Source organism: Dipodomys spectabilis, unplaced genomic scaffold, assembly GCF_019054845.1.
Source record: "Dipodomys spectabilis isolate Male_0828 unplaced genomic scaffold, ASM1905484v1 ptg000234l, whole genome shotgun sequence".
NCBI lineage: Eukaryota > Metazoa > Chordata > Mammalia > Rodentia > Heteromyidae > Dipodomys > Dipodomys spectabilis.
Window position 1 is genome coordinate 721,761 of NW_024870911.1, and position 238,914 is coordinate 960,674.

General features: G+C 35.3%; 3 protein-coding genes and 1 non-coding gene across 4 annotated transcripts; 1 reads left to right on the plus strand and 3 right to left on the minus strand.

Annotated features, from left to right (window-relative positions):
* Positions 1–19,838: 19,838 nt before the first annotated feature.
* Positions 19,839–22,058, minus strand: Myf5 (myogenic factor 5). The gene is made up of 3 exons (XM_042699155.1): positions 21,558–22,058; positions 20,625–20,700; positions 19,839–20,029 (listed from the first exon to the last, which is right to left on the minus strand). The coding sequence occupies exons 1-3, from the start codon at positions 22,056–22,058 to the stop codon at positions 19,839–19,841; spliced, it is 768 nt and encodes a 255-aa protein (XP_042555089.1).
* An 8,700-nt stretch (positions 22,059–30,758) lies between these two features.
* Myf6 (myogenic factor 6) lies at positions 30,759–32,103 on the minus strand. Its single transcript, XM_042699089.1, has 3 exons — positions 31,554–32,103; positions 31,139–31,229; positions 30,759–30,880 (listed from the first exon to the last, which is right to left on the minus strand). The coding sequence occupies exons 1-3, from the start codon at positions 32,070–32,072 to the stop codon at positions 30,762–30,764; spliced, it is 729 nt and encodes a 242-aa protein (XP_042555023.1). The 5' UTR covers positions 32,073–32,103; the 3' UTR covers positions 30,759–30,761.
* A 9,626-nt stretch (positions 32,104–41,729) lies between these two features.
* Positions 41,730–41,838, plus strand: LOC122124434. The gene has a single exon (XR_006150548.1). It is a non-coding gene; the product is annotated as a U6 spliceosomal RNA (small nuclear RNA).
* Positions 41,839–54,498: 12,660 nt separating this feature from the next.
* Positions 54,499–224,722, minus strand: Ptprq (protein tyrosine phosphatase receptor type Q). The gene is made up of 46 exons (XM_042698841.1): positions 224,641–224,722; positions 221,528–221,688; positions 220,615–220,723; positions 219,732–219,958; positions 216,418–216,487; positions 211,925–212,124; positions 210,548–210,797; positions 210,134–210,262; positions 207,459–207,605; positions 201,572–201,744; positions 193,549–193,726; positions 192,028–192,189; positions 191,746–191,925; positions 190,922–191,029; positions 190,288–190,569; positions 184,151–184,333; positions 182,679–182,780; positions 179,026–179,146; positions 163,049–163,209; positions 162,215–162,360; positions 157,372–157,540; positions 155,055–155,342; positions 154,531–154,806; positions 154,031–154,182; positions 152,283–152,424; positions 150,904–151,173; positions 125,167–125,490; positions 108,803–108,924; positions 106,451–106,637; positions 102,317–102,561; positions 100,169–100,235; positions 97,154–97,312; positions 95,983–96,205; positions 92,797–92,870; positions 84,354–84,453; positions 81,803–81,931; positions 70,671–70,697; positions 69,926–70,007; positions 66,370–66,460; positions 62,850–62,926; positions 61,681–61,815; positions 61,330–61,455; positions 60,446–60,594; positions 59,755–59,890; positions 55,095–55,218; positions 54,499–54,856 (listed from the first exon to the last, which is right to left on the minus strand). Exons 1-46 carry the CDS (start codon positions 224,696–224,698, stop codon positions 54,819–54,821), a joined length of 7,059 nt encoding a protein of 2,352 aa, XP_042554775.1. The 5' UTR covers positions 224,699–224,722; the 3' UTR covers positions 54,499–54,818.
* Between the last annotated feature and the right edge of the window lie 14,192 nt (positions 224,723–238,914).

Genomic DNA, 238,914 nt, shown 5'->3' on the forward strand with positions numbered 1-238,914 from the left:
CAGGCCCAGAGTTCAAGCCCCACGACTGACCAAAAAAAAAAAAAGAAAATAATTTTCACTTACAAGCGTGAACACACTGCTTAGCCATCTTCTGTCTTTCATTATTGCTCTTGAGATGGCTTTTGCCATTCTGAGCTCGATCACATGGACAAATCTGTGTTCTCTTAGACTGTTTTAGAAATTGCAGAATGATGTTACTTCATTTGCACCAACACTCACTCACTGCATAGTTACTCACGCGAGTGATTTGATGTTTAAAATTCTGTTGTTTTATCTCTTGGATAATTTTGAATTTTTAGATTATCCTATTTCTCTCCTTTCTTGGTGGTCTGTGTCCTATCATTTTGATGCTATGCTGCTTTGTCTGGACCAATATATATATATATATATATATACATATATATATATATATATATTTCCACTATCTGTTTTCTATTTTCTAGGAGGTAACTTTAATTTTATATTTCAATCATTTTTTTTCTGCTACTTCAATGAGCATTTTTTAGTGTTTTGTTTTCCAAGCATCTCTTTTCCAAAGATCCTTATCTCATGACAACAGGATCTGAAGAGTACGGGGCAAAGCTTTTCCTCTGATCTGCTCATTGCTCAAGCTCCAGTTTTTGGCACATAGTAGGTTCTCAAATATTTCTTGAATGAATGTCTGAGAATATATCGATACATATTTACAGGTTCTCTTTCCTCTGCATGGTCTCTGCTTCCTCCCAAGTTTTATTTTCATTTATTTTGGCTCCTTCCATTGTGCATCTGTTGATTCTTGTCTTTAAAAGCAGATGGAAAGCCCTCAGAGCTTCCCAGCAGAATGTGTTGACAGTGGATTTCTTATTTAGTCTCAGCCAAGTAGAACCGAAAATATTCAGTCTCAGTGTTTAATGAAGATTTAGTTAGATTTAAGTAACAGTGTGTTCTAAATTATGTAGGATATATTCAAAAGTTTAAATTTAACCATTTCTATCACAGTTTTCATTCTCCTGAACATTTCTTCGTTGTTACTATAATGGTCACCTCATAGCAGAGTTACCTCAAATAATTTATTTCTTAATTTAACCTTCTGAATTGATTCATGTTAAGTATCCACAGGTCTACCCAAGGGTGTTTATTGATGATTCATTATGAATAACTTCTGTGTTCATCACTGTGATAGCTGAGAACAAAGGATGTCATCCTAGCATGGGGTACCGAACTGACCTTAGAAAGTACGAAGGAGTTCTACATGAAGCTTAATGTGGAATGAAGTCTGAATTTTGTTCTGAGCTAAGTTCGGAACATAAGGTATGGTGTCTTACTCCTACAAAAATTGATTAAGCATAAAGGTAATTTCTCCCTTTCCTACAAATAAAGCTTGAGTTGTTAGGAAGGGAAAACTATCTCTGCCTTGTTTGGTTCATTTATTCCAGGCATTAACAAAAATCATGACAGATAAATTATTCTTATGTCTTCCTTTTCTAACTTCAAAACAAAATTTAAGTAAACTGTTTATATATTACTATACTTCAGGTACTCTTTTTATATACAGGCACACTTTAGGTACCAAATATATACCTTAATTCTCACAGTGAAACCTATAATCAATACTATTATCTTTATTTCTTAGCTCAATGACCTTAGGTAAATTGGTTGTTTGCCAATGTTGGATGAATTAATTAACTCTACAGTTGCTATGAAGAGTGCCAATTTATGTCAGAGATTTATGCCTCCATGTTATTTTTATCCTGCCAAGAACCTTGTTCCCCAGCAAACATCACATTAAAGTTATTTCAAACTTAGGCAGTCTCTGAAAAGATGTGACAATGGCCCTACCAACTAATTCCTGAAATGAATTTCACTTATTCTTTCTTTCCTGCCTCATCAATGTGGATCACCTACCATGCTACAAACTTTCCTGTCACTCCACATGATTTCTATAAGTTCTGGGCACATGGATGATTCAATAAACCCATTCCTCATAGGTTCTGCACACGTTGATGATTCAATAAGCACATGACCAGTGGTTATAATTTAAGTCTAGCTAGTCCAAATAGAGGCATAAGCAGATGAATGCTGACTAAATTTAGGCTTCTGAAAAAGGAGCCTTTGAACACTGCATTTGCGCAAAAGCCTTCATGACCACTTTTCTCTAAGAAAGAGCACAGGAAAAACCCTGAAGCCAATTGCATATCAGAAATGCAATCCATTAATCTCTTTGCCAAGCAGCATAAAATAAAGAGGATGTTGAAAGGAGCTGCCCTTAAGAATGGAGTCATGGTTTAATGTGTTTTGTTGGGAGCACCTTCTTTTGTGGAGCCAGCACCTGCAGAAAACTGACAGCCATTGCTTCTGGGAGCAGAGTGGATAATGATACCGATGACATTTATGGTTCAACATTTCAAGAATTAATTTACAATGGAGATAGTTCTTTGTGCAGTGAATACATCATTGTAGTGAAAGATGGTCTCCTAGTTTATCAGCCATAAACTATGCAGGCCAGCTTAATTCTTTTAGAAGGCAAGTGTCATAGGCATTACCACAATCATTTGGAGTTCAATAATTCACTGGGAAGATATTTGAAATATGACAGTAGATGCCACAATATTTTTTTTTTAAATTAAAAAAGCAAGAGCAAAAACCTGCAAAGAGATTTTGAGGGAGAGGAGAGCAAGTGTCCATGGGTCTCCTTTCCTCCTCTGGTTGGAGTTTTTTTTTTAGGAAGCCACAATATCTCATGTCTAACACTCAATATTCTATTTCAGCAGTAGAATTTTGTTATTTTCTCACTGAGCTGCACTTCTGTATCACAATGTATGGACTTGCTGGCCTTCAAAGCTAGTATTTTCATAGAACTTTCAGAATGTCTTCTAAATGGCTCAAATTTAGGATGAAGATGATTTTGTCTACCAAAACAAAACAAAACAACTATTTAGGTATGTACCGGTAATAAATGCAAATATAAATGTTGATTACATATAAATATTTAGGAAATACGTGAGACTTTTAATTGCAAAAATTAATGGAAAGGGGATGAGGGTTGGTAGTTCATGCCTGTAAACCACACCACTCAGGAGGTTGAGGTCTGAAGATTGTAGTTCAAAGCCAGCCTGGACAGAAAAGTCCATGAAACTCTTACCTCCAGTAAACCATTCAGAAAAATCCAGTAGTGGTGACATGGCTCAAATGGTAGAGCACTAGTCCTGAGTAAAAGAAGCTCAGGGACAGCACTCAGGCCCTGAATTCAAGCAACAGGACTGGCACTAATTAGAAAAAAAAAAAAAAGCAGAGAAATATGTGTACTGATTTTGTTTTATGTAAACTGCTTTGTTTGATGTGAACTTACCATCTATAAATTAATCAAATTATTTCCATTTCTGTACTTTATCTTACTCAGTTATGACAACAAGTTCTTAATACTTATCTCCATACACTCTTTTTTGGGGGGGGGGGGAGGGGTCCGGTCCTGGGGCCTGAACTCTGGGCCTGGGCACTGTCCCTCAGCTCTTCAGCTCAAGGCTAGCGCTCTACCACTTGAGCCACAGCGCCACTTCCGGTTTTTTTCTTTTTGCTTATGTGGTGCTGAGGAATCGAACCCAGGGTCTCATGCATGCAAGGCAAGCGCTCTACCACTGAACCGCCTTCCCAACCCCTCCATACGCTCTTTTAGGAATATATATATATATATATATATATATATACAAAAATATATGTATATATACATTGTAGCTTTGAATTCTATTCTTTGTACATACAGGGAAATAAATTAATGGCCAGTAAAACTCATAAAATTCTCAAGGATAGGGTTTAGAGAAACACTTTCAAATGTACCTAGTAATTCTTTTTTTTGTTTGTTTTTTGCTTGTGTGGTGCTGAGGAATCGAACCCAAGGCCTCAGGCATACAAGGCAAGTGCTCTACCACTGAGCCACCTTCCCAGCCCTACCTAGTAATTCTTAACCTAGAAATCTGACAACATATTGGCTCAAGAGTAGTCCAGTTTAATTTAAGACTTCTAACAATAAAAAAATACTATAACTAGAAGTCACATTTAGTGGAACTAGAAAGAATATATACTGCTAATTTCTATGGTTTCAAATTTCTTTATAAGCTGTATGCTTTTCAATCACATATCATATTTATAGCAGAAGTTTCAGAATGGTCGATTACAAAGTTATTAAAACCAATTATGTAAAAATCATCATTTCCTTTATTTTGACTAGTTTGAAAGCTTCAGTGAAATCGTATTTCAACATCAAAGTCTATATCCACTCTATGCTTTGGCCTTTTAAAAATTAACAACTGCAGATGTTATAATTTCAAAATGTTTATACAACCAAAACTTAAATATGAAATATTAATAAATATATAAAAGCATGCAACATAAAGAACTACAGAAACTGTTTTCTAATAGTTCTTATAGAATCCCTGAGTTACAATATGAAATCTTGTACTAGTATTTGTTATAACTATTCTGTAATAATATTACAATCATAGTACTTTTTAATCTCTCTGGGTTCATATAAGTGTTTCAGCAAAGGTGAGAAAAATCCTTTTGAATTTTTACTAGAATGTGATAAGTGAAGTCATCTTTATTAAAGTCTTTTTATAATAACAGAAGACTGTTCAGAGCTTGCTGAAGCTCAAGTACCTACAATTTCAGTAGTTAATCAACTCCTCTCCAGGAGTTAATTCTTTAAATTGTGGCGAGTGAATTGCATGTGTTATACTTACTGTGGTACTTGGAAACACTGACAAAGAGTTGATTATCTCTGGTATGTCCATTCCAGCTTTACTCACTGAGTCAAGTTACTTGCTGGTAAGTTACATGAAACACTTCTATATTCATAGGTGGTATTCTTGCACGTACTTCATGAATTTTTCCCAGTACATACTCAATCAAATGTAATGCCATTCATTATTCCTACCTATTAACATGATGTATTTGGAAAAGTGTACTTGGACAAGGAAATATAGATGTTGTTGCCGCAATACTTTTTTACATTTTGGGGTTTGTTTCCTACCTAAGTTTTCCAGGTGAACATTTAAATAATAACCAAGCCAGGTATGGTAGTTCACACTTGTAATCACTTCACTTAGGAGGCTGGGGGAGGCAGATCATGAGTTTGTGGTTAATCTTCCCTACAATGAGAGATCCTGCTCAAGCTAACCTCAATAATATTAAAACTAATAATAAACAATAATGTGAACAATGTGAACAATGCCATACAAGAACGTTTATCAACATTTGTTATTTAAATATTTTTCAAAGTTTCACTTGTCAATTTTTAAGGAGATCTATCTAATATTTGTTGTACATAGGCACATCAAATGTCATCAGATTTACCATTAAGGATGAAGAATGGGTTAGGTACCAGTGCTGTTATCCTAGCAGTTATCCTAGCTACTCAGGAAGTTGAGATTTGGACAACCTGGGAAGGAAAATGCATGAGACTCCATCTTCAATTAATCAGTAACATGACTGGGTGGAAGTGTGGCTCCAGGAGTAGAGCGCCAGGCTCTAAGAGGGCAAGCAATCAGGCTGAGAAACCATCAGGCTCCTGATTTCAAACGCTGGCCCTTGCGGGGAGACATAAGAATGAATGAGAGTTGAGAGAGAAGGAAGATGTATATAAGAGTGGTCACTATGACCTAGTGGTTCAACCCACTTTATTTTTGCTTCAAACATGCTACTAACTTAACATGTCAAGAAAATAACATCTTTATATTATTGCTTCACTTTCTTCATATTGGATCAGAAGACTACAAAAGCTCACATTGTGATATTTTAAAAGAATTTTGAGTGGTCAGATCTAATTTGATTGAAAAACTAACATGAACCTTAACTATTATCAAGGCTCCTAGGAACTGTATAGAAGGCTAGCACATTTAATATTTCAATCCTAGCCAAAAATCTAGTTTGAGCAATTTTCCTTTGATGCTCTATTTGTGAATAGTTAAGCCATCCATCCTGTTTGATATTGTTGTGTAGTGTTGCTACGCTTACTCTAACCAGCTGTCACATTCCAGTCCAGAGGTGGGAGAACTTATTCTTGTTTATATAATTCTTAGATAGCATTTTGATCTTTTTAGTTGGCCCCCATGTCATTGAAAAACACATAGCCAGGCTGAGTTTCAAAATTCTTTATGCAACTATAAAAACAACTTTCCACCATTCAAATGCTGGCAGATTATTTTTATTATTTATTATATTCTAGCTCTATAATAAGTTTGTGATTGTAAAGAGGTATCCCTGTGGCGGATATTCCTCTTTTGTTGTTGAATTGATTCTAAATTTATATAAGACTATTCATATCATATATCCTGTCATTCTGAAAGAGACTATAACATTTAAACCGGATAGCTTCTTGATCTATAATTAGACAGGAATAAATTTGATTCCTCCAATAGATGGCCTACTCATGTATACACATTGTAAGGAGAAAATAGAAATACATCAAATGAACAATTATTTTTATAACTTTATGTGCCTGGTGGAAGACTTAGTGATAGAGATTCAGAGAATAGTTCCAAATTTAGGGAATACAACCAATAGTTCAGCAGCATATCAATCAATCTCTTTATCATTCTGCAAACAAGATTACCTGGTTTTCTCAATTTTTCACTTCTCAACAAGTCAGATTAGCATCTGCATATAAGACTAGCTAAATTAAAAATAGTTGTTTTCACTCCAAGTTATATTTATTTTAATCAAGGTATAATTCTAAGGATATTTATTTTATACTGCTACTTATACTACTTAACTATAACACTATGATTTTCTCAAAACTATAATTCTTAAAATATGTTATTATGAGTTGCTTATTTACAATGAGTTGCATATTAAAGTATTTTGTTTTTATGCTACATTTTAACTGAGCCCACACATTGTTCACAGAAGGAAAGTGTTAAAATTAATTGTCTGTGAAATATTTTCAGAGTTCGCTTTGATGTGCAAAGAATAATAGTTACTCAGAGAACTGTAATGCTGTAAGCTTGAGACACCAAATCCAATGAAAATTCTTTGAATTAAAAAAAAGAAAAACCACAATAAATAGTGTTTAAAGCATATTTCCAACAATAGGAAACACTCATTTTCTCCATGACTTACTAGTTCTCATTTCTTTTTGTATGCACCTGTCCATTATACCACTATATTTTTAAATTTTAATTTACTTTTTAGTGATTCATCAACAACCTGATGAGTTGAACTGTCAAACTGATGAACCATTGCCCAGCAAGGAATTATAAGTGTTATATGCTCAAGCTGAGTTCACTCAATGCTATTCATCTGGATGGAAAGTAAAAAGGGGCGGTGGCGGACAGTTAAAAGTTCCTTTTATTTTGCTTTATAGTTACATATCATATAACCATAACATCTGGATGTTAGGGTTTTACTTTCCCCATCCAGATGTTGGACATCACAAGGACACATCTCAGAGGCTTAATCCGTCAGCACATTTCATTGAGAAGTGCTAGGCCACTCAGGGAGAGCTGAAAGACGCTACCACCTCAAACACAGGCTTATTAAACAATCTTTGTAATTAGTCTGACTCCAAATTTTTCCTATTCCAACTAGCAGAATACTAAATATCCATTTTCAAAATCCTAGTTACTTGCTCAAAATATTGGCATTGCCCAAGTTTTAAAATTTCATTCAACTCTGATTGCTACACAGGACTCTAATAGGAGAGTTTACAAGACCCCGCTTGTAAATTAAAGGTATCACACACATGCTATTTGTAAGTTCTTTCTCAGCAAGGAGCTGGAGATGGTGGTAACAAATTTCTTGTACTGTTTCTAAGCTTAAGTGCATATAATGTATATCAGAATCCATGTAGTTTCTGGTATGTAGTAGTCACTAGTAACTGTTACTATGTAATATTATTGAAAGTACAATGTTTTTAGTTAGCAATATTGAACAAATCCTTTGAATTTTTCCTAGTATTTCTACCACGTTTCCATTATTATAAAGTCCCATTGATTATATGGCCAATTTGGAAAACTACTCTCTAGTTGAACAGGAATCCTACTCAATTACATGTAGGAAAACACTACAAATCTCAGACTGATTTCATTAATGATGCTTACTGATAAAAGGCATTATTCTATTGCTAGAAATAATATTATTAATGTAGTTCTATCTTTCTCATATTCCAAGCAAACAATTGTCTTGGAAAGAGAAGAACCAAAACTGACTTTGATAATGCATAAGATTCAACAAAATGGAAATTTTTTAGATATATTCAACTCTGACCATGTTGGGATGAACATCAGAGGGAAAATATTTAATTGGACATTAAAAATATCTACAGCTCACAGAAGAAAAACTTCCAGATTTGCAGATGGAAGATGTTTAATTCATTTAGTTGCAGATCTGCTCGAGCTCAGTTTGCATACAGGATTCATGATGAGCTATAAGAGGAGTAATTACTGAAGCCCCTGTGTATTAATGCTGAAGGATGTTTCAGGAATCATTATGATTTCAAAGATACCCACAACAGGAAGCTGTCAGTTGTCATTCTAAAAGTTCTAGTCATTATCTTTTTGAAAAATAAATGATCATTTGATGAAAATGTTTTATATTTAGCATTTAATGGGCCATACCTCATACAATTCTAGCAATTCTGCTGTCTTCATTTATAAGTAAAGAAACAGCATATGAGAATTTAAGAAATTTACCTACCAGGCTCGTTAATGATTACACAGGCACTGGACTCAGTTCTTCTTCAGGGCCTTGCTCTACTACAGATAATAGGCACATGGTGGAATGTGCAATCTGCATATAGTTCTACTGTCCAGTGACTTCTTCTATATCTCAAGCTACTAGCCTGTGTATGACCATCACCACCTCTCTAGCCCCATCCAAATAATTACTTTTGAAGTTACTTCCTATTACTAACTAGGGATTTATTGTTCTGTCACAGGTCTGAATTATTGTAAAAGAAAGCTATTTATCTCACTATATATCGCAAATATTTGAACTGAGTTTTACTGTTTGTAAGTATCAGCCAATCAATGGATTGGCTGCCCTCAGGTCAGATGTCCATCACTGACTGTTTAGTAGAAATATCAGACAGACCAATCTCAGGCCTATATGAAGAATCATCGCTTCAAAGATGGTATGAATGAAGCTATCATAGGAGCAACTCTGCTGTAGAAAACAGGTCGAAGGTTAACTGCGGAAGTTTAAAAAAAGTCCCCAGTAGATAGAAAAAGAGATTTTAGCACAAGAGTCTTAAGAAATAAATATATAAAGGCTGCCCAGAATAAGACAACATAGTGCAATAAACAAATAAAACAAAATTAAAGAGATCCAATAAAATAGAAAGAAATGTTAAGAAATTCGGTGGTAGAGTTTGAAAAACGAGTCCATTCCATAAAAGACAAATACTTCAGCTATGTTAGTCTATTCATTACATACATACACACATACATACATACATACAGGCTTCATTATACTGCATCCATATATACAAGAATATGTTCATGTAATCCCTCTGTACATAACCTTTACAATAAAATAAAAATGGGCATATGTAAACAAAATGAGTATATGGACATAGACATGAATGCATACATAAGGATATGTATATGCAATATATATTAAAGTACAGAAATAACAAGTTCCATTTCTCTAGTATTTTCATAATATAAAACATGTCTGCAAGCTCAGATGTGGCAGTAGAGTTGTGGGGGGGGGGGATCCCCCTCATACACCTTTGTCAGTAGATACCACCGGAGTGTCCTCTAATTCAATGTGCTTATGATCCTATCTACCTGGAGATTTATTTCTGTCAGATTCCATAGGTTGAGCACTCAGCCACACAGAACTGCTCCCTACTTCTATGACCAATCAAAAGTTTCAGTTTGCTTTACCCGTGCTTCTGCGAGACCACCTAAAAATCAGCCTTCCCATAACCCCATCAATGAATTTGCTAGAGTGAGTCACAGAACTCTGGGAAACAAGTTACTTACAACAACTAATTCACTATGAAGGACAGTGCAAAGGGAACAAGGACTCCTCCTTGCCTGGGGCCAGACATATGAGAAGGGTGGAGAGCTGCCATTCCCTCTCCAGAAGCACTGCCCTCTACTTGCGCATGATCAGCTATGTAGAAACTTTCAAACCCAGTGTTTTGAGGATGGTTTTATGGAAACTTCATTTAATGATAAGTCCTTGGCTGGTGTTGGTCACCTCAATATTTACTCCCTTTCTCTTTCAGGAGTGCAAGGTATGTGTCTGACCTGTCCCAAGGCTTCTAATTATGATCTGGTCTTCTAGTGACCAGTTCTCATCCTGAAGCTATCAGGAGATGACTAGACACCTATCAGGTCATCAGCCTATGAAGATATTCATCACTTTAAAGACAACAATGATTTTGCATGTGCATACTATACAAGCCAGCGATGAAATATATATTTTATGATATCACAATATTTGGCCCCCTATTGTTCAAGGGTCACACAGCTGCTAAAAATACATCCTTGTGGCTGTCATAGTAGAGACAAAAAAAATACTGACAAAAACTGATACATGATTTTAATTATTAGACATGCCACAAAGAAACAGTATACATTGAGCTCATAGAACAAGAAGACTTACAGACTGCTAAGTATTCAGGAAAATAAAGCTTATATTTGATACTTCACGATGACCCTCATTCTCTCTGCATTTCCTGTCCACTCACTGAAAAACCTAGGTTCCATGTATTCAGCAATGGCACTCGCCTTCAGTCCTGGTTATTCTTGTTGGGGCAGGAAAATCATTTGAGTTCAGGACCTCTAGGCCATAAAGAACCTACATTATATTTGTAATCAATAAAGTTTCCTCCAATGAATGATACCACCAAGTTGTCTGAAGGCTGCAGTAGCATAAATCAGAAATACAGAAGGTCAGACTGAGGCCTGAGGTGAGATCTAAGAGTGGGAATTGATTAGGTGAAGTAGAAGAGAAAAGACCATCAAGGAACAAGAGAATATATAAAGCATCTTTGGCAAGAAGGATCGTGATGACTGACAAAGGCTCTTCTTTATGATAATGTAGTGAAAATAGGGACTTGACCAAAACTCAGTGTACAAAGTCTTTTGAGTCATGTTAGCAAGTCTGTTCTGTTGCTATCTTCTGGGTTGAAAAATGATTCAACATGATCAGATAAATATTCTTAGACTATTGCTCCATGATATGAAGAATATATCAAAGAATGTTATTGTACAAGACTATTTCTGTTACAGAGAGATTAGAGTTTTCAATCTCATTGATTGAAGGACAAAAGTCATTTGTTGGCGCCCAAATTATTAGCTATGATAATTCAGACATTTTAGGATCCAGTTGCTCAGTGTTTTAGGAATATATTTGGGCTACATGGCTCTTTTATTTTTAATTTAACTTTTTTGTCAAGGTAATGTACAGAGGGGTTACATACATATATAAGGTAATGAGTACATTTCTTGTCAAACATTGTTACCCCTCCCTCTTTTTTCTCCCACTACTCTTCCCCCGCTCCCGACTCCTCCCCTCCAAGCTGTGAAGATCATTTCCAACATAGTGTTTTGTAAGTATGCTGTTGCATTGGTTCACCCTTTGTGCTTTGTCTCACCATTTTGTTGTTCCCCTACCCATCCCCAAATCAGAAGAACATATATACAAGACACAGGTACCAAAATAAAAAATGATGGCAATGGAGTATAAACCAAGGAAAAAATTAAAAGGAAACAATTTCACATAGTACATTAAAAACAACAACCTCTTGTTTCCATATCTTGGATTAGCATCATTTTATTTGGTCACATGTACATAGCTATTGAGCTATTGTGATCCTCTGCTAGGATTGTCCTAGACAATGAGGGAACTATGGAGCTTATGTTTCTTTGGGTCTGGCTTACTTCACATAATATGGTTTTTTCCAAGTCTTTCCATTACCTTATGAATGGGGTGATGCTATTCTTTCTGATGGAAGCATAGAATTCCACTGTGTGTATATACACATGGCTTTGCTTTCTAATGTATGGATTTTATTTCCAGGTAGAATATAATCTTCTGGAATGGGTTGTGCATCCATAAGAAGACAGTTATCAACTGAGAGACAAAAATTTCCTATGTTTTCATCCCAGTAGAAAGGATCTTATTCTCTCCGTAGTTCCAGTTGTTCACTTACTGAAAAAGCTGGGTTCCATCTATTCAGCAGTTAGGGTGGCCACCAAAGAGGAAGTACTTAGATTAGAGCTCTACAACTTCCTCATTCCCAAAGTCAACTGAGACTTCATTCCCACCTATACAACAGGACTTGACAGAGAGAGAAAAACGGAGAGATTCTAGGTGAAAGGTAATCATTGTTTGGAGTAAATGGTAGAGATTTGGAAAGTATTAGAATAACTGTAGAATTTTGAAATGGATTACACAAGTGTATTAAAGAGAAGGGAAAAGAAATAAGAGAGGAAAATGTTCTTAATTTTATGTTTCCATAACTGACTATGTCATTCACTAAGAGACAATGTAAGATGATGTTTAATTTGGGATATGTTCACTTGGAGATCTCACTGTGACCCACCCCTTTGCCCTCTCCCCCTTACCCCCATCCCACACAGGGGCGATGTCCCTAAGCTTCTTTTGCTCAAGGCTAGCACTCTACCACTGGAACTACAGGACTACTTCTGGCTTTTTCTGTGATCAGTTGGAAGGAAGAATCTCACCAACTTTTCTGTCTCATCTGGCTTAGAATCATGATCCTCAGATCTCAGCTTCCTGAGCAGCTAGGACTTTAGGCGTTTACCACCGGCACCCAGCTTCATGTGACTTTCTTTTTTAATTGTAAAGGTGATATACATAGGGATTACAGTTATATAGGTCAGGTAATGAGTACATTTCTTTTTGAACAACATCACCTCTTTCCTTGTTTTCTCCCAGTTTTTCCCTCCCAACCTCCTCCCCTACAAGTGCCTAGTAAGTATCACTGCTGCATTTGTTCACCCTTTGTCCCACCATTTCTGCCCCTTCCCCTTCCCCAAACAGATTAACTTGCATACAATACAAAGTACAGAAATAACAGTGACAAAAGGGGAAAAGTGAACAAACCAAAAAAATCCCACAAAAAGTAAAATTTAAAAAAGCACTCTTGTTTCCATTTCTTGGAGTTCATTTTGATCAACAACATTTTATGTGATCATTGTAAGGTCCGCCCCTGGATGGCAAGCAGACTCCACCCTCCTCGCAGCAAAGTCTCCACCCAGTACCTGCGTTACCTAGGCAACTGGGACACCTGGAAGAGGTCACATCTGCATCCGCTGAGGTCACATCTGAATTTGATGTGGCCACACCTTTCCCCGCCCATACCCTACATAAGGCCTAGCCCAGGCCCAGACGCTCTCTTGCTCTTCTTTTCTAGCTCTCTTGCTCTGGCTCTTCTTTTCTAGCTCTCTCTGCTCTCTCTCTGCTCTAGCTCTTTCCTCTTTCTTTCCCAGCCATGTGGAGTACCAACCTTGCCTGGTCCCAGCAGGTCTACTGAATAAACCTACCCCTTACCTGAATACCACGTGCGTGCTGGTGCTGTTCTTACTCGACTACCTCTTTTTAAAAACCTAACAGAAATGGTGCCGTGACTCGGATAAAGGCTTATAGTCAGGAAAGCTGGGATTTCTCTGTTTTTTTCCTCTTTTTTCTTTTTTTTGTTCTTCCCTTTTTGCTCTGAGGAATACCCACAGTTCTGACGGCCTTTTGCGAACCAGTCTGTCTGCGGCGGAATCAGCGCATCGATACCATTGCTGCCTTCACATCCACGTCCACACCACTTCTCTACTCTGGTGAGTGAAACTACTCTCTACGGTTCTCTGTTGTTCAGTCTCTGTCCAGACGTGGTGCCACGCCAGAGAGCTCCTACAGCCTTTAGCTGAAAGGCCGGTCACCTCTGAAGCCAAGGACGCTTGGCTTTGGGGGCTTGGCCATTTCTCTCTAGAGGGCTCTGGGGGCAGTCGAAACGCCGCTTCTGCCTGGTCAGCTCTCCTTCACTCACCAGACTGACTCTACTCATTTAATGGGGTGCTACGAATCACGCCTGAGCCGTGAAACCCCTTTGAAATGCCTCCTGCGTTCCCTGGAAAGCCAGACAGACTAATTTTATGCCATTCTCAGAAGTACAGTTTTTGCTACTGCAATGGTAAATGGTCAGAAGTTTGTTTAATTTCAGGCTCTCTTTGCTCTCTCTCTGCCATTCATGTGCAACTTTCTACCCTTTTTTCTACAACTTTTTGGCTTATGCCCTGAAGAGTGCGACGCAGGCTGGGTCCCAGGGACCCCCCTCTAGGTTCCCTCTCAAAGGCTAGCCAATGAAGGCTTGATCTATTTGTTCAGGGTTTCTTTGCATTCTTTCAGAAATTCGCCATCTTGAATTCGCCATCTTGGCCACGTGGTGGGTTAAGGGTTTGGCCCCATCTGACCCTTAACCTTCCACTAAGTTTACTACTCCATCCATCTATTCTAAGGTGCCTTGCTAACAAGTTGCTCTTTTCACAGGCCCTGGTAACTGAGGCCCAACAATCTGATGTGCTTTGTTAGCAAAGATGTCTAAACATTGTCAAAATTTTAGGTTTTGAGTTTTGCCTTTTGTGTTGTGTTGTGTATTCTACTACTGACTACGTGGTTCTAAAATACTGGGCCTATCTATGCTAAAATTCTCATCACATCTAATGAGTTTTGTAATTTCAGAATATTTGTTGGTCAATTCTTGATAAGAACCAGGTAAGCTCTACTTATTCTACTTGATCTCCTTGTTGCTTTAATTGGAAATAATAAAGGGCTTTTGTGTCAAAGATTTCGGTTCAAAGCCAGCCCAGGCTGAAAAATCCCTAAGACTCCATCTCCCAACTAACCTGCAAAGAGCCATCTCTAACCAGCCAAATACTGGAAGTGCTATTGTAACTCAATGTGGTAGAGCACTAGCCTTGAGCAGAAGTGCTCAGGGACAGTGCCCAGGCCTTGAGTTCAAACCTCCTTGAATATTAGTGGTACTGTAACTCAAAGTGGTTCAGTGCTAGCCTTGAGCAGAAGTGCTCAGGGACAGTACCCAGGCCTTGAGTTCAAATCTTGAATACCAACTGGGACAAGCCATCCCAGCAACGAGCACCTAGACTCAGCCAGTCTGGGGAACAAGGGAACATGGAGAAGAGTAAGAGGAGATAATGTCACATCAGCTACTTTGTGCCTGCCCTTTCAAAATTAACCAGAGCCGGGAGGTCAGTGGAAGTAAGAAGCCTACCCAGCCAATGTCTATACCTGTCTACCTATTAATGGAACAGGAATTTATATTCTTGCCTTTGTCACCTGACTTCTCTACCTAGTAGCCAGATGTCAGAAGTAGCTAGAGACATTTCTACCAACATTTTCAGCCCCAAGTCCTTCCTCTTGCCATTTATTTGCTGTTTAGTATTTTTTCTCCAGCCCCTCAATGCTCATGAGACTTCTCCAGACTTCACCTAAGGACTCAATACACCAAGGGACAGCTGCTGCTCACTGCCTTCTCTGGGAGGAGACCAAATTCCAGCCTCTTACCCCTATTGTCGACGCCCCTTGTCAGCAGGAAGTAGCCAGAGAGAATCCTCGCCCTATTTCGTGATTATTAAAAGGCTGGAATGTAAGGTCCGCCCCTGAATGGCGAGCAGACTCCACCCTCCTCGCAGCAAAGTCTCCACCCAGTACCTGCGTTACCTAGGCAACTGGGACACCTGGAAGAGGTCACATCTGCATCCGCTGAGGTCACATCTGAATTTGATGTGGCCACACCTTTCCCCGCCCATACCCTACATAAGGCCTAGCCCAGGCCCAGACGCTCTCTTGCTCTTCTTTTCTAGCTCTCTCTGCATTCTCTCTGCTCTAGCTCTTTCCTCTCTCTTTCCCAGCCACGTGGAGTGCCAACCTTGCCTGGTCCCAGAAGGTCTACTGAATAAACCTACCCCTTACCTGAATACCACGTGAGTGCTACTGTTCTCACCCCTCTCTCTGCTCTTTTCTAACTCTTTCCTCTCTTTCCCAGCTCTCTCTCATTCCCAGGCCTTTCCCAGCCATGTGGAGTGCCAACCTTGCCTGGTCCCAGCAGGTCTACTGAATAAACCTACCCCTTACCTGAATACCACGTGCGTGCTGGTGCTGTTCTTACTCGACTACCTCCTTTTAAAAACCTAACAATCATGTGCTATTGATCATAGCTATTGATCCTTTTAAGGAGACTTCTGAATATATAGTACTAAAAATCAGGGAAGACCTCTAGCATAAAGTATAAATTTGCTCAGGAATTAAATCATCCACTGATTGGAATATCATTGGAGACTAGATAGCATCAGAAGTCAGTAGAATAAGCAAAAGATAAGGAAATGGAGACAATATACGCTATTCATTGTGGTACATCAAATATGCTACAGATTCACTATTAACTAAGAGTGGTGTTTAATTTGCTTCTTTTGGTTCTAAAGTAGCTTTAGTAACTTTCTGAATCAAAACAATATGGCAGAGATAATGTCTGGTAATTCCAATGAAGTCATAAAATGCCTCTAAACTTCTACCAGAGTCTTTTAGAACAGGTGTTGTGAAGAAATTCTGTTCACTAGCTGTGTGTTCTTGGGCATTTATTAAACCCCTTAAGCCTCAAAGTTTTCTACTTTGCATAATGATAAGCATTCAGGAATTGCTAATTGCTCCTTTATGATTCACTGCCTAATCTGTACTAAAGTGAATTAATTGGCATAGGGATAATAATAGTCATGCATTTTTTTACCTCTACAAATGATATTTGCATAAAATATTAATACTATAATAGTGTTAGTGGCCACCATTTATAGCCTTAACATAAAGGAGTCACTAGTTACCTAAAATCCCTACAATCAGAATGATTAAATTTGTTTTGGCCTTTATGGGATAACGTGGGTACAATAAGAAGTGATATTTTCAGGGGAGCATGGCTATTCAAGCAGGTTTTTCTGAAGTTGCAAATAGCTGTACACTAATACCATTCCCAGAAATACCACCTCAACAACTCAGAGAATTAAATTACCACATTAGTAACTCATAAATCCAAAGGGAGAATTTCAGGAAATGCCACTCTCAGATTAAGTGTTAGAATGTAATTTTAAAGAGGGAACGATGGGAAATATATAGCCACTAATTTTGTCTGGCTTGCATCTTTCAAATAAAAGGAAAGTAGAGTCAGGACACCTAGAATATCTTGTTTTCAAATACCATTTACTGATTTCCATAATCCCCAATGGAGATTTACCAATTTTCATGTGACTCAGGAAGCTTGCATTTCCCAGGCATCGAGAGAAGAAATTCTCTTGAATTTCCTGGGAACCTCCTTCCCATTAGGAAGAGAATGTTGCCTTCAATTGCTTCAAGAAACTTGATTGTAGGCTGGTTACATATTTTATACTAGTTTGTATTCAAACTCAAAAGCAGCCTCAACTATTCATTCTAGAAAATTTAGAGGGCAAAATCCTTTTCTTATTTGAATATTTTCTTCGCACTTTTTCTTCTCTATTCCCCTACCAGTGAAGAAGGCCTTTCTTCCTCTGAACTACTGGAGAACTAACTTCCAAAGACTTCTTATTCAGAACAGTTGACTATAAACAATGAGTTGTGCAAAACATTCACTAAGTAAAGCTCAGCTTTCAATGGTAGTGCATTGGAAATGGGATTGTCAACAATTTGACACGTCACATATTGATGATCATTTGTTATGAAATTCAGATCAATGAAAAAGTCTAAGTAGTTGTGAATCATTGCAGTATTTTTCATGGAGCATATCAAATGTACTTGCAAAATTATAAAAAATATTTCTGATTTGGTAAGCAAAATATTTTCTTCACTTGGGTAATAGGAGAAGTAATAATGATGAGGGGAACAATCTGATTAAAGTACTTTATAAGCATGTATGAAACACCAAAGTGAAACCCCTTTGAACAATTAGCACACATTAAACACTGATGAGAATGTTTGGGGTGTGGAAAGAGGAGAAGAGAAAATGGAGGGGATGAAGAAGGGAAAATATGTTTCCTTTATTTTATGTACATATGTAAAAGTAAAACAATGATCAAATTGTTAGGTCAAATTGGTTTGAAAAGGAAGAGAGATGGTGAGTCGGATCAAGGTACATTGTATGAATGGATTAAAAAGGACTTCTCCGAGTGCTAAAAGTTTCATTCCACAGGATTCCATGATGTTAATAGCATGATAGTGACCATGACTATATTTTTTTTGAAATTCAGTCTTTCTCCCCATTTATGGAATGGTTTAGATTATTTTCAGCCTGATGAGTGGATAAACAGAAGAAAATCAATCATGATAAGAAACCTTCCTAAAGAGAACAGTATTGCCAGCCCCTGAGAGAAGACCATAAGGTTTGTTTAATTTGTATGTAACTAGAAACACTTAGTAAATTTAAACTAAAGTAAAAAAAATAAATAAAAGGGTGAAACAATCTTCTATAGTCTCTGTTAGCAGCTATTTTGTATATGTCGGGATATTTTTCTTTTTATCTCTCTCAAGGATAAATTTTGGAAAATTGTTCCAATGATTGTCTCAAGATTTTCTACTTACTGGTTGTATTTCCATCTCATTTATCTTTCAGCAAAAGCTTTAAAGGTGGTAAATAATAAAATACATATGCCCACTTTACATATTCATAGGGATGGAATGATTAATGAAGTTTTAAAGGCTGTACAAATGAGAAAAAAACTGCAAATACACTTCAGTTTAAGTTTTCTTATGTTGAAATGTTAGCAATACAAAAAGTCAGCCCAATTACTTTAAAATACTTTATTGACAATATCAGCATTGATGTATAAAAATATTTTGAGGCATTTAGTAAAGGTAAGACCTTCTCATGATTCCTAAGATATTGCAGCTATTAAAATAATGTGATATTGCACACTTTCTGCTTAAATCTATATTCTTGCTCTGAATGGATTCTACTTTCCTATCCATACACAACTTTACACTATATGAAACAGTTCCAAAATAAAGGAAAAATTTCACTTAGGTGCTTTCTTGAATTACACTTAAAATAGAAACATGATATTATTATTATTTGTGGCTCCAACAGGTTATAGTTTAGGTCCATTAGATAGTAAATACTTAAATGTATATACAAAGCCAGCTACTGAATTACCTTCAGCCTTGCCTTCAAGCTTCTATGTCAGTGATTGTTAATTCAATTAGGGATGTTCCTTAAAAAGTCAAAAACTAAAATATTTCAGGTAGTAAACAATTTTATTTATGGTGGAACTTCCAAAACTTTCTTTTATCTTGAAATTATCCACAATGTGTTATTTAGTGCTTACATTGAAAAGACGCATTTCTTATAAGAAAAGATCAAAATCTATTTCATCAGGCAATATACTTAATACAATAAAAACCAAAGATTAAAAGGAAAAGCAAAAGTTAAATAGACTCGAAATTCCCTGTAACTGATTCTCAATTGTTAAAATACTTTGAAGGAAGCACAGAGATAATATTTTGATGAGCAATATTAGATTTATAAAATATATTTATATATAAATTAAGTATTGTATCAAACTAGCTTAAATGAATTGCGTCCTATAAGAAATAATATTACTGAAACTATGTATATAAAACAAGAAGAAGGGGAAGAGCAAAGACAAGGAGAAAAGAAAGAGGAAGAGAGGGAGGAAATATGAATTGCAATATGACTTTCAGTTAAATACACTTTTTTATAAAGTGACAAGGTAATGCTTATAAATTTACAACAGAAAAGAAATCATTATGTACAAGTTGGCTTTGTTCTGGACGTGGCTTACTTCCTTCTGGATACTAAGCCTTTCTGTCATAACTGATCTAGAATGCATTTTTTTAGTTCATAGCACATGATAGATGAGCCTGGAACTAGAGGCTCCTGGAGTTGCAGGCTGTGAATCGGTGCTGGCAACAGGGGAGAGCAATGTCGGTTCCTGGAGAGACAACCCAGGTTGTTCTGTGCAAGTGATCCGGTCCACTATGCTGGACAAACAATCCAAGCTGGATAAGGAGCTTTTATCTGTGGCATATACTAACAATAAAAGAGAAAAACAAAACAACGTTTAAGAATTTTCCCCGGATAGACAGATTTGCTTATGTTGCCCCCTAAATGGTAGGTCAGCTCTTTTGACACCAGAGGTCAGATGATCTCCAAAAGCCTAATACAGAAATCTGAAGCAAATATCAGGCAATTCCCAAGGGTAGAGGTGTGGAGTGAGATAGTGACTTGGTAATCTTTCAAGAAAAAGTATGTGTATATGTGTGTGTGTGTGAGAGAGAGAGAGAGAGAGACAGACAGACTGACAGACAGACAGACAGACAGACAGAGACAGAGAAAGAAAGAGAGACAGAGACAGAGAGACAGAGAGAGAGAGAGAGACAGAGACAGGCAGCGACAGAAACACAGATAGACACAGAGAGACAGAGACAGAGATAGAGAGACAGAGAGACAGAGACAGAGACAGAGAGATTGGACCAGAAGATGTGTGTTCATTCTTTCTCACCAAAGCCTCCCCAAAGAATCACTTTCCTTCCCTCTTTCCTTTTCCTATACTGCCGGGTAGATCAGTCTCTGCTTTGAAAAGACTGAATTCTGAGAAGAAATTGGTCTTCAAGTCAGTTCTTACCATTTGATACATCAGGGCAGTAGACGCTGTCAAAACTGCTGCTCTTTCTGGACCAGATAGGACTGTTACATTCAGGCTATAATACAAGAAACAAAGAATTTCATTTTCAGGTGTGGGCAAAAAAGGTTCTGACCTAGGATAAGGTCAGTTTACTTCCAACAAATTGGTGAACTGGTCACTCTCAATAACCTCCCTTGCCTTGATTTAGGAGGCGCTGGCCCTCCCCGCCCCCCCCCCCCACTCCCCACCCTCAGATCACCAGGGCACCAAGGTCAAGCTCTGTGCTTGCAGAAGAGGAGAGCAGAGGCAAAGGGAAGGGAGGGCTGTGTGTGTGGAATTCAGCAGCAATGTGCATTGGGTTAACCATGCAAAATGGATTGGAGTAGAAGGAAGCCACACTAATTCTGGGAGAGAACACTTTCCCAGAGCAAAAACACATTAAAACCTGGCAGCGTTGAAGCAAATGCCCTCTGAAAAGAATGCATCCACATCTCCTTTCAGCCTGATCTCAGCAGAGCAGGGACAGGGGCCATGCTGGTATTCTTTTCTAATTATTCTTGGCTTGGTAAACTATGGGGCAGTGGGGAGCTTCAGCTAATTGCCTTAAGATGTTAATGTATGGCGGGATCCATTAAGTGGTGTAGCAAAATAAACTGAATAATGGAAATAACATTGGATCATTTACAGCCACCTACGGAATGTGCCAACCTTCTACTATAACGTACAACTAGAATCTGCGAGGAAGGCAAACCCAAATCCTGTTCAACAGTACTTTTCTTGGCAGCCTTCTAAATGAGAACACCTCTTTTCCCTTAAAGCAACCAACCACCTGCATGCATTCTACTCCATTCTATTACACTTGCTTTCAACATGGTATAAGGACTTGGAGAAAATATTGGGGTACCAAGAGTGGGTACCAGAGCTGTGGCTTACCATGCCATCAGAGCAGTTGGAAGTGGGGCTGTTGGGCTCCGAGCAGCTCTGTTCAGGCAAGCTGTAGTAATTCTCCACCTGCTCCCTCAGCAAGTCCTGCAGGTTCTCGATGTAGCGAATGGCATTTCTGAGGATCTCCACCTTGGGTAACCTCTGATTGGGGTTGGTTGTGGTGCACCTCTTGAGCGTCTCGAAAGCCTGGTTGACCTTCTTCAGGCGTCTCCGCTCGCGCATGGTGGCGGCCTTCCTCCGATCCATGCTGGTGGACTTCCTCTTGCAAGCTTTGCAGGCCCACATGAGGCAGTGACCAGCCTGGTGGTGGCCGGTGGGCACTCGTACGTGTTCCTCCTCATCTGAGCCCCGCAAGTCTGCTTTGTGGGTCCCAAAGGCGGCCATACGAGCCTCGAACTCATCTCCAAACTCGCCCTCAGGAGACGGGATACAGGAGCCATCGTAAAAGTACTCAGATGGGGAGAACTGGCAGCCATCCATCATGTCCATGCTGCCGCGAGCCAAGCACGCTACCTGGACTGCAGTAAGAGAGAGAAAGGAGAAAGGCGAGCCTCTGGCCAGTGCAGGCCGCCGAATCCCAGGCAGAGCTCGAGGTGGGTTTCTTTGGTAATTAACAAGGGCTGATGCCTGTCGACCTGAGTCTGCAGACTGGCGTTGGGGATCTTTATATATTCTTGAGGGGTGGGGTAGGGAGGCTGGCCCAAGAGGCTGGCAGGGCCACTATTAGCATATCCCACTACAAGCCCCGCTGGGCAAACCTCCCTCTGTCCTCCCTCGCCCCGTTGATGCTGATTGTTTTAGTGCATCTCTGTTGGAGTGGGAAAGGCTCCCCAACCTACTCACTTGCATTCTACACACCTATAGCAGCGGATCACTCAGGGTGTAACAAAAAGGACCTCAGGATGTGCAGCTTTTTGCAATTGATCGTGCAGTGAAATAATGATAACAGAACTCTCTACTTTCAGCTGACACCTTTAATCCTGGACATGACCTTGTTCTTAGAGGTCTCTCTCTCTCTCTCTCTCTCTCTGTTTTTTCAGGAGATTGTACTCAGTGCACTGGATAATAGTTCTCACAGCTTGAAATGGATGCTTTCAATTCTGGAATGGACCTCGCTTGAGCTTTGTGAAATCTATTTTGAATTACACATTGGAGGAGGCAAATTCTAATCAGTTAGTCATTTCTTAGGCTCCTCATTACCGGGTATGGACAAGAAGTGTTCTTTTCCTAAGATAGGGCTTACTGGGAATTCTTCCTATGCTTCTGCTCAGCTGAAGGGATGCAGGGTCAGAAAGGCCAGTTGGCTGAACTTTCAACACCTTCTCCTTTACACCCAGCCTTCTGTAGAACCTGAGCAAGCCAGAGATCACACCAAAAGCATCTTAAGATGGGCAGTAGACGAAGCTCAGTTTTAGACCTCAAACTCCTCTTCCAGGAGCAAGTCTCCTTTCTTGCTCTTTTTCTGCTTTTCCCTATCATGTCTACAGACTAAACAGTCAAGCTGGGCTTTGCGTTGCTAATTTTCTGCTTACAGGCAAACTAGCACCGTTACAGATGAGGTACAGCTGCCAGCCTTCCCTGCAACCAGTGTAAGATTTCCAACTCCTCCAACCAGAGTGACTTCACACAGTTCAGTGACAAAAGCTTCCCAGAAAAAACAGTCGCAGCAGGGACTTTTAAACTTTGGTTGGTAAAAAGGTAAGCAAGGAGAAAGGCCAGGCCATTCGTGTCTAGAAATCAGCTTTACTCATTCTTTTCTCCTTCAACCCACATTCAGATCACCAGTGAAGGAGGTGGTGTTTATATTTAGGAAAGCAGTTCTTTATTTCAGGTCAACACAAGAGGTCTGGAATTTAGGGTCAGGGTTGGTGGTCTCATTGAAGGAAAAGGGAGTATTCCCCATCCCACGTAGGTTCACCCAGTTCATTAAATGCTGTGGCTCCGGTGGTATTTGGGTAGCAAGATGTCCTTTATGTTTTTTGTTCCCAAAGTGTTTTCGTAGTACAATCCTATTTGGCTGATTTAGCATGGGTTGGAGCAAGAGTAATTCCAACTCTTTTTTTTGAGGGGGGGGCATGAAATTTCTAGAAAGTGAAGGCTCTGAAAACCAAGGGGTTCACTAGCTATGCCTGGAGCTGTTTTCTCTCTTCTGTCCCAGTCTCTTCTCTCCTGTCCTAAGACAAAGTTTTCCTTTGAAAATCAGGCTTCCTCTCTCACACCAATGGGCTACTGAATCATCTGGCCTATTTACAAGTGTATGTTTTTGAAAAGAATATAGTGCCCAGGGCTATACGAGGTAGGAGTCAAATTCTTAAAGAAAGGGGTTTCTTCGATCTGAGTAGAAGCATTTCAATGTACAGCACATTGAACCTGTGAAATACTATGGAATATTCTCACTTAGGGACTCTTAGCCACGTCCCACAGACTCAGGTCCATACTCATACTCATACTCACTTCACCATCTTCGTCATCATCATCATCACCACCATCCTCTGCCTGATACCTGCTGTAATCATTTGTAGAACAGCTGAAGCAGATAGAAATGTGTTTTGATCCTCAATGTGGAAGTGATTATTATTCCGCTTACCTTTTAGCTGATTTCTGAAAACATTCGATGTATTTTGTCCTCAGTCCCTTAGTGAAGGATAAACCTAGTTAACAATTATTGAGACTCTCCAATTTTCTAAGCACTGCCCATAACTGTTCCCATAAGCAAGTATATGCCAGCTCATTTTTAAAATGAAGGCAAATCAAATCCGAGAGCAAGGTAATTTGCCTCAGGCCTAGTGGAAACTATAAACGAAATTCCCAGAGACGATTTTGACTGTTTTCTCCCATCACCAGGGCTCAGTTCATTGCCTGAATGTGAGAAAGCTGGCTGGACATCTTTGAGCTGCTTTGCCTGGAAGACGCTGTCCCTCAGGAGTCTCTGTCAGTAACTGTCATGCTCCGAGATTAGGCCTGCGTTTGGTAAGGTGATCTCAAAACAAATTGACCAGAGTTCAGCAAGCAAGTGGAACGAAAGAAGCCGAAAAACACCACAGTCTGACTAATGAGAACTGGGGGCGGGAGGGGGGGGGGTAAAGCAGGAGGAGAGGGGGGCACAGGGTCTGGGTTGAAGGCCGCTGGGACTCAAGTGCTGAAAATAGGATCTCAGAGTCTCAAAGTGAAAAAATAAAAAACAAAAACAAAACAAAAACCCAAGATGAAGCCTTGAAACCCGGCAGGGCAAGAGAAGAAAGAAGTAAAACAAAACTAAACAAAACCAGAAGGCGGTATACAAAAAGAAAGGACACTAGAGTATCAAAGATGACAATGGTCTCCCAGTTCAGGAGAGGTTCCACTATTCACAGAAGACAGCAAGAGAGGGAAAAAATACAGAATTCGGTCGAGTCATTTGGAAAATAAATAGACAGAAAGTAAGTAAAATTGAGCAGAAAAATTGAATCAGGAAGCAGGGGAAAAGTAAAGATTTGCTTTTATAAAAGATGAACTCGTTTTCAACCGGTGCCCTCTTCTACTCAGAATCACATTAGATTGGATTTTGTCTCTCACAGGAAGAATGAAAATGCAATCTGCTTTTCCATTGTTTCTTCAGAGAAGTGACTTTCTTATATGCAGAGAAAACTCCCATTTATTGAACACTGAAGTAGGTGGCGAGGCTAGAAATGCTCCCACCCTGCCTGACTGCTCAGAAAGCCTCGCTAACTGATGACAGAAGGAAAAGTCGGCCACACCCAGAGTTGTAAAGGAATACTCACCAAACGTCTGATGAGGTAGAAGGATTAGTTGTTTATTTACAATTAGAATGTTTATATTCTGAGCAAGAACAAATGCATGTTTGATTTTCTAACAATTCAGACTTATAAACACGTTTTAACCTTTAAATCATCAGCAACTGTTTCTCTAGTCTTTTTTTTTTTTTTTTTAGCAGAACTTGTGTTAGTTTAACCATTATGACAAAAAAAGAAAAAAACAACCTAGTGTTGATGGACAGACCACACCAGACAAATGCTACTCATTTACTTTTCCTAGTAAAAATTTGCTCATCATAGGAATGTATCCTTCTAAGCCTTATGGAAAAGTCTCCATGCTTCTCTTAGAGAGAAAAATAATAATAATAAATATATAAAAAGACATCCATTCCTATTCGTTTTTTCCCCTACCTGAAAAAAAACTTCCTTATCAACTCTGAGGTTCTTACGGCTTTTAGGCTATTACTATAGATGACTTCACAATGTGCTAAACAATTTCAAACTACTATTAGCTCTGGGGACAAAGCACACCTAAGTAAACACATTAGTACCTGCCAGAGCTGCTGGAAGAATTTGTGAAGACAGCTGAGGAAGACATTGGCCTCTGCTTGAATTCGAAGACTTCCAGGAGAGATCAAAGGACTAAGTAAGGACATTGAGAGTGGAGAAAGTAGCCAGTTCTTAAAGCATTATCTTTGTTCCAGCACATGGCATAGCCATTCCTTCTCTCAGCCTGACTCTGAAATAGGTTTGTAAGAAATAAAATACTCTTTGTGGACTGAATTCACTCAGGCCAATGATCTGTGTTTCATGACTTTGAAGGAACAACTGGACAGGCCCAGGAGAAATACCATGCTGTTGCTAATTTGCTAATGCAATAAATTGGGCAATGAGATCATTAAAGTTTAATGTAAAACATTAAAAACAAATTTAGGAATGATGAGGTAGAGGTGGTGTTTCAAAATGGAATAAAAAGGATAAAATATGACTAACAGAAAAATGTACAAGTGGTAAATTCTTCACTTAAGTGAAGAGGATCCTAATGAGGATAAAGGTTGCTTTTAATGTCCTGAATTTTGTCAGTCTCAAGTAATTGAGAATACTGAATTTCTGCATTTTGTGTTCTTTTTGAACAATTTTAAGGGTGATGTACAGAGGAGTTACAATGATCTAAGTCAGGTATTGCATACATTTCTTTTTGAACAGTGTCAACCCCCTTCCCACATTTTCCTCCTAGTTTTTTTTTTTTTTCCCTCCTGACCCCTCTCCACCTCTCAAGTTGTATAGTTCATTTTCATCATAGTGTCTAATGAGTATCACTGCTAATGAATTAGTTCACCCTTTGTCCCACCGTTTCTGTGTTTTCCCATTCCCCTTCTCAAATCAGATAAACTTACATACAAAAGATACAGAAATCAAAAACAGTGACAAAGGGGGAAGACAGGGAGAAAAAAGAACCACAAAAAGTACAAATAAAAACCCTCTTGTTTCCATTTCTTGGAGTTCATTTTGATAAGTGTTATTGCAGACAAAAATCTATGACCGTTTGGAAGATCATTTGACATAAGTAGATTTCCAGTGTCCATACAGAGACTTCAGTAATTTGAGTATGGTGATTTAAGTTATTTTAACAAAGCTGGCCTTTGATGTACAAAGAATTATTTCTATAATAATATATCCAAACCATTCATTATTTTATACATGGGAACTTTTATGAGATCTCTGGAAAGAGGCTCAGATGCAATCTTAAATTGCTTATCTTCACCAACTTATTACTGATTTTCTGCTTCCAGACCTCTGTTTGTTTGGACTTTGGCCTTGGTAAAGAATATCATCGTAAATATCAAACAGAAACATCTTAATTGCAAACACACCAAGGATTTCTTTGGAAAGCCTAACGTGTCAGTTACAGTGTTGGAGGTCACATGAAGCCTTTGGGAAATATGTGCACTATTTAATGAAGAGACTTCTATAGGCAAACTTATTCCAAACAATGTCTCAAATTACCTAGCTAAGAAAGATAGGATTTGGTCTGCAAAGACGGAATAAAATCCATCAGCAAGTAAAATCCACAAATTGATGTAGGTGTTCTCTGTTTCTGAGTAGTTTTTAACACAAATGAGAATATATGTACAATTACTAAGAATATATGTACAATTATGAAATCAAAGACCTCATCTGCTCACCTGGCATAGTTTATTTCAGTCATGTCATGAAGTTGTTTTTTATTTTATTTGTTTATTTTTTTTTTATTGGTTGTGGGGCTTGAACTCTGGGCCTGGATGCTGTCCTTCAGCTTTTCAGCTGAAGGGTAGCGCTCTACCACTTGAGCCACAACACCACTTCTGGCTTTTTCTGTTTATGTGTTGCTGAGGAACCAAACCCAGGGCTCATGCATGCAAGGCAAGCACTCTACCCCTGAGCCACCTTCCCAGCCCAAAGTTGCTTTTTAAAATATAGATGTATATAAAATATATCATTGATAGAAATATACACCCCCTCACACATACTAAATTGTGTAATTTTATTGGTAAATGATTTTTATCATATTTTTGAAATGCAATTATTGCTTCAATTTGGAGTTCACTAGCTATCTACTATTGAGAAGAAGCTTATAAAACAAAACCTGTCAAAGAGAAACATGTCATTCTGAAGGCTATATAAAATGTTGCTGGTTAATTTTCCCAAAGCTTTTCTTTCCAGAGTTCATGGTGCTTGAGGACAAAAGTCTGTAGTCATTGATAATCGTTGGCTCTCAATCTTGGCTTTGTAATTCAGCAGATGGCAGAAGCCATCTATTGCAAGAGGGCCTCTTTTCTGACATAGAAGGAACAGTAGCACCTCTCCCACTGGATATCCCAGGATAATAGGAACGCAGAAGTTGCTAAGAATGGCTCATTCATGTTGTCGAGCATTGTAATAAATGCCTCCCTCCGCAAGAGCCAGAAAAGTCTAAAGGAACTATGGTCTTTGATTTACTAATAACAAATAAAGAGAACTGAGAACTGATATTTACTTCATGCCCTATTTTAGCTTAGCAGTTCACATGTGTTTTTTTGTTTTTTGGGGGTTGTTTTTGGAGGAGGTTCAGAACCCCAGAAGTCAGGTACCCATCAGAAGTCCCCCCACCCATCATTTTATAAATGAAGAAACTGAGAAGGAGCAGGGACTAGCTCAGAGTCTCACAGTAGCATCCTGGATTCCACCTAGGTAACAGGCCCCACAGACACACACAGGCTCTGGCAGTTGCCTCCACTGAACGTCCCAGCTGCTCCTCTCAAATCTTTAAAAGGGATTATATGTCAACATTAGTTTTCTCTAGGAAGTTTTCTGCATTCAAAAGGTATTTCAGAAACTTGAACTATTCATAGCTAAAAAAAAAAAAAACCCAACAAATATAAACAACAACAACAAAAATGTTTGAGTATACTAAATCCCAAATCCCCAATTCAGAAATGTTCCAAAATCCAAACTTTTCAATTTCCTATGTTCTATATTCTGTAGTATTTTCCATCTGGGAGGTTGTCTTGTCTTTTGTTTGGATTAGGGTTAGTCAACCATAAATTCTATGCAAAAGCTTCAAAAATATAGCAACCTCCCAAATCTAAAACCTTTCAAATCTAAAACATTTCTAGTTCTGGGCTGGGAAGGTGGCTCAGTGGTAGAGTGCTTGCCTTGCATGCATGAGGCCCTGGGTTCAATTCCTCAGCACCACATAAGCAGAAAAGGCCGGGAGTGGTGCTGTAGCTCAAGCAGTAGAGTGCTAGCCTTGAGCTGAAGAGCTGAGGGACAGTGTCCAGGCCCAGAGTTCAGGCCCCACGACCTACCAAAACCAAAAACCATTTCCAGTTCCAAGAACAAGCTATAGCAGGCATAGCTTCGTGCCTGTAGAGGGCGCTCTCTTAAACAGTCCTTGGGGAGTTAGGAAACAAAGCTGGACTGAGAAATACTGAATTGGGTGGACTTTTACATATGCAAGGTAAAGACTAGCTGTGCGAGCAAAGGAGGAGAGAAGAGGTTTAGGGAAGGAGTGATAGTACCGTTTACAGAACTAAGAGAAGTAACAATTCAACAGGAATGATTCACTTCTCTCCTCTTCTTCACTTCCAACTGTGATTCTTGGTGGTCGCTTCTTCCTGAGGTTACAGGATAAACAAACCTGGCACACGTTGTAAAACCCTCACGATGAGGAACTCCTGGGGCTTTCAGCCTCTCTAGGGCTTTGCTGTTTGGCCCAGCTAAGAGGTTTCATGTGTGTTGTTGTTGCTTTTTCCTCTCAACCATTTAACCCTTCAATCTCTTGAAGCAACCTTCCCTTCAAAGAAACCCACTTCAAGAGACAGATTGCTCCTTCTTTTATCTTTGTATTTAAAAAACATGCACAAGCCAAAGAGGCCTTGAGCATAGTCCAGTGGGCTAGAAATCAGTCTAGTTCAACAAAACTGAGATGACCAGTAAAATGTCTGGGCACTCCAGATTCATGCTGGTAACTGCCTGGAATACCAACTAAGAGTTAAATTAGTTGAATATCTTTTAGGGGTTAAGAAAAAGCAACTTTTGTTTTGCCTTTTCTGCAGCAAGGTTTTAGTGTATTGGAAAGTCAATGGTAAACCTGGGGGAAGAAAATCTCACCCAGATCACCAAGTCTAGAACAGTAGGAGGAAGAAAGAAATCTTGACTGAAGAAAATTCAGATTATTCTTAGATACTCTTCTCTTTCAATCACAAATGTGATTGAATCACAATCTCTATGCAATATTAAAGGGCTCAATTTGAGCCAAAAGAAAGTAACTATTTTCCCGCTTTAAATCAACCTGAAAGAAAACACCCCAATATGGGCTTAGATGGTGCTTAAATTAAAATACGGCTTTTCTTTATTTTTTTTGTACATGTCCTCAAAACATTTTTTTGTAGTTGAGTCAAATTAAAGCCAAGTTCATCTATATAGAAACTCATTCTTCATATTACAAAGCCAGGTTCCTCACGCATTTTATATACAATCCATCATCCCACATTTAAAATATATTCCTTAGGTTTTACATAAAAAATAAAAGTACTAAGACTATTTACAAAAATATATTAAATACCACTAAAGTGAAACGTTCTCACTTGGCTTCAAACAGGAATGGACTTCTTATGAATAGGGCACAAAAGGATCTGCTTAATAAATTACAAAACCACAACAGACCAAATCTGGCCGCTCTTCCTACAGCACTCAGTTCTAAAAAGAAATAATAATTTTTTTAAAAAGCTCGGAAGCCCGAAGGCCTTGTTCATTGGAGTTTGCACAACAGTTTCTTGGTGAATTATGCTTCCTCTTTCAAAAGCTCCAGGGTCTGGGTTTCCTAAATTTGAATACAATATGACCTAATCAAAATAATTAGGTCGAGAAGAGGTGGGGGGTGGGGGCGGGGAGGGAGTCTTCCTGGTGCGTGGAATTACTTTTCTACCACCTCCTCGGCGCTGGGCAGCTTGCGTTCCTCGGAAGAAATGCTGTCCACGATGGAAGAGAGGCACCGAAGGCTGCTGGAGGCCGACGCATCGAGGCTCGCTGCTCCTGCGCACAGGAGAGAGACAGAGACAGAGAGACAGAGACAGAGCGAGACGAGAGACAGAGAGGCAGAGAGAGAGACAGAGACAGAGAGGAGTCCAAAGACGTGAGAAACCCGTAGCTCTCAAGAGAACAAGGGGACAGCGCGCAGGCCTTGTGTTCTAAAGGCGCCCTTCCTGCAAAGAGCTCCCGCGAGCTCCTCTGCGCCCCACCCTCCCGGGATGCTCTACCTGGGTAGCCTGGGGGCCCTTTGTGTTCATTTACCTTCCTTCGCTGTGATCGGGAGCCCCCTGGAATGATCCGAAACACTTGGCCACTGGGAGCTGCAGGTGCGCAGGAAATCCGCACCCTCAAGCTGGAGTGGGGGGCGGGGGGGGGGGAGGATGGAATCCAACAGATTAGGAAAGAAACAAATTGCCCGGGAGAAGGGGTGGGCAGGGGGTTCCTAGGAGTGGCTCCCCTACTTCCTTGGGCCTGGTACGTATTTCCTGCCTATGGCAGGGACTTAAGTTTGTCTTGGGTCACTGGGGGTTCAGGAAAGAGGGAGCCCCAAGGGGCGGGCGAGAAATGGAGGGGAGGGGGGGGGGGAAATGGGAAGAGACCCCGCAGCTGGCGGTGAAGGCCGCGTCTAATCTCTCTGCCTCTGCATTTCCCTGGCTCGGAGGCCATCTGGGCTTACAATTTCTTGCTTGGGTCTGTAGCTGAAGGGGTCCACCCCTAGCTCCTGCATTTTCTCCTGCTGATCCAGCCGCTGCAGCAGGTCCTGCAGCCTCTCAATGTAGTTGATGGCGCTCCTCAGAATCTCCACCTTGGGCAGCCTCTGGTTGGGGTTGGGCACAGTCCTCCTCTTCAGTGCCTCGAAGGCCTCGTTAATTTTCTTTAACCGCCTCCTCTCGCGCAGAGTGGCCGCCTTCCGCCGGTCGGTGGGGGCAGATTTTCTCTTGCAGGTCTTACAAGCCCAGATCAGACACTGGCCGGGGCAGTGGGGAGCCTGCAGGCCTGGGGGTGCCAGTACGTGTTCCTCTCCGCTGCTGTCGCTCCCCGCTTCAGGGGGCAATTGGTCCTGGCAGGGGGATAGGGTACCCTCACTCCCTGGGTACAGAGGAGAGCCCTCTGCCACTTCTAAGGGCTGCAGAGTAATGTTTTCTCCATCTAAATAGAAGAAATAGGAACCCGTTTCAAAAAGGTCCATCATCATGTTCTTCTCCTTGGCCTCTGACTCGATCTGAACAGGGTGATGGACGCACGGACCCAGAGGAACCACCCAGATGGCATTTAATTAGTGCGGTGACATAAGTCGACCCGGCTTTATATATAGTAGCTCCTGAAACTCAATCCAACTTTTAGCTGTCATGAGCATCAGTCTCCCAACCCGATTACAACCAGCGCTCTCTAGAACACGGAGCTTGAAAGAGAACTGAGAGCTGTCACCTCCCAGAGTGAGGTGACAGTCTCTACGAAGAACAGGTTAAAACAAAATACCTGGAGAGAATCGTGTAATTTAACGCTTCCATTTTGGACAGTTTAGAGCTAACCTGCTTACAGGACAACTTCAAAACAACCGGGGATTAACATTGCCCCGCTCCCCTCCCCCCCAGGCTCATCTGAGTTCTAAGTATAGAATCATGATGAAAGATGTCAAAGGCCATAGCCATTGCTCCAAAATAGCCTGCTTCATATTTGCAGACTGCTTCAGCTCTTTTCTCTATCCTGCTTATCCAAAAGATGTTATTCTTCTGATTAAAACCATTACAGTTCTTCAAAGGTTAGACATGACTTTCAGGCATCAGCCTCAATAGAAGCAGGTAATTCTCTTTCCTCTTTTTTTTACTATGACTGTAAGATGATTTGGGAATTGGAAGGGGTGGCCAACGGGTGCTCACATCTCATGTGACTGTATGAACCTACTTTCTAGATTCTTCTATAAAAAAAAACCTACAACAACCACCTTACCTTCCTTGACTTTCTTCCACAGTGGAGTGCATATGAAGTCAGGAGTGAGATGGATGATGGGACACAATTCATGTACTACTAACTCTTCTTTAAAACTAGTTTAATAAGAACAAGACACAGGACATCTGCACAGGGATGCACCTTCCGCTCCTGCCGGGCACTTGCTTCCCTTCTGCATTTGGGTGGGCACACTTTTCATTTTCATTCTCACTAGCACTGACTCCAAATAATTTGGTTAATAGGATTCAGGAGAGCAAGGTAGTAACCAAGACACAAACCAGGAAGTTGACTCATATATTTCAGCTAGTCTATGGTCCACAGTACAGAGCCAAAGGCCTAGATTCCGAAGAATGCTCTTCAAGACTCGTTTATATGTGCCTGAGAAGTACTGTCTTGCTTCAAGATAATAGTGGTTGCTTCACTGAGTGTTGGTGAGGATTTATTTAATCGATACCCATGTGATATAATTCACATAGCGTATATAGCTTCTTGACGAAGATTAGTTATTTGTAGCATGAAACTATGCCAAGTTAAGACCCATAGTAATGAAGGAAATAAAGCTCAGCTGTTGGAGAAGCTCATCTCCTCCCTCCACCTGCTTGGTTGTTTCTCTCTTCCTCCATCTCTTTCTCCCCCTTTATTTGATTTTTTCTCCATTGCAACTCTGGAAGAATGCCCTTTCCTGACCACTTGCAGTGTCAGCTTGGTTTTTGCCTTTATAGTTCCTACCTACAAAATTAGATAAATGGAAAACATAAAGTTTTATTATTCTACCTCTAGTAGAGATGATTTTAGGCTATGTTACCTATGTTTTTTTTTAAAAAAATATAAACATGTATATAAACGTATGCAGTGTATGTGTGTGCATATATAGAGGGTAAAGATAATACAATGATCAGCTGTCAGATAATTTAAAAGGTAGTTAAATATTTAACTCAAGTTTACTCCAGAGGTGATTCTTCAAAATATCCATTGAGCTCTAGGCATTAAGTTTGGAAATTATTGACTGGCTGTAAGTTTTGGATATTGTGGGCCATATAAATCAAGTCTTAGGTTTTGGGAACGGCAGGAAGCATAGGAAGGTTTAATGAGAAGCCAACAGTATTTGTATGTGGGTGCATGGGTGTATGTGTGTGATTTTCTTCCACTTTCACCACTCTCCTGGTTGTTAAAATCAGCAATGAAGACAGCAGACAGAAAGCTCTAGTTGAATATAACAACATTTGCTATAGAAATTGAGTTTGTGCTGATAGCCATAGTTTATTTTTCTTTTACAGATATGAGACCATTTGAAAACTTATTTTTTAGCCAATAGAAATATTTAGCCCTATTGATCAAATAGGACAATAATAGCTAACTTTTACTCATTTGATATTTGTTACCTAGTAGGTGTCAGAGAATGTCCTAGGTGCTAAAGATAAAGCAGTACAATACTAATTTTTCATTAGTATTCTAAATCTTTTAATGGAATTAGAAGCTAGAGGGATGAATGAAATTGATAAAGGGATAAAAAAAAATCAGAAAAATTGCCCTTGAATTGGGATATGGAAGGCTAAGAAGATAACTGGTTTTTAGCCTGTGATAACTAAGCCAACCCTAATATCTCAAATCCTATATTTCCATCCATAAAATTGGTATTATGAAAAATCCTGTCCATAATTTCAAGGTTTATCATGAAGATGAACATTGAAAAAAATGTAAAATCACTTAAAATATAACACATTTTGGGAAGCAGAGAGTGTTGACCAGTAGATGATAAGTTGTAGATGATAGGAGGAAGTTCTGCTATGATATTGCACAGCAGATGACTACAGATAACAGTAATGCAATGTACTTGTCTAAAAGTTACAAGTAAGGAATTTAAGAGTTTTCATGATAAAGAACTGATAAGTGTTTAAAGAGTTATACTAAATTTGATTTAAACATTATACATAGTATAGATGTATCAAAATACCACATGGTGAGGTTAGGAATGTGGCCTAGTGGTAGTGTGCTTGGCTAACTAGCATGAAGCCCCGTACCACATAAACAGAAAAAGCCAGAAAGCCAGAATGGCACAGTGGCTCAAGTGGTAGAGAGCTAGCCTTGAGCAAAAGAAGCTCAGGGAGAGTGTGCAGGCCCTGAGTTCAAGCTCCAGGATGTATGTATGTATGTATGTATGTATGTATGTATGTATATATGTATGTATGTATATGTATATATATCACACGATTATGGACATACTATAATATGGGCCATGTTTGGTTTGTGTATTAGTTAAAGTAAATTCAAATATTTGAGAACTAAATAGATTCAAAAGATCTGAGAATGTAGCCTAGTGGCTAAGCTCTTCCCTTGCTTAGGCAAGGCCCTAAATCAAATCTCTAGCAAACAAAACAAAAAGAAAACAAAGTTTAATATAAAATTTGTAGCACACCATATAAGATGCTTTTATTACTGAAATTATTTGGTACAAATTAAAATTAGGTTAAAATATCAGTACTAAAGAATTCTGAAGTTAGTTAATAACATTTGAGGCACTAATATTCTTTGATTTCCTGCTGATTTCAGAAGATATGAGCTGAGTTACATTCAGCCAGTTTGCACCTTGAGACCCGGATAAATAATGTGAAAGTTCTCCCTTTCCAATTTATTTCCTTTATTAATATGTCACTATGAGCAAATCAACCAGCATAGAAATATAGAAAAAGAAAATTCTAAAGAAGATTCTAAAATGGAAATAAAAAAGCTTTAGGGACCAGATAAGAGTTGTCACTTAGGTGATGGCAGATTTTTGTGGTATAAAGTCAACTTTCACTTATTATTCCTTATTAAATTACAAATCCTCTTTCTCAGTATGTTCTAGGATTCAAGTCAGAAAAATAGATATTAGTATTCGGCCCTTCCCTTTCTTCCCTTTGTTGTTGTTGTTGTTGTTTTGGAGATTGAGGGCAGAAAGTTGAAGATAACAAGAAAATGCCAGATTACCAGATAACCATCCTTTCTTAGATCAGATCAATGGGGAAAAATAAACAAAAAACACAGAAAAAAAAAAACAACAACAAATACTCTGGTTCCAAACAACAAGCTAGAGAACTCTTGGAACTCAAGCTGCTTACAAAATATGAGATGCCTGTAATTGCAGTTGCGTTATTTCTCAGCAGAATTTGAGAGACACAAATCTTGACAAGTGGTCAAAACAGTCTGATGTATTTCAAATTTCCCAAGTTATAGATAGTTAAAACACGCTTTAAAAAGCTACAGGTCAGACTGGGAATGTGGTCTAGTGGTAGAGTGCTTGTCTAGAACGCATGAAACTCTGAGTTCAATTCCTCAGTACCACATAAAGAGAAAAAGCCGGAAGTGGCTCTGTGGCTCAAATGGTAGACTACTAACCTTGAGCAAAAGAAGCTCAGGGACAGTGCCCAGGCCTTGAGTTTGAGCCCCAAGACTGGCAAAAAAAAAAAAAAAAAAAATACAGGAAAGGCAAATAATTCTAGTCTAATCAATAAAACCAATACTAGGACCTAGAAAATCTGAAAACCAGTTAAATGATAGAACTGAATGTTTTTAAATTGTTTATCACCATATTATTCTTAATTGTATTTTTGTATCTTTAAGTAGTTGTACAAAGGGCAAACATGATAGTTTCTAATTATAATTAAATTTCAGCCATTCTTCATTATGCGCTCCAAGTCTCAGTTTTATAAGGGATGAAATGGCATAAGCAATACATATACCATAGGCTTCTTGTTAGCATGAGATGAAATAATATGAGTCCACAATACGAAATACTCAACAAATATTGATGCCTTTGAAGCCTCATAGTGAACCCGTTGTAAACCTTAATTTTACACAAGGAGTTTAAAATAAATGTGAATATTTATTTGTGTTGATATCAAAATGAAAATATGGAAGCTAATGACTTTACTAATAGTGTTTCACATCCCATGCCTTTGTTAATGTTTTGGTTTACTGGGGTGGGGGAGGGACATCAGCTAAGGGTCACAAGAGTGCTTACGAGTTAGGAAACTTAAAGGAAATGAATACCATTTTGTCAAAGATTTTAGCAATTAAAAGTTTCTGCTGAATGCAAATTCTGAAGGAAAGAGGGACAGAAGTTAATGAGATATTGAGTTCTATTTCTGAGGAGCAAAGTTGTAGTTTCTGGAAAAACATGTATGTTGAGATAGTGTTGAAGTAGGAGAAAGCTCAAAGAGTAAATAAATGTAGAAACAAAGATGAAGGTTTCTTAGCAACTGTTGAAGAGGAGGTTTGTGGATTATTTCTAGGGGATCTGACTATATTGTTAAATAGTTGGATCCAAAGAAAGTGGTTCCATTCATTAGCTGAGATGCAGAACTGAGGGCCAGACTGAAAATGACCGCATTTCCCCAGATATGAAAAGAGAGAAAATAAAGAAAATGGGGTAGGGAAAGGAGGAAGGAAGGGAAAGGAAGAAAAAAGGATGAAAGGAGGAAAGGAAGGAAGGAAGGAAGGAAGAAAGAAAGAAAGAAAGAAAGAAAGAAAGAAAGAAAGAAAGAAAGAAAGAAAGAAAGAAAGAAAGAAAGAAAGAAAGAAAGAAAGATAGACAGGAAGGAAGGAAGGAAGGAAGGAAGGAAGGAAGGAAGAAAGAAAGAAGGAAAGAAGGAAGGAAAGAAGAGTGAAGAAAGAAAGAAAGAAAGAAAGAAAGAGAAAGAAAGAAGGAAAGAAAGAAAGAAAGAAAGGGGGTAGAGTTGGAAGAAAGTGATGGTAGGGGAAAAATAAAGGAGGGTGTAACAATGCTTCATAGGAAATGTACCCATTACCTTGCTCATGTAACTCTAACCCCTCTGTACAGGATCTTTACAATAAAAAATCTATTATAAATAAATACAGATGTAAAGAAACATGCATTAGTGTGCACAATTTTTTGTGGTAAGAATACTTAAAATCTAAAAAAATAAGAAAAGAAAAGAAAAAGAGAGGGAGGGAGGGAAAGAGGGAAAGAAAGAGAGAGGAGGAAGAAAAGGAAGGAGGGAAGGAAAGAAAAACAAAGGAAAGGAAAGACACTAGAACTCAGACTAGCTTCCAAAGAGCTGCTCAACTAGTAAGGGTGGTGAATGGCCCTAAAAGTTCTAAGGGGAAGGAAAGGTCAGCTGAATGAAAAGTAGCATTCAGAAAAGGTAGATTAGTATTTTAAATTTGTGGTTGCTAAGTAAGTAACACAAACCCTGCCCCTGTAATTTACCTAATCTACAGTGTGTGTGCCTGGCGATTTCCAAACACTGTGGTAAAAATAGTTTTTCACTTAGATTGACAGAACATTTGAGTCACTTCAGGGGACAAGGAGAAAAGACCGCGAGGAGGAAAAGGAAAGATAGTAAAGTCACCTGCTCTGTCTGCAGTTTCTAGATGATGGTAGTGAGACTAAAATGGGGCTTGGCAGAGACTGGAAAGGTGGAGAAGTCACTTTAATTGAAAAGCTTACGTGTAGTGCAGTCCTAGGAGCCATTTTGTCTTCCCTCTCTCCCTACATTGCCATACAGTAGTAACAGAAGTTCCACAAAAGCACTTGTGTTCAGTTTATACACTAGCCTCAGAAGGACACATGAAGACTGATGCTGCTAAATTCTTTCGAGACGTACGTTCCTGGGAAGGAGTCAGTGAATACTCCTCTAGCTGAGAAAAATCTCATTCCTTGGTGCAAAATAATGTGATGTCTTCTGCATAATTTAGTATCTCCTGTGTCACTTTCATCCCTATTTCTGCATGGATGAGTAAAATCAATGGACTATGAGAAGTTTTCAAGTCACATGAACAGCTAGCACAGGAATGTTTATGACTGAGTAGGTACCAGGGGTCCGGACCCCTCCCCCCCCAGAAAAACATCATAGATACGTGCATGAATTCTCATAAATATGAATAATATGTAGACTACAGAATACAGATGTTTCTTTTCAAGTAGGTAACAAATAGGAGGTTTGATTTTTAAACATACAGCAGGACTAAACCCAGCTCTGCCATATGTCAATCATTTAACCTTGAAAATATTTTGTAACCTCATTAAGTTCCATTAACTAGACAATTACATATAAACCACATCATTTTATAAGGTTATTTTTAAGGTTAAGATAATTTTATTGAAGCCATATATGAGGTTGAGAACCTGGCAGATATTGAACATAAACCAGTATTGAGTTATTTAACCTGTACATGAAAGGAAAAAAGCATCCATCTATTTAATCACCCCAATAAATCAAACTCTTCTGATTTATATATGAATAAAATTCAGTTTAGTATTAAAAATATAAATTTCCTACTATGTCCTTTTAATTTAACTCTAACATAAAATGCAGTTCCTTTTTACGTAAAATATTACATAAAATTTATATCATGATATAATGTCGAATACAACTAGTCTAATACAACTAGCATTTAAAAGCTCTAAGATACATGGAATGGTCTCTTGATATTGTTTAAATCTTTGTAAAATAAAATGAATTGGGATATTAACATGATCCAAATTATAGAAGTGCCTAGTGTTGCGATCCTGCTAAGCTAAACAGATGTCTCTAGTGTAGAATGGTCAGCCAAGTATTTTGTTACTGCCCTCCAACTGGTTGCTTATGACATATTGCCCAAAGTGGTTGGTGCTTTAAGACCTTTGTCAGGATCTACTGTGATAAATAGCCACCACTGTACAAACACATGATTCAACCATGTCTCCACAGCAGCTCAAAAAAGAATAGTTGTCTAACTAGTGATGCATTTATATCTAATTTTTCCCCCAAACCAAGATATCTTAGAATCTGGATATTACATGTTAGTCCTGAGGTAAATAATAGATTCCAAGGATTATAGTATATTTGAATTGCATATAATCTGGAAGTTTTTAATTACAGGCACCATGTGTTCACATAACAATCATAATTTCACATCTGGGCTAGATGGTGAGATATCAGAAAGGCCTTGTTGTATGATTTCACAATAGAAGTGTCATTTTTATTAAACCACTGAAATTCATTTTTTAAATTTTCATATATTGAACATACAGGTTATCACAGGATGAAAGCGTCTTCAATTATAGCAGTAGATGGTATTTAAAAATTGCTACTCTTAAATAGACTAGACTAGAAATTAACAATGTATAAATATATTTTTATTTTGAATATTTATACATGTTATTCATCTCTGAAATTAAAAATCAACACATGCCCAGTAGAGAAATGCTTACATAAAAGCTCTTCATTGAATCTTCACAGTATTTTACCAAATAATTTTATTTATTTATTTTTTGCTTGAACTCAGGGCCTGAGTATTGTCCCTGAGCTTGCTTGCTCAAGGCCAGCGCTCTACCTCTTTAAGCCACAGCTCCACTTCCAGCTTCCTGGTAGTTTACTGGAAATAGGAGTCTCATGGACTTTCGTGCCTGTGTTGGCTTTGCACCACCATCATCAGTTCTCAGCCCTTTGAGTAGCTAGGATTACAGGCATGAGCAGCTGGCACATGGCCAACTTTGTCTATTTTAAAGAAGTAGTAAGTTACATAGATAATTATCATTAGCCAACAATCATGTAATATGAGCTAGCCCCTGGCTTTTATAGCAATGATTTGTATAATCAAAAAAGTTCTTGATTCTTTTGATCATGACAAGAAGAATAATCATCTGGGGTCCACATAGCTTATAAAAGTGTTTGTTCAGGAATCCAGTGAGTAAATTAAATTTATTTTCTGTTGGATGTCCTAAAGGGTCAGGTTTGATTGTTGAGGGCTAAGATTCAGACTTGTATTCTCTCTTATTAGGGAATAATATTTTGACCTTTGTTTGGCCAGTCCTGGGGCTTCAATTCAGGGCCTGGGCACAGTCTCTGAGCTTCTTTTGCTCAAGGCTAGTGCTCTACCAATTGAGCCAGAGCTCCACTTTCAGCTTTTTTTTTTTTTTTTTTTGTAACTGTGGAGAGAAGAGTCTCACAGATTTTCCTACCCAGATTGGCTTTGAACCATAATCTTCAGATCTCAGCCTCCCGAGTAGCTAGGATTACAGTCCTGAGTCACCAGTGCCTGGCCGTTTTACCTTTCTGTCATTCTTTTATTATTATTATTATTATTTTTTTTTTTTTGCTAAGTCGATGTTAATTGTTCTAAGGAGTTTCACCATGGTGTTTCACAAATGCATATGTGGTGACATTTATGTTAAACTCACTGATAGCTATTCTATTATTTTAACACATATAATGAGAAGCAGAAGAGGAAAAGATAGTCTAGTTCAGCACATTTATGGTAGAATAAAAGTGGTGTAGAGAGTACATTATCCAAACCCTAAATCATACATTGCTATGTGTCCTATTTTTTGCCCAGTCTGTTCCATATACTGTAGTTACAAGGACAGGATCAAGTTGACAAGGAACCCATCAAATAGAAGGTATGTGGGGTCAAAATGGGATTCTCTGAACCTCTAATGCAATGGTTCAGCCAGGGACCAGTGGCTCATGTCTATAATCCTAACTACTCAAGAGGCTCAGATCTGGTGGATCTCAGCTTGAAGTCAGCCTGGGCAGAAAAGAAAAAGTGTGTAAGATTTTATATTTGATAGTTAGCAAAATACAAGTCTGGAGGTATGGTGCTAAAACTAAACCACCATTTGTGAGTAAGAAAATCAAATAAGAGCATGAGTTCAAACCTGATATGGATACACAAACAATAATATCTCCTCAGGAGTCTTTTCCAATTAGAATTAGACAGGAATCACACATTTTGAGAATATTATACTCTTGAATTATTGAGATTTCTAAATGTATGTGTGATCAATGATGCTAAAAAGGAAAATAAAACAGAAACAAATACTGATTGAATCTATTTGGATAAAAAAGCACATGGATAAAAGTATTCTAACTTCAAAGACTGATTGTCCTTGAAAAGTTCAAAAGTTGCTTATAACTTAGTGCTGGCTTTGGCAACACATACACTAAAAATTGAAAAGATCATTGAGAAAATTAGCATGGCCCCTGTGTGAGGATAGCATGCAGGTTTGTGAAGCATTCTATGTGCTAAAAACATTCTCCATAATTTATATAAGGTGAAATAGGACAAACTTCAGTATAAATGTTTTAATATATTGGCTTAGTAATATGACTTAATTCTTAAAGGTTTTACATTAATCATGTTCATTAATGGCTCTTAAAATATGGATGGAATATACTTCAAATTTTTAACCAGTTTTAATTATTCTTTTAGTCAGTGTTAATAATCAGAATAAAAAGAAACAAATTTTACTTTTATTAATGTCCATGTAGTAATTGACAGGTTGGAGAGTGTTCATTTCTAATGAGGCTACTACTGAAGAAGTTGAAAAGTTATTTTATTTCCATTTTTTAAAGTTAATTAGAAACAATTTGGTTTGGACCTAAAAAGAAACACGTTAGCTAAGGGTAGAATTTCTGAATTTGTTCCCAAGAAAAGACAATCATATTCTATTGGAAATTAACAAAGTAAGGGCTTCTCTGCCCATAATAAAGCATTTCTTTCTGCTAAATGCTTTAATGGGGACTGTGACAAGCGTGACTCCTATGGCAGATATTTGTTCAGTATGGTTTTCTTTCCATATAAAGACCGTATTATATTTCTATGGTTCCTAAACTCTACTCCTCACGTCCAAAACTTGGGGTTAACACCAACTGTCCATTTTTTACACGTGTTCATTAATTTCTTTTCAATAGGAATATTCTCTTTGCTCAGCTGTTATTATGACAATTTAAGATTTTTACAGACTTCTGATATAGCTCTTTCTGTGTTCAGAGGATGGCATAACAACTGGGACCTACGATCTCTCGCAGGGTCAGCAGTACAATTTGCCACTTGTTCCTGACACACTCTCAGAAAGCGATACTTTAGCTTGACTTCATAAAAAGTAAAAAAGAAAAAAAAGCAAAAGGTAAGTAGTTCTCTTCATCAGGCCTTAATGGTCATGGCAGCAGTAAATCCACACTGATGCTTCATTTTCTAACCTGTCTCCTTCCACACACCTGTCCTGGTACATCCAATAGATTCCTGGTTATAGACTGCATATATATTTAAAAGCTCCTTTTTACAGTTCTCTGGTTGAGAACTGCATGTGCGCAGCTCATCTCATAGCTAACTAACGGATGGCTCGCCAGCAAGAGAGATTAATCATTGTATCTTTTTCTGAAGTATGGTCCACTTCACTAATTTTTATCACAATCAGGAAAGCCCCTCATTTTAAGGATTAGTAGGCATTAAAATGACTAGCATCAGGAATCTGTACAGAAGTGCGTAATCTTCGTGTTGTAATCATGTGAAGCTGGACCGTGAAGCGGTATAACTTTTCCACAGCACAACAAGTTCTTTTCGTGTGTGTCAGTTTTTGTTTTGGGTTAGTGAGAAACATCACGTCACAAAGAAAGAATGTGAGAGTCAAGGACGGATCTGTGCTTTTACCAATCAGTTCTACTGTTCCTGGAAATGTTTGTACTTGAGGGCTACCAAAAGGCAGTAATTGTTTTGGGATTATTATGCTTCAATATGACATATGTATGTTAAATGGTTTGATTGTTTTGGTATTCTTTTAACATTTTTTAAGCTCAATTAATGTGACTTAGTCTATTAGACTTTGTATTGTTATAATAGCTCAGAAACTGGTGTTTTGCCTTGTTTTTAAAGAACCACATCCTATTTTTAATCTGACATGTAAGTTTCCAAAACACCTAGACTTTTCTTGTTGCTAAACTTTTTCCTTGCTCCATAATTTAGTATTTTAAATAATTTTTTCTAAAGCTCAATAACATTTTTCTTTACTCTTATCCATTTCAATTAATTAAAAAGCTTGTTTTTTTCTGACTTTGAAGAAAACCCTAAATTCAAAGGAATAAGTTATCTTTTGAAGATTAAAATGATGATTAAAATCAGTTTTGGGGTATACGATAATACCATAACATATTTTGACAGTGGAAGTTACTTAAAGTGTTTTATAAATAAATTTTCTTAACAATACGCTTCACCAGAGGAAGTACAAAGTATGATGTTATAAGATTTTATAAGATTAATGTGAAATTTTGTAAGGTTCAATGATTTAGATCTATCTTCAGAAGTGCGCAGCAGGACATTTTTTTGGTGCTCTGGAGCTTTGTCATAGTCTGAGAATAAAGATGAATAATAGTGAAACAGAGACAAGAGAAGAGGAAAGGGTAGGAGGGAGAGAGAAAGAGTGGGAAGAGAAACACAGAGAGAGAAAGAGAGAGACACAGAGAAAGAGAGAGACATAGAGAGGAGTCCAGTTAAAGTTATAAAATGATTTTGATTTCAAGATTGACCATCAGACTTCTATCAAATTTGACTCTATAAAAAAAATCGCAAGATTACGAAAATCAATGCATAACCAAAAATTATTTAAATGTTTACTGGATTGATGGAAAAGGTTTTAGGGTAAAATACATCTTCCTTTTAATGGCTTACGACTTTGAAAGCAAAATGTGGTAGAGAAGAGCACCGGAATGACAGGAACTTTGGGAGCACTTGATGTTGTCTTCTATCTGCTCACACTTCAAAGTTCATGACTGTAAGAAAATACTCACAGACTATTTGTGGCATATGGACCATCACCTTGGACCAATTTTTCACAACTGCCTTTTTCCACATGGCTCAGATTAATTACAGTAGCTGCCTCTGTGATTATACCTTAGCAGTTATCACATTTCCCTACAATGATTATTTCTTCAAATACCCACTGCATAGCTATGGGGGTGGAATTATAGACCAATGGGTTTCAAGGACAGAAGGCTAAAACAGATACTATGCAATCTTTAGGCATGAGTGAAGGAACACAATAATTATTAAAACATTCATTTTCCTTTAAGTATTCATTTCACCCCATACTATTCCTAAGAAGGGTTCATGTCCGTTGAGAAATCTACATTCTACATTTAAAGTGAAAGACCAACTGTAAGTATATTTTATATTGTTACAACAAAATAATGGATGGTGGATGATAAAGAAAAATAATTTCATTTAGCTGACAACTCTGATGGCTGAAAGATCCACACAGTATGATATCAGCATCCTGGCAAAGCACTCCTAGTGGGGTCACAACGTAATACAGTGGGAAGGAAACAGACTGTGTAGAGTGGGCCAGCCACATGGGGGCGGAATCACGTCCTAATGTCTCCTTCTCATGACAGCTATTCTACATGTGGGGAGACCTAGACACTTCTAGAGACAGGCATCAGTACCTTCCAAGGGTGGCAGCCCATGACCTAATCATTTACAACAAGCCTCCGCTTCCCCTCCCTCCCTCCCTCCCTCCCTCCCTCCCTCCCTCCCTCCCTTCCTTCCTTCCTTCCTTCCTTCCTTCCTTCCTTCCTTCCTTCCTTCCTTCCTTCCTTCCTTTCTCTCTCTTTCTCTCTCCTCTTTCTTTCTTCCTTCCTTCCTTTCTTTCTTTCTTGCTTGCTTGCTATTCTTTCTTTCTCTTTCTCCCTTCCTCCCTTCCTCCCTTCTTCCCTTCCCTCCTTGCTTGCTTTCTTTTTGGTGCTGGTACTGGAGATTGAATTCAGGACCTGGGCTCTGTCCCAGCAGCTTTACTCAAGGCGAGGGCTCTGCCACTTGAGCCACAGCATCATTTCCAGCATTTTTTGTGGTTAGTTGGAGATAAGAGTCTCATGGACTTTTCCTGCCTGGGGGAGCTTCCAACAATAGACTCACGTCGCAGCCTCCTGAATAGACAGGGAGGGGCATGAGCCACCTGTGCCAGGCTATGGCTCTGTCTGTTAAATTTTCTAGCACATCAAAACTTCCACACAAGGACCTTAGCTTCCAGTATAGGAAAGCTCAGAGAGACATATCATCTTCAAACCATTGCTCAAGTATACAGAAAGTGAATCAATTCCCTTAATTTTTGTTATACAAAAATTTCTTATTGGAATTAAAGTTGAATAAAGTTGTCTCCAATTGCATTGTTTCTTTTTGGTTTAGAAGTCTACACAAATGTCATGTTTCTTGGTGGATCATCACTTACATTATTAGATTATGAACACTGAGAGTTAAAGTCCAAACTATTTTATATTATCAGTGTCCACCACTAGGTTATGTGGCATATCATTTAAAGGTCAAGTAATGGATTTCTGTTTACCAGAGCTAAATGTATCCAGTATATATAGCCCATTAAAATAGTTATGTAACTTTTTCTTTTAGGATTTGTCTTAGAATATGAGGAAATTGAAAAATATTTAACATAACTTTTAAAAAATAATGTGACCAACTTCATGGAAAGAATATAAAGTAATGGTCCACCAAGCAGAACAGGACTTTCCTTTCGACTAATTTAATTCAGCAATTTTGCTATTGAATTCATTTATGAAATACTTTTATAAATTTCACATAATTCTAGTTTAAGTGTGGAAAGCAAAATGATCAGATTTATTTTTGAACAGTGCCCATACATCTGCCAATTATCTTATTAGGTGATTTGTTTAAAGCCTTGATTAATTTCTTTTGGTGACAATGGTGAGAAGACTTGTTAGTTATAGTTGTCCTTAGGTAATAGAATTATGAGGAGTGGAACTTAATTTTACTTGTGGCAGATGCTTGCCATCCATGGATACATATGGTCCCAAGGAGAACAGAATTTAAAAACAAAAGAACAAAGGAAAACATGGATGCTCGGGGTACGGATTTTCATATACTCCCGTGTAGTGCTTGACTCATTTTCTCCAAATGCAACATCATTTCTGCTAAAGACATGATGCTCTTCAACAAGCTAAAAGTTTTGCTTAATCACTTAAGCACCTCTACTTTTACTTTGCTTTGGGGAGGGAGATTTTTTTTTAATACAAAATTAAGGGCAAGGAAACAGATCACAAGCAGATCACACAACATTGATAACATGGAATGACTGAGAGTTTCTCCAAGTCAAATTGTGTAGTAATACACACAGAATCTTACGTTTGTGTTGTTGATACTTCATTTTTTAACTGTACTTAATTAAAATTGTGTTTAATAATCTGTGACTCAGGTGGGTTAACTGAACTATTTTTAGTTTTTTTGGTCTGTTACATAAAATTCCTTACGTAATATTCTACTTTTATAATAAAAATGAAACATGTCATTCAAGAATATAAGTGTAAAAAATATAAATATCAGCTTATGTTGAACTAGCATATCTGGTAAATAAAACAGAATCTTAGTTTTAAGGGCCATGAAGTAAGGTGTGCCCAACTTCTGTAGTAAAGTATCTTAGATAGTGACACCAAAAAGTAGAAAAGGAATAGATCTTACATTATAGGCTTAAAAAAATTCTTCCCAGAAATTTGGAGTATGTCTGAACAATAGTTGAAAGAGCTGAAATGGCTCTTGGTATACAGAGACAAAGATTATAGGAGCAGGAACTAGGTAGCTTGCTCCAAATAATGAGTATTACTGAATACATTCAGTAATATTAAGAACATCTAGAAAAAGCTAAATCAAGATACAATAAAAATGTTAAATTGGGTTGGGAAGGTGGCTCAGTGGTAAAGCGCTTGCCTTGCATGCCTGAGGCCCTGGGTTCGATTCCTCAGCACCACATAAGCGAAAAAGAAAAAAGCCGGAAGTGGCGCTGTGGCTCAAGTGGTAGAGGGCTAGCCTTGAGCTGAAGAGCTGAGGGACAGCGCCCAGGCCCAGAGTTCAGACCCCACGACCAAAAAAAAAAAAAAAAAAAGTTAAAGAGTTTACCTAAGCAAATGGTAATTATGAATTGGAAAGCATGAAAAAGAAATTGCATTTGAACTCTATTGAAGAAATAGGTTTTATGGAATACATAAGCAAAGACAAAGGAAAACTTGATGGGTTACAGTGGCACAGTTGCTATCTTTTAGTCTGCTCCATTGGGAATCTCCTAGTTAGATACATTTGCTGGAAGAGTGAGATTTGTTGGGCTCAAATTTTGTTGTTTTTTTTTCAATAGTGGCATTTATAAAACATAGCCAAAGTTTTACCTGTGTTTGCAATGCAAACAAATTTAAGTGTCTTTCAAACCCAACTGATTCTCTCCACTCAGAGATTTTTTTTACATTTGATGTTCAATTTATTTATTTTATTTCTTTATTCAATTTCTTTATTTATTTTATGTTATTTTAACTTCAAATTGTAATAGACAATATTATAGGCTACTTTTTTTGTTTTATTAAACTTGTAGAGCTGGGGAGTTAAGTTACTAAAAGCAATCTAATGTTTTAAACTTCAGGCAGGCTTTGTTTCTGGGACAAGTAATATTTGAACCCTTTTAAATTGTAGAGAAAATTCAAATGTCTGGCATTGAGGTCAAATGACCCAATGGACACTAGAAGCTATGTAAACTATTGTCCTGAAAAGTTAAACGCAGATAGACTAAAGGCATAAAACTATCCATTATCTCCAAAATCCATTTTGGTTTCCGGTGAAAATATTAATCTTAAATGATTTTCTTACTAACAGCCAAATTCCCTACCATCATTCATTTAATTATTTATCCTTTTTTTTCCCCACTCACTATTAGACTCTAACAACGTGGTCTTTATTTCTATTTTCTTTATTATTGTTTTGATTAGTAGCGATATATTTTGGGTGCCTTATTTTGATGGCTTTTCTGCCTCTAAATCTCCCTAGCGTACTAGTTACATAACAGATTTGTCCATTCACTCATTCCATTGGCATTTAATTAGTGCTCTGGCATTATCTAACATCTAATTATCTGTCATCTACTATCTATTAATCATCTATCTATCTCTATGAATCATCTCTCTAACTATCCATTGGCTACCACCAACCTGTCTGTAGATATACAGATAGAGGAGAGATTTTGACCTTGCTTGTGTCTCTGCCTTTCCTGAGGAAATGAGCCACCACTGGTCTAGCTAGCGAGTAGAAAACTACTTCCCAGTGGTGCACTTCTCTGTGAATTGCTACACTTGGATATACACAGTGTCAGTTCCTGGACTCTCTTTAGCTTTGTTTCACCTGCCTGTTATGTTACCTTTAACCAGCCTGCTCTCAAGTGTCCTGCTAGCCTGGTTTACCACCTGTTTCTTATTACTGTACTCTCTGGACCGGCTGGCAGCTAAGTCCAGACCTGCTTTGCGTCTCTAGCGCCTGCTTCACTCTGAGCAATATCTGGTTCCAGAATATCTTGAAACTTCCTTACCCTATCTTCTGAGTCAAATTACTTTTGATGAGGTATATTTCCCCCAAAAACGCTTAAGACAATCCAATTTCTGTCTCCTTAATAAGTAATCATAATATAGACTAATGTGTTCATTTCTTTATTCACTGTTTAATTTTTAGCATATCTAACAATGTGCTAATATGCTGCAAATTTTAAAATAAAGATTGTAAATGCATTTTAAATCCTGTGTATTCCTCTGATTCCACTGCAACATTTCTCCCTACTTGCCCTGTTCCACTCTTGGAGAAACTATAATTCTTCCTATTCACAATTTTGTATTTTCCCAGTAGAAGATGTATTTGTAATTATTTTTTGCATTAAAAATATTTTATGTACATAGCTTTTGACCTTTTCTGTTTGTCCGGTAAGATTATCCTAGACATATACTAGTTATTGCAAATAAGGGAAACCAAGGGACCTATATTTCTTTGGGTCAAGATTACTTCAGTTAACATATTTTTTTTCCAAGTCTTTCCATTTCCTATCAAATGGGACAGTGTTATTCTTTCTGATGGAGGCATAGAATTCCATTTTCTTGATCCATTCATCTGCTGAGGGGCATCTGGGGGTAGTTCCTTATCTTAACTGTGCTGAATAATGCTGCTATAAACATAGTTTTGACCTTATAAAACGGTGCTAAGCAAAATGAACCCCAAGATATGGACACAAGAGGCTTTTTTTCTTTGTTGCTGTTGTTTTTAATATTCTAGGTGATTTTTTTTGTTTCTTTTGTATGTTCTTTCCCTATGGTACCCTGTTGTCACTGTATTTGATTCTGGTGCCCTGCATCTTGTATATACATTTTTCTAATTTGGGGAGGGGAAAGGAAATAACAAAATGCTGAAAAAAGGATACAGGTTGACCCATTGTAACAATGAGGCCTACAAGACACTATGTTGAGAACAAACTTTAGAACTTCGGGGTTGGGGGGAGGGAGGTGTTGGGGAGGAGAGGAAGGAAGGGATAGTAGGGGAAAACAAAGGATGGGTTAATACTGCTCAATAAGAAGTGTACTCATTACCTTACTCATGTAACTGTAACTCCTCTGTACAGTATCTTTACAATAAAAATATTAAAGAAATAAACAAAACATACGTAAAGCCATAAATTATTTTATAAATGACATACTATAAATGTTTTGAAACTGCTTTTCATCATGCATGATTTTCAATCATCTTTATTGCATGTTTATACAGTTTATATAAAGTAACATGCACTCATTGTATGCATACAATTTAATTCATTTTACATATTAAGATAACTGTGTATGCACATTCCAGCCAAGATAAATAAAATTTTAAGCATTCCCCAAATGTTCCATTATCACCATTTCAACCAGTTCCTCACATACATCCTTCATCCTTCATTTATTTAATATCTATCACAATAGATTATAGTGTGGCATATTGCTGAACTTCATGTGGATGAATTCCTGCATTTTCTCTTTCTGGCTGTCATCTTTAACTCTATTTTTGAGAATTTTCCACTACTTGTATCCATAATTCATTTCTATTGCCAAGTTAGATGTCATTGTCCAAATATGCCTCAACTTGTTTACTATTCTTGCAGATGGTCTTCTGGACTCTCTACGCTTTTGGCTGTTATGAACTAAGCTACTAAGCACCTTCATCCAAGTGCTTTTCTGAAAATATGTTTTCATTTCTCTTCAATAAATGTCTAGGAGTAGTAATACAGGAAGTATGTTAATGTAGTCGTATGTTCAACTTTAGAAGAAATTACCAAAATGTTTTCAAAGTACTATTTTATACTCCCATCTCGATTTGCTCTAGATCCTTGTCAGATAATAGAATTCTCAGTGACATTAATTTAATTTATTCTATTGAGTAGTGCTGGTCATAACTTAAATTTGCATTTTCTTCACAATATCATGAAATCAGGCATAGCTCCCTTTTTCTTGATAGTAGATAAAAGCCTTGAACATTTCATCACTAAAGTTTGGAAGCTCTCTTTATTCATTTTGTGTTTGTTTTTGTTTTTTATTTGTGTTTTTTTTTTTTTTTGGTAATTGCCCTTAGTTTAAGGAAATGAGTTGCCATTTTGATTTCATTTAAGAGGAAATCTTTCCGATTTTAAATTTAGAAGCCCACTGTACTAAAGGTACCAATTAATTTGGAAAGAATTGATAACTTCTATTATAGCCTTGCCCTGGAATATGGTATACTTACCATTTATATAGATGTGTTACATATTTTCTCCAAAACTATACTGCATGTACATTATCTTTTCTGCCTCATTTTCATGGGATTAGCAGGAAGATGATAAATGGCTACTTGGAAATTGGGACATGAAATGATTGCTACTTTTCTTTATAAGGGCCATTTCATAGTACTCAAAGAATATCATTTACGAGAATTACAGATTCCCCTTGTTAATGGTGGCGCATGCCTAAAATAAATGAATCATGGTCCAGATGCAAGGTCAGGGAGAAAGTGAGACCTTATTCTAAAACTACCAAAAATAATAAAAGGACTGAAGATAAGACTCTGTGGTAGAATGCCTGCCCTGTAGTAAATTCAAGGCCCTGTTCTCAAACCTCACTAACGCCGAAAAAAAGAGAAGTCTGCAATTTGCTAAAGTGATTTCCCATTCCAAGAAGACTTTGTCACTAGAATATAAAAATAATGTTGTCATTAGAAACATATTCATTAACAGAAGAGAAGAATGTTTTGTCTTTCATTCTATTAAATTTTCAAAGGATGGTACCATAGGCAATGATACAGAATTCAGATTTAAATTCAATAAAATTTTCTTTGTTTTTTCAATCATATTTTCTTTGTACATACTTTTATTGGTATAAATTTCTATATTCAGCTTAATTCAAAAATCCTTTGAGAATGCTCTTCATCATTTATTTAAAAATACATCAGTGGTCTTATTTGGTAGAAGTCACTATATATTCTATATTTATTTCCTTTTTAGTCCTACCATGTGAAAACTACAGACTGATATGGGACAAAGAACCTATAAATATCACAAAGAACCTCTACAAACCTAAAATGAAATATATTATCTTATTGATATATATTGTTCACCGACCAACCTCAGTAAATGACTATCTTAGGTTTGTGAAGTTTACTTTACTTTTTAAAACATTTTTATACACATAATCTAATCTGTTCCTCAGAAGGTCTTCATGACCAGTTGGATATATTAGACCCAATTCTCCATGGAAACCCTATTCAGAAAGTGAAACCATTTACCACAAATGAATACTTGCACTAAGAAGGCAAGTTATTTTGTTAAGATTATGCTTTATCACCTCTTTGCCATCTTTTTAACCTTTTACTATCACTCAGGTAAGAATTTCAGTCCTCATCAAATTTCTACTTTGAGTTTTCTAAAAGCCCGTGAAAATAGATTTTTAGTCATCACAATTGGAACTTAACAGAAGGCACCGCTGATTTTAGTTTTTAAAATCGAGTGTACCAAAGTATGCACGGCTAATCTTTATGAAGAAGTAAAGTTTAATTAATTTTTAATGAAACATTCATTATACATATAATCAACAAACTAAAAATCCTGCCTGAAAGTGCAGGAGGCAAGTTGAGGTGATGTCCACAGCTGCCCGCCTCCCTGGCGCACCATTCTGCCAGGCTCCAGTTTCATCTGGTTTATATGAAACACATGTTGCTCATTTATTGTACATGTGCTTCAGCTAATTTTGACAAATAGGAGCTGAAAAAATGTTACAGGTGTTCCTTGTTATTTTAATTTGCACTTAGTAGCCACCTATTGAGCATGAGTGTACATGGATAGTTTCACAACATAATAAAGAGAAAATTTAGCTATCATTACTATGTGAGCTTCAGTTACAGTTTCTTGACATAATATAGCTAGTGAGCCAGGCACATGTAACAAGATAATGTGTGTGTGTGTGTGTGTGTGTGTGTGTGTGTGTGTACTGAAAATGAAGTCAATATCCAGAATCTCCCCTGGTTGTGGGGATTCAGTCTAGGACTGAAAGGCATTTGCATCTTAGGCCAGTGTTATATTACCTGTGTGGAGCCAAGTCTTTAAAAAATGTTTCACACAATTTCAGGAAGATGAGTCTGATAAGCATTGTCTTGGAAGAGAAATAATAGTACTATTCTGCTTTATGTAGGCATGTATGCATGCATGTTGGTCAAAAGATAAACATCACTATATATATGTATATATATGTGTGTGTGTGTGTGTGTATCTGATTTAGATATCTGTTCTCTTAGCTTTCCCCACATATTTATTGATTTCCATAACTTTATCTAGAGTAAAATTGGTGGGGAGCTCAGTAAATTTTATTTTAACTTCCTTGCTACAAAACACCAGATATGGATTTTACTCTTTCCCAGGGACTGACTGTGAATATTAAATATAATTTCTTGGATAGTGAATTCTAAGGATAAATCTAGTTTCTCTCTGTGGGTGACTATGTCTTAATTATTTTTAACATAAAATGTATGTCATTATATTATATTCATATATAAAGCATTACTTTTATATTTATATATGCTCTAACACAATTTTATTTACATATTGATATGTAATACAAAATCAAATTAACACTTCAGTATCTCTAAAATCATGATACAAATAAATCACTAAATTTCAGTTTATTGGCCATGACATTTTCTATATGTGTAACCCAGCAGAAATAAGCATAAGATATAGTTCTTATCATAGTAGAATAATTACTGCTACTTATTTTATGACTTAATAGAAATCTGAGACAAATTTACATAGATGAAGTAGTTTGGTATATTATCATTATTGAATAACATAGAGGCTGCTGAAAATTTTTCTTTCTAAACATCTCTAATTTACTACAACCTGGTTAATTTCTTCCTTTTCAGTTTCATCAAATTCTCCCTCATCATCTTTGGGAAATGAGATAAAGATGATTTCATATAACCTGTTCAGAAGTCTCTGTTGGCACCACAGCAACTATCATTTTATAAACTTGCCACACACTACACAGTTTTATTGCTGCTTTTCTCAATTTCTGCTGAGGAAACTTCAAAATAGTTCATATTGGGTTGAACATAAATCTAAAGGGCAAATACTCTAATCATTTACCTACGTCTTTAAATATGCAAAGCACTGTGGCCACCTATGACTGATGATGTATAGATATAAGCAGGTTAGACAGGCACCTTAAACTCCATATGTACAATTAGACCGTTATTTTTTTAATTCCCCCAACACTAAAAACCACAGGGCAATTTAAAATTGCCCTACATTTCCCTAAAGAGCTACTGTGTGTTGTCTAGAGGCTGTATAATCCCTGCAGTGTCAGGGGTGACTGTTCAGCTGTTCAGGATCACGAGATATCTCTACACTCATAAAACAGAGCATTCAAAATGCAGGGACACACATAGAAGTACAGATCATTATGACAGCCTTGGAAGTCATCCACAAGAAACGTCATTTCTCTGAAGGCCAAAATGACCCTACTGAATCAACATTTACAGCTTTGGTTCAAAATCCAATTCAACATGTTGAGAAAAAAATCCATATTGAAATAAAATACCAATGGAATAATTTTATATTTGGCTTATTCTGATAAATGAAATACAGAGGATCTAAAAGAACCCATAGGATGTCTTTTTTTAAACATTTTTACTGAACATTTTTACTGAGTAATATTTATTCTGCATAAGGTAAGTAACTACCCTAAAATAGTAATTTTCTAGAACTGTCCATACAATGGTAAATCCGTTTAGTAAGGCACAGCCAGGGAAGTGTGAAGAATTCCACAAGATTGTATGTTTCAATTCAGAAGCATAAAGGGGTAATTTTGGCCCCTGGGATTTGAAAGTATCTTCCGGCTGTAATCTTTGGTCTGATTTACATGGTGGTTTCTTCCCATTCAAGCTCAACATCACCTAAAACATGAAGTGAGATGTTGCCAGAGATTATTAAAGGTAACTGCTCAAAGGACTGAAATATTCCATGGAAAAACGTATAATCCAGATAAAACTATAATTAATAAAGGAGAAATGAACTTTTTTGACATGTGCACAGACCCATCTACACATTTTAATGTTGTGGTTATTATCAAATTTTAATATCCCTATGATAGGTGGGAAGCTAGTTAATCAGATGCACCTGGTGCCAGCCTACCTTCCATGGCATCCAAAGAGTCCATCTTCTGAAGTGCAGAGTAGTTGACAAAGCAGATGGGCTGGTTACTTCCTTTATTAGATAAGAGATCCAGAATGCACTGGTGCAAGAAAATATATTGTGCCTAGATATCAAAGGAAGAGTAGTTAAACAAATACCACAGTGGAAAACGTTAATGAATTCAACAATGTGAAATAACTAAGTCAGAAACAGAGTTGACCACAGCAGATAAAAGGTTTTATGGCATTTCAAACATAAAGTTCACTGAATTCCTGTGGTTTCCTGTTGCTTTTGTAGAATATCAAGTGTTAATATATTTTTTCCTGCTGTGATTATTCAAAAGTAGCAACTCTTGCTAAATTTGTTCATAAGTCTCCATTTTCCTAATAAATGTAACTGAGTATTTTCTCTTATAAATACTTTTCTTGCTATCATACAGACAACATGCTTACTTTTGAAATCAGTGAAGGGAGCATCTTTATATACTATTGACAATTTTTAAATATAGCAACTCTTCTAATTATCTGGACATCTAATCCACTTAATGTCAACTGTCTGTTTCCAATTTGTCAATACCAGGCAGTTAACTAGTGAAAATCCAAGCATCCAGGTGCTAGTCCAGTACTTTTAATTTTTCACCTGAATGTTTGTGGTAAATAGAGTACCATCTGGATTTTTTATGTTTATTCAATATATTTCAATAGCTCATTAGCATTTCTGAATTTGGATTTTCTGAGAAGTAGTGAAGACTAGAAGCAACTGTGTGCTTTAAATCAGGCTTATTTGTACACATTAAACAAACCTGCATGACATATGCAAATCTGACAACTGATTTAAGTCAAACATCCTCAAAAGCAATATTTTTGGCAGGTTATCTTCCTATTTATTGTGACAATAACTGAAAAGCATTTTGTCTATTTGAATGGTGTTTAGAAATCACTGATTATTATTAGTAATATCTATTTCCTCATGGATAACAAATCATCTCCAAGACCATCTCATCATTATAGTGTCCGCTCTATGAAAGAGCTGCATTTATAGTCAGTGTTACTTACCCATTACATGTTAATAGTGCCCAGCACAGAGTAGTTGTATAATAGTGCTCAGCACAGAGTAGTTGTATAATACATATTTGCTGCTCATTTCATTCTCAGAGCTACCCAAATTTTACCATTTAGGAATGGATGGAAAGCCTGTAGAAGTCACTGGGGGGGGGGCAAGTTTTGCAAGTAAGATGATCAATTTACAAATAAAGGATCAAGTTCCACAATTCAGTTTGGAGAACAAAATGAAATGTTGTCTTAGTACAGTGATAGTAATCATTCTGAAATTGTAAGTTACTTTTTTACAGTAACTCCAAATGAGTATTTTCATCACAACATGAAAGACATTCTTCAAGTTATTTATATTTGTAGATTCCTGTGCTTTTTTAAAAAAATGTTCAGTTAAATTCAAAGTCACATTTGATATATGAAGCATGTGACTCTTCAGATCTCATCCTCTCCATTGGAAAGAATGATGGGTCTGATCTTTGCCAACAGAGTAAGCTGAGCTCCACAGCCAGTCCTGTGGGTTCCAAGGTCTCCCTGCCCTCTGTCTGTATTACTGCTGCCAAGAAGAGTATCTCGTGTCATGTAAAGTCCAATTTCTACTGTGGATTAGCCATCCAAACGCTACCTTAAACTTTTTTAAAACGTTAACTGAAACTTTTCTGATGCTCAATCTCCTCACCTGGGGGTCAAAAGACCTATACTCTGAGATCTAGAGGACAATATAAAATGTGTGACAATAAATTAGACATCCACAAGAGGATAGCTAGTATTTTCTTTCACTGCATGAACGGACATCAATAAGTTTCCAGAAGAATCCAGAGCAGCCACAGGAATCACCGAGATCCATCAGGCACTAGTAGCATTTCAAATATTATGTGAGTGCAGAGCTGCAAGTCCTCTCAAACCTCCTTAACAGAGCTCTCTGCTGAGTGGAGGCCATAGCCCTCTGGCGTCTTTGAGTGGCAGTATATTACAGAGACTGGCTGCCTCCCAGCCCTCAGTGTGGCTTCTGTTGTATGTGTTGAGACATGATCATTTTTCATGGAAACGGGAATCACTCCCCAGTGCAACTGAAGAAAATAAGAAACCATCCTGTGCAAGGCGATGCTAGCTTAATAAAGGCCAGAGCCAAGACACGGTTATTTTCCTGTTTTCCATCATGGGAAAAAGATCATAAGAGTGTAACTTCAGGAAACCAAAACAAATGAAAGAGAGCTCCCGAATACCCAGCTTTCGTTGGGAAGGAATCCAGGAAACTCTTGTGAGACATTTAACTACACATTGGGGCCTGTGCTTTCTCTTGTGGAACACAACAAACTTCTGAAAATATTAACATATCACAAAAAGAAATAGCTCAGAGAGGTTGAAGTCTCACATTGAAAATCAGCAGAACTTGATTCTGAACTCAGTTTTCTGACGGAAACTTTCCTATTTTTCCATCCAACCTGAAATACACTGCTCTGTGACTAGTTAGAAAAGTAGAACATACGAAGTTTGCACCATATACATTGGGTGAAAGAATTAATACATATTCTTCTTGAACATACTCTTCACAAAGTTCAATTCCTCAGTTTTAAGGAATGTCAAATTTATTTCAAGTTACATTATTTGACTCTAGACTCTAGAAGGAAACAATCTACCCCAGCTTTTGTCCTATACCAGACAGATAACTATTAATTTTGCCAAAAGAAATTTTTAACCAAAAATAAGTAAATGATTTTAAAGATAGTCAATAGTTGGCTTGGTACCGAAGACTAAGACCCTTGAAGGATCAGCTGCATGATTTCTGGCTGCCACAGCAAAAAGAAATTGCAATATCCTTCTCCCAAAAATTACTAGGGCGGTGAAACAAACATTCAATCAAATGAGGTAAAAGTAGCTGCAATGTAATCAGATATTGAAGAAAGCCTAGATTGTCTTTTAAAAGTTACAAATAACTTGAAATGATATGTTTTAAATTATTATCAAAATGGAAGAATCTTTCCCCTGCATATATTTTCCTTTTTGAAAATACAAAGCCTTGGCAATGAGTGTTTTTGCTCTGAGGTACTAGGGTTTGAGCTCACACTTACGCTTTTACTACTGAGCCACATCCACAGCTCTAGTTTGATATTTCTGGTTACTTTTTGGATAGGGTCTCACTTCTTGACTGTACATGTTCGTAGGCCACCTCATCTAGCAATTCCTGAGGAGTCTTGTGGACATTTTATCAGGGCTGTCCTGTGACCATAATCCCAACAAGGTAAGCTTCCCAAGTAGCTAGTATTACAGGCATGAGCCACCAAAACCCAGCTACTTAACAAGGTGTCTTAAGTACTAGATTTCTATCTTATTCTCACAATCTTTCATTCCATATTTTGCTTATATTTCATAATTTACATAATTATACAATCTATGCTTTAAAAATACATATTTCTCATGAGAGCTAAGTACTCAAGCACTGTTCCTGAGAAGTCTGATTGGCCTATGGCAACACCTTTCTAAGAGCACTTATGTCCTATGACATACTGGTACAGGCCTGGAGTTCAAAATGGTAAAAGGTTCCATGAAGAAGGAACTTTGGGAAATGACCTAATGGCACTGTATGTATTATCCATACACATTAGCCCAAGAGCTTTAAGTAACTCTGTTTTAGAAGCGGTTTGCTTTTATTTATTTTAGCCCAGAACCCTGTTTCTTCTCCCTATCAGTAATAAGTTCAATGCCACTTACTCTTTTAGAACATACTGTTGAAAGATGCTGTGACAACAGGTCTATGTGTTTGCTACAATACACCCTCTGGATTTGCACAGCATTCAAAATCCACTCAAAAGATACAGATACCATTTTGGCTCCGTCACTTGAATAAAATTACCTTCAATATCACTTACTTTCTTCAAGCATATCTTCCCTACATACAAAGTTCTCGTAAAGTACAAGCAGTAATACCTATGTTGTTGTTTAGTTTTTATTGGCTCTGCTTTACAAATAACCAATTAAACCAGGATTAAATAAGATAAAACACATAGAGGATCTAATGTCGCTCTTAGAGCTGACTAAACAATAGAGGGTTTCTAGATTCACTGCCAATAAACTGTATGCTTTTCTTAATGAAGAAAAATATATCTACTTTATGAATGTTTTTGTCTCCATACCAAAATAATAAAGACTTTCCACTCTGTTAATATGCAGTAATAATCATTACTACTAATACACAATAGAAATAAATATAGACCAATAAAATCCATAGAAACATTGAACAAACATTTTAAAGGTTGGTTTCCCCCCAATTATACCTTTTAGACTACTTATAAATGAAATTGTCTTGTAATTATTTTCTAGGTTTCCCAATGTAGCTACATGATAAACAACAATTACTTTAAGAAATTACTTTCTTCACATATATCAGTAGACATGGTCACTAACAGGACTTCCCAATGACTTCAGTACTGCCATAATCTCTACCAGGTGCCCTCCCCAACAGGTTTACAATGCAGGAAAAAGTGTTCCTGCTATGCAAATCCAGCTTCAAAACCCACTTCCAAGCAAGTGGCTGCTCAAAGATCCTCCCACATGGAAAGTTTAGAGCTATGCAGAGCAGAGGAGTGAGCGTAGGCTGGGGAGCTTACCAGGTTCTGCACCATGCACATTCTCTCACTTCTCAGTTCAGCCACTAGTCCATATATATCCACAAAATCATGGTCATTTATATGCTGTGTCAGGTGATCCAGAGCAATAAAAACCCCAGTTCTTCCAACTCCCGCGCTGTAAGAAGGATGAGGTTCCATGACAATGATTCAGTAAAGATTTGTTCATGTTGATGGTGATGAGGAAAATGAGCAAAATTTATTTTGAACCATTTTTTTGTTTATCTGGACTTAGATTTTCTTTGATTTTGTAAATTTTTTGATGGCACTAAGACTGTGATTTAGACAAAGCAAAATGATGCTGAAATGAGTATTAGTAATCTATAAGAAAATGCAACTTGGTATCATGGTAACATTAAGACCTTATTGATAACAATGGGTCAACCTGTATCCTTATTTCAGCATTTTGTTTCCTCCCTGAATTAGAAAAATGTATATACAAGATGCAGGGCACCAGAATCAAATACAGTGAAAACAGGGGTTATACCTTGGGGGAAAAAAAGGAGGGGGTAACAATGCTTGACAGGAAATGTACTCATTATCTTACTCATGTAACTGTAAGCCCTCTGTACAGTATCTTTACAATAAAATATATATATTTAATTTTAAAAGACCTTATTGAGTTTCAGGTTCATTTCTAGCCTTTAGTGGGTTTTAAACCTGTCTTTCTTACCTGCAATGAACGATCATTGGTGTGGTATCATGTGCTCTGCTTGCTCTAACCAGCTTCACAAAGTGAATTAGAGGGGTACTATTTTCAGGAACTCCATGCTCAGGCCAACCAGTGAAGTTACACTGCCGAACAGTCATGAAGTCCCCATGCTAGGCAAAGTGAGATTAATTCGTAATAAAGTTATTTAAGAACTTCTAGGAAGACCAATGCTGTGCTAGCCCTTGATTTGTGATAGGAAAATGACCATTTGCCTAACAGAACAAATTTTGTTTTCTTATTTTTATAAGATTTTTATTATTAGAGTAAAATGAATTTATTTCCCTTATGAGTGATAGCAAAAAAAACTTTGCAAATAGATCTTCAAATAGAGTATTAACACTCGTATAACATGATATAACAGAATAGTTGATTTTGAAATGATGCGGACCTAAAATTTAAATTAATAAAATATAAAATATTAGGTTTTAAGTGTCTAATATATCAAAAATATAGACTGTTTTCTCTGAGACATTTATATAAATAGGTCTCTTCTATTCTATCTCTTAAATAAAAAGAACATCAAAAATTTAAAACTCAGAGATGAGTGACTTGGAAATAAAATAATCCAGTTTCTTCATTAAACAAAACACACCTAAGTCATATAGTTTACTGTTCTTTTTTTTCTTTTCCTGCTTTTTTTTCAATCTAAGAGTTTGATGCTGATATGTAAGTTATGTGATTTAGAATTAAACAGTGACAAAGATAGTCAATTAAAAATGTTCAGAATACAACTGCTGAATATATGGGTATACTTGCAAGGGATAGTCATAGAAATTAATTTTACTTTGGATATTTAGATCATTCACATTACATATCATTTCCTTTTTCCTCTTTCTTTTTTATACCCTTTCAATTTTCAAATCCCTGATGGTCCAGTCTATCTGGATATCTTCCATGAGTTTTGTGATTACTATATCACCAAAGACAGTAACAGGTTTGTTGTCCTCCGGCCAGTACTGATGGCATCTGATCTGTATTTGGAGAAAAATCACAACATGCATTATTGTTGTATTGATTTTCATGACAATTATTGCTACAACGTTAAAACAGCTTTATGGATAGCTATTTTATAGACATTACTGAGGGCTTGTAGTATGAGCTGAAATATATATTATATGTTATATGCATGTATGTTGAAATATATATTAATATAATTATAAAGTCACATTTTGTGAAAGGATTTTCATGTCACTTACCCGTCCTTTTTCAAAACACTGCGTTAACATCACTAATGTCTTTGCTCTGGTTTCCCACACCATTCTCCAAAAATCTCCAACTGTTCCTGGCAATGGGCCTTGAGTGGCAATAAATTCATTGGGACATAGGTAGCCCTAGAAGGATATAATTACATGTACAGCATTAGTAGATTATATTGATATACAGTGTGTGTGTGTGTGTGTGTGTGTGTGTGTGTGTGTGTGTGTGTGTGTTAGCTAGTCCTGGGGTTTGAATTCAGGGCTTGGGCAGTGTCCTTGAGATTTTGTGTTCCAGGCTAGTATTCTACTACTTGAGCCTCAGCTCCATTTCTGGCTTTTTGCTGGTTAATTGGAGATGAAAGTCTCACAGACATTCTTAACAGGATGGCTTCAAACTGCTATATTCAGATCTCTGACTCCTGAGTAACTAGAATTACAGGTATGAGCCACCAATGTTCAATATAGTAATTTTATGGTTTTGATCAATACCTAAAAATACTCTAGTTGTAAAATGATCTTATATTTTAAAATATATTTTATGTTAAATAATAGATACTCAAATTTCCAAAATGTATCATTAGCCTTAAGTCTAAAGTATGATAAAGATTTCTTTGAGAGTAGGTATCAAAAGATGGATAAACAGATGAACTCAGTCATGATTTCAAAGGAAGATGAGGAAGTCTTTAGGATAATCATATTGTAAGGAAAATCAGGAATTTATATGAAACAAATTTATGCTGGGATTATATCATATTGAAACCACTAATAGAGATGGAAGTGGAAATGCCATGAAGACAATTAGACATGCCTGTTTGGAATGTAGGAAGAAGTTCAAAGTTCAGAAATTGAAAGCAAATCAGCATACTGATCTTACTTAATGTCATTAGAATAGATGAGATCTCCAAGAAATCCAGTGAAGAAAGATACAGTAAGTTCAAGAATTGATCTTCAGATAATTGTAAGCTACACAGGAAGGTTAAATAGGAGATCACTGTTTGGCTGGCCCATGGAAAAAGGAAAACCCCATTTTAAAAAATAATGAAAGCAAAAAAGGCTGGTGGCATGGCTCTGATTTTAGAGCAATTGTCTAGCAAAACAAGACCCTGAGTTCAAATCCCAGTATGGCCAAAGAAAATAAATAAGTAGAAAACTTAAAAATAGTAACTTACAGAAACATAGCTGGCATTAATGTAATCTGATCCTGGAATACTTGCATCAGCTGTAAGCTTCACGCGGTTATTATTGTCTAGGAAAAAAACAAAGAATCCACACTAACTGGTCTTTTAAATTTCTACCACCTTTATACTATAAAAATAATATGAGTTTGTATTACATTCCAAGTTTATATATGAGTATAAAATTAAAGAAATTATATTTTCTCATATTTCTGCTACCCAGAGATAAATGTAGATATATATCCAGAATTTTTGTACACATTCTTTAGAAAACTAACTACAAATATCTTTCTAATCTTCGCGAATAGGCATAATTTTCCTAGCTCATTATTTTAAAAAAGACAAACATTATTTTCATTAAGTATAGCATACTTATTTAACTATTTGTCATGATTTAAATTAATCTTGTTTGTTATTATAAAATGCTGAACAAACCTACTTGAACTTTTTCATGTAAGTAGAAGTTCATTTGTGGAATATGTCACTGGGAGTAAACAAAAACATATGCACCTTTCAAATCTTGAAAGATACTGCCAAGTTCCTAGTTTTGTCAGCTCCTACTCTGAGTGAGGGTTTAAACAATTCTGTTTTGCTACTTTCACTAACCTAAGTATAAACAGTTGGGTTTATGTTGATTTAATAAATACAAAATTATATCTCACAACATTTATTTAATTTCCTTCAATGGGGGAAATTGAGCTTCTTTGCCTATGTCTACTGGTCATTTCAGATACCTATTTTATTAAATAATTTTGTATTTGCTCATTTTTCTGTTTTTAAAAATAGAAATATATCCTTATGCTGAACAACTATGCAGCCTTTTGTCATAGGTATTATTTTTATACTTTATAATCTGTCTTTAACTTTATCCTTTCATAAAATTATGTCATGTGATAATTAAAGTTTTCATTATTTTATCATGGTTTTTGGATTGTAAATAATTCATAAAAGTTGTTCATCTCAAATATTTTCACTTTTAACAAATTCATTCATCACTTCTACTGAAATAGGTTAAGTAATCAAATCTTTCATCTATTATGATTTATATTTTTAAGGAACAGGGTAAAAATATATCTTTTATTATTTAAAACACTTATTATTTATTTGAAACAATAGTCTTGATATTTTTAACTTTCCATCCTTCTTCCTCTTATTCAAAATACTACTTTCATCATACCTTAGATTTCTCTAGTATTGTAGTGTAATTTTAGACCAGTTTACTTTCCCATTTTATTAATGTCATACTTAACAATGGTTTCCTTTATTTGTAATAACTAGTATATGTCTGAGACAAGCAGAAACGGTCAGATAAATTGATGTTAGGCAAAATTAACCCCAAGATAAGGACTCAAATGGTTTTTCTTTCTTGCCATTGTTTCTAACATATTTATAAGATGATTTCTTTGTTGCTTTGTATGTCACTCCCCCATGGTATAACCCCTGTTTTTACTGTATTTGATGTTGGTATAATTTGTGCAGGGGAAGGGAAAAAACAAATTGTTTAAATAGGGATACAGGTGGACCCATTGCAACAATGAGATGTACAAGACATTATGTTGAAAAACTTTACAACTGTGCGTGGGGGGAGGATGGGAGGTGGAGGGTGAGGAGAAGGGAAGGAATGGGAAGGGGAAACAAAGAGGAGGCAACAATGCTTGATAAGAAATGTACTCATTGTCTTGCCCATGTAATTGTAACTCCTGTGTGTGGTTTTTTCACAGTAAATAAATAAATAAATAAATGGATTAATATAAAAAAAAGAAATGTGCTCATTACCTTGCTCATGTAATTGTAACCCCTCTGTACAGTATTTTCACAATAAAAAAAGAAAGAGAGAGAAAAAATCTAAGTTCTAAAGTTTTACACATTTTAGATTCCCCCATTCCTTCTATATGTTGACATATTAGTAATTAATTCAGGCATAATCAGAAACAATACAATTTAGTCCATGGTAACTGCCCTTCAGTCAGATTGTAGAATGTATTTTCACAGAATGTTGCTTAGTAATGATGATGCAAATAGCCTAGAAGAAATTTTAGTGAGAGAACATAATAAAAATAAGGATTCCTATTTGAACTGATGCATCTAAAGCAAGTGCATTCTCTGAAAGGGAGAACAAAAGGGTAGGTTGAAAAAGGTTTTGATATATTACTAATATATCTATTTATTATTTCTATGTAGAAATTTCTATAGCAAAATTTTGTCACCATGTTCATTAAGTCATTTGCTTGTGTTTCCTTTTGTCGTCAAGAAGATATGAGGTACTGAAAGCCATTCGTGTTTTCAGCCCCTTAGCATTCGTAGGCATTCACAGGTTGCATTAGATTGCAACCTCCTAAGTCACATGTCTCTAAATTTGGTTTTTGTATGTAATTTATCCTCTAGTTTTAGAATACCCTTCTACCTAAATCCTTAATGATTTTATAAGTTGTGATCATATCTTTTTCCATGTCTATGTCTTTCTAGAGAGAAAAGTTCAATTTTCAAGAAGTATAGAAATTACTCAAGTATACTTCTGAAAATGTTTGGAAAAATGTGTATGCTAATTTAAAAATTAAGAATAGTCAAAAACTATGAAGTCTGAAATAGGGTTTCAGAACATCAAAATATCATTTTTATTTCTTAATATAAAATATATTGAGAGCGATAATTGAATGCAATAGAAAAAGCTGTTCAAAAGCAAAATATCAAAAATGTTACTGGCAGGAATATCACAATTTCGCCTTCATACCCTCACTAATTCTTAAAGCAATTCATACTTTTTTAAAAAATGAAATTGTACTATGATATGGTTGTGACTGCTTTGTAAAATCAATTCTGGTAAGCACACATTAGCTCTGACCTTCAACTAGCATTTTACACTGCATTTTTTATGTTCCATAAGAGTTCATGGTCTTGAGGGAAACTAATGCATAAAGTTAAATGTCAATTTTCTCTTTTAATTTGAGAGTAGGCTTGTAGGAAGATGTTAAACAGGCTCCTTACATGGGTTAAAATTACAGAGCTAAGAAACCATTAAACCTTGCACCTGAATGAGGGAATCTTGTGTGAACAAGCTAAAATGCATATAAATAAACTTTAATAAATAGCAACAATTCAAATGAAATGCAGTTTCAAAGTCATTAATGAAATGTATTGTTATAATTTAATTAACATGCCATGAAACTTTTTTTGTTTTTTTAATTAAGTTTTTTATTGTGAAAATACTGTACAGAGGGGTTACAGTTACATGAGCAAGGTAATGAGTACATTTCTTATCCAGCATTGTTGCCTCCTCCTTTGCTTTTCCCCTACCATCCCTTCCCTCCCACCTCCTCAGCTACACAACCACCGCCCCCTGCCCGCCTAAATTGTAAAGTTCATTTTTCCACATAGCATCTTGTACATCTCATCTCAATCTGTATCCCTATTTATTTCCAACTCAGGCCATGAAACATTTAAGAAAACCGAAAAGGTAAAATGGTGGATATGTAAAACACTTCATAGTTTAACTATGAATAGCAAGTATACATACATGGTTTTATGTTTGGAAAGCGGTTTTTTGCTCTATTCCAAGGGAGATCAGCGTCAGTGGAAGAAAGGTCCTGAAGGAATTTTGGTAATTCCTGGGAAATAAAGTCATCACAGTTTATCAACATTAGAAATAAATTAAAAAATTCGAAAACATTTGTAAATATTTAAAAATCTTTTAAATATTTATATTGTAAAGGTGATGTACTGAGGGGTAACCGTTACATAACTCAGTTAATGAGTACTCAAATTTTTATGACTTGTCATTTTATGCTTTTGATGCTGGGGATTGAGTACAGGAGCTTGTGCATAGTAGCCAAAGTGCTCGAACTCTGTGTTCTGTACTCTTACCCACATCCCTTTTTGTTTTTAGCTGAAAGCACTTATCATAACTGTGAGTAAAATGTCAAATAAATGGTAATAAATTTATCTAGATATCTACACTTAATATTTCAAATGATGTTGGCCTGTTGTGCTATTGTCTTCTATAATTTCTTTGTCCTTCAGGAAGTTCTAAGATGTGGTATTCATGCTCATGACCCTGGTCATATTTTTTTCCACATGGTCTCACCAGGTATGCACTGCCTATTATTTAATATTTTATTGTCTACTTAGTGGGAAGAAAGTTCAGTGATTTATTTTTTGTTTTTCCTCCTTGGGCAGTGTGATTTCATGCCTGTTAATTGGTGCAACATTGGTCAGTTCAAGAAGATGCAAAGGTCAATTCCTGTACTCAGTAGGCCTCCTGAAATTGATTGTGGAATGCCAAGGTGCAATTAAGAACAATCAAACATAGAAGGGAAGAGAAGACCTATTATTGACATTGCGGGAAAAAAATCATGACATTATCTCTCTACCTTGTTCCTTGTAAGCATCTTTAAGAAAGCTGGTGCCAGAAAACATGTTTACTCTTTTGTTGAGATGATGACTTACATTCATGAGATTTATAGTTTTCCATTTTAGAAGTCTAAAATTGCCAAATTTCTTTAAAAATGTTAACATGTGCTTATCCAGTTGTGTGTGTGTGTGTGTGTGTGTGTGTGTGTGTGCGTGTGAGTGTGTGTACTGAATTCAGAGCCTGGGTGCTGTCCCTGATCTTTTTCGCTAGAAGCTAGAGCTCTGCCACTTGAACAACAGCTCCACTTCCAGCTTTTTGGTGGTTAATTAAAGCTGAGTCTCACCAACTTTCCTGCCCAGGCTGGGTCTGAAACATGAATCTCAGATCTCAGCTTCCTGAAAAGCTAGGATTACAGTCATGAGCCACCAGCACCAAGACCTTTCCATACTTTTTTGACATTGTTCTAAGTTATCTCTTTAATTCAATATCCTTCTTGTCTCATTTTTCTTCAAAGGGAAAATGTAGACAGTTGTTTGCCTACAAGTATGTGTTAGGAGAAAGGGAGAGCGTAGACATCTGATTTCTAAGTGTTGCCATCCATCAGAATCATAGAAAATAATTTATTACCCAACTGAGGAGAAGTTTGTGAAACTGGCTTTCAGAGTAAAGAATGCAAAAGGAAATGTCTTGGAAATCCACTGAAAAGGTACTAACATTTTGTAATAATTTTTCATAGATTTTTCCATTTATAGATTTTAGTGAGTCTGGTATTGATAGACAACACTCAGTCACCAGGCTGGCTGGATAGTAACGTTATACTGGTCTCATTCTCGTTAGGGCACATAGCTCTTCTTCATGCTTTAATTTCCTTCAGTGGTCTCACAGATGGGTAACTGCATTGCTTTTATGCTCCTGCATTAATTTCCTCTCTCAATTGTCCTTAATTTTTCTTGATTTCTTCCCAAGCTACAATTCCTCTAAAACTTAATCATGTATATGAAGTCCTGACTGATGTTCAGAGTTGTTCAACACTTTCTTTATGCATACCACGATCATGAACAGTGTATTTTTCATCTTAAAATACATGTCTGCCTTTCTGACTATACTATGGGTTTCTTTGTAGTAGGAACAATCCATTATACTAGCTAATACTTGTGTTAGTGATTGTTTGTAGTACAGTGAATGTTCAATCATTTTAGTATTCACAGTTCACTGAATATTGCCATATTACAAAAAAGGAAGTAACTGGGTTTAAGTAATTTGTCCAATCCACTTAACTGGTAAGAGCTAAACCAACATACACCAATGTGCCAAACAGAATGCCTGCTATATGGTAGGAGTGTATAAATATTTAATGGAAATAAATATGACCTTAGTTAAAATGTTTATCAATATATGCATCTGATTTCTATTTGCTTATTACACCATAGAAATCTGATTTAAAACAATAAAGCATTAAGATAAACACAATTTTCTAAATAAAACATGTAGTTTCTAAAAGGTTAAGTATGAAACTTTCTCAACATGTGAAAATGTTATTGCTAATAAAACTTTTCACCTACTCAGTCATACATAATGTAATTATACTCGCTCTTATTCTGGTGAAGTTACACTTTTTGCTCCTGAAAAATTGAAAGTTCTCTCTGTATAAACCCTAAGAAAAATTTTATGGTTACATTGATTTTGCTAAGTCCAGACCAATGTTACTTAAGAAGCATATCCAAAAAGCTGCAGGAAATGCCATTAATCTCATACTTTTGTTATTATTCTCTGAGAGACTGAAATATTATAATCCTGAATTATTCAAACCAATTGATTCTTTGTTTCATTCTTTAATTCACATACTAAGAAGTTCATGAAAAAAATAGGAAAAAAGATCCTGGTCCCATTTGGAAATATTTTTATATTATAATTTTTTATACTATAATCATCTAACTTAGGAAAGATACTTACAAGTCTCAGAACAGCTTGTAAATCTAATATCTACTTAGTAGTGGTTTTAAATAGCCTTAATTTTATAGATGTGTAGTGATCATGTTAAAAAATAAAATTATTCCAGCTTTTTAAATAATTTTGAGGTGACAAATTCTGCTGTATATATTTCTACAATGTAATTAAACCTTTACTTCATAATAAGTTACAAATAGGCCTTATATAAAGGCTTGTTACTCCTCCTTAAAAATCATAGTGTTAGAAATCATATATTTATAATTTGGGGAAATATCTAAATTTGTTCTCACAATCTTTTGTGCTATTGGAATACACAAAGAATTATTCATTATGTTGACTGTATCACTATATAAGTTGTTCTTACAGTGAAATAGAAAATAAAATCAGTTCGTGTCTAAGTGTAACATGATCATATAAATATAAAGCTACCTTGGTAGCATGACCTAACACTTGCATACAGATAAAAACAAACACATCAGTCTAGACTGCATTGTTTCAGATGAGAGAGTGGAGAGCGCAGGGGCTGGCCTGCCATTGCTGGGAGGTCTGAAGAAGAGCACCTTTCTCTGACACAGTAGGTGAATAATTCTGATCAGGTTGCACTGGAGGCCTCCAAGTGTAACATTACTATCCAAACAATCAACCTGGTAATTGGGTATTGATTATCAAGGCCGGAGTCCTTCATGGCCTTGCCTGCTTAAAATGGACATGAAATGTGACACATGAAAGGACTGGAGGTCTTGCAATGTTGTGACAACTGCTGGCAACATACCGAAAATTCTTCTTGAAACTTTAGGTTGTTGTTTGTGCACAGCTCTTCGACATGTTGCAGGAAGGACTTCTTGCTTATTGGTCTCCAAGTAAAGGAAGGTATAAAATAAAACCATGTTAGATTCAACTCTTTCGCTTGAGACTGAGCACTGGCTCCACTAACATTTAAAAAACAAGAGACATTTCAAAATCTAACCATATGATTTTTTAAAAAAAGTTATTGTGTCATGCTGACCAAGTTCACTTTTTCTCTCTAAGTTTCTTTGTGTTCATGGTACCAAATTCCTCCAGTTTTTTTTAATTGAGTTTAAATTAAGGATCTAACATTCTAATGAAAAAAGCTTTTCAAGTAAACTTAAAGGCATAAAGTTATCACTGAATCCTAAAGCACATAATGCCTCTTTGTCATCCAGAAAACATTTTATACAGTACAAGGTTTTAAAGATATAAAATATTGCAGTGACCTCATTCTTATAATGACATGGTTTTTAAACCCCATGGAGTTTAAATATCCCCGTATTACTTCCCAAGCTAAAATACAGACATGCAGGCTTCACCCCAGAGAGAGAGAAAGCATTTCTCTAGTTACCATGCAATTAGTCATGCTTTTATGATTTATATCCAGCTTAGAGGTTTTTCCAACAAACACACACACACACACAAAAGGGAACCACACATTAAGAATCACCGAGTCAGTGAAGCTACAGTTGATATTCAAAAAAGAAAAAAATAGTTCACAAACTTACTTGATGGATTTTCTATAACTAAGCAACCTGCAACAGAGATTGTGTTAAATGCATTGTGAGTTGGAAATACAGCTCATTCTGAAACTAGATTAAAATCAGAAAATTATAATGAATCAGTAATACATAACATATTATATTCCTTTAACTAGCATATGCTTACTATTTTAGGTTTTATTTTGTATTTTTTGAAATTGTATTACTTGGCTTCAAATATTGTACCTCTTTCTTCAGTTAGAAGAGTCACTAATACCTTGTTAAACACCTGAGACTGAATTTAAGTCAGGTCACTTTTTTAATATAGTCTCAGAAAGGATGGCTTAGAAGAACTAATGTTGAGTTAAAAACATTTTACCTAAAGAACATGGTAAACATGAGAGAATCAGTCTGTGAAAAACAGCATTCTATGACCAAAGTAGTATTTAATTAGTTGGACCAATCTGTAAACATGACAAATCATAATCACTTCAGTTATGTGTGTGTGTGTGTGTGTGTGTGTGTGTGTGTATGCCAATACTGGAACTTGAACTCAGGGCCTTGGTGCTATGCCTAAGCTGCTTTGCTCAAAGCTAGCATTCTACCTCTTGAGCCACAGCACCACCTCCAGTTTTTCCTTGTATTTAATTAGAAATGTAAGAGTTTCATGGAATTTCTTGCACTGGTTGGCTTCAAGCCATCATCCTCAGATCTCAGCCTTCTAAGTAGCTAGGATTACAGGCATGAGCCATCATCACTTCGCTTAGACATATTTTTGTGACAGTGATTGACCAAATTATTTCTACTGTAAAGAAAGAGATAATTGAACAGTTACAAAGATTGTGCAACACACACAAACTTAGAGATGAACAGCCTGCTAATAAAACATCATGCACAACAAATTAACACGGCAAAAAGTACGAGGCATAAAACAAGGAAACGTGATGAATGAAACAGCCTTTTCAAAGGTTTACATTTAAAATATCATTAGGGAATGTTTTCCTATATTTTTAAGTGAAAAATATTTTCAGGAAGATGTTCTTTTGGATGAATGCAAGAAAATCATTGGATTGAACAATGTGGCATAATGTATATGTGAAAATGACCACACAGAGGCAAGTTCAATGAAGAAAACATGATTTAAAAGTAAGTATACTTCATGATAAGAGAAACTCCTCTGTGTGTGTGTGTGTGTGTGTGTGTGTGTGTGTGTGTGTGTGGTGATGATTGTAATGATGCTTAAGCAGGCATTACCTTGACAAGTGAATTGAATGATAGGACTTTTAGTGTTAGATGGGTGTGTCCAAGCAAGAGTTGTTTCCTAGTCTTTCAGGGTGCCAGCTCAGAAAGAATACCATTATTAACTATGGCAACAGAGATAAAGTTGCAGAGACTAAATAGAGTTTGGTGGATGAACTTAAGAGTGTCCCACAATATCCTATGGTGATTCTAAAAGGGCAGCAAAGAATCTCATGCTAGCTAGATAGCTGTAGAAATGGTAGGATGGACAATTCAATAAGAATACTTGAACTAAGGAAAGGAAAACAGTCCCTGTTGTATCTTTCCTCATCAGAGGTTCCACATAAAGAGTGGTTAGAACTGTCAGGAGTTCTAATCCAAGTTTACTAGTGCTCAGTGCAAAGTCCCAGAGAAACTACAATGACTATAGTCATCCAGTTTTTATATAATCCTATGGAACTTTTCCAGCCAAACCAAGCGTCCGACTCTACCTTGGCTCTCACACCGTGTTTCTGTCTCACATAGTCTATTGTCTCCTTCCCCCTCACTGTGGTACCAAACCAAATTCTACTTCCTTCTTACTGTCTGAGTCAAACGCTAACTCCCCGTGGACTTTATTGTACAACTTAATTTATTTTCTTTCTGTGCAATCAAAAATTGAAAGACAAGTCACCTAATCCCTTGTGCTATGGCTACTTCGGCACATGTACTAGCGTGCAGACATTCCGGCTCCTATGCACTCGACAGCTGGAGCGGGATTAACACTGCTTCTTTCATCTGCCTCCTTTCCCTTATTCAGAGTGGCACACAACCGATCAATTTTACATGTAAGAATGCCCGTCAATGCAGACCAAGGAACACAGAAACAAATCTATCAGTCCTCTAGTCATTGTGAGATAGTATCAAAATAGAATGAAATTTTTTTCCAATTAAGGGCCATCATTTTCACAAGGTCAAAATTCAAATCATTAACTAGCCACTTTAAGAATCTAAATCAAGCCCCTGTTGTCCCACCTAATATAAGAAGGTAACAAGTGCCAAGCACTTTAGTAAAAAGTTAAAGGTGTGAGCAATTAAATTGTTCTTACCTATTATTAATAAAAAATAAATAAGTAAATATCACACCAACCAGAAGAGGTGACACAGCACTGTGTGGTAAATACAGCACTCTGGAGGCCAAGGCAGGAGGCTCCTGTGTTTGAGGCCAGCATTGGCTTCAGAGTGAAACCCTATCTCACAAAAGCCAAAACAACAAAGAAGTGGGCTTTGTTTGAGCTTTATGTGCTTTTCCGTGCTTTATGTAATCTGTTCTTCATATTTCTGTGTATGTAACATTAGGAACAATTAGTAATAGCCTAAAATATAATTTTTGTATAATATTCAGTGTCCGCTCATGCTACAGCTATGTATAAATTGAAATCTTGAAATACTTATCTAGGCAACTCATATGGAGAAGATATTTTGGCATACATTGATTAAACTGTTTATTTAATTCTTCCCTCTCATTGTTGCCTTTAGTGTACACTTCATTCTGATTCTTAGCTTCCTGTTGTATTCATATACTTGCCCTTTAAGCATCTTCCATATCTTCAGTTTTGTTTTTCTTTATCATTTTAAACTCATTTTTAATGGAAAACAGTATTAATTTAGAAATTTTGTAGTTAGAAAAGATGGGACATATTATGAGAACAATATATTGATTTATCACTGATGAGATAATTAAATTTCTTGTTGGAAAGTTTAGTTTGATAAGCATATAGTTTCTCAAGCTTCTAATCCTAGCTAGTCCAGAGCATAATTGAGGTTGGGAGCATCACAGTTCTAGACCAGCCTAGGGACTGGTAAAAAAGTTCAGATCTGCCATCTGAACAGGATAAAAACTTGTCATAATAGAACCAACTTGTCAATGCAGCTACAAGAGAAGCAAAAATAGGAAGATCATAGTGCAGGCCACCCTAGGCAAAAAATTGAGAAAAATAAAAAAAGCTAAAAGATCTGGGGATGTGGCTTAAGTGGTAAAGTGGCTGCCTTAGCAAGTGCAAAGTCCTAAGTTCAAAGCCTAGTCCTAGCAAAAGAAAAAGAAAAGTGGGAAAGTTTCATTTGACAAGAAAAAAAAAACTCACAGAAATATATTCCAGAGAGATTACTATTTTCAAACAAGTGGTCTGAAGAGTCACTCAAACTCAGGACATTTCTTTTCCTTAATATTTTAAAAACTTTTTTAAAAAAGTTATTAAATGGAAAACATTTCCAGACTGAGACTGTATTCTCTTCACTTATGGTAGGAGGGTTACTGTTCAATTGCACTCAGTTCTTTAGTGGATAAAGCAATTTGGAACATATCCAGATTTTAGTAAGATTACACACCACTTTCCAATATAAAGGGTAAACGTTTTTATTACATCAATCTTAGCGTCTTAAATCTTATACTTTTTTGTTGGAAAGGATATTATTTTACATCTCAGCTCATTTCTTTAAAGTCTATCAAAAACTTAAATTTCACTCAGATTACTCTAGATGGATCCGGAGTGGAACATTTATTTATGTTGGCAGTGCTGATTGAAGACCATATTGTCACAGAGACTCAGCTTTCCCTCAGGTCAATTAGTTGGAATCTATAGGGAATTAAACTATATTCCTAATAGAAACCCATAGATGATAAGCTATAGATGAGCAGCTTAAATCAGATTTGCCAAGGGCATAGGACACTATATTAAGAACTTTTTCAATTTCATCAGTTGAGTCAAAAATAAAGAACCTAAAATGTATTGTCTTGTTATAAAAATATTTAACACCATGTATACTGATCAAATATATTATTAATATTAATATAGTAATAGTATTTTTATGTTTTGCAAAATTTTTAATTCATGTTTTTAGTTTATCCCATCCAGTCACTACTCAGAAGTATACATCTGCTACTAACATGGTATTTTATTTATCAAAAGCATCTCCTCTGATATTTTTAGAGAAAATTTTTATTTCTTGTTCTCTTTAAGTATTAAATAATGTCTTTTCAGGTCCTTCCTCATTCTTTTGCCAATTCTCCAGTAATTTTTCTGTAGTCCTTAATATGAATAAAAAATATCCTAAGCAAATACAGCTGACTCTAAAACATGGTTCATAAGAGAAACATACCAATTGAATCACTGAGTAATTCATTGTTTGATGAGAAAGACAATCATTTAGTAAATGATACCAAGTGTTTTTTTTTTCTTTTTTGTCAGTTGTGGGGCTTGAACGCAGGACCTGGGAACTGTCCCTGAGCTCTTTTCACTCAAAACTAGTGCTCTACCACTTTGAGCCACAGCTCTACTTCTGATTTTTTGGTGGTTAATTGGAAGTTAGAGTCCCATAGACTTTCCTGCCCAGTCTGGCTTTGAACCACAATCCTCAGATCTCAGCCTCCTGAGTAACTAGATTACAGCAGGGATCCACCAGCATCCAACTTTAGAGCTTTTTCAATGTTTTCTCATATCTGCATCATCAGTTTTTTAAAGGAGCATCAGCAGTTTCAAAGGGCAGCTCTTTGGAGTCAATGTTCCTTCCTTTTCCCTATCAGTATTTTCAATGTTTAGAAGAGTGTCTGGCATTGATAGATAGCGAGTTGGGATTGCTTTCATTTGAACAGGTAAAATAGCCTTTTAGCTGCTGATAGAAATTCAGCATTCTGCTGATGTGAACAGGCTGAGGTGAAGTTCCCAATCTGGTACAGGCTGAGTTTTCCTTATTACAGAACTTCAGCATGGTAGCAGGGATGAGAACAAATTCTTGATACATACCTTATTCACCAACCATGTATTCTAAGTTAAAATCAGGGACATAACTATTTTAAGGAAAAGCAATGGATAGAGATAAAAGATTGCTGACCTCTAGGAGAAGAGGTGGACAAGGATTTCCATGCAAGACTTAATGAGGAGACAGAAAGTACCACACATAAATATGTTCCCGCACAAGCCAGGGTAGACCATGGAGTTTCTCTGAAAGATCTTGGAAGGCAACCTCTGAAAATTAAACTAGGAAGATGATCAGAACCACATTAACTAACATGGATGTGTTTTAAAAGGCTCTGATTAACTTACACTACTAAGTTCAGCTCTGTCAAGGTAGGAGCTCGTAGTGAGAAATAAACTACTTATTTTGACAAATTTTGAGCCCTCGCTCAAACATCTGAAGAAAACATGTTTTCACATACCTGCATTACTTCTGACAGTAAATCAGAAGTGGTATAATTTCAGAAGGCTAAGTGTGCTTAGAATAGAAATAGGGCTGGATTTCTCTTTTTGTGATCACACATTCATGGTAAAGTAGAACATTAGCAGTATTGGTCCTACCTGGCCTTATGGCTTATGGAGACTGACTTTAGTAGATTTGTAATTCTGAAATCAAATGAATTTTTATTCTCTGTCTCCATTCATATCCTTTTCACAAAGAACTTTATTATGTCTGGGGCAATAAATCTGGTATTTCCTGAAGGCATGCATAATTAGCTACTCATCGATCAAGACAGAAACAAAAGTTCTGTAAAATATGCTACTCTATAGCAACCAGAGAGTCAGAGAACAGAAAACATTAAATATCAATGTCTTGGTTTTTGCAGTATATTATCTACAGTAGAAGAAATGTGCATATATGATGTAGGAATCCAGGCTCCACTCAGAGGGAGACTTCAGCTTTTATATCATAATAATAAAAAAATAAGAAGTCTGGAAGGAAATATAGGCAAACTTAATTTATGTTAAAGCTACCACAACATGAAAACACAGCACATCTCAGAACATGCACATCATGAGTCAATGTGCATTTTTATCAACTTTATCATTTCAACAGCATGCAGCCTTATAGAGTCATATAAGTAGAAAGCATTTATTTTTCAGTAGAAAGCATTTTAGGGGGGCTTGTAAAAATAGCATATTGAGCAATGAAATACTCAATGTTGTGTATTTTAAACTGCAGAGCACACCACTTGATAAGATTAAAATAGTCACAGCAGAAGTCTTCATTACGACATAACTTACTGGATGACAAAAATCTCCTTGCGTCTAAAGAAAAATGAAGAGTATCTGAAAGTAAAGATTCATTATTTGTTGAGTACACAAACACACTGCATTATTTTTGATCATTAAACATCTTAAACTTCATTCTACTCACAATTATTTCTTCTATTTTAGATCACATATGTTATGTTTACCATTGCTTGTTTAGATAGCTTAAGTTTAGGACAGAGTAATGACCAAAATCTGTCGAATGGTAACAATTTAAAGGCAAACAGTTTTTTTTTGTTGTTGTTGTTGTTGTTGTTTTGGGTCCGGTCCTGGGGCCTGAACTCTGGGCCTGGGCGCTGTCCCTCAGCTCTTCAGCTCAAGGCTAGCACTCTACCACTTGAGCCACAGTGCCACTTCCAGCTTTTTTCTTTTTGCTTATGTGGTGCTGAGGAATCGACCCCAGGGTCTCAGGCATGCAAGGCAAGCATTCTACCACTGAGCCACCTTCCCAGCCCCATGGCAAACAGTTTTTAAAGGTAATGAATTCTTGCTGAAGCCCAAGCAAGAATGAACTACTAAGTGTTTTCCAGTTTATGCAAATTCAGCCTACATTAAAATGCCATCTCTTCTACTCCCCAAACCATGACACACTAAAAATTAATTAGATTTTTTAGGATCTTTCTCAGTATAGAAATGCAGCTTGATAATTTCCCATGAATCTTTGTCTATTTAAAATAATTTACAATGATCTCCTTCTCTATTATGCTGCAGGGTTAAACATAAACATGAAAATACAAGTTCATCTTGATATCTCAAATAACACACACATGGGGTAGCATCATAGCTCTCTCCTACTTGCTAGCAATAATAGCTGGGACAGTTATTTAAATTATTTAGACATTTTTGTTTTTTGTTTTCCATTTGTAAAGGGAGGATATGAGAATCCAGCAAAAAAAAAAAAAAAAAAGGAAGAATTGAGGTCATTCCATGAAGTGTTTAAAACTCAGTCATTGCTCATAAACAAAAAATTAGTATCTGAGCAACTTCTATATATGTAAGCAGATAGGGGTCTTTTTTTACAAATATAAATGGCAATAATAGAAATGTCAAATATATTTTTGTTTATAAGAACATTTTAAATAATAAGCTTCCTGAAGATATAATGATATATTAAATAAAAAAATACACACTTCCCAAGACATTGAAAAAGGAGCCTTTATTGGAGAAAGAAAGGATCTACTTTAAATTATTAATTGCTACAAATCATTCAATCATTTGTTTTGTTTTGCTGAGAATTGTATTTTATTCATGATTGCTGGCCTGGGACTTGAAAGTTTAATGCATGATCATATCACTCAACTAAGCAGGCCAAATTTTTAGTGTGAAGTGGTGTACAAAATTTTGAGAGAGAAAATTTGACAATCAAATTTGATGCAAAATGTGAATTTTGGTTCAATAAATCAATTAATGTTGCCTTACCATTTCTTTTCTGATTAAATTATTAACATAACTAAAATCTGTCTTACATAAAAAAATGAAAATATGCAAAAATAAGGATTTTACGAAATGAATATTTAATTCGTGGAAATTCTCTTGGTATTTAATTTTCACTATTATAACTAACCATTTTGGGAGGTAGTCTGTGTTAAATGCAGTTTGTTTTAATGTAATCCACAGGGTCGGTCAGTCTTGTGAGCTTATAGGTTTAGGTCTGTGTCTTTCTTGGGTAGCATATCTGCTGATCTAGCCACCAAGTTCTAGAAATCCTTCTTATCTCAGTTTACTAAGAGCCTGAGAGGTGCAGTGGCTACGTTGTGGCCCCTGTTGTATTGTTTATCAGATAATAAATCCCAAGGGTCATGTTTTTCATTTGGTGAGCATGGGAATTCTCCAAATATCCTTTCTAAACAATGCAACTCATGTTGTCTACACTTGTGTATAAACTATGTACAGTTGTTGCAAAAGATAATTATCATTCCAACTAAAACTATAACATTATCTTGGCGTATCCCTGAATGTTCTTAAGGAATTAAGAAGTACTAAAGAGGTATTTCATTTCTTTTATACTTTGGAAGAAAAAGAACATGGGAGAGAATGTACTTTTAAACTCTTCATAAAACATGGTAGACGATAGCTAAAGCATGAGACTTGACAAATACAAAGTTTCAAGGCAGTCTTAAAAATAAAATGTGCAGGTCAAATCGAACAGTTAAATAACTCCTTAAATATAAAGCCTCAATTCTTAAAGGAATTTAGTTCTAAGCAATATGGCTTTATTTATGCCAACTAAATAATACTTTACATAATGCTTTAATAATTTAATCAGAGGCTAAATATTCTTTCCATAGCATTTCTCTTTTGGGTATGTGAACACAATCAGAACTGAGGAAAATCAAATGCTTACTTTAACATGAAAAATCTGCCATGTTGGAAGAAACACTACATGCCTATGATTCAAATAGAAAACATATCCATTAGTTGAGTAGTGTTAAGCCTTAACTAAGGCTTAAAGTTCACTAGGGTTAAGTTAAGGCTTAGCTAAGCCATTTCCTGCAGATAATAAAGACATATGGTAAATTACTCCAAAATGTAAAGAGCTAATTTGATTTCTTCAATTCTTTACTTGTAGAGTCTACTCTTGATCTCTGGTTTTGATTGGATGTAGATATTCAAGTACAGCATAAACTATGATAATAGTAGACATCTACTGGACAGATCCCCAAATGTACATGGAGCTGATTATTTTGTTATTTTATTTTTAGTCTTGCCTAATCTATTTGTGACTTTACCCACATGGGAGTTAAGATGCCTGTATTATTATTTTAAGTGCCTTTTTTATTATTAGTTCAATGAATTTTTGCATTCAATCTAGTAAAGTATGTAAGTATTGTCATTGGTATTATAAGCAGTATGTTTCACATTCGTGACTTCTAGAATATAAGAAAAGAATAAATATTTTGTTTTGTTATTAGAAGTAATATATACTAATTTTTATTTTACAAAAATAAAAGTTTCAAAATGGCAGTTTACTTCTATAGCTTGTTTTTACAATGTAATAATTAAATATACAAGTAGGAAATAAACAGTGAGTCAAGGTCAAAAAAGGCAGCCTTGGACTACATACACAATAATATGTCAGCTATATACTCCTTGCCCATGAAACTCAATGTAAAATATAAATACTAAAGGGAAATCTACTCATAAGAGCTATGTTCAATGTTCAAAAATGGTGGGTGAGGCAAGCTATGGAAACACAAGCTTCGCATAGTTTCTACCACCTAACAATAACTTTGATAATAAACACTTTCCCTCCCATGTTGACTGTTACGTTCATTTTATCATGTTTCATTTATCTTTCTAAAGATCAACTTACTAAGGATGGACTTGAGGGGCTTAACAAAGATGTTTTAAAAAAACATGAAAATGCTCTAGAAATGTAATGGACTGCCTGAAATTCATATCGATGTGTCAGTATGGACAGATTTCACTAAATTGTTCCAACAGCTCAAAATAATTGTACTAAGACACTTGAAGCTATATATTGCACACTGTCAGGTGAACAAGAAAGGGCCTGGTGTCCTGACCTCTGGAGGGTGTCACGAAAATTGGAAGGAAACCACTGAAATTTGGTTGATCATGGGGAAAAAAGAAAACATTTCCTTTTATTATCAGAAAGACCCTTGGAATAGCCGGCACATATAATGTTCTGTTTCTATGATATGGTTTAGCTTTGGTTGGTCATGCTAAAAATCCATTAGTCTCTTTTACATTTCTTATGTAGAAAACTATGTCCTAGATAATACACAGTCCTATGTATAAGTTTTCAATACATTTATGTTGGGAACATATGATTACAATATAAATAAATATCAACCTCTAAATGTTAAAAAATTCAGTTTTCATACCCCACAAACCAAATTCTCTTGCAATTTAGTGATACATTGAACCACCATTTTGTAGCATCTAGAAGACTTTGCTTACAAGATATACTTCCATGTACAGTAAAACGTTAGGGATTATTATATATGAGGAAAATACACTTGCAAACTCTTAGGTAATAGCTAACTTTGATAAGTGACATCTACAAATGATTGATTCTTTTAATGTTCAAAACTTTTAATGTCATGTTTTTAAGAGTAATAACTTGTAAAATGTCACAAGATACATGGAAGTACTTTATAATAATCATGAACACGTAAGTATCAAATATTTTGGATAAAAATGTAAAGCTAAGAGAGACAGTTTGATGACAGCTTTCTTAAGAAATTGATAATTATCTTTTAAAAGGTACCAACACCTTGAATAATGTGGAATGCTTTTAAAAAGTTGCTAAATTGGTTTTTAAATTAAACATTACTAATTCCAATACATACTGATGATATCTATTCAGTGACATATCTATATGTCTGAGGATAAATTTTAGTTTGGATTAGGTTTTTAAATTCTGCACCATATCTAAAAAGAAATTGCTATAGACAGGTTAGGTAATTTTTATGGAATTGTATCTGAAAATAATGAGTTATAGGTAAAGCTCACACAAAATGATATAAATAATAACAATAATAAGTATAACTAAATGAAGCTTATGGTGAACATATGAATACACATACAAAACTTGATTTTAAAAATTTATCATACAAAGTGAATGATTAAACAAAATATTAAAGGTTGAGTGTACAAAATATTTGTCTCAGAAAAAAGTCTTGGTTGGAAACTATAATCTCAGGTTCATATTGAACTCAAAATATTAGGAAGATTAAGTGATTCTTTGTACATCACTGAGAAGTGTGTAGAAGACGGAGGTCACCCTTTGAAAGAAGATCTCTGTGACCTGTGTAAATTGGAGCCCCACAAACACTTCCAACAAGCATAGGTCAGGACAGGGTCATGGTTCCAGGCCCTCTGACCACTGTTCACCCTGAGGAGTGTGCTCACCGCGTTAATCTCTCGTCCTTCAGTTCCAGGTCTGCCACAGTGATGAGCTGGTCCAGCTTGAATTTCGTGTCAATAATTTCTGCATCCCTAGGAGAGTATGTACCACCTTCTTTCTGCTTCTGTCGAATTCTGAAGTGAGTGCAATTAAGTCCCAAAAGAAAACACAAAAGATAGATTAGATTGTTGTTGTTTTTTTTAAAATTAAGGACATTTTGTCAAGTAAATTCTCTATTGGGATCACTTCTCGGAGCGTCGAACAATTTATAACCATTCAACTTCTGTTTTAATTATATGCAATCCAATCTATTATTGTTTTCTTCTTCTAACAAAGTGGCTGAAATTGCTAATCTAATGGGACTTACTTGATCAAGGCCTATATAATGATCACATTTAAAATGCAGAGCCAGAACAAGACTGAAGCTCTGGCCAGGTTTTCCTCTCATTAGCCATCCCACTGATTTGTCACCAAAAGAACATATGTCAAAGTAAAAATAACACAGTGCTGTCAATATCAATCTTAAACTCCATGGTCCATTGTTTCTGAGTATGAAAAATTTTGAACGCCTGCAAAGATACCACAATGTCTTTTGAATTATTAAATTTTTATGATAGATTAATATATGATATATTGCTATATATAAATTCATTATAATCAGAAAACAAGTCCAAAAATTAAAATTAATTATGAATATGAACATTTAATCAAAATATTTTCATTTTAAGCCCTTTAGATGCATATTTCTCCATGGCATATGTGCCAAAAATATTTAACCTTTATTATGACTTAGATGTTGATGCTATATGCAACATAAAGTAGGTTCCTAATCATCAATAATACTACCATTTTAGTTGAGAGGGTTACTCTAAATATACAAAAAGGAAAAGAAGAAAAAAGTAATCAAATTACAACTCCTCAGACATTATCTGGTTAGCTATAGAATGCTATGTAATTACTATTGTTCGTGTTTCACAGAAATAAAGTAGAATTCTTTAGCTTTCATGTTCCAATAAGAAGCAGAAAAAAAGTACATTTCCAGCTGACTGAACAAAAACAGAGTTGTGTGAAAGCCTAAGAAATGTTCAGGTGAGAATAGACCCTGTAGCTGAAATGGATAGGGTGGATTTAGGGGGCGGGGAGGGTGGATGGGATCTATTTACAGGCCACATAATGAGTTGGTCTGCGAGGAAATAAGAAGACAAGGTTGATTTTATAGTGAGGAAGAAAAATCAATATGGTGAACGCATATAAACAGGTCCATATCTTACACCTTATATCTCTCAAAGAGACCAGAATACTAACTCTCACTCATCAATCTGGGAAAAATATGTGATATAAAGAAAGGTCTTTATCAAGAAACTTTAAAATTATCCATTAAAATGGCAAATTAAGAGTTTCAAAATGAGGCCAAATGGCTCATGCTTGTTTGTAATCCTAACATGTCAAAAGGCTGAGACCTAGAAGATCTTGATTCAAAGCCAGCCCAGGCAGAAAAGTGTGTGACTCCATTTACAATGAACCAGCACAAGTACTGGCCTGGAGGCCCGGGTAAAGCACTAGCTCTGAGCAAGAAAGCCAAGCAAGACCATGAGGTCCTGAATTGATGCCCAGGGACTGGCACATGCACATGCATGTGCGTGCATGCATGCAGACATGCACACATGCATGTGTGGAGAAACCCTGGGAGCTTCCACTTTTGTGTAGTCACTCAACTTCAACTCCATAATTAATGTTGTTGCTTTATGGTAAAGGTGCAAAATTTCTTTAACATTTCTCCTTTGCCAGATGGCGGAATGGTAAGGTCAATGTTGGGTAACTAAATGACTCGGCAATGCAATAGGGTAAGGAATGACTGCCTTTCTAAGCTCTGTATTATTCTGTGCTATCATTCCTAGTGGGAGCCCAGCAGCCCACCTGGCTGAGCTCATAGTGCCTCAGGTGCAGATTCTCCCAACTCCATTTATGAATTCCACCTTCAGACTTGCGGTACCGCTCAACAAGAATGTGATACTTCCACCACCAATTCTTGCCTTCAATAATGACAATACCTTTTATACAGCCCTCCTCCCTTCCTCAGTCATATTTCTTTGCCCACTTCTGGGGGATGGTCTGCATGTACTTACAGTAGTCATTCTGGACAACCTTGGGGGAAGCATTTTGCAGTTCTTAGTTCCCCATTGTCCTCTCTCCACTTTCTAAAAAGAGTTGCTGCTTTGTCGCAATTGTTACTTCAGGACCTCTTAGAGTTCTCTTTTACCTCCATTAAGTAATTAACTGTTTCTTCTAGTTAATAATTTTGTATATTGAATGTTTACATTCAAATGGCAGCATTCCTGTTTTAGGACTAGATTACCTCAAGTACACATAAAAAAACATACTGTTCAAGATAAATACATCATTTTTTTCAGATTAAGGCAAATAAAAGTAATTGCTTTCTATTTAAGCTACTGTTGTTGATTCTTACTCTTGAGTGTAGATTGTACTGCAGCTGATACAATGTCCCTAAAGCATTCTGGGAGTGTGTACACAATAAATCTTACCTTGCAAACTTACCTTGCAAATGCAAAAATAGCCGTTCCAAGAAGGATTATTGAAAGGATGCACAAAGTGACTGAAAGAATGATCTCAACAGTTCTTTCTGAAAGCCCTTCACCTGGAAAAGGTAACATATCATTAAACCTGATCTCAAAGTACTATCCTGAGTCTCAAACCACAAATATATTTGTAAGCACATTGTTCAAGAATGCTGTTAGCAAATACAAACTTGTTTGTTCTTTTGCTTCTAGATGTTATAATTTTGTAGCTCAGTCTTCAGGATTTTCTTTATTCTATATAAGTAGCTCCCTTTGTGACTGTATCTAGACTCCTGGTTGAAAATTTCTTATTTGATAATAATTACTTAATTTTTTTACTGACCAAACTACACATCTATATCTAATTACCTACCTACTAGATAGTTGGATTTAGAAACAAAATCAAAAATTTAAAATTATATCCAAACTGAGCTCACAGTATTTTTCATTTCAATGGCATTCTTCCGTCTATTGATAGAAACTCGATTATTCCAATTTCTCAGGCCAAAAAATTAGTCATACCTGACTCTTTTACATAGAATAATTCTAACATTTGTTAAGAAAATCTGTTGGCTTTTTCTTGAAAGTATATGTAAATATACTTCTGATTGAATGAAACCAGATACTTTTGAAATATGGTAATTCCAATGTGGGGATAAGGGATACAGTAAATTATAAAACAAATATAGTGCCAGAAAACTAGGATGCTTAGAAAGACTAATGGTACAAAAAGAATAAAACATCATTTCAAAGAAGCTCCTATTGATAAACGATGGAATCCAGTTATACATTTTAATGAAATTGAATATATAAAAACCCATGAGCCCTACTGATATTCAATAAAAGGGAAAAATGCTGATTTGTTATTGCTAGAGCAGTTCCTTACTCTAGATATTTGTTAGTAAGCTATAGTTAAAATTTGCAATTTTCTAGCATGACATGAGTTATATTTTATGGATTTTGTTTTTAGCTAGCCTTAGTTAAGGAAGTAAAGGTCTTTTAGTATTTCTGTATGAAATTTGAACCCAGGGTTCTTGCTAATAAAGCACTCTTAATATAAGATTTCCAAGTGTATTTGCTTGCATTTGTTTTAGAGATATAGTCTCCCTAACTTTTCCCAGGCTCCTGTTTCCTTCTCCTGAATAGATGAGATTATAGGTGTCTATCTTCACATCCAGGAGATAATTCTGTTTTATACTATAGATGGAATAAAATTAAAATAAACAATTTATTTCTAATGAAATAATTCAGGAAAGAAAAACACAAATGTGTTTTAAATTATTAGGAAAAAGGCTGGTAGAAAATTAGATATTAATAGGATGCTACCTTAGATTATTTGATGACTGTAAGGATGAAAAGTAACTTCCCAGTTTTAGTATCTACTGTAACAACCAGATAGTATACATTTTCTAAGGGAAGTATTTTGATGTCAGCAGTCATTTGTTTACAAAGTATACTGTAAAATGTTGCTCATGAGTATGCAAACCCTTAGCTTTCCCTCATTTATAGGAAAGTATTATAAAGAATAAATTAAATAACATGAAAAAATTATAAAGAGCCAGGACATGGGACCTCTTACAAGATGACTTTTTTCCAGGTTTCAATAATTTCATAGTATCAGGGATTAAAAAAAAGTAATAAGAAATCTGAGGCAAGGGACAAAGGGCGAACCAATGCATAGTGATACAAGACCATATATTGAAAATGAATTTTACAACTTGGTGGGAGCATCTGGAAGGAGGAAAAGTGGGAGAAAAATGAGAGAGGAAGTGAACTCACTTCCTTAGGTATGGAACTGTAACCCCTCTGTATATCACCTTGACAATAAAAATAAATTTAAATTAGAAAATTTATTATTCAATGTTAACTTTTATTTGTATCCTGCTTGAAATAAATTTTAAAGTTAAAAAAGTTAATTAAAAACATCAAGGTTAATTAACTTGTGACAATATAATAAAATATGCTTATTAAAGAATCACACTAAAGTATTTAATGGTGGCATAATACTGTGACTTACTACTAAATACACAAATATAATTGAATAAATATAAAAATGAACCAAAGAGAAAATACAATAGTTATAAAATCTACTTGGCAGCCATCTGAGGGCTCATGCTTCTATTCTTCGTATACTGAGTTGTGTTCCACTCTCTGCTCATGTCCTCTTGTTCCTAGCTTTTTGATGCAGGACACCACATTGTCTTCCATGAATTATTCTGTGAACATCTAACAAGTTTCCCTATCCCACTGTAGTCTTTCTCCCATCTATTTCTAGCAAAGCAGAAATAGTCATCTTTAAACATTATCTGCTGAATTTATACGATATTACAACTGATTTACAATCGTATCTATTTGTGCAATACAAAGTAATGCTGCAATATGCTGTAATATGTGAAGTAAGGTAATATGCTATAGATAACGTGAAACAATTGATGCAATCTAATTACTATAGCCATCACTTCTATTTATATTCATTATATTATGAAATTAGATACATTTTTGTAAATTTTTTGTGCAATGCTTGATTATAGACTGTAATGCCCTGGGCATAAGTTTCAGTAAAGTGCCACTAGGATAGGATAAAATGTACTCCAATTGCCAAGTACTGCCGTCCAGGGACCCACAGAGCTTCACTAGCACAGAATGAGATCACTGCTCCAAATGTTTTCATATAAAGTGGACTTCTTTAACTCTATAATATGAAGAAGCTATTTCCTCAATCTATTTAATATTCTCTGACAGATCAATTCATTTTATCGTTGCTTAATAAGTTCACTACTGCAATTTAGCAAATCATAATTACAGAACAGTATTTTTCCTAAATATTATCTTCTGGCTGAAATGAACATTTTTGAAATTCAGCATTGGGATCCAAGTGTTTTTATTTTTTTAAGTAGTTCTCCAAAGACGTTTCAATTCAACATGTTAATTTAAGACTACAATGCAATCTTTTCTTTTTTATTTTGGAGGGCATTTTAAAATGTTTTTCAAATTATATTTAGGTAGTTGTACGGAGGGATTGTACTTCAGCATCCTAGTGTAAGACTACAAGTCACCACTTCCATCAGTTTTCCTGTCATCTATCCAAACCCCATCCATCTTCTTGTTCCCTGGTTCCATTTTCACATAAGTACAATGAGTATTATAACTATATTCACCCAGCATTCTTCTGATTATTTATCTGTCCCCTTTCCCTAAGCTACACCCTCCCCCAAGGCAAAGCCTTTCAGCTTCCTAATATCATTTGGTTAAATTGTCAATTAATTGTTCAAGGAGTTACATCATGGGAAAATACCCTTTTGTATACCACACAGAACAAGTCTTTAAGCATTTAGAATATTTTATAAGAAGAACCTTGAATTAAAAGAAAACATATGAACCTTATACCATAATGTATTTTTCTTCATAAAGGGGTATACTACAGTAGAAGATATTCTATTATTATTATTGTTATTACTTTAAAGTTCTTAAAACAATACTAGTTGGGAGGTTTTTTCTGTTCTTTTAGTCCAGTGCAAGGTATCTAACATGTTCAAATATTTCATAAAGAATTTACTAAATATTGCTCAATTTTATGCTTCAACAATATAGTTGGGTTGTAGGAGTACATGATACGCATCTGAGGTGATGGAAATGTTAGTTAACTTGACTCAATCATTGCACATTGAAGATCACAGCATCTCTTCGTACTTCCCAAAACATTCAATTATAATATTAAATAAGAATTCCTAAAAATAAATATAAATCAAAATATTCTGTAGGGCTTTCATTTTCACCCATGTAAACTAGCAATTTTTAAAAAAGTAGTAAATAAACAATGATTGCAAGATACATAAAAAGTCACCTTATTCATTACTAGAAATATTGAACATTATTCCCACATCTTTATGCAACAAAACCCAACCATGCTCACTTCCAAACGTTTCACCTCAAAAGGAAAGAAGGCAAGACAAGAAAGCTGGTAGAACTAACTCAAAATACTGAGAGTAGAGAGTGGTGATGAAGCTGAGGAAGCCCCTAGGAGCAGACAGGGGATGCTACTTGGGCATCCATTGGTTTCCATGCACACGGGACAACCAAGGACAAGCGCAGCACTGTCTGGAGTCATGTTGCCTGAGGTCGAAGGTGGGTGATGCTGTCACCAGTTTAGCCATGGTTAAAACCTATGGGAAAATAGCTTAGAAAAACCAGTGCTTCCAATAGCTTGCTTATGAATTGGAATCACCTCAAATAGCCATGCCATAGTTAAGGTAAAGAATACATGTGTTTATATGTAAAACTATTAAACACATGCAGACAATGACTAGTACCTTATGAAGTGGACATCTTGTGTTTATGCAAGCAGCCACACATCTGTATTTGTCTCTCAGCTTAAGAGGTAGATATTAGTATTCTCATTTTAGAAATATGGCAATAGAAGGAGAGAAGAACTAAAGTATTCAAAAATCCACTTTGATATGTGTGTGGTAGGCGTTATTAGCAGGAGATGGTGGGCTAACAACGAGGAGGAAAGAGGATGGATATGCCAAAACAGTTATTGCAACTTTGAACATAGAACGATGAAACGTTTTGAGATTGTGTTGAGATGATGACGGGAAGAGGGGAGACAGAGTGAAGGAGGGGTGAGGTTGATGGGAACATATTATAAACATGTACGACCATGTAACAATGCTTTGTATAGTTAATGTAAGCTAAAAAAGTGAAAAAGAAATAAGAAAAAAATAATTTCAGAAGGTAAATCATTTATGAAGTATCTAACCCAAGGTCATATAATTAAACATGGACCCAAACTGCCTGAAACATGACTGTCTGACTGTGGGGTAAGTGAGCTTCACATCACCTTACTACTGCCTTATTATTGGAATAAAAGTTTCCCCTGCTCCTCTGGTGCCTTGGGAGAAGTGACCTGTTGGCTGCAAATGGCACAGCAACTCCCTCGTTCTGAGTCTCAGTATATTGGAACCTTGCATTGTTAGCACAGTAATTAAATGAGACGTGTTAGGACAAAAGAAAACAATCACTGAGTGCCTTTGCCTGGGGTTTAAGTTTCATCTTGTTCAGCTTTAATGAGAGCCTTGTAAGGTGCAGACAGAGGTGTCTGGTTTTCAAATCACACGAATCCTAGATAATTAAACCTTGTAATCAAAACATTGCCTACAAGCAGTTTCCATAACCTGATGTGCCTTCAGAGGAGTTTTAAAGAGAGCTAGAGAGAGTTTATGGGAATTAAGTTAATAAAAATGCTAATAATGATCATCTTGAGTGGAAACAAAAATATGCTTTTCAGGTTTTTTTTTACAATTAATATAATTCATTTGTCATTTTCTTTATTCTTACAAGTCAAAAGGATTTTCTTAAGTGTCAGGCCCTCTTCTCTATGTCCCTCTCACTTGTACATAAGTGACTTTCACTACGTTTTCATGTTTTAGTTGATCAGTCCATAGTGATTCTTTTCCTCCAAATCTTAATTACATCTAATATCTCTTAAAGGCCCAACTAGCAAAATAATCTGGACAGATGGAGCTTTTGTCAACTCTTTTAAATGTTTTGTCTGTTATTTTTTGGTGCCCACAGTAGGAGTTTCTTGCTCTCGTTTGGCTTTTTTACTCAAGGCTGATACTCTGCCACTTAAGCTACACCTCTATTTCTTATTTTTTTTCTGGTTAATTGGAAATAAGAGTCTTTTCAAACCATGATTCTCATATCTCAGCCTCCTGAATAGGATGACAAATAGGAGCCCCTGTTACCTAGCTAAATCTGGAAGTTTCAATAGATAGTCATGCTCACCTTGGAACTCACTGCTGTGGTATGCAAACACAAATGAGTAAATGTTGATCCATTGTGGGTTTGATGACCCACAATGGATTTTTTTCACTGATGTCTTGTATTACCTGCACACACAAGTCTTTAGTAGGCTTGCAGGAATGCTGGGATCCCCCAGCCTACAGTAAATATCATCCACCCTAACATGTGACACATTTGAGAGGAAAAAGGCATCAATCACCCGTTGTCATCTTTTGATGATTCTGGCAGCATTATTTGCATTCCTTTCTCTTTGCCTTCCCCCAATCTAGCATACCTTCCTGTCACGGACCATTGTCCATTGTAGAAATGGTAGACATCATTTCCTTTTGAGTCTTTTTACTGTACCTTCTCGGCAATGTTCTTCTGCCAGGAACTATTCTGACTCCATGACCTTCTATTAATGTTCACCTTTCCCAGCTATTACAGTATTTTACTAGCTATATAATCGTCACATGGCAAATCCAACGACAAAACTATTTCTGTCAGGAGAATTCCTCTGAGGACCACTCTGAGAAATCTGATAGCAGATACCTGAGGTCCTTCTTCATCAGTATTTCTTACCTGTCCAATGGCTTTCTAAATACTGTGTGCAGTTTATATTATCCCCATCCTTTTTCTCCTGGCCTCTGTCCTTTATTCCACATCTTCAAAAACTCTAGACTCTCTTCCTTATGGGGGGTTCATAAACCTTAGTACTTGGATGACTGGCGTGGTGGTGGTTATGGTTCCAAAGAAGGAACAAATAACTGACTGTGAATTGGCTGTTTTATTCCACTACCCTGTCTGTATGTGGAGGAAAGAAAGAAGGACATCACCAACAAGTGCCCTGAGAATATCTATAGTTTGAATGAAGCCCATCCCTGGCTAGAAGAAAGTGACTGGAAGAGTCCAAGGAATCCAAACCCTGTATCCCAGGATTCAAAATACTTGGCTTTACCCTTTACTATGGTTCATCCATTCCCATCAAGCTGTGTGTCTCATTTTTATTTCTCAGGTATGTAACTGGACATTTCCTCCCATTGATGAACTCCATCAAACCAACAATCATCTGAGAGACACAGAAAGCATAGCTTCTTACAGCTCTGTTTCCATAAAATAGTATCTCCTTATGACCATACAAGTTATCCATCTTACCTGTGTCTTTTATCTTCCATCAGTAAATGTACCGCAATCACCACTGAGCTAGTGGTGTCTAATGTTGTAATCTATAGGAAGTTTTGTTGCTGACCACATAACATTTACTCTGTGACAGTGGCATCAGAGTGTGCAAAATTCACTTATCACATGCAGAAGTATTTGACATAATTTCAAGGCCACAAGTCAAACCAGCCACCTTTGAAATGACTAACTTTTTGGGTGAAGTTAACCAAGCTAGTGAGTTCATGGCACTGAAGAGTTTCATCAGATAAGTTTATTATTCCTCTATACGCATCTATTTGGCAATCTGTGCATTACATACAGTCTTACATTTTAATATCTTTTCATATGTTGGTTTATTTAAACCCTTCACTGACCCTCACATAAAGGTAATGACCATACCTATTACCCTTTTTCAAGCAAGGAAATTAAGACATATAGAAATTAAATTAGTGTTTCAAGGACAGAGCCAAGATCGCAATCTGTGTGTATACATTTATTTGTATTGTAGTAGTTAATGTAATCTTGAATCGTGGCTCAGACATTTAATTACTTAGTTTCCACATATGTAAAAGAAAGAAAACTCAACACTTAACTCAGGGTTTCTCATGCTCAGCCTAATTAATATCCTGGGCTTCCCTGTCTATTGTAATAATTCTAGATATTACTAGATGCCAGTAACATCCGCCAATACCACCAATACTACCATCATCACAACACCACAAACAACATCACTACAATCACTTCCACTACTACTACCACTACCATCCCCATCACCATCACTACTATAACCACTACCTCATCACTACCACCATTACCACCACCCGCAATACCAACACCATCATCATTATCACCATCACCAGTCTTTTATGACAAGAAAATATTTTCAAATAACTAGTGTATAAAATCACACTGGTAGAGAAACACTGGCCCAACTTATAGTTGTAAAAAGTTTGTCAGTAAATGTATAAAAAGAGCCTGAAAATGTGCCTAGCATAAAATATCTAATATTAGATATAACTCTTATGAAGGTCACGAAGGTAAAAGAATAAAGATGATATGTGTATGCATCCTACTAAAATATGTTTGTGTTTTATTTAGGAATGATTTTGAGTAATTCAGGAAAGAGCAGAAAGTAAAGAAAATTACTATATAAAGAGCCCTTTTTCATTAGGTAACAAAATTTAATATAAGATTGTACATTTAAAGAGCTAAGTAGTGATTTATCTGACATAATGCTAGCCGATGTCAGCAAAGAATCAATACCTTAACCAGACCTGTATCTAGATTTGAATGGAAGTAGCATCCATCTTTTAAAGGAATATTGTAAACACCATTTTTCCTAGTCATGTTATTTAACTTTGAAATGAGCTTTAGTGAAGAATACCCAGTCAAGCTTTAAGATACTCACTGAATACTTAATAAATGTTCCAACTATATAAACATGTTAAAATTAGATCAAATTACAAAATATGTCTTACCTAAAGTCTTAACCGGCTCAGAGTAATCAGAGTCAGTAAATTGTCCCATGATATTTGTGGCTCTGAATTTAAATCTATAAAATAAAACAATTAAAAGACAATAATGTGAGTGCAACATTACTTTTTCCATGAATAATTTAACCAGTTATTATGGATAACCAACATTTTTAATTAAAAATGAATTTATAAGATCAGAAGTTGGCATTAAATCACCATCAGGGCAAATTTATAATGTATCTAGACAAGATTAATAATTATCCCATTCATTGGCCTGTTGGATTTTGATGAGTAGCTACTAAAAATTTAGCTAAAATCATGAGCAATCAGTGACTGATAACAACTGATACATAATAATAGTGACTAATAATATTGTCTCATTCAAATGTAAACAAATTAAGAACAATTTCTTTGTTTCGGCATGTGCTTAATTTACTTAAACACTTGTATGACTTTATTTTTTTATTAAATAAGTTTTTTATTGTGAAAATACTGTACAGAGGGGTTATAATCACATGAGCAAGGTAATGAGTACATTTCTTATAAAGCATTGTTGCCTCCTCCTTTGTTTTTCCCCTACCATCCCTGCCCTCCCATCTCTACAACTATATTCCCCACCCCTCATCCCCCAGAAAAAAGGCACAGAATAAAATGAAGCTTAAAAATTACTGGTAAGTCTAGGATCCTCAGAGAAAATTTAAATTTGTCTTATTTTAAAACTAAACAAAGGCATTTAATAATATAAAACCAATAAATTAAAGCACATTATTTATTCTCGCCCATTATCTAATTACTATAATCTTGTTTGTTTGCCCAATAAACATACATGAGAACAAATACCCAATTTTAGGTACACCATTTTCAAAACTATCATGTTTGATTCAAATAGTTCAGAATTTGAACCAAAGTAACTACATTTAATAAGGAATAATTGATGATGATGATGATGATGATGAGTGTGATGATGATGATTTTGTGGCCAGCCCTGGTGCTTGTACTCAGGGCTTTGGTGCTGTCACTGAGCTTCTTTTTGCTCAAGACTTGTGTTATACCACTTCTGGCTTATCTTGGTAGTTTAATGGAGATAAGAATCTCATAGACTTCACTGCCCAGGTTGGCTGTGAACTACAATCCTCAGATCCCAGTCTTCTCAATAGCTAGGATTATAGGCTAGACCATTACTTGTAATTGCATTATTTTACTCATTTTTCTAATGCTAGTGGTATAGGCTGTTTATAAAGAATTTAACAATGCATTAACAAGCAGGAAAAAAATGAAAATGCCCACATTTTAAAATTAATAATAACATTATATTTTGAAAATTAAATAAATTTAAGATTATTTTAATTGTGGTCTTATGATATAAAATATTATAATCAATTTAATAAGCATGAAATTAACCAGCTTAATAAGGTTATTAATAAATCAAAATGACAATATTGATTTTTTTTTTTGTCGGTCATGGGGCCTGAACTCTAGGCCTGGACACTGTCCCTCAGCTCTTCAGCTCAAGTCTAGCACTCTACCACTTGAGCCACACCACCACTTTTGGCTTTTTCTGCTTATGTGGTGCTGAGGAATCAATCCCTGGGATTCAGGCTTGCAAGGTAAGCACTCTACCACTGAGCCACCTTCCCAGCCAGACAATATTGATTTTTAACATATTAAGTTAGTATGGATTATAAACTTCTAAAATATTAATCTGAATAGTGAAGATTTCTGTAAGTCATCCAGATGTTTGATGGAATGAAAAGCAGTGATATTTTTGTGAGCAGCTTAAAAAGAAACATAATTAAGATCCCATGGTTTTCCTCATTTGTAACAATTAGTATATGTCTAGGATAATCGTAGCAGATGGGCAGGATAGCTTAATAGCTATGTCCATATGATCACATAAGATGATGCGAAGTGAAATGAACTCCACAACAGGGATACAAGAGGTTTTTCTTTGCTGTTGTTGTTTTTAATGTACCATGTGATTTCTTGTTTCTTTTGTATTTTCCCCCCTATTGTTTATCCCCTGTTGCCACTGTATTGATGTTTGTATCCTGGGTATTATAGATACGTGTATCTGAATTAGGGAAGGGAAGGAGAACAAAAAAAAAGTTGAGACAAAGGACTCACAAAACAATATATTAGAAATGATCTGTACAACTTAGGGGAGATTGGGGGAGGGGGAAAGTAAGAGCAAAATGAGGGAGGCAGTAATAAGTTCAACAACAAATATACTCACTATTTTACATATATAACTGTAACACCACTGTACATCACCTTGATAATTAAATTAAATTGAAAAAGAAACATAAAAGGAGGAGGCAACAGTGCTTGATAAGAAATGTACTCATTATCTTGCCCATGTAATTGTAATCCCTCTGTATAGTATTTTCACAATGAAAAAAAAGGAGAAAAAAAATAAAGCATGATAGTTTTTCTGAAAACCTATAAATAAAAATTTTTGGCAAAATAATGAGAGAAAAACAGTATTCATATTGTTCTCTACAGAAGGAATTAAATCTACCTGCCTATACTTGTTCTTTACAACCATATATACTATGCATATATAATTAGATGTATGTATTATATACATAACATAATTTTTTATAATTATTTTCGCTGGTACTGAGGCTTAAACTCAAGGCCTTGACATTATCTCAGCATTTTTACTTAAAGCTAGTGCTCTACCATGTGAGTCACAACTCTATGTCCAGCTTTTTGGTAGTTAATTAGAGATTAGACTCTCATCAATTTGTTTGCCTGAACTGGCTTTGAACTGTAATCCCAAAATCTCACCTTTCTAAGGAACAAGGATTACAGGTGTGAGCCACCAGTGCCCACCAGCGCCTGGCTCAACAACTGTCTTTCTCGCTTTTTAAAAAATATTTATTATTATTATTTTGTTTACATGGCACTGAGGAATCAAACCCAGGGCTTCATGCATGCAAGGCAAGCAATCTACCACTAAGCCACATTCCCAGCTCATTTTTCACTTTTGCAACTTACATTGTCAAAACTTTTTTTTCAGATTTTCCTGCTATCATACTCTTTGTCTATAGAACATCTAACTTTCCATAATAAGTCCATACTACATGGTGGATGTTCAGTGCTTACTGGGATGGTGAAAAAATGGATAGATATCCAACATTAACAAACTCGCTAAGATAATTCAGAGATGAAATAAACTATACTTACAAATATTGCTTTTTTGGCTTCAGAGGTCCATTGCAAATTTTCTCTTCATTGCCAGGAATCATGCAAGCATTATCAGCACCTATCACATAGATTTCTTCATTGCCACTGTACTTTGTCTTTCCTTCTATACATGGAGGGTTAGGGAAGCCTTCATTTGTAAAATAGGGCCTTGCTTTGTTAAAATATGCATCATACCACTTTGTTACATTTCCATCATGCTGAGCTATTTTCAGAGGAAAAAAAGAGAGAGTATTGATCATAAGTAACATTTGGAAGTATTTTAACACTTATAGAAAGCTTTTGTAATTGGGTTAGAGGATTCTAGAGGCAACAGCAGTCACTCTGAATCAGTCACTCTGAACCATCATTTAGCTTGTCTACTTGGCTAAGCAGGTAACCCTGTCCTTCTCCATTGTAAATGAATCTAAGCCACTGTTGTGGTGGTGGAGTTGTCTGGAAGAAAAAGGAACAACTTATAGTGAAGGTCACATTTATTCGTAAGTCCAAAGATGTTATCTAGATCCACCTTGCAAAAATCAAAACAGTCCTACTAGCATAGAAAATAAGCCACAGACTTTAACTATAACGTTTATCATGTGGGTAAAACACTTTCAGCATAAATGGTATATAACTGGTGATAATATTGACAATCTAGCCTGGTGCCCGTGGCTCATGCCTGTAATCTTAGCTACTTAGGAGGCTGATATCTGAGGATTGCAGTTGGAAGCCAGCCTGGCCAGAATAGTCTATGAGTCTCTTATCTCAAATTACTCACAAGAAAAGCTGGAAGTGGTGCTAATGCCTCAAATGATAGAGTGATAGCCCTGAGCAAAAAGAGCCCAGGGACAGTGCCCATGCCCATAGATCAAGCTCCAAGACTGGCAAAAAGAATAAAAATAAAATCAATAAAAATAGAAAATCTACATATGAGTGTGTGATAGCGATAAATCAACATTATGTCTTCATTTTTGTTTGTTTCTTTGTTTTAGAGTCAGGTTCTCATTACTTAGCCCAAGTAGGTCTGGAATTCACAATCTTCAAGATCCACAGCATTAGAATTAAAGGTTTATGCCATCATGCCCAGCTCACTTCTTTTGAACTGTGATTTATTTTATAAACTTAGAAATTCATTTTCCACAATTCAACAAGAAAACTGAATATCGATTGGTACCTCCTGTTTCTGCCACAAGCACTTGCACGTTTTTGATTGGTCCATGATCATCATTGTAGTAACATATTGGCATTCTGATTGTAATCGTTGTTGAGGTCACAAGCAGTTTTCCTGTGGCATCATATATAGGGGTTGGTTTGGTTTTGGGCCGGGCTGGAGCTATAAATAGAAAAGATGTATCACTATAACTGATTATTTTGCTTCTAACCAGAAGGGTGTAAATCAAATTCTCATTTCAGGCAGCTAACTTATAGATAAAATGGTTGCAGAAACAAATAACAAATTAAGGACTGTGTTTGGATAAAACATCTATTTACCAATTATTATCTCATGACAGTGTAGCTATGCATTTGAGACTTGCCTGAGATAATTGGGCCCAGGTGTGATTTCCAGGCATCTGACTCATTTTCACATGTTAAAACATTCAATTTATGCATGCTTTTGCTCATAATGTAATTTTCATAAATGCACAAAACATTTACATCTTGCTAATATTTTAGTGTAATTTTCTTTTTACTCCCTTTAGCTGCTGTTCTAGAATGGATTGCAGCAGCCTTCTTATAGTTGGTTTATCTTAGACACCCAGAGGATGGTCTCCTATACTTTTCCTCTTGTTTCCATAATCACATAAATCACAAAAAGAGACTTTTCTCAATTTTTTCTAATATGGCTATATTGGAAATTATCATTGCTCTATATATTGGTTTCCTCACTTCAGTGTGACTTGTATAAGTCTTTCTAATACTTCAGCTATAATGCTAACTCATACTTCTTAGTGATGGTAGCATATACTGTGGCAGTTTCATATTGATCCAGCCATCTGCCAAGCAAGGGGAACTCAACCATCTACCTAGAAATGGGACGTTTATTCCAGTTATTGAGCATTTAATAAAATATCTAGCCTTGCATGGTTGCTTTAATTTGGTAGTCCTTTTATTTCTATGGATAGATTCCCAACAGTGGAATTTCTGGTACCAAGGATATTTTTAACCTTAATAGATATTGCCAGAATAGTATCTGAAAGTGTCCTGATATTCACATTTTTCCATCATCCAATATAAACATCTCTGAAATATGTAATTCTAGGGGATCTTCTTGTTTTGTTTCATCATATACAGACATATATATCATATATGCATCATATATTATATATAACATATATACCTATATATCATATGTATACATATATAGATTAGTCATGATTCTTTCCTTAGAAAAGAGTGAAAGCAAGAACCATTTTGACATGGGGATGCAAAAACATAGGAGATGGTACTTTGCTAATGTGTAAAATTATATGTCTATTGCTATCTATATACTGGCATGTCTGCCAGTGCATAACGAAAAAATTAGGATGGCATAATTCTTATTCTTCTTGTACTTCATGAAGTCATTTTTACAAATAACTGATAGTTTCAAATGCTTTATGTATTTGTATATTCCAAAATACAGTATTTGCCAACTGAAATCAAAGATTAATGTTAACAAGCTGGTCACCAGTGGCTCACACCCGTAATTTTAGCTACTCAGGAGACTGAGATCTGAGGATGTAGTTCAAAGCCATCCAGAGCAGGAAAGTCTGTGAGACATTTCCAATTAAGTCTATCAAAGCAGGAAGTGGAGTTGTGGCTCAAATAGTAGAGTACTCCCTTTGAGCAAAAACACTCAGAGAGCACCCAGGTCCTGAGTTCAAGCCCCAGACAGGCACAAAAAGGGGAATTAATATTATCAGGAAATATTATAGCTGTATTGATAATTCACTGATTAAAAATTTTTTAAAAATAGTTTAAATGAAGTTGACTATTTCTTATTCTTCATAGTAAAGGTTTCCATATCCTTTCTTAAAAGGGTTTTTCAAAATGATCACTTTTAAACCACATACCAATCCATTTGCAGGCTTATAAAGAAACATCTTCAAAATTGAATGGACATCAAGAGGTCAATCCAGGATTCACTCTCAAACATTTGATACTAAATCTCTCCTAATCTCACACTTGTAATCAGTTGCTGTGTTGTGCCTGTCACAGACTAAGTTACTTCTTGCTTTAAAAAGAGTAGTATTAGGTGGAATTCCACATAGGTCCAGGTATTTCAGGAGATTTGTTATATTTTATTCTCTCTAAATGTTTTATTACATTTGTTTATGTGTACTACAGAGAGAACAAGCTGAACAAATTTGCTGTTCACCAATTTTACTGGATTTTGTGGATCTTGTGTGTGTGTGTGTGTGTGTGTGAGAGAGAGAGAGAGAGAGAGAGAGAGAAAGAGAGAGAGAATTTTAGATATGTCTTCTATAAAAACGTACATGTTGACAGGTGCTGGTAGATCACACCTGTAATCCTAGCTATTCAGGAGGCTGAACTCTGAGAATCACCATTCAAAACCAGCTGGGGCAGGAAAACCTCCCGTGAAACTCTTATCTCCAATGAACCACCAGAAAACGGGAAGTGGTGCTCAAGTTGTAGAGTGCTGGCCTTGAGCTGAAGTGTACCTAAGCTCAGAGTTCAAGCCCGAGGACCAACCAAAAACAAACAAAAAAACCAAAACATGCATGCCAGAACAATGAAGTGATATACCTACATTCTAGTAAAAAATCATGAAATTGATGATAGGTAGCTGGGTAAATACTGAGTCCAAATGGAAAGGATCTGACTTCTGAGATAGAAGTCAGTCAAATAAGTCAATTACATCTACTCAAAAATCCAGGCATAGGTAATTTTAAAACTTTCTTAAAAAACAAGATTTAAACTATAGAATTTTCTTTAAGAAATTAAGCCTAAGAAATAAAATTTCTTGAGGATAATAAAAACAAGCTATAAAAATGGGTAGTCACTTTATTGGTAAGTATCATTAGACATTTTAACTATACCTTTCTTAAGCACACATTACTTAATATATACATCTGCATCATTAAAAGGCTCGCCTATATCTTTCACTCTAATTTGGAACTCAAATTATAATCACTCTTTGATGAAGGAAGCAATAGTTTACAGGCAGGCAGGCAGGTCACATCTATACCTTTAATATCCATGGTTATTCTCATCTGAACTTTGGGCCCTGCGCCAGCACTGTTGATTGCATAAACCTGCAACAAAGCAGAAGCTAATCACTATTTCAAGATCTTGCTACATATATATATAACTGAACATGATTATGTATAATTTTATAAAAAACACAACTGAATGTAGTCTATTTATGAACTATGATTTCTTAAATGTATACAATTAGGTCCAAAGAATTTTTTAAAATGAAGCATTTTTAAAAATTGATATTGGTACTAAGTCCTAACAGCAAAGGCTGAGTGACCTAAACAAGTCCAATCACAGTCAGCAGGAAGAATGGTGGTTTCTCTGTGAACCTGTAGGAGGAACAGATCAGGAAGGCCACTGTGCCTACACTGTCATCTTCTCTAACATCTGTTCCTTCTCTCTGAAGCTAGGAAACTCTTGACTCCTTTAAATCCATATTCAAGATCCTCTTCTGCTTCTGAAATGAAATCCTATTCCTTCAGCCTCCCCGTTTTCCTGTATTAAATCATCCCTCTGAAAGTTGGCCTTCATGCCCTTCTTCACCCCTGCCCCAAAGTATCTGATGGTATAACCTGCATAATGCAGCATACACACATAAAACATTTCTGTTTGTATACACAGAGGGTGATTTACACAAATGGGAATCATTTCAATTAACTCTGTGCTTAAGAAGTAAAGACACAAAGTGTTCTTGCATTATTTCATCTTGGTAATGAAATAAGGACTATGTTCTTATCCAATTTTGCTGTAATTTTAAACATAGTTCAGAATACAATGTTTACTAGAATCAGCTCATTCATTTGTGAATGACTTTGTTAAATTAAACTTGTAATGGTATATTATGATGTAATAGATATGGTAAATAAGCCAAGCCCATAAGAAATAGTTTAAAAAGGCATATTTATTTATAAATTATAAAGGAACTATTGAAAATAAAGTATTGCAATGACATAGGAATAATAATTATTTTTATTTCTTGAGGGCATAACAACATTTAAGTGAGATAATAAATGAAAACTGTGGCAGAGTTTCTCAAATACACATGTGTGACACCTACAAATCTCATAAAACAGAAACATTCAGGCATGAGTCAGGCCAGCACTGGAGATGACATCCACCTCTAACAAACTTCCATAGCTGACGGATGCTTTATAGTGCACTTTGCAAAGAGTGGCAGGACTTTGAAAGTGTTTCTTTACATTATAAGCTAGCTATATTTTATTTCCCATTTTTCTCTTTTATTCATAAGGGCTCAAATTAAAATAGCACTGTAAATATATCCTAACTGTAAATGTTTAATCCTTACAAAAACCTATTCCTCTGACCACGTTTTCACAGAAGAAACTATAGACAGAAAGGTGATGAGGCTGCTCAGGCACAGAACTTGTGTTAAAGACTCAGGTCAGCTAATTCTCTTCATCACCCTCTGCCCCTTCCTCAGTAGATATTTATTTCACAGTGGTAGTCTATTTAATGGAAAATGAAGCAAGAATATCAATAAGCAGATTATAAGGTTACAGAGTTAAAGTCAAGAATATATGTGTATGTGTATATAACACTATATTCATCTGTAAACACATATATTAGTCACAATTTTCTGATCACCACAAAGCATTGGTAGGACAACCAGCTATTGAAGGTTTAGGATGAATTATATGCTGCTAATAGGATGACTTTTCTGAAGGAAATAGTTCCATTTGTAAACTCCAAGGCATGATATAAAAATAGGCAAAGGATGAAATAGACTCCATATTTATATGCATGTGTGTATATGTGAATTTATACACAGGATAAACAGAAACAGTTATTGCAGCCTGCTGCCTTTGAAATCTGCTTTTACAACTTTCATGATTTCTTTCGATTTTATTTGTAAATGTCAAATTGGCAAAGTTCTTAGTAATCTACACATTTCAATAGTACTCACTATATTACCATATGTATTTATTACATTATATTACAATATATTACTATATATTTATTTCTCAAAGCCTATGTTCTGTTGGCATTTTAAAAATAAACCCACAAATGATGCAAAAATTTAATGATATACAAATTACAGATGTACAAAATACAATGGTGATTTTTTATGAATGTATTCTGTAACTTGATTCAATAATAGAAAGCTATGGACACTTACACTGATGTTGTAGGTGTGTCCACCTTTTAGTCCTTCTAACATGGCAATGACGGAAGTGTCTGTTGTCTGGATGATGCTCAGGTTGTGAATCTGGACAGCAGTGGGATCATCTTCTCGGTACACTAACGCTTGGTATGCTCGGATATTTCCATTTGGTTGAGAAGGAGGAAGAAATGTTAACTGAAATTTTGTCACTTCATCTGGAATCTTCTGAAATGTCATGTTGTTAGGTGGATCCTTGGGGGCTACAAAGAAATATTTAATATTATAATTTTCTTTAAGTTGTGTTGTATTGGATCTCAGTGTAAACTTTATTTGCTGCACATTTCTGTTTGTAGTGTGAAATAGCATATCTTATTTAAACCATGTAAATTATGGAAACTACCCATAACTGCTAGTTTCATTGTTATAGTTCACAGAAACTAAAATGGGGGGTGCAGTTTGTTTATTATCTTTGCCTTTTATATACATTCATTTATTTAGATGCTTTAATCAAATCCAGGACCCTACCCATGCTAAACAAAGTGTTCTATCACTGACTTACACCTTAGACCATATTTATACTTTTGTGCAGAATGTGTTCCTATGGCTTTTCAAACTTACTGTATTAAAACTATATACATTAACAGGAAGTAGCAACTCAAAATAGCAACTCAATCCTATGTAACCTTCTTCCAGGTTTCCCAATGGTGACATCATATATTGCTGCAGTTCAATATCAAACCACAGAATTTACAACTATACAATATTTTTAGCCAGCTTACATATTTTATTCTGATTTCATCGATATTTTTGTGTATGTGTATAGAATACCATACAATTTTATCTGATGTAGAGATACTATAATGACCACAAAAAATACATAAAAATGTTCCATTACTCTAAACTCCCTCCCACAATACTGGTATTTGCACTTAGATACATTTGAGCCACACTAATTGTTCTCCATTGCTACTGTTTGTCATTTTGAGAATGATATCAGGCTTATGATCTTGAGGAACATCCATGTTGCTAAGTGAACCAATAGTTTATTCTAATTTATTATATATATATATAAAATTAGTGTTCCATTTTCTGAATATACTAGATTGCTTATACACAGAGAGATATTTACATTATTTCTAGTTAAAAACTAGAATATTAATATTAGTAATATTAATAAAATCCACATTGACATTCATGCACAGATGTCCAAGTGAGCATAAAATTTTGATTCTCTGTAATCAATGCCTAAGATTATGATTGTTGTGCCATGTGGCAAGTACCTTTTTAGTTTTATAAGATACTGTCCAACTATTTTCCTATGTGGCTTTCACACTTACAATAGCAGGATTCAGAGGTTCAGTCTCTGTGTTTTTGCCAGTATTTGCTATCATGACTGTTTTTTAAGTTATAATGTTTTCTGCTCCAAGTGATAGACAGTTATATCTGACTGTGCTTTCAATCTGTATTTCCCTTATGGATGATACTGAAATTCTATCTTATGTGTTTACTTGCCAGCTGAATCTTCTGAGTAATGGAATTTCTGCTCACATCTTTTATCAGTTTTCTAATTCCTTAAATAATCAAGGTTATTTTAGACAAATATAAATTAGCTTAAACCAGGCACTGGTGGCTCATGACTGTAATCCTAGCTTCTCAGGAGTCTAAGATCTGAGGATTGTGGTTCAAAGCCAGCCCAGAAAGGTAAGGCTATGAGACCCTTATCTCCAATAAGCTACTCAGAAAAAGCTGAAAGTAATAGTGTGGCTCAAGTGTCAGAACACTAGCCTTACACAAAAGCAGCTCAGAGAGAGCAAACATGAGTTCAAGCTGCAGGACCCCACAACAAAGAAAAAAATATTCGTTTAATAAACATGAAAATAAATTATATGAAATAAAATACATATGAAGTTAAAGTTATTTTATAAATATAGGAGCATGAACTCTCAGCACTTTATAATTAAGGTTGTTTATAGTAATACCAGATTTATTGAATACATCTATTTTGATCATCATAAAATGACTATATTCTTTTATACTTAGTCAAGTATTGCTACAGAAAGCCCAAACCTGGTGGGACATGACTACAATTTTAGCTTTTTGAAAATTGGAGGATCACAGTTTCAGGCCACCCAGGACTGAAAATCTAGCTAGACATCTCCAAAATAACTAACAAAAAGCAGATTGGAGGGTCAGCTCAAGTGGTAAAGTGTCAGCCCTGAGTTCATACGCAAGTACTACCAAGAAAAGAAAGAAAGACAGAAACAATTCCTATGAAAAAGACCTAATATTTGGCTCTCAGTATTCCAGATTTTCAAGCTTTGCTATCTTGCAAATTTTGCAGACAGTGCCCTGTGACAAGCCAAGAAAAGTAAATAAATATGAGTAAAAAAGAGAACCAGATAAACATGTTATTTTACCAAGTATCATGTTGTAACTAGAAAAATACATAGCTAAAACACTGGGTAGAATAGTTCATATTTTCACTTTGTTTTTCTTACCTTCTCAAGATACTTAAGCAAAATAATGGTGGGGGTAATAATTTCAACAAGAAATGTACTCACTACTTTACTTATGTAACTGTAACCCCTCTGCATATCACCTTGACAATAAAAATTTAAAAATATAAAAATTAAATAAGATACCTAAGAAATACATTTTCAGGTTAAAGGTGGCTTTTTCTAAATTTAGGATGAGGTTTATAGCTAGATAAGCAAGATAATTTTCTGAATGCTAGATTTTCCTCTTCCAAATTACATTTTGTTTCCATATAAGTGTACTCTTAGAGAATCAGCAAAAAATTTAAGTTACTATCTCCTTAAGAAAGATCCAACATTGAGATCTGACAATCAGCACTTCATGGTATGTGCGCTCATCAGCGATTTTTCTCCCACTCACAGAGAAGTACAATGAGGGTCAAATGCAAAAAGCATAATTAATACATAGATATCAATTAAAGAGCAGCAAAATAGAAATAAATAGAGCTGAGGATACTGGAGATAAAATTTACCTCACTATTTAGGAACATAAATCTATAAAAAAACGAATAAAAATAAGGAAAAGTCACACTGAAAAATATTTTTATCTCCTATACATACCTCACCAATTAAATAATTAAACTATAGCAACACATTCCTTCCTCTGCTCTTTCCAATGATATATCTGTTGTCAAAGAACATTAGGAATCTGAAAGTCTGGGAGATTCAATTCCCCCATTGATGCCCATTGGTTACAGTCAGAGGATTCACTCAGGCCCTATCCTAGGAATTTGAGAAACTGTATATAGATCCTGACATATTCCAAATAGTTACATCATAAAACATGCTAGTTGATGATGGGAAGAAAACAACCATGCTAATGTGATCTGGGATGTAAATATAAATCCCACATTTCTTAATAGTGAGGGTATTAATTTAATCAGCATTCAAATCCACACCACAGAAAAAAATAACCAAAATGGAATTTTAGTTGTAGCATTATGGGTGGTAGACATTTGACAAAATAATCTGTTAGGTAAGGTCAAGTTTATTTTTTGAGGACTTAGCAGATTTGGTAAGCTCATAAAAGTACAGGTGAGTACCATTCATTTGTTTCTATATTTACATTCTATATTTAATTCTATATTATATTTGTTTCTATATTTACTGAATAGTCTCCATAATTCTATTGTGTCTCAAAGGTGTCAATTGCAGTGTCCTTAAGCTTTTTGAATTTTCTTTAGAAATTTATTCCTAACAATATGGCATAGGGTAGGGTGAGGAACAGTAAGAAAGACAGATGATCTGTATAACTTGGAGGGGTGCTGGAGTGAGGGAAAGTAGGAGAAAATTGAGGGAAGGGGTAACAAGGTTGACAAGAAATGTACTCATTACCTTACTTATATAACTGAAACCCTTCTATACATCACCATGACAATAAAAAAGTAAAAATTAAAAAAAATTGGTCCTTGAAAATTGCTGACAGTCTTCCTTCTTCCACACTTTTCCTTTTCCCCTATGGAAGGGCTCCAGAATTTTAAACTACTATGCTATTGAAAAACGTAATAAAAATAAAGGAAAACTATTCTGACCAAACTTCAGTCATAAAACAGAAAAAAAAGAAAAACAGACAGTTGTCTCGACTACTGTTCAACAATGACCAAAGCCCCCTCACCTGACTCTAAAGTAGTAACGATGACCTTAGCACTTGATTCTCCATCCACGTATGCAGTGCTGACATTGCCAGTAAATGCAGTGACCACCACAGAATACCGTGTGAATATTTGTAAGTCGTTAATTTCTATGGTTTTATTTTCTTCATTTGATTTCATGAAGGAAACATTAAAGTCATCATTATCTACCTATGAGAAAAAAATAGTTAACAAGTAAGGACACATTATTCTAAAAAAAAATGAAGGCAACAACAATGTTTATATCAAGATGTTGGTATGTACAATAGAGTAAGATAATGCATATAAAGAAGCAACATACTTATCAGTAGTTAAAATATTAATTACTTTCCCATCCTTCTCTCTTTTATTCCCCATGCTCATTTTTAAGAGCTGTGTTTATAATGAGATTACAGAGTCATTTAAAAATATTTTGGCTTTCCTTTAAGTACAACCAAATTATAAGAGAGAACTATTTTCTATAATAAAATGACTTTCATTTGATACAGCACAGCTTCACCATTTTGTAATCTGCTTTTAATGCTTAACTCAAAGATAGTGGCAGTTTAATAATGTACTAAAACATTCACAGATATGCTCTGAAAGAAAGGACAGAAATTAGAGAATGAATGGGAACTCAGACTTTGCCTTTAGACAAAATGCATAGGTAACCCATTAAATTTTCTTTGAATGAACACAGACTGTTTGAGACAAATGAATCTCCATTTGGAGAAGAGCATAATGGCATAATAAAATAAAACAAGAGAGAAAGGCAAGGAAAGGAAGGAAAGAAGAAAAGGAATATCCTGAAATTGCTTAATTTAATGCATCAGATGACCTAAAAAAGAATGGTCATTAGGACCAGCAAATCCCCAAAAAGTGTCTAGGCACTTGTCCATTCTTTTACCAGCTAACAACCTTCATTACAGACACAGAATTTGGTTTGCAAGCTGGGTGCTAGTGGCCCATACCTGGAATCCTAGCCTAGGTGGCTGAGATCTGAGGATTGTGGTTCAAAGTGAGCCCAGGCAATAAACCACCAATAAACCACCAGAAAACCAAAAGTGGCACTGTAACTCAAAGTCGTAGAGCACTAGCTTTGAGAGAAAGAACTCAGGGACAGTGCCCAGACCCTGAGTTCAAGCCCCACGAGGAATGAAAAGAGATGGTGAAAACTAGAATTTGGTTTTCATGCTCAGGTTTCCCGAACTCCAAATCCAGATGTAGTACTGCTTTAATAAAGAGATCTTCATGTGGAAGGTGCCAAAGCTTTCCAGGCTCAATGCCTGGCACCACATTCATTCTTCCCTCCACAGATGTAGGCCTCCTCATGAATTTCAGTCATCTATCTGACAATCATCCTTCATCTGTTCCTCATCACCACAAATGGGCAGACATTTGCCAAATCTTACAGATTTAAATTAGTTTTCATTCCATTCTCTTACTATATTTCTTTTCTGCTAGCTTTTTTCATCTATTTACTCAGATAGTTTCCTGTTTCCCTAATATATCATCCCAGACATAGCACAGAAACTATCCAGAGCAACCATTCTGTAAAATAGATTTTATATACCTTCATTGCTTTAATTCTTTAATCGAGGCCCTTAATATAAACCTGAAGTCTGCAACATGTTACATTGTTGCTCTCTTTCTTTTGAATGTTATCCTGTGAGATGGCTGCACTGCTTTCTTTTGTTTGTAGTAATGAGGTATGGAACTCAGGGCTTCACCCTTACTAGACAAGTGCTTTCTCCTGTGAGTCATGTCCCTAAAACATCATATAAGATTCCTATCTGAGAGATGTTTCCTCCCAGGTCTTCTCCATCTCATGCTATTCTGTGTCCCTTTCCACTATATTTTAAATCAAAATTAACCACTTATTTCCATACATCATCTGTGACCTGAGAATAAGTGTAATAGTTAAATAGTTAAATGACTAAAACTGTACAAGCATTGAACACTAGTTATGTGTCAAAATGTTCTAAGTTCTTTATGCAGAAATCCTAAGAATCTCCAAATGGATAGACAGGTAAATAGGTAGGTAGGTAGGTAGGTAGATAGATACATAGATAGATGGGTAGACAGGCAGGCAGGCAAGCAGACAGACAGACAGACAGATAGATAGAAGTAGGTGGATATGGGTATGTGTGTGTGTGTGTGTGTGTGTGTGTGTGTGTGTGTGTGTGTGTGTGTGTGTGTGTGTGTGTGCCTATACAATTTAATATAGGTATTAACAAAGAAGTTAAACATATGTTCTAATTGGTAACAGAAACAAGCCTCAGATTCAAATAGTCTGACTCCAAAACTTATAAACATGTTCTCTAACCATCTATTAGTGAAGGCAAGTCATGCCTTACCGACTTGACATCAATCAGGTAGAATGTTGGTCCAGTAATGACAGCAGGTTCACTCCAGTTGATGTGGATGCTAAAAGGTGATGTTGCTACTACATGTACATTTTCAGGAGGACCATCTGGAGCTGTGTCAAGAGAAAAATCAATTATCTGCTACAGAAAAAAGTAATTTCTGCAGTATAATAATAGAAAAAACCATGAAAAATGAACAGTTTTTTATATTAACTTACAACATGTTAAAGGCATTAGCAAATTAAAAGACCCAATTCTTTAAAACTCATTACAACAGAACAAGAACCTTTCATAGGAGAAATTAATTAAAATCATGAACATATGATTTTTAAATTTGAAAGAGTATTTGGAAAATGAAGTACAAAATTGCTAAAATAAATCTTTTTAAATAGGTAATTATTTTATTTCAAAACAGATAAATTACCAGTCATGGTTGAAAAAAGAAAAAGGGGTAGAGTTGGAAACAGAAACTAGTATAAAGGAATTAGAATTATCCAAAGATACATAGGTCCTATGATTTCCCTTATTTGCAAGAACTAGTATATGTCTAGGATAATCTTACCAGACATGCAGAAAGGGTCAAAAGCTATGTACATATGACCTTATAAGATGATGCTAAGTGAAATGAGCCCCAAGATATGTACATAAGACTTTTTTCTTTGTTGCTGTTGTTTGTAATATATTATGTGATTTTTTGTTTCTTTTCTATGTTCTTCCCCCATGGTATAACCCCTGTTGTCACTGTATTTAATTCTGGTGCCTTGCATCTTGTAAATACATTTTTCTAATTTGGGGAAGGGAAATGAAATAAAAAGCTGAAACAAGGATACAGGATGGCCCATTGTAACAATGAGACATACAAGACACTATGTTGAAAACGAACTTTACAACTTGGGGCAAGAGGAGTTGGGAAGGTTGGAAGGGAAAGGATCGTAGGGGAAAAACAAAGGAGGGGGGTAACAACGCTAAATAGGAAATGTACTCATTACCTTACTCATGTAATTTTTAACCCCTCTGTATAGTATCTTTACAATTAAAAAATGGTCTTTGTTATGAAAAGAGGAAGGGTTGAGGGGAGAATGCAGTAATAATATTCAATGCATATCCTATGAAACTAGGAACATTGAGGGAATGAGTGGGGTTGAGAGGGATGGAAGAGAACGACGAAAGGGATGATACTGATCAAGATGAATTATACTCAAATTGACATGTTGAATGATAACCTCTTTGTACAACAAATCTATTATTAGACAGCCTCAACTCTATCCTACAGTCATCAGGATTCCAAACAAATTCTTTACATTACTGTAAAAAAGCTATGTACGTATGACCAGATAAGACGATGTTAAGTAAAATGAATCCCAAGATAGGGACACAAGTGGTTTTTTTTTTCTTTCTTGCTATTGTTCCTAATGTATTTATAATGTACTACATGATTTTTTTTGTTTCTTTGTATGTTCCTCCCCCATGGTATAACCCCTGTTTTCACTATATTTGATGTCCAGGCCATCCATCTTGTATATACACTTCTCTAACTTGGGGAGGGGAAGGAAAAAAACAAAATGCTTAAATAGGATACAGGTTGACCCATTGTAACAATGAGATGTAGGAGACACTATGTTGAAAAACAAACTTTATAATTGTTGTTTTTTTTAATATACTAAGTGATTTTTTTGTTTCTTTTGTATGTTCTGTCCCATGTGGTATATCTCCTGTTGTCATTGTATTTGATTTTGTTACCCTGGTATTGTATATACGTTTATTTGAATTAGGGAAGGGAAGGGGAATAACAGAATGGTGAGACAAAGGACAAGAGGGGAACCAATGCAATAGCGATATACACAAAACAATATGTTTGAAATGATCTGTACAGCTTGGGGTGGCGCTAGGGGGAGGGAAAGAAAAAGGAGAGAAGGGGTAACAAGTTTGATAAGAAATATACCTATTACCTATGTAATTGTAACCCCTCTGAATATCACTTTGAAAATAAAAGGGAAAAAAGAGTAAAGATGAGAACTAACTAAAAATAGTGTACTGAGAGGGCAAAGATCTATCAGGTCAATGAAGGAACCCAGACTCAATAGAAGCTACTCAGAGAAGCCAGGACTAGGGTGGGCTCTGGAGGTGAAGAAGATTCCAGAAATCAGAAGTGTGGAGTTAGGAACACTTCTGTGCTAAGTCACAAACACAAATGACAGCATCCACAGAGAGAATTTTACTCATGTCTACGTGTGAGCCAGTACTAGGGCTTGAACTTATGGCCTTGGCATTCTTCCTTAGCTTTTTCGCTCAAGGCTGGTACTGTACACTGAAACCCTATGTCCACTTCCAGCTCTTTGGTAGTTCATTGGAAATAAGATTCTTACGGATTTTTTTCTGCTGGAATCGTGCTGTGCTGTGATGTCATGAGGAAGTGGACCCACTTAATGGGTACAGTGGCTCAGGTCAGTCATTTTAGTTACTTGGGAAGCAGAGATCTGGAAGATCCTAGTTCTAGGTAGCCCCAGTCAGAAATGCAAGACTCAATCTGAAAAGTAACTTTTAAAAAAGAGTTAGGGGCCGGGCGCTGGTGGCTCACGCCTGTAATCCTAGCTACTCAGGAGGCTGAGATCTGAGGATCGCGGTTCAAAGCCAGCCTGGGCAGGAGAGACCTTGAGACTCCTATCTCCAATAAACCACCAGAAAACTGGAAGTGGTGCTGTAGCTCAAGTGGTAGAGCGCTCGCCTTGAGCTGAAGGGCTGAGGGACAGCGCCCAGGCCCAGAGTTCAAGCCCCATGACCGACAAAAAAACAAACAAACAAAAAAAAGAGGGGAATTGCTCAAGTGGCGAAGTGCTTGCCTAGCAAGCACCAGGCTCTGGGTTCAAATCCGGTATCATCAAAAAAAAAAAATGGTGAGACCTTAGATCTTTGGTCTTTTCTTCTCATGAATGGGACTGAGGCCCTTAGAGTAGAGGCTCCTCAGAATATTGAGCTAGCTTGTCTATTTTCTTTCTCCCAGTTGAGGACACAGCATTTCTCATTTCTCACTCACCCTTCCAGAAGAACTATTCCCGTAAGGAACCAAACATACTGGTGCCTCGATCTTGGATTAATTAGCCTCTGGAAGTGTGAATAAGATTCTGTTTTATAAATTACTCTGTCTCTGATATAGTACACAGAACCAATTAAAAAGGAGTTAATAGCAATGATAGTCTTCATCACTGTATTCCTGATCATTACAAAAGATTTCCCAAGAGATGTAATATATGTGGAATTTAGAGAGGAAATGAGGGACAGATTGTAGAGGGTCTTTAAGATTACTGCTAAGGTCTTTTTAAGAAGGTACCATAGACAAAAAGACAAATGTCATCATTAATTATTATGAACTAGAACAGGCCACCATAGATTGATAGATTGTGCTTTTTTTTTTTTTTTTTGGTGGTACCTAGGCTTGAACTTAGTCACTTGCATGCTTGCATGGCTGATGCTCTACCACCTAGACACCTAGACATATCTCCAGTCTGGTACTTACTGGAAATAAGAGTTTCTTAGCCTTTTCTTTGGGTGCTGTACTCAAACCTTAATCCTATAGGTTCCAGGAGTCTGAGTAGCTAGGATTACAGATATGAGCCCTTGATACCCAACTAGATGGAGTTCTTGATATCAAACTTATACGGTGAAGATCACTCCAAATTAATAGGACCAAAAGAGGAAAGACCATCTCCAGAGACAAGCTGATTCATGGACCTTTATAGGGTCAACTCAATACTGTTAGGACTATACTTTTAAACTCAATTTTTTCTAACAGACCAATGGGAAATCACCTGCCTGCTGCCCAGATATGATTATGAAAATTTTGCTGAAAACTTTTCTTGGAAAGTTCATGAACTTTCATTACAATAGAGATGGTATGGTAGCTTTTATTTTAAAATCTTTCCAGAGGATATGTCCACAAGTATGTTCCACAGTATGTGCCTTTGGAGTATCACTAAGTACAGACGCCAAACTATTTCCCAAAACCTGAGCTTGCAAATAGGTGTGTAGAGCAGCCAAAAATCAGCATCATGCCTTATTTGAGCTTCTTGCCTTCCACAGTAAAATGTCAAGCCTGCAATCATTCCTGTCATAGTTGCGATCAAACTCTGCTACCCCATGCAGAGCTGAGAGGAAAATGCCACTCACAACACATCTAAGCATTCTACTAAATATTTTATGTGCCATACACTGATAAATCATGTTTTAAAAGCGAATTATTTAGCACCTTGCTGAGCTGTGCTTAAATGTCATTTTAGGGAAATTTTTCAAAGTTGTTGTTTCTGTTCCTTCTTCCTATGCTTACATGTTCAGTAAACTTAATAATAAGATTGCCTGTTTTGTTATATAAGTACTTCTCCTAGAATGTATTTTCTCTTAGCATGTGTTGTAACAGCCTCAGTCCTTGAAAGATGAGAACTTTGAAGTCCAAACGAACTACAAACAATTAAACATAACACTATATATATGTAACAATAAATAATGCTATGCTTGTGACTGAAAGATGAGAGACAATTATTTGATTAATTCATATGTGATCTAAAAGAAAAATTTAGAACACCCAATAACAATCTATTCTGTAAACAGCATGTAATTATTTTAGTAACATTTAAATACTCCAGGTGTATTTATAAACTCATTAAACTTGTAGATGTTTTAGGTAAATCTCTCTAGGAATTTTTCAAAATTCCAAAAATGCATGGCCGTATACATTATTATTGTTTACTCTTTGACCATAGTATATAGTAATCTATTACTAGAGTCACGTAAAGAGAAAATGCAAAATTACAATTATGAATGTCCACTGCCAAATAAAGGAAGCTGGGGGTGGATAAAGTGATGGGAGAGTGGCTGGGAATCCGCCAGTTTGAGAGCTTCGTAACGCATAAGCATCCTAGGGAAGCTTTGTTTGTCTCCCCATAAACTGTCACATTCTGATTTAAGATTGTTTGTGAAATGAATCTGGTCAGTAATGGGCCAAGATATCACTATACCCTTTTTCTTATAAATCACAGCAATTTACTCAGTAGGAATGATCTATCCTTATTCTCTCATTCTCCATAATCCAATCACTTCCTCTCATAAGCACTTTTCCCCTGGTTTTCACAATAATGCATTTTCTGTAACTAACAACCATCATTTCCTGATTATCATGCTTCTATCCTTGCGCAGGAATGTGGGTCTTATGTGGGTCAGGGTCATCTTTCCCATCCATCTGTGTCTCCCTGCTAAGTGTATTAGTTGAAAGGTGAGTCTGGATAGACCATCATTTTGCCTAGCCCATGTAAAACGTTTGAATGTCCTCCAGTCTGGGTCACTTCATTAAGGACCAATGAATTTTGATGTATCTAACACTCTAATTTGAGAATAGGCACATTTAAAGACTTGTTACCAACTTTGCCTTCTGTAAATCTCTTTAAATCTAATTTAATGCTAGAAAACATTATAGAGCATACTGTCTGATTTTTAATTTACCATCCAATGGTGAGTTTCCTAGAGAATGGACATAAAATAATTAAAATATTTAACAGTCACTCACAAGAGAGAAAATCTTAAGCTCTGTACATTTAGGTTGCCTATTTGCATATAAATTCATTTTAAAGTTTATTTAAAAGGCATAACATTCTGACTGTTCGTTTCAGAACCTATGAGAACACAAGATTCCTACAGACTATCACCACAAAGTAAAAAGCTCTGTTGCTACTCAGTTACACAGTACTAACAACTTCGAGAATTGTGGGTTGACTTTGCTTCAGTAGACCAAGATAATTTAAGCTTTGAATTTTAGACGTCTCTAGAGATCAGAGAAAATATAATTAGGTGGATGAATTCCTTGGGTTTTAAAGAATTCAGGACATCATGGGCACAAAAGAAGCTCAACAATTACATTTTCGTATTAATGCACTCCAAGAACATCTCTAGACCTACCTCTTCAGTGGTTATGGCTCTGTGATAATTGGCTCATCTACACTAATGTTGGATGTTTCCCTAGATAGCAATAGCTTCAGGGCCTAGCATGGAATACCATTGTTAAAAGGGTATTTCAATAGAAATATATAAAGATAATGTGTGAAATATTTCTTACAATTCTACGATAGTTTAAGTTTGATTTATACTTAGATTTTCTGTAAGCTTAAGAATTTATCAGATTAGACTGCTCCATGAGGATGGAGAATGATTCATGGAAGTTCACACTGATTTATTACATAATCATCTCATTGGATTCTTAACACAGTTGCTATGTGACTCATTTCACATTGGATTATGTTAAAAATAATGTCAAAACCTTAAACAATACACTAAAAAAGAAAGAAAAACAAAACTTACTAGCTATGTTAAGCAGGAATGAAAATATTCTCTTTACTATTGATTTAGGAGAACACGTCTTTTCCTAGAATTGCATCATATTTTTGAAACCACTTTGTACCACAGTGGTTTCCAAAATATGGTCTCCAGGCCAGTGGCATTGGCATCACTGAGAATGCCATTAGAAAGCAAATTCTCCAGCCATACCTTACATTGCAAATCTTACCCGGAGCATGAGATTAAACAAATAGCATTCACTCCAGTTGAGAGTCAAGATTGTAGTTCAAGTTTAAGAACAAATTAAGAACCAATACTAACATGCTCTAGGAAGAAGTAGTGATACAGCTTTTCAGATTAGTGACCAATGATTACAACTCTTAGTAAGAATGGCAAGAGGATTACATTACAGCTTCTGTGAGGTCTGTGGAGAAACTCAGGAGCAGGCAGTCAATATGGCTATACATACATCAAGCTACACCAATTCCACAGATTAGTCTACTTCTTTTTCATTCTATTTTTTTTCTGGCTAAACTATGAAGTAAGATTGCTCCTACCATCTGACAAACTTGTTTAACTATTTTAACAAACCATTTAGATATTTTAAATATTTTAATTCATTTTAAAATAGACATGTATTGATTTAATCCACTGTTTAAATCCTGCTAGATATATTATGTGCATGTGTCTTTTCTCTGTGAAGTAATTCACATTTCTTATATTAATAAAAAGAAAACTCAAAATTAAGTCCCAGTCTAATTCTCAGTCTAAAATAGACTGATTTGGTAAAATAAAACAGCTGAGTATATCATATTTGGATAGTAACTGAGCAGGAGAATACTCGTTTTTTGACAGTAACCAGGCAAATGTTTGAAAGAGAAAGGGACTAGGTGGAACCAATCCAGATGCTCCTCAGTAGATGAATGGATCAAGAAAATGTGATACACACACACACACACACACACACACACACACACACACACACACACACACATATATAAATTCTATGCCTCCATCAGAAAGAATGACATTGCCCCATTTGTTAGGAAATGGAAAGACTTGGAAAAAATTATATTAAGTGAAGTAAGCCAGGCCCAAAGAAACATAAGTCCCCTTATTTGCAATAACTAGTATATGTCTGAGACAAGCAGAAAAGGCCAAAAGCTATGTACATATGACCAGAGAAGATGATGTTAAGTGAAATGAAAACCAAGATAGCGACACAAATATCTTTTTTTCTTTCTTGTTATTGTTTCTAATGTATTCATAAGGTACCATGTGATTTTTTTGTTTCTTTGTATGTTCCTCCCCCATGGTATAACCCCTGTTTTCACAGTATTTGTTGTTGGTGCCCTGCATCTTGTATATACACTTCTCTAATTTGGAGAGGGGAAGGAAAAAAAACAAAATGCTTAAATAAGGATACAGGTTGACCCATTGTAACAATTAGAAATACAAAACACTATGTTGAAAACGAACTTTACAACTTCAGTGGGGGGGGGGGGGTGCAGGGGCAGGTGTGGAGGTGGTAGGGAAGGGATGTTAGGGGAAAAACAAAGGAGGAGGCAACAATGCTTGATAAGAAATGTACTCGTAAAAAAAAAAAAAAGAAAAAAAATGTACTCGTTATCTTGCCCATGTAATTGTAACTCCTCTGTACGGTATTCTCACAATTAAAAAAAAAAAAAGATCACTCACTATTCAAGCACTACACAGTATAAAATGGTGTGTAGAAGACAAATGCCTTCCTTCCATACTCATAAAAAGTCTCTTTTCTTTTCACAGTGGAAGATTTCAAGCCCCTGACCTTCTACATGCAAGGCAAGTGCTCTGTCACTGAGCTATGTCCTAGCCCTCACCCCATACTTAAATAATAGGTATGCAGGCAGAGTTGAAACATTCGTAAGGCATGATAGCAGACCATTTTTCTCATCAACTCAGAATCCTACAAAAGTAAGTGATAAATAATTATAATACGATATGTTTTATAGTTTAGAAGCTAGTTTGGGGAAATGGGAATAGAATAGGGGATTGCCAAAGGATATCAGTAATATAAAGCAAAAACAAAAGGAACAGTAGCTAGTTTCCAAAAGAGGAGTATGAGAAGAACAGTATGAAAGCAAAGCAAAGGCTCTAGAACATGAAGGATGCAGATGTAATGGTTTTTCTTTCTTGCTCTTATTTTTAACATATTTATAAGGTATTTCTTTGTTGCTTTGTATGTCCCTCCCCCACGGTATAACCCCTGTTTTCACTGTATTTGATGTTGGTATAATTTGTGGAGGGGAAAGGCAAAAACAAATCGTTTAAATAGGGATACAGGTGGACCCATTGCAACAATGAGATGTACAAGTCGTTATGTCGAAAAACGAACTTTACAACTTTGGTGGGGGGTGGGGGGAGGAGGATCGGGTGGGGAGAGGGGAGGAGTATGGGGAGGAATGGAAGGGGAAACAAAGAGGAGGCAACAATGCTTGATAAGAAATGTACTCCTTATCTTGCCCATGTAATTGTAACCCCTGTGTAAGGTATTTTCACAACTTAAAAAAAAAAAGAAAAAGAAAAACAAACTTTACAATTTTGGCCGGATAGTGGGGATGGAGGGGTGGGAAGGGGAAAGGGGGGGAGATGGGAAGAGATGGTAGGGGAAACAAAGGAGGAGGCAACAACATTTGATAAGAAATGTACTCATTATCTTGCCCATGTAATTGTAACCCCTCTGTACGGTATTTTCACAATGAAAGAAAAAGAAGAAGAAAAAAAAATAAATAAGTTTTATAGCTGGGCACAGGTAACTCAGGCCTATAATCCTAGCTACTCAGGATGCTGAGATCTGAGGATCACAGTCCAAAGACAGCCTGGGAAAAAAGTGCTGAGACTCCTAACTCCATAATTTGTGGAGAGGAAGGGCAAAAACAAATCGTTTAAATAGGGATACAGGTGGACTCATTGCAACAAGGAGATGTACAAGTCGTTATGTGGAAAAACGAACTTTACAACTTTGTTGGGGGTGGGGAGGATCGGGTAGGGGGGGCAAGGAGGGGTATGGGAAGGGATGGGAAGGGGAAACAAAGAGGAGGCAACAATGCTTGATAAGAAATGTACTCGTAAAAAAAAAAAAGAAAAAAAATGTACTCGTTATCTTGCCCATGTAATTGTAACTCCTCTGTACGGTATTCTCACAATTAAAAAAAAAAAAAAGATCACTCACTATTCAAGCACTACACAGTATAAAATGGTGTGTACAAACCAGAATGCAAGGAAAACTGTTCTCAGAAGTCTCTGCTCTAACAAAGGAGGAAGCAACAATGCTTGATAAGAAATGTACTCATTACCTTGCTCAAGTAACTGTAACCCCTCTGTACAGTGTTTTCACAATTAAAAAAAACATTAAAAAAGGAAAAAAGAAAAATGAACTTTACAACTTGCGGGGGTGGGGGGGGTAGGGAGGATGGGAGGGCAGGGATGGGAAGGGGAAACAAAGGAGGAGGCAACAATGCTTGATAAGAAATGTACCCATTACCTTGCTCATGTAATTGTAACCCCTCTGTACGGTATTTTCACAATTAAAAAAATTAATAAAAAAGAATATAACCCCAAAAATGAATATCCTAATGTTTGTCAAAGAAACATTTTTTTTTACATATGGAGAGAAAATGATAAAATATTTTCAGCAGAGGAATGACATGGTCATTCAAAATGGTATTCAAAAGCTGAGCTAGAAGATAGAAAATAGAACTGACAGATCATTTAGTTTCTTTTTACAATAATCCAGGAAATAAATGCTAAGAGATGCCTATTACCTTGCTCATGTCACTGTAACCCCTATGTACATATTTTTTTTACAATAAAAATATACAAAAAAAGAAAAGTACAAATACAAAAGGAATATAGAAGGTAAATTCAACTTAGTCTCAGGTATTGAATTGTGGTGGGTGAGAACAAATAAGAATCACTTCTAAAATCACGAAAGTAAAGTCTAAAACACTGGCAGTGGCTTGGGCTCAGTGGTAACAGGGAGAGTGACTGAAAATCTACAGTGATCAGATCAATAACTTCAATATTCCTGCCCCACAGGAGGTAGATGTTTTGAATCACACATTTGGTAGCTTTAGTTGATGATTTGGAAGACTTTCATCAGCTTCTAACTAATTTTATGGAAGTATAACCGTCATTCAAAGAATAAATTGTGCTGATTTTCTCTGGTAATAGACATAGAATCATTCTACAAATGTATTGTCACTCATAGGCTTTGCTATGTCTTGAAATATATGTTTCTTATTTTTGTCTAATATGGTTTCTTTCATTAAATAATGGTTTTTTCATAGAAAAGAGAAGTTGTATTTATGTTGCTGTAGTAATGCATTGTAGGTGCATTATACAGTTTAGCATAAATTAATAAAATTGAATATATCTCAATATATTCAATATGTTATCAGCATTTTCTTATTTTAAATAATGTAGGGGGTATTCTGTCCTTTGGCTTTTCTTCTTCTGAGATGATAAAGTTACATTCCTTAGAAACTTCTTTGATGAGGCATGTTTTGTTGAATTTTTTTTTAACTCAACAGATGTTTGGGTAGTTAAAATTCCTCATGAGTATGGTATCCTGTGGTTTTCACAACCTAAGTGTTACCTCAGGAATTTTTCCTCTCTTGCAATCTTCCAGTCCTGGTGGTCTACAGGAGATGCACATCACAAGAGTCTCATCATTCCATACTAATTTCATACCCACACTTCTTTAAAGTTGTACAGTTCCTCAATGCTGACATTATGTGTACCACACAAATTTTTAACAGCTTTCTATTTTACATCCCAACTCTTGCCCAAGTGAAACTGATTTTGAGTATGGGAATAATCAGAAAAATGAGAAGGGAGGAAAATACGGGCAAGATTTTAATATTTCAAGTTAAATGTTTGTTTTTTTTTTACTTTTGTAATTTTACTTTGTATCTCCATATACACAGCATGAAGAAAGGTTATTATTATGCAAATAACTCAAGGAGAAATACAATTTGGCTTCCATTACACAGATCAGAGGATATGGAGGAAGGGAATGTTAGCCCGAGTTTGCCAAATATTGTCTCTTTTATTCACTCTAGTGTGCCTCTGTAGATTCAGATTCAGAGACTAACTCAATTGAATTCTCATTATATTCTCACTTTGCTCCTTGGATTCCTAGTTTTGCTCCTCTCTTCATGAGCTCACAGGAGTTTAAAAATAACATATTTCTTACACTACAAGGCATTTTAGAGGCTTTTATACTTATCTTCAGACTTTTAAAAAATATTAGGTTGTATCATAAAATAAAAGCCAATTTCAGAAATAAATGAATAATACATAGTTCACTAAGGTTCTTTATCCAAATGAATTTTTGCTTGTAAAATGTCCAAATGTTAATATTTGATATGCACAATAACTATATAAACATTATTTGATTACTAAAAATAATACTACTGCTGAAGCTGGGTGCCAATGGCTTATTCCTGTAATCCTAGTTACTCAGGAGGCTGAGATCTGAAGATTGTAGTTTGAATGCAGCCCATTCAGGAAAGTCTGTGAGACTCTTACCTCGAATTAGTCACAGAAAAAGCCAGGTAAGGCACTATGTCTCAAGTGACAGAGCACTATCTTTGAGCACAAGGAGCTCAGGGACAAAGTCCAGGCCCAGAGTTCAAGCCTCAGGATTGGAGGAAAAGAAAAACTACTACAGCTCTTTATGATTTATACTACTTGGCTTCTCTAATTTAGTAATGTTATTTTACAACAGATTATATATGCAGTGTATGTACACACACGTTATATATGTATGTAGTAATATGCATGATACACATAAGCTTTTGTTTTTTATATCAATGCAATCTCAGATGATCTCTCCTTGACATTGTATAATAAATATAAATTTTCCTTTACCATATAATTAGATTTAGAAATTCAAGCATATATTTTTAATTTTTTATTGTAACGATACTGTACAGAGGAGTTTCAGTTACATGAGTAAAGTAATGGATATATTTCCTATAGAGCATTGTTACGCTCTCCTTTGTTTTTCCCCTACCATCCCTTCCCTCCTCCCCTCCCCAACTCCGCCCCACCCCGAAGTTGTAAAATTCCTTTTCAACATAGTGTCTTGTATGCCTCATTGTTACAATGGGTCAGCCTGTGTATTTATCATTAGTTGCCTCTTCAACTAGAGGCAAAAAGCAAAAAATCTCTTCATTCCTTAAGTCAAAGGACTCAATTCATCGACATAATTTCAAAAGTTGAAGTATTTGTTAGTTTCAGCACTGCCTTTTTAGATGTGGTTGTGTGCTAGTTAAACATTTTTGTAATTACTTAAAGAGTGCTTATAAGAGCTGGTCCATTGGAATGACTGCTTTATTAGGCAGGACCAGGTACTCCCTGAATGACATGCTTATGGGAAGCAGGCAGAATCTCTCCTATCACAAGTTGCATAGATATATTTTAACATGAGGTATCCACTGGCTAGATCTGGCATGTTTAGATAAAGCAGCTACATCTTCTTAACTTTTAAAAAAATTAGTTGCAAAGAAGAAATGGGATATTTTCACACAAAAGTGCCTAATCTTCCAGTTTCCCTGGAAACGTCAGAAGATTTAAAAGCGTGGGCTGTCTATAGTATAATAACTAGCTAGCAATAATGTGGTCCCTTTATAGAGGATACATGCTCTATTAACTTGCCAAGGGTTCATCACTCCCAATCATCTACCAGTAGCCAACTTCATTCAAAATGGTATTTGTCTGACTCCAAATTACTTCAGTTCCTGTGATTTCCACATTTATTGTTCAATCAATGTCCCACTTTTCTATCACATCTGCCTTTGTAATTTTACCTACTGCTACCAGCTAAGAGAACGATAACCCTTAGCTTTAGTGATGTTGTAATCTCAAGAATCCTTTTCATTTCATTTCTTTTAAAATCAGTAGGTCCGTAATTGTGACTCTTATTAACTGATTCCAGAATGAACCAGTTCTCATATTTCTCTCTTCTTTTCATGGCACTGTCATTATTACTATCACCTGTATGTAGCTTATTCTATTACCTACTGTAGCTTATTCCAACAAATTTCACTCATTTGAGAAATACCTAGATTATCTACTAGTACCAGGCATGACTCAAGGTGATAGGAAATGGCAGTGATCAAGGTATTCTCTAAAATCAAATGAAGAAAAATGAAAAAGGTAAGGTAATTGTTAACTGTTGGTTACAACATGATGTTATATAAAATTGTTACCTAGATATTTTCAGATTGAATGGTCAGAGAAATTTATTCTGAGCAAGAATTATTAGAATTAAATAGAAATCTATACATATCTTTATTATACATATCTTCTGCTCATGTGAAGAGAGATGTGGAGGAACATTCCACCCAAATAAAAAATGTTGGGCAAAGACATAGGGACTAAAGTTTACTTTCCATTTTTAGGTAGCAAATACAGTGTAATGTGAGTAGTAGGTTAAAAAAGGGGGGAAAGTGGTAATAAATAAAGGTAAAGTATTAGGTAGAAAGCAATCATGCAGGGCTTTGCTAAACTTGCTAAAGAATTTATATTTTATCATTTAAGCTATGGGAACTCATTGGCAGCTTAAACACGAAAGTGACTCATCTGTTAGGTTTTCTAATACAAATGTAACAGTTTAGGTGATCAGCTTGGTTCACACAGTGCTAGCAAGCAAGGAAGGGTTGGAGTCATACAATAGCAATGCATATGAAGACCGGACCTATTTAGATGGTGTTGTCAAAATGAGTCACTGGCAGAGAGAAGATGATTTTCATTTTCTGCAAGCAACAAATAATAATAGTATCTGCTATGAAGACAAAAGAAATTCAAGGATGAGAAGGTCCAATAATATGCATGTCTAGTAGTATCAATTTATCAAATAAAGAAATTGAGCTAGAGTTCTAGATTAAGCTTCAGGACTTCACACAGAGACTGGAGAATAATCAGCTTAGAAGTAGACTCTAAAGCCAGAGGTCACAAGGACACTTACAGAAAGGTAAAATCTCTTCAGCATGTGTGCTGATAAGAATAGAAAATAACAGGTCTAGATCTCCTAAAACTAAAAAAAAAAAGAAAAAGAAAATATTAGTATAAGGTCCAGTCAGCAAAGGAGGAAAAGCTAGCTAGGGAGAAAGGAGAAAAAATAAAAAGGTCCATCTTCCAGAAACCAAAAGCCAAAGCACTAGAACAGAAAGTAGTAGAAAATATGTTAAAGGCTGATTTATCAATATTCTACCTCAAATGTTGGAGTACATTAACAAAGATTTGCTAAATATTCACTCCCACAAACAGGAGTGCTCTGGGGAATAGTAAAAAGGGGCATATTTAGTAGTTTTAATAAATGTTCTGGATTAAAGTATATTTCATGGTCTAACATAGTATTCACTTGTCACTGAGAATCTATTATGTATGTGTGTGAGGTGTGCTACTATAAGAATAAGTCCCAATATTTTTTAAGAAAATATAATTTGCATTTGAAAGGAATCATTGAGTAAGAGCCTTGGTAACCAAAGAAAGACCCATATTTGGAGGGCATGGGTAGATGGTACTGGGAAGGGTAGTAAAATTTGTAGTGGCTTTAAATTTGTACTGGCTTGCAAGACACTGCAGGTAATTTATCAGTACTGCATGGAAGTTAACACAACTGTTTATAGAGAGAATTCAGAATAAGAATTAGAAATTTACTGATACAAATATCATTTGTGAAAATGTCTTTTAAAAACCAGGATGACCAGCTAAAGTTTTAAAATACAAACTTTTAAGTTTTACAATATGAACTTAGGTGCTGGTAGCTCACTCCTGACTTTCAGAAGGCTGAGATTTGAGGATTGGGTTTAAAAATCAACCCGAGCAGGAACATCAATAAAATTCTTTTTTTAATGTTTTATTATTGTGAAAATACTGTACAGAGGGGTTACAGTTACATGAGCAAGGTAATGAGCACATTTCTTATCAAGCATTGTAGGAGGCAACAATAAAACTTTTTTTTTGGGGGGGGTCTGGTCGTGGGGCATGAACTCTGGGCCTGGGCGCTGTCCCCCAGCTCTTCAGCTCAAGGCTAGCATTCTACCACTTGAGCCACAGTGCCACTTCTGGCTTTTTTTTTTTTTTTCTTTTTCTGCTTATGTGGTGCTGAGGAATCGAACCCAGGGCCTCATGAATGCAAGGCAAGCTCTCTACCACTGAGCCACCTTCCCAGCCCCAACAACAAAATTCTTATGTTCAATTAACCACCAAAAAGCCAGAAATAGAGCTGAGTCTAAAGTGGTAGAGTACCAGCTTTGAGTAAAAAAGCTAAGGGAAAGCCCAGGCACCGAATTCAAGCCTCAATACTAACTCTCTTTCTCTATCTATCTCTCTATATTTATGTTTGTAACACACATATATATGTGTATGTGTACATGTGCACACATATATACATGCTTGTGTGTGTGTATATATATATATATATATATATATATATATATATATGTTGTAAGAGCAATCTTTATCTACACTTTAGTAGTTTCTATGCAAAGGCATCTAAGGAGATTTCCTGGAGGTAAAAGTTGCAAAAGAAATGCAGATGACAATATACTGTTGAGTTACATATTTTTGTATTTTTTGTTCCCTCAATCTAACATTTTTAAAAGAGTATAAAGATACCAATCAGGGGGCACTGGGTAGCAGTTAACATGGCCTAAATGATACACCACAATGGAGCCTTTCTATAATGCTTTGTTGCAGTATGGGACTTGTCAAAACACAATGGAGTATTTCTATAATGCTTTGTTGCAGTATGCAACTTGTCAAAATTCTGGAAACTTAGGAAAATCCTTGATAATAAGCACAAATGAATTTTCTACTGGATTTACGTTGAATGAAAACATGTTATTGCTTAAGCTAGCCTGCCTGTATAATAACTTATTTTTATGTTCAGTGACTTTCTGCACAGTTGGATTAAGGCGAAATCTTTAGAATATTGACACAAAGCAGAACAAAATTCAGGATGTCCCTGGCAGGGCACTACTCACGTCCAGGCAGGGTTTGTGTAGAAATCCAGTTGGAAGCATTGCCATAGCCAGCATTGGTACTGGCAGCCACTTGGAATCTATACCATCTAAACTTCTTCAGTCCATACACTGTCTCTTCAGTGAGGTCAGCATCATAAAGGTATTGAATGTTTTGGTTCTCAACACAGTCTTCAAATTCCCATTCACTGCATTTCTGAGCACGAAGCTGAGTGGTTATCTTGTAATTTTGGAAGTAGCCAAGGATGCTATCAGGTCTCATCCATGTCAGTGTTGCACTAGTCGACTGAACATTGGACAAAGCGATGTTTGTGGGTGCACTGGGAACTAAATATTAAAAGGGAAACAAACAGAAATAACCAGAATTATCAATCATTTGTAAACAGAAGAAATGAGATGCAAAAATATTCTGTGATGATGCAGCCAGTGGAAATCAATCAAATACTACAGCACTTACATTAGACATCAAATAACAAAATAGCAAAATAACAAAAAGGTCATGATTTTTAAGCCCATGATTTCTGCCAAGTCCATGAAAACTTGGGTTCAGATAGAAAGAAATTTTTTGCTGGTAGAAAAGAAAATCTTGTGCTCATATCACCCTAAGTAATTCCCTAGGTATATTCTGTATTTTTAGTGTATGGTTCCCAAGAAAAATCATTTTCATATTTAGGGGTCTCTATAGACATAAATGTATTTCACATGATGTTTATTATTTGTGCATATTTAAGATTACCAGAACCTTTTATAGAGCACCCTCAAGTACATTGATGTTAAAACATAGACTAAGGCACTGAAATTCTAACTACAATCACATGATCTCCAGAAGAGAATTATTAAGGGCCTAAGATAATCATGATTTCTGAACTTGAAGAATAATCAGGAGGTCAGAATGACTGATAGTAGCCCAGCCAAGATCTGATAAGAAAGACTGAAGGACAGATTGTCTACTTTATTTTTTTTTTAATTTAATTTTATTTTATTTGAGAACATACTGTACAGAGGGGTTACAATTACATGGGCAGGATAATGCATACATTTCTTACCAAGCATTGCAGCTTCCTCCTTTGTTTACCCTTCACCTCCCTTCCCAGCCTCCCCCCTCCCTCCCAGATTGTCTACTTTATTATAGGACATTGCTTTGGCTTTCATTTGAGCCAAGAAGTGTCTATGTAAGAGCAGGAGGCTCTCTCTAACATATGCTTTCATAGAATCACACTAACCACCAAGCTGAGAATAGATAGAAGGCAGAAAAGGATGGAAATGAAGATACTAGTTAGCAGGTATTCAATGTCAGTGTTGATACAAGAGCTCTTGTAGGCCTGGACTAAGATGGTATCAGCAGTAGTGAAAAAAGTATTTAGCTCATAAACAGATCTTACAAGAGAACAGACCAGATATTCTGATGTGTGGTATGTGCAGTGTGAGAGATTGGCAGGACTAAAGGAAAACACTAAGGTTTTCAGTTGGCCAAAGTGAAGGATGATGTCACTACTAACACAAAGGGAAACTAGAAGGGGGAAGCTTTGAGGATAAAATTCAAGCTTTTATATGAGTATGTTGACTCAGAAAAGCCATTAAAACTTCCAAAAGAAGATACAAACTATAGATAAATGCTTGAGTCTAGAGCTCTATGTGAACAGTCTAAGATTTAGTTAAAAGATTGAATTTCTTCTTAAAATTTTTCTCAATTTTATATAGATATTTTACACCTACCCACACAAGTGGAAGAAAACAGGTCTAAATTAATGGAGAACAATCATTATATTCTTGACATGATTTTATTTATTATTTTATACAAAATCAACTTCAGTTACTCAGTTTACAACTCCTAACATGTATTACTAAATCTTATTTCATTTAATTAGCATTACCTTAAAAGTAACCCTAAAAATAAAATACTTCACATGCTATTTTTAGTACAGTCTACCTAATCTTTATCATACAGAGAATGGAGATAATTCCTAATAAAGAATTCAAGTCATTTCTAGGAGATGAGAGCAGCCCTTGCACAAAAGACAGTCAGGTAAAGAAACAGGTAAGATGGAACAGGGAAAGGAACTGGGAAAAGATGTACCACAAATGAACATATCTGTAGAACAATTCATAGGTTGTTTTTGGCAGGATAACTTCACAAGTATTCATAATTGACCAGCAGTAACCCTCATTATATTCACTATCTTCACTTCTGGTGAACTGTGTTTTGAACTAGACTATTTCAAGGCAACTGCCCTATTAAATTACAAATACAAAAAGGATTACACCATTTTAGCATGGAGAATCAGATTTCCATTCTTTAAGAATGACTAAAAACCTCAGATTTTTTCTATCCACAGATGGTACTAATTTGAACACATCATTCCATGCTTCCTGGAGTAATCACACAGCTTGCTTAAATTTTCTAAACATGACTGAACTGTGATGAAGCGATCAACATTAACTGCCAAGGTATTCAGTAAATTACATTTTATTCATAAATTATTTGTTCTGCTAAAATATTTCATCACAGTTGAAATGAGTGTGTGTAGAACTATATGAATAGGACTTGTTACAGATTTTAGTGTATGCCAGTTGACTTTACTTAGAAGATGAAAATATGTATGAAGTGTAATCATTCTATTAATTTCTGCATGGCAACTATTAGAAGTTGCTACCATCTCATGGTAGAATTCTGGTTAAGTACACTTATGCAAAAGAACATGTTTCAGCACTTTTTTATGACTATACATGTTAATCATCAAGCATAGAGTACTCTCTCTTAAGCAAAGCACCTATCTGAAAATTTATATTTATGAATTATATTTATAAAACATGCAAGTATCAATATAATCTTTCCTAATTTGCAAAAAGTATTTTGGCTCTAGAAATGCTATATAATTTACAATACTTGTAAAATGAGTTACAGATATAAGCTCCTTCTAATATCTGTATATGTGTGTGTTTGTTTGTGTGTGTAGGTAGTATGAAATATAGTTTAGTCAGTGGAGACACCAGGAATAGGTAATAACAACAGGAAAGGCTTTATAGAAACTGTTCAGATACTGTATATATGCAATAAAATGCATCTTATAATGCTAAGGATTGAGAATGCAGAGGAAAATTAGAAGAATGTAATGATGTGATGTAGAGAGAAAACAAATTCAACAAACTGTGTGACTGTGTAGGTATTACATCAGTAGGCAAATGAAATGTTTCAGAAGTAGGTTATGAATTTAGCACTGAGAATTACAGCAAATAATACAGAAGAAAAATCAAGACTTTAAATATTGATCATAAAGACAAATTGAAGAAACACAAATGCAACAATGTCTGATACTGAAATCAAAGATATTTTTTCTGGGAAAATAATGAAGTATTATGTAATGCATATGTACTAAATTCATATAATTTAAATAAATGAGCAATACCATTTTTATATAATACATAGTAAGTTTGTTACTCAACTTTTTACTACCATGTCTTTTAATATGGTTAGATAAAATATTTTCAGTCACTTTTGGTAAAATTATTTCATCTCTCTGCTGGTTGGATTAATTCAGAGGGGTTAAAACAGCTTCAACAGCACTACCAAAGGCGGCTGCACAAATATGTTTTCAGATACTTATGAAACAAAGAATGAGAACTGTCACATTTACATTTCAAGTGAAATTTTATAACAATTTATTAGACTTAGGTGAAAAACAACTGAAAAAAAATCCATACTGGAATTGAGGCTTATTACTCTCTCTTTCAATGCTGTTCAAATGGACAACTAGGGTGCAAAAATGATATTTTAGCTATGATATTTCAGCCTTTAAATAAAGTATTATTGAACACATACTTCTTCTAAGCATTTCAGTAATCCTTCTAGAAAGATAAGCCTTTTTCTAGAAAACACTATGAGTAAAATGGATTTTAAATTTGTCCTGATTGAAAAGCAAATGGATTTATTTGAGATATAAGCTCATTAGGTTGGAAAGCCCTATATGGCCAGGTATGAAATATCTAACCCTAAATGGCAATTTAAATTTAAATTAGTTTATTTGAAAAAGTTCTTGGGGGAGTAATTGGACATTGCACTCGTTGTTTTTAAGACCACTTCTGTCACATCTGGAGACCAATTGAACCACTAGCAATGATGATAAAATTAGAAAGACATATTGACTTGTAAGTATTCACTTGAGGTTGTTTGTAAGTAAAATATTAGCTCTGTGTCTTGTTAACAGAGATAGAATTGCCTTAAAAGTGAGCTTTATATTAACATAAGATGCCAGGTAAAGTGACCTGTGAGGCAACTGTATACATAAACAACTTGAAGCTCTGGTAGTGAATGAATGAATATCAGAACAGCAGATGAGGAAGAATTAAGCTCTGGTCAATTCAAAAGTCAACAAATAGTTGAAAAAATAGAAAAATTGTGAGAAGACTTACAGACAAGCATATATTACCTGAGATAGATAAATACCTAATAAATAGCATTAAAATAAGTGAATGTATGAATGGAGAGATGAAGCTCAAAAAGACAGCTACCAATGCTGTTTATAACTGAATAATACCTTAAACAGTATCCCTCTTTTAAGAGCTAAAGGTCTAAACAAAGATTAAAATATAGAAAGAAGTCCTACATCTAGACTTTAAGAGGGAAATCATAATAAATACTTGGAATTGGTCAGGACTACCATGAGAGGGAGTGAGAAACAGGGAAAGAGAATGGGTGGGAAGAATAAAAAGAGGCAGTAGAGGTGGAAGAGAAACATCTAAGAGAAAGTTTAAAAGATGGTGTGAAATTGGCCCTCTGTGGACCAAAGAAAGCCAGTTAAAAATACCTGGTTACTAATATATTTTAAAGAACTGAATATTTAACGATCAATTTATTGTTATTGCAGTACAAATCCCTATTCTGTGAACCCATCACCAAAAATTTATTAAGCTATTTTACATAAAAGATTTTCTGTGACTAAAATTTTCATCAAAACCATGAAGGGAGCTCATTCACATATAATTTAAGAAAAATAAAATAGATTTTTCAAAAGTAACAAAAAATATTTCAGTCCCCAAACATAGTAAGCTTAGGGGATCCAACGTGATGATGATTAGGATCATCATCAGATATGAAGTATGAACTCAGGGATCAGAAAAATAAAACAGTTCTTGGCCTGAGGTATCAGCAAATGGCCTATGAGGGTGCTTGAGTAGTTCAAAAAGAAGAGAGAGCCACAGATAGGTTCAACTAAATTTTGATTTAAATCTATTGTGATCCCTGCCAAATTTCTTAATTTTACATGCAGGGTAGAAAATTCAGGGTGCATAATAGAAAATAACTACTGAAAAACAGAGCTTCTCCTGACCATATGAACTTCAGAGGAGGGATAGCTTGTGGTTCAAATCCTACATAATTAAGAGATCTGCAAACAGCGCAGGCCTCTTAAAAAAATCATAAGTTTCAGCCATACTCTTTTGTTTTTATCTCTGTCCTCAGATAAAGAAATTCACTTTATAACTCAGAGTGAGAACAAACAAAGCTTTGAATCACATACTCATAAAGTAAACATCAGCAATTGAATGGCTCATTAGAACAACAGCCAACACTCCAGAATTTCTACAACACATTGCCAAAATATTTGGTATAAGCTCTAAAGTCACTAGGAGAGATAGGAAAATTACCAGTGTCAAGGAGTGTACTTTACAGACAGAAGAAAATAAAAATATGGTCAATAGAAAGATGACAGAATAAAAGGGTATGTAAATTAACAGAAAGCAACTTCAAAGAAGGTATTATAAATATTTTGTTTGACCCAATAGAAAATATGAGAAATTGATTCTCATAGTTAGACAACAAATAGATAACCTCAGCACAGAAATGGAAATGATAAAACTAAATGAAAAATATACAAACTAGCATTTCAATATTTGAAATAAAACCCCCACTGAATGGTTTTCAACAGAATAAAGAAGGCAGGATACAAAGTCTGTGAATCTGATGACAGATCAGTAGAAATATTTTAGTTTTAACCATGAAGTGTCAACTCAGGGCTATCTAAAGGAATATCAAAAGAATAGAAATAAAGCAGAAAAATGTTTGAAAAAAATAACTATTTTAGAAAAAGAATATGTATACAAGTATGTCAATAAACCAAGAGCAAATAACTGCAACAAAACCCACACTAGCCATATTATTTTCTATTTTTAAACTTATTCATTTTTATTTATTAATTTGCTTTTAGCCTACTCAGCTTTCTTGCTCATGGCCAGTGCTCTACCACTTGAGTCATGCCCAACTTTTTGCTGGTTAATGGAGATGGGAATCTCAGGAACTTTTCAAAATATGATCTCCTAACAAATGGGGCAATGTCATTCTTTCTGATGGAAGCATAGAATTTCATTGTGTATATATACCACATTTTCTTGATCCATACTAGGAAATGTAAAGACTTGGAAAAAATTATATTAAGTGAAGTAAGCAAGGCCCAAAGAAACATAGGTCCCATGGTTTCCCTTATTTGCATTAACTAGTATATGTCTGAGACAAGCAGAAACAGTCAGAAAAGTTAATGTTAGGTGAAATGAACCCCAAGATAAGGACTCTAATGGTTTTTCTTGCTTGTTATTGTTTCTAACATATTTAAAAGATGATTTCTTTGTTGCTTTGTATGTCCCTCCCCCACTGTATAACCCCTGTTTTCACTGTATTTGATGTTGGTATAATTTGTGGAGGGGAAGGGCAAAAACAAATCGTTTAAATAGGGATACAGGTGGACCCATTGTGACAATGAGATGTACAAGACCTTATGTTGAAAAATGAACTTTACAACTTTGGCTGGGAGGAGGCAGGGGGAGGGGAGATGGGAGGGCAGGGATGGGAAGGGGAAACAAAGGAGGAAGCAACAATGTTTGATAAGAAATGTACTCATTATCTTGCTCATGTAATTGGAATCCCTCTGTATGGCATTTTCACAATAAAATAACTTATTAAAAAATATGATCCTCTAAGTTTCAGCTTTATGAGCAGCTAGGATTTTAAGTGTGAACCAATGGCAGGTGGCATCACTGTCTACTATTTAAAAATAAAGACAAACAGATTTTGGCACAACATGTTGGCACATGCTGTCATTAGCTAAGGGAAACAGAGGTAGCAGGACCATGGTCTGAAGTCAGCCCTGGGCAAAACTTGTAGGGGGATGAGTCAGAATGTTGAACAGTGACCAAGGTATATTGTATTCATAAACTGCTTTGTTAAATGCCAACTCCTTTGTACAACTTCTTTGCACAGCTGTTTACATAATAAAAATAAAATGACCTAAAAATATCCTAGAACACAAAAAAAGGATGAAGCTATGTCTCAAGTAGTTGAGTGCTTGAGTATGGCGCAGGATTCAATCCCCACTACTCCTCCCTTTTTTTTCTTCTTAAGAATGGGGGAAGAAAGAGGATGGAACAAAATCTGAGATTACAAACAACAATGCAGTTCATATACACACAAAAACTTAATGGTACAGATGCTGGTTGCTGTTTCATCAGGAATACAGGGTATTAGAAGAGAAAAGGATGGCATCATAAAAATGTAAGGTAGGGGATACTACAATGCAACATTCTATATCCAGAGGAACTATCCTCTAAAAGTGAAGGGATTAATTTATGTTTTTCATATATATAATATTTAGGAGAACTTGACACCAGCATACCTATACTTCAAGTTCCTTACCTGAAAAGTAAGTGATATTAGCTCTCACTTATGATTAAAGAAATAAAGAGCAATAAAGTGATAAACATATGATAAACATATATGTTCTTTACTGAATTTACTACTCATTTTGTAAGTAAAACTAATATAATAAATTATGGAATTTGCAACATAGTCTAATGTAAAATACATAAGAGAGTTGTAAAATATATCATAGCAGAAGGAGATAAATTAGAGAAAAAAGAAACCATACTTTTACAAAACTCAGACATTTTATGTAAAGTCACATAATACTGAGTAAATATAACAAGCTAAGGAATCATACTGTACTTCTTTTATCAGTCACAAAAATGCAAAGAAAATATAGTTAAAGTCAATTAGGAACATTAAAATATAATGTTAAAAATACTAATTCCCCAGAAAATTAGTGCTAAAGAGGACAAGAATGAATGAACAGAGGACTAAATGAAATAGAAAAAAAAAAAGAAAAAGAACAGCAAATAATTAAGATCCAAACTCAAATAAATGAAAATGATTTTAACTAATGGATCAAGAAAATGTGGTACATATGCACAATGGAATTCTATGCCTCCATCAGAAAGAATGGCATTGCCCCATTTGTTAGGAAATGAAAAGACTTGGAAAAAATTATATTAAGTGAAGTAAGCCAGGCCCAAAGAAACATAGGTCCCATAGTTTCCCTTATTTGCAATAAGTAGTATATGTCTAGGACAAGCAGAAAAGATGATGTTAAACGAAATGAACCCCAAGACAGGGATACAAGTGGTTTTTTCTTCCTTGCTATTGTTTCTAACATATTTATAAGGTACCACGTGATTTTTTTGTTGCTTTGTATATCCCTCCCCCACAGTATAACCCCTGTTTTCACTGTATTTGATGGGTATAATTTGGGGAGGAGAAGGGAAAAACAAATTGTTTAAATAGGGATATAGACTGACCCATTGCAACAATGAGATGTACAAGATGCTATGTCGAAAAACAAACTTCACAATTTAGGCAAGAGGGTGGAGGGGGTGTGGCTGATAAGAAATATACTCATTACTTTGCTCATGTAACTGTAACCCTTTATACAGTATTTTCACAATAAAAAACTTGATTAAAAAAGGTTTAGATTGTTAGATGAGATAAAAAAGAAGGCCTAATTATGTGCTGCCCTTAAGACTCACACTTGCTATTCACTAGTGATGCATTCAAAGATGACAATAATTTAAGAGTAAAAGAGGGGAAAGATATAATGAAATGCTAGCATCAGATTTTGTTGAAGACTTTTTAAAAAATAAAAGGAACAATTTATATTGATTAGAAGATCAGGCTGTAAAATGTAATAATTATAAGTATGAACCTTTTTAGTTATAATCATTAACATGCATGAAGCAAACAGAGCTAGTTGAAAAAGTAGATAAATGGAAAAGATGCTTGGGTATTTGATTCAAAGTAACTGTTATATTTATGATATGTTTTTCAAAAAAATACATACCATATTGAAATAATATATAATACAATGTGGCCAACAACTGGAATATATACATTATTTTCTAGTGTGTACATATGGTAATTCAGTAAGATAAATCATATACTGAGAGGAAGGAAACACCAATATTTTCATTGTTTCACAAAATTGTTCTCTGACAATGGCATAAATGAAAAATGGTAGACCTAGAAAAGTCTAAAATATTTGGAAATTAAATAATTTTAGATAACTATGCCTGAAAAAGATACTTCAATGGAAATTAGAAAATTCTAGGCTAGTTTTTTTTTTTTTTTTCAATTGGGTGAGTCCATGAAACAATTTAGAATAAAATAATAATAGTAATAATAATAATAATTGTAAAAGGAAAGGAATGAAGTATAATTTCCAACTTCTTATATTAGTCCAATGCAACCCATATATAAACACCAAAAATAATATTAAAATAAAAGGAAATTTCAGACTAATGTGTATCCTGGACAAATATACAACTTCACAATATAAAACTCATATCCAGCCATATGTAACAGGTAATGCATGGAATGCTTTGGTCTCTCCTAGGAATGCAAATTCCATTGAACATTCAAAACAAAGGCCTGTGTGGGTGTGGTGGCAAATGCCTGTTGTGTGAACACTCAACAGGCCTAGGTAGAAGGATGACATTTGAAGCCTTCCTGGCTTACACAGCAAGAGCCTGTCTTTAAAAGCAAACAACAGCAACAAAACTAACTAACCAACCAGAAAACAAAACAAAGAGGGGAAATGTAGATAGAGTTCGTGTTAAGTAACAGAATTTAAAAGAAAAAAAGTTACTTCAATAAATTTAGAAAGTGACAAAATTCAAAATTCATTCAAAATACAAACACTAAAGATCCTCAGTTTGACAAAATTTTATTTAAAAAATAATAATTGCCGGGTGCCAGTGGCTCACACCTGTAATCCTAGAAACTCAGGAGGCTGAGATCTGAGAATCACGGTTCAAAGCCAGCCCAGGCAGGAAAGTCTGAAACACTCTTATAGCCAATTAACCACCAGAAAACTGGAAGTGACTCTGTGGCTCAAGTGGTAGGACATTAGCCTTGAGCTGAAGAGCTGATGGACAGCGCCTAAGCCCAGAGTTCAAGCCCATGACCGAACAAATAAATAAATAAATAAATAGATTGAAGACTAATCGTCATCGTGGAACATCAAAACAACTTCAGCTTTACCACTTCCATTTATTTAACCAGTGTTTAAGTCTATTCAGTATAATGACATTTTTAAAAAAAAGTCACAGAGAAGGTGGCTCAGTGGTAGAGCGCTTGCCTTGCATGCATGTAGCCCTGGGTTCGATTCCTCAGCACCACGTAAGCAAAGAGAAAAAAGCTGGAAGTGGTGCTGTGGCTCAAGTGGTAGAGCACTAGCCTTGAGCTGAAGAGCTGAGGGACAGCGCCCAGGCCCAGAGTTCAGGCCCCACGACCAGACCCTCCCCCCCCAAAAAAAAGTCACAGAGTTAAAAAACAAAGATTTAAAGGCTTTTAGTTGTACAAGACATACTTTTAAGATAGAAAATTCTAAGGGAAGAGATCTTTAAAACCTTGTGGTACGGGGAGGGGGAAGGAGGAGTTGGGGAGGAAAGGGATGGTACAGGAAATATAAAGGAGGGTATAACAATGCTCAATAAGAGATGGACTCATTATCTTGCTCATGTAACTGTAACTTATCTGTACAGTATCTTTACAAGAAAAAATATGTATTAAAGAAACTTGTATACCTGAGATATGAATTTATCAATTTTGGAGTATATTAATATAAAAATAAATTCTTTCTAAATTCTACAACAAACTGATAACAAAAATTCTACTTTTAATAAATAAGCATAACTTAAATAAGACTCTTACAAAACTCCTTCACTGAAACCTAAACAACTCTGCTGAAAATCTGAAAACATTCACTGATAATTCAGTACTGATGTCAGTTCTCTCCAAATTCATGTACATGCTAAATTTTCATTAAATTCATTGGAAATTCAAAGAACTAAAAGTAGCCACATGTTTGAAAAGGAATTCATTTGTACATTGACACTGCCTGATTTCAAAATGTACCTATAATTATAATAATCAGTGATATGATCAAAAGGTATACAAATAAACCAGTGAATAAAAATATGTTCCAAAAATAGATTGAAGTGATAGGGTCAATACATTTTAATAAAACTTCCAAGGAAATTAAAAAGGGGCAGGAAATTATTTGAACAAATATTTTCTGGATATTTTTGATAAGTTCGGTAAATGTATAAAAATGAAATTTGAATCATATCTTTTATATAAAACACACATAATTTGAGATGAATCACAGATATAAATAAATAAATGGATGCAATTTCTATAATGAAATACAGGATTATATCTTTAATACAAGTAACCCATGACTTTTTAAGTACAATACAAAAAATGTACTCACATGAGATTAAAATTTGTGATTTAGATGTCATTAAAATTAAAATCATCTTCTCATCCCAGGTACCAATGAGTAAACAGAAAGACAAGCTATTAATTAATAAATTATATATAATATATGTATATAATATACACATGTAATATATACATATCTCATTATATATAATAAATACACACATATATTAAAAATACATTTTTGATCTGAAATGTCACCAATAGTCTCCATGTTAAGACATAGTCGATAGCCTGTGGCATTAGTTGTATGCACTGGGACTAGAACTTAAAGGAAGTTAGGTATAAGGGTAAGCCCCTTTTCTTTGTCTCCATGTGACCACAAGTGAAAAGGTTAGCAGATGATGCATGCTGTTCTATTTCAAAATAGCCCTAAAATCAATGGAGCCAAGTAATCATGGATTTAAATCTCTAAAAACATGGGGCAAAATAAATATTTTCTCATTTAAGTTGTCTCTCTCAGACATTTATTACAGTGACAGAAAACTAACACAAAAGACTTCAAGTCAAAGTACATAAGAATTCTTGTAGCTCAATAATTAAATGATAATTAATTATAGCAAAAATGTGTTAAAGATTTGAACAGAAACTTACCCAAATAAGATAATCCTTACCAATGCACTTGAATTTTGGTTAGTATGGTCTAATTAAATGACACCTGTCTTCCCATACAGGATTCAAATTTGTTGTAATGACAAGTTAACTATGAATTCTTTTTTTAAATAAACAATCTACTGTTTACACTTCCATTCATATAATTAGTACTTCAGTCATAGCTGAGTATTAAAATCATTAACCAACCATTTTTTTTTCCTTTTTGTCTATGATTGTTGATGACTGTACATTTCTTAGGTGTATAATTATGTTGCTTCCTGTTGGTCAACAAAGATGGGAGCAAAGTAGCCAACAAGAAAATGCTAGGACTAATGGCTGGCCAAGGAATGTTGACACTGTTGCTATTCAAGAAGAGAAAGTGAAAACAAGTTACAGGTACAAATGAGGAATGTGGACGTGAGAAAGCAAATGAAGAAAGGTCCTACAGGAAGTAGTACCTACAAAATCACAGGAGGAACTCTAGCACATTAAAAGCACAAAAGGAGAAAACATTGGCTGCTGGTCCATACTTGAAAGTCAGTCCCCCACGGTATAACCCCTGCTTTCACTGTATTTGATGTTGGTATAATTTGTGGAGGGGAAGGGAAAAAACAAATCGTTTAAATAGGGATAGAGGTGGGCCCATTGCAACAATGAGATGTACAAGTCGTTATGTCGAAAACGAACTTTACAACTTTGGTGAGGGGTGGGGGTGGGGGGAGGATCGGGTGGGGGGAGTGGAGGAGTATGGGAAGGGATGGGAAGGGGAAACAAAGAGGAGGCAACAATGCTTGATAAGAAATGTACTCGTTATCTTGCCCATGTAATTGTAACTTCTCTGTACGGTATTCTCACAATATAAAAAAAAGAATATATAAACAAGGGGAAAAAAAAAGTGTAACAATTCAGTAAGACAAATAAAAGTTTCAGTTTCCATGTCTAAAGCTAAGCAATGAGAATAGAAAATCAAGCACTTTAACTTTTAAAGAGAAATATTAAACATAATTTTTGTGTGTATGGTCTGTAATCCTAGCACTAAAAAGCTAAAACTTGTGCACTAAAAAGTTAAGATAAAACTTGTGAAAAAAATATTTTAAATTACAGTGTATGAAATAAGTATTAGTTTGTTATTTTTAATTTTCCTGCACATTTATAACTGACAAGACTTTTTAATGTTGTAAAGAAAATTTGAAGATGAAAGGTCAATTACAATTTTCCTCATTGCTTATGAAAATTTCTGTGCACAAATTCAGCGTATAGTCATTTTTATGATACTACACTACTTTCTAAGGACTTCCTATATATGAATCCAGTAATCACATGATTACCACTAACCATGAGGAGATTAATGATATCATTGTTGATCATTAGAGAATGAAAACTGATAAATTATGCTGAAAATGAGCTACACTGCTGTTTGGCATAAACTTAAAATAGCATAACCAACTATAGAAATAATTTTTTGAAGTGTTAAATACATATCTAGTTTATGACCTAGCAATTACACACACACACACACACACACACACACACACACACACACACACAAAGATTTGTACAAAAATGTTTTTAATTTTTTTTATAATTCTTAGTATAAAACAACCTATATATTCATTAAAACAAATAGATACAAATGTTCATATGATGGAAAATGATTTAATAAAAGAACAATTTATTGATACCTAGCAATATGACTTTGACAATTACTCTGAAAGAAACAGACTAGACATATAAGTCTCTATACAGCTTAATAACTATAGAAAGAGATTTGTTTTGATTGGACTCAGAAGAGTAGTTGCCTCAAGGAGTATGCCAGAGAAGGATTTCTTTTCTTTCTTTCTTTTGTTTTGTCAGTCGTGGGGCTTGAACTCTGGGCCTGAGCGCTGTCCCTTAGCTCTTCAGCCCAAGGCTAGCGCTCTACCACTTGAGCTACAGCGCCACTTCCGGTTTTCTGGTGGTTTTTTGGAGATAAGAGTTTTACTGCCTGGGCTGGCTTTGAACCGTGATCCTCATATCTCAGCCTCCTGAGTAGCTACGATTACAGGTGTGAGCCACAGGCGCCCCGCTTGCCATAGAAATTTCTATAGAATATAAAAACAGTCTACCTGTTGATTGGAGAATGCTTACCTGTATATATGAATCTTTCAGAACTTTACAGTGCATTTCTCTCTATATAAATTTAAGTGAAGTAAGCCAGGCCCAGAAAAACATAGGTCCCATGGTTTCCCTTATTTGCAATAACTAGTATATGTCTGAGTCAAGCAGAAACAGATAAGTTGATGTTAGGCAAAATGAACCCCAAGATAAGGACTCAAATGTTTTTTTCTTTCATGCAATTGTTTCTAACATATTTATAAGATGATTTCTTTGTTGCTTTGTATGTCCCTCCTCCACAGTATAACCCCTGCTTTCACTGTATTTGATGTCGGTATAATTTGTGGAGGGGAAGGGAAAAAAACAAATCATTTAAATAAGGATACAGGTGGACCCATTGCAACAATGAGATGTACAAGTTGTTATGTCGAAAAACGAACTTTACAACTTTGGTGGGGGGTGGGGGGAGGAGGATCGGGTGGGGGGAGGGGAGGAGTATGGGGAGGAATGGGAATGGGAAACAAAGAGGAGGCAACAATGCTTGATAAGAAATGTACTCCTTATCTTGCCCATGTAATTGTAACCCCTGTGTAAGGTATTTTCACAACTTAAAAAAAAAAAGAAAAAGATGCCGGGCGCTGGTGGCTCACGCCTGTAATCCTAGCTACTCAGGAGGCTGAGATCTGAGGATCGCGGTTCAAAGCCAGCCCGGGCAAGAAAGACCGTGAGACTCCTATCTCCAATAAACCACCAGAAAACCGGAAGTGGCTCTGTAGCTCAAGTGGTAGAGCGCTCGCCTTGAGCTGAAGAGCTGAGGGACAGTGCCCAGGCCCAGAGTTCAAGCCCCACGACCGACAAAAAAAAAAAAGAAAAAAAGAAAAACGAACTTTACAATTTTGGCCGGAGAGTGGGGATGGAGGGGTGGGAAGAGGAAAGGGGGGGAGATGGGAAGAGATGGTAGGGGAAACAAAGGAGGAGGCAACAACATTTGATAAGAAATGTACTCATTATCTTGCCCATGTAATTGTAACCCCTCTCTACGGTATTTTCACAATAAAAGAAAAAGAAGAAGAAGAAGAATAGGTAAGTTTTGTAGCTGGGCACCGGTAGCTCAGGCCTATAATCCTAGCTACTCAGGATGCTGAGATCTGAGGATCACACTCCAAAGGCAGCCTGGGAAAAAAGTGCTGAGACTCCTAACTCCAATTAACCACCAGAAAACTGGAAGTGGTGTTGTGGCTCTAGAGCACTAGCCTTGAGCTAAAGAGCTCAGGGACAGCGCCCAGGCCCAGACTTCAAGACCCATGATGGACCTACATATACATAGATATGTCTATATATACACATATATAACTATTTTATATATATATAACTATTAAATATAAAAATATGCAAAGTGAAAGACTTTCCTATAAAATGAAGCAACAATATTCAAGGTAAGTCACAGTTATTCATTGATATATGAACTGAAACTAATAGGCAGTGATTTACATCCTATGAATCTATTCTTTTAGTAGAAAAGAATCATGAGCTTTACTATATTTCTCATACATTTATACTATAAAGGAAACCTGAGATTCTGTGAACAACTGTTTTATATCATTTGGTAGCTGTTATTTTGCAGACAAAATTTCTAGGTTTTTCTGACAATAGCTTCCTATGCAGGTTTCAAAAACCACATCTTACACATTTAACCATAAACATCCTAGCTTCCTAAATGCAAAGCCAGTTTTAAATTTAAGTCTAACTTTAAAAATGTTTGGATATCTTATAAATAGCAAATGTCATTAAAGTTATAAAATGGGATACTGTTTTTGTGTACCAATATAAAACAGGGCTAATATATTAACAACCCTCTGGAAATTGGAGTCTTGATTTTTTTAGTGCATCTTTTAATTGGTTTATAGTTGATCATAATGATCCATATGAAATAACATTTAATTTTTTCCTAAACTGTAACTTACTTTTAAATTTGAAATTCCTCATGAATATATATTTAGGCATAGAACCAATGGTTTGACTTATTAAAGGTATACTAAGTAGGTGGTAAAATTTAAATTTGAATAATAACTCACTAATATCTTAAGAAATACTACTTTTTAAATTAAAAATTAAAAATAACTTACTCTAACAGTGAGTGCTACTTATGAGTATTTTTATTTTAAAAAACAGCTTCTTCTTCAATAGTACATTTGGCAAACAATGTAACAAACGTTCATTTACTAAGCTATGAAAAGGAAAAAAATAGCATATTCTAACTGTTCAAATCCTGCATATTTTCACTTAATTGATTTAAATATGGTATAAATTAATTTGGTATTACTTAAGAAATGATGCTTCCATTAGCATTAATCTATTTTGCATATCAGAAAGTTTATTCTATCAGTAAATGTCTTCCATGAAGTTTATAATTTTATGCAAACAAAAGGCACATTCCTGTAGATTTCAAATAATATAGAGCCAGAAAGCAAGATGATATTTCCATGCAAACATATATACTTAAAAGGGGATGTAAAACAGAACAAGAAAAAATAAGGGAGGAGGTTGATATGTAAAGGCTGTTGTGAAAAGTATCAGCTACAGCTGCATTGGACAGGAATGGAAAATAGGGTAATAAGATATGCTTCGGTCCTAAATAAGTTAATAAAATCACTGCTTGAAGAACAGCTGGCTTTAGCTGGAGTCGGATGAGGTAGAGTGGCTGCCTGGGGTCCACTTAATGAGAGGTCTTAGAACACCAGTGCAGTCAAGGATAATTGTGCAGACCAACTCAAATTCATTTTTAAAGGACATTGAATTTTAAAAGAATTTTAAATTTATAATTCAAAATTTGGTGTCTGAGATTATTTTGATTTCTCAAATCATACACTTTTGGAACTGGTCTAAGAGAACAAAAATATGTGGTATGTGTATAGGAACTTTAAACATTGCCCAGAATGGCCTCAGAATCTAAATATCAATGTTATTATACTAAGTCAAGTTATTTCCATTTTTATAGGTTAATCATAGCTTTGAAACTAGAAATTCGTTTTCCTAACTTTTAAATCTATATGGTTTCATTAATATTAATAATCATTAAATATTTATAAGAAAATTATTATGATGAAATAACTTTCCTATTCCATCATGCTCTTGTATTGTGATAACAAAGGAAATTACTATGATCCGAATTCTGTGTGTGTGCCAGTACTGGAGCTTGAACTCAAAGCCTGGGCACTCTCAACTTTTTTTTGCCAAGCATGTACCCTTGTAAGAGGGCTATCTCTCTCAGACTTGTCTTCCCAGGCAGGCTTAAGAACCTCAGTCCACAGATCTTAGCCTCCCGGATAGCTAGGAATAGAGGTGTGAGCCACCAGCAACCAGCTAAGATCTGAATTTTTGCATTCCCTCAAACTTTGTGCATTGAAAAGTAATCACCAGTGTGATGATATCAGAAGCTGGAGCCTTTGTGAGTAGATTAGATCATGAGGGTAGAATCTTCATGAAGGGATTAGTGCCTTCTGAAAGGCCTTAGAGATCTTTCTTCACACTCATACTGTATGAGAACCCAGTAAAAAAAGAAATGAGCCTTTACCAATACTGACTCAGATGTTACCTTGATTATAGTATTCCTAACTTGTAGGACTGTGATGAACAAATCTCTAAAATTGTCTAACAAAGATCTGTGAATGGAAGTTTCTACTTAATGAACCTAACATATGCATATTGGGTATTTGCTGTCTGCATATCACTTTTCTAGACCATGCATGGACCAATTGATTTATTCATTCATAATTTATTTATGAATGTACTCCTAGCACTTTCCTTGGCATGTAAAAGAAAATTCCATCTTTATCTATTCTCTTTGTAGATAGGCAAGATCCATACACTACTACATTAATATGACAGCATAGAAAAGTAGGAAAGGAGAAGAGAAAAAAATCTATTAGGAAGTTCAATTGCAAATAAGTCTTTTTTTAAGAAGTTGTGTCAATGATTCTCCTTTTAAGAAGTTTGTCAATGATTCTTTCAAATACAGAGAAACGATGAACATAAATTCCTTTTCCCTACCATCTCTTGTCCCACCCAGTAGCAACATTTTGGAAAGCAACTAAATTTTGGCAGCACACTTAGGAGGTGTTGGATGATGATGAGTTACATATTAATAGTGTTATGAAAGTTACTCATTCCCAATAAAAACAATATAGCATCTCAATCCTGATACAATTCATTGTGCTCTCATTTTATGGATTTATTCAGACAGCTATGCCATTTGTTTTTCTTTTCCTTTTCTCTCTTTCCTCTATTGCTTTTTTAGGTTAATCAGGCTACGTTGTAAGCTCTGATGTTCAGGAACAAATGAAATAGAAGATCCTGTGTGTCATAGAGTACACATCTCTTAATAAACAAAATACAGCATCTTGGGCAGGGAGAGTGGCATCTAAGGATAAACATCAAGAAATTAAAGGCAAGAACAAATAAATAACTACAGATGAAAACTCTGGGTAGAGACAGACCCTATGTGCCAAAAAAATGACAGAGATTTTAATGTGATGCTTGAAGGTCCAGTCAAGAAATTAATGAACATATCCCCCATCTAGAAATTGCTTCAGCATTTACAGAATTTCCCCTCACATCACTGTTCTTTAAGAAGTCGTTTACATTGTTTCCCACTCTAGAGTTAGAAAAGAAATCAACTTTCTATTCTATCATATTCCTATGTTTGTGACAGTCCTATAAAACTAAAAGTAGAGTGCAGTCCCACCTGGTTATTCAAAGCTCCGACATTTTGTTTCCTATTGCATTCCCTTCACTGTGTGTTATCTCTTGCTCTATCTTGGGATTCTTGCTAATTGGCCTATATTTGTATCACTATACTCCTGAATATTGAGAGTGCTTTCGCCCATCCATAATCTCTTCTGATCCCCTAATTTCACCCCAAGATGCTTGACATAAAAAGCATATTCTTTGAGTCCTACAAGTACATAGAATTTTGAGGATTTGCAGAAACAAAGTATACCCTTGATTTTTGTTATTGCTCTTTATATTAGATGATTTAAATAAACTTTAATATATCTGCCCATGAGATTTAAGGTTCAAGTATGTCTGTCTTCCAAGTAGGCTATGGTTTGTTTCTAAATCTCTCTTTGAAATATTTCTTTTTTTGGGGGGGGGGGTCTGGTAGTGGGGCCTGAACTCTGGGCCTGGGCACTGTCCCTCAGCTCTTCAGCTCAAGGCTAGTGCTCTACCACTTGAGCCACAGCACCACTTCCAGCTTTTTTTCCTCCTGGTTATGTGGTGCTGAGGAATCAAACCCAGGACCTCATGTATGCAAGGCAAGCACTCTACCACTGAGCCACCTTCCCAGCCCCCTCTCTTTGAAATATTTCTGAATTAGCTACCATTAAATAATATTCATTCTTATTGTACTTTATTAATGCTGTCAATAAACACCATTTCTCCTCAAATACAGGTAACTTGATCTTAAGCCACAAAAATCCTATGCAGTTTTGTATGTAATTTTCTATCTATCTATCTATCTATCTATCTATCTATCTATCTATCTATCTATCTATCTATCTATCTATCTATCTATCTAATCTATCTATCTATCTATCTACCTGTGAATGATATACCTCTAGTGATAAGATTAGACTTATATCTGGCCCAATGACATCCAGTGCTCAAGCTAAGGTCTGAACCTCAAACTCCAAGTCTGAATATAGCAAGAAACAAGAAAAGGTCAGGAGCAGTTTAAGGACAGAGAAAGCTGAATGTGGTAATGCCCACCGCAGCTATAGCAGGAGCGTAACCAGAAGGATCTTAATCTAGGCTGGCCCAAGTATAAATTGAGACTCTATCTCAATAGTAGCCAGAGCAAAAAGGGCTAAGTAGTGTGGTTCATGCTTTCAGCAACTGCCCTGAATCCCAACACAAGTATAAGCAGAAAAATAAAGTATATTTTATGGCCATGGTGATTAAGGCTAGATATATGCTGTTATACAGTACAGGGATAGTTAAGAAAGGAAGAGTAGGAAAAGAGAGAAGTTGAACACATTCTCAGTCAGTTATACTTACAATCCATGTATTGCAAGCTCAGTGGGTTTCCAGGCCTCCCTGCCTATGTGTGACAATCCTCACTGAACAAAAGGAAATAAAGAAATCACTGCTGAACAGAATGCTCCTGAAAAAGCAAAGCTGTGTATTTTATTTCCCCTCAATCAAGTTGTTGTCATTTGGTGACTATAGTTTATTTTTCTGTTTTAATTTTAAATTGTGGAATAAATTATCTTTCACAAAACATCAACATTTTCTATCTCAATGGTAAACCAGCACATTTACTAGATTTGATAGCAATGTGGGATAAGTGCATGCATTTTGTGCCAGTTCAGGGCTGTAAGAGCTAAGTCTTGTATGCACACAGACTTGCCACTTTGTTTTCGAATATAATTACATATATATTTTGACATAGAATGCTGTTAAAAGTACAAACTTTGAGGCCCTTCATCTTTACTGCCCTATTCCAATATGGAACCAGTTTAAACAACAAACACTAATCTCCCTATAAATTCCATCATGTTGCATGTTTAGCTCTGTCCACATTTGACCAATTTTACTCTGAAAAACACACCCAATAATCCCTGAAAGGAATGTTAAGGTCAAACAGCAGGCAGTGCACGAGTGAGCCAAATCTGACTTCCCTTTATGTCAGAAATAAGTACAGAGTCAGTGACTCAGAAGGCTATACACTGTGACTAATCTTAGACCTCCATAAATTAATGTTTGCAACAGCCTTGAAACTGCTTCTATTCTGAACAATGAATCCTCTCATCAACAGAATTTCATGTAAAAAAAGTAAATTATGCATCTACTAAGTAACATATTCACAAATATAATTATATTCTGTATTTAAAACAATTCTAAAGATGAAAAATTTTAAAACAGAAATAAATACTTAATGTTTCTTATGAATGGCTTTCCTTAATTAAAGAATTTTTACATTGGTCTGTGAGAAAATATTTTTCATTTTGCCTGATAGAAGTGTGAAAATGATATGTAGTAATTGAAGAGCAACTTTATGAAAAATAATGAAGGCAATAATTCATTTCTTTCTTCTAAAAACATTCACCTCTCTCTAAATATCTCATGCTTTCTGGGAGAAATAGTGGACAAAGCAAAAGCAAGACATGGTCACAACAGGCAAAGAATCACAGCTGAATTCAGTGGCTCCCAAAATTTTCAGCTTAGTTACTGTTACCTACATATACTGTTGAAGCTCCCCAATTCCTATCTCAGACACGTGGATTATGGTCTCGGGTTTCTAAAGTAGGGCATCAGAAGCCCAACTATAAGAAACAACCGAAATTCACAGTAGCCCCATAGGTATGTGCATAGGACCATATAAAATGATACTAATAGAAATGATCATGATGTAAAAACAAGAGGGTTTTTCTTGCAGTTGTTTTGTTTTTGTTTCTCTTTTTAAAAAAATTTTTTTGTAGTGTACAGTTTGTAGTTATTTCTTTTGTCTCTTTTTTTTCTCCTCTGGTTTATTCTCCTTGGTCACTGTTTCTGATTTCGGAAAAGGTACCCCATTGTCTTATGTATGTTTATCTGATGTGGGGAAGGGAAAGAGAATCACAGAAAGGGTGGGATAAAGGATGTGCTAATGCAACAACGTTATCCACTAGACACTAAGTTGGAAATGGAACTTTGCAACTTGGGGTGTGGGCAGTTGAGGGAGGGAAAGTAGCAGAAAACGAAGAAGGGGGTCACAGTGTTTGAAAAGAAATATACTCATTACCTTTCTTATGTTACTGTGACCATTCCATATATCACCTTTACAATACTTTAAAGAAAAAAGGAACAAAGGTCTTCAGTAGAAATGGGGAACACAATGTACAAAATGTCTAATAACTGACTTATTTTTAGATATAGTATCCCTTCAAATTCTATATAGGTAGACTTTTAATTTTGAAGTAAGTTTCAATTCAAATTTGTAATTTAATAAATTATATATGTATACACACAAACACATACACACACACACACACATACACACACACACACACACACACACACACACACACACACATATATCAGAACCATAAATTCAAATAGCTCTCTACATCCATGAATACATGTCTTGGTACCAGTGAGAAACTGCTTTGTTCCTTGGATTGAGCTTTCATTCTGAATAACAGTGTGTTCAGTAATAAGCTTTCTGCCTGGTTTTAGAGGTCTGAACACCTCACGTTCTTTAGAATTATTATCCTGTCTTTTTTTGGTCAGACCTCTGAAACTCAAGACTCCTTTGTGGTTCTATGAAAATCAGGTTCCCTGGTGCTAGACTACCTTGGTGCAGGGTCCATACCTGGATTTTAATGTATTTTTCTTCTCTCTGACTCCATGTATCAATGATCTGCTGCCCTCTTACTGCTAAAACACATGTTATCCCTTGGTAAGCCTGTCTGATATTATTTGCCAGTCCTCAGTGTATCTGGGTGATCTTCCTCAGTATTCCCTAAACATATAGAGTTATCATAAACACCTAAAGACATACTTAAAAACATGAGTCAGGGACCTTATTATTCAAGGTTATTACTCAGAAAGCCTAGAATGAAGTCTAAGAATCTCTGTTAAAGCATAGAATGCCACTGAAGGTTTAATTAAGGCCTCGCATTGGAGGGCTTTGAAGAATGAATAAAATTTTCTGTGACACAGAAGGGGAGAAGAATACAATTAAAAGAGGCAATTTAGTGGTGAAAATGTGCTAGGTAAATTTAAGGACAAGAATCTAGTCAATGCCTATTCAATAATGGGTGTTTAATGTTTTCTAAGATGAAAAATGAAATCCACTGGATAAATTTTAACTAGTGATAAATTCTAGAATATATGTTGTAGACAATGAGACTAAGTAAAACACAAGGAAAACTGTAGGTGGCCTCGTACATATTCTACTTTTCATGATCACTTTTGAGTTTCAGATATTAGTTTCAGCTAATGGAGTTCAACAGTACTGTAAATTATATGTTGTAATCAATTCAGTTGGTTGGTGAGCCAGTGGAAAGATGAGACTGATAGGCAGGCTGAATTATTAAGCATACAGAGTATAGGAACACTGAAGACTTTACCATGGGAGATAACAAGAGTCTAGCAGGGGATAGTGGCAGTCAAGATTGCAAAGAAGGTCCAAACCAAGAGCCATAGCAAGAAGTGAATTGATAAGGTCTGATTTCATGTAGGATAGGGAAAAACCTCACAGAAAACAGGTTCCCAGCTTAAGTTTTCCAACTGTGCATACATGTGAAAGAGACAGAGAAATTGAAAGAGAATACAATGCAAGAGACAGAATAATTGGACTGAGTATTGTTCTAGAAGAGATATGTAATTGAATTAAAATGAGAAATCACATCCTTAAAAGACAAAAAACAAGGACATTCTGAGAGGAGGATATATCTAAAGTGTATGAAAAAGATAAGGAAAAATTTGACGGTAAGGCGGACAAATCAACATATTAGTAACCTTAAGTATGGATGAGAGAGAAGGCAGACTGTCTTCAGAAGGGGAGCAAATTATTTTTTTCCACAGAAGATGGGCAATGCTTTAACAAGAGCTGCATAAAAGGTGATAAGTAGCTGGCACAGATACAAAAGATGAGTTTATAGCTAAATGAGATAGAGCTGTTTCTGGTGTTTTGTCCTAACAATATTGAGCAGGCAGCAGACTGGACAAAGCAGAGCTGGCTCTTCAGAACCTTCCTGAGTGATGACACAGTTTGAGAGACCTAACAAGCAGGAGATGATGCAGAAATGCTGTCTGTCATTCCTGAAGGCTGCAAAGAACACTGCATTGGAAAGAGAGAAGAAGAGAGGGAAGGTCTCTTGAGCTAGATCTGAAACCAGAGAAAGGGCTTGAAAGGTCTAGATTTGCAATCCAGAAAAACCAACAAACAAAAACCAGTAACAGAGGAAAATTAGGAGAAGCAGATTTCTGAAGACTGGGGTAGGTTGGGGCAGTATGGGGATAGCAAGGTAAGGTTAAAATATGTTTCCAAGATAAAGGCTTTGGATATGCCAGGAGCAAATAATCATCCAGTGGCCTGTTTTTGTTTTGTGTTTTGCTTTTTGTGCTGGTCATGGGACTTGAACTCTGGGCCCTGTTCTTAAGCTTTATTGCTCAAGGTAGTACTCTACCACTTGAGATTCCCTTGTGGCTTTTTCAGTGTTAAATTGGAAATAAGAGTGTCCTGGACTTTCCTACCCAGACTGGCTTTGAACCACAATCCTCAGATCTCAGCTTCCTGAGTAACTAGGAGGTATAGGTATGAGCCAACCATGCCTACTCTAGTAGCATGTTTTATATTGGAGTTTTTTGGAATAAGCTTAGAGACTTCTTTTAGAAGTCACTGAATATTATTCATTAACATCTAAATCAGCTGATCAGAAGTGACTGCTAGTTTACTTCCCATTAGATCCAACAACTACAGATGTATGTTTATCAGGAAACAATCAAGTTTTAGTGTTCATGAGCTGGCAAAATATAGGAGAAAGTAGGAGGCTTCTAACAAGCACTGTTAGGGAGAACAGAAGCTCTTTTTGTAATTTAGAGCTTGGTGACTTGTTAGTTTTACTCAAATAATTTGAAAGAAATGGGGAGTATAAGAAAAGAAAACAGATTTGAATGAATCTGACATTACAGCCAAAAAAACCAGGGAAGCATTGGAAATACAATGAAAATAAGCAAGAAAAAGAGTTTTATACTGCAAAGCTTATTTGTACTTTCCTTCCTTTCAACTGTGATAAAATATACTTCAATAAATGATCATTAAGATTTTGTAGAAACACATGAAAACATATTTCTCCTTTTTTCCCCTTGCAACCCCCCCCCAAATTATGCACTATACAGCTGGTAGTCATGGACAGCTGAGGACTAAAGAAACATCTACTGTGCATTTTAATACACATTTTCCATCTTTTAATAAATGTCCAACATATGCCTATGGCTCATCCCTGTAATCCCAGCTAAGGCTGGGATCTGAGTATCATGGTTCAAAGACAGCAGGGGCACAAAAGTCTGTGACACTCTTATCTCCAGTAAACCATCCAGAGAAAGCTGATGTGGTGCTGTGCTCAAGAGGCAGAGTCTAGCCTTGAACACAAAGAGGTTCAGGGACAGCACTCAGGCACAGAGTTCAAGTCCCAGGACTGGCAAAAATAAAAGGATGGATGGATAGATAGATAGATACATACATACATACATAGGTAGATAGATGATAGATAGATAGATACATACATACATACATACGTAGGTAGGTAGGTAGATAGACAGATAGATAGGAGAGAAAGAAAGAGAAAGAGATGTAACAAGGTTATAAGTAGCTTGCATTGGCAATGTATGGCCCAGGTTACAAAGCATTAAACATTTCACGCTCGTTAGAAATTTGGCGCAGGTTAGCTGTCCCCCTTAGTTACCTGTTTCAGGTAGTGTGCTGACGTTGCATGCACTCTCATTACCTTCACCGGCTGAGGTTGAAGCTCTTACTTTGAAGACATATGAGGTATTAGCCAGAAGTTTTAAGAAAGTATGCATGTGATCTTGGGGAGAGACCTTTGTAGCATTCCTTTCAAGAGTTATTGTATAGTGTGTGATTATTCCATTGGCTTTTTTGGGTGGATCCCACTTCACTAAAATTGATTGCCAGTTACTTGCCGTACACTGAACATGCTGCACCACATCTGGAACTTAAAAGACACACAATGCCCAATGTTAAAATCTGTACACATGTGCACATTAAATTATTGGATATGTGATTGCTAGGTAAAATTAGAGTTAAGAATAGAGATAGAATAAAACCTGTTCAACTTTTCCTTGTGTTGTCAGGTAGTTTTTTTGTTTTGTCTTGTTTTTTCATTTGCTGGTCATGAGGCTTGAACTCTGGGCCTGGGTGCTGACCCTCAGCTCTTCAGCTCAAGGCTAGCTCTCTTACCACAGTGCCACTTCTGGTTTTCTGGTGGTTAATTGGAGATAAGAGTCTCACGAACCTTCCTACCCGGGCTGTCTTTGAACCATGATCCTCATATCTCAGCCTCCTAAGTAGCTAGGTTTATAGGCTTGAGCCACTGGCACCAGGCATCAGGTAGTTTTTAAGTGGATCAAATGGTTGTTGGCATGTTTGCTATACTCTTTTGTTAAAGCTTGCAGTACTGAATCAATTACTGAATGTATTTTTCTGGGTGCAACCCGCAATCACATTGTCAAATCCCTAGAAACATTTGGGTAGCCTGGAGCCCTAGCACTGGTTGGTGCCTGTCCTCTTAATCAAAAAGAAACAAGCTTTAGCAATATTTTGTCATGGGACCTTTTGGTAGATGTTGTATTATCTTAATGTAGCACATCAAGGCTCAAAAGGCCTGGGGAAATGAATGACTGATTTAGGGATCCTGTTTTAATAACATAGTTCTTCTTAAGAAGAAGTTTGAGAATCACTTTTAGAAGCCATTGAATATGATTCACCAAAAACCCTAAATCTGTTAGATGTGACTGATAGTATATTTTTCCCCTTGTGTCTACTATCTCAGTTAATCCTATGCTTTAGGTAATTTTCATAGTTGTTCTAGAAGCTTACTTTCTCATAAAACTAGGCTCCTGTTTAAGTTTCTCATTTCAAGAAGAAAATTGGAAAGTATCAGTAAATATATATTTATAAACACACATAGATGATTTCAGTCAAGACTCAGCTTAAAGAACTGAAAATTGAATGGAGAACTAAATAATGATGCTTTGTTAGGGAGAGGAAAGAGAAAGAGAAAGAGAATTAAGTATTACACATTCAGTATTGACCATTTCTAACCTGATTCTTGGGTTGTAAATTTTACTACATTACTAAATTGATTCCCATTTCCAACTTTAGTAAATGCAGACACGCTGACAGAGTAGGTGCTGACTGGTTCAAGTCCAACAAGTTTGGTTTGAGTTTGAAAACCTGAAATATTCTGAAAAAATATAAAAATCCATTCTTAGTAATCAACACACATTTTTTTTGGTTGTGCTTGAACTCAAGGCCTTCTCACTAGCCCTGAGCTCTGTCCTTTGTGCTCAAGGCTAGTGCAATCCTCAGATCCTTGGATACTTAGATACTCAGAACCTCTTCCTTAGTAGCTAGGATTACATGCATGAGCCACCAGTGCCTAGCAAGGAAAGTATATTTTAACTGTCTATAAACAATTGCTTATTGAGAAGAAAGCAAACATTAAACAGGTACATTTTCATTGTGGTTAGGAAGGGTAAGACCAGAGAAATCATGAACTCCAGGAGTGCAGCTGAACGCAACAGTACCTATACCTGTTATCCTAGCTACTATGGGAAGTTTAAAATAGGTTGATCCTGGCCCAGTATATTCTTGCAGAAAGACAGTATTTTGGGTACCAGTAAAATATTAATAGCAATTTTTTTTTGATACAGAGTCTCACTGCCTGGCCCAGGCTACCCTGGAATTTATAGCCTTCAGCCTCAGCTTTCTAAATGCTGGGATTACAGGTATGTTCCACCACAACTAGTTCAATAGTAGCATGTCTATTGAAAAAAAAAAACAGAATATTTACAAATATTAGAATCTATCCAAGTATAATGTCCTGTCATTTTATTCTTAGAGCTACTTTGACACTTTATAAGTTTTTAGTTTTTGTTATTCTATGCATAACCACAGCAATAATACATATTCCATACAGACAAAGCAAATAAAAATGGAAAAATGTGGAGACAGATAACAGAGCTCTGGATGCATTGTGTCATTAACATATCTTATGGGAAGCAGCTTCCATATTGTGATTACAATGCAAATTCTATTCAGCTTATCAGATTTTAAAATGACCAACTGGCTTTGAGTAAAAAAGCCATTGTTCCAAGTAATATAAACTTAAACGCTGCTTTTGGATTTTACTATTTGCTTCTTAGCTATACATGGCATAAAATAATTTACTTATTAATAAACTATTATGTCCTTATTGGACAAATTGTCCACTGAATATTCTATCTCTTTCTTGCTGTAATGCAATAAGAATATTTCAGATCTCCATTTGCCTTTGGGAAAAAAAATAAGAAAACTGCCTTAAAGAAATATTAGTTAATTATAACTTATTTTTCCAACAAATGATAGTAACCACACATACATATATTACAGACACTTTGTTAAGATCAGTTATTGGCTGTTTTATCACTGATTCTGGGACCTGAAAATGGAAGACAAAAGGAATATTTCAAGTTACAAATGAGTTACCATTGAAAGTAAAAGAATATAGATTCATCTTAAAAGATCAATTATCTAGGCACAGAGGTTCACACCTATAAGCCCAGGTATTGAAGGACTAGGTAAGAGAATCACAGTCCAGGCTGTCCCTAAGATAAAAACAGAAGACCTATCCCCCAAATATCAAAAACAAAATCGACTGTGGATATGGTTCAAGTGGAAGAGCCCATGCCTAGCAAATGCAAGGCTGTATTCAAACCTAAGAACCAACAAAAAAAACCCACACAAATAAAACAAAACCCAAACAAACAAAAGACCTAGTAGGTAAACATATGCTGCTACAGTGAACCTACCTTATAAAATACAGTATCAGTTTCGTGGTCATGAATTTTAAAACTATATACTTTAACAATACCGCCTGGAAGAGGGCTTGGGCTCCATTTTAGCCACACCAAATCTGAAGTATAGTTGATCAAGGTCAAATTTTGAGGAGGTGCTAAGGGCACTGTAGGGAAATATATTAGAAAATTTGTCTTCATAAAACTTTGAGCATAGAAATGGCATTGTGACTAAGAGGATATATAACATAATTATACTTTTTGTTTCAAAAGCAAGTATCAGAAGCTGTTATGTTTTGGCACATGTAACACAGTAACTCCAAAGTAGCTTTTTATAGGAAAAATGATCGTGAAGCTTCAAATAATAAAAAAAAAATTCAAGAAGCAGATGAATAATGGCAAGTAAGCTATGAATGGGCAATCATAGTCCTTATTTTTCCATGCTGTTGCTTAGAAAGAGAGAGGGCAGGCACTGGAACACTTCAAGCATGAGAAGCAGCATGGGTCCAGCTTACCTGACTCATCTGTGTAAAAGAAAAGAGAGCTGGAGGGACCAAGTCCTTTCACAGTTCTTGCAGCAGCAGAAAAGCTATATAATGTAAATGGTGAAAGCTCTTCCAGTATTATATAGTCATCAGCAGTAATAAAGGAATAGTTTCCATGTGGTCCTTGTAAAGTCAAATTGTAACTTATTATTATACCATTTGGCTTGAGTGGGGGATCCCAGGACAAGAGAATTGAGGAAGAGGACAGATTTTTAAAAGTATTGATGACTGGTGAAGTTTCTGGGACTGTAAAGGAAGAAGACAATATTAAGTGAAACAAAAGAAAAAAAAAAGAAGAAGTCCTAACTGGAGCTAATTTCAATAAGATACTATGTCAAACTGAAGAAAGGTAGAATTTATGCTGTATATGTTGAAAGGCTAATTACTTGAGAACCAACAAAATCTAGGTAAGAATAATAGTTCCAGAAGAAAGCAATACAAATGAAGACAGCAATAATTATCTGTTTAATAAGCAATAAGGTAGTCCAGCCTACCATCTTCTTCAGTTTTGATGTGTAGCTGGGCAGTGTAGTTATCAGAGAATCCTTTTTCTGTTGATGGAGTGATTTTAAATATATAATCACTGTATTTTTCCAGATTACCAAAATACATGCTGTTTTCATATGTAACTAGTGTTCCCACACGGCCAGGCGTCTGCTGCAAATGCAGTGAAACATAGTAGAAGACTAGCCCGTTTGGCAGAGGTGGTGGGGACCAGCTTACATTTATTGCAGTTGATGAAATTGACTCATAAGTCAGGTTTCTCACAAGTCCTTCAGGTACTATGATAGGTGATGAACAAAGCATGAAAAATAATCAGTTATTTGAACTACAATTCACATTCACAAACAGGATACTCATCAAAATGGCATCTGTTACATTATAAGCTCTTACATTATTTAAATGCAGATGTGGTGAACACATATGTTAAATACCCTCTAATAATGTAAAATGTCAAAAGATGGTATTCTTTCATGTGTATGAGAATTGCTTCATGAATATTTTTTTCTGGATTTTTCTTTTTCTTTAACATGGAGATGGTGTACCTGGGTCTATGGGTGCATGACAGTTCATATAATTAAGAACTTTTGGAATTAAAAAACAGTTTTACTTTCTTGTAAAGATTATCCTATTAGTTCTATGAAGACAAGTACTCAGAGAAAATGTCAACTTGCTCAAGGTTATGCTGGTAGTAAGAACATTTAATTATATTAACAATTTCTGGTTATCAATAACAGAATCTCTCTATCAGAGTACCAACCCACATTGGCATTTCAAGAAATTACTTCCCAGAACTCAGGATGCAGAGATCATAGTTTGAGGACAGTGAAGGTAGGAAAATAGTGGTTCCAAACTAGCTCAGACAAAATTGATGGGAGACCAGATGTAAACAAATTTAAAAGGCTCTTGGTATGGCTCAAATGGTTAGCAAGTAAATGGTCAAGGCCATGAGCTCTACAAAAACAAAAACGAAAGAAGTTGTTCTACTTACAAAAGTTCTTATTCTCAGATATTAGCTGTCCTTTGAAATTGTATTCGATTAATGTAAATTTGAAATACCACATGAAGCAGAACTATTATAATTAATAAAATATCTTTTTGGAGATATCTGCTTTTAAAGAATGACTGAAGGCCCTTGAAGGATTAATGTATTCTAATGTTAAAAGAAGGGAAAAGAAAATGAAATGTTACTGGCCATGTGCTATCCTACAATATTTTTGTTAAAAACTCCAAAAATTCATATTTCTCATATTTCTTATATTCTGTGTATGCTTTTGTAAATGACTTTTCCAACAATAAAGAAAGCATTGATTTCCTCTATGTCATAGGTCAGTTTATGATTTTCAAATAATAAAACTATAATTCTATTCTCCGTAGGTGTTTAGGCCAATACCATTTCTCAGTGCAACACTAATCTTTTTTTTTTTTTTTTTTTTTTTGGCCTGTTGTGGAGCCTGAACTCTGGGCCTGCTGTCCCTCAGCTCTTCAGCTCAAGGCTAGCGTGCCACTTCCAGCTTTTTCTGCTTATGTGGTGCTGAGGAATTGAACCCAAGGCCTCATGCATGCAAGGCAAGCGCTCTATCACTGAGCCACCTTCCCAGCCCAGGTACTAAACTTTTTAAAACCAAAACGACAACAGGAACACCTGCAAGGAAAATGGGCAAGGATCCACTTGCCACTGTAGTCTCAAAACTGAAACTTAGAAAACTCCAAGAGCTCCAATCCTTCCACTCTTCTAACACCAGCGCAAAGAGGATTCTGCACAAACTGCATGCAAGAAATGTCTTAAGTTAAGACAAGATAGTTTGAGAATGTTAGTCACAAATGCAATAAGCCAAAAAATGCTGAATGAAACGCTATGTAAACTCAAAGTCTGAAAAGGAAACAAACTAGCTGCAGTAACTTTAAAAGAGGAGTTCCTAAAGCAAATAGACAAATATATTAATATTTAGAAAATCCATCCACATTAACATAAGTCTTTTTCATGCCCTTAACTGCATAGATGGTTGTGACATCCTTCAAAACAATGAAAACAAGAGAATTTTTGTACATAAAAGGTAGCAGCTTTCATGGAGAAAAGACTGTTATTATAATATTTTATATAATATGATAATAGTTAATAATATAATTGCTAATATTATAATATATAATAATATAATATTATAATAGTTTTCAAGCTAGATCAAATACATTGTAAACTCCTGTAGTAAATGAGCAGGTTTATAGATTTTGCATAGAAAGTTCTTGAAATCATTATTTAAAATTTCAATTAATCCAAGTAGAGATTGATAAATGTTTACATTTACATACTGTCTTGATCTGTGTATACTTGAATTATATCACTGCTTTTATTCCCATTTCCAACCGAAGTACTTGCTGTTAACCAAAAAGTATAGTGGCTGAATATTGCCAGTTTATCTATTATTGCAGATGAGGTCATATTGCCAAATTCACTGGTTACTTCATGGAGTGTAAAATTCTGAAAAATAAACGTATTTTTAACACTTCAGAATGCATTTTAGATGCATTAATGTTTCAAAATAGCTATTATTCAGAAATTGTCTTCTATTAGTTTAATATACTAATTGTTAAGAACCGAATTGTTTGTATGTGCCAGTCCTGAGGCTTGAGTTCAGGGCCTGGCCCTGGCCCTGGCCCTGAAGGTGTTCACTCAAGGTTTCACTAAGTTACTTTAGCCACGCTTCTGCTTCTGACTTTTTACTGGTTCATTGAAGATAAGAGTCTCCCTGGCTGGTTTCAACCACAATCCTCAAATCTCGGCCTCCTGAGCAGTTAAAATTACAGGCATGAGCCATTAATGTACACTGACCATTTTTAAAGCAGCATTACAGTGAAAATATGCTTATAGGAAAAGAAAAATAGATGGTAGCAGTTTTATTACCAAATCACAATATAAACAAGCAAGGAGCCAAAATTGAAATATTGAGCTGATGACAAAGGTCAGATGGCCAAGGGAGAGCTCTTCCCACTGTGCTGAGGGCTATCTATTTTCATTATGAAACACTAGTATTTTTCAAAGCATTGGTTTTCTTCTTGACATTCTGGGAATATTACAAAACTCAAAATGTTTTCCTCCCATCAATGATGGGGAAAGTATGGAAGTGTCTATTTCTTTCTATTAACTGAAAGAATTCACTGGTAGTTTTCCTTAGTAACTTCTCCTTTTGGCTACAATTTGCAGGGAGCAAAGAGACAGAAGTTAAAGGTACTGCACAATACTAAGCAAGAAAAATGTCTAGGTTCTCCTGCTAGACTCCAATTGTATTTACTACTAAATGTATTTTAATATTTGAAGTATTCATTTCTGACCAAATTTTAAAGACAAAACACATTTCCAAACAGGATTAATTCCAAAATAAAAAAAATAGCTTTTGAAAGCATGTACATAGGCAGGTTTGGTGGTATATGGCATTACACAGGGAGACCTTGTTATATATAAATGTGTAATCTGTATGAGTAATTGTACAGTAATGACTATTTCTGATGAGCAATCTGAGTCATACCAATCTATGTAAAGCCTTTTGGGTTTTATAGGTCTAGATTCAAGTCCTGACAGAGTAGCCCAGCATAAATGATCTAATCTCAAAGGTTCTCTTCCCTCAGCTATAAAAAGAGAATAATGGTTTTCACTTCTCAGAGAGCTTTAAAATCAGATCACAAAGACACACATAGAACAACCAGTGCCATGCCTTGCACTCAGTAAAAACAGTTTGTGTCTTTTCACTTGTCAATCATAAACATCAGTCGATCTGACTTAAGTTTATAGTTAAGATAGTTCTGAAATTTGTCACGTTAAATATTTGAGGGGAAAAAGAATGAATACAATAAAGAACTACCTTGATTTTGTGGTGGGTTTCTATGGAAATAGACACTTTAAATCTCACACAAAATAGGCTGTATGAATTCCATTGCCTTCAGTACATCTACTTTAGGCCTGGAGTAACTGGTGTATATAAAGCACTACTCACAGTATGAATTACTTAAGGATTTTTGAATAAATTGCAATTATTCTTCACCTAGGACTTATTCTAATTACTATGTCCTTGACTAGGGAGTAATGAATGATATTTTAATCACCCAGAAATCTTTCCTTCTGGATGTGTGACTTAACATACAAACACACATAACAAATTTATAAATTGGTTCAGTTAAGAAGAAGATTATCTCATTCATCTACTTAATTCATTTTGTTTGCTCAGCCATAATTTTTGGCTCAAATTATCTAAATGAGGCTTATTGTCTTTATGACTGGAAATCCAGTCATAAAGTATTTAGTAAAATCTTATATATTGTTCTAATCTATTAAAGTTCATTTAATATTTTCTTAATATTCAACATTATGTCAGGCACACTGAAGAAATAAGAAGTAAGTTAGTAGAAATTAAAATATAGAAAAGTTAGTACCTTATAGCAAACCTAATGTGAAACAAGGAAGAAGATGGATGGCTAAGTAGTAGAATGATTAAATTCCCCAAGGAAAGATTACTTTACTTCATCCTGAAATGTTATAAAATTATAGCTAAGTAATGAAAATGTAAGCCTATTATATTGCAAATCTATTGGGCATTAAGCCTATGTATGACACTAGGCCAGAATATATCAGGGAAAGGAAAGATAAGTGTCATATGTCAATTTTCTTAAAATGCCAGATCTGGCAAAAGGAGTTAAAACAAGTAATAGATATATATGAAACAGAAGGTATGAAGTATGCTATAAATTTCTATGGAAACAGGAAAAAAGAAAAAACACAGCTCTCATTTCTGAGAATTTCTTCTATTCCAACAATCTAAAATAGAAAAGCAAGGTAGTGAACATATTGGTGTTTTTTATTGTATATTCTTTTTTTAATTAATAAGTTTTTTTATTGTGAAAATACCGTACAGAGGGGTTACAATTACATGAGCAAGGTAATGGGTACATTTCTTATCAAGCATTGTTGCCTACTCCCTTGTTTCCCCTTACTATCCCGCCCCCCCCCCCCCCCTGCCCCGGCCAAAGTTGTAAAGTTCGTTTTTCGACATAACATCTTGTACATCTCATTGTTGCAATGGTTTTTCTTTCTTGCTATTGTTTCTAACTTATTTATAAGATGATTTCTTTGTTGCTTTGTATGTCCCTCCCCCACGGTATAACCCCTGTTTTCACTGTATTTGATGTTGGAATAATTTGGGGAGGGGAAGGGAAAAAACAAATTGTTTAAATAGGGATACAGGTGGACCCATTGAACATATTGTTTTTAACATTAACTTTAGGAATACAGTAAACCATGACTGAATATCAAGGAATATGAGGCTAGAACTCTGAAATAGTTTAACATTCTTAGCCTGTGCCTTCTTGCAGCTGTCCCACTTAAAAGCATTCTTAAGATAACTTAATCAAAGTTAAGACTTGTTCTAAAACAGATAAATTCCAAATTGGATCATATTATGTACCCAAGTTTGAATAGTAGTTTTAGAAGATCATGCTGAAACCATAGTCAGACATTCATACTTGAGTATTAAATGTGGACCAATAGTCAAAATAATTGTGATAAGCTTTAAATATATGGCACAAAGGCTTTAAATATATTGCACAGAGGTAAAAGCATTCCTAGGATCTAGAATTATAAGACCCATTTCTCACTGCCTTTTTTTTTCAATGCAGAAAAGCACCCTTGCCCTTAGTTTAAGCCCCAGTCATGGCACAAGGAAAAGAAGGTGGGAGAGGGGGATATATGAGAATTTCAAAATCATCGTCAACATACATTTGCTAATTCCTACTTGTGAAGTACACACTCTATAAGTGTCTCCTAAGGTAGCATTTACCAGATTGTATTCTACTTCTCTCTATGTTTGATTCAATCGCAGCGACTCTAACTTTGCTCTTTCTGTATAGAAGAATATTGTGAATATTTAATTTGCAAAAAATGCTATAATTCTTTGAAAAATTAAAATTCAGTCATTGTACTCCATGTAACACTAGGTTAAAGTATGAATTATGTAACTGTGGGTAAGATAAGCAAGTGAAAATAAGGGAGAACGCTCCGTGGTATAGCCCCTGTTGTCACTGTATTTGATTCTGGTGCCCTGCATCTTGTATACACATTTTTCTAATTTGGGAAGAGGAAGGAAAATAACAAAATGCTGAAACAAGGATACAATTGACCCATTGTAGCAATGAGATGTACAAGACACTATGTTGAAAACAAACTTTACAGCTTCTGGGTGGGGGAGGGAGGAGTTGGGGAGATGGGGAGGGAAGGGGTGTAACCCCTCTGTACAGTATCTTTACAATAAACAAAAAACATTTAAAAAATAAAATAAGGGAGAATAAAGGAAAGGGAGACATTAATCAAGAAGTATTATACTCATAACCTGACTTAGGAAATTATAACCCCTATGTACAACTCCTTAATAGTCACAATAAAAATGCAAAAAATTCTCTTAATTAAATGCATTTTTGTTATTTCTATAACCATTATATTCACATCCAGAAAGTGCTCATGTGCAAACTGTGCAAGCTGAGGACCTTAGATACTGCAGATAAAATAACTACAGTCCTACGACTTTAACCAATGACACAAAATACATTAATTTTAAAAAACAAATATATTCAAACCAAAACTGTATATTTGATAAAATACAAAAGCATCTTTCTAGCTAAGAAATAAACCTGAGAATAAATGGAAACCAACACACTTTAGAGAACAGTTTTTAGAAAAAGTAGAATTGAGGACTTTCTTCCCATTCAGAATTAAACTAAAGATAGCATCATTACTGTTAAAAAGCACAAATGATGTAGAGAAGAGGACCAGAAGGGGAAAACTGGGAGAAAACAAGGGAAGAGGTGACACTGTTCAAAAAGAATTGTACTCATTACCTGACTTATATAAGTATAAATAACCATTTAAAATAACCATTTTAAAAAGCATAGCAAAGCGTATATGCACATATGTGTATATGTGTGTATGTGTGGAGAAAGAGAGAAAAAGTCTGACATTTCTCTACTAATTTTCTCTATGTCAGTGTGAAGTGTATAATATCTTTGCACAATTGTCAACAGAGATACATAATTGCTTCGAAAATGTCAAGGCTATATTTCCAACAAATTTAAAGGATGTAAAAATTGCATTAGGAGAAAACTCAGGTCTTACCTGCATAAAAGTTCCTGAATTATTTCTATAGTAAACAGAATAATACTGTATAATTCCATTTGGTTTTGAAGGAGGTGTCCAAAAGAGAATTATTGATGAGGAACTGAGATTTACATAATGAACATCTTTGGGAGGATCACTGGGTGCTGAAGAACAGAAGAATGAAGAACTAGACTTGTAGCCACTAGTTATGTCCAAGGGATCTAAATTTTACCTACAACTTTGAAAAAGTGGTGATAATTGATTTTTCAAAACAACTCATATTAGAAATATCTATTTACATGGCAGAAATGAAAATGAAATCCCTAATGCTTGTGTCCTCCCACTTACATTCTATAATAGAAAAATCAGAGAGAAGACACAGATTCCTTATGATAAAATACTCTGGCTTTAAGACACATCCTCTGCTCTGGGTTTATAAACATTACAACAAGTTCTAATGTAACATATGTGACAGCATAATGTAGCTTAGACTATCAAAACAGAATACTAAAAAGCAAAGGCAAATCAAGAGCTGACTTTGTACATTTTATTTTCCTTCATTTAACCCACACATAAAATGCTCACTATAGGTCAAGTAAACACTGAGCAGAGTACATTTGCAAATACAAATTAATTCAATCCTCACAATGATCTTGTGAAGTAGATTTTGTATGGTTTCTGCACCATGGATGGAAAATTGAAGCACAGACTGATTTCCTAGCTTTATCAACATTGCATTGCTGGGAAACAGGAAAGATTTATATCTAATTAGGGTAAAAATACCTTTTGATATTGATTATTTATTTCCGATCATAATATTCATGAGATTGGATTCCATCAGCAAGAACTCACCTCCCTCTGGTGTTCTGAAGGTAATGATACTGCTCCTTGTTCCCCCATCACCAAATCTGGTGCTACCTGTTACATAGGCACTGTAGTCAACATTATAGTCCAAATCTGAAAACTCTAATGATGTTTCAGTCACATTAATATTTTTTAATGATGATTTATCCCTGACAGAGAGAGAAACAAAGGCTGTCAGTATAATGTCTTTTAAATGAAAACACCACCATGGACTTTTTTGAGTCCTAGTAAGTACATTGGAAGTAACAACATTCACAACCACAAATTTAATCATCTAGATTAAATGATAAAGATGCCACTATTCCTAAAATAATGAAAATGGTGAATTTTAGAATACTTCAGTTAATTCACTTGATTTACTTTCAAGGACATTCAAATAATTCATTCAAGTGTTAGCTAGGTGTTCTTTTTTTTACAGTTTCTTTTACAGGTCTTTTGGTATTTAATCTTGCCAACTTGATCAGATTAAGAAGCATTCAAGAATTAGTGACACACCTCTAGACCTACCTGTGAGGATTAACCTTGAGGGAAGATTAACTAGGAGAGAAGACCCATTATCCCCTAACAGGGAGAAGAAATAAGCAGCACAAGAGTCTCTCTCTGCTCCAAGCTGCAATGAGGTGAGCAACTCTGCCGTACCTTCTCCAGGATGATACACTGAAAGCTCTGCAACTATGAGCCACAAATAAATCTTTTTTCCTTCAAGTTTGGCCAGGTATTTTGTCACAGAAAAAAATTGACTCATAATAGTGAGATGCAAATTCTTCTTACATATTTATGATCATTTGTGGTCAATTTTTAAAAGCAAGTCTTTCATACATTTTTTTATATGTCTGAATTCCAGATGCTGGTTCTTTAAATATGGCTCCAAAGATACATGTTTCCCTACTCTGTTTAAACTTGCAGATGATATCATGTTACTAACTCGATATCTTCTTCGTATTAACGTTATGTTATATTAGGCTTCAATGTGAGTAAGATGATAATATCATTGTGATAAATAATGAAATTAGTTATGACCAAAGTTCAGAAAAGAAGAAAAAGGCAAAGCCCCAAAGACACAGGAAATTCTTCCCTGGAAAGCTAGCCTGTAGAGTTTAAAAACAGCGTAAGATTGGGAGTTCAGTGGAAGAGAATGGAGGGGGGAAGGCCCCCCTGGCAAACTTGGTCTAACTCTTACATGTTCAAAGTCATAAAATGTGTGAAAATGGAAGGCACTCAAATTTACACAGAATTTTAGTTCTACAACTGGCACATTTGTAACACTGACCAATTTTAAAACTGAGAAAAAAACTTAAGGGCCTTCCTCAATGCAGTCATTTTACTGACTTAATTCTAAGCTTAATAGGATATTGTTAAGGCTTATTTGAATTTTGGAAATCAAGAGTTTGAATTACTTTGAAATTATTTTGACTAAATATCCAATGAAGTTTTTCTGTTTCACTCATGGTATTACCAATAAAAGGTCTTGGGTTGGTTCATTTAGGATAGAGTGAAAGGTCTTTGGAGAAAACTATGTGTTAATTTACATAGCTTTCTTTTTTTTAACCAAAAGGTAGACTATATGTTGACATCTAAATCATGAAGAAAATTCCACAGCTTACACAGCTTAAGAGAAGTGTTTATTTCTCTTTTGTGCTTTTTTTGTTTCACCAGTGTTTTGTTCATAAGTTGCTTCATATTTTAGAGCAATATCAAATTCATTATAAGCAGCAATTACCTATAGAGATTTTTTGTTCATTTGTATCGGAACTTAGGGCCGGGATACTTTTCCTTAGCATGTTCAATCAAGGACAGTGCTCTACCATATGAGCCACAACTCCACTTCAGGAATTTTAGCTGTTACTTGGAGATAAGACTCTCATCGATATTGCTGCTCAGGCTGCCTTCAAACAGTGATCCTCAAATCTCAGGATGACAGGTATGAGCTTCCACTGCTCGGCAGGAATTTTAAATACCAAATCCACATAGAAAGACATATGATTTCTGCATTTCTCTAAGTCTGAACATGCATGCTTTCTCAGACAACATCTGAGGCTTTTAGAAAGGTCACAGTCCTAGCTCTCATTTTTGTCATTTGATATTTTATTCTAACTTGATAATTTGATATATATATCCATGTTTGTTTCCATGAATTTATTTCTAAGCCAGCAATCTAATAAATATTCTAAACAATCCAGATTAATCATTTTATTTACTAAATACCAACCATTCAACTAAAGAATATTAACATTCATTCAGTTGGTTCTTTATCATTTATTTTCTTCCTACAGACTAATATTGTTCACTAATTTTCCTGTACTTGATAGAATAGTATGTATGTGTTAGTAATGATGCAGTCAATAGCCTCAGACTAGTAAGGCTTAAAAGGGTGCACATCAACAATGCTGTTCTAGAATCTCAGAGACACCCAAGAGTCATAGGATATTCACTTGTTATTATTTTCATGTTATAAGTTATCAGGTTAATATCATCAGGCTATGTTGTTTGTATACTCCCTATAAAAAGGATGCATTGAGCCCAGGTGGCTCACACTTGTAATCCTAGATACTCAGGAGGCTAGATCTGAGGATTCGAGTTCAAAGCCAGCCCAGGCTGGAAAGCCCATGAAACTCTTATCTCCAATTAACCACCAGAAAATAAAAGTTAAGCTGTGGTTCAAAGTGGTAGAGCACATATACAAATTCAATGCAATACCCATCAATATCCCAATTCTTTCCTAATGAAATAGAAGAAGCAATACAAAAATTCATATGGAACAACAAAAGGCCCCAAATAGAATCCTTAGCAGGAAGAACAATGCTGGAGGAAATTTCAATACCGAACCTCAAACTCTGTTACAAAGCCATAGTATTCAAAACAGCTTGGGACTGGCACAAGAACAGGCCTGAGGACCAATGGAATAGATTCGAAGACCCAGAAATGAATCCACAGACCCATGGCCACCTAATTTTTGACAAAAATATAGGATGGAAGAAAGACAGCCTCTTCAATAAATGGTGCTGGGAGAACTGGCTAAACATGTATAGAAAACTAAAGTTATATATCACCTTGCACCAGAATCAACTCCAAGTGGATCAAAGATCACAAAGTAAAAGCAGCTACCTTGAAAACATTACAAGAAGGAATAGGAGAAACACTAGGGCTCCTTGGAATAGGTCAAAACTTTCTTAATAAAGACCTAGAAACACACCAAATTAAAGAAAGACTGGATAAATGGGACTGCATTAAACTGCAAAGCTAGTACATGGCAAAGGACATAGCTAGCAAAATATATTGGAACTCCACAGACTGTGAGAAGATCTTCACCAGCCATACAACATACAAGGGTCTTATATGTAAAATATACCAACAGCTCAAGAAATTAAATTTCCCCAAATCAAACCCCCAAAGAAACAATCACCTATTAAAGAGTGGGGTAAAGACTTAAATAGAGACTTCTCTGAAGAGGAAATACGAATGGCCAAAAGACACATGAAGAATTGCTCAACATCTCTGGCTATAAAAGAAATACAAATCAAAACAATATTGAAATTCTACCTTACACCAGTTAGAATGTCCATAACCAAGAAATCTAACAACAGATGCTAGCAAGGATGTGGCTAAAGGGGCATGCTACTACACTTTTGGTGGGAGTGCAAACTTGTTCAACCACTCGAAAACAGTGTGGAGATTCCTCAAAAGACTATACATAGAGCTCTCCTATGACCAGCAATCCCACTTCTGGGAATTTACCCACATGACCAAAAAAAAAAAAGGCCACTTTAAAGCCACCAGTATGATGATGTTCATCACAGCATTATTTACCATATCCAAGATAGGGAACCAACCCAAATGCCCCTCCATAGATGAAGGGATCAAGAAAATGTGGTATATATACTCAATGGAATTCTATGCTTCCATCAGAAAGAATAACATTCATAAGGAAATGGAAAGACTTGGAAAAAATTATATTAAGTAAGCCAGACCCAAAGAAAAGTAGATTGTATGATCTCCCTCATTTGAAAGAGGGAGAACATGTATATGATATCCTTAACAGAGGTTCTCAATAACCCAGCTGCTTAGTTCATAGGACTATATATAATAAACCATATCAACATGAACCCTGACTTATGGGAACAAGAGGTTCTCATTAGACCCTTATGTAGCTTGTTCTTTTTGTCTGTTGTTTTATTTTTTTCTTTCATTTCTCTTACTTTTTTTGTACATCGTGTTTTGCATATTAGACAATACAATGTGTGGAAGGGAAAGAGAATCACGGAAACAGCAGGACAAGGGATGAACAGCAACATTGATACTCACTTGACACTATGTTGAATATGAACATTTCAACTTGGGAGGGGAATAAGGAGGAGTCAGTGGGGGATAATGAGGGATGGGGTAACAATGATTAAAAACAATTGCCTTACTTATGTAACTGTAACCCCCCATGCTCATCTCCTTTTCAAAACAAACAAACAAAAAAGCGGTATAGCCCTAGCCTTCCATGAAAAAGCTCACAACAGTGCTTAGGCCCTGAGTTCAAGCCCCAGGACTACTACACATTGAAAAAATTAGACGAAACACTAAAGAGAATGACAGAAAAGTTGATGATGCATATATTTATAAACCATGGTGTAGGAGCAGAACCAAAGAACTAGAATCCAGAAGACAGAAAGAAGCAGGGTTATACTTGATCTAGAGAAAGATTTTCACACATTGACAATTGTTACAAAGGATACAAATGCAAATAATCCCATAATTGCTAGAAGCAGAAAGCTGAGATAACCATGTGAGTGTTCAGTAGATGAGGTGAGGGAAATTTAACAGGGATTTGAGGACAGAGAAGACTACTGGGGATCATTTAAGGGTCCAGAAGTAAAAACTGGTCAAAAAGTAATACAACTACCTGGTACAAAGTTCAGTGAAATGGGGTAAATCGAGATTTGAATGTACAATAAATTCTTTTTCATTACTTCATCAAATACTTAGCAAAAGACTAAAATATGACTGTGCTGTCATAGCAAATATAAAGGTGAAAAACATACAGCTTAGGTTTCAAAGAATTTACTGTCATCAAATTAAAGATTTCTTCCAGAAGGGCTAAGAAAATTGTGTAAAAGCCTTCAGAAAATGAACTGTTTGATTAATATCAAGTTATAGCCCCTCTGTTATAAAGCTTATTACCTATTAAGATTTTTCTCTTCCCTTGAAACTATCTGTTGTAACTTCATAGGAATCTGTAATTTCATCAAGTTTTGAAACATAATTTTAAAGTGGTTAAAAATATTCTATTATCTTTTCATTTTAAATGTCTGTAATTACCTTTTCCCATTTCTAACTTTAAATTGTGCTTTTCCTCTTGACTCTGGTTACATCTTCCTGATTCCTTTCTAGCTCAATGTTTCCTAATATTTGTTAATATTTTATTGTAAAATGAAAAAGATAAAAATTTAAATTGAATATTGTTAGCGCTGGTGGCTCATGCCTGTAATCCTAACTACTCATGGGGCTGAGATCTGAGGATTGTGGTTCAAAGCCAGCCTGAGCCGGAAAGGCCTGTGACTCTTATCTCCAATTAACCACCAGAAAATCAGAAGTGGTGCAGTGGCTCAATGTGGAAGAGCTCTAGCCTTCAGTAAAAAATGCTCAAAGAGAGCACTTCATATTGTTCAAGACCATCACTGACAGAAAAATTTAAAAATTAAAACAATGAGTAACAATCTTCCTTCAAACAATATGAATAAATCTAAGATAAGCAGAGAGAAATCACATGAAAACTACCACTGGAGTGGCAATGTAGCTCTGTTTTTAAATTATTCATTAGCATTTTTTTACCTGTTGTTTTAATTTAAATTTCAAAATTTAACTTTCACATGGAATTTAAGTTATTTGTAATTATATGTATTAATTATTTGCAATGACAATAATGAGTACATAATCAGTATTGTTTTCTTCCATATGTGTTAGATTTTCCACTTTTACACAAATGGAAACCAAACATAATAACTGAAACATATTAACTGATACTCCAAAGCATTATGCATTAAATACTGGAGTACAATTTTGACTAGGAAGAAGATGCATATTTAGTCAACAAAAATGATGGAGTATAAGAATGAATCAATAATTTTGGTAGAATTTTCAAAACTTTATTAGAAAACTAGGAAGCTTATAGATTCAATAAGTATAATCATCAAATTAATCTTAGGAGTGAAAGCATTGTTTTACATCTTTAACCAAGAAGTAGAAAAGATAACTTCTTCCCAAATTTCACAAGTGCACCCGAGATAAAAGTAAATGTTCTCTAAAAAGGCATAGGTGATTCACAGTGCTTAATGCTCAGCAAACCTGAGTATGCAATCAGGGGTCAATTGACAATTCACAAGAGATTTGGAGTTATGATTAAAAATATAGAAAATGTAAGAAAATACTGAAATCAAAAGTTTTTCAGGAAATTCTGCACCCTCTGAATCTTATTTTAAACTTTTTATTTCATCCTTTCTTCAGGAGTTCAAAATGACTAATCACCACACTCATTTCTTACAAGGACTTCAAAGAACGTATCTGTAATTTCATTTCTCAAAGACAGTGCTACTGAATACTCAGTGCTATAACCAAATGATACAACCTTAGTTCCTTCCTAAAAAAAAAAAAATCAATCTTACTTAATCTGACATTTAGAATCGTGCTATTTTTAGATCTCACTACACAGCACAAGCTATCTGCATTTCAACTACTATTTAAAAAAACTCTTTGAAGTGTTATTTATGAAATGTTGGAGAGTTCTAGATTTGCTTATAATTTTAGATTTTGGCAAGGCAGATACTCTAAAAGGTCATATGTACAATGCCTTCAATCTTCATGCTGTGAAAGCACCTGTACTTAACTGTATCCCTTGGAGAAATTCGTGTGGGATTTGTTTTTCCAATGCTGTTCCTACACAGAGTACAAACGGATAATCCTTGGACTAATATTGTCAGTTCAAATATTACAAAATGCTTGGAATTTCAACATATGCTACTTGTTCTTAAAGCTAGTTTTCCCATGACTACTAATTCTGAAAACATACCACTTCCCAGAAAAGTCACAACTCTGGGTTCTATTTCATAAGCTCTCACTATCGATATTAATTCTCACATGGAGATCCCTATACCAGAGAGAGCATAATATGAGATATATAATCCTGGAAATCCAAAGCGTTAAAAGTCTAAATTAAAGTAGCTGTAAAATAATATATATATATATACACATACTATGATACTATAATATGATTATTTTCCCTCCAGATTGTTCATCCTTCATTTAAAAATTATACTAAATAGTACTGCATGCCTATAATGCCAGCTACTCAAGAAACAGAGATGAAATCTCAAGTTCAGACTAAATTACCTTATCTCAAAACAATATAGAAAACTAAAGGACTCGGGGATGTGGCTCATGGTAGAATTCTTTGTATAGCATACATGAGGCCCTAGATTCAATCCCCAGTACATATATACATGCAAGTAAATAAACATACATATAAAATAATAATAAAATATAAAATAAACCTTGTATTGAGTACAGCTATATTACAAGTATTGAGTCATTAAATATAGTCCTACTATCCTACTCTCCTACATATTACCATATACTAAAAAAGTTCTTATTAAACAGTAATTCAACAGTATATATTCATTGTTTTCATAGTATTCACATTATTTAGAAAGGAAGTAATGGAGCCAATTGAGTAACAAATTGACTTCTTACTACTTAAAAGCAGTTACAAAATTCTCTCTCTCTCTCTCTCTCTCTCTCTCTCTCTCCTCTCTCTCTCTCCCTCTCTCTCTCTCTCTCTCTCTCTCACACACACACACACACACACACACACACACACACACACAGGACAGAGAGGATTAAATGGGATTCAAAATTTTTAGTTGAATCTTACACCCAAAGTCCATATCCCTGGAGAAAACACTGCAGGGACTTTCCACTATATTTTCAATAAAACCCAAACTCCATTCTGTAATCAAAACTCCTGTATTGGGCCTTGCTACCTCTCTGGCTTTGTCTTTCCCAACTTTTCTCCTGTGCTATTCATTATTTTCACCACACAAGGGCCATCTCATTGCTGAATTCACAAAGCTTTTGGATATCAACTATGCTTAAAAAAATTGAGTTCTCACATCCAGCTAGTAGACCTTGCCCATTTTAACTGGATAGGACAATAAATGCCAATTTGGAGTCAATTGAGAAGTCCAGTACTCAAAACTGAAAATTCTTTCTAGTTATTATATGGTCCCTGTCTCATTCTTTGAATAGTTCCTCAAATGCCTTGATCTTTTGCATTTCTATCATAATCTCTCCTTCCTTAGACTCTACTCTGCCATATACTATTGACTGTAATGACTCATAGTAATGCAACTGGATTGATGAACCAATATTAACCTAGTTTTTATGTTTGAGGCTTTTTATTGTTTTTGCTTTGTTTTTGTAAAAACATGAAAGGCCAACCACATATATAACCCCAGCTACTTAGAAGGCAAAAGTCAATTGTGGTCCAACTCCAACAAAGTCAAAATAGGTGGAGACCTTCTCTTACAGTAGTAGAGGGTTGGCTAAAGTGGTGAACTATAATAGGCCCTGATCAGTACAATGTCCAGTACTGCAAACATAAAAACAAAAACAAAAGTCCCAATTATCCTATATGACAACGTAATCAGTGTAATTATCTTATCTTTATCTTTTTAAAACATATGCTATTATCACACTAAGATTTCTGTAATCCTAAATTTAATAGCTTAGTGTTTAGAAAAAGTGCCAGTTATTTTCTTTTTTTTTCATTTATTTTATTTTTTGTGAACACATTGTACAGAGGGGTTACAATTACATGGGCAGGATAATGCGGACATTTCTTACCAAGCATTGCAGCCTCCTCCTTTGTTTACCCTTCACATCCCTTCCCAGCCTCCCCCCTCCCCCCCCAATCCCAATCCTTCTCCTTCCCCCCCCCCCCCCCCAACGTTGTAAAGCTCGTTTTGGACATGACAACTTGTACTTCTCATTGTTGCAACAGGTCCACCTGTATCCTTAAACAACTGGTTTTTCCCCATCTCCTCCACAAGTTATACTGACATCAAATATAGTGAAAGCAGGGGTTATACTGTGGGGGGGGGGGGACATACAAAGCAACAAAGAGATAATCTTATAAATGCATTAGAAACAAATGCATGAAAGAAAAAAACATTAAAATACATATCTAAGGGTTTATTTTCCTAACATCACATTATCTGACCTTTTCCGCTTGACTCATACATATACTAGATATTACAAAGAAGGGAAACCATGGGACCTATGTTTTTTGGGCCTGGCTTACTTCACTTAATATAATTTTTTCCAAGTTTTTCCATTTCCTAACAAATGTGCAATGTCATTCTTTCTGATGGAGACATAGAATTCCATTGTGAGTGCCAGTTATTTTCTACACTCAGAGTAATGTGGGAAAAGCATGATTGGAAGTAAAACAGAGGTTGGGTAGGAATTCTGACTCCATTGGCTTCAGCTGTGTAAACTTCAGCAAATCCTTAATCACATGAAAATTCTATTCCTACAATTACAAAATAGAGATAATATGGAGATACTATTCTCTTTGTGGTATTTTTTGCAAATATAAGAACAAAGGAAATATATGAGAGAAATACTTGCTCCAGAATAGTAAGTGCTACAGTGGCTTCTGGACCATTTCACTCGCCATCCCTGCAAATAAACCAATCGCACCCAGGTTTGTCCACTTTAAGAATACATAACAGAGGGGGGGGGAGGATTGGGTGGGGGGGCAGGGGGGAGGATGGGAAGGGATGGGAAGGGGTTACAAAGGAGGAGACTACAATGCTTGATAAGAAATATACTCATTACCTTGCCCATGTAATTGTAACTCCTCTGTACAGTATTTTCACTATATATATATATATATGCATATATATATATATATATATATATATATATATATAAAGAATATGTAACAGAATCCGTAAATTAATGTCAAAATCACAAGATTCAAACATGAGCAGTGGGACCCAGGGAAAAACACAGACCACATGTTCTATCTAAAAAGGTAGTCACCCTTCTATCCCAGCAAATTTTCATCATGGGGTATAGGACAAAGTATTCTGATATTTGTAAGTAACAAAAAGTCATTTGAAATGCTGACAACTGATTCAGGATTAGTGAACTATATGCAGTTCCAGCAAAGTGTGGGGGGCCCAAGGTGCCACCCCAGCCTCAGAGTGAGAAATAGATAATAAGGCAGAGCTAAGAGAGAGCTTTGCTCATCCCAGCAGTAAGCTCTTGCTTGAGAAGCACCTTTATGCATGTACTCCATCTTCCTCCTAACCTAGTGCCAATATTCCATTCTGTAGTATGACCATTCAACCCCTTAAAAGTGATTCTTCCTTCAGTTTTCCTGTACTGTGGTCAATGATATGCTCTCAAAATGGCTCACTGATCTCATCTTTATACTTGCATTCCAAATAGGAGGCAATGTAGGAAATCTGAAATAGGCCCCTTCGCATCTTGACTATTGGTTTGTATTATATTCTCTAACCCTGAGGACTTTTTTTGTCAGTCATGGGGCTTGAACTCAGGGTCTGGGTGCTGTCCCTGAGCTCTTTTGTTCAAGGCTAGTGCTCTACCACTTTGAGCCACAGCACCACTTCCATATTCTTTTAATTTTTTTTATTTATTTATTTTTGGGTCCGGTTGTGGGGCCTGAACTCTGTGCCTGGGCACTGTCCCTCAGCTCTTCAGCTCAAGGCTAACGCTCTACCACATGAGCTACAGCGCCACTTCCGGCTTTTTTTTTTTCTTTTTGCTTATGTGGTGCTGAGGAATCGAACCCAGGGCCTCAGGCATGCAAGGCAAGCGCTCTACCACTGAGCCATCTTCCCAGCCCCACTACTTCCATTTTTTTTTTTTTGAGTAGTTAATTGGAGATGAGTCTCCTGCCAACTTTCTGCCTGACTTGGAACTGGGATCCTCAGATCTCAGCCTCCTGAGTAGTTAGATTTACAGGCATGAGCCACTGTGTGGAAATCTTTTAGAAAGCTGGAAGAATCAGGATGAAGCAGACTTTCTAACATATGGAAGGCTATTTTCTAGGGCAATCTTTTATGTTCCAGGGAAGTTTTTGACTAGTGACACTTAACAAAGATCTACATTGGAATTGTTTTGACTTCCTGACAGATTATAAAGGTGCTGATAATTCTTTCCTACATACCTATTTGATCAATAATAAATCTATAATTACTTTAAAGTTCTAAATATTTTGTAGCTCCTCACAGAAGTTAATAAATACTTAATAACTTTTGTGATTCAGAATAACTTCTTATATACATTAAGGAATCTGAGAAACACTTTTGATGCATGATTCAGACATAAGTTAGGATAGCCACCCAGCAATTCCTCTCCCACACATTTACCCAAACAATTTTAAACCAATACACAGTAAAGGCACCAGCACAACCATGTTTATTGTGGCACTATTCACCATAGCCAAAGTACGGAATCATCCCAGATGAATAAATCAAGAAAACATGTTATATATACACAATAGAATTTTATTCATCCATTAGAAAGAATGATATTGTATCATTTGTAAAGAAATGGAAAGGACTGGGGAAACATAAGTCAGGTCTAGAGAGACAACAGATGTTTGTGTTCCTTTGTATATGGAAGCTAGATTTAGCTTATGAACTTGTAAGTAAATACATGGGGTGTTATGCAAGTATATACAGATGTATTAACTGAAATATGGTAAATTCAAGGGAGAACTTAAATAGTGTAATTCCTTAGGAATACAAAGTCAAAATTCCACAAAATAAAAAAACAAGAAGCAGGTACTAGAAAAGGATGGAGTGGGGTCAAGGGGAAACAGGTAGGCAAATGAAGAGAAGAGAGGAAGAATGAAGAATATGATGATTATCCTACAAAATTATAGAGTGATGGAAGTGGAGAGCAGAGGAGAGCTGGTTAGGAATATTATATTTCTAATCGTCTTTGTTAAGTGACAACTACTTGTACAACTACTTAAAGATTTCTACATCATATATATAATATACATTTATTGAATTCAAGTATCTGATAAGTGAATTTCTCTTATATGACATTATTAGACCATCAAATCACAATTGAAATTTTATTACATAAATAAACACACAGTGTCCTAATGAAAATCAAATTTCCTTAAGGTAGTTGCCCTCATATTGTAAGAACTGTGTATCATTTAGTGTCATAAGATTTCTCATTATAACTGAGGGGAAAATGGTACCGTACCATCTTGATGGATTAAAAAAAGTTACTTCAGAAGGAAAATTTATTTTAAAGTACAGTGGCTTAAAATGAATTTCTTAACACATCATCTACAACTCAAATGTGGCTAACACAGCAGTAAAAATAAAATGAATACACATTTATCCTCATGAACTATTCTGTAGAGAAATATTCATGACAAAGAGAAATGTCACCCAGTATAAAAAACAGAACAACCTGGAAAATACACTAGAAAGAATACATACATCCAGAGCATGTGTTATAGAATGCTGTATTATTGAAGTAACTAAAATAATGGAAACAGAGTTTTGAGTAGAATAAAGACCCTCAAACAGAAATCTTGCTAATAACAGCCACCATTTATTCACTAATCTTAGGGAAAAGCACACATAATGGGATGGCAAAGTCAGTATTCAATCCTATTTCTCATCAATTTTACACCCATGGTTTTCTTTTTATCTGTATCAAAAACCACATCGTGATACCATCCCATGTCCTCAACTAGAGCAAGAAAACTATATGAAAGCAAACTTCACAAATCCTACCCACTAACAAAATAGAGCTGAGGAAACAACTTGAAGTATCAATCTATGAATGCCAAGATACATGAAAGCGCCAAGGAACTAGAATATAAATCCTATGATTAGATCAAGAATATAGAGAAGAAAAAAAATTAAAGCCTTAAATCCAGGAACTGTTACTGCAAATCAGAGACAGAATTTTTTTTTAAAGCCAGGTTAGAGAACCACAATTACCTCATACTTGATACTCTACAATCTCACTTTGAGAAGCTTTCCTTGTACCTAAAATCTATCATTAAAGAAAAAGGAAAGGTATCTCTTAGATAATGAGAGAAAATACAAAATAGGAGCTGAGCACTAGTGGCTCATAGCTATAGCACTAACTAATCACAAGGCTCAGATCCATAGGACCTTAAATTCAAAAGTCAGCCATGGCAAAAATGTCCATGAGATTCCATCTCCAAAGTAACTAGCAAAAAACCATGCTGGAGAAATGGCCAAGTGGTAGAGCATAAGCCAAGCAAGCATAAGATCCTCAGTTCAAACTTGAATGCCCAGGGGAGTGGAATTTTGAATTAATTGAATACATTGAACTAAACTCAGAGATATGAGACAAAAATGAGTTACTTAAATATCTTCACAATACAACCATTGTTATAAGAAAAAACACAAAGAACAAGTTATTGAAATTAAGTCATGTCTTGCACAGCATCAAATTGTAGTATGTAAAGTATCAGCCTGAATGTAATCTTAAGTAATACAATATAGCTGAGTGTCACTGATTATTTTCAAGAAGTCCTGCTACTTTGATCAATTTGAGATTTAAAAATAACTAAAATCCTAGTGCTAACTACCTAAAACAAGTAGCTTCTATAGACAATCATACTTCAAAGAATGAAAAATAAACAGATGAGCTATATCTAGATCCACTCTAGATATATGTGTGCCAAACATTATGCTAAGAATGCCTAAGGCTCTGGGAAGAGAATCACTATATAAAAGAACAAGGTTGATTGCGTGATATGGGACTTGAAACCCAGCCAGAAAAATATTATGAAATTTAAATAGAATAAGTTCATGGTTTTCACTTAACATTAACCTGTTTCACTTAGACTATTTTCTAGCTTTGTCATTAAAATTCAAGAATTTATCTACTTTAATTCAAACATCAAAAAGTCATCTTTAATTCAAAGTACTTAAGATGCTACTGCAATTTGCATTTTAGTTAAAATGAAAATCAAATTTTCACCAGGACTAGACCCTTGCATTTTGCCTTCTGCCCCAATATTGCTCTCCTTTTGTACTCTGAATGAGAAGTTGTGTTTCCACACAGAACTAATGTAAACTGGATGCAGTTAGTTTCTCCCTGCAAGTCACAGGTGACTAGAGACTAATTTTTTAATGTTTTTTTTATTGTAAAAATACTGTACAGAGGGGTTACAGTTACATGAGCAAGGTAATGAGTACATTTCCTATCAAGCATTGTTGCCTCCTCCTTTGTTTTTCCCCTGCCATCCCTTCCCTCCCACCTCCACAACTACACTCCTCCCCCCCCCCCCCCCCGCTTAAATTGTAAAGTTCATTTTTCAACATAGTTCTTGTACATCTCATTGCTACAATGGTCAAACTGTATCCCTATTTAAGGATTTTGTTTTTTCTCTTCCTCTCCCCAAATTAGAGAAGTGTATATACAAGCTGCATCAAATACAGCTGACATCAAATACAGTGAAAACAGGAGTTGTACCGTGGGGGAGGAACATACAAAGAAACAAAAAAAAATTACATGATACACTGTAAATATGTTAGAAACAATAGTAAGAAAGAAAAAAACCACTTGTGTCCCTATCTTGGGGTTCATTTCGCTTGACATCATCTTATCTGGTCATATGTACATAGCTTTTGACCTTTTTATGATTGCATGCAAACCCAAGGTAACTTCTGTCAAAGACTCTGTTCCTAATTATTCCATCATTTTTCTCTTTAGGTATCATAAAAACACCAGTATAGTAGAATTTTCTTTTTAGAAGTTAAGCAAGCTCTTAAGAGCATCTTATCTGTATCGCATTCAAAGGCATAAAGGTGCTCTAACAATATTGCTGAGTGGATAGATGGGTTGATGAAAGCAAAAAGAAGGAAAGCAAGAAAAGAAAAAGAAAGGAGGGAAGGAAGGAAGGAAGGAAGGAAGGAAGGAAGGAAGGAAGGAAGGAAGGAAGGAAGGAAGGGAGGGAGGGAGGGAGAGAGGGAGGAAGGGATAAATAAGTCAATGGACACTTTATTTCCATTAACTTCTCTCATAGGACTTCTAATTTCATTAACTAGGCAACATTATTAGTAATTAGGCAAAAAGGGACAAAAAGAATAGCTCTAAAAGTCAGGCACTAGAGAAAGAAAAAAATATTTTGCAAAGAAAAGAAGAGGAAAAAAAAACCCACTTCTTCAAATATCATAGCTTCACACTCAAGGCTGGTCTTTCCAAGTCAGAAATATAAAAACATATAACTCTTTCATAAAATTTTGTATAAATTGCATTTTAGTTGAAATATTTAAAATCTACTAGGAAATGTGTTAAATAATTGGTGAATCCTCTTCCTAAGACTTAATGCCAGATCAAAGTAAGGTTTTAATTAAATGAATTTTCATGAAGCAATACAGCCAATATTGAGTCACTCTATAAGATTTCATCTTTCACAATTGAAGGATAAATTACTAATTAGGGGAAAACTGGTTAGGAAACACTAAATACATATTCTAACAAAGTGGAAAATTTGCCTTAAAATAATCTTGAAGAAATACTTCTTTGTTAACTTTAAAGTGAATTATTTTGCTTAAGGAGACTTAAAAGAGTGGCAAAGGGTATGTAAATCATCAGAAGAGTTTAAAATTATATGCTTGCAAATCAAATAAGTTGATCAGTCAGACTTTTAAGAGTAGAGTGCAAACTATATATAATAATTGCTTCTTAGTTTTAATAGCAAATATTATATTACTAGTGCTACAAAACATGAGGTATATTTGCTGCTTAATCAAGTATTTTAAGTAGCCTATTAATAATCCGGTTCCTAAGTGGCATCGGATTCTGAAATAAAAACCTACATTCCTATTATGTTACAGATTAATATTTGTTCTCAGAACTACTTCCAAAAAAATTCTTACCAGACATAAACTGTGTAATAGAGGATAATTCCATTTGGCTCCATGGGCGGTTGCCATGACAACTTCACAGTGACACCAGACAACTGTTTCACAGAGAAGTTTTGAGGAGGAGAAGCAGGGGCTGAAAAATTATAGAATAGAACAATGCATTTCATAAAATATATAGGAGAAAATGTTAAAATGCAAATGCACAGATTTTAAATGATAAACTTTCTGCTCAATGAGTCCTGACTGCTTTTTGCCACAGACCCCAGAATATGTTTACTTTCAAATGTGATGATAAAAGAAGATTTTGCATGGTGGGGTTAGAACATCTGTTTCTGTGATTCAATGGAAAAGATTATTTCATGAGAAAATACAAGAAGGAGTATGTCACAGTGACTCACCTACTGTTCAAGTGTATCTTAGTAAATTATTTTCCTCTAAAAAGAACAAACACTTGATTAGAGTGAATAAATGTACTATAGAATAAAATTGCACTCGAGACAGAAAAAAGAGTTGGAAGGAAAAAGAATCACACATCTAAGAAGTGGGAAATTGATAGCATAACACTGGAAGAGCAGTTTCCATGACTGACCTCACCAATGATAACTACATTCCTCAGTCTCAATGGTGTTATTAAACTGTAAAGTAATATCAACATCTGCTCACTGACTACAAATTGAATGCTTTACCAAAGAAACACCAATGTAGCACAAAAACAAGAAGACAGTTCTGGAAGTAGTAATTCTGTTAAAGGAGAATATAAATAATTTTGCATTTTTATATAAGATTATAGAATGATAATTCCTTTGCACAAATATTTAAATAAAAAGATAACAATAATTTATTATATATTATATTTATAAGAATATGTTATAATATATTATAGAATATATTATACAATATATTATATATGTATATATATATATACAATATATTATACAATATATATGAGAATATTCTTATATAAGAATAGAAATAATTTTAATAATCTGTACTGGAATAAGCAATAAAAACTTCACTGCAAACCAGTAGGAGAAGTTTATATTTCAACTTATCTGAAATATTTATACTGTAATTCTCAACTGCTATAGAGAATTAAAATATTATTGTTGTATATAAAAAGTATACTCTACAAAAATTTGGTTCATTATTTTAGTAACAGAAAATGAATTTTTATGTAGTTTATACAGATTCTGAGAATTGGTTTGAACCTTTAAACTATAGCTCCTATATAGGTCATTATTTCTAGTAATTAAAAAATGCTACTTGAATTGTATCAATTTTTTAGAACCCAAATAAGTTCAGCGACAGCTATGTGCACATTTCTATTACTTTACTAACAATAAGTTTATTAAACAAAGATTTGTGAGATGAGTATATCCCCAATGGAACTGAAATAAAAATGCTATGAAATACTGATTTTGATATAACCTCTGTCATTTAAAATTGTCTATTTTCCAGACAAATGAGAACTCTCATTCATCAAGGCAATAATTTGTTCATATTATGTCTTTGTTTGCAAAATATGACCTCATTTTATTTTTGGCAAAATATCACCTTTCCTGCTTTTTCCACCCTTCAAGTCACACCTTAGGTACAACTTCCACAATAATTATGGTCCGCCTTAAGATTCGCTGAATAATTTTTGGAAATACTTAAACCAGTAACTAACATAAAAATCATTTGTCTATGCTTTTGTTGAACTTAGTTCTCTTCTTCAAAACCTCAGTCTCCTTGAGGGTCAGGTGCACCTAACCTCCAGTAAAGAATACTTCTTCAACCCATTCTCAGTGTGCTGTAACTTCTCAAGAGAGGAATAGAGTCTTTCTTGTTCTTTACCTTGTTTCTCAAAAATCATAAAATGAGGCCTAGTACTCGGATGAACATTTACCTTGGTAATCCACACTTTTTAAATCATTACCTTTTCAGCAGTTGTACAAAGGGGTTTCAATTCTACGTGTCAGTTTATGAGTAAAACACATCTTGATCAGTGTCACCCCTTTCATTATTTCCCCTATCTCTCCAAATCCCCTCAATTTCCTTATGTTCACTGAATATTATGATTGCAATCTCCCAACTGGGAATCCACATTTTTAACAGCCTGAGTGATTTGATGCCTAATACAATTTGGAAGGATTTATGTGAGTGGTAAAATCTCTGCCTGTTTAAAATACATGTTCATTACCTGCCTGCTTCCTCCAGATTCTCACCATTAGGACTATTTGATTAGATCACATATTTAAATATGGCACTATTTCCAGAAAGATATTGCTAAAATGATTTAATACATCTAAGACAGAAGAAAGCGAAAGCTTCTTCCCTACCCTTTTACTATTGATCTACTGGGAAGGATTCATTCATTAAGTTCTTTTTTCACTTTGAGGGCAAGGAGAATGTACCTATGGAAAAATAAAAATTCAGAGAGAAGTTTTAGTGGAGAGGAGCAAAAGTACTGAATAGAGGAATTGCACTTAGAAACTTAAGCATCTCTGAGCATACTACCAGGAGACTTGCGAGAAATGAAGTGAAAATGGAGAGGCTTTCAAAGAGAGAAGAGGATTAAAAACAAAAACTGTACTATTTTGTGTAGAATGAGCAGTGCAATGCAATGTGTTTCTCTTTTCCAGAAGGGTCTAATGATCACTGTGCTCTGATGAATTATTGGAAACTCACAGAGCATAAATTAACTCAGGATGGAGGTCTTCTTGAAAGAAAGATACAAGGGAAATAAATACTCCACAAACACTTATAACTTACCCTGGCCAACTCTCATAACTACAGGAAATCCAGTCATATAAAAAACCAAATGTTTCAAATACACAATGTATAAAATATAATATGTAAATCCTAGTCCCAAATTCATCCCATAAAAGTCATTTTCTTAGCATGATACAACATTATAACCTGGTGAGGTACTAATGTAAAGTGGTCTTGGTAGTAAGGTTGATTTTACTCAGTTTAAGAAAAAATATATTTAAATATTCATTGTTAAGGCCATTAACATTCAAGGAGATTGCATCTTGGTCAATTATGAAGAGAACCTTGTAGATCCTAAATTTATTAGCAAGAAAATATTTTAAATGTCTTGTTAATTAATTTTGATTTTAAGACTATAACAAAAATATGACATTATTGTAACAGAAAAATAGTTTTGGAATAACAATGTCATATACACATATATATGTGTATTACCCAATTAAAAATAAAGATACATCGTTTCTATCGTCATGAGAACGGAAAATAATTTTTAAGACATGATTTTTAAACATTTTGGGACCAATGCCAGAAAATGATAAAAGTTGTTATTTGAAAAATCCACCGTAAAACTTATCCAAAGATTTATTCTTATGAATGCAAAAGTTGTAAAACACATTTGTAACTTATAGCTTGATGTTCAAACTTTTGAAAGAAATAGTCATAAAAATTCCAATAAAATCATTTATTTTACACAAAACTATTTTAAGCAAAAAATTCATGTTATAACTGATTTTATTTAATGTAAATCTGATTTAGCTAGCTTTTTTTTACATCATGACACTAAAATTTCTATATGGTGCTGGTGGATAGACAAGGCTTGGAGAATTTTTACACTAGGGTTCAGTCTATATATATATGTTTCTTAAGATGCTATGGAATCAAAATATATCAATCAGTGCTACTATATTTACCATCTTCTTCAGTCAATATGCTTACTGGCACACTTCGAACTCCTTCACCTTTGAGTGTACTAGCAGATACCTCAATCAGATATTGGGTATATTTCTTCAGTCCTAAATAGAAATCAAATAGATAAATTAACATTAGAAAAATCCTGGGCATCTACCATGAACATCATGAGCCAGGATATGATAAGGACACCTGCACATCCATGTTCATTGCTGTACTATTCACAAAAGTCAAAATACTGAAATAGCCCAGATGCCTCAGAGTAGATGAGTAGATCCCAAAAATGTGGTTCCTATATACTATGGAATTTTACCCAGCCATTAGAAAGAAAAAAATAATGCCATTTGCAAGGAAATGGGTGGAACTATAACAAATCATGTTAAGTAAGGTAAGCCAAGCTCAGAGACACAATGGGCACATTCTCTCTGATATGCAGAATTTAGATCTAAAATGCACTGGGACATGATAAATTATACAAGATTCTAGATACTCACACACAGTGAGACCAAAAGAGGATACTCTTAGGAGACAAACACAAAGTCATAATGCCTAAGTGTTTCTTCATATTTGTATAAAACAACATACATACTAAAATAAACACCAAGATAGCAAAACAAGACACTTCCTTTTTTCCGGTTTTAGTTTTGGATGGTCCTGACTTCTTTGCCTTATGTATGGAATATTCAAGTATACATCTTTGGAAGGGCTGGGGAAGGGTACAGACCTCCAGAGAAAAAGGGTGAAAAGTGCAACAGTGGGGCTCACTGGAAACTGATGAAAGTGAACTACACACTTGAGATGGAGATGGGAGGGAGGGACTGGGAGAGAATGAGAGAACAGATGACACTGTACCAAAGGCAATATAGACATTATCTGACTCACGTACTCGTAATCTCTTTATATATCACCTCTATCATAACAGAAAGAAATTAATTTTTTTAAAAAGAAAGAAAAGTCCTTTAAATTGAGTATGGTAGTTGGAAGGCAGAGCCTGACATACATAGCAAAGACCTGTCTTAAAGGAAGAAAGAGACTGTGAGAGAAAGGAAAGAAAAGGAAAGAAAAATCAAAGACAGAGGAAGGAAGGAAGGAAGGAAAGAAGGAAGGAAGAAAGGAAGGAAGGAAGGAAGGATCAAATACCTTGTCATGATGAATGAAAGGTGAACCTTGAAAGGTTCTCAATTCAATAATCTTCCCAAAGTTAAAACTACAATACTATAGCTTATACTATACTATAATACATTGTTCTTTCTATTATGAAGACAAAGCTTTGGATAATGTGGAAGGAGATTGACCTGGAATATTCTTTCACACGACCTGCAATAAACTTTTAGCTCATTTCACCAAAAAGAATGTCCACGCCCTATGTAGAAACAATCACACTGAAATCATTTAAATACATTATTAGGCTAATGTTTTGTGGTCACAATGTCAACATAAATGCAAATATCCACTGTTAGATTTGTTCTCTCACCTTTAATGTTCTGGGTCAAAGAGGTTGTATTTATTGTTCTTTCCTCATTTCCATTACTTCTCTTGAGATAAATTGTATATTTTTGTATGACACCATTGGGACTGCTTGGGGGAAGGTATGATATCTCAATCTCTCCAGAAGAAATGTTCTTGTAAGTAATATTTTCTGGTGCACTATCAGGCACTGTAAAATAAATTTAAAAATATTAGCATGAACAAGTTCCTCCTAAAAATCTATTCTGCTACCATTTTCATGTAAGTGTGTTAGATTATACACAAACTTTAACCACAATGTGAATATAAATATATCCTACAGGACATAAGCTGTAGATAAAATGTAGCACTTATAAGTTTGTAATAAGTTTGATCTCAAATGAAAAAAATAATAATATGGTTCTGCATAACAACACTGGATGATATGTTTCAGAAAAGATTTAAAACACTAATTACAGGGTTGGGAATGTGACTTAGTGGTAGAGTGCTTGCCTTCATAGTATTGTCTGAAGCCCTGGGTTCTATTCCTCAGTACCACATAAACAGAAAAAGCCAGAAGTGATACTATGGTTTAAGTGGTAGAGCTAGCCTTGATCAAAATAAGCTGAGGGACAGTATTCCTTGGATTCTCTAGCCCAAGGACTGGCAAAAACAACAACAACAAAACCCTACCTGTTAATTACAAGGTATTTTGTCCTACTGAACAATCAGATGCTAAATAGAAAGTTAGAAAGCATTTAAATTTGATTGTACTATTCACTAATAATTCTTTTCATAAAACTTAGCAGGTACTTTGGGCTCAAAGTAAGAACTAAGGTAGTCAAAAAAAATCTGTTAGAATTGAGATTATATAATACGATCGGATAACAAAACCATCTCCTATAAAAGCAGGGTATCAGTAATAATGTATTAGCTCACTGTATTTGATAATATTTCTGTTGTATTAAATGTAATTTTATAAACTTGCTTGTTTTTATTGTCGGTTCTGGGGCCTGAACTCTGGGCTTGGGCGCTGTCCCTCAGCTCTTCAGCTCAAGGCTAGCACTCTACCACTTGAGCCACAGCTCAAGCCACTTCCAGCTATTTCTGCTTATGTGGTACTGAGGAATTGAACCCAGGGCCTCACGCATGCAAGGTAAGCACTCTACCACTGAGCCACCTTCCCAGCCCAACATAAACTTGTTATCTATGCATATTCAACAGTAAAAAATCAAATATTGAGTTTTTAATTCTGGCAAAAAATTTGAGAAAGATACTGAATAAATATTTTACTTAAAATAACCAAAACCCTGTAGAACATTAAAATATTTTCCTTTAAGAATTGTAAAGCTGACAACAAAATTAGAAATCATTGGGGGACAAAAGGAGATTAAACATAAGTATCAAACAAAATATAAAGGCGCATTGTAGCCAGGTGCTGGTGGCTCACACCTGTAATCCTAGCTACTTAGGAGGTTGAGATCTGAGGATTGAGGTTCAAAGCCAGCCTGTACAGAAAAGTCCCCATGAAACTCTTATCTCCAATTGGCCACTCAAAAACAAAACAAAACAAACCCCAGAAGGGCAAAGAGGCTTAGGGACAGTAACCAGGCCCTGAGTTCAAGCCCCACAACATTCTCTCTCTCTCTCTCTCTCTCTCTCTCTCTCTCTCTCTCTCTCTCTCTCTCTCTCTCTCTCTCTCTCTCTCTCTCTCTCACACACACACACACACACACACACACACAACATTGTAAAATAAAGTCTAAGGTTGGAATCTAGTTCTGCAGCTAACTTTGCCTTAAAGAGTACTAATGTAGGTTCTTCAAAAGACCCCACATAGAGCTCTCCTACGACCCAGCAATTCCACTTTTGGGCATTTACCCAAATGATCACAAACAAGGCCATACTAAAGCTACGAGCACAACTATGTTTATTGCAGCATTATTCACCATAGCTAAGATACGGAACCAACCCAGATGCCCCTCAGTAGATGATCAAGAAAATGTAGTGTATATATGTATATATTATATATAAATTATATAAATTTATATACAATTATATATAAATTATATAAATGTGTATATGTGTATATATATATATATATATATATATATATATATATCTCCTATACCTCCATCAGAAAAGGCACCATCCTATTTATTTGTTAGGAAATGGAAAGACTTGGAAAACATTCTATTAAGTGAAGTAAGCCAGACCCAAAGAAACACAGGTCCCATGGTTTCCCTTATTTGTAATATGTCTAGGATATGTCTAGGATAATCTTACTAGACAAGGAGAAAAGGTCAAAAGCTATATACATATGACCATATAAGATGATGCTAAGGGGCTTGGAAGGTGGCTCAGAGGTAGGGTGCTTACCTTACATATATGAGGCTCTGGGTTTGATTCGTCAGCACCACATAAGCAAAAAAAAAAAAAAGCCAGATGTGGCACTGTGGTTCAAGTGGTAGAGTGCTAGCCTTGAGCTGAAGAGCTGAGGGACAGCATCCAGGCCCAGAGTTCAGGGCCCACAACCACCACTACCAACAACAAAAAGATGATGCTAAGCGAAATGAACCCCAAGATAGAGACACAATAGGTTTTATCTTTGTTGCTGTTGTTTGTAATCTACTAGGTGATTTTTTTGTTTGTCTTGTATGTTCTTCCTGCATGGTAAAACCCATTTTCACTGTATTTGATGTTGGTGCCCTGCATCTTGTATATACATTTTTCTAATTTGGAGAGGGGAAATAACAAAATGCTGAAACAAGGATATAGGTTGACCATTGTAACAATGAGATGTACAAGACACTATGTTGAAAATGAACTTGTCAGGGGAGGGAGGAGTTGGGGAGATGGTAGGTGGAAGGGATGGTAGGGGAAAAACAAAGAAAGAGGTTAACAATTCTCAATAGGAAACGTACTCATTACCTTACTCAGGTAACTGTAACCCCTCTCTACAGTATGTTATAATAATAATTTATATATATATATATATATATATATATATATATATATATATATGAGTACTGATGAACTCTGGTAGCCTTGTATTTGTTTATTAACAGAAATGTGCAGTGCCACAGAGTGTCACATTAGGTCATAGAGCTGAAAATTAAGAGGATGGGCACTGAACTCAACACTCCATCAGTAGGCTTCTGTCATCTGAAAGTCAAGTGTCAAGATAGTCTACCATTGTCCACTCAAATGGGTGGGCTAGAGAACTTTGGGATAAGCTGCTTGTCGCTCTCTATTTTTCCTACTAACCTTATTAAACAAGCCTTGTCATTGGACTCAACCATCTATCCCCATCAGTTCTTTTCCTTTACCATAATTTATGAGTCACTTTACTTAAGTAGTCCTGTTTCCTTGCTTATAAAAAGTTCTAGCCAGCTGTGGGTGCCTCATGCCTAGCTACTCAGGAGGCTGAGATCTGAAAGTTGTAGTTTGAAGTCAGCCTAAGCAGGAAAATCCATAAGACTTTTATCCTTAATGAATTGCCCAAAAATTGGAGCTGTGGATCAAGTGGTAGAGCACCAGCCTTGAGCAAAAAAGCTCAGGGATAATGCTTAGGCCTTGAGTTTCTGTCCCAGGACTGGCATACGCACACGCACACGCACACACACACACGTGCACACACACATACATACACACACACACACACACACACAAAGTTCTAGATGTTTTCTAAGATATTTTCCAGAACTGCATTTTATTATATATAATTTTAAATTATATTTCAAATTAAATTCATATATTCACTTAAGTTCATTATCCTTGCTTTCTAATTAAGCTCATACAGATAAAATAGAAATTAAATTTATTCTCTGGTATTAAGAGAATATATACATGTAATAATCAGAAAACAAAAATGTTTTATAATTAATAATTAAAATATCCTTGATTGATGATCCCTTACATAGTAAAACAGTTGATAAACATTCATAAATATGGGCACTTTTAATATCACATAGGATGCTATAATGTTATTTATTTATGCTATAAAAAACCCAAACAGAAAAATATCTCTACAGCAATGAATAGAAAGACTTAAAACATATCCTATAACTTTTCACCTTTATTGATGGCTCTGAAAAAGAAATGAGCAGTATAGTCAGATGAGATTAGAATTAACACCAGCTTCATTGCTTATCAGTTGAATGACCTAAAGGTCATCAATTGCTTAAGCCATTAAACACTACCTGAAGTAAGGAGGTCAGGTCTGGCTGGCACCATATTGACCACATGGTGGATGGTAGGGTCTGGCATCTTGTCTGGTGGAAGGAAACACCCCCGCCCTCCCTCCTAAGTGATGGGTGTGCCCAGATCCCTGGAGGGCAGGCACTTAGCTGATAGGTTACTGAATCTATCAGTCCAGTGGCTGGGCCTGGGAATTTTCTGTGGACCTGCCCCCTGGCTGACCTTATTTAGGCCTGACCTGGACAGGTGCCATAACACCATGCCACGGGTCTCTGTCCTGTGTCCTGTGTCCTGTCTGCTGTGTCTTATGTCCTATCTGCTGGCTCATCTCTGGTCATCATGGCGTCCCAATTCAGCTTTCCATCAGAGCTGAATTGGTTTGTTGGTATTGTTTTTGTTCTTTCTTTCCTCTCTGGCCTGTTTCTTAATCGTGTTATATGTATTTGGGGGCTGCAGGCCTTTGTAAAACCTGCTAACTATATAATAAAGACTCCAATATTCCATCTTCCAAAATGTGACTTCCCAGAGAATTCACCTTACAACATAAGTAAACTTTAAGAGGGCAAGAAATCATGTCTTTCTACACTGCTAAATATTCAGTGGAGCCTGGCATAGTACAAATATCTGTTGAAAGAAAGAACTACTCAGATCATCAGTTTTTCACAAGACAATGAAGATCACAATGTAGTGTTTTACTTTAGAAGTACAAAGACAATTTGTATGAAAGCTACTAGCAAGAGCTCATGGTATTCCAGAGGCATTCAAAATTTGTTCATTTTCTCTAAAATATTGACTTAGGTACAATGTCTACAAAAGCAAGGAGCATGTCCATAGATGATTCAATTTTAATTAAGTATGCCTAAAAAGGATGTATCAGGTGTTAATGATACAAATGCTCCTTCTTCTTTTTCTTATTACTGCAACGATAATTGTCATTGCCTATGAACACTTTTGTGCTATTTCATTGTATTAATTTCTATGCAGTCTCAAGAGAATACTTTTACCCAAACATAAGCTTTCTTATTTTTCTAGAATTTCAATGTCAAGGACAAAACTTCATGGATATTATCTGGCCAATTCATATGGAATTACTGATATTTGACCATTTATAATCTATGAAAATGAAAGTTTGATAATGTTTAACAGTAGCTAATTGATAAATATTTATTCTTTTAAATGTACATTTTTTCTTTGAAATTTTAAGTCTTAAAATTCGGTTAGCTATTTTAAAATAAGACCGTTCTCTATATTTAGTTCTAAACCATCAGCATGCATTATGGAATTGCCCTAGTAATAAATCTTCCAGATGTCCTTGAATGAACAGACACATGGATCAAGAAAATATAGTATATATATATATATATATATGGAATGGATTTTTACTCATCCACTAGAAAGTATAATATTTCACCATTTGTAAAGAAATAGAAAGACTTGGAAAAGATTAAGTGAAGTAAGTCAGACCTAGAGAGAAACAAAGGATGAATGTTTTCCCTTACATGTGGAAGCTAGACTCAGCTTATAAGTAAAGATGTTGGGTGGTATGCTAGTGTGTACAATTGTATTAGTGGAAATATGCCGTTCTGTGCTTCTGCCATCCACACATACACCTCATTAGAGTACAGCAGTCTATCCTTATGAATATATGGGTGAAGCTAGTAGTTAGTCAACACCAGATTTACAGGTACATTGTCTTTTATTTGAAAAATTCACTTGCTCTGTTATCAAAAATCCCCTTAGATATCAATTATCTTAAAATTTGTGCAGCACTGTCCTTTCCCACACTTTTTGCCAGAAAAAGCAAAGAAATTTCTTGGCTATACACACACACACACACACACACACACACAAATAGTAATGAAGTTCTCAGGTTACAAAACCATAAACAGCATGCAATTGTGAGCTATATTTACTACATTGTTATGCATTATTAAATATCAACAACAAAAGAAAGGTAAAACTTACCTGTCTCTGAAGTCCTTACAGAGAGTAATGACGATGAGCGATTGCCATGACCAACTTTGGTATAAGACCTGACAGAAATATTATAGAGGGTGTAGGGTTTTAAGTCCTGTAAAAGTATGTTTGTTGTTGAGGTGTTCTTTGTAAAAAAAGAGTCTATATTTTCATAAAGTACTTCATAAGCAATAATAATCCCATTGGGCTTCTTAGGTGGTGACCATTGTAATTTCATTTCACTTGGGGAAACTTCAATTACTTCAACATCCTCAGGCGATGATTCTGGCTCTGGGAGAAGAAAACAAAACCTAAAATACCCGCATTTTTCTCATTTATATTGTTTCAAGACTAAAAGAAGCATGAATAGAAGCAATAGGCATATGAAGCCAATTTTCATTCCTTTCTCTTCCCTTCCTTTCTTTCTTCCTACCTAACTTGTTTCCCTCCCTCCCTCCTTCCTTCCTTCCTTCTCCCCTCCCTCCCTCTCTTTCTTTTCCTTCCTTTCCTTTCTCTCCCTTCTTCCATTCCTTTCTCCCTTTCTCCCTCCTTCTCTACCTTCCTTTCTTTCCTTCTTCCCTTCTTTCCTTCCTTTCCTCCTTCCTTCCTTCTCATTCATTAATACTGAACCTGCTATTCTTACCATCCTCTGGAGTTTTGATAAAGATGTCATTCTCTTCAGACAAAGAACTTTCTCCAACATGGGTTGAGGCAGACACTCTCATTTTGTAACTTGTGTATTTTTTTAAACCTACAAGGACAACAAAACATGTTTTAAAGTCATTATGTGTGTGTGTGTGCGTGTGTGTGTGTGCACGCGTGTGCGTGTGTGTGATAGTGGGGATGGAATCCAGGCCATTGTGCATGCTCAGGGCCATTTGAACCATACTCTGAACCCTGTTTAAAATCTTAAAATAACATTCTTGATTAGTGTCATTTACTATAGGACCAGTGCAAACAAGTGATTAGCTATCTAAATTGGAGTTCATAAAATTCCAGTCTACCCAAATTCCTTCCTTTTGAAGAGCTTTCCTTAGAGATGATGTCAGATTTTCTGCCAATAAAATATTAAGTAGATCATCTAAAGGTGAAAAAGTAATTTTTGGCACTGTAAGAGAAATTGGCACAGATACCCTGTCAGATGAATTGATTTAGCTGATTTTCACATTCATTCATTCAAATTTTTAATAATGAGGTATTTTGATGAATCAGATATAGTATTTCCTCAATCAAGTAAATTTCTGTGAAACTTACAATCTAATGAGTTTTAATCCTCTTTGAACAAATATAAGTAGTGAAAAATATGTTTAGTAAAGTGGTTTCAGTGTTTTTAAATATATCCATAAAAACACAGAACAATGAAATCTAACCTTCTAGAGTATGTGTCTTGTAGTGTTAAAAGTAGAAGAGGTGTGTATTTTCCATCAAAATAAAGCTAAAAAAAAAGAACAATATTGTTTGTTCTACCTGTTATGAGAAAGCTGTTATCTATAGTCGTCATCTGGAATGCTCTGTGAGTATCCAGTTCCATAGCATAAATTGTATAATGAGTTATTTTTCCATTGGGATATTCTGGAGGATCCCAATATAACAAAATAGATGAAGAACTAATATTTTTATAGTTTATAATTTGAATGGAGCTTGGCACTTGAAAAGAAGAATAGAAAATTAGTGAATTAAAAGGAAATTGATGATAGCACCCAAGATCAACATTCTCATGTAATTGCTCTTAAAGAAACACATTCTTACCTTGCTCACGTGTCCTAACATTGAGAACCGTTGGTGGTCCCTCTCCCATGATGGTGAAAGCAGATACACTAATCATGTGCTCTGTGAAAGGTACAAGTTGCCTGATAACGTAAGACAGCTGTTCAGCAGCAATGTCAGTGATGTACAGATTCCTGGCTGTTACTATTTGAAATCAAGAAGAAAAAAAAGAAGAGGGGGTTGGCTTGATAGTCAAAATTATTTTTACTCAGTGAAACCTGATAGCACTTTGTATAGTAAACTCTTCAAACATGTCTGTGTATAACAGGTGAGTATAATTAACAATAAACATGATATCCATGATTTTTGTATAGCATATTGGATACTATTATGACTTATAAACATTCCCCATACAATTTCTAAACATGTATCTCAGAACATAGACTTCCTATTTTTTTGGAAAAAACACGGCTTTCCATGGACAATTGATGAAGGATCATTTCTAGAAATAAACCCAAAGAAAGACTATAAAATGAAAATAATATAAATCAAGACTGTTCAATGCCAGAAATTTTTTAAGTAAGAGTTTTATTTAGAGTCAGAAGTCACCTTACATTTGGTAGACTCGATAATTTTTTAAAGCAAGCATTCATAGATAACTGACACAATAGGTGCCTGTACAGGAATTTATTTGTTCAGTTTTCACTTAGAACTTGTGCTTCCAAAACTAATTAGCAATTAAGCCAAACGAGGTATTTAAGGAAACAGCTATATCAGAAATTATGGTCTTCTTAATTTTAATGTTTTATCCAATCTGTTCTGAAGAAGAAAGATGGATCAATAAATGGTATAAACATATACTGAACAAAATGTGATTATTTTGCTAATTCTACCACAAATGGAATAATATAGTGCTTTCGGTTTGAAACAGGACAAATACAAAATCAGAAACAAGGCAATAAAATAAAATATTCTCACTTACTATTTTATAAAACCTAGAGCTAATATACCTCTAGTCATCTAACCAAGGAGTTTTAATTTGCCACATATGACACTGTCCTTTTAGAAACAAGAAGATCCATTGACTCTGAAGAACAAGTGTATACACTAATGACATCACCACATCATTGGGGTCATCTACACCTGTTTATCATCCCATGGGCTAGAGTTGTAACTTTCTGACCTATTTACCTTTAGTGACATTTGAAAACCTATTAGTCAAAAGCTGCAGAGAGTGTGAGGCCTGTAAATGATTTGAAGATATGTTAATCCCTCCCCATCACACCTGCTTTGGCAACTGTAATAACTGATTGTCTATGCAGCTTGGCTGGAGACTCTAGGGTGCTACTTTCTCTAGGAAGAAGGTCAAATGGGTGAGTGGGGGCAGCTCCTGCCTGTGTGGCATTTCCATTTGTTGCATGAGGTTATTCAGCAGTCAAAAAAATCTCACTCCAACTCATGGACCATTAATAATAGGGTTGAACTCTAAGCCAAGGTTCACATATCTGCTAGCTGGTACTAGTGGTTTGAATTCACTTTACTCAGAATTAAATTTTTACTTACCAATGGGTAAAGTGTAGTCTTCAGCTCTATTCCTCACAGGAATGTTGTGTGGATGATTGTTATACATAAAAGAAGCGAGGGAATGCAGGTCAGAAGACATCTCTGCTGAGCCCTCATAAAATCCGATCATTGGCTCTACTATGCTCATCATCTCTGGAGACATGGGGTCATTTATACGCTGCAATTGAAAGTAGATGTTTACAAAGACTGAAAAATCATGGTTATACTTCATGACTTCAAAACTTTTTACATTGGAGTCACATTTTCTTAATGGCATTTTCTATGCATTCCAAGATTTCTCTCTCAAACTACTAAAAACCTGCATCATCATACCTAGTGATGATCATCCTATTACTTATTAAACCAGTGCTGTGTTTTGGAAAGAAGCAGGTATTTGTTTCTGACTTGAGTTAGTCTTTTTTATGTTAAGATTACACATTTTCAAGGATGGATGCATAATTTCAATACCTTAAGGTCTATCCCCCAGATAGGAGGCACTCTAGGAATATTTTTATAATTGGTTTTGTTTTCCTATCCCAACATTTTTATTTGTATAACAAATGTAAGAGGCCTGAGTGCCTGCTTGTAATCAACTATAGTAATCTATTTATAAAGAACTGAAATTACTGGTAAGAATAAAACTGCACAGTTACAGTTGTCAAATACTGTTTATAACACACTCATCCATGGTTCTGCACTTCAGGAATATTCTTTAAATACTCTTAAATATTCATATTTTAAGTATATTAAATATTCTTTAAAATATTAAGAAAGAAAGAGAAAGGCAGAAAGGAAGGAGTCAAAGTAAAAAAGAGAGAAAGAAGAAAGAAAAAGAGAGAGAAAGTTCATCAAAGTGGTAGATATTGAAGTGAAAATATCAGGTGCAGATTAGGGACATATATATATATATATATATATATATATATATATGGTAGAGATTTTTCTGTAGGGATAACATGATTCCTCTATTCCTTCTCCATCCCAACCCAGCATAACAGATTGAAATAGAATAGAAAAAGATGTTTTAGCCAAATAATCATAGGTGTCTGGTAGAAGGGAAACATTAATCATCAAAAGAGGTTAATATTATACAATTATGATATAATTATATAATAACCAATTCAAAGAAATTAATATACTATAATATTATATGATTATAGGTATAATCATATAGTATAATAATAACCAATGCACTGCTTGGATTCTAATTTGAGCATGCCTATCAACATAGGATTCATAGAGATTGTCAAGAAAACTTGAATATAATCTAGGTATTAGATGATGTAAGTTGATGTCACTAATTTTGTCAGTGGTAGTCATGGTATTATTAAATGTATGAAAATGACCAAGTAGTGGGGCTGGGAAGGTGGCTCAGTGGTAGAGCGCTTGCCTTGCATGCATGAAGCCCTGGGTTTGATTCCCCAGCACCACATAAGCAAAAAAAGAAAAAGAAAAAAAAAAGAAAATGACCAAGTAATCATACTAGTTAGGCACATAGAAGCAAAATCGATGTGATGTCTGGCATCTATTTTAAAATACATCTGCAGCAGAAACACAATGGAAGCCAGCTGGAGGAAGACTGGCAGAATGTTGTTAATTATTGAATCCAGGTGGTAATATATAAGGAGGAATACTGTAGGCTTTTTTCCACCTTCACACCTGCTTGAAATTTCACAAAATAAATCGTTTTGAAAACAAAGGTGACAAAACTATACCTTTATCAACTCTCAAGTTCTACATCAAAACACACCTCCTAAACCCTATTTTAAAGAATATTCCACCATCACTTGTATGCTGTTGTTTCATCCATCAGCATTTGTCATTAATTTATAATATAGGCTCTGGGTGTTTATAAGCATTGATAGCCCTCTCAATTTCCTTACATGTTTTTGGGTTGTCTTTATTTCTTGGTATTTTCAATAAATAAATATGAAAAAAGAGATGCTAAGGAAAAATAATCTCAAGAATGCAAGAATTTTAGTTTCAATACCTAAAATACATACGATTTTAAACCTTGAATTTTCTGAAAGATAAAAAAGGGACAAAATAATTCAAGAAAATATCCAAATGAGATCTATAAAATCAGCTCTTCTGAATCCTGTTTTATTTTTGCCCACAAAAGTATCTTGAGAAAAAGTAATGTGTAGCCATGAGATATATTCATGTTATAATAGAGAATCCTGGAGAGGGAAGTTCAGATTGGACAAGCAAAGACTTTCTATCTACCAGTGTCTTCCAGCATCTCATTTGTACTCTGTCTCCACCGGCAAATTAGGGAGGGCTGGAATCATAAGCACATAATTCAGAGATGTTCTGGTCTTCCAGTCAATAATCTAGGCCTGAACCAGACAGCTGTTTCCTCTATCAATCAGTCATCCTTGGATAATTTATTGTGTATAAAGCACTATTGATGGGACAGTGAGGGGGTACAAAGAATTTCCCCTTGAACTAGGATTTTACATTAAGTCTCTCAATATTTTCTACTGCGTGTCAAATAAATTATCAAGAAACAGCTCATGCAAAGCATTCCATCAATAACTAAGCTAACCATTTCAGTTAACAAACTGCCATTTTAAAGGAAGAGAGTTGTTTGAATACTCTTGACTCTGGGATCTCAAATTTTTGTTTTCCTTGCAAACAATCTATAATCAGGGAAGTGACCTAGACATCGGTTTCACAACAACTCAAAATTTAATCATTAATTGTTTCATGTCGTGAATATTTCTTACTTTGCCTCTTTCTTAAAGACATTAGATTAGATGTTATGTTTCCCAAAAGAGGAAAGAAGGTGTGTTAATTTCAAGAGCAAACCTTATTGAAAACGATTAGAATTGAAGAGAATAACAAGAAGGGACAGAGAGAAATGGGTGAAAAGGAAAATAGAAGTTTAAACAAAAAAATGTCTACTGTAATATTTAAAAGTTTGGACTCAATGAGTATGAAGGATAACCTAAGCACTACTGGCATTCTGTATGAGATAATTTTGTATGAGTCCTAGATGATCTTGTGCACTTTAAGATGCCTACCTACATCCCAGGTTCCTATCATCCAAAGCATTCTCCTAGTTAAGACAATGAAGATATCTCCAGAGATTACCACATGTCTCTTGGAGAGCAAAATTGTCCCTGGTTAAGAGACTTTGACTTAGGATGTGAATGTCACGATTCATCAACATGAAAGGGCTTGCATACACTAGCCAAGAATCCTTGGAATTTATGTGAAAGAATTAGAAGTCTTCAGAGTTAAATTCCTAATCCACCTGAATAAACCAACTTAATTTTGCATGTAATTATCTTCATTGTAAGTGTGATATTGTTTGTGGAAAAAAAAACTGACCTCTATCAATTTAGGCTCACTGGAATTCTGCTGAATTGAATTAATGAAATGTCTGACATATTTTTTAAAGTAGTTTTTCAAAGAAATTTCAGCTCAGCAAATGAGATTATGAGTACAATGTATCCAATCAACATCACCCCTTCCATCATTGATTTCTTTTTTTACTGTTATCTTTAAGTAGTTGTACAAAGGAGGTTGCCACTTAACAAAACAATTTACAAACAAACCAATTTACAAATACACCTTGATCAATGTTACTCCTTTCAACATTCTCACCCATCCTCCCCATCCATCCCTTTCCTTAATTTTCTTAATTTTGCATTATACTCATCCATTAGAAAAAAATATTATATCATTTGTAAAGAAATGGAAAGACATGAAAAAATATATTAAGTAAAGTAAGTCAGGCCCAGAAAAACAAAGGATTCCTGTGTTCCCTTACATGTGGAAGCTAGATTTAGCTTATAAATGTATTAGTAAACACATCGGGTGCTATGCAAGTATTTACAAATGCATTAACTGAAATATGGTAGATTCAAGGGGAAACTCAAATGGTGTAATTTCTTAGAAAGGCAAAGTCAAAGCCCAACAAACTAAGCACCAGGAAATGAGTACTTTCAAGGTTTGGGGTGGCCAAGGGGAGAGGGGTAGATGAATGAAAAGAAGGGGAAGAGAATGCACACAAGATTTATTCTTGAGAAATATTTTTATTTTAGTATAGGCATAATTTATGCTGTTATCAATAGAGCATGAGTAAGAAAAGTTAACAATTAGGACACTATATAATCCTAGACAGATTTGAGTGACAAATACTTCAGGCTTATTTAATGACATTTATGTCCCATTTGTGCTCAAAAAACTAAATTAATCTCAAGGCATTCCTAAATTGTCTGTCCTTAGCCCACTCTGTCGTTAGCCTTATTTTCTCCTGTCCTTAGCCCCATTTTGTTCCATTTGACCAGAAATACCTTAGGTGAAAGATACATCGATATTAATCTCAGATGTTTATAATATTAGGCATCAAGATAATGACTATTAGGAAAAAGTCTCAGACTTATAAGAGCATGCATAAAACCAGATGTATGTGTAAAATTAATCCAAAAATCCATCTCTGAAGGAGTGATTTTAAGGGTTTTCAGAATTCAATCTCAATGGAATGAGACTGTCAAATAAATTAATTTTAATCTTTGTTCTAATGAGAGTAAGTTTGTATCAAAAAATATTTTTTCTCAGGCTGTTTCTAGTTGAATTTTATACATTCACTTTAAACTTTAAACACTACATTTTAACTCATCAGTTTAAACACTTTAAACACTACATTCACTGTAGACAGAGATTAATTAACCAACTACGACATACACACGAGAGTAACCCATGATAAGGACCTAGAAGCCATAAGTAATGAAACACTTTTAGTTTAATGAAAGGATAAACTTTACAGAATCTGTGCCCATTGTTTTTAATTACTAAGTCATTGTGTATTGTAGTTATTTATACAAAGATTAACATTCTAAGCTGCTGTCTTAGGGTGTCCAATGAATTCTGAACATGTTTGCCCATGTGACCACAACTCAGGCACTACAGAGTTTTTGGCTCCATTCTAGTTATTTGTTGAAATTCTCACAACCTGGGGGCACAGGAAGGATTGGAAGACATTTTGCTGGTTCCGTATCTCATCCTCTCATTGCTATTGTCTATGGTGTAGGTCTAAAGAGGAGAGTTAGACCAACTGTTTAAACTATGGGGCAGTGGTTGCTTTTTATTCATTTCTATTTCTCCTGGTCTTTACAGAATACCAAGAATTTCATTCATAGTTAATAAATAAATGATATAGGAACATACAGAAATCATGTTTTACACATGACAGAAGTGATACCTCCGGAGTGATCAAGAATTTATAATCCAAATAACAATCCTCCGTCCACACCTCTTGGAGCCTTACTCCTTCAAAGCATCACTTGAACCATTTTTGTTTTCTATTCTTATGGATTTTACTCCTAAAGTCACTAAATAATATGCTTCCCTTTCTGTTAGGACTCATTAATTTGACTTTCTGCTATAAATAGTGAGAAGCCACATTATTTAAATACATGAATACATGTAAAATCATACCCATTCCTTAATTTTTTCGGTAACCTTCATAGTATAAATGATATACTAAAAACTATTAGAATGGGTATGAGAAACATAAAGCAGTGGGCTGGGAGACTGTGGCAGACGGTCTCTCCGGTGGTCCCATTGTCCCTTCCTTTGAGCAATGTAGCACTTGTTACTTGCCTCTCATCCATAGAATAGACAAAAGTGATAGGATATTACTCCCATGAACACACTGCCTGTATAGATATCTCTGCTGGTCTGAGGAATTTCTGAACTGATTAAGAAAGACCATAAAGCAAAACATTAAGGAGGGCTTCTCGAAGGAAAGAATAAAGTAACCAACTAAGAACCTGCAAGAAACCAAGGCCCAGGTGGTTCTACAGATCAAGGGAAAACCTCTAGATGAGATCAGATACCACCTCACCCAGACCCTTGCTATAGACTGATGGAAAGCTAAGAGAAGGCTTCTGATCTCTGTTTGAACTCATAACTCACAGAACCTGTAAGATAACTAGTGTGAATTGTACAAAGCTGCTAAATTTGTAACAAAAGTAATACCATGAGATAACAACAAAATTGCACGTAAGAGAATATTCAATTTTGGGTCAGGGTTGGGACATACGGGAAACAGATAGAAGTGCATGAAACTCATAGTGTGGAGGGAGAAATAAATGGCCTTAACAATGAATGATTATTGAATGCTACTAAGTCAGGCATAACCCCAAGATTTCAAATGTTCATGAGAGTAGGACAATGGTGCAAACATCCAAATACATAAGGATGCCATAAAGTTTCACCCTCAAAGTCTTGTGAATCACTATTGCTTAAATAGGATCTTCAGGTTAGCTAAGGGATTAGGGAAATCTAGGTCTATTACTTAGTACCAAGGCTTTAAGACAGCTCACTTCAGACCCTGTTACTAGGCCTATTGAAAAGATTAATTGCCAGGACAACTTTCTTCTGTGTGACCTATGAAACCTTCAGAGGTTACCTCCATTTGAGGCCCCAGTCTCTCTCTCAAGTGTCTTTGCCCCTTGCCAAACTCACTTCCTTTCCTCCTTCCACTACTATCACTCTCTTACCCCTAAGAAGACTTTTGTTCTGGTTTGTTTTGGTTTACTGGGAAATGAGTCGAGGTAGTTTAGATATGATGAGCCCTAGCAAAACTTCTGATAGACAGGAGCAATTAGGAATTCATAGTGTCAGAAAGAAAGATCAGATTAGAAACTAGGGGAAAAAAGAGTCATATCTATCAGAAGCAGTGATTGAAACTGTGAGACTGTAAGAAGAAAGTGTTATGAGATGATTGGAAACAGAACTCTCTGGAAAACCCTTTCTAAAGGTGTTAGAAAATAGAAAAGAGTGTTAGCTTTTCTATCTTCTTCATTTGTACTTGTTTAAAGCTAGCCCGAGTATTGTAAAGACTCAGCATATAAAACTGAAATGCACTTAGCAGCAAATGGTCTAAAAAGCTGGAGAGTGAGGGTGGATTCTACAAAAGCAAAGAAAATATAATCCTTTCAGAAAAGAATTATTCACCTAAGGGTATCTTGTAACTATAAGAATAGTTAAATAATTAATTACTGTATTTGTTATTGAGGTTACTGGTGAAGTCTAACAAAACTTCAAAGCATTAAAGAGATTTTGAGACAGGGAGTGTCAACTAATTTATAGTAAGTGGAAGGAGAGTCCTTTATCTGAGGGAGGTACCAAAATAAAAAAATAATAAATGAACTCACCAAACAAGAGTTTACTTTTTTGTCATTTTCCCACCTATCTAAACCAAATAGTGAACTCTAGTATAAAAATGTAAGTAAGAGCTTTCTGAAAGTTGACTTGTCTTAGATCATAGAACTACAAAATGGAAGAGAAGCCAATGACCTTAAGCCATTTCGATTTAGAACTTGTGCTATATTTCCCCGCATCATCTTTCTGAAAGTTGAACTCCAATACCAATCACAAGGGAAACAGAAGTGTCAGAAACAAGTCTGATACAACAACAACAAAAAAAAATAAAGTGTAATGTCTCTTATTGAGAGAGGATTCAGAAATAAACACTGAGTATCAACTAGGATAAATGATCAATGTCAAAATGAATAATCACAGCCAGCCATTAGTGGCTCAAGCCTGTAATCCTAGCTATTCAGGAGGCTAAGATGTGAGGATTCAGATTCAAAGCTAGCCCAGGCAGAAACGAGATTCTTATCTTAAATAAACCACTAGAAAACTGGAAGTGGTGTTGTGGCTCAAGTGGTAGAGCACTCGCCTTGAGCTGAAGAGCTGAAGGACAACACCCAGGCCCAGAGTTCAAGCTCCACGACTGAACAAAAAAGTTACAACAGATCACAAATAATAGCACAAGTTCTATTATATGCCAGGTACAGAATAAGTTCCTTATACACATTAGCTCATTAAGGCTTCATTGTTATAGGGACTTCTATAATCACCTCCTTTAAAAAGAATCTGAAGTGCAGAAAGGTCAAGCTAAATGTCCTGGATTAAAGTGTCAGCAATGACAGAAGCAAGGTTTAAACCCAAGCATTCTGCCTGAACCAAGCAGAAAGTGCTCATCAAAATGGGAAACGAATACCTCATCTTTTTCTGTGAGCAAAGTGTTTTCCAAGATTACTCCTGTCCCTAAGTCCAGCACTGTCACTCGGTATTGGTTAATGATTCCATTTGGCTGTCGTGGTTTTCTCCAAGTAATTCTTATTTCTGTGGCTTCTACCTCTGCTAGTTGTAAATCAAATACTGCTCCTGGAACTAAAAGAAAAAAAAAAGAAAAGTATAAGGGAGGGAAATCACACTTTCAAATATAAAAATATTCCCTAAGTTTTTAGGTTATGATTTAAAGTATATAAACAACTTTACTAGAAAATTGACAAATTTGATAAAAATAAAATATGGTATATGATTGCTTAGAGTCATGGATTTTCAATTAAATTTCTGAGCATTGCTTTCAAAACATAAATAAGGAATAGAATAACATGAAATAATCTTCTATAATCAAAATCTTATCAGTTTTGATCAAAACAACTGGATATCAAGAAGACCTAGCTACTCCAGAGGTAGCAGAAAGAGAATGTTTACTTCAAGGCAACCGAAAGGTCTAGAAGTATGGAGCCCTTGCCTAGCAAATGAAAGATTCTGAATTCAATTCCTAGAATAAAAAAAAAGATCAGAAATTATCAATAAAAATAATTTCCCTGAAAAGCTATCTTTGAATGATTAATACTCAGATAGAGCATTGAAGATTTCATAAAAGTTATAATAACATAGCAAAACAATATTTCTTTGAATGGAATAAAATGTTGTTAATAAATGTAATTAGACTAACTTAATTTATTATATGAAAATGTATGAAGTTGATTGATACTTTTTCTGCTGAGTTTTCAGGTTAATCATGTGAGTCTCAAATGATAGGGACCTCTCAGTGAAGAAAAACTGGGACAAATTGGTTAAGATAACAATTGGTTAAGATAATAATTGGTTAAGATAAAGCACCAAGGACTTAAAGCAGCCTCCTTATAAAATCACCAATGCCTCCTGTTCCTCAAAATAATGGATGAGGACTCTAACCAGTTATATTCATAGCTCACTGTATAATTAAGAATTGTCTTCCAACCCTCACCTTCTTCAGCTATAACATGGGTAAAAATTTTATTTTTCCTATAACTACACAAGGTTTCTGTAAGGAATAAATATTTGAAGAGAATTTCTAAAATATAGGTTTTATAATGAAAAACATGACATAAAACATTGTCCTTTATGATCAATATGAACACACACATTAAATTCATTTCAACTCTTTTGCAGTGGTACAGATGTAGTAACTTTGTTTCGAAGATATACACATTGTCTTAAAGGAAAGAGAAAAGGATGGCCTGCTTTCTTTTAAGACAATGGAAAAATACTGAGAATAATATTATAACTTCTATATTAGTCATTCCAATACTCAAGATTCTGGTGTACAGCATGCAAATCACAAAAGCAGGAGATGAAATCAATATGGATATGTCTACCATTGGCTAATCCAGTGAATCTCCCATTTATTTAATTAAATTATTGCACATCGACCTTATGCTTGTATCATTGGATTTAACAAAGTACCTTTTTCAATGGTGGAGCAACTTTCTAATTAGCCATGAAAATAACACTGGTATTAAAATAGTGGAGCTCTCATTCTACTTTTAACACTTTATTTGGAGTTTTGATGTAGGAAAAGCTTTCATCAGTATTATATAATATAAATCATAGAAACGATCAGACATTTACCAGTTTAATGTGAGTTCATGTAGAATCTTAATGAATAGAAAGTTTAGTGACTAAATGAGAACTCTATTAAAAATAAGCAAAATGGTCTGTTCGACATGACATAACACATGAACATGGTGGGAAGATATCAAATATACCTAGCATAACAGGATGTAAGTATATTTTACTATATGTATATATTTATTCTCTCTTTGTGAGCCAAATTTATGAGTAGTAGCTGATATTATTAAACTTTTTTAATATCTACTTTTCAATAAACTTACAGCAGTGCCATATCACACCTAAAATTTCAATTCACATAAAAATCAAGTGGTTCCATATTTTCCCTTTAGTGGAAATGAAGCTTAGAAACTAAAATAAATAAAGTAGACAGGACTGTATCTTATCTATGAAAAGATACTTGATCTGCTGTAACACAGATTTTTAAGGAGAAACCACACAATTGTAGATTAGCTCTAATTCTTTTAATGCAAACTAATGAAAGAAAATCACTATGCAAGAACATTATTCATGATTTATCATAAATTCTGAAAGGATTGCCCATTAAAAGTGGTGGCATAGGTAGAATGAATGCCAACGAGTCATTTGCAAATAAAAATACATCTTTTAACCTTACTAACAAATGAGAAGCAATAAAAATGCATCTGTAAATCTTACTAACAAATGAGAAACAAAGTAGGCATATAACTGGTTAAAAAGATTACAAATGATTTCAAGGTTTTAAGTGAAAAGCTATTAGGGAAAATGGGGACAAGCGACAGTATAACAAAGAAAACATCAAAATAATGTTTCCATTATTTAGCAAGTTCAACTGTCCAAATGCATTTTGGACAAAAACTGAAAAGTAAAGGCCATTGACAATCCTGAAAAAAAACATTAATTTTGGTTTTGCAACAGAGATTGTACAACTGTTCATAGAAAATAAGTTGAAGTTACTGAGGATAAAAGACTTCACTCCCATGGTTTATTTATTTTCTTTTAAGAAACTGTGATGTTGAATCATCTTATACTAGTGATAGGAAACAGTTATTAAGAGGAAATAGAGCAATAAAATTTGCTTTGGCTTTACCATACACTTAAGAATATGTTGTCCAAATTAAATTAATCAGTATGATCAGATTTTGGAATAGGCAATGCCAATTATTTAAAAGCTACCACTAAAAAAAAAGCAATTTTTTTATTTTTTGTTTATTCTTTTTAATTTCTCTTAACATGTATAAATTGTAGATAATAATAATTTTTCTAGGACATTATATAAATAATATGTAAATAAATATGTAATCGTGTATTTTCCTCATATTCACCCTTCATTGCCCTCAGTTATTCATCCACAAACACACACACACACACACACACACACACACACACACACACACACACACACACACGCTCGCGCGCACGCGTGATTGCATACACACTAGTTCCCCTAATAGTTTCTCTTCAACTTCCTCTAAATCTGTTTCCTTTTCTTCTTCTTCTTCTTCTTCTTCTTCTTCTTCTTCTTCTTCTTCTTCTTCTTCTTCTTCTTCTTCTGCTTCTGCTTCTGCTTCTGCTTCTGCTTCTGCTTCTGCTTCTGCTTCTGCTTCTTCTTTTCTTCTTCTTCTTCTTCTTCTTCTTCTTCTTCTTCTTCTTCTTCTTCTTCTTCTTCTTCTTCTTCTTCTTCTTCTTCTTCTTCTTCTTCTTTTCTTCTTCTTCTTCTTCTTCTTCTTCTTCTTCTTCTTCTTCTTCTTCTTCTTCTTCTTCTGCTGCTGCTGCTGCTGCTGCTGCTGCTGCTGCTTCTGCTGCTGCTTCTGCTTCTGCTTCTGCTTCTGCTTCTGCTTCTTCTGCTTCTTCTTCTGCTTCTTCTGCTTCTTCTTCTGCTCTTCTTCTGCTCTTCTTCTGCTTCTTCTTCTTTCTTCTTCTTCTTTCTTCTTCTTCTTCTTCTTCTTCTGCTGCTGCTGCTGCTGCTGCTGCTGCTTCTGCTTCTTCTGCTTCTGCTTCTTCTGCTTCTTCTTCCTCTTCTTCTTCCTCCTTCTTCTCCTCTTCTTCCTCTTCTCCTTCTCCTTTTCCTTCTCCTTCTCCTTCTCCTTCTCCTCCTCCTCCTCCTCCTTCTTCTTCAATTCCACATATGAAAATAAACGTAAAATACTTGGCTTTTGAAACAGGGTCTCTCTGCATAGCCAAGGTGGACTAGAATCCATGATCCTTTGCCTTAACCTCCCAAGACTAGAATGATAGTTGTGCAGTACCACTAACAGATCTATTTCTAAGTAGATTATAAAATACTTTTAAATATGAGGAAGCAAATAGAGTAATTTTCATTTGAATACAAAGAACCATATTGTATCAAGAAATGAAAACTCATGTAAAATTGAGCAATCAATTTTTAACTGAATGTAGATAGTTCTAATAACTTTTGAGATGTTTCTCATATAGTTTAGATTCCTTTGTAGACAAATTATAGTTACTGGAACCAGGATTAATTAGGATTGTCAGAAGCAGAAAAATATAACTTAATACATTTGTCAGAGCATTTTGCTGAAGCACTTTGTGAGGCTGAATAATCCCCAGAGAGAAAACGGCATGAGGAGATGACACATGACTTTCCAGTCTTCAGTGGAGCTCACGGTTTTCCCTCCCACTCCCTGGAGAGGCACCAGAGTGTAGGCTGTAAAATGGGTTGCTTAGGAAGATAGGACGAAATAGGGACAAAATGTAAATCAAGGCATATATTCCAGATTATTGGATATGAAAAATTATCCCACTAGAAATGTGCTTTTAAAATTGTACTTACTTGATGAATAAAAGAGAAATAAAACTTAAGTGATGTTCAAAACACAATACAGCATTTTATGAGAATTTTTGTCATATACTATAGGCCAGGAATGGTGATAACAAATAATATTTTCTGTTTGTTTCAGCACTGGGGATTGAACTGAGAGTTGTCCTTGAAAGCAAACAAAGGTTTGGGACTTATTTGAAGGTATAATATAAGGACCGAAATTAGTGGGTCAGATAGTTGGCAGAGAAAATGCTATTAAGACCAAAGGCAAGGGTGCTTGTTTATTTAATAGTCATGCATGAATCTATCTAGTTTCTGAAGAGCTGTATTAGATGGAGATGGTATATACTTCAAAGTCTAAAAAAATCTTCCAAAAGAAACAAAATGGTAAAATTTGAAAGTGAACAATTAATGACATTTCCTATATGAGTATGTTTTCCAGTGTTAATCTATGTGTTGAAACTAGATACATTAGGAATATCATTTAAATAGACACAACAATATTTTTCATTCTTTCAACAATTAGATACTATCTGGTTTGTATTTAGTGAAGAGATGTGTAAAATTTCCTAATACTTGCTGCCCTCTAGTGATCAAATGTTTGAATGATTACCTGACCAACACAAGCCCAATCTAGCTGTGTGAGTGCATACATGCATTTATTTAACTGAACAGATTTGTTTGTATGTTAACTGCCTCACAAACGAAACTAGAAACCATTTCAAATGTTAATCTATTGTACAAGAAGGTACAAAGTGTGGGGAAAATAAGAGATTCTTCCAAAATCTAGTTCTCTGAGAAAAAAAGTGCACCCTAAACCAAACATTTAAATGTCATTAATTGCATTCGACTTATGAGTTCTTGGGGTCTTGCTAAAATTATTGTGAATCTTTTAAGAGGTTGATATGCTGATTATTTCCCAATCTTCTTTGATCTTGACCCTTTTATTGTGAAGCATGCTCTGAGCTAAATATCTAGAATGAATTAGGTAGTAACTTGGATTTTAAAAAATATAAACTAATTCGGGCAATAGTGGCCCAAATTAGTAATGCTAACAACTTAGGGGGCTAAAATTTGGAGAATTTCAATTTGAGGATACTCCAGACAGAGAAGTTAACTGGACCCCATCTCTAAAATAACAAGCAAAACACTGGACTGGAGGTTTTGCTCAAGTGGTAGAGCACCAGCCGGACAAATAAGCAAATAAATAAGTAAGTGTGAGTCCCTGAGTTCAAAATCCTGGTACTAGCAAAGGAAGGAAGGAAGGAAGGAAGGAAGGAAGGAAGGAAGGAAGGAAGGAAGGAAGGAAGGAAGGAAGGAAGGAAGGAAGGAAGGAAGGAAGGAAGGAAGGCAGGCAGGCTGGTTTTAAAACTATGTTTTAGCGATTCACCAAAATTCACAACAAAATATGTCATTAACTCTCTAAAGGAAACAATCTTACCATCTGGAGGAGTAAATACAGAAAGATTTGACTTGGGTCCAATTCCTGCACTGGTTTCTGCCCCAACATAAACATCATACATTGTAAATGGTGTTAGGTTGGTGAATGCAAATTTAAGATCTTTCGTGCTATTATCCAAAATCTGACCTACAAAATAAAAAGAAGATATCTTCAGATAATTTTTTTTACAATGACCAGTTAGGCTATGTACTAAAATTAATTATGAGTGAATTATTTAGGGTATTTCATTAAATAATAACTGATACCAATTTAATTAAAACAATATAAAATATTTTAGCATTTAATATTTATTTTATTGAATCATACAGTCCTGTTGAATTACCATATTATTTTGATGTATGTAAAAGGAAAACACCAGATTTTACCAATATAAAAGTAGGAACTGTCTGATGCCCGTGGCTCATGCCTGTAATCTTAGCTACTCAGGAGTCTGAGATCTGAGGATCAAGGTTCAAAGCCAACCCAGGCAGGAAAGTCTGTGAAACTTTTATCTCCAATTAACCACCATAAAATGAGAGGTGGCACTGTGGCTCAAAGTGGTAGAGTAATATCTTGAGCTGAAGAGCTCAGTGACAGCACCCAGGACCAGAGCTCAAGCCCCACAATTGACAAAAGAAAGAAATAGTAATTATCTTATCTCAAATTTATTCTACCAAAATGCTAAATGTTCTCATTTTCTGTAAGAACATGTACTTAGAAAATATTTCTAATTTAGCTTCTGAACACAATTCTTCAAGTAAGCTACTAACAAAATTCTTTGAATCCACAATTTTGGCACAGAATATTTCCTTCACCTTGGAGCTTTAATTGAATCCTGGCTCTCTTCTAGGAACACAGCCACCACAAGCAGCTGGCAAGTTATGCAGCCTTCCAGCATGAGGAGGATTCCCCTTGCTCCTGACCAAGCCTGCAGCTTTAAATCCTAGGACACCAACTAGCCCTCCAGGTCACCACCACCACATTCTGGACAGCTCAGCTCTGGAGTCAATGCTACCATTTTCTTTAAATAATCTCCTTCTCTGCCTTATTTCAGACACTCCTTCCTATATCATAAATCACTATTACTAATAACTACAAACCATCTATCTTTTCAAGTTCTCACACTTGTATAATGCCTCTTTTCCTTAACTGTACTTCAATTGCTCCAGAACTGAAAACAACTCTTTCCAGTCTACTGGAAATTCCAATTCATTCATCTTACTGACTATTTTATTTTTACCTTATTTTCTTTGACCTCTTACTACTTGCTGTTTACTATGTACACAATTTCAATGTCATTGTCAGTAATTAGCTGCTTGGTTAAGCCTTCAATTCCCCCTGAACTTCCTATAGAAGGGAGCTATAGAAAAGTACTGTGCACCCAATTGACATGACTTTAAGCAAAATGACATGCTCATCCTATTATTTTTCTCTTTTCCTCATTCATTTCACCAAAAATAAATAAAATTTCACCAAAAATAAACCTTTGGCTCTACTACTTAACCCCATACTTAGTCCACCTCCTTTCAGGTTGTGTATGTGTGTGTGTGTGTGTGTGTGTGTGTGTGTGTGTGTGTGTGTGTGTTCAGCCAAATTCAAGGGTTGTTTATATCCAATCTTCTAGTTTTCCTCCCTAAGTTTCCCTTATACTATGCCAATAATGATTACCATACATCTATACCCCATTGTAAACCATCTCCTTCCAAGTTAAGTCATGATTTCAGGTTGTTAAGTACAGTGGTAACTAAATGTGTCTTAACTTGATCAAACACTATGACAAAAGAAAATTTACCTCAAGGAAGTCTTGAAAATAATAATCAGATAGAAAAGCAGTATCTATGTATCCCTGTCTGTTTTTGTGTAGGAGGTGGGATGGGTGGCTAGAGAGGATCATCATTTTTAGGGACTGCACATATTTCAGAATTTGAGGAACATGAGCTATTCATGAATAATGGTTACCTGTGTGTGATTCATAGCATAGAAATTACAAAATAGAATGTCTTAGAATTTCAAATCTTTTTCAATTGCTCAACTAAATGACAATGTGTTTATGCTATTTCATCATTGTTTGAATTAAACTTCTTTCATAGAACCACAAAATTTCAGATCAAAAGAGAACTCTTACAGCTGACTTAATTTGCTTCCTATAATACTTGAAGCTCTTAAATAATCTGACAAGTGAATGCTATAGTTATCCTTTAAAAAGAAAGAATTTGTCACTTTATAAAGCTGCCTATCTTGTTATTTTAATAGGGTTTATTTTCAGAATAGTTTTATGTTCACAGTAAAATTGTACAGAAGATCCAGAAATTTTCTTTCTTATTTCCCAGAGAGGTCTGATGTTCAAAATGAACTCTGTTCTAGATATTCGATATAGACTAATCTAAACCCATTGTTCTGTAAGATAAGGTCTTCTGGTTCAAATACTTGAAGGTGCATATCACTTTTCACAATTTTCATGAGGATTTCTAAATAGAGAACATGAATAGTTTTCTTATTCATTTATGGTTTCAAACAAATGATCCAAATGACCTCATCTTCCTAATTACTTCCTTTAATTTACCCAAATTTTAGAATCCTTACCAAAAAAAAAAAAAAAAAGAGTGTGATACTTTCAAGATTTGAAAATAGTAAGAAGCAATTCTTGTTCCAAAAGGTGAATGCAAAAGACTTACCTGACGGTCCATATAATTCCACTCTATAACTGAACTTGCCCGTCACTATATTTGGTGGGTCCCATGAAATTGTAAAGGATTTTCCTGTGACATTGCCTGTTATACAATTTTGTGGTGGTCCTTCTGGAACTAAAATGATTTCACAGAAAATTGAATATAGGATATTTATTTAAAATAAGGAATATAAAGTTAAAGAGAAAATACCACACTGAAACCAAAGGTTTATAAGAATCACATAAAAGTAACACTGTAAGAGTATTGAAGTATGAAAATAACTCTAGGTGGGATGTTTGTTTAAAAAAGAAAACAGTTGCTGAGAGGTAAAGAGGATTAATAAAATAATCTATAAAGACAAAATGAAAGAGTTTATATAAATAATTTATATCCTCATTTATAACAAAAATGCAATCATACCTGATTCTGGTGTTCTGACAATAGTACTATCAATATAGCCTGCTTCCGTGGTAACAGCCGAAACTTCAAAAAGATACGTGGTGTAAGGTCTCAAATGTGTTACTACAAAACTTATAGGCTCTTTCCACACAGAGCTGATCTTACTCCGTGCCAGTGTGTTTGGGGAGTATGTGGTTCTCAGTGGAGGCGTAACTCTAGCAAGTGTTGGAGAAGGACTGGTGGTACTCCATAAAAATGATTCACTGTTCTCCTAGTGAATGAAACAAACATCAGCGGAAAAACAACGTGCTATCTTTTGATAAAACAAGAAATGTAACTCATTTCTTTTTTCTTATACTACAAGGAAATAATTGTTGCTATAAGAAAAAAGAAATGCTATTACTCTTCCGTGTGTGTTTGTGTGTATGTGTATACGTGCTAATGAATAAGATTTCAACAGACTACGTTATGAATAAATTTGCCACATTGTAATTATATCTACTTATGACCATACTTTTCTCAAAGAGTACATGAACAGCATATTTTACATTTTAATCTTCCCTATAGACACAATTTAAAGTGATTTCTAGTGAAGATAAAACCACTGCAAAATTGTTAATAAGAAAGGCTTTAATGAGTTTAAAGAGTTTTTTTTTTTTAATTTAAAGGCTTAGATGATTTTAATCATAGGCAATTTTCTGTTGCACTTTTTTTTAATCTTAAGTACTGAAAAGATAACGGCACAGTCTTGAGGCATGGCTCAGTGATCCCATGTTTGTCAGTACGCATGAGGTCCTGGTTCAATTTCCAGCACCATTAAAAGAAAAAGATAATGCTGCTAGCACGTCATTAGATATGGGAATATGTGCATATGAATTTGAATATAATCAAAACATATCCTCCTTGAGAAAAGATGATGCCACTGTCATTGTTATAATCCTTGCCAAGGCTTCCCATCCATGACTAGAGTGACAACAAATTCCCTACAACTTCGTACTTGACTACTTACTCCCCAAGTGTGCCCTCTCCTCCTGTCTCACAGAAATATAGCCTTTCCTCCAGGAAGATCTTACATATTTTTCCATCTCAAGGTTTTATAGAGTGTTCTATACCTGGAACACAAATGCTTTCATCATGAAATCTTCATCTATCCTTCCTCTGGGGCTGATCCAAGGCCTACCCATTGTGAGAGGTCTTTCTATAACACCATAAAGGATAATCCCCAGCACTACAAGTCATATGCCCTAAATATACCCCCTTGTGTAGAGTATGATACTAAGGCCTGATAGTAGAAGTGATAAGGTAACTAATAACCACATTGGGTAAAACATGCAATGTAGAGGGGCTAATAATTTGCCTAACATTTCTGAGACATGGCAAGTGGTCCAGGGCACTTACATTACATTCTGGCAACTTCCCAGTCAAAATGTCCTCCACTCTGATTGAGACATCTTTCACTACTATCCCACTTCTGGCATGTTTGACACTAATCTTGAAGCTGGTAATTTTGCCATTTGGTTGCCGAGGTAAATACCAAATCAAGTTGACTGCTGAATAGTTAAAAGCCTCAACTGTGAGATTGACTACTTTTCCTGGAGCTGGGGAAATGAAAGATTGACAGAAAAAATAAACAAGTTATGAAGCCAAGAATGGTATTTATATACCGTCGGGAAATCCAATTGCCATGTTATAGGACACTAAACATAGCAAATATTGTGGATAAAATCTATCTCAATGTAACTTCTAAAAATAAACTGAAATGGAAGCAAAAAATCAAATACTGAAAGATTATAGGACAAAGATGAGCATTAATGAAGATTTCAAATAGTTATAAAGCCAGGCATCATGGGACACATCCATAATTCTTGCATATGGGAAGCTAAAGAAAAAAAGAAATTGAATTCTAGGTCAGATTGGACTACATAGTAAATCCCTGTCTCAAAAAACGTCAGTTGATAGTTCACGAACAAGTTAGGACAAATTTATTACCTCCTTAAATACTTAAAATTGTGTAAACTCCATAAATACTGCATAAATGTAAAAGACCAAAATGATTATCCAACAATTTACACCAAAAACATGCATTTCTAGAAATTTTGTGCCTAATGTAAAGCAGATACTCAGGCAATCACCAGATTGTGAATACTGTATTTTGATATTTATAGCTTTCTTCAGAATTTCATTCTTTTCTATCAATTATTTATTATCTATAATAATAATGATAATAATACCCTGAATGCTATTTGAGTTGGAATGAGAGCAATATGAAGCCACATGAAGAAAAATTAATGTCATTATCTTATGGTAATACAAAACTAATATAGGAAGATACTCTAGAATTTAGAAAATGACAAGTCAATTTGAAGTTTTGTTTGCTTCTTTTTGTACTTTTGGTTTGCTTTGAGACAGAATCTCCCCCTACCTCCAACTGGCCTTTACTTCATAAGATAGCACAGGTTAGCCTCAAGCTTGAAATCCTTCTGTCTCTTCCACTGACAAGTCATTTTGGAAAACAATCAGAAGATAAAATATTTTAGGCAAAGTAATATATGATGATCAGAGTGACCAGTATTAAGATGCCAAATGTCTAGAGTTTACATTATATTTAAAAATGCCAATTTGATTTGTGAAGAAAATCCACATAAATTATGAGAAATTAGACACTGGGAGGGTGGCTCTATGTGAATGATATATGTTAGATAGGAGTAACTTAGAAATTTTAAGCCTGAAACATTTTAATGGAAAAAATTGAAATTCAATTATTACTGAGAATGATTACAAATGGATGAAATAGTGGGTGGAAATTTTCTCCATGGGAATTGGTAAAATGGAATTAAAGATTAAGAAATATAATTACAATACAGTAATTCTATGATACAAAAGATTTAGCCCTCAATTTCTTTAGAGTAGATAAAATGGAATAAAACAAATGGAAAATGTTAAGCATATAATACTGTGGAATGATAAAATTAAAATTTTTATCGTGAATATTAATCATCTTTTAAATTTTCTTATTTATATAGTCCATGTATATTTTAAGTACTCTGGAAGTATTTATACACCAATAATATATACCATACTAGCCATATTTCCAAATGGAAGTTAGCAATCCTAAAGAGCTAATCAAATGCAGAGAAATGTGGGATTTATAGGTCACATTTTTAGTGGATTGTGAAGCAAAATTTCTAAAGGAATAAATCATAAATATTATCATTTAAATTTGCTAAGCAACATTACTTAAGGAAGATTATTTGTGCTATCTTGTTTTCTTTTTGTATATCTTCTTTTTTTGTGATCCCATAGTACTTGACATCTGACTTTGGCTCTTCTCTGTGCAGTGTTAAATAATCCATTTTCTATTTCTTGATTGTATGCACCAGAATGTCATTAGTTTTTGATATTTCCTGGAGTGTACTTATCCATCTTGATTCAATTAGAATCATTAATGAGCTAGACACAAGTTGCTTGTTGCCTGTAATCCTAGCTACTCAGGAGGCTGAGATCCAGAGAATAGCAGTTTGAAGCCAGCCTGAGCAAAAATGTCCATGAGACTCTGTCTCAAAAATAACTAGGGAAAGCCAGGCAAGAATCATAGCTCAAGGCGGGCGCCTGTGGCTCACACCTGTAATCCTAGCTATTCAGGAGGCTGAGATCCGAAGTTCTCGGTTCAAAGCCAGCCTGGGCAGGAAAGTCTGTGAGACTCTTATCTCCAATAAACCACTAGAAAACCATAAGTGGCACTGTGGCTCAAGCAGTAGAGCACTCGCTGTGAGCTGAAGAGCACAGGGACAGTGCCCAAGTCCAGAATTCAAACCCCACGACCGACCAAAAAAAAAAAAAAAAAGAATCATGGCTCAAGTAGTAGAGAGCCAGTCTAGCAAGCAAAGAAAGTGAGCACAATGCCCTCAGTTCAAACACCAATTATGTGGTGTTTAAAAGAAAAAGAGCAAAAATACATTTAATAATGGAGTACCAAAAATTCTGTTTTTAACCATTCATATGCATATCTTTACACATATTTGGAGAATATGTATAAATAGAGACATGTACAAATACATAAGCCTATAAAAATACAGACAAGCTTATATCATAACAAATATATCACTGTTGATATAATAATACAAGCACACATTTTCAAGCAATTAAGAAATTTACAAATCTAAAACAAAGACTATCAGAGGCTTGTTTATCTGTGTGTGTGTGTGTGTGTGTATGTGTTGTATTTATATTTTAGTTAGACTATACACATTCTCAAGCAAGTCTGGAACTCATTAGGTAACCCAAGGTGGCCTCAAACTTTAGATCTTCCTGCCTCTGCCTCTGCCAAATCACTCTGGAAAGAAATCACGACAAAATAAAATGTCTGAGGTAAAACAATACGCAACTAAAGGTGACTAGGGTTAACAGACCAAAGAGTTAGACTTCATATTTTTTGTATTCATGTTACACCATTTTTAATGTTTTACAATCTAAAATAAATTGTATATTTACCTGAAATATGCTGCATGGGACATTAAGCACTGAGCTTTGTGTATGTGTGAATAGAATAACATTAATTCAGTATATTAGCACTGATTAATTTGGGTACATTTTTCAGGAGTATTTACATTCATACAAATTACTTCCAATTAAACAATTATTAATGAAGTTCATTACATAGGAATCTTCCTTAAGTTTGGGTTTAAAGAGCAAAAGTAATAAAAATATGCTTGGGAGAAAATATTAGAGATCACTAAATGAACTTATTTATATTTATATTTTATATTTATATATTATATATTTATATATCCAATTAGTTCAAAGTATAGCAAGTCAGACACAGACACTATCCTCAGTACTGTCAGCACTAATTCTGGAGTTTCTCTCTTTTGTCCGATTAACTCAAGAGAGTTAATGATGAAAGTTAATATCTCTAGAAATTAGATCACTTGGTGGAAATATAAAATACAGGAAATTCAAAGCTCTGTCACATTGAACTCATGATCTGTATATATCATCTTTTGTCACAAGGCAATGTTAAGAAAAAATTAAAACTATGTTTGAATGGGCTAACATTTACAATAAAACTTAAGCAAATGGACATGTAACAAGTCAAATTGGTCCAATGAAGAAAAAAAAAAACTTGTTGAAAATAGTAATGGGAAAGAGGAAGTAGACACTATGACTTCTCTTTTATAGGGAGAGTAGGCTATAGGCAGGCAAGCTTTTGGTCTTCAAGCATGAAATGCAAAGGGGTTGAACAGGGTGAAAGGGGTAGGGGTGGGATTCAGGACAAATTCTGATCATCATACCGGTAAGGGTTTCTGATGGCATAGAGGTAAATTGTGAGAGGAGTCATGGAAAACTTCAAGACTTTTTCTCCTAGTCACCAAAAGACAGGCCATGCTTACACTGGTTTGGTCATAACTGCATAGAGTGGAATGATAGGATAACCATAAAGATCTCTGTTTTTCAAAACTCTAACTTCACAAAATGTTCACAATGTGATGTCAAAAACTTCAAGGCAGGATACAGACTCAATATACATGAGCTAAATGTTGTTTTCATTAATGAAGTCAATAGATTCATCCTCAGAGGGAAAGCGACTAGCTGCCAAAAGAAGGCACCAAAACAGTAATAGAGGTGTTTTACATGATATACCTGGATAATTTTAACTGTATAGTTTTTAGTCTTAATTTTCAAAGTTTTCTAATATTTAACAACTTTTGGAACCAGAGAGAATAGTATTCATTTTAATTAACTATCTGAAGAGTAAAAGGAACAGGGCAGCCATGCTCAGAAGAATTTTATTCATCTTAGAGTTGGTGTTCTTTGGATTCCATTCCTATTTATTTTAAATAACAAAAACTCACAACTATGTTAACTTAGCATAAACAGTGTAGGGAAATTACCACTCTCTGCAGTTTGGAAAAGAAATGGGTCACTGAAAACTCCAATGCCAGCGCTGTTTTCAGCAGCAACCTAAAATAGAACAAAAACATTAAATTTTTTGCTCCTGAAATTGAAATAATAACTTTGATATGTCCATATAATATATACTAAAATGCTTTTTCCTCTAAAATTTTAACAACACCCCTAAGGTAGATAGCAATAATAACATTATCCACAAAACAAAATAGGAGATAATCTGCTTAACAATTTGTAGATAAGTAACTTGATTAGAAGAGTCAAAAATATTTGCCTCCAGTCACATGCAAATCATGGTAAAACATGAATTCAGTTGCAGTACTTGTTCCAAAGCTCAACCTTTTCCCTTTATATCCACTCATAGAAGAAATTATTATTGTTTTGCTAACAAATATAGGACTTGGTATTATGGTTTGGGGTTTAGAATTGATATTCTAAGGGTAAATAAATATTCAGAAGAATGAATTGTAAAAAGTAACTAGACTTGATTAATAATTCAGACTACATAGTCTACATTTAAAGCCATGTAGATTATTTTTGGACCTGAACAATATAGTGAAATAATCTGTACTAGGCAGAGAAAATGCCATAAAGAGTATAAGACCCTCAAGCATTAACAAAATACCATGACTGAAAATTAAACCAATGTTGGTTTAATTGTAATTCTACCAAGTTCCAAGTAACTTACTTGTGCCTACTTAACTTCTAAAACACATTTTCTTTCAATGGGAATAGTGATATACCTATGCAAGAGATTGCTCTGAGGCTAAATGAAATAACGCATGTAAAATACTTAGCAGGATCTCCTTGCAGGGCTACTTATATTGAAGATATCATATATACCATACCAAATACCTTTTGTAATTCTGCAATTACTAACATTTATTTGAACACAATAATGATTGATAAAGTATGAGATAAATCAGATAATAAAGGCTTCCAATATGCCTGAAATAAGAGAATTCAAAGGAAGAAAATTCCAAAGTCCATAAAAATAGATCTAAGCAGAAATATAGTGTTTAAAATTCCCTTCCACTTAGCATTATATCACATTAAAATGTACTTCTTATTTATCATACCCAGTAATAATTATACCTGTATATGTTCATGTTCACAGAAAATATCTATATTAGGTAATTTTCACATTTAAAAAGGGGTTGTCTTAGTTTAGTTGTTGTTTTGGGGTTTTTGTTTGTTTGTTTTTTGGTTGCGGGGCTCTGTTCCTGACCTTTTTGCTCAAGTCTAGTGGTCCACCACTTTGAGCCACAATGCCACTTCTGGTTTTCTAGTTGTTAATTGGAGATAAGTGTCTCACAGTCTTTCCTGCTTACACTGGCTTAAAACCATGATCCTCAAATCTCAGCATCCTGAGTAGCTAGGATTACAGGTGTGAGATACAGGTATGCATCTAATTTTTAACTTACATTTGTGTATGAAGTAACTATCATACATTTTTTTTGTTTCAACTTCCCCCCAAAAATGTACTTTCTTTTGGGGAAGCCTAATGTTGGTATATGCTATCCAGTGCTTATTTTTTTCCTTTACGTCCACAAATAGTTACTTCCAGGAAGGAAAACCGCTGGTCACATCTGTAGACAACGTTCACAGGTTTTCTCTATAGTCAAGAAACTCCTAGGCTTATAGAAAATAGCAAGGAGCCAGAAGATAATCTCTACTATGCCTTGGAAATGTTATGTTTATTCTTTAAGTGTAAATATTCTTATAGATTCATATAAGTTCTTTTTTAGTAATGAAAAAAGAACAACGTTGACAACTGCATAATGAACATTGTAAATGTCTAAGCAATTCTTTGTTTTTAAAATCACATTGAGTCATATTTGTAGTCCACTTTGAGCCATGCCTCTAGCCATTTTTGCTCTGGTTATTTTTTTTTAATTAAGTTTTTTAATTGTGAAAATACTGTACAAAGGGATTATAGATACATGAGCAAGGTAATGAGTACATTTCTTATCCAGCATTGTTGCCTCCTCCTTTGTTTTCCCCTACCATCCCTTCCCTCCCACCTCCTCAGCTACACCTCGCCACCCCACACTCCCCGGCCCCAGCTAAATTGTGAAGTTCATTTTTCAACATAGCGTCTTGTACATCACATTATTGTAATGAGTCAATCTGTATCCCTATTTAAACAATTATTTCCCTTCCACTCCCCAAATTATACCAACATCAAATACAGTGAAAGCAGGGGTTATACTGTGGGGGAGGGACATACAAAGCAACAAAAAAATCACATGGTACCTTATAAATACTAGAAACAATAGCAAGGAAGAAAAAACCACTTGTGTCCCTATCTTGGGGTTCATTTCACTTAACATCATCTTATCTGACCTTTTTTGCTTGTCCCAGAGATAAACTAGTTATTGCAAATAAGGGAAACCATGGGACCTATGTTTCTTTGGGCCTGGCTTACTTCACTTAATATAATTTTTTCCAAGTCTTTTCATTTCCTAACAAATGGGGCAATATCATTCTTTCTGATGGATATGCTCTGATTATTTTTAAAATATGGTTTTCCTAATCTTTTGAGGGTCTACTGCCATGATCCTTCTATATACGCTTTCTGACATAGATGGTATGACAGACGTGTACAATTTCACCAGCTTTTTCATTTGAGACAAAGTCTCAGAAATTGTTTTGCCTAGGCTGGCTTGGAACTGAGACCCTTTCAATCTCAGTCTTCCACATAGCTATGATGATACACGTGAACCACCATGTCTAGCTTCTGGAATAATTTTTATAAATATTAAAGGCGATAAACAAATACTTGTTTAATTGAACTGAATGGAATTTATTATTCTCAGTAAAATTGGCTCTTCAGAAGTTTTAAAACCATATAATGCTTTAATAGCACGCAAATACAACAGGGTTAAGGAAACAAGTAACAAAGCTAACTTTAATTTTAACCAAAAAGTAGAATGTTTAGCATAGGCTATGGCTCAGTGGTAGAGAACTTGCCTAGCATATAGAAGTCAGTGGATTCAATTATTAAGACTTCCAAAATATGGCAGAATTTTCATTCAAAAACTTGTATTATTTAATTCAAGCTTAATTTATTCTCTGTAAACCGCACCAAGGGAAAGAGTGCATACATGTACATATGAATTGCAATGAAGAGAGGCTGAAACATTTCACCCACTTTGAAAATGCCAGGTAGGTGCTAGATAGTGACTCAATCTATCCATCTTCCACTACAGACTGAATTTAGTTTCAAGTCTTGACCCCTCTCTCAATTTGAAAATAGATGAAATACTTTAGTAGGAAGTAGTTGCATCACAATTACCTTAATTTCATAGGTGGTTCCAGGATTAAGATTGGTGAGAAGAACTTCCAGACTGTCTGGTTTTGCTCTCACTTGTGTGTATATTGTCTGCATCCATGGACATACTTCTTTATATTTAACAATGTAAGACAGAATCCTTCCATTCGGGTTTGGCGGTGTGTTCCAAGAAAGAAGAATCCCAGCAGATCCAACTCTTTCTCCTGCTAGGAAGACTGGAGGCCCTGGCTCTATTTTGTAAAATAAAATAATAATAATTTTTCTTTTTGTTAAAATATCAAATAATTCTTGTATTCCCAAAAAGATCTGAGAAACATATTTACAAAGGCAAATTTTCAAAATTCCTAAAGATGAATGTAAGTTGGTACTCCCCAGTGTTCTGTTACAAAATAAATGAATAAATGAACAAAAAAGGTAGCTTGTAGAATACCAAAAACATTCTTTTATAAGAGTATAAAAAATGGAATGCTGCTAAGTATACATGCCAAATATATTTTGGATGCCAAATCATGTTTTAAAGAAACTTAGTAAAAGCCTTACACACAGGAATTAAGTAAACAAGAAATAGCTTCACAAAGTGGATAATCTTTTCTGAGCAAGTAAACAATGGAGTTTTTTCTTGGCTTGATATTATTTAAATCTTACAATTAACAGTCTCTCTGAACCCTTTTACAAAAAAAATTAAGAGCAGTTATCTTTGTGCTTTAAAAGCCAGGAAGCTAAAGAACAAGTAGAAAGCAGGGTCCAAAGGGATCACTTTCTTAAGTTTCCATGTGGCTTTAATTATTCTAAACTGTTTTCATACACATTGCCAATACAAGTATTTCTGTGCAATGACAACGAACTCCAAATACTTAATGAAAAGTAATTTAAGTCATATACTTACTTGTTATATTTGTTGCCACTGTCCTAACAGGTGAGCTATATGTTGTAGCAGAAATTGGAGAGATAGTTACCTCATACCGTGTCCCAGGAATAGCATTGGAAACATCAACCTAGAATATCAAGAACAAACAATTACATTAAAACTATTCCTAAAAGACGAACTACAATCATACTTCTATCATTATATAAAAGATGGACATATCACTACATAATTGCACTGTTTAAAATACTATCAAACCAAATTTTTACAAAACATAATATTGTTATATAATGGTTTACCAAAGAATTGATAAAATAAAAATAACAACTCACTAAATATTCTATACTATTCAAACCTAAATCAGTAAGTCTGTCTATCCCAGTTCTTTGTTACAAACAATTACTTAAGACCTTAAAACATCTACAGCCTGTGCTTAGCCATTGTTTTTTTAAGAGTATATGTAAAATACCTGTGTCTCTGAAGTTCCAATAAAAGATAAAAGAAAAATAATAAGAAAATCCATCATTATTACATTTTTCAGGCAGTAGAATCACATTGATGGCTCTAAAGAGAAATGTTGCCTGCATTAATGATTTAAAGACAGATCCTCCTGGCAAGTACACAATTAATGAGCCTGGATTACTCAATAGCTCTGCCCTTTCTTTGTTAAACTATTCATGAACTCTTGGATGGCTGGCTGCAGGTTCAGGGTAGAGTTAAAAACAAAAAAAGCATAGGCATTGCTAAGGCAACAGTCCACCAATGTTGAAACTTATACTCATCAATTCAACATCAATGTTTTTGTCTTCATTTTATGCTTTAAAGAGAAATCCCTTCCAGGAGTTTTCATAGCACATCACTTTCATAAGAACTTTCCTTCTAGGACCTATTATAAACACAGCGGGCTGGCAAAGTACAATGATGAAAACTATACCTGATATTCTCCACCTCCAAGATCTTTGATAGTAACAAAGCCAGTGTCAGGAACAAGATCCACATGATACCCATCCACATGGCCAGAGGGCAGGCTCCAGTGCAAAGAAAAGGAATGTGAAGAAATACTGACGGCTTTAAGCCTCTTCGCTCTTTCCAGCTCTGATATTGAAAAAATTAAGGTTGAAAATAGTTATTCTCTGAAGGGTCAAAAAAAAAAATCAACAGTTCTAATACTCAGAGTTCAAAATGATCAAATTGCTAGAAAGCAGTGAGTCCTAAAAATGATCTCTGATTATAAATGGGTATTAAGCAAACGCATCTCTAATAATATGTACTTTAGAAATATGATTATAGAAATAATATATCAATTTATGCATTTACTTCAGGGATAGTTCTTACTTCCTAAAATATGTTGGTTTACTAGATGATTTTTGAAAATCTATGTTCTAATTGAAAATATGAATACTTTTAAAGCAAAATAAACTATCCAATTAACTGAAAGATTTACCAAAGAAGATAATTGGGAAAACATGACCAAACTCCACCAATTTTTTTCTGTTATTATTATCTTTAAGTAGAGGTTGCCATTTAACAAAGCAGTTTATGAATACATCTTGAACAATGACATCCTTTTCAACATTCTCACCCACCCTTTCCCTACACACCCCTTCCCTCACTCTTCTTAATTCTGTAGGATATACATTGGATTCTTAACTGCCCCTCTTCACCTCTACCACTCCTATCTTCTTGACCCCAACCCAGCTCTTTCCAGTACCCACTTCCTGGTGTTTTATTTTGATTAACTTTGACTTTGCCTTTCTAAGGAATTACGCTATTTGAGCTCTTCCTTGAATCTACTATATTTTAGTCAATACATTTTTTATACACTTACATACCACACAACTTATTTTCTTATAAGTTTCTAAGCTAAATCTAGCTTCCACATATAAAGGAAAATATGTATCCTTTGTCACTCTGGTCCTGACTTACTTCATTTAACATAATTTTTTCCAGGTCTTTCCACCGAAAAATTTTAAAGGGTGAAAGTTTCTGATGAATATATGGTTGAGGGTGTTCCTTTTTTTTCTTTAAAAAGATTGGAAAGAAATAAGATTGTTTTGAAATGCAAATACCAATACTATCATCATTTTTATTCTTTTTTTTCCACCTCTGTTTCTCCTGTTTCCCAACATTCTGTTTATAGTGCCTGTACCTCCTTAAAGGGAGTTTGCTCACATAAAGTTTCTCTGATTGAATGCCAGAAAGTCAGGTTTGCACTTCTGCCTTATCTTTAGTCTGAAGTCCTGACAATATAGGGAGGAAAGAGGTAGATTATAAATCAAAGCCTAAGAAAAATACCTAATGCAAACCCAATTCAACACCAAAAGAAAGGTGACTAGAATTAATCATGATCTTCACTTATCACTTTAAAACTCACCTACCCAAGATAATCATGCTATAATAAATAAAATACACATTTTATAAAAAGCTGATAATGCATATTGCTTATAATAATAATGTATTGGGTCACTTTCTTAGAATTACAGAGGGGGTATTTTCTCTTCTACCCAATACCAGGATATAAATCTTCTGTTTTTCACTTTGACATTGTTAAAGATACAGACATTTTCTTGATACCCCAGTTTATCCATGTAATAAGCACTGCAGGTTTTTTTTAAAGTAACTCTTCAGGAATATTACAAACTGCAAATAGAGAACAAGAAAATAGCCAGTTTGTGTTGTCTCTGAACAATTCCTTGTGTTTTTTGTACACCATCTATGTATGGGCCTAGGTCCTTTATGTTCTCAGTCTTAAGACACAAGAGCTTATTTTTGGTCACAAAGTCCATAAAATAGTAGACAAAAGTCCACCTAGACTGACAAAGAGAACCAGCTTCTGCTTCCAACTATTGGTTTGCATAAGACCCAATAGGTATTTCCAGGCATCTCAGAAAGTAACAAACATCTATGAAGCCTTAATCAAGAGTCTAAAAAAATATCTAGGATGAGACTGGGGAGAAAAAGGAAGATGTGAGAAGAGAAGGGGCAGTGAATGGGGAAGGGAGTGGATACTGGATATACTTTCCTAGACTTTCCTAGACTGTGGTTTAGGATTGCATACTGCAGGACTCTTGACTGGGAATCAAGTCCTAACAGGAGACGGAAGAAAATATTTGTCTGGAAATCTGCCAATCAGATTGTGAGTAAAGGCATGGAATTTCTGGGGAAATTAAGTAAAGCCTTTTCCAGTCACATAGATGGACATGTTAAAACTGAAAAGATGGGATATCTAAGGAAGCCAGACTGAATTTTTGGAATTAAGTCAGGAAAAAAAAAAGAATAATGATGTTGTTGGATATTCTACATTTTTTCCTAAATGCAATGGGAAGACATATTTAGCCATATGAATGATAAAAAAACACTATTATTCTAGTCAGTGCCCATACATTATTAAACTAATTGGTGATGAATTTACAAATCTCATATAAGAAAAAATAAAAGTTCTCTGCTTCATTGACCACTAGATCAGTAGAAATTGTCCATATCATTTTGCCCTAATGCATTCATACATGTTCCATGTGTGCAAAATATATGATATGTAAATAAAAACATTTGTGTGTAGTTTGGGTTTCAGATTATTTTTTAAAAACTCTGTAGAGTTCCTAATCCATTTAATATACAAATACAATTCACATCATTTGAATTCTCTTGACTATTATGATCATCCTTAATTGTCAGGCTTTATATTTTAAAATAAAATTTTAACTACCCTGCACTAAAATACTTTTGGATATTATAAATCGCTAACTAGAAGATTTTGTAGCAGATTGTTGGTGGCTCATGCCTGTGATCCTACATTTTCAATAGGCTGAGATCTGAGGACCAAGGTTTGAAACCAGGTCAGAGAGAAAAGTCCATGAGACTCATCTCCAATAAACTACTCAGAAAAAAACTGAAAATGACATTGTTGCTCAAGTAAGTAGAGAATACTAGCCTTGAGACAAAAACAACTCAGGGACAGTGCCCAGGCCCTGAGTTCAACACCCAAGACTAGCACACACACATCACACACACATAAGAAAACCAGAATATTTTATGACATTTCCTTACCTATACTGTCTTTCTTCATTACAAATGCATTGCAATATTTGTCTCTAAGTGTCAGCATTTGAAACACATAGTCTACACCAGGAATCAGATTTTCTAGTTTGACTGTGTTCTCATAAACAATTACTTCAGAGAGTTTGTTCTTTCTAGAGGTCATGCAATAGGATATCTAGATAAACAGAAAGAAAAAGCTTGGTCATATCATAGTTTAAAAAGATTAATACATCACAAATTCTGTATTATTCATAAATTGGTATTACAAGGTAGGAGTTGTGATCTGTTCTATTCTCACCAATGAGTAACAGGCTAGTGAAGTTCACTTGGCAGTAGCTGTGCTAAAAGACCAATAGTTTAAAAATTGTTTTAAAGCATATGTGTGTGAGAGAAAGAGAGAGAGATAGGTATGAAATGTATATGTATGTGTGTTCATATTTCTCTCTCTATATATAGGGCTGACATTATTATGACATTCTATACCTACACATATATCCTATGTCTATGATATACATATTGGTGTACTGTTGACATTACATATGTTATAAACATACTGATTTATATGTGCATATGTATAGATATGCTGCATAATGAATGAAACTACTTCTTATGGTCATCTAAAAATTTTAAATATTATATATATTTTTGAGATAGCTAATTCTTAAGGATGATACCTTTCACTCACTTTTCCAAGTCTATGCAAGCAAAGAAGGAAATAGGTATCAGTGTAGTTTCATGGAGAATGCCATACTATTGCCCAGAGGGTGAGAAATTGGTGCTTTAGCACTCACCCTGCACTTCAAAAATAAATGAAGAGGCTCTCATATGTATCATTATTATAAATCAGAGTGCATGCTAACGAATTTAACATGCCCCAATTGGACATAGAGTTAAGGCAACAGACTTCTTTCTCAACCCTTGTGCCTGCTGAAATTGATTTTTTTTTTTTAAAAAGGAAAATGAATAGAGGAAGAAAAACAAAGAAATCTATCTGTGGAATACTTTGTATATCTATCTTTGTTCTGACAATGATTCTAGTCTCCTGTGAGTCAAGTACAACCACAAAGAGTGGTCATATTTGAATATATGACAAACACTAGCCTCTATGCCAGGAGACCTCAGTAGCAAAAGGCAGTAGGATATACCACAAGAAAGAGGGGATAGGATTTTAAGAAGGTGAAGTCGGAGCCACGTCTGTCAAGTCAAGGAAGCAAGCATTGGAAATACTCCACAGGACCCTCCAGAGGATCCAATCATGCACTTTAGGAGAGAGCTGGTGTTTACAGGACTCTTAAACATGTCATTGAAAGTCAGCCAGTGTTAGTCAGAGGCACACTAAAATTCTACAAATATGGATACCTGGAAGGGATGAGTCACTTCAAACTTGCGTTAAATGTATGAATTAATGTTTGCATAATGTCACACATCATGCTAAATCATTTTTACATAACCCCAGCCAGGTCATCCAATTATCCATTAAGGCTTTGAGCTCATCCTTGCTTTTTAATTCAATAAAAGCTGCTTATACCAATTTTTATATTCTTCTTCATTCTATATTTTGTGTTTGTAGAATAGAAAAAATGTGTTTACATGGAAAAATCATACTAATTACATCATTTTATAAGTCACTTAATCTTTACCACACTTTTAAAAACAACCGTCATATAGTATGATTCAAATTTCTTAGGGAGACATGTTTGTCACTGTAAAATAGGAAGAGTACTTTATTAATGACAGAAGATAATCATAAGATCTAAACCATTTCATTGCTCAGAAAGTCATAAGGTGCAATTAACAATAACCTTGCTCGTCTGACATATGGATAAACAGGAAGAGTTATTAGAATGATGAAACTTGTGTAAAAAAGGATAGTAGGGTAAAGTCTGACACATTCATAGAAGAACATGATTTCAATATAGAGCTAAATTAAGAAACAGTGAGGTCATGTTACATCATTAACAAAGATAGAAGAAATATAATGTCTTCTGTGATTTAATCATAAAATGATGTAACTACATCTTAATATAATTCCGCTAATACAAAGCATGTAAAGTACACATCCCTAAGAGAAACCAATTGAAGGAAATGTAATTTGCATTTTATTTCTATGTTCAAAGGATACTTTGGAGACCTGGGATGATTAATTTTAAATGAAGAGAGAAATGATCCCAATTATGCAAGTGCACTTCACTGAGCAACCAGGATACTATTGCCCAGTTCATTAAAATTTAACAAATAATCTCATTGGTTGAGATTCAGATAACCATTAGAGACATAATGTTGTCCTAACAATAATGAGTCCTAAAAATTAATATACTTCCTAAAAATCAGTTTCACTTGATAAAAGATATATAATTCCCAGTCTCTGGAAAACAAATATTCTTATAATAAAAAATCATTGTGTAGTTTTATTTTTTGACAACAATTTATTTTATGGCCTCACACTCATGGAAATATCATTCCATTTGAAATTTGACTTGAAATGTTAGAATTAGCACAGATGAATGTAAGAAATGAAGATCTTTTACATGCAGCATTAAAAGTCTCAGACTTTTCTCTATAGAATGCTTATACTGAATATAGGAAATAAACTGTTTTTGAAAGGATAGAATTTTTCACGAATGATTCATTATTCAGGCTGCCTCTGTCTTGAATGACATTTACAAATGACAAATAACAACAAACAGCTCTGACTTTGTGACCTTCCTAGTATATAGTATCCGCTCCTCTTTTCCATGAGTCTGTATTCTACCTGGTATTAAAAGTTCACCTCAGGTTCAATTCTTTCCTAGTAATGAAATTCAGACTTAATATCCACCTTCCCTATAGCCACCCCTTCATGCTGAGTATGAAGGATTTTATTTACTAATCAAATATTTATTGCCCAAACATTATTTTTAAAACCATGGATGTTGTATTAAAGATAGAAAAAGCTCTGGTTATAGAAAAATTACACTTCAGAGTTGGCACCTAATAGCAAGCAACTAAGTAAGTAAATGACACAATGAAAAGTGAATCTGCTTGGCATGTGGTAAGTATGTTCTTGGCATGTTTGAAGAACTCAGAAATGTATGGTTGCACTATAGTGATTTACCGAGTTGGATAATTAGATATCTTCACATGATGTCTTAGAGAGTACAGAAAATATTTTATTTCAAGACCAACGGAAATCCAATATGAAACCTGTATTACATGAACTATTAGAAAGTCTAAAATGGAGACAGAGCCAACAGAGTAAGACGCTGTGATTTGCCAGCTCAGTTGCTGGGTTTGATTGAAAGGGCAAGAGGACGGTAGTAGAGATGAGACGTGGACAGATTTAGGGTATGTTTAATCATGGCCATAATACTAATGAAGCAGCATACCTCAAAAGTAATTGAAAAGGCGATTTAAAAGAGTAGTCTTGTCTATTCCTGAGATAACAGATAATAGAAGAGGGGTAGGGATGTAAGATCAGGTATGACCTTAGAAGCCATGTTAAAGAAACTTTTAGGCACATGAAAATTATTAGTTTATTTTTAAGAGAGAACCCTTATATTTGTGTGGAAAAGAGTAAGAAGTAATTCAAAATAAAATTAAACTTCAACTACAAACTGTAGTTGAAATTTGTATTTACACTCGTTTTGTTATCCTGAGAGTTGATGGGAGGGCTTTACACTTGCTTAGGTGAGTGCTCTATCACTTTAACCACACATCTAGCCCTAGAACTATTTATTAACCATTGATATGCCCTCAACACTCAGTAACGTCAGAACACAATGGTGACAGCATGTGAAATGTCTGCTCTGATAGAATTTACATGGTACCTTTAATTTTCAACAAAAATCATTATCTCTCAGCAACTCTTTTGAAAATAATAGTAGATTAGAAACAAGGACTTAAATTAGGGTCTGAGATAACACAGTAAAGATGAGCTTAGATTTTAAAGAAAAGAATTCTGAGAACATGATCCTTTCATAACCTCATCTCTAAAATTATAAAATTATAGATACACTTAACATATATATATATATATATATATGTATATATATATATATATATGTATATCAGAGTTTCATAACCTAACATAGTTTCACAGCTGGCCCCTGAGGAAAGAGGAAGCTGTAAACCGCAACAGACGCAATGCTTTATCCAGTTTGCAATAACTTTGAAATCTGCCCCTGTGCAGAACTAAAATGTTGCTCAAGGAAATGGCTCATGGGTTACGGCTTTATATACTGATAATAACAACAAAAGAAGGAGCATAACAAAAGTTCAAAGGAGCTTTCATGAAAACTCAGCAAGAAAATATCTTCTACTGCTTCTGTGTCCTAGAAGCTTCTAGGAAGAAGTAGGGTTTGAGGTGAGCATTCATGGGACAATTTTGGCCATTCCTGAATTTTATCATTAAACACAGATAACAAAAGTCATTGACAGTGACCCTTCTGTCCAATATCATAGTCACTTGTGGCACACGGCTGTAAAGTACCTCAATATGTCCAGTCTGAACTGAGATGCGTTTTAAGAATAAGATGGATGCAATGATGAGATGTACAAGTCATTATGTTGAAAACGAACTTTACCACTTTGGCTGGGGGGTGGGGGTGGGAGGGAGATGGAAAGGGATGGGAAGGGGAAACAAAGGAAGAGGCACAATGCTTGATAAGAAATGTACTCCTTACCTTGCCCATGTAATTGTAACCCCTCTGTATGCTATTTTCACAATAAACAAATAAGAAAACAAAAATAAAATATCTCAATTTTATATTGATTACATAGTAGAGTTTTAAAACAATTATGGTAAATTTGAAATAATTATGAGAAGTTAATTTTTGTTATTGCATTTCACTTTTTAATGTTTCTACTAAAAACTTTAAAATTACTTGTGTCTCATTTTTGATTCATTTTATCTATTTGGTTAGAGAGTGCTGGCCTAATATATAAATTTACTGTGTTCATAAAAACTAGCAATAAGTTGTAAGAAAGTGAATAGCAAATCCTACCAATTTCTGTCAATGCTTATTTCAAAGTTCATACTAAACTCTTTTAGATCTTCAACATGCAAGGCAATATTTCTTTTTGTATTTGGAGTAGATTACACCTCCTCTTCACTTATGGTTCTGAGAGTCTTCTAAAAGTCATAAATCTTACTGCACTCTCAGTGCTCATGAAAACTAAGCCAGGAATCGAATGGTTTCAGAGCATTACCGAGTAGGACAAACATTTTGTTTAAATGATTTTCAGTTTTTACATACTAATAGATGCTCCTTATCTTTTGAACTCTCAGAGTGCTTGGGAAAACAAAATAAGCATTGTTATTTAGTTTTTTAAAAACCTAGAAAATTGGTTATCAGGATTACATGTCTATATTACTAAGAGGTCAATTTTTCTAAAAAAGTAATAATAGAGTTGATAGAAGTCAGTAGCTATTAATCTAGAGAAAACATTAGACCTTTATGCTCTGGCACTCTCCAACAGAGATTCCACGGGAGCTATATCGCACACAGACCCATTATATCATAGTCATGGATAACTTTTGGCTGGTTTGGTGTTCTGAGCATCCTGAAGAACCAAGTGAAATTTATATTGAAGAGGGTTGCTGACAGCGCTTGCTGAAGGAAGATTTTGTTTAAGAGTCCCTCATAAAATCTGTCTTGATGAATCAACTAGATTATGAACATGCAGCACTGTCCTTCTTTGTTATTCTTAGAGGAAAGGAGTTATCTCCTCTTCCAGTGTTTTGGAGTTATTGTTTGAGTAAATACCCTTTAATGTCTGCAGTTCTGGCAGAAGGAACCACTAGGACATGAGACATGTTACTGAAGGAAGAAGTTTGGTGATATATGCTGAATCTATTGAATGAATAGGATTGTTGCTGTCCCCTTAATGATTTAACTCAGTCTGAAAAAAATCTCCATTTTTGCCATTCTCTAACCTTAAACTCTATGTACTTAAAGCAGTGTAAAAAATAGAGGCAAAGCTGGGAACAGGTGGCTCACACCTATAATACTAGCTACTCAGAAGGCTGAGATCTGATGATCGTGGTTCAAAGCCAGGCAGGAAAGTCCATGAGACCTGACTCTAATAAACCACCAGAAAACCAGAAGTGACGCTGTAGCTCAAGTGGTAGAGCACTAGTCTTGAGTTGAAGAGCAGCCCCATGACCAACCACAAAAAAGCCAGTAGTGATGCTGTGGCTCAAGTGGTAGAGCACTCAACTTCAGCAAAAGAAGCTCAAGGACAGCACCCAAGTCCAGAGTTTAAGCACTAGGACTGGCAAAAATAAAAATAAAAAAAGGAAATAAGTGCCATATTTTATTTGACTGGATCTGGAATGCATGTCTATTCCAATCTGGAATACATTCCCTCCCTTGAGAATTTAGGGATAAATTTCTTTTCTCTGTGTCTGCTGATACACCACAATGTACACCACGTGTGCTTGGAAGCTCTGTATGACATTCTTTTTTGTTGTTGTTAAAATACCATACAGAGGGGTTACAATTACATGGGCAAGGTAATGAGTGCATTTCTTATCAAGCATTGTTGCCTCCTCCTTTGTTTCCCCTTCCCACCCCTTCCCATCCTCCCCCTGCTCCCCCACCCAATCCTCCCCGTCCCCCCCCCCCCCAGCCAAAGTTGTAAAGTTCATTTCGACACAACATCTTGTACATCTCATTGCTGCAATGGGTCCACCTGTATCCCTATTTAAACCATTTGTTTTTTCAGAAGGGAACCCTACTGCATTATTTTTGGGACTATAAACTTGTTCAACCACTTTGGAAAGTAGTATGGAGGTTCCTCAGATCACTCCACATTGAGCTCCCCTATGACCCAGCAATCCCACTTTTGGGCATTTACCCAAATGATCACAAACAAGACCATACTAAAACTACCAGCACCACTATGTTTATTGCAGCATTATTCACCATAGCTAAGATAGGGAACCCAGATGCCCCTCAGTAGATGAATGGATCAAGAAAATGTGGTATATATAAACAATGGAATTCTATGCCTCCATCAGAAAGAATGACACTGCCCCATTTGTTAGGAAATGGAAAGACTTGAAAAAAATTATATGAAGTTAAGTAAGTCAGGCCCAAAGAAACATAGGTCCCATGGTTTCCCTTATTTGCAATAACTAATATATGTCTGAGACAAGCAGAAATGGTCAGATAAGTTGATGTTAAGCAAAATGAACCCCAAGATAAAGACTCAAATGTTTTTTTCTCTTTCTTGCTATTGTCTCTAACATATTTATAAAATATTTCTTTGTTTCTTTGCATGATATTCTTCTACTCATAGTTTGGATTGTTCAGTAGAGGAGGTTGGTCTTTAAGAAAAAACTTTTGTAAATGAGCAGGAGACAAAAGAAGAGGGACAAAAGGAAAATTTGCTTGTATAGGCTTTTAAGTAGCTCTATGTCTAGTTCTAGTTTAAAACCTAGTACCGGCAATAAAGAAGACAAAATGCTCAACAAGAGTGTCCAAAAAAGGCACTTAATTTGATGCACAGTTATTTGATGCACACAACATAACAGTAACAACCACCATGAAAATGATCGTGATGGTGACTGGTGACGAGGAGAATAATATAGTACAAGTCTTAAGTAGCAACTAGTGTTTCACTGATAACAAAATCACAAGGAACACATTAGAAATGAAACCGTTTCTTAAATAATTCTATTTCCTTGGATAGATTTAATGGGAGATAATAGAATATCACATCAAGTTTAGAATCAGCTATCCAGGGTAAAAGTTCGCCTTTAGTGAGTTATTAACAGCGCTAAGCACTACCGTGGATTTGGGTAAACTGTGGAAGTGAAAAATTCCGAGATTGTCTCCTGTCATGACGTAGAGATGCTGGCCTTTGAACACCCTTCCAAAGGACTGTATGTGGCAAAAGTAAAAGGCCTCTTTCACAATTGCACATTTTCAAAGTGTGTAAGCATGTAAGTGGTATTCATAAGATCAGATAATAAAATGAAATAATAACACAACAAAGTGCCCTGGATTTGGGCACATTCCAAGGCATTTTGTTTCCTAAGACATTTGTAGATATAGTCAATGTATTAGAAGAATGTTAGGATTTCATGACAATAACACCTCAGGATTTTAGAAGACTTGACATACTCATGAAGAGTTTTATATGTGATTTTTATAACAGGATTCCTTTACTGAGGCAAGAATAATTATTCTCATCTTCTGGTAAAAACTTAATTGTTTTGCCCAAGGTCACATAACTAATAAGTGACAGAGGCAGGAAGATTGCTCAGACTTTCCCCATGTAAATGAGTACCACTTCTCCTCAAGCAGGTCTTCAACCTTTTCATAGTCACTCATTCTTAATTAGATATTGGTTTTAAACACAACTATTTCCCTTCTTTCTTATCCAGAAAATTTAATTAAATGTAAAATTAGCTCTACTGCTAACCACAAGGACAGTCAAATGGCTTCTTTTCAGTGTCTTGGTCATCACAATTCTAATTAAAGTTAGTCCCCAGAGAAAGGCTATTAAAAATGAATGCCTACATGTTATAGAAAAGTAATATACTAAAAGTTTTGATTTAATTTTTTTAATCCATCCAGGTGTCAGTGGCTCATGTCTAAACTACACACCTATCCACACAGGAGGCAGAGATCTAAGGATCCCAGTTATATGCCAGCCTGGACAGGAAAGGCCATGAGACTTTTATGTTCAACAAACAAAAACCAGAAGTGGAGCATTAGTAGAGCACTAACCTGAGCAAAACAACTCACACATAGTGCTGAGGTCCTGAGTTCTAGCCCCAGGATTGGCATGCACAAACACACATGAAAACCAACCAACCAACAAACAAAAACCTCATTTGCTATGTGTAAGTATAGTCAGTAACAATAATTCCTTATACAGAGAAATTCTGTGTAACTGAAAACTATATATGACACATATAAACACAGAAATATTCTGAATTATTTATTTGCAGAAATAATCTGATACTTAAAATCAGATTCAGCTATCTTGATTTCATTATAGTCTAAAAACTTAAAAGTACTTCCTAAAATTTGCTTATATTGATACACTAACAAGGTTCTCTAAATACATACATACATATATAATATATAGGTTAGTATTTCATAAATACTAATATAATACTAATATAATATTAATCTATACAATACTACTATTAGTATTATATATGCATGATACAAATATTGTATACCATGTAACTTGATAAAAGTCTCTTTTCAACATTGCAATATCTTTTAGTGGAAGGCAAGATTACTTCTTTCATTAAACTGTCACTGGACACTTTCAATGGACAATGATTTATCCATTCAAAAGACTCTTATCTGAAAGTAGCTGTTGCTGAATTTGAGTTTCTAGTATGTTTCATAAACTCAACTTCACTTGAGGCTATATTGTTAAAAAACAAACAATAAAATCTCATTTTCTACAGCATAAAGCCCCTGCTTTAAAACATTCCAGAAACACTCAAGGTATGGTTTAGTTTCTTCAAACTCAGAAAGCAACTAATGCATCCTTTTAGTCAGCCCCATAGATAAGAGAAATTAGGGCTGGGAAGGTGGCTCAGTGGTAGAGCGCTTGCCTTGCATGCCTGAGGCCCTGGGTTCAATTCCTCAGCACCACATAAGCAAAAAGAAAAAAAGCCAGAAGTGTATGTGGCTCAAGTGGTAGGGCACTAGCCTTGAGCTAAAGAGCTGAGGAACAGCGCTCAGGCCCAGAGTTCAGGCCCCACAACTGGACCAAAAAAAAAAAAAAAAGATAAGAGAAATTAAAGGTAAGAATAGACAGTGCAGCAAAAATCACTCTAAACTTTAAAATAAAGACAACATGTATCCCAGCAATGTTGTACTCAGGTTTTTCCCTTACATATAAAATACAGAGAGCAGACTATGTCTTGGTTTTATACAAATACTAACCTCGGAAATAATTATTGTTAGCACCAATTCTATATAAATATCTAATATTCACAAAGTCAATCAGCAGCAGAAAAATTAACTGTTTACCTATAAGTGTCTTCCTTCTTTCCTAAGGGAAAAATGAGCATATAATATATATTTTGTTTCCTCATTAATATTCTTCCATTCATAAGGAAGGAAGAAAAAGCCCACTATATTCTCCCTCAACTTCTTTCTTTGAATACAGTACCAGCCATCACCCAGTTCTAAATACATAAATCAGCGTTTCCCCAGCATGTGTCAAGACCAAGTAAAATAATTATTTTAGGGCTGGGAAGGTGGCTTTGTGGTAGAATGCCTGCCTTGCATGCATGAGGCCCTGGGTTCCATTCCTCAGCACCACATAAGCAAAAAAGCCAGAAGTGGAGCTGTTGCTTAAGTGGTAGAGTGCTAGCCTTTAGTTGAAGAGATGAGGAACAGTGTCCAGGCCCAGAGTTCAGGCCCCATGACAAGCAAAAAAAAAAGAAGAAGAAGAAAAGAATTATTTTAGCATAATAGCTGACAATTTTATTTCATTCACAATATGATAACTTCTAGATTCTCAATCATCCTTTATTGCATGTGACTATCATGAAATGACTCACCATCTGCCATTATGTTATGTGTGCACTGCCTACACTGGGAGAGTGGTACTTCACTGTCCGCTTACTAAACAATGTGGAGATAAGGCACAGATGGAGAATCCAACAGAGGCAGAAAGTAGCTCTTCCATCTGACAATATATACCTGAAAGACCTGAAAATTAATGGAACCAGAAAAGGGTATAAAAGACACTGCCCAGAAAGAGTAAACACTATACTTAATCTTTCTAAATAAATATTTTAATATTGAAATAGCTAAAGTGCCTAACTACACTCACTTGACCTGTCTGTATTTCTCTTATGTTATCGAGATTGTATCTTAACCCTTATTTGCCAGTCTTGAATAGAAAAGGTGTATACCATGGCAGGATACACATCAGAGAATGTCACTATCTGCCTCCACTCTCTGGTCCTATTAATCCTAGGAGATAAATCATACAGTGTTTGTTTAAGAAAAGCTTCCCAATCTAACATGAGCAAACAGGCTTGAGGTCATTTAGTTTCACTACTATCTAATGGAAGAATGGAGTAATACTGGTTTCAGGATGAAGTACACAAGCTTCATTCCTCCAAGAGCCCCTTTTGACAAGCCATGAGATGAGATCAGCAGCCCAGCTCATGTATGTGATTTCATGATAGTCAAAATGGCCATCAGCTTGATTCCAGAGATTTCCTACAGAAGAGTCCATAACTTTGCCCTCATGGGTATTTGATGGTGCTTCTATAACTATCCAAAGATACAACACACGATGTGTGTATGTGTGAGAGAAGTGAACAGGAACAATAAAAGCCAGATCTGTTAAATAGGGATACAGGTGGACCCATTGCAACAATGAGACGTACAAGTTGTTATGTGGAAAAAAAAACTTTACAACTTTGGTGGGGGGCGAGGATTGGGTGAGGGGCTGGGGGAGAATGGGAAGGGATGGGAAGGGGAACCAAAGGAGGAGGCGACAATGCTTGATAAGAAATGTACTCATTATCTTGCCCATATAATTGTAACCCCTCTGTACAGTATTTTCACAATAAAAATAAAAATTTTAAAAAAGCCAGATCTGAGGCAGAATGCAGTCTGAGAGAGGCTTTGCATGCCAGCTTGGGAGGCATACTTGTGAGTATCAGGAATTTGGACTAACCATGCCAGTTCATTTTTACAAACACAGTTCTGGCAACACTTTAGAGAAAGGATTCATTTATATCTTCTACTCTCCCTGACCTCTGTAAGAGAGCTTCATAGTACCTCAGTCCTCTAGAGAAGATTTGAAATTGTGGATTTCTATTCACATTTGTTTTTCTTCTGTTCAATTTTAATTTCAATTCTATTTGTGGATTACTGGGGTATCATCCAGAATTTCTTTTAAGACTGCTTTCTTCCAAGTAAATGTCTCCTTATACAATACACATTCTGGGGGAAAGTATTTTTCCCTCCAGAGAATAATTAAGCAGCCTTTTCTTTTCAGCTTTATTTGGGACATCTGGTTTGAGGCAATGGAACTTGTTCTAAGTTACTATAAAATAGTTGATAATATCATTCTGCCACTTTACCCAGAGCCAGGCCTATGTGAAAGCAATTTCCACACACGCCTGCAATTAGCATTCTAGCACATAAAATGAGTGTGATACTCCCACAGGTTCATTCAGCTGTAACTTGCTACCTTCGTGATTTTCCATTCTGGGTGGTGATGTGGAAATGTTCAATAAACTAACCATAACAGATCCCATATGGTTACTACTGGATTTCAAGGCACTTTTGCCATGGTTTTTCTTTTCCAATTACATTACCTTTTCTTTTCTCTCACAACTAGCATTTCTGTGGTTTTTCTCTTTAAATTTCACTCAGTCACTTCAGTTACAAAGGTTTTACATTAACTATGGATTTTTCAAGGCTAGGGAGAGACCCCAGAAGCATCCAATCCATCAGAATCTTTGGGAAATGATCTGTGCAAATTTCAAGTGTGTTTTGAGCAGGAATTAAAAGATTCAGGAATGGGAGATGAGTGGCTAAGTGCAGTCTTGTAACCAATACACCAAGAACCATGCTTTTCCATCCACTTGAATGCTAAAATGGGTTGGAAAAGTAGATAAGTATGTGAGCTCTTGTGCTGGAAAATGGCACAAATACTAATAATGCTAAATCAAGACTGCAAATATTGTGAAATGAGACAAAGTTCTTCCTTGTCTCCCAAATACCTGTATACTCACATGGAAAAATATTTCATTACTTTTTTTAAAAAAAGAATATGGAAATATTTTGAGGACTGTTGGCAGTTTTCTACCTTGGTGGCTGTGACCTCTTTCCTTGTGTGTTTTTTTGCAAAAGCTGTATCTGAAGCAGCAGCCACAGGAAGTCTTGTAGGTTTTCAAGATAAGATGAACAGGACTGGGACAGAGTCAAAGGCTTTTGTTTTAATCAAGTAGAATGAGGTTTCAGGAATATGCAAGCCATCCAGAAATTTATTCTATATTAAGAGGGAAAATCCTAGCTTAGTCCTTATGTAGCTCTTGTGCCCTCAAGAAAACAGGTATGCCAGTGTCTAGCAGCTTACTCCTGTAATCCTAGCTACCCAGAAGGCTGAAATCTGAGGATCATGGTTCAAAGCCAGCCAAGACAGAAAGTCAGTGAGAGTCTTATCTCCAATTAACCACCAGAACACTAGAAGTGACACTGTAGCTCAAAGTGGTAAAGAGGTAGCCTTGAGCACAAAAGCTCAAGGACAGCGCCCAGGCCCATAGTTCAAGCCCCAGGATTGGAACAGAAAAAGAAAAAGAAAACAGAGGCATAGTTCATACCTCAGAAAAAGAGAGACTACACTAGAAGTTGCAACCTACTTCTCACTAGGTAAGACTATAGCTCTCCAGTGTCACCATTCATTCCTGTTAATAAAAATCACAAAACACACTTAATAGTGCCTATGATAACAAGTAAAATCTAAATTCTTAAATTTAATTGGCTACATAAAATAGGTAAGATTGTGATTCCCATTTCAGAGAGAAGGAAACTGAGGACCAAAGAGGTTGAGTGAATTTGCAGACTGTAAGCTGATAAGCTATGGGGCTGGAATTCTAACCCTAGCAATCATTTTCCAAGGTCTATGCTCATAAACACTTTCTTCTTTCAAGGACACATTTTATGGCTCAGGTGCAAAAATCATAGCTGGAGATCAAGTTCAGCTAGTTATTTTCAAGACAAATTAGAGAGTGGGAGACAGATAAGTTTCAAAGGGGAAAGAAAACTAAGTGTACATGTAAACTATATTTTCCTTTGAATGCTTATATACCAATCATAAAAAGATAAATGTTATTCCAAGCCTGACTTCTTCAAAGTGTGGGAGAGGTGTATATGTGGCAAATGATACACGCTGTTGAATGATTGCAAGGCAAAGGTTTACCCTGGACCTATGCACCTTGGGACAGATTAATATGTGCTTTAGGCCTTTGAGACAAGGAAACATGACACTAATAAAATATCTACTGATGCTGAGTTGATGGTCAGATCTAAGCATGGAACAGTCAATAGCAGTATGAGATATAGCAGAAAGTTCGAAGGAAACAGAACAGATAAGACGGATACCAGAGATAGCCAATGTATGTCTCTAGACATTTAATGGTCATTCTGGTGAATCAGGGAGTAACCTTGCTCTGTAGTGCTCTGGTTAGCAGTCTCTCATTTATGATTGGGCAGGGGAATTTGGAAATGAATTACAGAAGTCCCAATAGATCAGATATTACTTAGATGAGTGCATTCACAAAATCTCTGTTCTAGC

Bases quoted from the DNA above. Each gene is read 5' to 3' on its own strand.
- Myf6 (XM_042699089.1), bottom strand. From the start codon at position 32,072: ATGATGATGGACCTTTTTGAAACGGGTTCCTATTTCTTCTATTTAGAT. The intron at 31,230-31,553 runs GTAAGCCCAGAT...CCCCCACTCCAG, and splicing joins ACAGACCCAAGCAAGAAATT to CTTGAGGGTGCGGATTTCCT. The intron at 30,881-31,138 runs GTAAATGAACAC...TCCTGTGCGCAG, and splicing joins CCCGATCACAGCGAAGGAAG to GAGCAGCGAGCCTCGATGCG.
- Ptprq (XM_042698841.1), bottom strand. From the start codon at position 224,698: ATGCTGACACTTAGAGACAAATATTGCAATGCATTTGTAATGAAGAAA. The intron at 182,781-184,150 runs GTGAGAGAACAA...ATTTCTATTTAG, and splicing joins TTTGACCCAGAACATTAAAG to GACTGAAGAAATATACCCAA. The intron at 96,206-97,153 runs GTACCAATCGAT...CTCTGAAAATAG, and splicing joins GCTTGTGGCAGAAACAGGAG to CTCAGCATGATGGAAATGTA.
- Myf5 (XM_042699155.1), bottom strand. From the start codon at position 22,058: ATGGACATGATGGATGGCTGCCAGTTCTCCCCATCTGAGTACTTTTAC. The intron at 20,701-21,557 runs GTAAGCCACAGC...CTTGTATTATAG, and splicing joins CCAACTGCTCTGATGGCATG to CCTGAATGTAACAGTCCTAT. The intron at 20,030-20,624 runs GTAAGAACTGAC...TTTTATTGTTAG, and splicing joins CTGCCCTGATGTATCAAATG to TATATGCCACAGATAAAAGC.